General features: G+C 38.1%; 2 protein-coding genes and 1 long non-coding RNA gene across 5 annotated transcripts; 2 read left to right on the top strand and 1 right to left on the bottom strand.

The window, feature by feature from the left end:
- Nucleotides 1-51,876: 51,876 nt before the first annotated feature.
- Nucleotides 51,877-53,245, bottom strand: LOC107544182 (uncharacterized). Its single transcript, XR_001603879.2, has 3 exons — nt 53,156-53,245; nt 52,746-52,876; nt 51,877-52,054 (listed from the first exon to the last, which is right to left on the bottom strand). It is a non-coding gene; the product is annotated as an uncharacterized LOC107544182 (long non-coding RNA).
- A 99,909-nt stretch (nt 53,246-153,154) lies between these two features.
- Nucleotides 153,155-167,681, top strand: NUDT12 (nudix hydrolase 12). Of its 3 annotated transcripts, none has more exons than XM_016221996.2 (7): nt 153,155-153,208; nt 155,967-156,178; nt 156,708-157,297; nt 159,381-159,548; nt 160,643-160,756; nt 163,668-163,867; nt 164,830-167,681. In XM_016221996.2, exons 2-7 carry the CDS (start codon nt 155,973-155,975, stop codon nt 164,938-164,940), a joined length of 1,389 nt encoding a protein of 462 aa, XP_016077482.1. In that variant the 5' UTR covers nt 153,155-153,208; nt 155,967-155,972; the 3' UTR covers nt 164,941-167,681. The 3 variants fall into 3 exon arrangements, with proteins under 3 accessions (XP_016077482.1, XP_016077483.1, XP_016077481.1); XM_016221997.2 differs by having other exon boundaries at nt 153,173-153,208; nt 155,971-156,178; XM_016221995.2 differs by lacking the exon at nt 153,155-153,208 and adding an exon at nt 154,271-155,486.
- A 14,857-nt stretch (nt 167,682-182,538) lies between these two features.
- Nucleotides 182,539-269,969, top strand: LOC107544190 (uncharacterized). Its single transcript, XM_087815085.1, has 12 exons — nt 182,539-182,596; nt 184,485-186,824; nt 192,251-192,442; nt 198,321-198,488; nt 202,856-202,957; nt 211,261-211,371; nt 220,378-220,556; nt 256,142-256,299; nt 258,493-258,535; nt 260,372-260,558; nt 267,856-267,991; nt 269,870-269,969. Exons 1-12 carry the CDS (start codon nt 182,539-182,541, stop codon nt 269,967-269,969), a joined length of 3,774 nt encoding a protein of 1,257 aa, XP_087671211.1.
- The last annotated feature ends 18,389 nt before the right edge of the window (nt 269,970-288,358 follow it).

Raw genomic sequence — 288,358 nt, 5'->3', positions numbered from 1 at the left:
TGCAGCATTATTTATGGTGAGCAAGACATGGAAACAGCCAAAGTGCCTTCGATAGATGATTGGATAAAGACGATGTGGTTCATGTCTACAAGGCAACGCTACTCAGCCGTTAGAAAAGACGAAACACTGCCATCTGCGACAACATAAAAGGACCTTGAGAATATCATGCTAAGCAAAATAAGTCAGACAGAAAAAGTTAAGAACCATATGATTTCACTCATATGTGGGATATAGAACTGAAAGCAACAAATGAACAAACAAGAAAAACAAATAAACAAAGACTCATAGACACAGACAACAGTAGGGTGGCTGCCAGAGGGCAGGGGGCTGGGCAGATAGTAAAGGGTAAAGGGATCAAATACATGGTGATGGAAGATTTGACTTTGGGTTGTGGGCACACAATACAATACACAGGTGATGTACCACAGAATTGTGCTTATACAGTCTTATTAACCAATGTCACCCCAATCAATGTAATTTAAAAGAAGAAAGAAAATCAGGGAGAGAGGAAGTCAAAGAAGGGAAGCAGCACCATTTCTAGAAGAAATGATGGGCAGAACAGGAAGGAAGAATCAGCAATTCCAGACAGTTTCTGGAACCTCACATCTGCTCATATCCCCAGATGAACTTTCATGCTTTAATATCTTTTTATACTCTAACCAGCTTGGTTTCCTCTTCTTTTTTTTTTTTTTTTTTTTTTTTTTAGGTTTATTTACTAGATTTTAAAATTCACAGGGAATTTGCAATATTTAACTTTTGAGATGAAATCATGACTCATAATCTAAAGTCATTCAAGTGAGGCTGACTGTTTCGTATGACCAATTATTCCCAAACAGCTGACATTTGTTGCATTTTAAGTTCCCATCCTTAAATTCACCCTGATTGAGCAATGATCTTCCTTTTGTGGTGATAGTTCTTTCTCGAAAGCAGACATGTTATTTATTTCCTTAACATCTGCATGGGACCTACCACTAGGAGGTGTTTTCTTCTGAGACTTATGGTGAAAGAACTATGTTTTCCAGATATTACATTATCAAGGTCGTAACCCAATGATATTTTTTGCCCAAACAATAGTTGCACTGTTGAACAGAAGCGAATAATTTAGTTGAGTACCAGAAATAAGGCAAAGCTATTAGACAGGCTTTTACTTACCGGTGCTAGCTGTCATTACTCTCCAAAAGAAAAACAGCTTTCTCATTAGAAATCAGTTTTTGCCTTTCAATTTTTCTCGTTTCTTTGGGTGACAGATGATATCTATTAATACAAATCTAAATTATCAGAAAGGGCCAATGAATAAAAGCATAAAGCTCTTTAAGCTAATATAACTATGTTAAGATTTTTATAAATCTCAAAAAAAAGTTTGGTCTCCCATTTTTATATTGTCTTCAAAGACCAATGAATCACAGTTGAGGGCAATCTTGTGTTCCTAATAGCAGAGATGAGACTATAATGAGTTTCTTTTCTTTTCATCCTTTTTTTAAAAATTTATTTATTGATTTGAGAGAGAGAGAGAGAGAGAGAGGAGAGAAACAGCAATTTGTAGTTCCACTTATATGTGCATTCATTGGTTGCTTCTTTTATGTGCCCTGACCAGAGATCAAACCAGCAACCTTGGCATAGCGGGATGATGCTCTAACCAACTGAGCTACCTGGCCAAGGCTCTATAATGAGTTTCTTAACCCTCAAAACTCTGCCCTTCATGCATTTAGTGTTACTCAACTAATATTTACTTAACACTTATATCAGGTGATGTTCCAAGCAGAGGAGAAACCACAGTAAACAAAGTCTCTGCCCTAAAGGAAGTCACATTCTAGTGGAGGGAAACCAAAAACAGATAAATATATAATTAGATGTATAGTATGTCAGATAAGAAGTGCTATAAAAGAAAAGTAACACAGTCAGGAATGCTGGAGACAGTGGAGAGAGAAGTTGCCACTATACAGGGTAATCAGCGAGTTGCTAAAGGTCTTATTCTGAGTATAAGGAAGGTGAGGCTCATTCTGAGTCTAAAAAAATAGTATGGACACAGAGACAGCATGCAAACACTGAGACCATGCTGACATGGTAAGGTTACTACCGTGGCGTCAAAGCACTCCAAGCTGGTAGCCATCCCAGCCCAGAGCCCCAAGGCTGAACTAAACAGTGAAGAAATCACTGAGTTTCCAAAGTGTTATACTAGTTCAAGTAGACACATAGGAGTCAGAATCACACCAGAATTAAGACATTTGACAAGAATTGGAACTTCAGAGAGACAGAAGACCTGGAACTAAATGTGGTTCTAGAAGAATAAACAGTAGCTACATTACATGATGTCCAAAAGTAAAGCAAATTCGGACCATGTGATTGACCTTATGGCCCTGACACTGTATCATAGGAGCTTTTGTGACTTGGCCTCACTTCCTCACAGGAAATGAGGAGATGACGTGATCTTTCTATCAACAGCAAAACCCTTTAATGCATAAAAATACATATAATGGAGAGGCCTGGTAGATACAGTTACAAGCTATCTGAACGAAAGCCTTATTCCTCCAAATTTTTATCATAACCTGGTCCCTGAATTTCTCAGAGAAAGATCTGATATATACAGCAAGTGCCCATGTATCAGCAAATGGATTAAGAAGGTAGAAATTATAAAACAGATTGTAAAATAGATTAAATCATGGTATAATAATATATAGACAGGAAGAAAGTAAAAGGCACTTTAATCTTTATAATTTTCAAGAATGACTAAATGAATAATATATAACTTCTGGGAAAGTTAATATGTCCACTTTATTCCTCTTTCTACCCTCTTATTATCATCTAATCCAGATACTTCCAGTAACATTCTGGGCCATACATTTAAGGTGATTGTCTATATTCTGCCATTTAAAAAAAATACAGAAGGAAAAAATTCCCCTTTGTTTATAAAAAAAAAGTTACTTTGTTTTATAAAAGACTGCCTTATATACTCTAAATTAAAAAAACATGCTCTATCTTCATAGCAAAAATAGTTTTTGTATATGCCAGCATTCAAAACGACTAAAATTAAGCTCTATTCTCTTGGATCAGTAGCCCATAGATTGCTACACAAGATATCAGTGATTTGATTAAAAATATATATCATTTAATCTGTAAAATATATGATTGTATAGGCACTGTGCTGTACACCTGAAACTAATACAAAATAATACTGAATGTAAACTGTAATTGAAAAATAAAATGTAAAAAAATAAATAAATCTTGAAGTCAGATAGTATAAAAATTTAAAAAAATTTTTAAAACTCTTTGTCACTATGATATAACACTTTGGCCATAGTTAAGTCTCAGTCATAAGTACAAAGTGTGGGGTTTTGCTTGGCTAAATTCTAGACATTGAATCAGTCCCCATGTATATTCCCCAGGTTGGCTTCCGCCAGGGAAAGCCAGGCACTGAGAGTCCATGGCAATGCTCCAAACCGTGACGAACCAGGCAATTTCATTTTTGTTGACCATTGCTCCAGGTCATTGTAATTTAATGAGTAGTAATCCTATTTAAAAATATGTTGCAGGCAGCAAGGTGCCTGCTGGGAGAAAGCAGCTACGCGTGAACAGATCAATATGCATTGTGTGCTTTCAACCATCCAATAATCGATTCACCCTTGTTATAAGAAAATAAATGCCAAAGTCCCCAAAGTTAATTTCTGAAGAAAGCATTTACAAGGCTATCAGATTATTAAAAGTTTCCATGGGTTACCTTCTGTTTATGTGTTATTAAAATCTCTGCTGCATCTCACACAATCTCTTTCAAAAACTGTAAGGGAATCCTAAAAGTAAATTCCACCCGGAAGATCGCATGCATTTCCTTACTATCAGCAAAGTGCTGAAGGCTTATTTGGACTAAAGCATTTTACAGATTCAACTCTTTTTCCCCCTCTAGTCTTACTTTTAGATATACCAGCTGCATTTAATAAGCTATCGAATAAGGCTTTCAGCAGGCTTAACTATAAGATGTTAGATCATCTGCTCCATGTGTCATTCAGTAATTTTCAATTTCTCAAATTTGTGCATTTAAAGAAGATAACATATTCTTTAGACTAGTCAGAATTTTCAAAACTCTTAGTTATAGGAGATGGGCTTTCAGCATTCCCCCGTTTCCACAGAAATGGGTTAATGAAGGACTGGGTCTGTGCAGTGTAATCACTGACATTAAACTAGGATAGAAAAGCAGCCCAGCCTAGTGCCTCTACTGTCTACGCTAATGGTTTCGCTGCTATTATAGCAGTATCTTACCAGGCTGTAATTCATTCTGGAAGCCTTAAACTCTATCTTTCACTGAACTGGATTTCAGAGGAGTGAGTGTCTTATACATTGTGTACCATTTCTTCATTAGCCAGCTGAACTCTCATATACTCATATGGCCACATTAATGAGTTCTCAGGACTAGAAATCAAACCAGAAAACTCTACACCCATGCACCAAAAGAAATACATGAATCTTACTCATTAGACTTCAATTAGTAGGATAATGTAAGTGGTAAACAAGATTCATTTCTTGGGATCCCAATCACATTGTCATTTAAAAGAAATTGATTCAAAGTTCACTTCACTGAGTAAATAGACTTGGTCACCTAAGTTACTAAAATTGATTTCCTCGAATCTTTTTCTAAGAAGGTTATTAATTCTAAAGGATATGGCACTGATATATAAATGTGAATATGTTTAGGGTTTCACCCAATTAATAACAAACCCACTCTGCCTTTAAGCCAGTCCAAAAAAACTCAAGTTAGTTATTTAGGTAGCCTTAGCAAAGTAATATTCTCACACTTGTTCATCTACTAAAAAGTTCAATCGAGATTCCCAGCCCTTGTATTTTAGTGGCTCAAAACTTTGATTTTAACTCCTTCTAGATCATCAAAGGAGATGTTCTCTTCTGTATTTGCCAAAACTGGAGTTTAATTCTTTCTTGTAACTAAAACTAACAAGAATCTAAAAATTAATAGCTACTTTAATCCTTCTGTGTGCCATCATTCATTGTAATCTACATTTAGAATAGGCACTGTTCAGCAACTTTTCACTTGACTAGGGGGAACTAGTTAGTCTACAGTGTTACTTGTGTTCTTACAAAGGCCACGTCACTTCTCCAGTCCTCAAAGGAAACACTCAACTCATCCAAACCAGGCAAAGAGAGTGCTCAGGGCCATTTGTCAAAATGACCAAGTGTGACTGTTTTCCTCACATTTTGGTTATGAAACAAAGTCAATGAAAGTGAGACCTGGTGATTATTTGTTGGTTTTGCAGCGTAGCACCCATCCCCACTTCTTGTGATAATGATGCCTTCCTCTCATTCTATTTGGTTTTAGTAAGGATTAAACTATCCCCACCAATGAAATGCAAACCATGCTTAGCTAATTAAGATTTTCACTGCTCAGCCACAGGACTGATTGGGAGAAGGCACAAGATCCACACTAAACTGGTGAGAGCAACAGGTTTCAAACCTAGAAAGCAGGTTCTCTTTCCCCTGAAACTGGCTTGTGATGATATGAATCTGATGCTCTTGGAGGAATAAAGCCAACACAGTGGAACACAGAGTTAAAAAATGTAGAAAGTCAAATTCTGATGCTAATATTTCAGCCCAGGAATTCAGCTGTACCCTAGGACTTTCCAGTAAGGTGAATCAGTTTGCTTCAGCCAGACTTAGTCAGATTTTCTTTCACTGAAATGAAACAGATTTGGGCTTCACTATTGGAAAACAAAGGTTCTTGAAATCTACTCTGATAAAGATCAAGACAGCACCCATAAAATGTAAAATGTCATTTCTGATACAAGAAAGAGAAATAAATTATCACCTTATTCAATTTAAAATGGAGAAAGAAAAAAGGAAAAAAATAGTCTATCAGAGCAATTTAACTGCCTTTCTTAGTTTTTAGTCAATTCTTTTTATCCCCAGAATCTAAACACTTTCTAAAATATCAGTTATAAGAAACATAAACTTTACTTGGTTACTGTATTTATCATTAATTATGGGTTCACTATATTTTCTGTCTGGGAATAAAGAGTTGATGAGCCATAGCCCAGCAGAGATTACATTTGAGTAGCAGAGAAGGCAAATAATAAAACAGAAGGCATTCTGTTCAAGGTTCCTAAATATTTTTGAATAAATTTGAATGAAATAAAATAAAGTAAAAATATAGTACCAGAGAATTTTAGAACTGACTAGTAAAGCAGATTCTCCTATATCTTTTATTTCATTAGCAAGCCCTGACAATATAGTTAAGGCTGGGCAAAACTTAAGTTTTGTTTCATTTAAGCCAACATGATAGCTACTCTTAGGAACTGTTTACATCATTTATTGAATTCTCTTCTAGCAATCTTACATCTATGGTCATGTTCATGACTCATACCTTTTTTTTTTTTTTTTAATATATCTTTATTGACTTCAGAGAGAGGACAGGAGAGGGAGAGAGAGAGAGAGAGGCATCAATGATGAGTCATTGATCAAGCCTGAAACCCGGGCATGTGCCCTGACTGGGAATCGAACCTCAATGGCCTGGATCCTAGGTTGACGCTCAACTGCTGAGCCACACCTGGCGGGGCCATGACTCATAATTTTATCAAGACCAAAAGTACAACCAATATAAGTTAAGGTCACAACTTGAATTAATACAAAAATTTCCTTTTAAATGTATAACAAAATGCCAACATTAGCATGAACCAAGAAAAGTCCCAACTTTTAACCCATGTAAAATATCTCTCTACTACTAGCACACCAGGAAACATGGTAATGTCTCTTTAGAAATGACTACCCATATTATATTATAAAGATATAAGCAAACTTTTCTTAGCCCAAAGTTCTCCCATTATCTTCTTTAATCTTCTTACCCTTGAGAACAATTCATCCCTTCTCCCTAAAAAATGTACTTACTTGTTTTAACTATGTGTATGTCACACATCAGCTATTTGCACTAATAAAGATGAAGTATAAAGTAATACTTAAGAGCTTGTAAATTCAGATAGATCTATTTCACTTTCCAAAGATGAGCAAATTAATTCACCTCTCTGAGGCTCAGTCTCTTTATCCATGAAAAAATTACAATAATAACTGACCTAATTGGTTAAAAAAAAAAATAAAGTGAGATATATAAAGCACTTAGTAAAGTACTCATATATAGTAAGCCCCAATAAATGGTGGTGAAGAGTAAAGATACCAATCCAGCATACTATTTAGAAGAAACTTTAACCTAAAAATTAAAAATATTTTGTTATATGAATTATATAGCTGTATCAGTTTCCTATTACTGCTATTGAAAATTTCCAGAAATGTAATGGCTTAAAACAGCAATTTTCAACCAGAGTGCCAGAAGAATTTGTGAAATATGCAATACCTGACTATTTAGTGAGGGGCACTGACCTCTTTTCCCTTAGATTGTCAAATTAAAAAAATAACAATAGGCAAGACAAAAATAGTCATCCAGTATGTATGCCCTGTCTTGAATGATAAATATATAGGTCATATAATAGAGTTGCATCTTATTGGTCATGTCACATAATAAGTTTGTGTCTGATTTGTTCATTCTTGGTACCAGAAATCCTTATATACAAGTATAGGCACCTGATTTTTTAAAAAGTAAATCTGGAGCAAAAAGGGTAGGTAATTACTATTTTATTTTTTGTAAATAAATAAAAATTATACCTATTTTATTTGTCAGATAGGCAAAAAATTAGTTTATGTGCGCCATGAAATGAAAGAGGTTGAAAAATCACTGGCCTAAAACAACAGAAATTTATTATCTTTACATTCCAGAGGTTAGAAGTCCAAAAAGGGTCTCTCTAGGCTAAACCCAAGATATTAACAGGCTTTAGAGAAGAACCTGTTTCCTTCTATTTTCTAGTTTCTAGAGGTTGGACTTACGGCCTCTTTCTCCATCTTTAAAACTAGCAGCATAACATTTCCAAATCTCTTACTCTGATTCCTCTTCTGCTTCCCTCTTATAGTTTTAAGAACCCCTGTGGTTACCCTGGGCGCAGGAACTCCAATACAATACTGAATAATGGACACAATGTGAGAATCAGAGTCTTGTTCTTGGCTTCAATAAAACCTATTAAGAAATAACTTTAGGTAAAGGAGGGAAGATGGCAGCCCTGTGAGAAGCAGCAGAGGCCCCCTCTCCCAGCCAGGACTCGATTTCCTCCTAAAGTCCTACGGAGCCAGCTTGGAAAAGCCAGAGAAACATACCTGAGTGGACGGAGTGCGAGTGGGGAGCACTGAGGAGACATCACAGAGTCCGGTAAGAGGGGGTCGTAGGAAGGGGGAGTCCCCTGAAGCCTGTGCTGGGCTCCGAGCCCGAGGCCTGGAGGCTGCAAAGCTCCCTCCCCTCGGGAGTGCGGACGGCATCCAAAAGCGGGGACCCCACACCCGGAGCGACGAGAGGGGAAGGAGCGCCCCGCACACAGGGCAGAGGGGCCCAGGGGAGTGGGGGGGGGGGGGATGGCGCCTTCCTAGGAAACAAAGCCTCTAATGGCGGGCGGCGCCTTCCTAGGAAACAAAGCCTCTAGTGGCGGCCACAACTGGCGTCTAGTGCTCAGGGTGCCGACCATAGGAAGGGCTGTCCCAAGGCCTGTGGCACCCGAGTGGTGAGGGACCAGAGGACTGCACTGAGCAGCCGCACACGGGGACCCTCTGCCCCCGTGGGGCATTGTGTTGGGCGCCAGAAAGCACTGAGTCTGCGTGGCGCGGGGGAGGGGAGGAGCCCTCCCACCCTGAGCTCCCAGTGCCGGGAGGCTGGGATCTGTGACCAGCCCTGAGGGGCGCCCTGGTGGCGCGTGGAGCCAACCGAGCTTTGCTGAGATCAGTGGTGCGGGGAGCTGCATGGAGCTGACTTTGGGTCCCCTCCCCTGGGTGCGTTGGCGCGTAGGCAGCGGGACCTTGCAAGGCGGACTCTCTGCCTGTGTGTTGCTTTGTGTGTTTGTGAGTCTGATCACGGAACTGACTCCCACCTTCCCAGCGGGCACTGGGCGGACAGACCAGCGGAGGCTGGGGTTGGGGTCTGCACAGTAGATGGTCTGAAGGGTGGGCCTGGTGCGAGCAGCCAACCAGAGCTGAGCAGGGAGGGGCGGAGCCCGCCGGCCTCTCCTGCAGCCAGGAGCACCGCCCCCAACAGGAAAGGGGCGGGTCCCGCTCACTGAAGCCCCAGACACCCCACAGGGCACAGTCCTGAGGGGGAAGGAGAGCAGCTCACAGGAGGACATTATAAGAATAGGACTCTCAGGGACTGTTGTTTGGGAACTGGAGGAAAGGCTGAAAGCCCCCTGCTGGGGGTTGGGCAGGCAAAGGGCTCACTGGAATTTTCTTTAATCAAACCCACCTAGCCCAGGCTGCTGAAACGGCCCCAACAGAAAAGGCAACAGGCTGAAATCAATCTGAAGCTGCAGCAGAACAGAGCCTGGGGAACTAGAATCAGAGGACAGGGTAGGGACTGAGGAGCCAGCTGTGGAGCAGAGACTAATTCCCGCACAGTGAATGCCTGACAGTGAAACCTCTAAACAAGGGGAATGATACCCTGGGCTACACTAGCCACCCTGCACCCTAAAGACTCTACAGAAGACTCTGGAGCAAGACCAGGCAACTACAAGGTTGCAAAATAGCTGACGAGGAGGTGGCCCACGGAGAGCCTCAGATCAACCATCTACCTAAGGACACCAGAGCCAAACCTAGACGGCTCCTCACATTGGCTGATACACAAGTACCTCCCAGGAGAACTGAAACCAGCACACAAAACAGTGAGCCTCAGACAACATAAGCTTCCCAGAAGAAACTAATCTGATTGACTGTCTGTGTGTGTGTGTGTGTGTGTGTGTGTGTGTGTGTGTGTGTTTGTTTTTTCTCTTAGGAAGAAGAGAAGGGAAAAAAATTATTTGTTTTTTCTTTTTAAATTTTATAATAATTTTTTTTTTAATTTTAACTAAATTTTTTCCTTTTTTTAATAAAAGAATTTTGTTTTGCTTAGTTTGTTTTTTGCTTTGTTTTGTTTTGTTTATTTTCTTTGTTTTGTTTTATACTCGCTTCTATTATCAAGACTTTCTTGATATCCCTGCTTAAATGCTGGGACTCTATCATTATAACCAACAAGTTTACTGCTTTCCTCTATAGTTTCCCCAAATCTCTTACTGGACTTCCTCCCTGCCTGGGCTTTCTCTCTCTCTCCTCTCAATCCATTAGCATAACTCTTCATTTTTTCTTCTTTTCTTTCTTTTGTTATCCTCCCTTCTGTCTTCCTATCTTTTTGTTCTATTGTTAGTTTCTTGTGTTCCCTTTATTGTATTTTTATTTTTTCATTTTCAACTACTATCCTATTCCTATTCTCTCCCTTAATTTTTTGCTGACATTTCTTTCAGAATCTTTTCTCTGCCTCTGTTATCTCCCAGTAGCTTCTCTATTTTTTACATTTTAGTTTATTATTATTATTTTCTAAATTTTCATCACAAGTAACAACAATATACTTCTCTCTCTCTAAACTTTACTTTTCTTTCTCTCTATTTTTTAAGCTTTTGTGTGTGTGTGTTTTCCATTCTCTCTCCTGGTTCTATTTTCACTTGGGTTGTTTTCATTGTGACTGTCAAGATATTATGTAAGATACCCCTTGTTTCCTGGAAGTGTCGTTGTATATTGTCCTGCCTTGTCAGCACCCATCCAACAGCTTACACGATGAGGTTGGGGCTGAGACACACAGTTAGCCAACCTGAGAGGAGTCCTCCCAAGGACTGGTCAAAAACAATCTAGACCCAACCACAAAAGGAGAACTCACAAAAGGGACACCCACAAAAGGGAGACACCTAGAGCAAAGAGCTCAGAAGTATAAGGACAACACACCTCTGAGCTCCACTGGACTCACAAGACAAAATTCCACCCCACAAGACTGGGAGACAGCAAATATACCTAATATATAGATACAAACACTAAGACCTACCAAAATGGGGAGACAAAGGAACAACCTCCAAATTAAAGAAAAGGAAAAATCTCCAGAAAAAGAGTTTGATGAGATAGAGTTAAGCAAGCTATCAGAAAAAAAGTTCAGAGTATTTTTTTTTTTTAATATATCTTTACTGATTTCAGAGAGAAGAAAGGAGAGGGAGAGAGATAGAAACATCGATGATGAGAGTCATTGATAGGCTGCCTCCTGCATGCCCCTGACTGAGGATTGAGCCCTCAACCCGGGCATATACCCTGACAGGGAATTGTACCCTGATCACCTGGATCCTAGGTTGATGCTCAACCGCTGAGCCATGCCCGGCCGGGAAGAGTTCAGACTATTGATTATGAAGTTGTTCAAGGAACTTAATGAGAAAAACAAGGCATCAGAGGATAAGATGGAAGACCTTAGTGAAAACATGAAAAAAGAGATACATAACATAAAAATCAGACAGAAATAAAGAATGCTGTATCTGATATCAAGAATACACTGGAAGGAATTAAAAGCAGGCTCAATGAAGCAGAGGATAGAATAAGTGACTTAGAAGACAAGGTAGAAAAAATCAATCAGAGCAGCAAAAAAGAAAAAATGCTTAAAAAGCATAAGAACAGTCTAAGGGAGCTTTGGGACAACATGAAGTGAAACAACATTTGCACTATAGGAATGCCAGAGGGGGGAAGAAAGAGAACAAGGGATAGAGAATGTGGTGGAGGAAATAATGACAGAAAACTTCCCTATGCTGGCAAAGGAGCAAGCCACACAAGTTCAGGAAGTACAGAGGGTTCCAAAAAAGAGAAACCCAAAGAGGCCCAAGTCCAGACATATAATAATTAAAATGCCATGAATTCAAGACAAAGAGAGAATCTTAAAGGCAGCAAGAAAAAAGCAAGCTGTTACCTATAAAGGAGCTCCCATAAGGCTGTCAGCTGATTTCTCATCACAAACTCTACAGGCCAGAAGGGAATGGCATGAAGTATTCAAGGTAATGCAAAACAAGGATCTGAAGCCAAGAATACTCTATCCAGCAAGGCTATCATTCAAAATAGATGGTGAAATAAAGAGCTTTCCATACAAAAAAAAAAAAAGCTAAAGGAATTTATCACCACCAAACCAGCATTGCAAGAGATGTTAAAGAGATTGCTGTAATAAGAAGTTGAAATAGAATGAGAAACATAGTCATAAAGAAATAAAATGGCAATAGATATGTACTTATCAATAATAACCTTAAATATAAATAGATTCAACATCCCAATCAAAGACATAGGGTAGCTGAGTGGATAAGAAAACAAAACCCAAATATATGCCGGCTATAAGAGACCCACCTCAGAACAAAAGATTCACACAGACTGGTAAAAAAAACAAAAAACAAAAAAACATCTGAAGGGCTTTAAAAGAGAGGTTGACAGCAATGCAGTCATAGTAGGGAACTTTAACACCCCACTGACTTTACTGGATAGATCTTCCAGAAAAAAAATCAACATAGAAACAGTGACTCTAAATGACACATTAGATCAGATGGATTTAATGACATTTACAGAACATTCCACTCCAAAGCTGCAGAATAGGCATTCTCCTCAAGTGCACATGGGACATTCTCAAAGACAGAGACAAAATAATATGTGTGTCTCACACATATTAGGACACAAAATAAGTCTCTACATGTTCAAGAAGACTGAAATCATATCAGGCATCTTTTTGGACATTTACACAAAGAAATACTATGCAGGTGTAAAAATGAAAGATCCCTTACCTTTTGAGATAGCATGGTGGGACCTGCAGAGTATTATGCTAAGCAAAATAAGCTAGCCAGAGAAAGACAAGTGTCACATGATCTTACTCATGTGGAATCTAATGAACAAAATAAACCAATGAACAAAATAGATCCAGAGACATAGAAGCATGGAACAGACTGACAAACTTCATAGGGAAGGTGGGGGTGGGAAGGGGGGTGGAGAGAGATTAACATAAGAATTTATATGCATATATGCAAACCCATGGACACAGACAATAGTGGAGTGAAGGCCTGGGGGGAGAGGTACAGGGTGGAGGGGATCATTGGGAGAAAAGGGGACATTTGTGTTACTTTAGACAATAAAGATAAATTTCAAAAAGAAAAAAATAAAATAAATAACTTTAGCCCTGGCCAGTTTGGCTCAGTGGTTAGAGTGTCGGCCCTGGGACTGAAGGGTCTCGAGTCTGATTCCTACCAAGGGCATGTACCTCAGTTGCAGGCTCCATCCCCAGTCCCGGTCAGGGCACATGCAGAGGGCAACCAATCAATGTGCCGCTCTCACATGGAGGCTCCCTTCTTTCTCTTTCTCTCTCTCTCTCTCTCTCTCTCTCTCTCTCTCTCTTCCCTCTCCCTCCCCCATCTCCCTTCTACTCTCTGAAAAGCAATGGAAAAAATATCCTTGGGTGAGGATTAAAAAAAAAGAAATAACTACCTTTCAGTCCTCATATTTTCATAGACTTTCAGGTTTATAATACTATGTAGCTGTTACCACTACTTTATCAAACTGATGAGTTTTGGGAGAAGGAACTGAGCATGCTAATCACTACCTTCTAAGCTACTCTTCCTCAAAACCACTTTCTCTTTAGAAGAGTTGGTTATGGGATCATCCATGTAGTACTCATATTGAGAGATAGGAAGGCTTACATTTAGAGAGTAAGTTCAATACAAAAGGAAAGAATTAGAGAGCCAGTGTGACTGCATATACAACTCATATTCTCCAAGAATATGTCAGTGACAAAGCTATTATATTTTATTTTTAAATTTCTGCTTCTGCATCAACTTACCATTTTTCAAAACTAGGAAGAAATAAAAAGGTAACTTTCATGTCCCAAAAGTAACACTGAACTATTCACCATTAGTTATGATTTAAATTTTTTTTAATTCATGCCTTTATCAGATTAAGAATGCTCCCTTCTATTCCTAATCTGATAATTTTTATCATGAACAGATGTTGAATTTTATCAAATGGTTTTCTCCATTGATTGAAGCATTCATTTGTTTGTTCTGTCTTATTCTGTATAGGAAATTACACTGACACAGTGAATTATTCTTGCATCCCTGAACTTAAAACCCACATAAAAGAAGATAGCCAACAGCAGAAACAAATTGTCCAAGATAAGATTTATTGTTCTTTTAACTTTGGATTAAAATTATTTGTTAAACTGCTATCCTTTTTGTGTGATTGATTCTTACTACTAATTCAATATAGAGTGGTACCATTGATTATACATTTATATTTAGATAACCTCACATTTCATGTCAATTTGAGGCATACAAAGCTTTGTTGTATTTCTTTTTTAAAATGGTATCATTACTTTTATCTAAGTTCTATTTAAAACATATTCTATTTTAAATTTTATATATGTCTTGCCACAATTGCAGCTCTTTTACTGCTCTTTCAAGGAACACATTCTTGTTTTGTTGGGTCATTTTTTAAATTTGGTGGATTGTTTTCTATTTTATTACATTCTGACAACTCACAATCCTTTAATTAGAGGAAGACATGAGATGAATACTAGATATACCGAAGTTTAAAGAATAAACATGCCTTCAAATCATGCTACACATGAATGCAGTTTCAATTCTAATTCCAAAAGATTTTTCAACTGAATAAAATCTAAAGTTTAAAATAAAATAATAAAATGGCATGAATGCCAAGGAGATTCATGTTAGAAGGGATTAAGATTCAGTCAAGTGATAATCTAGACACAGTCTCTTCCTCAATTAAAATAGGTAACAAGTAGAGGGATTAAAATTGACATTTCACATTCAAAGTGAGTCAGTAAAGTAGGAAACAACCAATGATTTAGAATAACAGACATAAAGAACTTGACCTGAAGCCAATCTTTTGAACGTATGCATCCAATTATATTGGTAGACTGCACATCTCTTAGATGGAGAACCAGGTAGTAAAAGATTGGCTTCAAGTCAAGTTCATGGACTGATATTTTTCTTTGAAATATAAACATTTGGAAATATAAGCACCGAACCTTAATAGTGATTGTCAAGGGGTCTTGGAATTTTAAGTTAATTTTTACTTCTTATTATATTAGTGAGCAACAGAACACTAATACAGACCAAGGTATCAGATGTGTAGAGATTATCAAATTTCTTCACATTCTTTAAAGTCAAATTAATTTTTGACTATGAGTCTGTCTCTCAGACAGCTGGGTATAAAATTCAAAATCTGTCATTCTGCTCCCCTAACATCCCTCCCCACAAGATGGTTTATGGTACCCTGTAAGAACACTGACACCACCAAACGCTGGTGAGGATGTGGAGCTCCAGAAGCTCTCATTCATTGCTGCTGGGAATGCAAATGGTACAGCCACTTCAGAAGACACAGTTTGGTGGTTTCTTACAAAATGAATCCTATGCTTACCATATTATTTAGCAGTTACACTCCTTGGGATTTCCCCATAGGAGTGAAAACTATGTCCGCACAAAAACCTGCACATGGATATTTATAACAGCTTTATTTGCAATGGCTAAAACATGGAAGCAACCAAGACGTCCTTCATTAAGTGAATGAATAAACTGTGGCACATCCAGACAATGGAAAATTATTCATTGCTAAAAAGACATGAGTTACCAAGCCATGAAAAGACATGGAGTAAAACTTAAATGCATGTTACCAAGTGCAAGAAGCCAATCTGAAAAGGCTACAGACTGTGATTACAACTTTATTAAGTTCTGGAAAAGGAGACAGTAAAAAGATCGGTGGTTGCCTGAGGTTTGGAGGGGGAGAAATGAACAGATGGAGCACCAAGGATTTTTAGCGCAGTGAAAACACTCTACATATAAACATCGGTATTTTCAATAGGGCAATTTCTTTGATACGTAAAATTCTATTAGAGAATTTCCCATTCAACATGGCAGATTTTACACCTGTATTCGTGTTTACTCTCTTTTGAACCCATATTTTAAATTGATGACACAATAACACAAAATTTTAAACCACAAGGAAAATACAATGAGGAGACAACAGTGGGCAACATGTGTCAGCAAGTGTTAGAATCTGGAAAGGAAGTGAGTGAGTTGTAACATAGTTAACTGTGTAAAAAACGAAAATGTCACCATATGCAGTGGGGCACAGCAGTGAGATTCAGCCGGGCCGTGCTGCAGAATGCTGAAGAGCCTCAGGAAAGCCTCAGCAAGTGGAGCATTATGGCAAGCGCCGCGCTAAAAGCCAGGAGCAGATATCAGATCGACCCCTCCCCTCGGACAAGCCCTCTCCGCAGGCCCAGAACCCTCCCCAGTCTAGCAACTACTCCCTTCAGCATGCCATGAAGTGCTTTAGTCTTTAAAAAATTGACCGGAGAGGCTAAAAACACGGGGAAGGCAGCAGTGACAGGGGTCAAGGTAAACTGTATGTGCTAAACCGTGAGTTTCCAGCCGCCTCTCCCACCTGAACTCTCATTAGCTAGCAGCCAGACACTGGAGCAGTAGGCTGCATTAATCCCTGCAGAAAACAATCAGAGAAAAGGTCAACAAGACATTCAGGGGTCCTATAATGAATCTTCTAGATCTCGGTTAGACCTACTTTTTATAAATAGCACCTACTCCCATCAGTTTTTTAGCCCACACTCCTAAATTTGAATGGCTGCCAAAAACAAAAAGATTTGAAAAAAGTCTCCAACATGAAAAAGAGATAGCTGAGAAATGGAACTTAGAACAGAGACTATGTAATAATGTAATGAGACTAAAAAAGGCATTATTTAAGGGATAAAATAAGTTATCCTCAAAGCAAGAAAAAGTGTTTTTTTTAATGAAATATGAAGAACAGAAAGATCACATGAAAATATTAGAACAGAATAGCTGAAATATAAGTGGTAATAGAAAGTTTAAAGATAGAAAAGTATATTCAACAACCTTGTTGAAAGAGAAAATTTTTTTAAATACCAAAAAAAAAAAAAAAGTTGGAAAATAGGAAGAAAAGATAAGAAAATTAGAAGGTCAGAGAAAGAAGTCAAATATTTATCTACCAAGAATTCTAGGGGGAAAAGGGGGAAAAAGGAGAAAAAATTGTATAGTAATATTTCCTACAACTAAAGGACAGTTACAGCATTGAAAGGAACTGCTGAATATCAAGCAGAATAAATTGAAAAACATCCACACGAACATGTGTTACTATAAAATTCTAAAGCTCTGGATATAAAGAGCTTCCATAAAAATAAAAATAAAAATAAAAGACTATACACAAAGGATCAGGATACAACATGACACAGCAATTCTCATCAAAAGAGTGAAAAGCCTTAAAATCCTGAGGAAAACACTTCTAACTATGATTTAATAAACAACCAATGAAACAAGTGTGACATTACAATAAAAATACTGTTAAAGATGCAAGCTTTACATCGTTTGAATGCTTTCCTGGGACCTACTAGAAGAGAGCTCCACTAAAATCAGGTAGAGAACCAAGAATGAAAAAAGCCTAAAATCCAAGAAACAGGAAAGAGATCGCAGAGAGATATGAAGGGAATATTCACCATAGTCATAAAGAGGAGACTCAGGACAACAGTCATGCACCTGGTTTGGAGAACAAGCAGGAGTTTGGAACAAGGTTAGCTCATCGCACAACTTGGTTGGAGTGGGGACTGCCATTCACAACATAGTCTGTGTGAATGTACACCCTGGAGTTGTGCGGCGCAAGCCTTGTGTATACAGTAAGCCTGGGAGGGTTCCAGTTCAGATGTTCCCTGGTTTCCAAAAAAAAAAATGATAGATTATGCGATATATTTTATCATGTGGAGAAAGGTACTTAGAGGCATTTCACAGTTCCACGGAAGCATTTGAAAGAAATTCGCAATAATTAGAGAGAACATTTAAAAAGTGAGGCAATTCTTAACTCTAGGAAAACCCAACAATGTACAATAATGGAAAGATGAATAGAGTATATAGGTAGAGTATGCTACTTGACACACCAGTTAACAGTATTTATATAATCATCAATATAAAACCTGAATATTTAATCAAATATTATGCTATAACTGTGTTGGAATAATATTTTTAAAAAGAACATACACATGCAAAAATATACATTTAATTTAGAAACACGGGGTGAATATCAGGAATAAAACAGCTGCAAGAGTTTAATGTAGTTCCTCTAGGAACAGGATCTGGGGTGTGGCACAAAAGAAAACTCATTCTAGGCCTTATTTTATAAACCCATTTTACATTTTGTAGTAAGTAGATATGACCATTACTTTTCTTTTAAAAATACATCTGGAAAACATGAGAGTCAGACATCAATGCCAACTGTTCCTTTTTTGATTGCAGATTGTATGAGTATTATTTTAATCTGTCGATATTGCTTAAATTACGTGATCTGTGATATGATACAGATTTGATCTAGTAGAAATTCACGATGAGGAAGCTATTTTTTCTCAAATTCTAAATGCATCTTTTATTTTATCTTTGTCAATTTCTTTTAGAAAAAAATCAAAAAATAAATAGGGCTGATTACAGTCTATTAAGAACAGATGGATAATGTTCTCATTAGGAAATGGATCAAATGGACATAATTTTTTTTCTTTTTTTATGTTCATCATCTGCAATGAATACTAGGATAGACAAATATGCATATTCATAATATATAGATTGAGAAAAGCAAGCATTCCTAGGATACAGGTTCAAAATCAAAAGGAAATAATTGCATTTTCTTTCTAAGGACAATAGACAATTGATAAAGCCAACTTCACAGCTCTTGATGAGATCCCAAGGTAATTGTGATGGTCTCAAAAGTGAAATAGTTGAATAGCTGAATTTAAAAAAAAAAATGCTTTCCCTAGAACCTTCTAGCTGTTTTTAACAGAGTGTGGAATACAGAGTACTGGATCTCAGAGGGATAACACATTTTTGCATTCTCGGGAACATTGAGATGTGTCATCAGGAGTTCAGCACTGATTAATGTTACCACAATGAATGGCAAAAGGGGGCAAGGAGAGATTTGTTGCTTATTATAAAGCGTAGTTACATTTGTTTTAGTTTCTTGCTGAAGGTCCAAGAAATGAAAGTCATTACTTTATGAATGAAATATTATATGCTAGATATTAATAATAGGCCATCTGAAGCTTCTCAGTTCCCCTGGACTATCATCTATATATAAAATTTTGGAAGGGAATTGCGTGAATTGTTTAGGGCTTTGGAATACTTGAGAGTGATAGCATTGCCTAGGGCAAGACACTGGCCATTTCAGGCAACAGGGTAATTGTGTAACTGCCAAAGTCCCTCAGCTCTAACCTGAAGTCCTCCCCATCCCAGAATTATTTTGCTCGCTGCTGTTAATGAGCCAAGGGTTAATTTTCCTGTGAATATATATTAATTTCTATCTTCCATGTGATTCATTTTGGGCACATTAAATGATATACTTAAATTTCATCAATTAATTTTATCTAGCAGAGTTCTTCACTCTAATTCAAGGACACAAATTTGAATCAGTCGCAGCTAACTGCAGGGTACAGACACTGCTAACAGCTAAACTTAAGGAGGGTGGCTGCATGCCTTCATCCAATGGCTGGTGCTAATGTCAGTTTTCCTTTCAAGTGTCTGATGTACGTGGCTTTGTTTGACAAGAACTTGAAATGAAATACAATTTTGCACAGTTAAAAAATATAACTGTGCTTTAGTCCACACACCCTCAACGGGGTAACTGTGTTTTTAATTAATTTTAAAAGTGTTCATTTATTTCTAGTCTCTGTCCTGTTTGACTTTATAGATGCTTGACCTATTACATTTTATTTCTTTCTCTCTCTCTCTCTCTCTCTCTCTCTCTCTCTCTCTCTCTCTCTCACACGCACACACACACACACACACAGTTTATGATGCCAGCATTAATCAGATTTTTAGGAAACCTATTTTTAAATGTATATTTTCTAGCCCCACTAAGGGTAAATTTTCAGATCCCAACATAAACTGATTTAACAACTTTGCTTCTGTAAGTATAATGAAAAATATGGCTAATTTCCCACTTTCTGTGCTTAAATCTTAAAATTATTTCCAACACGTCGTTTTAGAGAAATAAACTTATCAGTCACACAAGACTTCAGAGTTTTTAAGTACTTGTAGTAGCACATAATTAGATAGCATGTCTTTAGAGACTAATCATCAAAGAAGTGAAAATGATCACCTTTTGTCCAGAACTAGCCAAATTCTCTACCGGGCATCCTGATATCAAGCACTAGCTGTTACAAACAGTGGGACCTAGGTAATCTCCATGTTCTTAGCAGTCCTGTTAAACACCCTACCAAGAAAAAAACTATTCTAGCAGTCCCCCTTATCCATGGTTACACTTTACCTTGTTTCAGTTCCCCCAGTCAATTACCATGGCTTGTGGATCCAGGATCACCTGCAGCAGATGAGCCTCCTAATATACCGTCAGAAGGTCAGTGGCAGCTTAACACCACATCACAGAGCCTGTCATTCACCTCGTTTCCTCTCATCACTTAAGCACTGTACCGTCTCACATCATCACAGGAAGGGCGAGTACAGTAAGATATTTTGAGAGAGTGATCACATTCGCATAACTTTTATTAAAATATATTGTTATAATTGTTCTATTTTCTTACTAGTCATTGTTCCTAATTTCTTAGTGTGCCTGAATTTATAAACTAAAGTTTACCACAGGTATGTGCGTATAGGAAAAAAACATAGTATATACAGAGTTTGGTACTATCCGCAGTTTCAGGTATCCACTGGGGGTCTTGGAACATATCCCCATGGATAAGAAGAGACTGCCGGACTCTTTGATAAGGAATCTTGGAGTTAGTGAAAGTATTTGTGACAGAAATTGACATTCAAAAGAGTCCTTAAGATCCTACTGCCCCCACCTTCATCTAGTCTTAGAAAACTGCTCTTTTTTTTAATGAATTTATTGGGGTGACATTGGTGAATAAAATTATATAGGTTTCAAGTGTACAACTCTAGAATACATCATCTGTATATTGTATTGTGTGCTCACCACCCAAAGTCAGGCCTCTTTCTGCGTCTATGACTGCGCATCCTGAGTCTATTCCGCCGCTGCCAGCTTTTGTGCTCAGGAGCAACCAGGAGAGATGCATTGGATCATCCACCCCTTCCATGTGAATGCATTCAGCAGTGAGATGTAACTACCTTCCCCTTGCTGCTTCCTTTATACAGAGGGAAGTAGTCTGTCCTCCCTGTTTCGTGGAGGTTATGGCTGCAGATTAGAAAACACGCACAAGTTTTAATATTCTTCTTATTTCATACAATGAGAGTAGCATGTGGAGACATGTAAACGAGCCCAGCCATCTGCCAGGACAGACTTCCAATTCTTCAAAGCTGATCCCCTTGGCTTTGGATTTATTAAGAGGTAGATAAGATGGTGAGTGGGGACTTCATCCCCTTGCTCTTGTTTGTCACTAATTAGGTGATGAAAGAGAGGCTCCATAAGAGAGTCATGGTTATAGAGTAGAATAGATGACAGCCCATATGGTAGAATGTAAAGGGCACAATAAATTTGTGAGGGAACTAATACCTGCTGAAAGGTAACTCACAGAATATCAGAGCAAGAGGGAGCCTTAAATTTAATCTAGCCAAACCCACCATCTGAGAGTTTAATTCCTTCTAGAATTCTCTGTCAGTAGTTGTTTACCATCTTTTAAAAAATATCCCTTAAGTTTCTGGAAGGTGAAGTTGAAATACATTAGGGTTAAGATTAATGAGAGGTACAGAAGTGGAGATAATAAATTCAAGAATATGGTAAAAGGAAAAGAAGGAAAAGATAACTTGAAGTGGAAAGACAAAGGAGTTCCCTAGTTTCTGAGGGAGGCCTCATTCTCTGAAGAGTCTAGTTGCTAGTTCAATCTGAAACAAATTCAATCTCTTTGTTACTTCGCTCTATGCACATTGACTGAATACCTAGTATTTGCTAGGATTTGTGGATACAGAAACAATCAATACACGGTTTCTTTCACCTTTCAGGAGCTTAGACTGACTGAGACAGATGCTGCATAAAAATATCATCTTTCAAGGTTAGTGATTAAGTGCTAAAACAAAGTACTTCTGTAAGACTAAGGGAGTTGCCTGCTGGGATAATTACACAAAGGAGGTGAATACTTGACGTGGAATATTTGAGGAGGACTTTGCTAGTGGACAAATCAGATGGCTCAGGAGGGCAGGAGGCTGATGGAATCCCAAACAGTGTAACCTGAAGCATGAAGCGTATGACATCATTCGTGAAGAGTAGAAGTCAGATGTGGCTACTGCTTCAGGTGTATGGGGAAAGGTGGGAAAGGAACTGGGAAGGTAGTGGAAACTCCATCCAGAGGCATATAGTACACTAAGGAAATTCAGCTTAACCAAGCGAAACATCTGCTTCTTACTGTGGGGATTTGGGGGTCCCAAATCAAAATAAGCAGCAAAAGACTATTACGTGGACTAAAGCATTTAGTACAATACACAGGGTTTTCAGTTACCTAGAACAGCGATGGGTCAGATATCTCAAAAAGTAAAATCAAAGAAAATGTACACAATACCTTCAATATTTCATTTTATGTGAAAAATAAAGCATATTATCTAACATGTTTGATGTAGGACAAGATTTTTCTTAATAATTGTATGGATATGCTGATTGTAATCCCCCATTTTCCTTCTTTCACTAACCATACATATAAATCATTATATATAAAATTTCTACTTAGTGTCTTTTAAGCAAAAGTTTTAAATGTTATAAAAAACTAAATCTCATGTCTTAGTAACGTTTCCTTCGATTGTTTATATTTGGCTCTTTCACACCTAATTTGACAGCACAGTATTTTTTTTAGCAATTCACCTCTATCAAGCCTTTCCAGAGCATTCTAATTAGTTATCATGGAAACAACTCTCTTTTCACACTCACACTACATTAACTCATAGATTATCAAGTAAATTACATAATTATAATAATAATTGACACTCAGTTTGGGAATACACTGGGGTAAGCATATAAAGCAACTGGAAGAACTGTAAAAACATACCAAACAGCAGAGCGGGCTAGTAGCTTGTTAGCCCTGTGTGCTCAGCAGGTCCTGGGCAGAGGATGGTGTGTGCTGTGAATAGAAGAGGTAAGAGTGTTAGCTATTCTTCTGAGTTGGTTAAGTGCACAGGGAGAATGGAGAGTCTGCCTTGAAAACCATTTTCTTATCTCCCCTGTGTATATATTTAGACATTTCAAAGACTGGACCAGCCTTTTCAATCATGTATTCCCATTATGTTCCTAACAGAAGAAATAGTCATTTCAAAGATTTTATGCTCTAGGGATTTTTCAGACATACTAGAAATGCCTCATTAGATCCCTAATGTACCAGAAATGACATTTGGGTTCAGGTCAGAGGGCTTGTTGTCCAAAGGAGTTTCATATCAAGGGAAACTGACTCTTAGTTAAAAATAAAAAAAAAAAAGCATTTATGTAGGATGCAAGGCAGGCAATCTGAACTCTAGTGAGACGCAGACACCCAGGGAAAAGTCACTACACTATTGTGGTACATAAAGACTCTACCTGACTCCCGCACCAAATTATCTTTGAGTCAAATGTACACTCCAGAGGCCCATAGGCTGATAAAAGGCATAAGTATTGCAACTTTAAACTTGATAAAGGCCACAAAGTTCATGTGTCTTCCAAATGCAACCCCAACCATAATGACAATTCTTCACAATCTTAGAGGATTTTTGTGGCAGATGTGACTTTGTTATCCCCATGAATATTTTCATTAGGTAGGTGGTAAAGAAGGCAGACCATGAAGGAGCTTTGTGACTTGTACATTGGGACACATCAGCCTCAAAATAGTATGAAATAAGAATATATTTCAGATTTCTTAGGATCCATGATGTAACTCTCCAATCTTTTTTTTCTGAGTTATTATGGAAAGTGTCTCAATACATTGTTAAGATTTTAAAGCTATTTCATAAGAAGATATAGTTTATTTAAACCTAATCTCAACAATTTCCTTAAAGGTAATATAGAGCCCTGGCTGGTGTGGCTCAGTTGGTTGGAGTGTCGTCCCACACATCAAAAGGTGACAGGTTCAATCCCCAGTCAGAGCGCATATAGGAGGCAACCAGTCGATGTTTCCCTCTCTCTCTCTTTCTCTCTCTCTCTCCATCTCTAAAAAAATCAATAAAAACATATCCTTGGGTGATGATTAAAAAAAAAGAGAGTAATTTTAGAGAAAGCAAATTATAGACACATATATATTGCTCTATATAATATGTATTATATAAAACATGTATCCTTTATAACCCATGGAACCTAAAGAATGCAAGAAAAATTTAGGAGAGCTAATTTGTTGTGTATGAAATACGACTTATTCAAAATAGCTCTTTAAATCAGTTGAAATCACCAGGCAAATTAATAATGATTCTTCACCAAGTAGTGTAGCTGGATTATAAGGAAAAAAATTAAACTGGTGTCGCTCCTCACTACAGTCACATACCAGACAGTAGAACAGGCGAGCCGCTCTAGTGACAGCTGTAAAGTGCACAGTGCTTGGAGGAGTCATAAAGGACAGCCCACGCTCATTTCAAACTGAGGCATACAAGCCACTGGCATTTATTACAAATGTCCAGTGTCTGGCACACACACAAAATGAGTGTTCCCATTTCTTCTACATGAACGTGATTCCATGATGTAATATTACATAGCTGACCTAGCATAACCCCTAAAACTAAAATTATCTGTTAAAGATGGAGAAATCAGGTAACTGTGTATTTGGATAAACATTCTTCATTTGAGGGATTCATGTGTTTACATAAGGAGACAGAGTAAATAAAATATCTAACATTTTATTTTCAGCATACATGATTCTCTTGTTGAAAACCTTTAAAATTGTATTCGATAAGTTAGTAAGTCATAAATTAATTTTCAACTCACTAACAGGGATTTTTGCATATCCTAGAATTGAGTAAGGGGTAATGTATCATGAAGGGTAATTAAATTTCACATGCTGAGCCAAAAGTGCCACTGATTTGGGTAAATAAATAAATAAATAAACTGGCACAATTCTAAAAATACTAATAAAACATCTACTCAGCTCCTAGGAGCAGGGGTATTTTAATTTTTTTTTAAAGTAACCATATTCCAACTAGTTAAAGCTTTCAGATATGAGCCAAAGCTAGGCTTAATGTCCTAAGGCACAGGCTAGCTTTGAGGTCCCTTTGAACAGAGACTGTGTTTTTTCATGTAGACTAGTTCAATCCTGGCTCACTAGCTATTCCATAGCACAGAACAAACATGCTGTGGATAGCTCATCTGGAGGTAAATGAATATTACTAGCTTTCCCCATCAAAGGAAGGATATCTTTCAAAGCAAGCAGGTGTGAGGTAATGTTTATTCATCCCAGATACTTGGGAATTTTAGCAAAAGCTTTGTGGTAGTTTCTAAGAGTACCGTTTCCTAGTCATAGAACTTTTAGGTGGCAAAAAAGGAGGAAAGTATTCCAACCACAAGAACTAGTTTAGCAAAGTAAGCAAATTAGTTTGGATGGAGCATAAGAACTAAGGTAGGCGAGCTAGAGTAGGTAGGGAAGGTAGGCAAGGCCAAGATATCTGCCCTTGACTGCCAGGCTGTGGTGTTTAGACCTTACCCTAGTTTTCAAGCATTGCAGTGTCATAATAAAACAATATTGTAAAAGATGACACTCACAGTGGTATATATGGTCTCCAAATAGATGTAAGGTGAAACTAAAGTAGACACGGGAGAGGGGAGTTGCAGGAAGAGTCTTTTGCTAAAAAAAAAAATGAGATTCTCAGGATGCTATGGCAAGAAAAGAAAGAATTTTAATAACAGACAGCAAACAAAGCCAAATGTTCAGAGGGTAAAAGCGGGGAAAAAAAGTTGTTGGATTTGGCAATTAAGATCCTGTCAGTGAAATTTAAGGAAAGGATTGTTGTAGCCTCAAGATAACAAAGCTAAATAAATAAGGGCTTAAGGTTAGAGTACAGAATTATGAAGAGACAAGTGGTTGTAAATTCTGAATTCAAAATTTTAGCAAAAGTGAAAGTGAAGTGAGACCTTTGTACATTTGCAGGTTGCAGGGAGAAAAAGTTTGAAGATGGAGAGATTGAAGATGTTATAGTCAAGAAAAAAAAGAGTGAGCCGGGCCTCTGAGGAGAAATTGGGTTGCAGCTAGCCCTAATAAGAGGGCAGGGCACCTCTTCCTCAGACAAGAAAGGAAGCAAGGAAGAAAGATGAGTCTCAGCCAAGGGTCCCTGTGAGTAGTAGAAAGGGAAGATGCACAGAGCTGTCACTAAAGCGATGATGGCCTCTATCCTCTCTGTGAATCAGGGGCCACGATTATCTGACAAGACTGGGGCTGATGAAATGAGATTAAAGCATTAAAGAAATCAGAAATTTCAAAAAACTGTTACTAGAAAATTGATATATGAATAAAAATTCTTATTATTCACTGTGATTTAAAAAGCAAATTAGAGGCCACAGCAAGTCAAATCAACACATCTAGTAACTCTCTATAGATACTCTCTAGCCTGGGAGCACAAAGAAGCTAAATGGGCCAGATGTTGATCCAGGCAGAGCAGGTCTGGCTGTAGGTTAAAGAGAGAAGGCAATCTCGGGCATTAGGGCTGCTTAAAGGTGACTGACGAAAGTTCTAACCTAGTCAGGGCGCAAGTGTAGCAAAAGGGAAGACTGACTGAGGAAAAGGAGGAGCTGGGTGGTCAGAGGTCTCTGTCCAGGCAGAACCCGGTCCATGAGCAGGGGGGAGTGTCTGAACTGCAGAGTGCAACAATATTACAGTGCCAAAGGTGTGGCTGCCTCTTCTTCCTAATAATCTCCCCAGGGTCTCACGTACTTTAAAAAAGTGGATGAAATAATACAGGAACTTGCACTGAAAGATAAACAATTGTTTACCGCCATTTGAAGTTTCACTGTTCAGCTGTTGGAGCATGTGCAGGGAGACCTAACCTCGCTCGAAAGAGAGGCGCTATCTCCTCCTACCTCTCAAGCGGCAGTGAGTGGGTAAGAGGCCTTAACAAAATTAACTATATGGTGAAGGTAAGGTTAATAAATTCACTTCTTCTCTTATCTAATCTGCTCTCTGGGCGTAAATCAGACAGCTCTAAAACAATGTTAGTTTTCATAGAACTCTAGCACTCTATTTTAGGAAGGTAAGTTTATATCCATTCGATAAACATTTATTGAATGCTTACTATGCGCTGACACTTCATACTAGGAAATCTGAACATGCCTAATCCACAAAAACCTTTCACACATGTATGTCCTGGGAGAAGTTTTAATATTGATGGAGAAAAAAAAAGAAAAAAAGGAGGGAAGGAAGAGCTGTGACAAGGGGTAAATTAAGGGTTATCAGTGAGGGACATAGTAAATATGAGAAAGGAAAGGGAACTGTAGGCCAAATAATACTTCAAAGACAAAAACCTAGTTAGAAAAAAAGAAAGAGAACAGGGAACGAAATACCCAAGCTACGGCTACACCATGGAGTAAGGAGAAACATAAACTGAATACAGAAGAATAGTGTCAGCTTCAATGATAAAGGAGTTGCAGGTAAACAGGATACTGAGCTAAGGACGCTGGTTTAAGAGGATATGATTGTTAATATCCAATCTGAAGGAAGTAATTGCTTGTACTCCAAGAATAATTTATATTATAGTAATTGAATATATAATCAGTGTTTGTGGTGATAGGGAGCTTGTGGAATAGAGAGGTAACAAGCTGAAGGAAAATTATATTGCATTTTATACATATGTGACAAACAGATAAGTCAAAAATTAATTACTGGACTGTGCCTTATCTCCAAAAGTCATTTCTGTCTTAGTCAGAATGTTTCTGCTTGCAATGGACCAAAAGCTACCTCAATTCAGTAAAGCAAAGAAAAAAAGAAGAGGGGGAAGGCACTAATTTGCTATTTCCCGTGACTGAGAATTTCAGAGGAAATGCTAGGTTCAGGCATGGTTGGACCCAGAGGCTCAAACAGTATGATCAGTATTCCATCTTTCTCCAGTTCCTGGCACAGCTTTGCTTTGCAATGGCTGTATTTTGAGCATGACTTCTCTATATTGTGGGTACTGACATTTTCAGACTTGCATTATTATAACCGAAAACAATCCCATAAAAATAAATAAAAAGAGCTTCTTCATATAAGTTTATGCCAAAGTTCTTTCTGGAATTGAATCTTTGCACCTACTTTCTCCATGTATCAATCTCTGAACTGCAGCCAGGGATTTAAAAAAAAAAAAAAAATCCATATGAGCCTCTCCCAAGTCCCCAGGTTAGATTGAAATTAATTAACTCAACTAAACTGTATGGACTAAAAGAGGGAAAGGTGGTTCCCAAAAGAAAAACTGATTCACTGTTTCCAGGGTCATGTTCTAAATTAGTGTTTCTCAAGCTAGGCCGGATCGGAAAAAAGTGTATCAGAATCTAGGAGGCGGGAGGAAGAATGTTATGCTTATGAATAGGAGACATGGAAAGAAGCAGGAGTATGCATAGAACGAAACTGAGAACTACAACTCTAAATATACTGTTGTCTAGAATAAGGATATAATCTATGGTATTTCTAAATCCAAATGTCCACAAAGCATGTATATGTTGCTTTCAGATCCAATTTTACCAAAAATATGGAAACTTTTCTATGTACTGTTAACCTATTTCTTCCCAAAAATTCTTAAAAAAAAGCCACCAGAAAAAGTCCCTGTAATCACTCCCTACTCTGTCTAGCATTTATTAGTGCTGCACATTATAAACATGCCCAGTACAAATAAACCATCTGTCACAAAATAAGTAGCATGAGATGGTTGCATTTGTGTACGAGCGTATGTGTAAATGTTAGGGGTTATTACTTACTTTGATATCTCCCATACTTCAAATACCTGTTTTCAAAACTTTGGATACTATTTAGGATAACATTAAGTATATGCAAATTTATCTCAGAAATAATATCTCAAGTCTATTTACCATAAAATGAACTCTCGGCTAAGATATTTAGAGCCACACCAAACTATAGATTTTAATTAACTTTTATTGCATTGTTTTACACAAAGACTTTGTACTACATAAGAATCACATTGTTTATGCACTAAGTTGCTAAAGATATAATTATATAATGTCATATGTTGTTTAGAAAATGTATTAAATCATACCTTTTGTGACTTTGGCCTATTTATGAAAATAAGTCACCATAATTCAACTTGAGAGCACTAAAACCCAATAGTCTCTACCACAATATAGCATATAAAGTGAAAGTAATGCAGGAAAGAGAAAATATGAAATATGGAAGAAAAGTTGTATAAATGTCATCCTACAACATGTTTTAAAAAATGGAACATGAAATTACCTTTAAGAGCTGATTTTAGGTTTTCCATATTCTATTCTGGGACACTAAATCATTTTTGGAAATTATTTAAATTATGTTCATGAAAAAGATGCATAGTACACTTTTAAAAAAATTTTTAAGAAGTGAGGAATTTATCAATTTTAACATTGTTCTTTTGTGCATTCTGGTTCATCCATTACTTTGGTATTTTGGGGGGCATTTGACTAGAGTCTTTTTCCAGTCCTGGTTTAACTTCATCAATGGAACCATCAGAAATGGTACAAAATTAACAACTGTTAATAACCTTAGATATTATAAACTCATGTATGTATTTTACATGTAGGTTTCTGATTCTTATTTCTCTTTACACTCCTCTCTGTCAGGTAATTTCCAGCCATAGTTCTTCCAAGTCAGGCTTTTTTCCAATCTTAAATATATTGTTAATTTTTTATCATTAAAATATTTGCAAGTAGTCACTCCTAGTACACTTAGTTCTTAGGCTATTTTTAAATTTTTTCATAATCTGTTCTGTTTAACATATCTGTCATCCAAGCTGCTAGCAGTCACGTACAGCTTCATACATGTAAAGCAAGTTTCATCTGATGAGAACTGACTACTTTTCAACCTGAAAAAATCGGTTATGTGAAGATGAGCCCCACTTTTGAGGCTGAGATAGCCTGAATTCCTTATGTGGTCTTCTAGTCACAGGTACACCTGATGGGGCCACTGACTAATTTTTTTCTTTAATTATCCAAAACATCACTTATTCATAGGAGAGAGAAATGTTGTCACTGTGTATACCCAACGGTGGTGATTACGTTGCTATTCCAGGATTTTCCCTACATTTGAATTTTATTCTAATTCATCTATGCGTATAAAATTGTTGTGTGTGTTGTTTTTTTTAAATATATCTTTATTGATTTCAGAGAGAGGACAGGAGAGGGAGAGAGAGAGAGAAACATCAATGATGAGAGAGTCATTGATTGAGCCCACAACCCGGGCATGTGCCCTGACCGGGAATCGAACCCCGATCGCTTGGATCCCAGGTCGACGCTCAACCGCTGAGCCCCGCCCGGCCGGGCTGTGTGTGTTTTTTATAAACAAATTTTCCCTGAGACAAATTTGAAAGACTTCACTGTCAAATAAATTCTCAGTCACAGTTCCTGATGGCTTTGCAGCTGTGTGCACCCTTGTCTCGGGCATCCCAAATGCCATTCCTTCATCAGGCCCTTCTGATTTGACTAAGCTCTACAACAAATGCACATCCATTATTTACTCTCCGCCCTTGAACAGCCTGCCCCTGACCTTGCTTAGTTGTCCCGTCCCTCACACATCCTTACATTTGATGGCCGAGAGTGAGTAATTCTTTATAAGTGGACCTTCTAGGAAACTGACATTTAGAGGCATATCAGAAAAATCTCTAATTATGCTCCAACATTCTCTATCTTCTTAACCAAAAGATGATGAACATAATTTAACATTTTCTTGATGACTTCGAGGCATCAAATGAAAGCTATTCAATAAAGCATGACGTAGCTTCAGGAGTGCATATCCTGCCTCTGCCTCTTTCAACTGGGTGGCCTTGTGCAAATGACTTAACTTCTCCGTACCACTGTTACTTATAAAATGAAGAAAACAATACTATGTGTTCCATAGATTTATCATAGGGGTCAAGTATGAAAGTTTACCTAAAGCAAAGCCTGGCACATAGAAACCACTTGGGAAGTTAAAGCCGTTACAATGACTACCGTTGTCATCATCACCGTTATGTTATTACCATTATCACCATCAGTGCTCTGAATTGTGGGGTGCTGCCTTCAGGGATCCTAGAGGTTTATCAGCCTGTACCGTCCCTCACCTGCAGACTGTCAGTGCCCTGCAGCTTGCCCGCATCTAGATTTGTCCCTTCCTCTCTTCTTTTTTTCCCTCTCACCTGAGGGTTTTTTCCATTGCTTTTCAGAGAGTGGAAGGGAGAGAAAGAGAGAAGCATTAACGTGAGAAAGACATGTCGACTGGTTGCCTCCGGCAAGAGCCCCAACCAAGGCCAGGGATCAAGCCTGCAACTGAGGTACATGCCCTGGACAGGAAGTGAACCCCGGGCCCTTCAGTCAGCAGGCCGGCACTCTAACCACTGAGCAAAGCTGGCCAAGGTTCCCTCTCTTCTTTTAAAATAGTTTTGAAATAGTGCAGGTGGTGTAATCAGAAAATCATTTATTGGATTTTTATAATAGAAAATTAAACAATTGCTATAAAAGGATCTAAGAAGCTTTCTTATGAGTACAGTTCATGAGCTTTAGTACATGGGCATATATGTTGGCAACCACAAGTCTTATATTGTCCCATCGTGGTGGTTCTCTCTTGTGATTCAGATAGAGGAGGTACTAGATAAGTGACTCCTTAATAAGTGAGGGAATAAGTCCTTGTCTGTTTTGGTTCCCAAGGTGCTCCAGATATTGCACATCAACTGTTTTCTGAAGTCCTAACTGCAGGGGGAAGAAACCCATCCAGGCATAACAAGGCATTACTAAATAGAAAAACTTCAAAAAAGTAAAATCAATCTCTTCTTATAGTGGGATTGTCTTAAGAAGAAGAATAGCTGCTCCAGTTAGCTCATACTAATCCATCTGGATCAACAAGAAGTGTTTTGTTCTTTTGAACCAAGTAGACTGAAGATAACGCCAGAGAGAACCAAATTCAGAGACTGATTGTTTTTCAGCATAGATATATTGGCTCAGAATTCTAAAATATTGAAAGTAATTCTCAAGAAACATCGGTATCACGACTTTCCAGGCTGTTTTAACATCAATTCCTGGAAGTTTGTTTCTTTTATGTCTTTGAACAGCCTCTAATCTCTCAAGTATCACTAATTCCCGCACACACCACATACAAAAACTAGCTACTTAATAAGAGCAGCCATGATAGAGAAGTATCTTGCAAACAAAACAGAAAATGCCTTGTTTTAACTACTCATAAATTACTTTTCAAACTAACCAAATAGACAATAAATTTAGGTAGCATTTTATGACGTTTGTATGCATTTAGGAATAAGAATGTCTTTTTGAAACAATTTAATACCTTAAAAGTGTTTGTACATTTTGGTTTTTTTTCCTTTTAAGTATTCAGTGCAATACTAATTAGTGTATGTCATAATTTATAATGTTGGCAGCTGTTCTAATGTCTGCAAAATATTTTTAGAGCCACAAATTAAGAAGGAAAAAAAAACCTTATGTATTTAAATGGATAAAACATTTTTCAATTAAATACAGGGATTAAATTCTTGTTGGCATTCATTAAATAAACTCTCATTTCAAAAAAAATGTGTTATTACTGATTTTTGTATATTGTAGATGCTTTTTATGCCAGGATGTTGAAGAGCTAAACTATTTGTTTTTCCTCTTGAGTTGTTGGCAATGATCATCTCTTCAGCGTGCATGCTTCTATCTGCCTGAATTGTGCAAGATTGCTTGGCTGTGTCAGAACTGTCTAGAAACCAACTCACCTTGCCTTTTAATGCTACTCCAAACAATGTAGTGGATCAAAACCTATAGCACATATATATCCAGGGTAAAAGACTGAGGTTAGGTGGCTATTACATAACCTGAGTAATAAAGAGATTCGGTTTGCATGTGTAAATCTTTGAGGTTCTTTTCTTTATCATCCACTGTGGCGGGAATGTTTTCATTGAAATTCTAAGAACAATTTATCACATATAGGCCCAACTGGGAGAAATTAACCATTTCAAAGAGGAATGGTACTATTAAAAGAATAAAGATAGAATTCTAAATTCTCAGATTACTGCTTTTGCTCTTGTTCCTTCCCGAATCCCCATTAAAATGACAATAAAGCGCTACTTAAAGGCATAAAGGTAGAATTGAAAAAACAAAGAGATACAAGGAGAGAAGACAGCAGCAACACAATTTTGAAGCTGGAAAGTAAATGGATGAGTTATGAGTTGTGAAAACCTTGAATCCTGAGCTGGCCATAGAGAAAGGGAAGAATCAGTCAGTCACATGCAGAACCCACAGCAAGGCAGGAATTGAAGCCCTGGTTAGTTACCTCTGGAGGCAGGTGAAAAAAGAAATAAAGAAAGGGAGTTGGTTGAAAATCGGTAGTAGAAGTAGTTACAGCCCACAGATATCCTCCCTCTCTCCCACTCTGTATAACCAAAGAACTCTGCAAAAAAGTGGAATTTTATGTTCACAGAGGGTAAAAAGGATCTTCGAGCTCAGCGTTTACAAGCACAGTTGAGAGTAAGACTATACAGGGAACCAGGAGTAATAAGTGAAAACAAAATTTTGCCCTACCCCTCACTCCCAGAACTCCTCTCTTACCTGGATCCCAGGATAACCTGACACCCTCCAGTGCATCACGGGGGTGTGGCCATCCCATAAGGAAAGACCTAAAGATACTGACATCAGGCCTTCCTGGGGACAATAACCCAACCAGCCCATCCTAGAGTAAGTGTGCGATTGATAAGCCTGATCTAAATGGTCGGAGTTTCCAATTAGCATTTTAACGCCTAGTAAATGTAAAATTTTCTTAGGAAAGTCTCTAATATGAAGGAGAGTAAAATCATATTTAAAAAAAAAAAAAATCAACTTGAAAGAAACCGATCATACCACATAAGAAAAACCTCAAAAAACTATCATTAATATCCAAATAATAGGAATTCTGGGAAGAAAACTAAAAGGGAGAAAAGCATTAAAGAAACACATCAAGCAATTTTCCAAAGTGGAAGAATATGAATTTCCAGTTGAATGGGCCCTCTGAATGCCCAGCTCAAGGAAACATGTCCCTGTGAAAGTGCAGAAGGCAGGAGATAAAGGGAAGACCCTATAGGCTCCCAGAGAGGAGGAAAGGTCATTGACAAAGCATTAAATACTTAAAGAGGTTTGGACACCCTCAAAGAAATAATGGAAAGCAAATTTAGTAGGACAATACCTTCACATTTTGGAGAAATAATTCTCTTCCCTAGAATCCCAAACCTGTCTGGAATACTCCAGAGTGCTGTTCGCTCGGTTTCCCAGCTGCCTCCTACTTCTGTGTGGAAAAGAAAGACTAAAAGGTGTACCATAGGACTCACTTTTGAATGGCATTTACTTCACCATCCTCCATTCTGATCTACCCAAACTTTAACATAACATTTTGAGAGTGTGGAGAAAGGGAAATGTACATGTATAGCAGATGAAACAGAACTAAATTCTCACTTTTCTTAATGAAAATTCAATAAATAATTTCTTAAACCAAAGTGCGACATACAGATGCTCTTTGAAGATGTGGAGGCAGATACCAAAGGAATCATCTTGAGGCATTTTAAACTGAACAAGAGGAAATATGTGAGAATGTGAATGAATGATCTGTGTTGGTTTCATGGAGAAAGGCCTAGTGGATGACCTAAGATTTTTCCTGCATCTATGCATGACTTAAAAAAAAACACTACTTTAAGTTAGCAAACCAAATCACCAATCTAAGTAAATCCATACCAGGCAAACTTGACCTCTCCATTGGGTTCATAAAAGCCACAGTTAGAAGTTCTTTACAAGTGAAATATAGCACTTGCTTACTTGGCTAAATAAAAGACTTTTTTTTGGACAAACTCAAAGTAGCAATTCATTCCATTCAGTATTTTTGTTGCATTTCACACCACAGGTGTATTTTTACAAAGTGTCAAGTTCCCATTTGTCACTTAGATACTGGACAGGTGAGCCAATAGTCATGTTGTGCTATAAATGTACAACCAGATGTGGGTCACAGTGAGAAAAGCAAATCCGCAGATCACGCGACAGTCCCCCGAAGCGCACCACGGGCATCACTAATGCAGGTTCAACACCAGGGAGTCCTGAACCTTCTTTTCATTCTTTCCCTCCATTTAAATGTTTCCCGGACACCCTCAGAGCACGTTGTCTTCCAGTGTTCACCAAATATTTCCCATCTTCCCTAAGGCCTACCCTCCACTTTTCTCCCTCAGCTTGCTGTTCCCATCCATGCACAACCTCCCATGACCTCTAACGCTTCACTGTTCACAACCTAGAATCACTTCTTTCACTGGACGTCCTCCATGCACCTATAACCAGTTTACTTTTACTCCTCTGAACCCCTTTAGACTTTTCCACTCTTCCAGTCCCTTTTTTAAAAGCCAAGACGCATCCTCTGAGCTTTGCAGCCTGCTAGAGATCAAGGCCTATAGAGGGCTGAGGCGTTAGGGCATGGGAGTGCTGAGGGAGAGCCTTGTGAATGCAGAAAGTCCATTTGGAATCTGGAATAAACCTTTAGGGGACCGGGAAAAAGGAGGAGGTGAGAAAAGGAGTCAATGTCTAAGGTGTAACTATGATAATAAAGGAAGAGAGGAAAGTTGGAATATATTTATCGATGCTCTGTATATTGGTTTCAGAATGGACTGCTTTATCTACCTAAAACTGGCTGTATTTTCCTGCCATTTGTTGCTTTTATTAAGAATGTAAAGTGGGTGACCTACGCAGTCATTGGTAGCCATGTGATTTCTACTTGTGAGGAGAGCTTGTGACCTTGCAAGAATCAGAACTTTATAACCTGAGTCTATTTTGTCCTCAGGCAGGAAAAAGAATGCATTATCACAGCAGACCTCTTGAGCCTCGTTTCCAAGCTAATGCATTCAATTCCTAACAAAGAGCAAAGGGTAAACAATTAGACATTACATGGAACAGAACTCTTACCCACCTGCCAACAATTAAACCCAGTAATTAAAAATTGTAGGAGCATGCACACAAGTATATCCCGGGCAGCAATCATACCACGGTCAAAGAGGGGAAAGCTCTCTCCTAATAAGTTCCTTTCCTACTTCCCAGGCTGCTTTTCTTGACATTAAGCAGACACGAGACTCTGTCAACTGTTTCACTTTCTTTAAAAAGAGGGAAATCCTATTCTGTATCCCCGGGGAGGACTATTATATACAGATGAATGTATTTTTTTATTTAGTTTAATAAATGCAGTGTTCAGAACAGATGTTAAAGCTTGAAATTGTCCAGAGAAAGGAACAGCTCAGGTGGCAATAACGCAGGCTTCCTGCCTGCTGTGCTTTCTTCTTTGTCTTTGGAAGAGCTACTTTCACAGGTGAAAAGGTATTACAGTATTTATAACCCCTCAAGTCCTCACCGCTGCACTGAAGCTGACAAACGGGGTGCTAATTAGTACCAGGAGTGGGGGTGGGGAGGGTGGTTTTATGACACGTCATCTGGCCAGTAAATTGGACAAAGAGAAACAGCACATTTACAGAAGCATTGCAGATCCAGCCATGCAGCAGGTAAAGGGTGAATGTGAGGACTGTTGTGGTTTTTTTAAAGATGGATTTTCTCTAACACCAGCCATTTGGCTTTGCCATGGCTATGCTCCTCTGGATTTTCCAATGCACTGGCTACTTATATCACTATAATCGAAAAGGATTTTGTTCGAGTGCACCTGTGAATAATGATATGCTTGGGATGGAGGAAAGATATTATTAAGGTCAGATATTAAAGATATTATATCTGTCCTCTGTGAATGATAATTTATAAAACAAATCTCAATGTAAATAATGGTCAAGCTACTGTTTTGCAAGTGAGGAAACAGTAAAATCCGATCAAATAATTATCTTTTAGTATCAGTAACAAAATTCATTACACACTTTATTGTTTTACAAATTTTATAATACTTTAGTTAAACTAAAACAAATCTACAGTTTATAAATGTAGTTTTCATTGCCTTTATTGATTTTGGTCTATAGTGGCCATGATAAAGAGAAGGTATGATATAATTAGGGGAAATGAATTCACTATTAGGAAAGTTTAAGCCCCAAGAGCATGTTAGAGCAGTTAAGATCAAGAAATTTCAACTCCAAAAAACTTGAAGCTAAACTCAGACACTTATTTTGCCACTTATAATATGGTCTTCAGCAAGGTAACTGTTCTGAGTCCCAGTTTCTCCATTCACAGGACCTACTTTTTTGCGGTTGCTGTGAGGATTACATGAGATGATATATACAGTTGACCATTGAACAATGTGAATGTGTGTGTTAGGGACTCCACCTGTAACTTATGACTCCCTCCAAATTTAAGTTGTCCCTTGGTATCTGTGGCAGATGAATCCCAGGATACCAAAAATCCACAGATGCTCAAGTACCTTATATAAAATGGCAAAGATAAATGCATACAGCTGGCCCCCTGCATCTGCTAACTCCAAACCACAAATGAAAAACAGTAGGTATTTGTTGAAAAAATTCTGCATATAAGTAGACCTGCACAGTTCAAACCCACATTTGTTCAAGGGGCAACTGTGTAAACCAATCAGCTGAGTTCCTGATGCATTATAATTGTTCATTAAATGGTAATTTTTCCCCCCTCTTTTTCTCCATTTTAATTAACAAGTTACAAAGTACAAAATATACTATCTTTGGGGGGGGAACATAAGGTGCTTTTTTTCTTTCCATCACACAGTACATGAATCTCAAAGGTTTTGCTTCTTCAACAAAGAAAGTAAGCTTGAGGGGTCCAGGTTATAGGGCTGCCCAGTTCTCCCCACCCCTCAGAGACATATGTAGGTGCCACTGTGACTGCTGGTGACCTGGGGCATGCCAGGTGAGGGCTAGATTCCCCAAGGTGAAGCCCCAGGCAGGGCAGAGGCCCCTCAGAGCACCATTGTGCATCCAATATTCACTCAGCCCCATCTCAGGACAACAGGAATGACTTTGGCACAGAGTAAGAGGAGGGTTTGGGATTTTTGTGTTAGGTGTCCCCCACACCAGTTTTGGAGCCAAGCCTGCTCACTTCTTCTTGGCCCATTTTCTGAATAAGTAAACTGAGGCAGTGGACAGAAGAGACATTGAGCTTGGTCTCTGTCTTGGGACCTGCATTTGGCCAGTTTTTCATCTTTCAGCTCCCCTGACGCTCTGGTCTCCAACTTTGCTGGACACTCTTCCCTGAGGACCCCCAGTACGTGAGGGGCACCAATGGTAGATATTATTAAAACTATTAACTGTCCTAGAAAGTCACACCACTTTCCCCATTGTTTAATTTTTCAAGATTATCCCTGCTTATTTGAATATTAAATATGATATTAAAAATGATGAAATATGCAAACCATCTTTCACAAGAGATGTTTTTCCAGAGTAACATATATGCAGCCTGGCCCCAGAAAATATATAAGTTCAAAATGGCTAATTACACTGTGAAGAGCAGAATGGTGGTTTTAAAGAATTTGCCCAACTCGTGAACACACACTGATTAACGTTTAAAGTTCAATGCTTAAAACTACATCTCAGAGAGTTATTGTCATGTGAAGTAGTAAAGAGAACAGAGCAGGGACTCAATTCTCAGTGGAAATGTTTCTTCATGCTCCAAAAAGTACTAAATGGTCACAGCAGGTGAACATAGTAACTGTCTTCAAGGAATTACAATTGCAAGTAGTATTAATGTAAGAGATTATTCATTCTGAGATTTTAAGCCTTGAAATTAGCATATAATCTATGCAAGTTTATAGAATCCTATAAATTCTAAAGAGAAAATTTAAATTATCACAAAAATACAATCATATACACCTTATTTTTTTTAATCCCAGGGTCAATGAAGTCTATAAAATCGAACATGGGGGGTGGGGACTTGAAATGTTACAGTTTATCCAAAATAAAATTGAAATGCAGCTCAGAATGGGATGATTAGAATTCCTCCAAGAGCAGAGCTTTCCCCAGGAACTCCTCTAACCCCAGCTTTCGGAATGGAGAGTGTTCCTGTGATGACTTTTTTAGTTCCTTCAACACTGGCTTTGCTCTACAAAATCCCTCCCTATGACAGAGCTTGTTTACTAGGTGCTGAGTATTATACCAATTCCTAGTTTATGCTCTTAGTAAAAAGAAAATTGCAAAGTGACTGCTGGTATTTTTTCCCTACAAAACTTCAGCATATGTAAGATTGTTAAATCTAAGAGTGCCTTAAATTTACTGCTAGAGATTAAAAATGTATACATCTCTATTCCCACCCCTAGATTTCCTAACTCATTAAGTCTAAGATGGAGCCTGGACATCTGCATTTTTTAAAGCCACCTAGATGATTCTGATGCACATCCAGAGTTGATAGTTTCTGTAAAACAACCAAAGGAAAAAGTTTTAAATAGTCTTTTTTCTTCCCACTACTTTCCCTGGAAAAGCAGCCTGTATGGAAAAAGTTGCATAGCCCACCTTGGACAAAAATACCTATTTATATGCTGAAGAGATATGTAGTTTTAAGCCCTCAACTGGACTGGTTTAGGTAAATTGAAGCCAAATTACCTGACAGAATCTTCTGGGCACTGTCACATCTATCATACCCTGCTTTCATAGATAGCTGGATGATTCATCACTTTGCATAAAACAGAATATTCCAATGTTATCATTAAATAGTGATGACTATTCACAATAAGAGAGGATAACACACACTTATTTGAATTCAGATAATTAAATTACATACTTTTCCAGAGATTCTATGCAAGCACAATAGTCTTAAAAAGTCCAGGAACTAAGTATTTCAATAGTTCCTGAATTTAAAAAACAGAATCAATTCCATGTCTTGGTGCATTCCACTTCTCAGCACAGAAACTTGAATATTGCTTTGCTTATCATGTGCAATGAAAACAGCTACAGAACTGTATTATGAAGGAATGTACATGATTTTCTGAGCATATTATTGGGCATAAAGAGTAAATGCTGCCACAGTGATTGATAACACAATCTTCTGAGATCTGACTTAACAGAGAACAAGACTGAAAAGAGAAAACAAAAGGCAAATTCTCAGTAAAACTGGAGGGAGCTGGGAAGTTTGACCTGTGACTCTACCACAATTAAGTGTTTTACTGTCTTTAACCAACTGACCTTAAAGGAGAATAGTGAAATCTATTAAGTCATTTGGCCTGATCCTATGGGACTATGGATAAAGTCTTTGAAATGCAGGTGCTGGATAACTTATTTGTTTAAAACTTCATTTCTAAAAAGGAGGCAATTTTTAAATATTGTGATACCCAAAAAAAGAGGTTGGTGGTCTCATATCATTTTTCAGTCAATGTATCTTTTGGTAGATATTAACCCTGTTCTGTTATGAGATTATTAGAAAAATAACAGTAATGACAACCCAATAACCCATATTGAGCACTTATGTATCAAGCCGTTTGCATGCAAAGACATCATTTAATCATCACAATCATATATCATATTCACTTTTGTCCCCATTTTACAGACAAGGAAATTGAGACTTAGTCTGTTGACATATCGAAGGTCATAAAACTCGTAAGTGGTAAGGCTGGGATTTGAAGCATGTGTGTAGGGCTGCATATTACCTAGGAATGTAGCTCAAGGATGATAAATGTAACACAGAGAAAGACTTGAACACATCAAAGGGAAAATGGAAAGCACATAAAAAATAGCCACAGATAAAAGCAAAGGAAATACATATATTTATAAATTAAAAATTTGCTAAGTACAATAAAGTACACATCATAGTTATGATCATTTTCTACCATAATACCAGCACAAGGCTTGGGTGGATTCAATTGTATGCAATTCATTTTTCCTATTAAGGCCTTGAATATGTTTCTTTATGGTGAGAACATTTTTTCACATATATGTGTAAAGAACAAGTTAGAAGTGAAATTGGACTAAATTGCAACAACCATGATGAATGTGGAATATCCATTGTGGTGGTTTTAAAATATTCTCACCTGTTCTTTGACACTGTCCTTCAAAAGATGAAAACTAATTTCCCTGTCCTTGAATATGAGCTGGATTTAGCGACTAACTTTTAACAGATAAAATGAAATTAATAAGTTAACGAATAAGCATGGCAGAAGTGACAGAGTATGACTTCCAAGACTGTGGCATAAAAAGTATTGTTCTCCTCCCCCCCCACCTCCATCAATCTCTCTAGAAGCCAACCACCATATCATGAGAAAACTCAAGCAGCCCTGCGATGAGGCCCATATGGCAAAGAACTGAGGCCTTCTGCCAGCAGCCAGAACAAACTTGCTAGGCATGTGAGGGACTCACCCTGGCAGCAGATTCATTGGCCCCAATCAAGCCTTCCAGTGACTGTAGACCAAGCCATAACTGCAATCTGATGAAAAACCCTTAGACGGAACCACCTAGCTAAGTTGCTCCCAAATTTCTGACCAACAGAAACTGTGTAAAATGTTATTAAATTTAGCTGCTAAGTTTTAGGATAAGTTGTTATAAAGCAATATATTAGTACAATCATACTGCCTATATAGCCAGTGTAGAATAATATCACAGCAGGTAGCAGTGATTGCCTCTCTTTGACACATTGCTGTTCCTCTTTGCACTTCAGTTCCCTCATCTATAAAGTGAAGAAAAGAAAAAAAAAAAAAATATATATATATATATATATATATATATGTATACACTTCCTGGATTTATGAGGAGTCAGTGAGATAGCTCATAAATACTTATTAGAAGAGTTCCCAGCAGAGTAAACTATAAATAAAACTTAGCCGTTATTATTGTTGTTGATATAACATTTCTCTATTGTCCCTGGAGTTTCAATTTGACTGGAAGGAAGCAAAGCTGAACTACCTACGTACTAGTTTTGGCTCTGTTTCATGATCTCGCTCCCTTTTTCATCTCCAAGGCTCTAATTTCTCATTAAACGAGAAGTAGCAAGAGACTACAAGTGATTACGCTATTTCTTCTATTTCTTGCTACTTCTTAAACTTGTCCCATTTGCTCAACTACACATTTGGCATGTATGAAAAGTTTGGGACAGAAGAACATAGAATGAGCTTTGGAGTGTCAAAAACCTAAAGCCTGGGGAGCTTCAAGGATATAAGGAATACAGAAGGTAAAAGTAAAGATTTCTACTTCTATTAGGAGGAGAGTAAAGAGAGTTTAGACACTGATGTATCCCAAAGAAGGTCACCTGTGCACTAACCATGCCCCTTATCTTGGACCAAGACTAGAATAGGGTAAAACAATTCCAAAGAGTTGTGGGGAGTGCAGATTACAGGGAAACTACCTCTCTTCCCAATACAACCTAGAGAGGGGAAGACCCCAGAATTCCCCTGCACACCAGACATGACAGAGGAGCAGAGGCTGCATGGTGAGTTTAGGTCAGTGGACCTCAGACAACCATGCAGTGTTCACTGTCCAGCAGGATGATGCAGGAAGAGAGTAAACATAGGAACTCAGCAGACCCTAAGAGGCCTGTTAGCCAAAACCAAGACTTGGCACAGACACAGCAATGATCTGAGAAAATGCAAAGACCAAAGACCCAATGAGATGATGTACAAAGCAGCAGATATAAACCCCCGAAGGGCACTCCAATCTTAATGTGTTGCCTGGGCTCTTCAATATTTTCTAGAACTTGGACTCAACTTTGGGGAAGGAATGAAAACTGTATATTGACTTAGATTTTCTATTGCCCAATAAAAAGGAAGCTTGGGGTAGGTAATAAAAAGTGAAGTTACATTTCCAGCTCACCGGATTTTTTACACTGAGATTTCTGTCACTACAGAGTTAGATGACATGGAATGATTTCTAATATCCATTGAAACACTTCTCTGCCCACACACATCTCAGAATATAAGTCAAGTTGGCCTCTCTTTTGTTAGTCTCTATCCAACTACTCGAAGTTCAGATTCCCTCAAATTCCCTGAAATTACAGCCTTCTCAGTTTCCTCTGTAGTTAAATCCCCTCCTTAACAGGACTCTATTACAGACAGATTTAAATAGCTTTTTCCCTACTACTCCTGCAACTTGAAACTTGTGTTTCTTTTTAGTAGAAGTCTGACATGTTATTTTCAGGGACTAGGAACACCATTTGTATGGAGCATGAAGAATTATTACCAAAAAAAATAAAACAACACCAAAAAACAGAGACTAAGTTTTATATTTTCATTTGCCCCCAAGGGGCCTAGCATGGTGCCAGGCTATACCATTTACTGTGCAATTTAAGGCAAATTAGTAACCTTTCTGAACTTCCATTATTTCCTCTTTAAAACAATGGCAATGATTTGGTCCTTGTGACAATCAAATGAGCTAAACTATTGTATGCTTCCTAATTTAGTTATTTAATAAATGGAAGCTATTTTTGTGCAAATACAAAGGTGTAGACTGCTAAATCGGACTCACAATAATCAGAGCTCTTACCCAGAATCAAGAGGCAAAGGCAAAGCAGAGAGAGCTCTGGGATAGCCCATGTGGCTCTAGAAGCCCTTCCTTCCTGTATTGAACAAACATTCCGGCCCACGGTAATAGATGAGATCCCAGAGAGGATATCACACACACTCCCAGATTCTAGACTTGTTTACTGTAGGCAGTCCTAAAACCAGGAGGTCCTATGAGCATTCCACAGACAAGGACTCCCCTGATGGCAATATTAGGAGGAGAGTTGCCAGCACGTTTACAATGCTGTTGAGTGGGGTCACTTGCCTCCTTGCATAGGGAGGGAATCAACCACTCTGGTATTCTGTAATCAAATTTTTAGAAGAGAAATGGGTTACAGGCCACCTGTTTTAATCCTTCCCATTTTGCACTACCCTGTTCAATCACTATTGAATCATTATTGAATTACTGTTAAACATTATTCAATCATAGAGTGATCTTTGCCCAGAATCCCCTGACTATTCACTCCAAATGAATCCTTCTTCATATCTCGAGGCCATCTCTCCTTCCTTCTCTGCAAATAATTACACAGCTTTGGGTTTTTCCCTCTGAAAATATGTTTAGGAAACTATTTATAGCAATGATCATTTTCCATCCAAACTGTTGATATATGTTAATGTATATTAATCAGTATTCACTTTTATTGTGTCATATCTCAATATGCTTTGCAGCATAGATAGAAAACTGATTTATGAAAAAAGTATATAGTTACTACTTGCTTGGGGTGAAAGAATGAAGGGGGAAACCCATGTAAAGGAATTCATGGGGAAGACAAAATATGAAACTTTGTTTTGCCACCTAAGAAAGCAAAAAAAGCTCTGATTAAAAACAGCAACAACAAAAATCCCCAAAACCCTCCCTAGTATGGAGAGACTTGTACACTTTATTCAGCTCAAGTCTGTTCCTCTTGGTGGTTTGCGTGGCCCCACTGGCTCCTTAGCATTCATGTAAATATGCCAGAGACGCCTGTGTCTGAAAATGAGCACATTTCCACTCCAGGACTTTTAAAGTACCTTTCAAAAAAACCAAAAACTTTTAAAGTACTTTTTTAAATGTTTTAATGAATTTTATTAAAGCTTTGTTTGCCCTTGGTATATTTTTTACAAAGTGTGTTAATTTCTCCTCCCTGAATAAAAAGGAAGTCACCCAATTATGTAGTTAAGTATTTCTCAAAAAAAGAAATCCTGGGTACAGAACATTAACATAAATCATCTTTGCTTCTCTTCTGTCCTCAGGCATCAAAAAGGCAAATGGGAGAATACTCACTAGTTCACAGACATCTTCAGCAACATATTATCAAAGATCATGGCAAAGAAAATGGGTAGGTAGCTGTGGGATTTGCAAGTTCAGGCATCCCCCAAATACATCCCAGCAGCACAAAAATGCAAGAACAGAAAGAACTGCTCCACACCTGCAATATTTTCTAAATAGCTCTGAATTTTTTTTTTTATGGTTTTATTTATGAATTTCACCCAGGAGAGAAATTAGAGCCAAAAGGATCAATTGGTTTATTGCTATTAAGAAGATAAAGCCTCCTCACAAAGATGAGAATTAACTCAAAGAATAAATACACTCGAAAAATTATTTTAATGCTTCTAAGATTGGTATTTATTTTTATACTCTGTTCAGCTCCCACCAGTTCATCTCTTCTATGCTTCCACTTAAAATTATTTCTCTCTAAGAAGCTGATGACACGCTTTTGAATTGCTTTGTTTTTTGTGTGTGTTTTTTTTTAAATAAAAGAATCAGCTCTTAAATTCTTATATTCCAGCACAGTGTGTGCTTCTCTTGTCTTTAGCAAGATGTATACTTTTTCTATTTTTTTAGTCACTAAAACTAGCTACAGATGGAAAGATAGGATATGCAAACAATTATAGGTAAATGGATCCCAAGGGTTCTTCATCAGTCTTAACTATATGTCATCCACTAAAAGAATAAAAACAATGCATACTAAATCTTAGTTACTTATCCAGATCATCTTAGACTACAAACTGATACAAATGACGATTTTTAAAACATTTGTTTAAAACTTCGCGCTTGTACAATTTGAAAATGCAGAAGTATAGAAATAGAAGCTAGCAATAGTATGGAAATAATGAATGGGTAAGCAATGAGTTTTGTGGAAAAACTGGAGGAGAAATAACAGAAGTACACAGAAGTAACAGGAAAATATTTTTTCAGGGGATTCAAACAAATTTAAAATTATATATATCTCTTTAGACATAACTTTTAAAAAAAATTGTTGACATGATACCTTATCTGATCCAACAGTTTTTCCTAGACTTTCCTATTCTTCTTGGTATAATAGTAATGGCCTAATGGTAGTCATATTAGAAGGGCAAAATACAGTTTCAACATTGATATACCCACTTTTGATTTTTAGTAATATACTTATTTACTTTTCCATGTACTATTTCATTGTAGGTCAGGCTAACTTCTTTCTGATCTAGACTTGTGAGCCTTTTTAGTCAGTAAATATTTACTAAATAAATGAATGACTTTAAATGTAGCATATAGTTCACATTTAGTCGATGACAAATTAAAGATAGGACAGTATTTTTATATGTGTTTGTGTGTATATATTTTTTCTTATTTTGAATACCGAACTGTTAATCCTTAGAAATGCACTTATTGTGGTAATGTACGGAAAATATTTCCCAAAAGTGAGTTTTGACAAAAGATCTGGAAAAGAACAGGTGGCCTTCTCGCCAGATTGCAGCTGCAAAGAAGGGACAAAGCTAAGTCAGAGTCAAGGGATCTAGGAAGCAGGTGTGAGAGACAGCATAGCAGCAGAAAGTTCATCAGGAGGAAATGGAGAGATATGGGAACGAAGAAAGGAAGTAGGTGACAAGAGATAGCAGCCAGTAAGATGTCTACCTGCTGGGAGACATCTGCAGAAAACATCTGTAGATACTTCTCCATCACCGCCAGGAAGGCAGGATCTCTGCCACAGAGGCCCTCGAGAAGGCTTAAGTACCTGTGGTGCTTGGTTGAAAGGCATACACAATGCTCAGTGCGCCCGTCCTTAATTACTCTGTGACAACCCCCGTTCTGACTTCCCAGTAGAAAACATGTGTCAAAGCATTTACTATTGATTAAAACACAAGGAAATTCTTTGATTTATCTTTTTTCCCCACAACAGCCTGCCTTCACTCTCATTTGTCTAAGGAAAAAGGACAGTATTTCCTTCCAAAGGGAGATAGGAAATGGCTCTCACCCATTTGTCATACAACTGTTTTGCTTTCCTTTTGTACCTGAGGTTAGAAAAACTCTGCCAGCACTGCCCTGTCGGGCCGGCACTGAATGCAACAGGAATGACAAAGGTGCCAGCAGCTGGGCGAGAACACTGTCTAGCGTGCCCTGCAGGCCGAGCAAGTCAGGTGAAGTCAGCAGTGCAGACGACCGCCCTCCCTGCCTTGTCCCCTTGAACACCTTATCTTCTCCTGTTCCACATTACCCCCTCTTACAGCTCATCCAGGTCGACTGCAGCAGAGAGGATATGTGGAGGGCTCAGAGGCAGAGAGAGAAATCTTGCAAATGAAAAAAATTTCTTTATTCTTTTTTGTACCTTTGAAAAAGAAAAACATGGCACACAAGTTTTTGTGTACACATTACTACCCCTGGCCCATCCAAGTCATTCAATCAGAAGAACACCGCTCCTCATGGAGTGAGGGCATTTGGTGAGTCAATCACAGGCACGTTTGTGTGGATGGGCTGCTTTGCAGAATCAGGGTCCCCAGGTCAGTGATGAGCCAGATGCTGCCGATGGTGCCACTCCGAGTGTTACTGCTTCTGAGAGCGAGTGCTTTTGAAGTGTGACCAGCTGAAAGAAACGAGCAACCAAAGAAAATATAATAGATTCCAAAAGAGGCCTGGGCAAAAAAATGCACATGCACAATTACCTGATTGTTAGGCTCTACATTCAGTTTCAGGAGTCTGTTATCTTGACAATGACTTGCTGAGTGGCGCTGGAAAGTCACTGAACTTTCTGTGCTACTCACTTTCAATCTATAAAATAACTTAATAAAAGCAATTTGATATAGAATAGTGTTCCATATAATCAGGTGTCCTTGAAACCATTCACTTTATTTAAGAGATCAAATAGATTAGCTTCCTATTGACGGCCTCACATGCTGTCTTTGAAAGAATGTATGAAGGACAGCAAGCAAATGCCTAGGGCATTCACAAAACCGAAGTTCAGTGTTAGTTGGCATTTGAGGACACCTTTTCTTCTCTCCTGTTGCTCATGCCCTCAAATTATAAGAAGAAATAAAAAATCAAGGATTCTAAGCCTTTTGATAAGCAAAGTAATCAAATTCCATTTCCCACACACAGCCAGAAACAGTCACAAAGGTATATCCACTGTGACTAAGAACTGAGTCAAGAATTGAAGCCAATAAAAAAGAAAAGCTAGGCTCTGGCCAGTGAGTTGATTAGAGCATCATCCTGAGTTCAATCCCCAGTCAGGGCACATACAAAAATCAAGCAATGAGTGCATAAATAAGTGACACAACAAGTCAATTTCACACACACACTCTCTCTCTCTCTCTCTCAAATCAATCAGTCAATCAATCAATAAATAAAAGCTAAAATGTTGCCCCATAGCAATTCAACTATATACTTCCTCCACTCAAATCACTTTAGGTTCACTGTGTAAGTATCTGGAAAATATAAGAAAAGAAGATTTTTTAAAAGAGAAAGGAGGTACAAACCCTATGTGGTACATTTATACAGTGGAATACTATGCAGCTGTAAAAAAGAAGGATCTCTTACTCTTTGAGACAGCATGGAGGGACCTGGAGAGTATTATGCTAAGCGGAATAAACCAGTCAGAGAAAGATAAGTATCACACGATCTCACTTATAAGTGGAATCTAAAGAACAAAATTAACTGATGAACAAAATAGATCCAGAGACATGGAATCTTCTAGGAATCTCAGGGGTGGAGGGACAGGAAGAGGTTAACCAAAGAACTTATATGCCTATATACATAACCCACCGACACAGACAATAGTGCGGGGGCCTGGAGGGGCTGCAGGGTAGAGGGGGTCGATAGGGGGGAAGGGGACATCTGTAATACTTTCAACAATAAAGGTACATTTTTTTAAAAAAGAGTAATTTATAGAACACAAACATACACTCTCACAAACCATTACACTCATAAGGAAAAAAAAACATTCTCAATATCTTATGCACATCCCCCCATCCACACCACCATCTTCTCTCTCCCACATAGATTTTAATGAAGTATCATGCAGACACAGTAGATGGCTCATAAATGCTATCTAACTATAAGTCCCATTTAAATGCAATGATTACTCCTGGAAACAAGTATCTTTTCCATACTTTAGTTTTACATAATTTGGCAGAAGAATGGGTTGAGAGAAGTAAAGCTCTTGGAACATAGAAGCATAGCAATTTGCATCTGTATCTATCCATGCATGAAATCATTTTTTTAAATATTTTTCCAAACTTGTTTCATATTTCTGTACAAATAATTTTATAGGGTGAAATTTCATTTGCATATACATTTATACAACTGCAGTAAGCTCTATCACCTTTAATAGGTGGTATGCTTCTTTAATAGGTGGTATGCGTCTTTTACCTCCAATTCCCAATAAATGCTGATTGTTGAACAGAGATATACTTTAGAGCCAATCTATCAAAGTACATATTCATCTCTTGGCATTGCTAATTTATACTCCTGTTTTTAGTCTTTTGTTTGCTTGCTTTTGTTAATATGAACCATCTGGGTCTCTCATCCTGTGTTTTTAAATAAGCTGCCTAATTGTAGGGTTTTTAATTTTTATGTTCTACCCTCAAGCCTGCTGTTGATCATTTTTGTCAAAATTGAATGCCTGCCCTTTAAAAGGCATTTGTGAGTTTTAAACCTATTGGTTTGTGTTATTACAGCAAACCTCGCCCCAGAATGTTTGCTGTTGTACAATAACCACCTGTCCACTGCTGTGTGAAATGAATAACTAAGTCAAAAGCTGCCATTATCTCTTAGTTGTGAAGATCAACTTTAAACATACACATAAACATAAACAAATTTTGCAATTTGCCATTTCACATTTTTCAAGCCACTAGCAAGTAATATTCCAAAGAAAGTTTACAAAGGCAGCCCCTTTCAGGCGGCTTTTTGAAAGGTAGTATTGTTACGTAGGAGTATGATCAGACAATGACAAATTTTGCTAATACATTCAATAAATTTTTTCTCTGGTCATAATTTGCCTTGCCCTCATAGATTCAACACTAAATGGTCCTTTATTTTATTTGACAGAACACAGTGTCATATTATTCAGTGGAAAGAGAACATGCCTTTTTTTCCTAAAAAGAATTGGAGACAGTCTAAATTATATTACCAAAATATGTGGATATGAATACAGAATAAAAATAGATTTTAGAAGAGAAATAAAAAGCTTTCAACAATGAGATTAGGAATTAGTTACAACAAATGTGTATTAAATTTGACCCTAGGTTTATAGGAAGCCAGAGGTAAAGTGCTGTGTGTAAGGGAGCAGGGGAGGGAACTATTGTGCTCTTCGATTCCCACTTAATCATTTAGGAAACACACACCATCATCTTTTTCTTGATAACTGCAAAGCACACAGGGTTTCCAAAAATGAATTTGCAGTTGCGGTTTGGTACTGAAATCCATAACCTAATTTGACCAAATGCTTTAGCCTGGAGAAATAAAGGAAGGAGTACAGTACCCCTCAAAAGTATTCACTGGTCCAACGAAGCCTCCAAGTTCGGAAACTAGTAGTAAGATTAATATTGATGTTAGAAATAGCAAGCAACTAGTATATTGGTTCACATATTGTAAGCACATTATGTATATAATTAAGAATCCTGAAAGGTAGCTTTCTCAAGATGACAGATATTTCAATCTCTATAACTTTTTTAGTATATACTCTAAAGAGTGAAACAAAAAATAATTTAACTATTTGTTTTATTTGTGATGCTCCAACTATTACAAATATAAAAGTGTGTTGCTCTCTTTAAATTAGCTATCTTGGAAGGTGTAAAATGTATACAGTTCTCCAAATATTAATAGGCATTAGTATAGCAATTACCTTTAAAACTAGTTTACAAGGACACAAGCCTTATGCTTTACTAAATGCATGGTATTCCATGGTCATCTTTCTCATTTTATTAAAGAAATATAACAGCTAGTTTGTGAATTTGGAAGCCAGAAGGATCTGAGTTTGAAACCTAAGTTCACCCATTGCTGACACAGGGACGTTGCTTAACTACCTGGCACCTCGGTTCCATATTCTGCACGAGGATAATAACACAAACCTTGAAGACTTTTGTAAAGGTAAAATTATGTATAAACCACTGTTCATAGTCTCTTCTACACAGTTGCTGCTTAAGAAATATTATTTGTCCATAAACAACCTCTCCACCATTACATAAAATACAACAGCAGAAACACTTCTAAGTTTAATTCTGGAGATTATTTACTGATATTTCTAGTGATAATGGAAGTTTTATTTTTTATCATCACTATCAATGAAATTCTATTTTATTTTGTAATTTTTTCTAATTTTCTTGGTCCCTCTCTACTTCAATTTTAGCTTCCTCCAATTACACATAATCTCCATATTTTTGCTTTGACACAATTATTGAAGAGGAGGGGGTGAAAACAAAAGTAAACTAATATGTCTCTTAGTATCCACAAATACAGGCACCCCTAAAAGAAAATGCGGCTGCAAGTAGACCAAATATTTTCAGCAAATCAACATATATTGAAGTTGGGATACTTAATGTAACCTCAAAAATTAACCTTTTAGCTTTATATTAGCATAATTAAATGACTCCCAACAAACATTCTAATCATAACCTTTACCTTCAAAGACCTAGTAAGAGTAAAAAAATAAATGCGGATGTAGGGAATATCTTTGTAACCTTTACTTGGTTTGAAACAGTGTTTTCTGCTCTGAAACATCAAAAAGGCCTCATCAATTTATCTTGCTTTTTACAGCAAAAACATACAGCTCCCATTCTAAAAGTGTCTAAATTAAAAAAAAAAAAAAAAGTTTTGCTATTAAGGTGTTTGCAGAGAAAAGACCACTCTGTGAAAAACATAATGTTAACAGCACATAGTAATGGCGTCAGTCAAGTGGTTCTCGTAGACACTTTTTATTTTAGAGGAAAAGAAAGTGTTTTACATTATCCAGAATAATTTCAACTGTGTTTATGGTCATTTAAATATTTAAAACATAAATCCAGATATAAACTCCTTACATAAATATAAAATTAAAATCATGTGAATTGAATATAATGAAAGCTATCAAAGCAATAAACTTAAATGAATACTAATTTAATGTAAAGTCTGCAGATGCTTTGCTTTACCAGATCCTACATATTTACGATGCCGGCTCCTAGGACAGTTTCTCTGAGGGTCGGTATAACTGCGCAACTGCTTCGCACAATGACTTCATTCTTCCTACCACTTCAGGAGGAGCCTGCTAGCTCGGGCGGGCCGGTGGGCAACTGCACAGAGGAGCCAGAGTGCAGGGAAGTGGTTTGGAGGGGAGACGTCAAGCTGCACACATTCATACATGACATTTCAGACTGGAGATACCGAGTGCGAAGTTGAACACAATTTCATGACAGTTTGTGAGATCATGGGAGGAATGAGCGTAGGGAAGAAGAGGTCCATAGCCAGGGAATCTTGAAAGAAGTGACAATAAAATAATGATCCAAATCCACTAAGAGAAATAAATACCCTGTGTCTGGGTCCCCTGCTTCTCTCGTCGATTGTTTGTGGGTTTACCTGTATCTTTCCTTCACATCAGTAGATTTTAAACTATAGGAAAAGGAATTGAGTCTAGAGAATTGTCTCAGCGGGTGACAATGGGGAAAGGAGGGAAGGAAGGGAAGAGAGTGAGAGGCACTTTAACTTCCCACCATCACTTCAGGTGTGCGGGGCTTCATTTGCTTTAAAATATTAGGGAGCTAAAACGTATTTCACTTAAAGAATCGGTTCTGCTGCTAAAAGAAAAAAAGGAATAATTCTCATGGTATGTCAAGAAACAGAGACAAACTTGAGTTATCTTATATAATACGAAGCGGACCCTAAGGACACGACTACAGAAACCAAGGGCTATCTGGTGCCCAAAAGGATAAAAACCTTATAACATAGTGTAACCTTTGCGTTAGTGTTAACTCTGTTACTTGGTGAGTACATGCTTTCCTAACGTTACTCATGCAACTGGAGGCAGATCTGCGGCCTTTCCTCCTCTCTGCACTTCTGCTTGCCCAGTTTTGCCTCCTCAGAGCGCTGGCTTGTAATCATTGCTCGGGCTTCTAGTTCTATCTCACGCAATCCCTCAGCCCCCGCCTCCCCTTACCCGCTAATTACCTCCTTATTTCTCAGCCAGTCGAGTCAAGGTCAGGTTCTTCAGCAGTGGGTGGGACAGATGGGGCTGACCTGGCAAGGACAGGGTAAAAACCTGCTCCTTACACAGCTGCTTTAGGCACCAAGCTTGACATCTGTAACGTGACAGTGAGCACAATTTACTCAGCATGTTCTTTCAGTGAGAATGAAGATAAAAGTTTCTATTTTAAATAGTACACCAAAGGGCAATTACTCACGGTACAGTATGAGAGGGTAGCTGTGACAATAACTAGTAGTGAAATGTATTAATTTTATCCAAATATTTCCTGATCTCAGTGACGTTTATGTGTGTCATACTGCCCACTATAATTTAAGGAGCAATTTATAAAAATCAATATACTGTGCAGATAACCTCTTAATGAGTTCTGACATACCTTCTACCTCAAGTGGAGGAGATTTAAGGACCTCAGATCATGGTCAGATGGGATCACTAGGCCATACTGAAGTAAACTGAGAAATCACAGCTGCCAAAAAAATAAAGTAGATGCACTGTATGAATTTCACAAAAACACTTCCTATTTATTCCTTTTCATAAGAATGGTTGAAGACAAACAAAAATAAATCAACGTTTCAGCCATGGTAAAAATCAATTTTTAACAAATATAAATGCTCTAGTTTAGAATGGCCAACTGAGGAATCACATGCGGCGCTTCTAACTTAGACTTAATAAACACAAAAACGTCCACCCTCACTGCTTCCCGGGCCTCGAAAAACCTCCTAATCCTGTATACAGCAAAAAATAAGTCCAGAAGAGGGTGAAATTTCTAAATATTTCCACCTCAAAATAAACCAATTTAGGGCAGCGCTTCCTTTAAAATTCTATTTTACAAGAATGGTCATTAAACACTAAGACTGCACAGTTACGGGCGTCAAGTCACATCATAAGACCTCGTCTCAAGCAGGGAGATGACAACCCCATGTCTGATGAAGACTCATTTCTTTTTTCTTTTTTTTTTTTTAAATATATCTTTATTGATTTCAGAGAGAGGAGAGGAGAGGGAGAGAGAGAGAGAGAAACATCAATGATGAGAGAGTCATTGATGGAGCCCACAACCCGGGCATGTGCCCTGACCGGGAATCGAACCCCGATCGCCTGGATCCTAGGTCGATGCTCAACCGCTGAGCCACGCCCGGCCGGGCCAGACTCAGTTACTTCAGTTCATCGTGAACCCCGAGCTAGGCTCAGTGTTGGAAGCATTTTCATTTCATTCTCCTTTCCTAAGGAGTTAGATCATAGTTGACACTGAATTCTGTGCACACAGTCAATAAGAAACTTCTATTTAACATATATGTGTTCAATTCACTCAAAAGATTGACATGTAGAATTTGGCATAATTAGCCAGTAGCCTGAAGAGAGATACAAACAAACGAAAAAGGAAATTCCGAAAGCCTTTGGAGTGTGCTTGGAGGACCCGTTGCCTTGAGGAAGTTCGTGTCATCTTTTGATAAATGATACCATGCAGGCATGATATTGCTGCTGCTATTTTTGTTTTTTAATCATCACCCAAGGATATGCTTATTGATTTTTAGAAAGACAGGAAGGGGGGCGAGAGAGAGAGAGGGAGAGAGAGAGAAACATCAATGTGAGAGAGAAACATTAATCAGTTGCCTCCGTATGCACCCCAACTGGGGATCAAGCCCAGCCCCCAACCTAGGGATGTGTCCTGACCAGGAATCAAAGCAGCAACTTTTTTTCTTTCCCCCCAGCCAGGGCACTGTTATTTTCTTATTAGCACTGCAGTGAAAAACAACAGTATCACTACATTCATTTCATTATACTTGTATAGGTTTAATGTGGTTTTTTAATTAAGCAAAGAAATTATGAATGGGTGTGACCATCCCACCTATGAGGGCAATTTATGTAAATATTTTGCTGGTTTGGGTTCGTTTTAAAAATCAATATTTGGGAACAAATAAAAGAACATACTTGTTGATTACAGAACACACATAACTCACTACCCCCCAAATGTTATTCAAATTGGGACTCTGAAAAGTTTAAGGGTTTAGATGAAATCACAGACTGACCCACTGCAAGTTATTTAAAAGACAATATTCTAGATCTCGAGAATAATTTTACAAGGACAATATCATCAGTTCTTCCCAAAATGTAACTTATGTGCTGTTGCCAGAAACCAAGAATCATTATATCTTAAAGTTGAAAGGAATGTTCCTGGTTTTCATTCTCAACTTCCATATTTTACTGATAGAAAAACATAGCTTTCAAAACTTAAATAATTTTCCCAGTGTCAAATAAATGGTGATGGAGCCTGACTAAAAATTCTTGCGTATTCTTCTGATTAGAACTGAGAATCTCGATAGACTGTTACTAATTCAGGGAGCAAGTTTCAAAGCAAAATGAAAATAAGAAATCATACAAAATTTCTGTAGAGAAAACGGTATCTTGAGAAGTAGGTATAAGGTTAAGTGACAGTAAAAAATGTGTTCCTAATTCCTTCTGCTTTTAAACTTTATGTCATAATTGCTTTATAAGGCTTTAAATTAAAACAGGAAAATAAGAATTCTCCTGTATCAGGTAATGTGGCCTTATTATCACTATCCAAGAATGGCCTTAAGAGTTCATTAGTCCTGCTACCTATATGGTACAAGGAAGTAGAGGTAAAACATTAGTCACAATAACAAAAAAATGAAACAAGAAATCATTATATTTGGCAGAAATTCACCACTTCTCATGTCAGAATCTGCAAACTAGAAGCTTATAGGTGAACTCTGGCTTCAACCTTCATTGTTGGACCCATTAATGGTTTATTTTTATAAATTGAATTATAAACATTAGAAATTTGGAAAAATTCAAAGAAAAACTCAGATTTTCAGATTCTCTTAAAAGTTAAAAAAACTTGACAGCACCAGGATTGCATTTTTCAATGGTTGCAATTCATAGGAGCTAAGTAATTGCCCCTTTAGGTAGATTATACCTTCTTTAAGTACAGCACAGTCCCAGTCACTCCCTATTGTTCACTCAAGTGTTTTAACTGCCTGGACCCTGTAGTCTTAGGAGGTTGTAACCTGATTTGATAATCAGTATCTAATCATTAAACGTACCAGGTCCATTTGTTCAACTCCCTAGAGACATATAATTTGGTTAACAATATCCATCAGTATATTTTCAGTAGCAAATAAAATTAATACCCAACTAGAATTGATGAAAGAATATATTTATTATCTTGCATGTCAAGAAGTTCTGAACTCAGGGTTCTTAGGTTGGCTAATTCCGCAGCTCATGATATCTAAGCAACTAGAATCTCTCAGCTTCCTGCTTTGCCACTCTGACCACACTGCCTTGGTTTCTTTTGGCCACTTTCTCCTCTCATCCCAAGTTGACCAGGTTCACTCCTGGTGCCTCACCAGCCAATAAAGTTCAGAGTGATAAAAAAGAAGGTCTCCTCTTCTGTATCTCCTCTTATTACTGAGGAAACATTTCCCAAAATGTCTTTAGTATAATTCCTCTAACACTTCATTTTCACCTCCTATGGCTGAAAGAAGCACCAACCTCCCCTGAAGCAAACAGCAACTATATTAATCAGGGTTCTCCAGAAAAACAGAACCCTTAGGACATGTATATATATTTATTTAAGGAATTGGCTCACATGATTATGGAGACTGGCAAATCTAAAATCTTCAGGGTGGGTGGGCAAGCCAGAGACTCAGGAAGAACTAATCTGTAGTTGACGTCCAAAGACTGTCTGCTGGAAGAATTCTCCCTAGCTAGGAGGAGGTAGGTCTTCTTTTGTTCTATTTAGGCTTTCAATTGATTGGATAAGGCCCACCCGCATTAGGGAAGGTGATCTGCTTTACTCAAAGTCCATAGATTGAAATATTAATCTCATCCAAAAACACTCTCATAAAAACATCCAGAATAATGTTTGACCACACGTCTGGGCACCATAGCCCAGCCAAGCCAACATAAAATTAACCATTACACTATACAAAACTTTAACAATTAAGGAAGAAAAAGTAGAGATGGAGAAATAGCAATAGGAGGCCAAAGGTGATTTATTTGAAAGACATCAGTTGTTCATTTTGCTGAACTAGAAGCTAGAAGAAGAATAATCACAATGAAAAATAATGCTGCCTTCTTAAATAAAGTTCAGATTAATAAAAACTGGCACTGAAATGAGTCTCCTGATGCAGAGGTAATTTGGGTCATATGCCCAACTGGGAAGCCAAAGGTGACTTCAAAACAGCTCTTTGAATCTCTTTTTATTATATGGAGGCTGATTCATTGCCCATTTCATAAATGTATTCTTACACAATGAAAATTAAATGGCTTACGAATTTCAGCTTTTGCAAGTATCACCAAGAAACAGACTCAGCTTTATGTCCAATCATACCCACTCTAATAGCTGTCTTCTCCTATTAATAGCCTTTAAGAGATGGGATAACAGAGTAATTAAAAGTACAGATTCTGAAACTCAATTGCTTAGAATCAGATTCCAGTTTGCACTTCAGAAATGTGCGGACTTAAGAAAGATATTTAACCTCCCTGTTTTAATTTTTTCATGAAAACAAAAGATTTCTAATAATGTAAAATGAGATAACATGTATGTATGTAGAACAGAGCTTGACAGGTAATAAATATAATGTGGTTTCTGTTTTATTTTATTTTTTGTTTGTTTTCTATTTTATTTTCTTCCTTATAAAATTCCTTATAATACTTTTACTGAATAAATTGTGCTATGCTATTTTTTAAAGCAGCATCAAAATCTTTAATAAAACAATTAGGAGTTCCTCCAGAGATTGTACATTCGTTTTTCTTCAGGTGTAGGGAGACGAGAACTGTCTCAAGATGGAAAAGAAAGAAGACCTAGGGAAGTTAAGTCACTGTCTAGACAGTTGGTAAATGGAGCAAGTGTGTAAGAGGAGGAGGGATGCAGGTAATTTGATGTGGGAGAAGAGAAACTAAAGATTTCTCCTGTATTTATGCATAAGTTATCTCCTGCTGCACAACAATATTAGCACAAGTTTCGTGCTTTTAACAAGACGCTCGCGTTATCTCGCAGTCCAGTGGGCCGGGAGTCCAGGGACAAGTCCACAGGATCTTCTGCTCCAGGGTCTCCCGGGGCTTCGATCCAGGGGCCACCCGGGGCTGCAGTCTTATGTGAGGGTCGAACGGGAAATGATGGCCTGTGGTTGCTGGCAGCATTCAATTCCTTGTGCTGTCGGAATCGCGGCCTCGGTTCCCTGCTGGTTTTCTGCAGGCTACCTCGCCTGTGGCACTGGCTTTCTTCGGATGGCTGTTCACCACACAGCATCTTGCTTCTTCAGCAAGGAAAAGAATTTGAGAGTCCTGGCGACATGGGTGTGATAGTCCTGTGCAGTCCTTCCCACGTGCCCGTGCACGGGCTGCCCCCTCTGCCACACTCCACTAGTCAGAGGCCACGGTCCTGGCCATACTCAAAGGGAAGGGTTTACGCCAGGTCATGGCTATCAGGGGGCAGGAATCGTGGGGGCCACCATGGAGTCGGCCTGCCCCGTATTACTAATACTCTTTCTTCTATTCAACAATTTTAATCACATAGGAATCATATTGCTCATTCTCTTTGGCCATCAGGAAACCCAGAGACAAAATTTTGACTCAGTTTTAGAAATTATATAAGGGCAAATAGTGTATGTATCTGCAGTGTAAACATCCCCTTCAGATTGACCTTCCCTACAAAAAGATGCTAACTGTTGCCATTAATTTATAGTATCTCTTTTATCCATTTATTTTTTTAATATGTCCCTATAATTCCTGCAAATCCTCTACAAATGAGACGTGGAATCAATAATCACACCGTAAGGACATTGTTAAAAAGAGTAGCTCAGCCCTGGAAAGTCATGAAGTCGCAATGCTGCATCAGCTTTTCTGCTTTTCTCCATTAGTATTGCAGATGTCCCATAGGTGAAACCACGTCCTACCCCTCACCTTGATGCCTTTACTGATCTCCCTAATTATAGCATAAGTCATGCGATTCAGTTTCTATACTTAGCGCAACTTTCACTTAATCAACAAAAATGTGCTTTTCCTTTGGACTTGTACAAGGTCTCTCCTAAAACCTATGCTAAGAAAAATAATGCAAAAAATACGATCACATCGGAAATCAGAAATAGTAAGAATAGTGTTTTGGCTTATAATATGCATTGTAGAAACATGTGCATGATTCAAAGCAGTGGGGAAAATGACACTATTTTAGAAAAGCACTACTTCAAACCGATTTCCACAATATAGGAAACATTTTAGAAGACTATTCCTTACTTCTGATCAATATTAGTATACAATTTATAAAAGCGTTTTTGTGTTAACATTATCAAGCACATTTTAATTTCATGTTCTTCACGTGTTTTATTCAGATCATAGCACTAAAACACCATAAAAATAATTACATCCTTGAAGTTACCTATAATTTTTATGTCAGCTCCTTTCAGCAATTTTTGTTTCCCAGTGAATAATAATTTTATACTAGGAGAAAATGAGAAAAAAAAAATTAAAGTATGCTTTCATCTTGTATTTTCTAACCTAAAAAATATAAATAAGTGCACTAATTCTTTTCTGGTGTTAACTTTACTCACTTACAGAATTAAATTATATTCCTTGACGTTCAGCACAAGCAATAGCTGTGTTTGACAGCGGTGATTGCAATCTTCTCTGAGATATTATTCAGTTGTATGGGTTGTTCAACTCACTCTACATAGAGGCAGATTAAAAATGATTTCAATTCTCTCCTTTTTGGTAAACTACAACTTCTTAGCAATCAATAGCCCAGTTCCCCTCATCATATCTCCAGCGTGAGGCAAGCACCCTGCCTTATAATAGGGCAAGGTTGCTTCAACACTCAGCAATATGTACAGAATGTTTTTTAGAGTGTCCCTGCAATTTTAAGAGGCAAGAGTTAAGTGCATGCTAAATCTAGATGTCTTTTAAAAAGGAAAAAGGACACCACAGAGCTACCTCAGAGGGCCAGTGTGGTGTGGAGGGAGTGGGGGGGGGGTCCACTATAAACCCAGACATGCCTGCTTTGGAAAGTTAATCTCGCTACATGCACTTCACATGGGACTATTTGTCAGCAGATTGCTTTCTGTTCATTATAACTCTCATATTCAGGAAGGAGAATTGGCCAAAGCAGTAATATAAATGCATTGTATGCTCTACCCTCCCTCTTTATGATTAATTCTACCAGTGGTACAAATTTGCATGAATGAATGTCAGTGTGTTTTCTGCCCTGAACATTTCCTGCTGGTTTCAGTTCAGCCCTGCTGACATTTATTACAAATAATAGCTAAATATTCCTGATTTAATAGCTGCACTGGCCCCACATCTGAAGGTGATGTCTGTAATAAAAGCAGACAAGACAAGCTTATAACAAATACTAATCAGATTGTGTTTGCACACATAATGGAAAAGCCTCACAGAGACACCCACAAAATGTAATGGCTGTTTTTCAAATGCAGCTGCTAGAAGTCACAGTTCAAGAACATATTGGCCGCTTTATTTCTTTTTCATTTCCCTTCTTCCCCCATCTCCTTAAAGTACTAAAGGCCTCTGTGCACAATCAAGATGGAATATTATCCCCTTTTTTATCTGGAAAAATGGGACACAAAACACCGAAGACCGGCTGTGTCCTTTCATTCATCTTTTGTTGCTCCTTCTAAACAAAGGGCATGGTCCCCTGATAAATTCCATCTTCTCCCTCTTATTCAAAGATAGTTTACACTCTAGCTGCGGCGATTCTCACACAAAGCATCCACTGGCAAAGATACAAAATAACTTTCAAAGTTCTTTCAACCTGTTGACCCAGGTGTCCCTTCTGAAAGATATAAACTAGCCTTCCACATCTCTCACAATTGATAAAGGAGACTATAAAACCCGAGATTACAAAAAGAAGACGCACAGTGCCTACTAAAGGCAGGTTTTAAAAGCCTTTGGGAATAAAAGGCGCTTTTCTCTTTATCCTACCCAAACTTGCCCAAGCCTCCGTATGACAAGTGAAGGAGGTCAGCTTAGCATTGTCTTTCCCTTGACATTTAAACACTTAGAAATTTTACTCACTTGGTATTAATTGTGAATAATTTTCTGAAAATACACCTTGTCTATTTTGGCAGTTTTCTTCCCAGAGTAGAACTGTGCAGGAAAAAAATATGAGAGGTGATTACAGCCATAAGAATTAAAAAATATATATTCCATTGAGACATATTATTACTTGATTGGCAGACAATCTCTGCAGTGCACAAATCGACTGTGCGACACTTGGGAGCAAAATTTTTAATCACAGATTTCTGTAGGATCTTCCACAATGATAAACCCCCAAATATACAACTTGAAGTTTAAGCATCATGGACTGAGGCATAAGCGAAGGGTTGAATGTTTTTGTTGAAGGCCCAACATCATGTCCTATTCTACAGAACCACCCTGGGATGTCCCCAGTCCTGGTTTCTCACTCCCGCCCTCCTCTGATTCCTCCAGCAGAGCTGTGGTCAAAAAGGCAGTGAACATGGGTCTTGGGCCCACTATGCGCCTTCCCAAACTCTGCACTCCTACCACTACCACCTGAGTGTCCAACAACGGTCCCAGGTGAATCGAGATTTTGAATGAAGACTCAACAAATTTTTATAATCTTAATAGTCAGAAAGATATTCAAATTGCCCACCTCATCACCTTGGTTTGGCAGTTTCCCAACTGATACTTGTTTGTTGCTTTTGATCTTCAAAAGAACTAGAAAAGTACACAAATTGTATTCACATTGGCAAAGAACAGAGATTATCCTCATTTTACAGATGAGGACACTGAAGCCATGGAAACTGAAGTGAGCTGCCAAAAGTCACACGGTGAATAAGGGCAGAATCTGTATTATAGTCCCTGCCTTAAGTCCTGGGTCAGTGTTTCCTCCACCCACCCCTTTCTCACCTGTTCTCTTCTCGTTCATGAGAGCCAATCACTTGCTTTGTTTCATCTGTCCTGAGCTGCAAAATTTAGTCAACGGATTTGCTGGATTCTCAATCTATTAGATCCATATATCATTTTATCTATGTGCTATGTGGCTGCCCATCACTCAGTGGTGTCATTGATTTCTAATATATCCTTTCTCTCTCTGGATGAGAAACCTTGCTTAGATGACAAAGAAAGACCTCACACACAGGCCTTAATTGCTAAGTGTAACCTTTTCTTTGCCAGCCTTTAGTAGTCAGGCATTGAGGCACAAATTGCTGAACTTTGTGTCCCTTTTCCCGACAGCACTCTTTTTCTCCCATTTTTGTCACTAACAATTATGCTCCTTCCAGAGATTCAGTTCATTTGTTAGCACACTGTGTTCAGATTTCTTTGTCTCCCACTATTTGCCTTGAAATATATTCAGCTTCACCTAGATATCCATTATGGTTCTGGGTACATCTTACATAAATGTTTTAGCAATTGTGCCCTTGCTATGCCCTGGGCTGGGAATACCATTTCCCTATCCCATTTTCAGTTCTATTCAGATACTGCTTCTTCTCTGAGCCTTTTCCCAACTATCAGCCAGATGATTTCTTTCTACTCTGAGCACCTAATGCCCTTCTGTCACTTCTGTTTTCAGAGCACTTATATACTGGCCTACCTGTATTATAGTTATATACACTAGGTGCCCTAGACTATGTCTTTTATAATCCATCCTTATACTACACAGCACACAACACAGGGCTTTACTCTTCATTGGAAAAAAAAAGTATATATACATATATAAAGTATACATACATACTTTAATCCTTAGCAGAATAAGTTTCTTCCATCATAAAAACAATACATCTTTACAACTCTAAGTCAAAACTGAAATGAAGCATATGCCATTTCAATGCCCGAAGAGCTATATGAAAACTGAACAGGATTCAAAATGCATTTTCTATTCTAGCATATTGTTTCTAGTAGAGCTGTGTGCCTAACACCACAAGGTTACATGAAGGAAGCAGGAATTATAAGCAGGCAAGCAATCAAAGGACTGATCCACTTGTGGGGGTGGGGTTAGATGAGGGAGCTGATAGCATAAGTCCCAATCTGAGCCCCAAAACCCCAAAACCAGGAGCTGATGTCCAATGTCCAAGTGTGGGAGAACATGGATATCTCAGCTCAAGCAGAGGAAGAAAATTCATTCTTTGCTTTTTGTTCTTTTGAGGCCTCAACGAATTGGATGATGCCCACCCACATTGGGAAGAAGCCATCTGCTTTACTCAGTGCACTGATTCAAATACTAATCTCTTCCAAAACACCCTCACGGACACTCAGAAATAATATCTTACATGCATATAAATTCTTTGGTTACTCTCTCCCCCTCCACCCACCTGCCCTCCTCCATCCCCCTGACATTCATCAGTCAGAATTTATGTGCATATATACACAACCCAAGGACATGGACAATGGTGGGAGAGGGACTGGGGAGGGGGAAGGAACGGGGTGGAACGGGTCATTGGGGAGAAAAAGGGACATCTGTAATATTTTAAACAATAATAAAAATAAATAAATAAATAAGTAAATAAATAAATAAATACTAAAATAAAATTTGAAAAAAAGAAACAATATCTTACTGCCTCTCTGGGCAATCCTTAGCCCAGTCAAGCTGACATATAAAATTAACCATCGCAGAAGGAAAAGTATTCAGATATTTCAAAGTCTAGTGTTTCTAGTCAGGGTAAGAATTCTAGAAAAATTCTAAAGAGCTGAGAATATTCCAACAAAGGAATCAAAACAATTCCACTGGGGTGATTTCTAAATTCTAAGTAAAGGAAACTGTCACCTAGATCCAGAGACCAAATATTGATAGGCAAATGGCAAAGATGGAGGAAAATACATGGCCATGAGACAAAAAGAAAAGTTGTGTCAACAAGGGCCCAGAATGTAATTGTGTTGGGCATGGAGTTTGGCTCCACTCTCTGTGTGTGTTTCGCTTACTTGCTACATTGTGGAAATTCACGTGTTCTAGAATAATCTCTATAGAGTCAGTTACTATCTTCATATTTTCCCAACAAAACTCTACTGATTTGAGCCTGACAAAATGAACAAGGCCCTGGCCAGTGTGGCTCAGTTGGTTGAATGTTGTCCTGTGCACTGAAAGGTCACGGGTTTGATTCCCGGTCAAAGCACTTCCCCAAGTTGTGGGTTCCACCCCCACTCCGGGTGTGTAAGGGAGTCAACCGATCAATATTTCTCTTTCACATCGATGTTTCTCTCTTCCTCTGTCTCTAAAATCAACAAAAATACATTTTTTTAAAAAATTAAAATGAATGAGAGGCAACCCACCGTACTGTGGGACAATCACCCAAACTTTAAATATTCTCAAACTTTAAATCACCTGGGGGTCTCATTAAATCGCAGGTTATGACTCAGTGAGTCAGGGAAGGGTCTGAACTTCTTTATTTCTAACAAGCACCCATGCTTCGTACTGGTTCCTGGGTCACACTTCCAGTCAGGAAGCCCTCTGCAATGGCTAAACTGGAGCTCAAAATACAGAACAGTCGTATTTTTAAATCGCAATGTAATGCTTAAATTAAGTAATGTGCACACATAACTTACACACAGACTGTATAATTTGTTATGCTATCTGTAATAACATGTTATATTACTTCAGACCTCAGAATATATGTTGTTCCATTCCCTTGCCAACATATAACAAAAATTTTGAAGCACTTGTTTTCCATATTTATCTCTTGCCTCTGTCTGCTTATATTCTTTTTAATAGTTTCCAAATGAGAAATGTTCACTTCACAGATTTTAATTACCTGAAATCCTTTTTTCCTTATTGATTACCAAGAGCAAAGTAGCTTTTTGCATTAACCTTTCAAAATGTCCAATTTAATTTATGAATACAATATTTTTTCAGCTCAGTGTGTATAGATGATGCATACTGTTTCATACTGCTGTTATAAAAAGACCATTTTAATTACCCCACGGAAATGTGGCTGGGAATGGGGAACTGTGAGAGTTCATGAACAGAGCTGCCCAACGATTTATTGGAAGAGCATCCCGCATCCACAAAACAATTGTATCTGTGGTAGATAAAACATTCTCTCAACTGCTGGGTAAATCTGTTTTGACATCACATTAGGATTAAATCAGTTATGCAATATTCCATAATGGCTGCCTTTATTTTGTATTTTTTAAAACAAAAGCTTGATTTTCTGGATTCTTGCTAAGGGACCAAACATTGGCATAAAGCCTGGAGACATCTCGGTGGGAGGGAGGGGGCTGCTGGCGATGAGGTCATCCTGAGGCATTCGAATCCAGGGCTTCCATTATTCCAAACGTGGGAGCTATTCTGGGAAGCTTCAAGGTCAGAGAACCAACACTGCTTGATTGCAGTCACTTCTCTGATGCCTTCAGCAAGTGTTTGCTCCTTTTTACATTTTCTGGGCTTTGAAATTCACAGAGCAACGTTCTCCCCCCACCCCAATCAGAAGGCTTTCATGCAAGCCATTCCGCAAAACACAAAATCATGGGGAAAAGAAGCTAAATCACACTCAAATAAAAAAGCAGTGATAGAAGGCTGCAACAAAGTCCACACAGGGAGTCAAACCTGCTTTTAAACAAAAATATTGACATAGCAATTTAAAATAAATACCAGCTTCATATGCTGAACACTTTATTATTGGCTCACAGGACTGTGAATGTACGGAACACATTCTTCTCTGAAACACTGCCAAAAGGCAAACCTCTTAAAAACCAAACATTGTGACATGTTCTTAAGTCGCTTGCCATCATGTCGATTGTTGCATTTGGTACACCACAACGCCTGCATGTTCATTAAGCCTGCATTTTGCTATTAAGGTACATATGTTTTGCTTTGCCAACGTCTGAGAGCCAGGTGGAACGAGTCAATCGTTCTGGTGACACTGAGCATTTCTACAGCAATGCTGAATTCTAGCTCAGTAGTTTGCATAGTCTGCCTATTATATAGAAAATGGAATTGCCAATATGTCCTTTTGTGTAAAGCTGTAAAAGCTCAGATCTTAGCGAATACTGGCTATGTGGCTGCCAAGGTACATGAAGCAGATGCCTACAATTATCCTGTTAAAAAGTTTCATTGTAAAAGACCCTTCAAATAAAGCACTGCTGCCGGTAATTGCACATTAATTGGCTTCATTCCTCTCTGAAGGTCTAGCAGAGCAAGGCCCTCTGATTTGCTGCCTTCCGAAGCACACTGCGCGCTAAAAATATTGAGGGTTTCTCGTTCCTTCATTGCCTTTTAATCTTTAGGTGATGTGCCTCTAGAAATAAGTCCAGTGATTCTGTCCTGACATTCAATATTTCTTCAAATTTTTAAAAAGCAAAATAAAAATGGATTTCATGATGACTTAGGAAGGGTAATACCTAAGGATGGGAGGCCGAGAAACAGAGTAAAAAGGCTGACCTAAAGTTAAAATGGTAAGTTTCAATTCTCTGGAACCTTGAAATTGTGAGCACTTGGGCAACTGAAATGGTAGGTGTCAAGTAGCTAAACAAAATATGGATTTTACAAATAAATCCCAGCCAGGCTGGAGTTGTGTGACTTCCCCAATTTACCTCTCTCAGCAGGTCATTGCAGCACCATATAACTCTCCTTATGATGTCAGCAAGGGCTAATTAGCTGAAAGCTACATCTGGTGGAAGGACGATGGGAAGGTAAAACAAGGATTGCTTCAAAAGCACTCTATGTGTCTACTTGAGAAGGGTTTGGGAAGATTGCCTAAAGTGCAAAAGCTCTTTCTGATATTTCTGACAGTTAAAGTACCTTAAATTGGAATGCACTCCTGTATAACAGAATAGGGAAGAAAACAATTGCAATGGTTATGGAATAGTTAGTCTTTGCTCTAAAAGCCCTTGCAACTTGGTGAAGTTTTAAAAAACTTTAAAAATAGTATATGAAATCTTCCATGTTTAACCACTCATTACTCACCCATACCCAGTCTCCCGTATTAACCACCACCAGCTCCACAGCATCTTTCACTGTTTCCCTTTTAATTGTTTCAGGAAAGTAAGGTTTAGCAGGACCTGGTCATTTATGATTTGCTCTAGACAGAAGAAAGGGCAGGAACAGAGAGGTGTGACTATTTGAGGAACTTAGAATTCACCTCCTAGCACAATGAAGTCATTAAGAAAAAGGAGTCACTACCAAGTGTGCATTTTGGACAACTTAATGTTTCTTTGATTTCATTTCCCATGTGTAAAATGCTTGTCTACATCCAGTTTTGAATTCCCTATGGGGACCAGCAGATTCCCATTCTGCACTTCCTGCTCGTGTTCTTAAATACCAGCATTCTCTTCCTTCCTCCGTAGTGGTTCATTACTGATAAAAAGGGATTTGGGGTTGTATTATGTACATCTTCCTAAGGTACCCTTTATTCAGAAATTTTCATCTGTAAGCATATGAGTAATACTCAATGAAAAAAATAATTTGGGAGTTTCAATAAATCTAAAAAAGAAAAAGAAAAGAATGGAATACTTGCAAGAGTAAAAAGCATTTCAGATACCAGACCCATAACATGAAATCTTCAAAGATGGTCAAAATTTGGAAAAACTAAAAGATTTGAGAAGAGCATCCAAGGTGATTTAACAAAGACTCCAGAGGAATTTATATCAGAACCACAGGTCATAATTTTTATGGTAAAATGTCTTAACTATATCTCAAGTAAACAGAATAAAAAAAATACACAGAGACTGAAAAACCAAATAGTGAGAGCCTAATGGGTAGAAGTACTGTCCATGACGCTGAAAGATGAACATAATGTAGACCCTGCCAGCAGGATATGGCTGCTTCGTTAAAAACAAAAGCAAAAACAAAAAAACACCTCGGGCCATGAGCTGCTTGTACACCACAGACACCTTGGGGCAATTAGAGATTACAGCAATGTGGGAAAAATGAACTCAGTTAATCAAATCACTTTACTAAAAGGCCTAAATTGGATAGTCTGAGCTGGAAAACCATCAATCCAGTCCAGACAAAAATCAGGCAATTTGGTCAGGATGTGAAAGCAAACCACTGCTCGGTTCATTTAACAGACATTCCACTTTGAACCAGGTGTTTGGCTGACACTAAGCTTCATCTAGAAGGTGGGATCTGGCTTGTTTTATTGTATTTCTTGGAACATAAAAAGGAAGATGGGAAAACAAAAATAAAAATAAATGACCAAGATGAATACAGAAATCACATAAACTCTACAGTAAAAGAAAGGAGAGGAGAGGAAAATGGAAGGATTGAATTAAGTGATTTCTCAAAGTCCTTTTTCAGTAATTAAAAAAAAATCTTTTGGTTATATAGCATAGATCATCCAAACACCACAGATAATTCCAGGATTATACACGAAATTATGTATTTCAAAGTACATTTATCCAAGTCCTATTTAATTTTTTCTATTCAAAAATTGTAAAAACTTAAGTGCCAAATTCAGCACTAGGTTTGAGGGTAAGACACATTTAATAGTTACATGAACAACACACACATACTTCCACAAACCGTCATTTCTTTCTTGTAATCACTTAGGTTAATAAGTGGCACTAAAAATATGCAGACCATAATGGTATTTTTCAGCCAGTTATGTAACTGTATCATGCTTTGGTACTTTCTTTGAAAAATAGATTAAATTATATCAGATCCATATACTTGACCCAAAATTTCTAATTTATTTTATGTGGCATGTTGGGAGTGGGGCCAGGGAAGAATTGCTCTAAGAAATACAAATTGAGGTTGCATTGTAATTAAGTTTCCATGTTTAAAGTTTAATTAACTCTATCTTGAGATATTCTCCCTTATGCCTCACCCATATATTTCTTTTAACTGAGACAACATCACTCAATTCTAGAAATTCCTATAGTAATTTGGAAAGATTGTGGTTAAAATGCTTCATATCCTGGATGTTAAAATGGTATTTCCTATGGGCTTATTATGAGGCAAATGCAGTGGATAAAACTGCAAGATTATTTAAAATTAAACTAAAACCTAACTTAGGTAAATTATATTCACTGATGCTAATTTTAGTTTGCCATGGCAAGATATCAGTACTATTTCCATACACTACTTATATATACCTATCATGTTGCACTTAGCACACAATGTAAAAATATTATGAGTAATATATAAATCACAGTACCTTTAGAATAAGTGGTTATGAAACATACCCAGATTCTCCAAAACCATACACTGAAATTAATGTTTTAAAATCTTACATATAAAATCTTATAAGTGCCTTTATTGCCAAGACTGTACATGATAGAATTTTAGAACTGGAAACTATCTTGTAGACTATGGTCCAGGGTAGCAAAGACACAATGCACACATGCTGCCACTCTTCTTTCCTAAATCCAAGGCAGACAGCGCCAATCAATTCAGCTTTCATTTGTGCTGAGCCTAAGTGTGGTCTCCAGTGCTTATCCACAAAGCACTCCAGAATGTCCTTACCAATGATCACAGTTGGCACAGAAGATGAATTATATTTGCTAACTCTGCTTCAGTCCAGCATCCTCAACATGCAAATAAAGAAACTGAAGTAATGAGAACATAAGTAATTCCCCATTTTGCTATTTCATTACTTTTGCAGCAGAGCTAAGATTAAAACAGATTTCAAGCTTTTATAGCTATATCTTGTTGCCTAAGAGAACTTTTTTAATATAAGAGACAGGAGGTTCGAAATTAGAATATTTTTAATTTAAAAATCTCATTGCCTTATTTTCCTCGTGTTGCAGCTGCTGATTTTCATATTCATAACGTGTTGTTATTTTTTCTGCTGCTTCTCTTCGTAAGCCGAAAACACTTCTTCAGAAAAGAACATTAGTCTTCATCTTTTAAAAATACATATTATTGAAGAAGTTACAGTTTGTGACAAATAGACTTTACGAATTAATGGGGCCAATCAGTCCTGAGAATAATTTCTTCTAGTTAGTGCATCTCAGGTATGATTTTCTTCTGACCCAAAAAACTCTGGGCTGTCCACCTCCACAGGGAGATATTCTAACTGGTTACTCCAATGCCTACTAAAGTCCATCACCCATCTTCATGCTACATAAATCAACTTCATCATCACTCAGACAGAACTAGAATTCCTTTCCAAGGACTTTGGTGCCAACCAGCTAACAGTTGGGCTCTGGTTCCATTCTTTCCCACACACTTTTTCTCTCCCCCTTCCAACCCTGCCACCCAAGCCTGACAGAGCTCCAGCCCTTATAACTTTTAAGCAAGGTAAGAAGCTGCTTGTTTCCCTTACCATCCGGTCATCCATCCACTCAATAAATAGTTGCTCGGTACCTATGTGACAGGTGGTATTCTAGGGGCTAGGATTAAGAATATAAAAACCCTGATGTGACTCAACAAAGTCACAAGCCCGACTCAGTCAGTTTATATTGTCCTTCAAATTTTAGAAAAGTAAATACACAAACAGCATGTCAGATGTTGTTTAGGGCTGAAGAGAAAAATAAAGGAAGGGCAGGGGTAGAGGGAATGATGGGGGAGGCTCACACTTCTATACAGGCTGGAGGGAAGGCCTGAGTGGAACCCCAATATTTGATCAAAGACCTCAAGAAAGTAAAACAAACAACAACAAAACAAAGCTATATATGGACAAAGAAGGCCTTGGCACAGGGATAGTATTTACAGCCACAAGAACGAGAAGACCGACAGGGATCTGTACTCCAAACTTTAAAGGTCAGGGCAGTGAGGAAAGACCAAGGAAGAATCTCTCAGTGACATGCAAGACCCAGATAAAGTGGCATCCTTGTTTCAAGGCCATTAAGTGGGCTCAGATGTGAATGGGGGGGGTGGCGGCAAAGGGTATACAGTATGTATAGAGCAGCCCTTTCTAGGAGTTTTGCTCTAAAAAAGAGCAGATAAGTGGAGTAATGGAAACTTTAGGGGTTTTGTTATTATTATTTATTTTTAAGATAGGAAGAAGTTTATATGTTTATTCATTAAAATGATCTGGTGGAAAGCAAGACAGAAGAGGACTGCTAGAGCCATGCCTTTGACTGAGCAGAAAGGATGGAGTCTTGAGGACAAGAGGCGGGGGAGAAGGGCAGGGGAGGGTGGTGCCGTCACTAGACGGACACTTCTAACCACAGTGGCGAACAGAAGGTAGAATTTATATGTACGGATACAGGGGTTTGAATAATGTGATGATAGGAAGATAGAGACATGCTTTTCCGGTTACTTCTGTAAAATAATATTTCTCTTCTGTGAAATAAGAAAATCTTACAGCTTAAACCGAGGAGAAGGAAGGACTATAGAAGGTTAGAGAAGAAAAACAGACTCTCTCTCTCTTCTGTCTGCTAAACAGCCTGAACCAACCAACCTCTTGCCCACATTAATAGAAAAATGTGGGGAACTATCCACTCTTTGCTAATTATCCACACCACTGCTCCCTTACATAATCAGGTTGGCTGTATGTTCCAGAAAGACTGGCAAAGGGTTAGCTTATTACTTTCACCTTGAAGATAGTTTTCAAAAGTCCCTCAGCTCACAAACACATTGCACACTGTCTGTCTCCCACCCCCTCCACCCCCAACCATGCCCTAACTGTAACCACAATTTAAGACTTTCTCTGCGCACACTCAGGACTCATGCATCTTTCTAAAACAAATACAAAGTTCCTCATAAATGCACTCACTTGGGAGTCAAGAGTAGAGGAAAACCACTCACTGTCCTTTAGTCCTCCAAACGCATTTTCTTTAAACTTCATCTTTAGTGTCTTTAGTCTCTTAGTCCCCCATTATAAACTGTGGTCCGATAACTATGCCATAGTCTTTTAAAGCCTGGAAATACATTAGAAAGTGTCAATGCCACCATAACAAAATCTACAGTAGGGAAGTGAGCAATTATTATTTTCATGGTATCATATCGAGACATAAATGTAAATCAGGTCACACCTATGACTGTTTCCACCATGCAACCTAAGCAGGTTTCCATTTATCTGGGAAAGAGCGAAAGAACAAGGTAGATTGAAGGAGCTGTCCCGGGATGTTTCCGGAACCTCTAAAGTCACCTTCTCCAACAGGTAAAATATTTGACCTAGATACTCTGCAAAATCATTTCTGACCAGTGTGTCCCAAGAGTAGAAATCTACTGGAGTAGCAAGTCACACTTTCCTTAAGGTAAGATAGTCACCTCACAGGAAAGAACAAAAATTAATTCTGCTGGCTTTAGATGCAGACTGAAAGCTAGGGCTGAGAGGTCTTAGAGAATCACAGGGCTCTCTTTCCCTTAAGCTTTCCTAGGAGGAGCCATACAAACCTGCGATGTATTTGGAGTCATTACTGTGAATGACTCAGCCTGACTGCCTAAAACCTAGCCGAGAGATGACTCAAGTGGTAGGAGAGGGCTTTCAGCGATGGTGGAGGGAAAGCAAAGGGCATTCGATGTAGGGCAGAGCTGGCATGTTTGGTCTCTGGTGGCAGGATCTGAGGAAACAGAAACAGAGGTGCAAAGAAGAAAGTAAATGCAAGTAGAAGGAAACTGAAAGAAAAGGGGTAAGAGGAGCCACAAGAAGTGAAAATGAGAAAAGTAAAAAGGGAAGGTGGTATTACAGTAATAGAAAAAAATTTAGCTTAGGTCCTCACATTAAATGACAAAATAAATGTCTAATTGATTAGATAATTAAATGCAAAAGAAACCTTAAAAATTAATATATTTTTCATTACCTTTATGGGGCATCACATTTTAAACATAAAAGTAATATAATAAATCATCGAAAAGGGCGGAACTATTAAAGAAAATGTAAAATTTCTAACATTAGAAAACATTATAAAATAAAAAGGCAAATAATTTATTTTCTGTGTCCTCTCCTTCCTTTCTTTTCCTGCAGAATGTGATCCAAAAACTAACAGTTGTGGAGCCAGGTAGGTGCCAGCATGGGAGTCCAGGTGGCCTGCCGGCGGGAGAAGCTTCCCTGGGAGGCGGGGGGAGGCGGGCAGGAGCTGACAGGCAGCCTGGGCTGCCTGGACTCCAGCCGAGGGAGGCAGCCTGAGGGGCAGCCTGCGCCTGTTGAAGCTGAGCACTTAGGGGGACATCCAGAGGGGCGGGGGGGGGGTGGTGATAAGATGGGAGACTGGTTTCGGGGAGACTGGCCAATAAGTAAATAGCCGAGGGTAAAGGGAGCCGCGTTCCTCCTGGTGGAGAGAGCTAACAAATGCAGACAGAGAAAACCAGTGAGCCTGTGGTGTGGGACTGCAATTAAACATATCAGATATCAGTGTGAACTCGACTTGCTGGTTTCATAATATAGAGATACATGAAGAAATGAATACAGGTGTGCTGAGAGCACGTGGTGTGTGTGTGTGTGTGTGTGTGTGTGTGTGTGTGTGTGTGTGTGTGTGTGTGTGTGTGTGTGTGTGTGTGTGTGTGTCACCTGCCTCTCTCCACTGAGAACAACTGTGAGCAGCCAGGCCACTGAGCGCACCAAGTACCCAGACTTTGCTTTCTGAAGATGCAAGCTAAAATATTTATTGCGACTGTTTAGGGTGTTAAAAGGATGGAAAACTTTTCATCCTTTGCTCTTTTCCAAATATTCTTTTTTCTTTTAATATGTTTTTATTGATTTCAGAAGGAGGAAGGAAGAGGGAGAGAGAGAGAAACAATGATGAGAGAGTCATTGACCGGCGGCCTCCTGCACGCCCCCCACTGGGGATCGAGCCCGCAGCCCGGGCATGTGCCCTGACAGGGAATCGAACCCTGATCTAATGCCTCCTAGGTCGATGCTCAAGCACCGAACCATGCCCGGCTGGGCTCAAATATGCTTTCAACAAGTGTCTAGTACTTTTATAATGATTGACTGTTAACAGAAAATTTTTAAGAAAAAAGGATGGGATATGAAGGTCCTGTAGCCTATTCTGTGGATGAGGCCCCTTCACGGGACTCTGTCCTTGCCCCCCCTACTGTTGCAGCTATAAAGCAAAAACATCCCATTTTCCAGCTTGATTTAAAGCCCCGTGTGGACCTAGCCAGTTTGGCTCAGTGGTTAGAGCCCTGACCTACAGACTGAAGGGTCCCGGGTTCAGTTCCACCCAAAGGCATGTACCTCAGTTGCAGGCTTCATCCCTGGCCCCAGTCGGGGTGCTTGAGGGAGGCAACCAATCGATGGGTCTCTTTCACATCGATGTTGCGCTCTCTCCCTCTCTCCCTTCCACTCTCTCTGAAAAGCAATGGTCCTTGGATGAGTATTAAAAAATAAAAATTAAAAATAAATAAAAATAAAGCCCAGTGTGGCCGTGTCAGTTCCAGACATAAAAAGTAGGCAGAAGTTCCTAGAGATTTTTAGTATGAATGCAAAACCTACTAAGAACTAACCTACCAGGTCTTTTGCTCACCGGTTTCTTCCTGCGTGGACGACATATCCTCTCCCTGCAGGTTGAACGGACTGTCATTGTCCGACCCCGCGTCAGTAAGCAAGGACAAAGGCCTATGCACTAAAGGGAGCAGCCTGGGAAGATGGACAGCAACCAAGTCCCTGGTGACCTTCTTGAGCTGCTCTACCAGCTCTGGGCACCTCACCCCTGAATTTCTCATGTCATGAAACCAATAAACTCTCATGGGTTTAAACTGCTGCTTATAACAGAGTATATACACTGATACAGATATTTAAGTAGAGTGAAGGAGAGTAGCAGAAAGAGAAAGTTACACTGTACGAACAAAAGGCTGGGCCAAGGGATCACAGGACCTTCACAGCTCAGCTCAGCGTAACAATTATTGATCTGTCATTGCAGGATGATCGGCAGTTTTCTAAACACCACTTCTTCCTTCCAGTGAGAACTACCTAAATCTCCTAAAATATGGCATTTATTTCAATTACACGTGCAATTCATCTCTCACAAACACTAGTTTAATCTTCTGATACCTATTAAATATAACTATTTTAAATTCTATAATATGCCTGAGACTATGAAGAATATTAGCAAACATTATGGACCCAGCCATAGTCATTGCTTCTTGTATATTTCTTGTTCTCACCTCTAGAAAGGGGCACTTGAGGCCAGGACAGGGCTGGGGGAAACATAATCTGTACCCTTAAGCAATAGTGGAGCAAATGTGTAAGTAAAGTTGCATTTTTGACCACGGCATAACCCAAAGTAAACTTTTGTGAGCAAAACTTCATTAAAGTCTATGTATTAGCTAAAATTATGTATATGGCAACACATGATCTGAAAGAAGATGCAGTACTTATAATATCGTTATTTGGCAAAGGGTTAGTATCCAGAATATATAATGAACATATATAAATCAATAAGAAAAAAAAACACACAACAGGAAAACTCAGTAAAAAGGTGAACAGAAAGTGAACACTTAACCAAAAAGAGTAGCTAAATAACAAGAAAATATTTAAAATTATGGAAGTTTTTCACTAAGGAGGGCAAATTAAAATCACTATAAAAATCACCGCATACTTCTACAATGATTAACATTAAAAAGATGGAAAGTTCTGTCAAAATCTGGAGCAGCCAAAATATAGTACTAGTATAAATACAAACTGCATCGCCGCCCTTGACCCAGGAGCTCGGCAGAGTGTTACATCATATCACAACAATTTATAATAGTCAAAATCTGTAAACTAGCCAAATGCTCATAAAGAGCAGAACGTATAAACAAAAGGTAACATATTCACACAATAAACACTCTACAGCGAGGAGAATGAACAGTCTATAACTACACACAGGAAATATTGTTGACCCTCCCAAACATAACGCTGAGTGAAAGAAGCCAGACACAAAAGAGTACATACTGTGCAGTTTCATGTCTATAAAGTTCAGAAGCAGGTGAGACTAATCTGTGCTGTGAGAAGTCAGGGGAGAGGGCTTACTCTTGGTGGAATGATGTTGAGACTAGAAAGGTGCACCGGGGGCTTGGGGATGCTGCTAGTGTTTTATTTCTTCATGGGATACTGGTTGTCATGAGTGGAAATTTATCATTGCTACATTTATGTTCACTTTTCTCTATGTATATTTTACTTCAATACATAGATATAGAGCTAAAAATGAATATAGACTTTGCATGTTTCTTTGTAATATATCTAGGGTTAGTATTTTTTAATTTAGAATTTCTTTCCTCCAGGGTAATCAAGGAAAAGTTGGTATTACAGAGAGGGCAGGCTTGTCTCTCAGCCTCTGTACCACTCAGCAACAACCACGTATTCCCTGGGGTGTCTGTTCTCTAGTTTGAGGATCATAGAAAGAAGTTTGCATTCCCGGCACCTTGAGATCAAAAGCTACTCAGCAAAGCAAACACCCTCTTCTCCTCAGCCTTATTTCCAGTTACTCTTCCAGTTAATATTCTATCCAACTCAAATATTTAATGAGTATAGTGGCTATGCATACCTCATTGTTTCATTCCCCCCAATCTTTATGTCCATTATCTGGTGCCTCAGATATAGTGAGGACTCAGTAATGATATTTATTAAAATAAAAATAAAAATATGGCATTAAATTGATTTTCAGCATTAGCAGCTACTGTGTATGATGATCCTTCACTCATCACAGAAGTTCCTGGGGCCATTCCCTTTGGGGATCTGGCACACCACAAATGCCAAACGCTTTTCCACAAGTTAGAAAGTAGGAACCACCCCCACTGTATCACGCTCTCAGGCTTCAGCAGTTAGTGTGACACTTTGATAAACTAAGGTAGACATAGATTACTCCCCAACTGTTATCCACACATTCACACACACACACAAACCCATACACTCACGCACTCACAATATATATATTCATTTTTTGAAAAGGCAGAATAGCTTACTGGTAACTTGTGCACCTGGAGGTCAGATATATTGGGGTCACATGCTGCATCTGCCTTTCTACCCCCAGAATGCTAACTCTTTAAGTTCAGCAATTTCTGTCTTCTGATATCACTGCCATATTTCCAGCACCTATGCTAGGTTGTGGCATATAATTGGCACTTAATGCTTTTGTTGAGTGACTATATCATACTAGCAGCATCAAGAACTGACAGTCACACCTCGCTTCCACGCACTGAACCCTTCACATCCCCAGATCAATGATGCTAAAGTTGCTATGCAATTTGGATCCCTTATAAAGACAGAGCATGTAGGAGAATGCACAAGTCTGTGTCACCAACAAAATCAAATGCAAATAGTGATCACAGACTTCTATACACTATACAATTTCCAGATTAAAAAGTGAAGAGCTATGGAAAACAATGCAATAAATTATGCAATCTGGTTTTCAGAATAAACTTTCCAAGTTTGCTAAAACTAAAAGCAACAAAGATTACTTTTTTTCCCCACCAGAAACCTTCTCACTTGGAGATAGTAACGAACAAAGTGAAACTAATTAAAATATTCATCTAGTCATGCACATGTAGAGAGGTGACAGAAGTGTTGGGTTTGGAGTCAGGTGGACCTAAATTTTATTTCAGCCCCAGCACTTATCTATTAGTAGCATGAATGAGTGACCTCAGAAAAATTTTACCTGCAAAAACGAAGATAATTATATACCTCATGTGGTTTTAATGTGGAGTAAGAGATAATCCATTAAAGTTTTGGTACATAAGCTGTACATAGTACAGATGAAGTTCTTAATAAATATGTTAGATGTTGTTATTAGAGTATCTTCTTAGGAAATATTTGTTGGAGTTTTCACTTAGTTTTAATTTTTTTAAATATTTTTAGAGAAAACTCAGCCCCATCCATACTTCCAGGAGGTTCTGAATCTGTTATTTTAAAAATCAGAAGCTGATTTCATTCAAGGGCTCACGCTTGCAGATGAGATCATCATCCAATCTTCATCTATTATGTGGAGCAAAATTATTTTCCCAAAGTGATCCACCTTTAATCCAGTCATAAAGAGTTAGCTGTTCCCAATTTTAATTGACAAATCTAATTACTGTGATGAGTTTATTTATAGTCACTATTCAATATCTATTGATAGTTTCTTGACCTTGAAGAATACTATCCAATTAACATGGCAATATGTGTTAATGGATTTTTAAATTACTTTACAGTGGGTAAAAGGTAAAAGGAAAAAGGGAAATTCATTTTCAGAGGGAAGAATCACAAGTTGTGGAAAGGAGCCTTCTACGTATGTCACTGAATATTCAACACTAAGGGTTTCCCCTGCATTCACTCGGTATTATAGTAGGGAAAGTTACTTTACTTGATTGGTGGTATATGTTGTTGGAATTTTTTCAGGGACTCACTTCCCAAATTCAGGCAAAAAAATGTCTGCCCCTCTCCAAGGAGAGTGTTTTTAAAATTTGTTACATTTTAGTTCATTCTTTCAGAATGTAAAGTTAGTGGCTGATAGGTTAATTAAAACTATCAACTCCCTGAAACACATGGAAGATAGGGAACCATTCTTAGAAAACTGAAGGGGAATGATCCGGTCACAATAGCTACCCCTGGAGAGGGAGTGGCTGCCATTCAGTCATGCTCCCTTCCCATTCTCCGTATTTATTTCATCCCGTGTTTCGGGCCTAATTTTAGACACAGACTTAGAATCACAGACCATCAAAGCTGTCAAGATCCCTAGATATTATTTACCCAATCCATCATTTACAGGAAAAATGCTCAAGAATTGAGAAATAAAGTGATTTATCCTTCCTTGGTCAAGTGGCTCACACACTTTTGTTTCCTTCTCCGTATCCCTCTATCACACCATAAGCCTCTCAGAAACAGGGGCCTTGAGTCAGGATGTCATATGAACTGAATTGTGCCCCCTCCAAAATCCTTAGGTTGAAATCCCAACCCCCAGTACCTTAGAATGTAACTGTATTTGGAGATAGGGGCTTTAAGAGATAATTAAGTGAGTTATAAGGTTGGGTCCCTAATTCTACGTGACTGTTGTCCTTATAAGAAGAGGAACAGATGCCAGGATGCATGTGCACAGAGGAAGGACCATGTGAGAACGCAGTGAGAAGACGGCCAGTCTCCAAGCAGAGGAGAGAGTCTTCGGCAGAAACTAAACCTGCCAACGCCTTGGCCTTGGCCTTCTAACCTCCAGAACTGAGAAAATAAATTTCTGTTGTTAAAACCACCCAATGTGTGAAATTTTGTTATGGCAGCCCTAGCAGACTAATACAGGGAATGTCTCAGCACCTGGTACAGTAGCTGGTACAGAGTAGGTGTTCAACTTACAAAGAAAGGAAGAAATATAAAAAGGAAGGGGAAAAGGAGGGAGGGAAGACGAAAGGAAGGGAGTCCCTTCCAGATGGAAACTAGAGTTTACAGGACAAAAACCCAAAATGTCTAGCCCTTTCCACCGCAGCAAACGCTGATACTCCTCAATTCTAAAACCTTGGTGAGCACTTGGTTTTGTATATGCCTTGCATATACTTTGAACCTTTCTTGTTTATTTTATTGTTATATACCTGCAGGACAGTAACTTTATTGTTCACGGTCCCAAGTCTGCATGTTTGAAAACATCAGTTATATCTGAAGAGAGAAATATAGACTTAACACCTGTGAAATGTCTATTTGCTTCAAGCCGTTTATTAAGAAATATTTTATTTATTGAACAAAAGTAGCTTTGCCAGGTTACATCTCAAGAATTTGCAGTTACCACAAATTATTTTGCTCTGATACATTATCTTTTAAAGATGGAGAAGGGGAGGAATAGGGGAGATTTAAGTATTTGGTTTTTGTTTGGAAAATTTTTCTCTCAAGACAATACATAAGAAAGGAAATTGTGCCTCTGAAGCTTAAGGAATACTCATTTTCTTGGCATAAGATAAACTGGCATGGACTATTGCATTGAGAACTATCTCCAGTACAGTGAAGTGTGGCAAACTGATGCTCAGTGAGGCTCATTGTGCATGAAGATATTCCGTCAAATGCACTCAAGCACAGTTCTGAAACTGTTCTTTATGATTCTGAAAGATGCCAGGTAATACCCTATTTTAAACCATATCTTTTAATATTTTATTTTTTTCCGTCTGGAACAAGGGTTGGGGGAGGCTGCATTCAGGGCTGCTGGCGATAAGATGACAGCAGAAGACCCTGCCAGGGAATTTGGAAAGGCAGGCCTTGGCTGGCTGGCAAACACATGGACATGGTCACTTGTCCTTTCTATCTGAAAGGCAGCCATGGCTCACCCCTCAGTCCCCACTGATTCTGTGACCCTGTGGATGCCATACGTGCCTGCCTTAGGGAAAATAATATATATAATGCACTTTCTTGAATCTGTTGATACAGTAGGGCCTAGTAATTCATTCTCGGTGGCAGTTGTATCAACATTATGTCTCATCCTGTTGCCTAAAGCCATTGGACAAGTCAAAGGTAAAAACAGTGAGTCTATGTGTGTATGTATGTTTGCATATATATTTGTGCATATTTGTATGTTTGTTTGTATGTATGTATATCAGCGTATGTATATGTGCATGTATGTGTATGTAGGTGTGTGTCTGTGTTGGCGACAAGGGGCAGAGAGAAAGAGAAGACATGATTGGTCCTTCCATTAAAACATTCTCAGATTTGTTTATGCATTTCATTCATTTCAACCTCAGAACCCAACAAAACCATCACAAATTATTCCAATCAATAATTGAGTAATGCTTGTTTTGTTACTGAATCTATTTGTATACAAATTGCAGTTTGATTTTTACCCATTTAACCTTCCAACCTCCCATACATACTTTGTTCTACCTACAACAATCCTATCCACTCTCTAAGCCACAAGTAAATTCCTTTTTTTATTTTAAGCAATGTTTCCTATCCAAGTGAGCCTTTTGCTATCATCTATGCAGTTTACAACTTCAGTTTCACAAACCTGGCAGGTAACATGAGTGAGTGAATAAATATAAATGCTTGGTATCTATATATGTTTTTCATTTTGCTCACACTTGATATAGACATGAGTACAAGAAATAATTTTCCTCCTAACTCTAACACAAGAAAAAAACTATGGAAGCAGGGTGATAAATGTCAGCTGGAACACAACATTTGTGTTGGAATTAAAGGGAGTGATGGAGACTGTAGCAAACTGAAGAGCAATCACCCTTCTAAAGTGAACAGCAGCTGCTCAGCTGCAGACAATCTGTCCTCATAAGAATGTAGGCAGAGGATATCCAAATCTCCTGAAATATCAGGAAGAGCCAAAATCTTAATATTTATGTAAAATCCCTCCATTCTGAAGTACTAGCAATTAATTTAAAATTTAAAAAAAATACAATGAACCTTTTCTAAACAACATACAGGCAAAAGAGAGTGTGGCCCAAACATCTAAGGGCCAGATTTAGCCCACACCGCCATTTTGCCACCTCTGGAATACATATTCATTTAACATGTACCGCCTTATGTCATCTCTTATTACTGCCTAAAATAGTAGGATCGTGTAGTATACATGCTCTGTAGCCGTACTGTCTGGACTTAAATTCTGTTCCACCATTCACTCACTGTGTGGCCTTGGACAAGTTACCTGACCTCTCTGCGCCTCAGTTTCCTTCCTTGTAAAATGCAGATAATAACAAATTGTTATAAAGATTAAATCAGGTCCTACTGGTACAGCAATTAGAATACTTTCAGTCACTCACTATAAAACAGTTGTTAGTAAATATTATATTGTATTATAATTCACTATATTTGTTTGACATCTCCCCCACTAAACTAATGCCTTGAAGGTATCTTGTTATACAACATGATGCTTAGCTTAGTTTCTTCTTAGATAAGGATCTCAGTATTTTTTTACCCCAAAATGTAGTAGAAATTTTAAAAGAAATTGACTGGAAATCAAGGTCACGCTACTGTTTGTCCTTGCTTTTGTCCTGCCTATTTAAATCCACTGGAAGGCCAGCACACAGCACCAGGCACGTCTATTTGTCCCATGATCAGTTATGATGAGTGTTTTCCGAATCCCAGACGTATAATTTCCTCTCTGATATATTCTCTCCAGTCTGCAGTACAACAGACAGGGCGATTCATGTTCTTTTCTTTTTGCCTTTTGAAAAGACTAAGAAAGAGTTAGGGTTAGACAGAGCAGTGGGAACATGTAGGGCAGCCTTGTGCGGCCGGAGCCCCTGGGTCTTTCTCACCTGCCTTTGCTGAAATTGGCAGAGGTTACATCACAAAAGCCTGACAGGGTGCTTGTAAAAATGGAGCCATTATTATAGCCATTCTTTTCTTCCACTATCATCTTTGTCCTCTTTGAAAATAAAGAGTAGGTTCTAGAAAGGGAGTGTTACAAAATAGAACCCACCATATTTCACAGCACGAAATTCAGAATTCTGAGACATATAACACAAATAGAGTTTTACACTATAGGCAACGATAATGACTGTATCACAGAACTTTGGGAGGTAGGCCAAAGTTAAAGGCATGACTAAGTCCAGTCTAAACGTCTCTCTTTCCCAAATTATATTTAAAATGTCAAACATCACCAACAAAAATCTTGTGTCACTAAGCGATCAAAACACTTTTACGTCTTAATGGATTGAAAGTAGCCACAATGGAATGGAGCCAGAGAAAGTGGAAATACAAGGTCAGGGTAAAATGTGCTGATATTAATATCAATGTTTTTCAGAGGAGTATTTCTAAAGTTAAAACAATAGTCATGGATCCTGGACCACTTGTCTGTATAGGGCACATGGGCTATATGTGGGTTTACTTGGAGGAGGTGGGTGGTGAGAGAGAATGTAGAAAAGATGGATTTCAGAAGGAAGTAGGGGTTTTAGAAGAAGCTAAGTGAGTCGTGAGAGCTTTATGAAGAATTGTATAAATCATGTGGGAAAACCTGTTTTGAAATTTTGACTTAAGTGAAATTCAAGAGAAAGTAACCATACCAGAATTTACAGTACTCACCATTTTCTTCAAATAAACATTCACTGATTGCCTACTGTGTTCCAGGCATGGGGCTTGATTTTGGAGAGAACAGTGCAGATGAGATATAGTATCTGCCTTTGAGGGAGTGTGTCAGTGTGTTGGGAGTGAGCTTACAGGAAGGGAGGGAGGGAGGGAGGGAATATGGAAGGGTGGTAACATAAAATAATAATAAAATAATATAAAGGTAAAGCCAAAGGAGAGATTGGTAAGTTAGGAAAGGGGGAAGCAGTGGTAGAAAAAGCTTCAGTGAGTTAACTCTTGAACTGAGCAGGTTGTTGCTCAGACAGATGGCAAATGAAAGGTATCACTTCATATAATTAATCATGTTAAATACTTATTTAGCTTGTTGTTTCACAAATTCCAAAGCCATGCCTGTTAACTTACAGGGAAACTCATTTATGCCCTTGCATATTGCCAGGTACATTGCAGCAATCATATTCTTCATATCCTAAAAATCACACACAGTTTGTAAGAAAATGATGAATTAGGTATGCACGACATATCTAACAGTAACACTACCTAACTCTCTGATAAACTCTATAGAACCCAGACCCAGAAAACACAAATCAAACATAGACGAAAACAGGCTTAACATGATTCAAAAGGCTGTAGAATGAAACCTGCAAGAAAATGAAACCAACCCTAGCTGATCAAAAGTATCTTAGATAGATTTCAGATTCATTGGAAAACTTTGGGAAGCAGAGGCATGGCTATGCAGCCAAGAATAATGCCCCAAATAAGGCCACTGACCTGGTGGGATCAGAACACCACAGCTGCTGTCTCAGGGTACTGGACTTTGCAGGTTGCATTACCGGCATTGCTAGTCCTGAACACTAAACACAGGCACCTGATTGGCATCACTGCTCTGGCTGCCATTGGGATTCAACCCAGCCATGCAACTGCTCCTGCTGACAAGAGAGAACTCAAAGTGTCCCCTTTTCAGGGATGAGAGAATCTGACTTGGCAAAAGCTAGGTCACATGTCCTTGTCTTAGCTGCAAGGGGAGCTAGGAAAATGAGTATATAATTTTTTCACTTTCTGTGATAGGAAATAACTATGTCCCCCCTGAGACTCATAAGAAAAAGGAAATTCCCATATTTGGGAATAGGATTTAAATGCCAACTAACCAAGAGGGATGGCAGACTAAGAGATAGTTGAGCAGAAAAAAAATATAAAATTTGAAGTTAGCCAAATCTTGATTTAAATATCTCCTCTGCCTTTTATTAGGTATATGGCAATTTCTCTGAGACTCAGTTTCCACATCAGTAAAACTGGGAAAACCTTGTCTACATTTCCAGTTTGTGGGAAGGAACACACAAATACACACACGTATGTATAATTTGGAATTGATTAGCCTAGACTTTTTCTCTTAGCATCTTTTATAATAGGAGAGAGATTTCATTTACCATGAAATATTTGTGTTGTTTTGCATAAAGAGAGTGGATAAAAACAACTTTTAAAACTTTTTATACGAAGAAGATATGGTACATGTATACAATGGGATACTACTCAGTCCTAAGAAAAGATGAAATACTGCCATTTGTGACATGGATGGATCTTGAGAATATCATTTTAAGCAAATAAGGCAGAAGAAGTTAGCAACCGTATGATTTTACTCATATGTGGGATATAAAACTGAAAGCAACAAATGAACAAACAGGAAAAACAAACAAACAAAAACTCATAGACACATACAACAGTATGGTGGTTACCAGAGGGAAAGAGGGTGAGGGGTAGTGAAGGGTAAAGAGGGTCATATATATGGTGAGAGAAGATCTGACTTTGGGTGGTGGGCACACAGTGCAATATACAGATGATGTATCATAGAATTGCACACCTGAAACCTACATAACCTTACCACTGTCATCCAAATAAATTTAATTAAAAATAAAAAATAAAAATAAGAAATAAATTTTAAAAACTCATTTATAATAAGATTCAGGTCCACTCAAGGATCATGTAGGGCTGTGAAATGGAGGGGTCTCTATTATGATGACCTAGCATTAGGAGTTGCCAATGAAATCAAAATTTTTCCACCAGAAAAAAAAAAAAGGAAAATAGATAAAAGTCTAATTAGAAGAGAGAAGGGGCACCCATGGAGAAAAAAATAGGAGGAGACTTTTATCTGTATAATTTGTAGAGCACTCAAACTTCCTCATTTCCCTTTTCTCCTTTGAGGGAACAGGTAGGCATCTCACAGATAGTTCATTATACAGCTGGCTGTTTGCTGAACTCCAGGGCCTACGAACAATTGGGAATAGGGCAAAGGTTGCTCTCCTCAGTTTCTCCCTGAGCTGAGGCTCCATGCCATGGCTCTGAGGCTTTGTAAGGGTCTAGAGCAGGCTGCAGACATAATTTAGGCAAAGCTAGGTGGCCACTGCAAGAGCCCACACAGAGCCCAGCCAGTAGAGGTTTTGCAGGAGAAAAGGTGGCACTGACCCCATCTGATTTCTGAAGTTTGGGGGCTGCAGAGAGAATGCTCTCTAGGCACCAAAGACCACCTCAAGTGCCACACCAGGGAACCAGCATTGAGAGACCAGCTACACCAAATCTTACCAGGCAGTGTTTAAATGGAGAAGAGGCAATGGTCAACCATCAAGGTGCCCCAGATCCTCACAAAGAGCATGCAGTCCCTCACATGAGCAATCAGTCTTACTTATACCCTAGGCCTCAGCAAACACAGGTGAAAGAGAATGCAGGCCACTACCCTTCCACTGAAAGTAGACATTGACCATAATAAATACTGAATGTGAGCTGAAAAAAAGTTTTTCTGAACTTATCAAGATACTTCTGTAAAGATCAAGCTTCTCCACTATCCAGCCTTATCAGTAGGTAAATAACAGGAAAGAATGCTGACAAGATACCATAAAAAATTTAACACTGCATATTTGTATGTTGCTGAGTTGAGACTGTTCAATGCACTGCTTTTATAATTATTTTATAGTTGTGTGTGGAGGACACTAGAATGAGAAAGGGTGGGTGGAGGGAACAGAATAAAACACTGGAGCCAGTCTGCCATCACAAACATTGAGCAAATCTTACCTAACACAACAGATTTTATCTGGTACTTGAGCATCTTCTAATTCAAATTTTTTTTAAAGAGCTAAGAAAATATTTTTGAGTCCTAAATGAATCTATGGTTCAATGCTCATCTTAGAAAAAAAATGTATTGTACCTGAACCTTGTATCTATTCCAGTAGAACCCTCATAACATTTAAGCAGAATTCTTTGTTCATTTTTTTAAGTGAGCTACTCAAATCTTGACTGACATGTTGTGTATCCCAATGTACTGCTAATAATAATCATTAACTTTACTAACAGTAATAATTTCCAGCACACAATGTGTCTTTCCTCTGAGGAACTCAAAACAATTTCACATTTACTATGTTATTTGTTGACAGGTATCCCTGTGAGGGCTGAAAAAGAATAGGAAGTATATTGATTGTGTTACAGAAAAAGACCCAGTGAGGTTAAGCATTAGACCAAGGTCACAGAGCTCGTCTGTGGCAGACCTATGATAGATATTGCTAAGGGTAACTGCATCAACTAGAGTCAAGCTAAACCCAGTTATAACAAATTTGATTAAGGCCCACATCTCTGAAGCAGAGATACTGGACCTCCTCACCAGAGTCATGAAGTCTTCGCCCTGAGTGGACCTCAATCTCTCTTTCTAAAGGAGCCTTAAATCATCCCACCAGCCCCTTTGTCATTTTCCTTTCTTTAAGCTGTTAGGGCTGCGGTGTCTTCCTGGTCTGGATCAAGCTAAATGTTTCGTCCAAGACAATGGGTAATTTTGCTCCCCAGGATTCTAACTGAAAGTAGTTGCCTGATAATAAAGTATTTCTAAAATTGAAGGAAGTTCTCTTTTATTACAACATTGGAAGATCACAAAGTTCCCATAACATGTGATCATTGTAAAATTACTGTTAACACCATTTTAATAAAAAAGATATTACCAAATTGGCATCTGATTGGCTAATGTAGATGGATTTTGCCTTTTTTATTTGACCTTACTTGCTCTCCTATCTCTTTGCACACTGGCCTCTTCAGATGTTTGCTTTACACTAACATTATTAGTTTCTTGGTGCTATTACCAACACCTCCTTTAAGGTGTCTTTGCTTCCAATTCTTGCCCATTATTTACTAAAATCTAGACTTACAACTCAATTATTTTCCCACTTGCCTCATTCTTATTTCTATAATTCATTATGAAAAATTGTGGCCAAGAGCTAAATTTGCTAAAACACAGCACAGATTCTTTGAATACAAATTTTAGCAAGAATTTGAGCATGTTGGTAATGGAGTTTTCTACCAATTACAATGGATTCTAAAAAAGAAAATTTACTTTGGCTTTATTTACTAAAATAAATTCTTTTAAGCCCTTGTCATAGAGTCAATGGGTTTCCTTGATAAAAATAAATAAAAAATAAAAGCTTGCCAAGTTTCCTAATGGTTTATAAGGCCACTCTCTACAAATAACTGTCATCTCTCTGTGGTGGCATCAGTGTAGGTCACGGGGGAGAACTGAAGTCCATGGAGCGCCATCTTCCACTGACACAAATGTGGGGGCCAGCAAAAAGGCCATGAGCCATATGTATGAGCTGTGATCATTAAGAGTTTCATTGTCTCCAGTGAGGTTAGCAACCAAGTTATATTTGGTAATGTTAGTGTCATATTCTAGTTAACCCATGGGGAGCTGGCTTTATCTTCTTACATATTATTCCCTGTGAAATTTCCTCTCTTTCTTCTGAATTGTATGCAGAGAAGTATTATATAGGGAATCTCATAGAGTTCTATGCTCTAGTTCTGGTTCGATGCTCTAGTTACTCAGTGAGAAGCAGTTTCTTTATCAGCACAATGGAGGCAATAATACCCACCCTCTCTCTCTTGAAGAGCTGTAAGAATAAATAAAATAATGCAAAGGTGCTTGGTATACTACATAGAACCACTCAAACAATTCACACTGATTTTTTTTTCGAAGCACTCTTACTAGGAATACATTTACTCTCTTTTCTCAAGGAGTGAACAGCACTTTTCAAACCATAATAAATGTCAAGGTTATAAAGGTACAATACCATTTGTAAAGTTCAGCTTAAAGGTAAACAGGGCAGCTTATTAGCATCCACAGGAAGTGTAAGTTAATTTTAACCTAATAAATATTCTGAAAATACCTATAAGAAGATAGACCATTATGCCAAAGAAATTTATCCTATAAATTAATGTCATTCTTTATTGGTTTCTAGGCATGCTGCTAGCTTACTGCTTTTGCAAACTTTTAGAATGCCACTATCTGGTATACAAGGGAGCTTTGAGGTCAGCATAGATTCAAATTCCTCCTCCTCACATATAAGTTCTGTGATTTGAGGAAAAGTATACAACCTCTCTATGCCTCAGCTTTTTTAACTATAAGATAGAGAAAAAGATAATGCCTGATTGATAAGAATGTTATACAGATTAGATGAAATAAACATAAAACACTTAGCATTTGATATATAGCAACATGACACAAATTTTAGCTATTAATATTATTAATAATGATTATTATAATTGCTAATAATTATTATACATTAGAACATATTTGTGCATTAAAAATCTTCATAATCTCTTTAATATTGAATGACCTAATATATAACCACGAGCTGTTCTGGGAGTAAGATGTTAAAGTGCAGAGAAATGTAAACAGGACAATTTTTCATCACTTTTGCTTTGAATAGGCATAAGTTAGTTGTAATCATTTCCTACAGGTCCTTTTTTCTTTCTGTTGTCAAATATAATTGTTCAATGTGGCAAAATTTTCAGAAACTTCCACTCATTAAAGGATTTTGAGGTCCTTTACATAAACAAGTAAGCTATAAAATATATAAAATAAAGTTTAGGAGAGCCAGGAACTGTAAACATGTTAACAATCATATATGGCAAACCACACAATGACTGCATTCTAAGTTATAAGTGACAATAGTCACAATGCAGGCAACAGAAAGCATCCATTTTTTATGATTTACAGGCTTCAGGTTATGTAAAAGCATGGTATCTCCTCCAAGGTGCAACACGCTCACACACAGTCACACACATCAGGTGGAATACTAAATAAGCAACATGTTTGGAGAGTAGTATTATGTCCCCCCCACCTTCAGAAAATAAAAGGGAAATGAAATTGTTTCCTAAATTTCCAGGTCTAGAAAAAGTACCCATTTGCTAAATAATGTGTGCCCTGAGAAAAAATAATGTTGAACGCTTACCGTTGAAATAGCCACAGGAAAGCTGTAGGAGGCATAGTTCAGCAATTCTGAACCTCTCTTGGTTTCTGACAATGATTTCCTCTATTAATTCAGAAACATTCTACCTGCAGCTCTGTCTGCAACACTTTTCCATCCCCACCAACTCCTATTTGCACTGTGTTAACTTCTCTTAGCCCTTGGCCTCTCAGCATAAGTATCTCGCCTACTGGCAAAACTTCTCAAATTCCCCATGTCTAGATGAGACGCCCTGGGTCAGTAAGTACTCACGTGCCTTGTACTTTGCCTATGATGTTCATTTTGACGCTACATCTTACCTACCCACTGACGTACCTATATCCCTCACTAGACAGTAGGCACAGTGAAGGCAGGAGTCGTGTCCATGCCACTTTCATTTCATCCTAAGCACCTAACACAATGCTTGGCACTTTGTAGGTTCCTGTTTAATATTTGTTGAAAATTTTGTTAAATGCTCTCAAATTTAAATTCACTTTCAAATTGCAGCTAAGCTATCTGAAAAATAAAACAACTATTATGTACTCTGTAAAGAATTTCGTTGTTTTATTTTTCAAATAAATATATAATATGCCATACTGTATGATATGGTCTTCATCGTGGTTTTCAGTTTTCAATGCCCATAATCAAGAACCCAGTTAGCAAATACTTAAAAACAAGAGATCAGACTTAGCTTTATTTTTCCCTTTGCCGGGAAAGTAAGCTCTAAAGCCTTCCAAGAGCACCTCAGCCATTTTTGCATTCTCAGATACTAAGAGAGACACTTGCTCCCAGTTTTAATGAGGAAACACATGATGTGAAGGAAGAATAAATGAACTAAGAGGCAGACAAAAGCTCAGAGTGGAGTTTTACTCCATCACTAGCATGATTTGCCTCCCTTTTCTTTGGAGGAGTACCAGACAGTTGTAAGAACCTTGTCCCAATATGGCACGGCCACTTGCCTGAGGTGTCCCTATTTCTATAACTAGTGTTTGCTAGCTTCCTACTTTTATAAACGTAAAAAGGTTGTGTTTGCTGTTCAGAGCATTGATGGAATTCAGAGCTAATTGGTGAAAATACCAGAGTAATGATGAGAAAGCTTTGTAGCTTTATAGACACACATTTGTATTCCCAGTTTTATTGAACCACTAACTAGTGAGTTATCAGTCCTCTTGTGTAATGGGATGTAATAACTGCATCAGGCCTCTATACTTCTCCTGGACCAATTAGTTCTTTCAGTGCACAGAGATGCATTCTGCGTGAAAACAAGACTCCTTGCTTTAGTTTGTTTGTGTGTGTGTGTGTGTGTGTGTGTATTATTATAAAGTAAAACAAAAACGAACATAAAGAGCAGACCTTTCTTGATGATTGCTTTGGATTGGCTTTTCCAGTAACCATTACCACTGATCTTTTCCTCTTCAGTGATATTCCGTGATAAATGTGAGGATTCTCATGTGCAGATGGGAGTAGTGGAGTGAGTTAGGAGACATAAATGCGGCATCTGCCCTCTCCTCGGAGAGCCATCAGTTATGTTGGAGTACCCTTAGAATCCAAGCAATTTACTTGTTTGGAGGCAGTTTTGGAAGGACTGACACTATAGAAAGTTAGGAGACCTGATTTGGGAGGAAACCTGAAAAATACCCCCTCATCAAAAATCTGATCTGCAAGACCACCACGGGGCTAAAATTCCACCATAATAGCATCAGGTCTTTAAGTTAAAGAAGTTAATTTCCAGTGAAATTTCAGATTTTGGTAACATTTAAATAGAAGTGGAAAGGACATATTTCAGCCATTTCTAGCTATTAATATAACAACATAAGTGAGTATACCAAATAAGATTCATTCACTTAGCAAAATTCTATTGATTAGGGTACCAAATAATTAAGTTTGGAACAAGAGGGAGATGAAAGGAGGGGGGAAACAGCTCCAAAACGGAGTTGCCTACTGAGAAGGGAAAACCAAGGTTTGAATATCTGAGAAGGGTAATAAGAGATAAAGCATATAATGAGTACTGAAGAGAGGAAATGTCTACTTTCTAATTCTGGTAATGTTTGAAGAAATAGTTCTGGCCTTAAAGCAGCATTCAGTACATTCATTCATTCAACAATTTATTAAGTATCTAATATGTTCTAACCACTGTGTCAGGCACTTGGAATACCAGCATGCATGAGAAACTGTGGAAAGGGAAGGTGAGGTACAATGTTCTTTGATACTTTACTAGTTCTCTCTGAAATACTCAATCACAAGAAAAGAATGTGCTCCTGGTTTTACTTTAAGAACTGAGAAACAATTTTTTAGCCCAAAAATAATATTTGAGGGGGAAAATAATATTATGTCAACTGATTTTTGTTTGTTTACTTCCTTTGTCTTATCTACCAATCTCATTTGGAGGCCCTTGGGGACCAGGGGCAGAGACAGTTGAGTCCATTTGATGCAAAACAGAACAAACTGAACAGAGGTGACCGATGAACAAACTTCTGAAGGCAGTAGTCAATGGATCTGGTACAGTCCTACCTTATACTAAGCTATAAGTTAGTACCTGTTCTCACCTACATGTTATAGGTGAGAATGCTTTCTCCTCAGTCCTGACATTTTCTCTATGATGTAGAAGATCAAGTTGTGTGACGTCTCTGGCTTTTTGCTGTCTCTACTCACAGAGACACAGATAGAGTGATTTCTCTGAAACTGGTTCAACTTGCAAAGAATAAACCAGAAAGCTTAGCTCCTTCTCCCGCACTGGGAGAACTCCTTCATGACAAAAGTCTGACTTGGTGAAGTTCCTCTTGTGAAGACCAGGCCTGATCTCACTTTATCTGTGACTAGATGGGAAATTCGCCTTAAGTCTGTGGTTCCATTAACAGGCCCATATATTCCACCTCAGCCTTTATTTTTGCTCCATCTAAGACTCCTTTGTCTTATTTCTCAGTTTATTGGCCCCTTATATTTTGGCCGCATTGTAGGATCCAAGTCTCTAGTTAAGTCTGTTAAGTATAAATATTGAGTAAACTGTGCTTTTGGAAGTAAATGTCTCTGTTTTAGAAATGGTCCAGAGAAAGCTGTAGATATGTAAAGAATATTAGATGGCCTGAGGAGATCTGTATAGAGAATGGAAACAACAGTTCAATATGAGAAATTCTTGGTAATAGGGTAAAATAACAAGCTCTCCCCGGGCATTTTCTGAAGTGGGGAGGAAACGGGACTTGTATAACATGTGTTCAGATAATAAATGGAAGATGATCCTATAAACTAGAATTTGGGATTGACCTGAGTTAAATGTGCCTCATTTTCCTCGTGTCAGTCTCTGGGACAAATGGGTGTGCACCAGCTATTAATCTATTGCCTTGCAGCTTCAGACCCCCTTTTCCTTCTCTGCTTTAAGATACTGAAGCCAGGACTCTATAAACTGTGTTCTCCTTTGCCCTCTGACTGATAGGGGGCACTGAGGGACCTGAAACTCTGGAATAGGAAGAAGGAACTTTCTCTGCTTTTTGGTGTTCTGCTTAGAAGTGTCAGAGAGGAGACTGACATAATGTGGAGATGTGTCATTCCCATCACTTACACCTCCAGGCTGCATTTACCACCTCCCGTCCAGGCTGGAAGCCCCGGGTTCTTGTTCACACCAGCGGCAGACTGTGTCGTTGGAGCAGCCATGCCCTCCATTCTGAGGCGGCACTCTCAGCCCTACAGAGGTATCCAGCTAAATGTCTAAGCTTCCTGGTCCCCTTACCCCACTGCCAGTCTGCAGTTGCTACCTCTGTTAAAACATTTTTGAGTTGCCTTTACTCCTTTACCACCTTTTACTTACTTAATAATTATTTATATTAAATTTTCCCTGTTCAAAATATTAGTGCGGTTATCTCTTCTGATTCAACCTTCACTGATACAAGATCACATTTAGAGTAACCGTCCCAATTTCCTAGTAACTTTTCTTCATTTATTAATTCAGGATGTTCAGTACCGACCTATTCCAACACTACCCACACCACAATCAGGTATTTCTGGGATCCCACAAAGCGACTTATACAGGCTTATGAAAAAGTATCTTCCAAGTGGCATCTCATTGGCATCAACAGATGCTGACAGTGTCATACAACAGGGAACCAGCTTCCCCGGGGCCGCCACTGGACTGTCGTACAATTAAAGTGTTAGTTCTATGGCAAAACATAGTAGGAGTTCTGCCTGTTTCACTCAGGGAGAAGATTCACAAAACAATAAGGCTAGGGCCCTAACGTTTTACAAAGATTTTAGGGAAACTGCTCTTTATGATTTTTTTACAGCTCTCTCATACTTAGTCTCCATAGGATTCAGGCACGTGCCCGACAGGCAACTGAACAAGTGATGGGCAACATGTTGAACTCACAGTTGGCACTGCTCTCTGTGGCTAAGAGGTGGCTAAGGTTCACTTACTACACCTTTATTCTTCTTTCTCCTTCAAGACAAATTCTTCTAAAAGTTCTCTTAATGCACAGGAAAAGTGCCCACCCCACCAGTTTTCCAGACAAATTACACTATGTTTACACCTCACTTAGAAGCCCTTCATACTTGTAAAAATGTACAGAGATGTAATGCAGAATGGCACTACCTAGTTCAGTATAATTGGAATATAAAATGACAGACAATGGGGAGGGACAGCAGTAGCATGAGATAGTTACTTAATAAAAAGGGCTAATTTATGAGGGCTAAACAACTCACTCTTTCCTTGAGGACAATGGGAAGCAATCTGCATTTCTTATAAATAGAATTGATTCCGAGGATAGAATGGGATGGAGCAAAAGGAGGGGTTAATTTAAAGAAGAGAACACCTTACCCCCCACCTGCCTTTCTAAAGGACAGAAACTACCAACAGAATCTGGGCCAATATTGATAAAGCACTTTAAATTCCTCTTAGAAAATAATGTCCTCTAACACAAAACAGGATAGAAGAAGCAGTTCTCACTTAATCTGACTTTTTAAATGTAGCATTGAACATAATCTCTATTCTTACAAAGAACAATGAGTTTGATTTTTCAATAGATGCAATTCACAAGTTCATCAATTTTTAAGAAAAATGACCAGACCTTCCAAAGATAACATATGAGAGTTCAATATACCAAAAAAAAAAAAAAATCAAAGTGGGAAGCTACTGTTAAATATAAATGTATGAATTACTTTCTTGCATGAAATTGAAATAATCTTTCTATATATGTTAGTTCAGTATATTTCCTAAGATGCACTTAAATGATGCCTTTTTTGTAACAGTCACACGATCTGTGCTTCCTCTCCACATCCTGGGAGGAGAGCACGCTGAGATTGAAAGAGATCTGTGCAAGTGGGATCCCTGCGGCTTAAACCTCATGAGTTTCATCTTCAATTCATTTCTGGAGTCAGGTTTAAATATATATACATATATATATATCATATAAATATATATATATTATCTTAGAGAATTACTTTCAAAGTTTAAAATGGTCATTTAAATTCTTTTGAGGTGTAAGATTACAAACTCCAATAAGATGATATAAATATTACTTCTAAGTTGCAGCTTTGTAAAATTTAAATCACATATGTCGTTGAGCTTAAGAGGGTAAAATTAGACTTTGCATTAACCTCTGAAATTTACTAGAGAAATAATTAAGATCACTTTCCTTACTAATAAATGATCAGGAACACTAATCATACCTCAACATATATATGTACATGTGCTTTAAATATATCACTAGTTTTACATAACCCTAAATAAATATAAATCAGAATGCTTGAGTGCCAACTAGGGAAATGCCCATTTCATATAATCTTGCATACTTCAATCTTGCATACTTGCAACCTATATACCATAAATATGATCACACAGTAAGAAAAAAAATTCTGAGGATAATAAAACACCATTTAAAGTGCTGTCTTACAAGAGGCCACTTAAGCATGTAAGGTACACATTGCAGTTCCTAAGAATAAACTGGTAATCTGCTTTATGTTTAAAAGGAAAAAAAGAAAATGGCATTCTAAGATCCAGCTGCATAGACTATATGATGAATATTCAACATATGAAAGACTGACTAATTTATCTTTACTCCATCATTAAGCATTTTTGTGACAAGTTGGGTATTCATCCCATTAGAGTTTGTGTGTATGTGTTTTTGTCTAATGCTTGCTCGTGCCCTTTCCTGACATCCTGCAAGACTAGTCTTTTCTTTTCTTTTCCAAATTTCTGATTACCCATATTGTTAGAAACTCATAGTCAGAGAACTCTTTTTAATCATAGGAAGACAAAACCTTGATCAAAAATACCATTCCACCACCAAAAGTTTGATCTAATAGCTTTTCCCTCAGCCTACCTTAAAAAAAATGGTATCAGCAACATATGTAGTTTTCCACTGGCAAATATATATTAATTATTTATGCTCACTAGAATTCCACCTTCTTTATACTTTCAGATTACTCTTAATTCAGGAAAAGAGTATTCCTTATTTTATACCAGGGTCGACCACTTCAAAGATTTCATCTTCTCAAAGTAAATTATTCTTTTCATACATCTTTCATTGCCATATGCAAGATAAAACATTTGACTGGGAGAGCTTCATCCAGTTTTAGATCACTCGCTGAAAAGACTTCCACCTAATAGCTCATGGAAACCAAATGGATTCCTAGTGTTAAGCTGTTAAATAACACAGGTAATAGGACTAAACTCTGATCTCTAGAATCCCTAGCACATCACACTCACCGAGAGGCTTAGTATGAGATTTTTCAGTAAACTGTTGAAGTTTGGCAAACCTGTTCACTAGAAGATTTCACAGTTTCGTTCCAAAAATTTGACAAGAAATAATATTCTCTATGTAAAAAAAAAAAATCCATATGAAAGTATATCATCAGTGTAACAGCAGAGTTGTGGCTCCTTCATGTATTATGTATTCAGTGTCTTCTTTATGTATTTCACTGCCAATGAGATCAAGACCAAACATCAATACATGTTAACACATTTTCAATATTTATAAGCTAAGGGCTTAGATCCAAGTGTTATCAATAATGGTCCTGCTACTCCATTCATACTCACCAGCATCTCAATTACACTACCAAGAGGCAACCTCAGGAATTTATGCAGGCTAACAGTTTTTTAAAAAATCTAGTTTAAGTCTGCTTTAGAGTTAGGATTGCCATATGTCTCACTCATACTATCGCCTGTCTCCCTTGAAATACTTACTCTAGAAAGGGTTTTGGTCACCACATGGTAGAATGTGTAAACAGGCGGCTGAGCTCAAAATTATACTTGCATCATGATCATGCCAAAGTTAAGTAGGAAGTAGCATTGCTTACTAGTATAAATAGCAGTGGCTAGTAAATAAGATAGATAAATGTCAGAAAACCACATTTTTCTAAACAAAGATGAGTGAGAAATGGCACATATTTACCATCAATATCCAGCAACATAGCTTAGCCTGTTTCACTGAACACTGAATAGAATCTATTTACTTTGTTAAATAAATGTGATGATTTAAGTCAAATGGTTTTATAAATGACACTGATTTCCCATTAATAATGCAAATACATGAAAAGACTAATATAGAAATCTATTACATAGAAAGTGAATATTAGACACATTTTCGTAAGTATGTCTAATCAAAATTTGATTTGTAAGAATTTAAAAGATGGATACAAGCCTACAGCCCTGAAGGAGTAAAGATTTCTCCCTTAAAAGTACTATTGCATAAAAAATCCAATTGATAATGCCAGAAATGGAAGGATGAACCCTGGCTACCTGAGGGTTTCCTAGAAAACACTCCTTTTTCAAAAAATGTTGACTTGTTCTGGAAGACTATTTTTTAAATAATTAGCTGTTTTATTTTATTAATACAGAGTAGAAATTGTTTTGCTATTGAAATCTGGTCAATTTGTGTTCCTAATGTATTACTTAAGGTTTTAGTGACTGAAGTCTAGATGGGGACCTGAATCCTAGTCAGTCTGGTCCCAAACTGGAGGGGTTGCTCTAGTTTATAAGTGTAGTTTTAATTTTTCAATAACAAGATATTGCTATCATGACAGCTTATCATCAGCAAGCATCTGCCAAATGAATTCTGTTTTTTCAGTGTTCTAGAAATTCAGCTGAATACTGGAATATGAAGAATCACAGCTCCAATCGGATGCTTTCATGCTCTATTTCATCTTACATTCATCCACATACACACATCCTAGCCCATCCTCCAAACTAAATGTATTTTCTAAATAAAAGATATGTAGGGAATGTGCCCTAAACAAAGCAAAGATGAAGGTGAGATTGCTGTTTGCTTGACAATAGTGATGAAATTGTGATTCAGATTAGTGAAATATGCTAGAGATGAATACCAGACAGGTTTTAAGCTACCCTGATTTGGTCAATCCTTTCTGGGAAGAATGGTTTCTCTCTCCCTCTCCCTCTCCCTCTCCCTCCCTCTCTCTCTCTCTCTCCCTCTCTCTCTCTCACACACACACACTCACACACTATGTGACTATTATATATCAAAAGCTTGCATATAGTGCATATTTGAATCTCACAACATTTTAATGGTTAATCTATTTATCAATAAGTAGATAAGCAGATTAATAGCTCATGGAAATCAAATGGATTCCTCATGTTAAGCTGTTAAATAACCCAGGTAATAGGACTAAACTCTGATCTCTAGAATCCCTAGCACATCACACTCACTGAGAAGCTTAGTATGAGATTTTTCGGTAAACTGTTGAGGTAAACCTGTTCACTAGAAGATTTCACAGTCACGGTGGTGACTGTTTCACTGCTTAGAAACAGTTAAATATTTCAATGTCACACTTGCCCAACTATTTCAAATCTCTGTAGTCCTAATAAGAATCAGGAAATAGAGTGTTTCACTAAAGAGCTCAAGGCAGCGAAAATAGAGGTAAGAAGCTGTGTACCAAAAGATCATACTCTTACATTACAAAATTTGTGTTTTTAAATTTCACCCAGTGTCTACTTATTCTTACTTCAGACAGAATTCTGCAATGTATAGGTACAATTTTTCCTACTGCATAGATTAAAAACAGAAAATTAGAAAAGAGGGAAAGCACACGATCAAGAGAGTCAGAAAAGCCAGCTGAATGAAGACATTATATATCTATATATTCAATGCAGTATCAAAAAACCCTCACTATATCTATTAAATGCAATAACAAAGAATTACAGTGCTGGTTTAACCTAAGGAGATAATGACCTAATATACATTAATATCTTTGGGCCTATCTAGACTAAAAAAGGAGTCTGTGTCAAGTAAATGCTCAGCCTGATTAACGAACCCCAAACCAATGATGCTGGGTTGTTTCTGAAGGAAAAAAAATAGAGCATAAGGAAAAACAAAGTACAAGAGAAGAAAGGATGAAATAACTTGTGTCGAAGTGTGGCCGAAAAAAAGCAATGACATGTTACAGAAAGCAGACCCATATTGCATGAGATTCATGTTACATTAAAGAAGATAACAGAAGGGAGATGGAAAGAAGGGAGTAAGGTCCAGTATCTTAGGATGGTGGGAAACAATCAGAAATCAGGCCCTTCTTAAATGGAAGGCTGCAGGGCTCCAGGAAACCTGACCTGGGAAGAAAGGTCTGTTACCTCGGTGACCTAACGATCAGCCTTCAGGCCTAATCTGAGTAATGGAAAATTACCACCAACGAACACTCCAGCCAAAAAGTAAAACGTTCTGCATTTTTGTTGAAAAGTACATAACCCTGACTATTACTACTTCAATTTTAGGAACAATCAGAAAAAATTCAATTACTGTAAAATGATGGACTCATAAATAACTGTGTCCTAAGTATCAAAAACTGACCTATAAAACCGGAAGATGATTAAAGGATTTCCCTTCATCATTCTCCCAACTTTACTAATTTCTTTCCTTTCCTTCTGTCCATTGTGTTCAGGACAAAGCCTGTCAAAATTCATGCCTGGAACACAAACACAACCATCTTTCCTCCAGGTCCCAACCCAACTGTAGATCCATCATTTCAAATGACAATTCCATAGGAAATCAATATCTTGAAAGGAAGCTTGCTTCAACCACTGCAGTGTGAACTGTGGCTACAGCCAGCGAATTCAAGAAAGCACACCCATTTGTAGCTGCTGCTCATTCTAGCAGGATTGATTGCAGGTAACTTCCTCAGAGAGGAGGTGGAAGAGCTATTCATTTCTTCTCTTTTCAACTTACTCCTCTCTTCTGGATCAAATAACAACAGTCCTAAATTATACATAGCAGCAGGACATAAACAAATCCTGGCCCACTCAAAATGCTAAATAATAATTCCACTGTTGTTTAAAGATTGATGTTCTTCCCATTCAACATCTTCTTTCTTCGTATTGCACATTTCTAACAGTGGATGCGATTCACTGATGTTACATCTCAGGATATTCCATCAAAAAAAGTGTGCCAGCTGCCCCAACTCACAAAGCTACTTTGAGCATTGCAATCAAACACAACCTAAAAACCCTAAAAGCTTCCAACACTTTAAACTGATATTTGTAAAATGCTTCTTTTAAATTATTTGTTTTATTTTTTTCTGAGTAAGTATAATGCATGATAATTGAAGGAAAAAAATAAGATTCAGAAAGGGGGGGGAAATACAACCACTGTAAGTCCATCTCCCAAAGATAATCATTATTATATACTGATCTATTTCCTTTTCATTTGTCTGTACAATTGTTTTACATAGTTAAACTCATATTGAGGATGCAATTTTATTTGTCCTTTATAAAACCTTTTAAAACACATACATCCCCTGCTCTGCTGGTGTGGCTCAGTGGTTGAGTTTTGGACCCATGCACCAAGAAGTCATTGGTTCAGTTCCTTGTCAGGGCACATGCCCGGGTTGTCGGCTCAATTCCTAGCAAGGGGCATGCAAGAGGCAGCTGATAGATGTTTCTATCTCTCTCTCCCTCTCCTTTCCTCCCTTTCTAAAAATCAATAAAAACATTAAAAACACACACACACACACAAAAACAAAACAACAACACACAAACATTCTCCATTATTAGGGACACTGATCATCAATATATTTCAGGTTTGTATAATAAATTGTTTTGCACAACTAGCACAATACACTTAATCATCTTACTACTACTGATATATAAGTTGTATCCAGTATACTATTTTGTTATTAGACACAACTCTTAAACACTAGAATGTATTTCAAAGATTGTTGACACATATCAATAAATCACTTTCTAAAAGGATTGTTGTTGTGCTTTAGATACATATTTTTTAATAAACCTATTTTTGCTAATCCTTGATGTAGATCATCAGAACTGTCCAGGTATCTTTATGTCACTGTATGAAATATATTTTCTCTAAGAAGACTTGAAATGTAGGATGGTTCTATATTACTGAGTAAATCAGCCAAAAAACAAAATGACCACTACTTTAATCCCCAAAAGTTTGTCTTATGGCACATGAATTGTCGGGCTCCCTAATACCAAGGATATTAATATTAAGTGCACGGTGCAAATCAGCCCCCAATCTATGTTAGTACTTTATATGTACTTTCATTTGACCAATTTTCCAATTTTAAGAAGAGGCTGGATAGTGTTGTTAATGGTGACATGACAGCCAAGAGCCATGGATTCGAATTTTGTCCCTAACAAGCTCTGTGGCCTTAGACAAATTAGATAATCCCCCTGAATATTAGCATCCTCTGTGGACTACTTGGTTGGAAAAATTAATCTCTCTAACTTTCTGTGACATTTAAAAATTCTGTCATTGTCTATCCTGATTTATATGTAGCAGGATAAAATCTGTAAATTCTTTCCCTCATTTTTCTTACTGTTCTCTGCCCATATACCTAAAATAGTCATTGTCAAAGGTGGAGAGTAGAATATAGTGGAAACAAATAATTCAAATGGATTTTTATGCACATTGCATAGATATTGGTCTAAAATCCAAAGTTCTTTCCATTTACAAGACCCAGCCACTCAAAAAAGGGAAGAACATCTACTAGAATTCTAAAACTTTGGCAAGGAGGGACTCACAGTAAAGTTTATAGCACTGCTTTCCAAATTGCTGGTGAAGGCCCACAAGAAGGTCATGAAATCGATTTCCTAAGTCAAGACTCCCATTGTTCTTCCCCCCTCTAATTAAACAGAACAGAGTCTACTACAGTGAGAGTAAGGTAAGAATGTGATTTGGGGGGTTGGTATGAAAATGGGTTTATCACAAAGGGTTTCTATAAAAAAAAAATTGAAAATATGTTTAGAGTATAAGCCACGTTGGGGTTGGGGGAGGAATGTGCTTATGTAAATCCAGTTTCCCACCACATTAGTATGTGTATGTGCAGAAGAACTTGGGGAGGACTGGGGAGGGAAGCTACGTGCAACCATAGCACCTGGTTCTTCCTTTTCCCACAGAAGGCTTGAAACCCAAAGAAGGGGAGTCCATCATAGTGGAAGTGGGGGCTTGGAGCACATGTGAAGTTCATTCAAAAAAATTTTAAAAATCTAAGTTTGTAGCTTTTTACTCATTATATATCCCTGTTACTTTAGATTTTAAACACTTTTAAAACCATAAAATATCTTGTTGGTTGTTTTTAAGTCATTTTTAATTCTTAGGCCAGTATCTTTCACATAATTGTTGCTCAATAAATGCTGCTTTCAGGGTTTCCCAACCTTTTCCTTGGTATGGCATATACAAAAATTGGAATTAATATTGTGTGCTGGGTAAAGTGGAAGTGGGTGTCCTGCTCAGAGTCTGGGCCACCACATGTCCCACTGATGTCTCCAAAGACAAAAAGAATAAATCAATAATCCCACAATCATTTCAAAGTGGTCTATTGCATTACTAAATACAATTTTCACAGTGGATTAAAGTCATTTGTTTGAAACTTACCATGGTACCACATATATAACACCACATTTACCAAAGCAAACACAAACACTTAGCAAGAAATCTGTGGTTTCCTTGTTTATTAAGGCAATCAAATCTTTCAATATCTTGTAAACATTTAGAAAACTACTGATAACAAATTTCTACAATGATTTCCATGCATCAGCATATCAGGCCCATAATGCTATATAGCACACAAGTGCTCAAGAGATTAATTCAGAATTATGGCAATGCATGAACCATTATGTCTTAAATAATCAGCAATACTTCCTTTCTTAGCAAGGGCTTCATGAACAAGTCCCTCAGTACACAGAAATGTCAGAGGTCCTGTTGCAGACAATTGCAAGTAGGTTATATATTATTTTTTCTATTTCTTCTAAATGCTATGATGATTTTTCCTGTTTTGAAATGTGCTTTTATTGCACTCAGGATTGTTTTATTACTCTAAAAAGCCATTTGAGTCATTTTTAAGTCTAAAAGTATATTTTACAGAATGACCACATTGATTCTCTTGATCTCTGGTGAATAAATAATGTCTGTTTTTAATGATCTATTATTTTTCCAAGAGATTATGAAAATTTTAAATAACTCTTTCTAAAATTCATGTCAACCAACTACAAATAAAAATACAATATAGAATTTTATCTACAGATAATAAAAATATGCCATCATGAATTAGGTAATAGAATAATTGTATTCTAGAAGTTGCCTTCTATAATCGCAAGGGCAGAAGAGAGGATGACAGAGGGCATGATTTCTTTTTAATAATTAGTCACGAATTCAGTTATATGGATTTACTGATTTCAACTATGTTCAAAATACTGTGAAAAAATTTTAGCTACTTTTTTGAAGGTGAATCTTTCACTGGACACGTAGAATGTACAAGGCCTCATTCCAGGACCACCTTCTCCACAAAGCCTTCCCTGAGTTCCCGACCCAGAAATTGACCTCTCCCTCTTCTTGCCTCCAGCAGCACATAGCATCCGGACTGCTCACATAGCACCTATGATATGTGTCCTTAAAAAATGATTCAAGAAAAGAGAGCACTCATCTCCACCCAGAAAGGAAATCAAAATACCTTAAATTATTCAGTAAAGGTCATGGCCATATTTACAGGCCTTTTTTTTATCATTTATATTTTTAAAATATGTTCCAAAGGAAACCAGAAAACTGAATATTGTCACCCTCTTCCACTTTACCCAGCACACAATATTGTTAAAATTAATGGAAACAGCAAAATGCTTTATCCATCACGGCATTAAGTCTCTCACTTTAAGGCTTCAGTTCATGAATATTTTATTTATTAATATATACACCAAAGAAGTAATCTACATATGCATGTGTGAATTCATATCAATGTGGCTTGTTTTTTCATGCAAAGTAGACTTGTACTTTCCTTGTCAGTATTAAAATTTCTGTACTAAACAATAAAGTCATTTGTAATGAAAAGTGTGTTTCTCCAAAACAAGAAATGCACTGGCAATGCCTGACAGCATTTTTATAACCCTTTAGTAAACACATCAGTTCCACATAAGGTTATTTATTTTTATTTTTCCTTCTCCTCTCTCTTTTCCATAACAATGAGTTAAATTTTCATTGCAACCAATGTACAAGGCTGGATAATCCCAATGCATAAATTATAACATGCATGTTGAAGGTTTGCACAGTGGTTAGCTCCCCCTAAGGGCTCAATAAAAGGTTGCTGTAGTAGAAGTCTTACTTTGGTTCCACATGTCAGAAATCTACTTAAAACTGCCTAAAAGGACAAAAATTAATTATCCAAATAGCATTAGTTTACTTTATGAAAACCAAAGAATAATTAGACAACCAAGTTAGGGGGAAAACAAAGAAGAACCTGAATCTTAGGCAAAAAAGAGAACAAGAACCTAACACCGGTAGGCCACTCAGCCCTTTCTCTCACCTCTCATCGGCCTCTTTCTTTCTAGGTTTGGAAGCCTTTCTCAGCATACAGTCTTCATGTCAACCAGCAATCCCACGCCTACCTGCTTACTCAAGTGAAATAAGAACATAGTTCACAGGGGAAAAAAACCTCATACACATTATTATGATAAGAGGTTTATTCATAATTAAAACTAGAAAAAAAACAAATGTCTCTCAACTGAGGAATAAAGGCGCAAACTGTGGTACATGTACATGCTGCAATATTATTGAGCAATCAACAATAAAAGAACAACTATTATAAATATAACATCATGTACGCAAAAGTTTTACTAAATGAAAGAACTCAGACTCAAAAGGCTACACACTATATGATTCCATTTATATGACGTTCTATAAATGCAAAACTATAGAAACAGAAAATAAATCAGTGGTGCCAAGGATTAGTGTGGAGGAAATTCTCAACTACAAAGGGGTATAAAAAAATTTGGGTGATGGGAGTGCTGGAACTGTTTCCATAACTTGATTGTGGTGACATTTGCAAGACTTATGCATTTCTTAAAACCTGTAGGACTGTAGAATAAAATGGGTGAATTTTACTTTATGTCAATTATACCTTAGAAATTTTGAAAAAATGACAAAAATGACTTAGAAGGGAGGAATGACAGATATTGAAGAGATAAAATACTTAAGATATTGTTGCAAAGAAAATCCAAGTTATAGATCACAGGTGTCCCTGAAATCAAAAACCAAAACAAGGGGACAGAACAAATACTATAATCTAATATTCAAGAAAACCTTTTTGAATTAAAGATTTGAAACTTCATGTTAAAAGGGCACACATGAGCCTGACGAATTTAGACTCAGAACTACTATCACCAAGCACACTCTAGTAAAATTACTAGATTTTAATCACGAAATCCAACTTTCCACTAAATAACCCACACTTTGATTTCTTGGAGAAAGACTGATTCTAAGACTAAGCAGGAAATATACAAGACAAGCCCAGAAAACCTTGTTAAACCAGATAGAAAGTAAGTAATCAAAAACTACCATGGTCCTGTGAAAACACTCATGAGCCAAATAGAAGAGGCTCCCACTGGCCAAAAGTGAGACAATTTGAGCTTTTATAAGATAATAATGGAAATGGATTGAAACATATCAAAACACATTTAAATCTATGAGTTCATAATGATAGGAGGGAAAAAGCCAATAGGTCTCCAGAAGATAAATGGAAATCAATTCAGTATCTTGGAAACTGGTAAATTAAGAGAATTAAGCATCTCTTCTGCCTTCCTTGTATGAACTGTAACACTGGTACTCACATACTAGATGAGGAGAAGCGTTTCTTCATAAAATTATTCTAGCTGATAAATGAAAATAAAATAGTAGAATTAGAATGGCACCATTTTCCAACCCCTAATGAACTGATTAAGGCATTAGCATGATAAGGTTGCTAATAGTAAAAGAGATACAGAGATCAGGAGAAAGTGTGAGAGAGAGAAATAGAGAGAAAACCAGACATCATGTGTCTCCTCACGAAAAACTATGGTCACTACCAACAGATTAGCAAAAGGGATCAAATCCATCATGCCTTTGGAACCCACTGCCAATTTGTAAGAAGTCAAAGGGCAGAAGGATATGTTAAGTAGTATTACACTTTGAGTATGAAATTGCCAATCCGGACTGGGAAACTCTGTAGGTTAAATGATCTAGGTTCTTCAGCAAATGAATTCCAAAGAAAAAATAGATGTGGAGAGAAACTGTATATTAAAAAATATAAAAGGCACAGCCAATATGTAAACAATGTGCAGACTGTAGCTTAGAAATGCACACCTGGGTGATAAGCTGGTGAGGAAATTTAAGGAAGTGATTAGTATAAAAAATTGAATATCTAATTCATATGGTAAAGCTGAAAAAAACTATAAAGGAGTTGAAATATAGCTTAGGCTGGGGAATTAAACAAAAGGGAATAGCTCTTAAGATAGTCATGAGATTCAGAAAACACAAAAGAAGATATTGACATATTTAAATTAACGGGGGGTGGGATCTTCTCAAAGACAAAATATATCATAACTAATTTTTTAAATGACAAAGATAATGTATTTGCAGTTTATATGACTGACAAAGGATTATTAGCCCTTACATACAAACAAGGTTTACATATCAAAATAAAAAGCAATAATTTCATAGAAAAAAAGTCAAAATCATGAATTGGTAATAGACAGAAATATATATATGTATATATTCCATATAGAAAATAATGTTCAACCTCACTAGCTGTTATATAAATGCAAATTAAATACCATTCACAATTTTTAACCTATTGGATTTGCAAAATTTTTAAATTAATAATAACCAGTGTTTGAGAGTATACAGGTTTACAGGTATCGTCATAGAATGCTTTCTCCTCCTGAATATCTGTTATATGAATATAGCAGTTTTTGAACCTACATGAATTATTTCCTTCACAGTTTTCACCTGTTGTCTTTTGCGAATTCTAGGTGAATTCCTTTGTTCAGACTTTTTAATTGTTAATTAAATCTTCATCTATGCTTATTCTACTAATTTGGACCATTTATTGAACTTTTTATTTTGATGATCTCTAATTAGTTGCTGGTTTTTTAACAGCCTGTTATTTTTCATGGCTGCATTAGCTTCTTTTATCTCTTTAAGGATTATCAATTATATTTTCATAAAAATCCTACTTGTTCTTTAGTTCTGTTTTCTCTGGAGTTATTCATAAAGTTCCATGAATTTGGTTATCATTAAATGCTCAGTAACATTCGGTTGATTTCTGCTTTAGCTGCACTGTGCTCTGAGGCTCCTCCTGCCCAATTACCTCCTTCCCTCCTTTCTTTTGCAACAAGCAATGCTGGAATAAACATCCTTACACATCCTTACACACTGATGCCTTCCCTTTTGTAGGATGGATTCACGCAAGTGGGTAAAATATTTGTTCATTTTAAATGTAATAGATAATGTCAGATTATGTTACTTGCAAATTAGAATAATTTGCACACCCATTAGCAATCCGTTAGCTAGCCTCACTTTCCCATATCATTGCCACCTTTGATGATTCTCTTTCAAGGTAGATTTTGGATCTCTCTAAGTACTTATTATAAAGACATATTTCTCCTCTAGCAAATATTATTAATTTCTATAATCATGTATACATTCCAAGCTGACTATACAACCTGCTACAGAGAGAAAATCAATATAACATAATTTCTTCTTGGAATCCATTCAGGAAGCATAAACCACCAGCAGAAACAAGAGAACATGTGCTCATCTATAATTGGTTTTTGAGTGTGGACCCTGAGGACACTGTCTTAGAGAAAGGCTCCACTTTAGTCATAACCAATTTATCAAGCATATTAGTTGATCTGGAAGTAATAACAAAATAACATTAACTCAGATAAATTTAATATTGTTTGTCATTTTAATATACCAAACATCAAATAATATAATTTTAAATAAAGTTGACTTAACATACACCAATAATATAGTTTCCTATTTTAAAAACAGTGCCTCCACACAGCACTTGTAGTTTTCATTGGGGCCTTATAACAACCCTGGGTGCTAGGAGGAAAAAATATTATCACGCTCATTTCAAGGATCAGGAAACCGAATCCAAGAACAGGTAAGTGATTGATAAGAAGGAAGTCAGCACCTGAATACATGTCTTTGGATTCATATATTTCTGATAAAGCAATGTATTAAACAAAAAACAAATATTTGGAATTAGAAGTGGATTTCTTTCTGACACTATAATTATTAGCTATGGAAACATCAACCACTGAATTATCTTCTCTAAGCTTCAATTCAGCATCTTTTATTTCCCATCAGGCAGAAAGCATGAAGCAGTCATGCATCAAAGGAAATGCATTATCCAATTACCTATAGATTGAAAATATACTAAGGTTTGTTATTTATATTATTAATTCATGGGGCTTCTCTAAAACATGAGCTGTTCTCTAGTTTTCTTCTGTTAGTAAGATGCCGCTAGGTCTAAGAATTCACTGTCATGTAATTTGTCCCTCTGCCACCACCCAACAGGACTGTTAAAACTGGGCCAGCCATGTGACACTGTGCTGTGAAATTGCTAACAGAATATGGCTCCATTGTTCTACCTCTGTTATCTTTCCTCTGTCCAAATGTATCTGTGGCCAATGGCAGAGCAAACTTTCATGTCATTCCTCTTTCACCCCTACACTCTACCTCCAGTCCCTAGCACTCAATGTTTTGAGCTATATAAAGATTAACCTTGGCAATTAATCTGGCTAGAAAACAAAGTCCCTTTCTTCCTGTATCTTTCCTCTTCTGCCCTCTTTGGCTAGTAGGTTTTCTTAACATTCTGTTATTCCTTAAAGAACATCAGCTCTGATCAGTTTAACAAGCATTACTTGAGTGCCTTCTACGCTGGCAATACTAAGGTGATAGAAATAGAAAGATATGTAGAGCACAGTCCTTAAGGAAATTATAGTTTATTAGGGGAGAGAGATAATTAAAGGAATCATATTGCTATAATTTGATATATGCAGTAGTTAAAGATAAGCTCAAGGTTTTATGGAAACAGAGAGGAGGAACAATTAACCACTCTATGGGTGGAAATCATGTTAATAAAAGGCTTCAAGAAAAATAAAATGTGATCAGGCAGCACGAGTAGGAATTAGCAGGTGAAGAAGAGTGTTATAGGTGTGAAAATAATATGAATAATTGCATAGAAGCTTGATGCCAAATATTTTGTTCAGGATACAAGCAGTTGGGTATTTCTGGGGCATAAAATATGCTTGAGTTTTGGACATGTGCATTCAAAGTGTTTGTGGGATAATTAAGTAGAAATGTTTATCAGGAAGCTTTGGAGAAAAGTCCAGACTAAATATTTGAGAGCCATCAATAGTATAATAAGATGAAGACAAGCACAATGGAGAAAAATCAAATAAGGTAAGGAGGAGGGAGCGCACTGTTATTTCATGTAATGTGGTCAGGAAGTGCTTCACTTCTAAGGTGATTTGTGAGCAGAGATCTGAAGTAAGTCAGAAAATAAGTCATGTGAATATCTCATGACAGAGCTTTCCAGGAAGAAGAAACAGCAGATGGAAAGGCCCTGCATTAAACATGTACTTGGCTAGTCTGAAGAACAACAAGGGGTGAGTGGGGATGAAGAATATTACAGGTGGAGAGGGTGGAAGGCAGTGATGTTAGAGAGAGAGCAAGGGGCCAAAGCAAGCAGAGCCAGAGTGGCCATTATATAGACTTCGTTATAGGACTTTACTCTGAATAATGTCAGAAGTCAGAGTTTAGGTTGGAAAAGTAATATGATTTATGCTTTAATAAACCGACAATGGCTGTTGTCTATAGAATCTATTATATGGGACAAGAGCAAAAACAGGTTGGTTTGTTTTTTATGAGACCGTATCATTAATTCACGAGAGAACTATGGTAGTTCAGAGGGGTAATAAGAAACAGTAGGATCCTAGGTACCTTTTGAAAGTAGAGCTCACAGGATTTTCTGAGTTTCAGTATGTGACAAAAGATAAAATTAAGGTTGAAAAGATAATGAAAAGCCTCAAATAAGGATCAGTCAGTGAGAAAGGAAAACAAGGTAAGAATGATGACACAGTATACTTGTTTAAAAAAAAATTTAGAGAAGGGGAAGGTAGCAAGATTGTCTAAAACAGATGAGTCAAAACAGGATAGAAATATCTATTGGACTTAACAATTTCGAAGTTGCTACCCTTTGCCGAGGCAGTTTCAATGACATGGGAAGGGAGAAATCAGATTGCAATGGGTTGGAATGTGAATGGGGCCCAAGGAATGAGAGAGAGAAATAAATGGTATCATTTCAAAACTCGACCTAGGGGAAGGAAGAGGGTTGTAACATCTGGAGTGAAAAGACTTAATCAGTCAGGTGATGTGATTCAGAACCAGGAAGATCCAGGTTAATCTCTTCTAATCCAGGTTTCAAGGCCAACCCAGAGGAATAGGTCATTTCCACTTCCAGTCATCAAGATTTAAATGCCAATTTTCCTTGAAATCCATGTCAAGGAGAGAACTCCAGAAGAATAACTCAGCTTTTCAGCAATCATCCAGACAGAGAGTAATGGATCCAAGGAAGTCACCAAAGCAAGAGTATTAAACTGTCTCTGGCAAAATGACACATTCATTAAACCCATATGGCATTTTATTCAGTTGTACTAATAATGCTTTAATACCTTCACCTGATAAAACATCTGTTCAGCTTCAATTTTTACTCAGCAAATAAAAATGTTAAATACTATTAAATAAGCACGCATCATGCTTTCACTTATTTAAATAAAATTTATACAGATTAAAAGATTTAATTATAGTGGTCTCAATAAGACCTTAATATTTTTCAACTTTTACTCAAGTATAATCTATCATATATGGATTATGCAATATCTCCCTAAAGTTCCATATATTAACTTGCATTTTTAAAATGCCCTTCCATTGAGAACAAACAGAATAATAGTAAAACATTGAAACTGGAAAAAGGTTTTGAGACAGTGAGTTCACATGCATTTATAAATGAGAAAACAAGCACAAGAAATCTTGATCAGGCTAAGGTTAAATACCCATAGAGACAAGATGAAAATCTGGATTCCTGGTTTCAATACAGCTTTCTTTCCACTACTGCAACCAATAATTCTTTTGAGCTGTCTCTGAGGGAAAAAAAGTATTAAGATATCATCACCAAAATTAAATATCTAAACTGTATTGACTCCTTTCCTATACATGGCTCTAGGCATTGTTCTAAGTCTTGACATAAATTATTTCATTCGATCTTCACAGCAACTCTAAGAGACAGGTACTATTATTACCCCATTTTATAGGTGGAGAAACTAAGCCTTGAAGAGACTGAATAACTTTTCCAAAGCCACTCAAGTAGCAAGTAGCAAAAGTGGGATGGCATGCCAGGCTTTAGGCAGTCTGCTCGTTTTCTGAGGCAGGCTAAGTCTTTCTCAAGATTTAATTGAAAAAGCATTGATTGAAATGCTACCATCAATAAGACACTGTCTTAGTAACTGAATAAGATATATAAGATACAGAGCTTTAAAACCTATTGAAAAAGAGAGATGAGTATACCACTAACTGTAATGCAGAACAAAATAGGTAAAGAGTGGTGGTGGAGGGGACAGGTTAAAGAAAAACAAAAACCATGTGCAGAGCAGAAAAAGCAATTTTAGGGCTGGCAGTGGACATGAAAATGGCCAATGCTACCTTATAATCTGTTGAGATATGCTTTGAACCAATCTATTACCAGCAAAGCCCAATGGATATGGACTATTTCCTTTTAATATTCTTATATATTTGTCATCTAACTCAGCTTTTTCTCCATACCAGACTCAACACAGCCACTTCTGACTGTAGTTAGCACTCAAGGCATTTCTTTAATGCCCATGGTGCAGAGGGTAAAGAGCATGAAAATAAATTAACTGTGCAAAAGCTCTCTTAATATATCAAAGAATCTTTACAGAAAGTTATTAGAGGCCTCGGTCTCCATAAAATAATCCATTTACATTCACTGTCCACTTAAGTGGCAACCTCTAAATTTATGAGTTAGCTACTTGCTGAAAAGACATATAACTTGCTGAGTGTTAATTTCTTAGATGACCCTGGTCTGGTAAGAAAAGTGAAAACAAGAGTCAGACTAAGGAACTAACTCCTACTAAATATAGCCCATTTCTGGACTCTCAAATAACCAACCCCAACCTCTCAAGAATCACCTGCCCCTTCAATGGAATTTTTTTGTCAAATGATTATGTTATGATGTATTGATGATTAGGGAATACATCTATGATTTTTGTTTCAGACTGCAAGTTTTAGCTGTGTTTTTCTTCAACTCACTGTTGTCAAATGTGTTTTATTTTTAAATACCCAAACTGTATAATAAACTGCATATGTAAAAATAAAATAAAAAAGTCAGAAAAAAAACATTGTTTTCTTCATTTTCTTATTATAAACATTACTATTGCAGACTAATGTGTACACACATGAAGTATGAGCGTGTGGAGGTGAAAATACTACTAGGTTTGGTCTACCCAGCATCCACTGTAACTATCTGATTGTTTTCCCTAATATAGGACAAGGGGGCTTTGCGTCCCTTCCCAGTGGGTAGGGTTCTGACCACTAAGAAGGAAGTGCGCGGGAAAACGTGGGCATATGCGGCTTGGCCAAACATCTCCCGAGCGTCTCAGACAGACGGGGTCCCGAAGCGCCTCTCTACACCACTGTCCCCTCATTTGCATACTGTGGTTATGACTCCTGTCTTATCTCTGTGACACCTAGACTCATATACTTCATATTTTAGCTTAAACGAAATCATTCTTCTTACTTAAATTTACTTTTAAAAACTTTCTACCTCTACTGTAAATTAAAAATCAATACCATGTGCCATAAAAAATGTCATAAACATCTAGCTGGATGAAGCTGCTTGCCAAGGCCTGCTTTCCAGTTATTAAATAGGAAGGTGAGCCAGTGTTAGTGCGCTATTAAGGACACATTAGAACCACATGGAGGGGGGTTCTCCTTAAGCTAATTAGGAAAAATAATTGCAAAGGCAGTGCCTCACTTTCTATGTGGCTCAATGGGTTTTAATGTTGTGCCCATATACCTCCTAAAATCTTCTCAAGTACCTCCAGGCAGCCAAGGAGCACTCTGAGAAAGGCTGTTGTAAATTATCCAGAATTTCATAAGCCCAAACCCTGTCACTTCTAACTGATCCAGAATTTAGCATCGCTGTTGTCATCTGCAATCTTATCTGAGCTCTCTCTCCCCTCGCCCCCAACACACTAAGTCTCTATTGAGTTTTTCTCAGAGCAGGACTAGTCCCGTTGTCTAGAAACTATTCCCACCTGGCTTCACCGCAGGCTAGCAGTCACCATTACCTAGCAATTTTCTGGCTCAATTCCCATATCAGAAAAAATTATGGTGGGCCTCATATCTACTCATATCTCCTCTAGATTTACTTTTTTATTTCAGTGTTTTGCCTTCAAAGGTTTAGTCATTTCTCACAAGTAATGAGATGCCTGAAAAGCCTGTCTTTCTTGAATTCCTGCTGTCCTGAACTTTACCATTTTTAAATGAATTATTTTCCTTCATTCTCCATGTTAATAACTCTATAATTCTGCATGAAAACAAGGTTCATGTTCTTAGCTCTGGAATAACTAAATTACTCATCTAGTTTTTTAAACACTAACTTCAGATACAGTATTTTCCCCATCCACACTATTCTTAAACTATAAATTTCCCACATGGTATATTTTCTACTAGAAAATAGTCAGCCCTGGCTTGTGTGGCTCAGTTGGTTGAGTGTCATCCCCTGTACCAAAAGGTCACTGGTTCAATCCCCAGTCAGGGCACATGCTCAGGTTGTAGGCTGCATCCCTAGTAGGGATGTTTCTCTCTCACATCAATGTTTCTCTCTCTCCCTCTCCATGCCTCTCTCTCTAAAATGAGTTAAAAAAAAAAAAACACATTTAGAAAATATTCAGACAATGTCAGCACAACACATACTTGTTTTTTGAAACTATAGGAAGAGCTGTGTGACCTTATAAAGAAGTGCTAGCAGTCAAATTAAGATGTTCTGTATTATCTTTATTGTTATCCCTTTCCCAATTACCCTAGTTTTAAAAAATCAAATTTAGCATTGTTGAAAACTAGAAATACTCAGCATCAATATAAAACACGAGTCAGTGGTACTTGCATTCGCTATTTTTCACACAACCAAACTTCTGCCAGAGTATTTCCTAAATATTACATGTGATCAAATGACTTTTCACCCATTTTATGGGCTTTGAAAGGTTCCCCATGATTTTACTTACAGCTATTATTTCTAATACAGTCGGACAGTGACCTGATGACCCACCAGATCATCCAGAATATAAAACAAAGGACACGTACTAGTCAAACGCTAGCTTGTAAGTCCCTGAGTGCCCAGTCATGAGTGACCTAAAAGCCCTCAGCAGATATAAAGAAAAAGATTAATGGAAAGGGAAAGAAAAACTTCAGTTAATGTCACAGTAAAACTAGCTGTTCTATAGAGATATTAAACACAAAACTCAGCCACATTGGCACAGAACTCTATGCTTGGGTGTTAACCACTTTCAGGAAATTTAAATATTCTTACTCTAATCAATAGTGAGATGACCTGCATATCAATAGTTCATTAAAATGGTCTCAAACAGATGTTTTTACATAGGGGAAAACTGTAAGAAAGAGGCAATTAGATGACAAATATGATATTCCTATAGTGAAGATTGCAGCAGCTCATCATATTTACCCGGGTATATCTTTAAGGGCTTATTTGTGAAAGGTTGTGACAGAACAGAATAGAACTTTAAATTCATTTGGCTTTTGAGATTATCACTCTATTTAACCTTGAAAGCTTTTTGCATTTTCTCATGCTTTTGTTTGCCTTCAGGAATTTATCTTCATTTTAACTTTAATCCTCTTTATATCTCCTGCCTCATCTTTGATCCACAAGGTTCAACCATTTTTTTTTTTTAATCTTCAATGTCTACAGTGTAGGTGGGGGTAGGGAGGGCTTCCGTCCTCTTTTTATAAAGGTATATAATATGGTCTTCTTTAAAAGGTTATATATGAATAAACATGAAAATGAAAATATAGCTTTACTAGGGGGGAAAAAAGATTATACATACTTAGTGTGTGTGAGTAACCAATGATCATTTTATGTGTTAGATTGAAAAACTGGTATCCTGGTAACAGTTGTTCCATATTAAGTAGCAGTTTCACCTGGGATTTACAACACTGATTCTGTCAGTTACACTATCCTCAAGGTGACAGCATTTTGTCTCAAGAAGCCCGAGCATTTCAACATTACTTCTGACAAAAGTGGAGGCAAACACTTATCAACTTTCCCTTAAGAACCGTGAAACTAGCTTTGCAATGGCTGTCTTAGACCTCTGCATAGAATTGCAATAGTTTAGACCAGCTTTGTACAATCATGGGCAACTTTTTACGTTAGGTATTGCAAACACAAAACCTAGAATCTATGAGCTTTCTAAGGGCCTGAAAAAATATTGTATATCATTGGCTCCAAAAAGATAAATAAATACTCAAATAAAGTCCACAAAAAGTATGTCAACTGCTGTTCAACTCATATACAAATAAAAAAGTTTAAATCTCAAGAACAACAAAAATAACTTACTGTTTTAAAATAAAATTATCTTAAAATTTTACCTCAAAAAATCAATTTAACGTGATGCATTCAAGTAGGTTGCATTAGAATCAGAATTTGATATGCTAAGAAACAGAGTCTACCTAAGCAAGCATGCCTAGGACATATGCTGTGATCACTATAGATTTTCATTTACATGTCAGCAAGGCAGTAATTAGAGACTGTAAAACACTGAGAATTTTGTAAAGCAACAAAAAATCTGTAGCAGAACAAGTTGTAGGCTGGAAATTACTTTCTCACAGAGATTAAATCAGATAAATTTGGATTTCCCTGAAATCTTAACCTGTAAAGAGAAAATCCTAGGGGCCTTGAGTCTTCTTATTATAATTGGTCTTATTCTTATCTCATTTCTGAAAACAATATGAGTAGAACAGCTATACTCTAAGATAATTAAATATGGTTTATACTGTCCCAAAGTTGTCATGGGTATAATATATCTATAATAGGTTTTTTCTTCTTTTTGCCAACAATTTAAACATGCCAAAAATATACCACAGCAGAGACACCCAGGAAATGTTCCCATACAGTAGTAATTATTTTATATTTATTTTATTTAACAACTTGGAGTGTATAACAATGACCCCATACACTTCCTACCTGAGAAAAATCAGAGCAGAAAATTCTCAGTAAAATGTTATGGACTTTCAAGGATCAGACTTATAAACTACCTTATATCAAGCCACCACATCCTATTACAGTTCCATACCTTGTTGAAGGCCCAATACAAACTTGGACTTGAAATCAAGCACCCCAGTGTTACAAGCTAGCCTGCTTTTTCACAATAACAATTCCATGGAGAGAAACTGCTCTCACTGTCTAACAGGTTTGAGACTCTGAAATGTGACTGCTTCTCTTCAGTAATTTTCCATCAAATGTGCAGCTACATCTTGACAGTGGAACACCATTTTTCATTTACCTCTTCAACAAGATTGAAAATATTCCTTCTAGATAACTGGGCATTCATTTTATTTGAAACCAGGGCCGATCTCTATGACTTCATTTCTTTTTCCAAATATTTCCCCATAAGCAAACAAAAAACATTGATTTCTGAGCTCATGGGACTTGATGGGGAAATTTCTTCTTAACGTGCTACCTGTATCTAAACGTTATATTGCTGATATGCTACATGCTATTTCAGTTATACTAAGCCAGTCACATCTAGTAGCTAGCTTTCTTGGTGACCAGTGATCTGTTTGCTGAAAATACAAGTTGCAATAATGGACACAGTTTAAAGCCATGAACTGAATGTTTGGATTAGCAAATCTACGCTTACAAGGTCTGCTGGGGAGTGAAAATTTTTAATTAAAGTAAAACATTTTCAATAGTAAAAATGAAAATGAATAATTTGGAAGGTTTAAATCACAGTGATGACTTATATCAGAAAGTTTCAAATTAAGCCTCCAGATGAGTTATTTTGCTGCACTGTGAATGGGAAGCCCATCCTACTTATAAATCAATCAGAAGCAATATTCAGGATGAAGTTCATTCCAAGCTGCAAGTCCTTGTACAGGAAGGAATTTGTCTTTGTCAAATAACCAGTGGTTCTATTTTCCCCAACTGCTAATACCATGCTCCAGTACAATAATAGGTTGGGTGATAAATAATAAGGGCATTTAATTTTTAAAGCCTCCACATAATAAGCTTCAGTTAACTACAAATGATACTAAGGGCCCAAAATCCTCCAAAACTTCCTGGGGAAAGGGTACAAAGAAATATATAACGTTTATCAAAGTTTGCATACATAATAGAAGAACTTAGATGTTATTATTTCCCGGAAAGATCTCATTACTTAGAACCAGGTAAAAAGAAGTCCCATATGAAAGAGAGAAAGATCATAATTACTCTGTTTATTTATGAAGAAATGTTAATACTTTCAAACTGCAAAGGTCTAGAGGTGAAAGTAATGGGGTAGGTTTGTACTCAGGAGCCGCAAGAGCCCAGCTTTCTCACTTGCATAAGTTACTTAAATTCTCTGTTCCTCAGGTTCCTTGTCTGTAAAATGGAGCAAGATGAAAGGGACAACAATTATGAAAAATTTTTAACTGTGCAAGCTGACATTTTGGGGCTCATAAACATTAATTAACTTTGCATCCCACAAGAACAATGCAAGATTAATAAAACATTTTCAATAACTATTTGACAATGCTGCCTCAACAGCATAAAACATAATTTCATATAACATAAAATCATTTTGTTTTGGGAGTGTCAATTTTATGTGACTAAGTACTTCCAAAGGTCTAGAAATTGCTTGTGCTCTAAGTAAGCTAAATGAATTTTCTCTCATGGTAGCCTATTTATATTTTTCATCTGGTTGGCAGAAACAACAAACAAAACAAATAAATTAAGGCCTTCATTTTTATCAAAATGTCCAAATTCAGCATGGTACAATGGGCTTTGGAGTCAGAAACAGCTGTGTCTGAACCCTAGTTTTGCACTATACACATGGTCAAGTCAGCTAAGAGGTTTGAACTTCAGTTTCATCTGTCATACTGGTAATACTGCTTTGCAAAGTGAAAAGAAATAAATAAAAATTGTGTGTTTGTGTGATAAATTATATATATTTAAAATTCTATGTACACACACATATATAAATCTGGCAAGGTCTTTCACAAATAATAATTCAACCTTATTTTTAAATTAAGAATGTATTATTAATGATGGCTAGATTAAAAAATCTTTCTATACTGCACTGAGATTCTTGGGCAGTACCCAGTGCCCTCAATTTCATCTAAATAAGCCATGATGCCTATATCTGGACTTCTGGGCCTTAAGGCTTCTTGTCTATAGTGGTATGCTGAGAATCTTCATGGAATAAGACGATACTTCTATTCCTCACCCAACAGCCAAATAGTACAAAGGAAACATTGTAAATATAACAACTACTAGGATGCTTAATTTTCAAGACAAGTCCCAGGAAGTGCCAAACTAGCAGTGGCTTTTATTTTTCCTTGGGATATTATGTAGATAGAGCTTTAAAAGGTTTTTTAAGCAAAGCCCTCACTTGCCACTGGAATATTTTTTTTCTCCAGAAAATAAAAAGGATTACATGTAAAAGCAATATAAATTACTTATTTGGCTTTTTACAGTTGAGAAATTGTCTTTAGTTTCAGAGTTAAGCATCACATTTTAGAGAAAGAGCTGTAATACTGTCAAGTATTAAGACTTAAAGGCTCATGGACTTTGTTAAAGATGGCTCACATGGACATCTCTACAGAGCCAACTTTCACATGCATAGCCTCGTGTCTTCCATCCAGCTGTTGATTTGCAGGGTTTGGTCCCCTGTGCTTGGAACATTCAGAACCCCAGATCTTCTTCATATGCCACTGTTCTTGGCATTCAGTTCTTAAATGTCACCTCCTCAGAGAGGCTTTCCCTGACTAGTCCACCTAAGTTACCACCCAAATCCAACCCACATCACCTTTTTTCAAGTTAATCTTATTGAGGTGACACTGGTTAATAAGATTGTATATGTTTCAAGTGTACAATTCTATGATACATCATCTGTATATTGCATTGTGTGTCCCCACATCACTTTTTATCCTATCACTTTGCTTTACTTTCTTTTAGCATTTATTATCTTTTCATGTATGTGTTCACTAGTGTAATAAACTTATTTAGTTTGGAATTCACCACTGTACTACTAACAGCTAAAGTACTATCTGGCCTATAACAAATGCTCACTAATTATTAACTGAGAAGATGAATCCTGACGCCCATTACATATAGTGAATAGGCTAAGCACGTTCAAAGCATGCTGCCAGCCTAGGCGTTCTTCATCAAGGTAGGGAGGTATGAGTCCACATTTCTTTACAAACTGCACTGGCCTCAAAAGAACACAAGTTGACATGGTATTATCTTTGGCCTCACCCACCTCAGGCCGTAAGTGAAAGTAAAGGGAGCCACTTATCCAGAAAGATAATAACAAAAACGGTTTCCTGTTAGAAACTGAACACATGTAGCCTCATAAAGGGAAAGCCTGAAAGAACAATCAGACAGTAAATCTATGTTTTAGCACATCTGACAGATAACAAGCTTTTGTTAGATGTTAAAAGTAGACAATAGCATGTAGTTTTTCGTGATCCAGCATGATGCACAGTGGTACAGTATCTAACCTTCCTGAATTAATTACTTAAAAAATAAAGAGTACTTTGACACTGAAGTACAGTTTGCACTTCAGGAATTTCTTTCACTATATAGAAAAATAAACTTTTACTTATTGTGTATCCAAATAACCATAACATCTCCCAGTATTTTGACAGTTATTCCTGAGTTATCCATCTGTCACAGCCTCTATATATGCACCTAGAATACTGCATGTCACCATATTCTGGGAGCACACAGAAAGCTAGGCAAGGCATTGATTCTGACATCCAGAATTAATTCCCAATTTTCTCTCATTTTCTATCATCTGTTTTTCCAGTTTTCTAACCCACACTTGTTTACTTAAACTTGCCTCAGGCCTTCGCTTCATTTCACTTTCCTTGGACATCATTTCATTTTCCCATATTTAGTATGTCTGGTTCTGTCCCACAAAAGACAGACTCTCCTGATTTCTAGCACATTAGAGGAGAGGGAGAGCTCATACTTCTTCAGGCATCAAAGGAATATTGTAAATCATACAGTGTTTTAGGGTATCAGGTATGTAACACTGCATTCTTTGGCCACTGCTAGCCTCTTTATAATAACTGTAATAATTCTCAGTTAATCTGAGAATTTCCTTTCGTGATGATATTCTGCTTTGTTTATCCCATCTCCCACATGGCCAGCTCTTTGAAGACAAGGACCATGTTCTACTCAGCCTGGAACCCTCTGCAACACTTCACTCATAGTATTTTTAAAATATATCAAATTAATTGAACTGAATTAAATTCTGGATTTTTTGTAAAATATTAATGTCAACTTTTAATTTCTAAGACTATTTTATAGATCTGTTTTGTTCTGATCAGCCTTATAATTCATTTAATAGTTGTTGCCTAGCTGCGAAAACCAAACTTGAACACAAACATATGCAAAAATAACATAAAATGTTTCATCCAAGTTGATCCTGGTGGTACATGTTAAGATTAAGAAGATTAGAGGAGGAGACGGGGCCAATTCCCAGGCCTGCTTCCTGAACTAGAATTCCAGCTGGTTTGGGCATACATCCCTGCTAAAGAACACTGGTAGAAGTACCAGCAATTATAAATAAAGGCGTTCGGGAAAGGAAGATGCTACATCTCAGAGAGACTGTGAGAATCCAATGTGCTTCATTTTGAGAAAGGGCATCATAAACTGGAAAGAGCAGTAAAATGTTAATTCTCATCAGCACCATCACTTCCAGTGGGAATTTTCTGGTAGCTGCGTAGGGAGAAAGTTTCTGAGGTCAGCCTTCAGGGATGCACTGTACCTGGGATGGACTGTATTTTGACAATATCCCATGAATCTTCACTTCCTCAATCTGATCTATCTTCAATTGTTTACCAATTTTTTTCAACTCAATCCAATTTTTTAAAAATCACCACTCTTGACCTGATTTATAAAATCCTCCTCTTTATATCTCACTTCCATTTTAAATCCATTCAATTGCTTCTAACTTGAATTATTTTTGTTAATGTAAAAATTCATAAAAGGGGACATATACATCTATTAGACTATCCAAATTACATTAAATAGTATCACTCATAACTTAATCTGAAAATATGAAAATGCTTATTATACTCAAAATACTTTGATAACTGGTTGATTTGCTACAAGATGAAACTTCACTAGATTCTATTTGGCCTTATGCCATAAGTCTTAATTAATACTCTTAGGTTCCACAACATGGTTCGAAAACAATGGTAAATCATTATGCTACAGACAGTGATTTCTGAATTAATTTCTAAGCACCAGCAGCAATTCTGCTATTACAAGCTGCATTTAGATCATAAATTATTCTGTGGGCCCTGTTGCCTGTGCCAAATAAATGTGAAGTTACTAATATGTGTAAAGATGGCAATTTGGCAGTAATATTTAGAGCACAAAGAGCAAAATTATTACCTCCTCTTGGCCAGGACTCTCCTGTAGCTGAAAATGATGATGAAAAACTAGCCAAATGGTCCCTGAAACACATTTGTTGAAAACCTGCTTCATCTTCAGTAGACACCTGAGAAGAAACTAGTTAACAGCTTGACAGATTCAAGACAGGGACAAGCATCTTTCTTTGGCACTATTTTAAATTGCTACATGGAAGGGTGAATCAGTGAAACTGGGGTCAGGAGAGAGAAAGGGAATAATTGCTTGTTAGAAAAGAAGAGAAGGGCAATAGAGAATACTAAAAGAAAATATTAAACTTATAAAATATATATTAAAAGCAAACCTTTACTGAATTCATGTACTTAAGAAAATATTTTGAAAAAAATTACTTCTAGAAAATAAAGAAATGCTGCTAAAAATAAAAATAAAACATCAGGAGTCTATTCAAGAATTTGCTAATCTACAACTCTTGAGATATTGCAAGAGTTTTAATAGTGTCATAGGAAACAGGAGAATATTTTCTGAATATTGATTTGATGTAAAATAGGCAAATCTAAATTAGATATAGTGACAGCAACCCTGTAGCATAGGGGTTGGCAAACACTTTTATTAAAGGGCCAGGTAGTAAGTATTTTAGCTTTTGGGGGCCATAAAGTCTCTGCCACATTCAACTCTACCATTGTAATGCAAAAGCAGCCACAGACAATATAAAAACAAATAGGTATGGCTGTGTTTCAATAAAATTTATTTACAAAAATAGGCAGCCTACTAGAATGACCAATATCCAGAACACTGACATCACCAGATGCTGGAGAGGTGCTGCAACGGGAACTCTCATTCATTTCTGGTGGGAATGCAAAATGGTACGGCCACTTTGGAAAGCAGTTTGGCAGTGTCTTTCTTACAAAGCTAAACATACTCTTGCCATATAATCCAGCAATAATGCTCCTTGGTATTTACCCAAAGAAGCTGAAAATTACGCCTACACAAAAGCCTGCATACAGATGTTTATAGCAGCTTTATTTCAAAATCACCAAATTAGGAAGCAATAATTAGTAGTGAAAGGATAAATAAGCTGTGGTACATCCAGACAATGGAAGAATATTCGGCACTAAAAAGAAATGAGCTGTCAAGCTATGAAAAGTCATGGAGGAATCTTAAATGCATATTAATAACTGAAAGAAGCCAATCTGAAAAGGCTCCACACTGTATGATTGTAACTATGTGACATTCTGGAAAGGGCTAAATGATGGAGACCAAAAAATCATCAGTGGACCAAAAAAACATGACTAGGCAGAGCACAAAGGATTTTCAGGCCATTGTATGATACTACAATGGTGGATACATGTCTATGCATTTAAAAAAACCATAGACTGTACAACACTAAGAGTGAACCCTAATGTAAACTCCAGAGCCTGGGTAATAATGATATGTCAATGTAGCCTAGTTGATTATAACAAACATACAACTCTGGGAGGGAGATGTTGATCATGGGGGAGACTGTGCACGTATGGGGGCAGGAGGAATATGGGAAATCTCCGTACCTTAGAGCAATATTGCTACAAACCTAAAACTCCTCTAAAAAATGAAGCTCTTAAATAAAAAATAAATAAAGAGCAGATAACTGGACTTGGCCCACAGGCTTTATGTAGCTTGATAATCCTGCCTTTGTATATTAATCCTGCATCAGGAAACAGAGGACAAGTTCATGCTGCTTCTGGCAAGCACAGCCTCTCTCTTCTTCCAGTTTGGGGAATCTCCCTTTAGTCACAAAAAAATCCTCCCTTATAGTGTTATTTTACTTTTAGAGACACTCCACTTCTCTTCTATTTCCAAGACACCATTTTTAACCCTCTATAGTGACTTCAGCTTTGGAAATCCTTGCTAGAATGGAAAGTGCTTTGGAGCAATTCTGCTTTGCACAATAATAATTATTATATAATCACTGCAGCTCTCTATTCTCACCTGAACAATGGTAATAATAATAATACCCATCCCAAATGGGTGCTGTGTGAACTAAAGGAGTTCCCATCTAAAATGCTTAGTAAAGTCCCTGACTAAAATACAGAAGAAATTTTAAAATTTAGCTATTCTTTTTATATATTTGCTGTTCCATCAACCTTCGCTGAGCAAAGGAAGCACCTAATATTTTACCTGCATTTAAAAAAAAAAGGAGAAAATACAGGAAGATAAATAAAAATATTAAAAATATTGTTAAAAATTCAAAAGATATCCTGCCACACAGAGTTGACGCAACATGGTATTGACCAGGATCATTACCAGAATGTAATCTCCTTAAGATACTTGGGGGGGGGGGGGTATTTATTTTGACTCGCTCTATCGAAAGATTAAAAATACACAATCTCTAAGCAATTCATCAAAGCTCTCACATTTGCCTATGGACTGAGAGAGAGCATTGTGGAGACAATAAGGAGAGGCTTGATGATAAGGCAGTAACACCAGCCACAGCATCTTTAGGGAGCAGGCTGAATGGCAACACAAGTTTCCAGGCAGCCACTAGGAGAACACCCCTGGACCAACAAAGCAAAGGAGAGTGAATATGACTTTGACCATCACCCACTTCTGCTAATAAAGAGCCATGCAGCTGAGCACCTGAGTCCCACCCAGAGAGGCTGTTCTTCTTGAAACAAATGTCTACTTCAACACAAAATGAGCAGGTATATAGCCTGACCTTTCCCATTTGTTCAATTAAGGAGCAAACCCTCATTTCTTGACCTAGGAAAGCAAGGATATGGCACTGCATATTAATATCTTAGCTTTCTGCATTTAAACAAAAAAACACTTATTCATCTTGTGGACTTTGAAAATATTGATATTCATGATTACTTTTATGTGCACTAAGTGTTGGCAGGTCTGGACACAAAAGAGTAATTCATATAATGTCTCAAACTAACACAATCCTGATCTTTTAAAATGTGTTTAATTATATTGAAGTTACTATTAATTAAATAACTTTAATTACAAATAATTTACTTACTTTGTATCCCAAGGTATCTTCATATGCACAGTTCATATCCAAAAACTGGGCCACATAAATTTAAGAATAAGTTCAAATTATGAAAATAAAATTTATGTTCACATTATTACTAAGATATAATCAAATATATTTTAACACATTAAATCACTTAAGATTGTTTTAGTTTACTGTCTTTTTAAATACCTAAATTAAACCTTTCTGCCTATTTATCCCTTTGTTTCATTAAAAAAGCAAAGGTAAAAATATCTGCTTTCTTCCTGCCCAGTATCAGTCAAACTTTCAGTATTCAGAACCTTAACTTTTCAACTATAAGTTCAGTCTTACATCAGATTCAGGAACCAATTTTGTACCATAAACTCATAGTCCCAAAATGTATCATCAAATCAGCCTAAAGATGGTTGTTCATAGTAGCACCTAGGCTCTTCTCTTTTTACCTGAACATCGACTTGGCTTCTTGAATCCCAAATATAATAATTGGTTCCGTACCTTTGGCTCAGACATCTAAATTAGGGTCTTGATTCCTTTCCAGAAATCCTTTTCTCCTGTCCTGTCTACCTAACTAATATTTCTGTTTTGTCTGGAACTCAGCTTCATATTTGCCCCTAAGGTCTCTTGCTTCATCTGTTCAGGACTGTACAGCCTTCTCTTTTCCTGCCCCTACCACATCCTAATTGACACTGTCTGCTCCCAACTAAGACTCATTTCTGATAAGTTGTAGAATACAGGTCAGATATTAGCATAAGTCATGGCTATGCAAATTGCCATAGCCAGGGAAATAAGGCACATATTAATTAGTGATTTGCTTTAAGTTATGGTTCCAGGAATAAACGTTGAAGTTAAAATGCTTTCTTATGAACATCCATGATATTAAAAGAATGAAAATCTTTAAATTTTCTCAAATTTGCAAGTTAAGATATAAACTTCCATATAAAGTAGCCCAAATTATAGTCAACTCAATAATATTGAATGCACATGATCTTTATTTAATTCACCTAAGGAAACTGTCAAAATTGTTAATGGCACACATACTATTCATAATACTTTATTTGTTGTTATACCCCCTCATTAATTGCTATCACTTACCCCACTCAGTTTCAAGTGAATGCACTAACCCATTTATGTTCCCAGGGTGAATTAAAAATATTCTAAAGTAGAACTAGCACTGGCCCTGGCGGGCTAATTCAGTTGGTTAAAGCATTAGAGCATTGTCCTGATACTCTAAGGTTGTAGGTTCGATCTCTGGTTAGGGCACATACTAGAAACAGCCGATGAATGCATAAATAAGTGGAACAACAAAGCAAAGTTCTCTCTCTCTCCCCCTCCCCACCTCTTCGCTCTCCAAAATTAATTAATTAATTAATACATTTAAAATAGAACTGGCACTAAACAATTCGAATGGAAGCTGGACATAACTTTGGGACACAATAAAGTTTTTCCTCCTCACATCATACTCCAAGTGGGTGTTCTAAGCACACCTTTCTACACTGTAATTCAGAAAGTTGGGCTCCTTCCTTCTAGTGGTTTCTCTGTATCATTGGCATCCACCCAGAAGATGAAGCAAGCAAAACATGGGGAAGAAATATCTGCTCTTAACCACCTTGGCCTGGAGGTTATACATAACACGCCCACATACATTTCATCAAAAAGAGTAAGTTATATGCCCCACCAAAATGCCAGAGGTCTAAGAGGTGTAGCCTAGAAGTATATTCACTGAGTAAAAACCACTGTCTCCACCACATATAAAATATATTAGAAGATTAAAAAGTGCCATGGGAAAAACATGAGCAAAAGTAAAGGGCATTTGGAGGGCTAGGAGAGGGATCACAAATGTAAGTAACATGCTCAGAGTAGGCTTCATTGAACAAGTGGCAAATGTGCAAAGACTTGAAGGTTAAATCCATAGATGCATCTGGAGAAAGAACATTTCAGGACAAGCAGTTCAGGACTAGTCAGTTCAAAGCCATGATGTGGGACAGTGGCCTATAGGTTTCAGTAAAAGAAGACTATCATAGTTAGAGCAGAGTATTGCAGGGAAGGCCTGAGAACTAAAGGGTGCCAGTAGGTTTTTATAAGCTGTCATAGACTAAATGTTTGTGTCTCCCTAAACCCATATGTTGAAGCCCTGACCCCCAAAGTAATGGCATCTGGAGGTGTGGCCTTTGGGAGGGAATTAGGTTTAGATGAGGTCGTAAAGGTGGAGTCCCATGATGGAATTAGTGCTCTTATTAAAAAGAGGAAAGACACCAGAGCTGCATCTCTCTACCATCTGAGGATATAGCAAGAAGGTAGCGGTCTGTGAGCCAGGAAGAGGGCCTCATGAAGGACTGAATGTGCTGGCATCTTAATCTTGGACTTCCCAGCCTCTAGAACTGTGAGAAATAAATGTCTGTTGTTTAAGCCCCTCAGTCTATGGTATTTGGTTATAGTAGCCGGAGCTGACTAATACATAACACATTGTAAGGCCTTTTGCTTTGACTCTGAAGAGGACAGAAGGCCCTTGGTGGGTATGAGTTGAAAAGTGATATGACATGGGCTACATTTTAACGAGACTTTTCAGACTATTATTTGAGAATGCCCTGGAATAGGGCGGGTATGAAACATAAGAGACCAGTTAGTAAACAATCCTAAAGAAAGAAGGTGGTAGGTTGGACCCAGTTAGTAGCAAAGGAGATTGTGAGCAGTGGCAAAATTGTGAATTTATTTTGAAGATAGAGTCTATGTGTATTCTCACAGATGGGATATAAGCTGTAAGAGAATGAAAAGAGCCGAAGATAACTCCAAGGTTTGGGGGCTGAGCAGTCAAAAAGTAGGAGTCATCACTACCTGATACTGGGGGGGTGGGGAGGTACGTGAGTGAAGCAAATTTGAAGGAGGCAAAGGTGAGGAATCTATTCTGGATGTGTGAATTTTGAAATGTCTGTTAGACATCTAAATGAAACTGTCAAAGAGTCCGCTGGATATATGATTCTGGAATAAGGAGAGAGGTCTTGAGCAAAGATATAAATTCAGAAATTGTCAACACATGGGTGAGGTTTAAGCCATGAGGCAGATGAGATCACTAACTTAGGAAGGACAGAGAAAGAAGAGGTCCAAGGTCCGAGACCTAGGCCAAACAAACATTAAAAGGTGAGGGTAAATAAGACAAAACCAAAAGAGGAGAGAGAGAGAATGGGGCAGTAGTAATGTAAAGAGAAATCTCTGAGAGTGTGGTGTCCTGGGATTAAGTGAAGGAAGTTTTCGGGAAAAAGGAATTATCAACTGTGTAAAGTGCTGCTAAACGATCAAGTAAGAGGAGGACTGAGAATTGGATTTAGGGGCCTTAGGGTCTTTGTTGACCTTGATGAGAGCAATTTTGGTGGGATGTGGAGTGGCAAAAACCTGAGAAGAGTGAGCACAAGAGAGCTACAAAGAGAGAAATTGGGGGCTGGAAAGCAGGTAACTCCTTTGAAGATTTTTGCTGCAAAGAGAAGCAAAGAAATCAAGCTGGAAAATCTTGTTAAGTGATAGATTTTTGTTTTAAAATGAGCTAATACCATGTTGTTTCCAGTATGTATCAATGATAAGCTTCTTTAGACTCAAATATAATCACAGACATACTCAGATTTACACATCTCTTTAGATGCTAGTGAGAGTGGCACAATTCTCAGTTCTACTCTTAGGGATATAATTATTTTGGTTTCCCTTCAATGATTAACATAGAGAAATGCTTATTCAACCTTGCTAACAATTTATTACATTTTAAACATATTCTATCAACTAATGCCTTCTCCCAGTTCAACTTAAAGTTAGCACAGTTTGCACACTGGGAAAATGTGAAAGGTGTATTTATTTTTTTGTACCTTGCTGTCAAAATATTTCACACACTAGTGCCTTTTCATTTTTAACCTGAATCATCTAATTGTTTCTCTCCTCCATCCTTTTGCTTAAAGGCAAGAAAAGATACATCCTCCAAAACTGGGAGAAACACATGACTTTAGGAGATGAATGTAAATCTAAAATCCCTGGTCGCCCCTCACATGACATCACTCTCACCATCACATCTCTACCTGCAGACTAGGCAACAGAGGCCCAGTTGCTGCTTAGCAGCAAGATGCTCCTTGAACAACGCCCAGCTGCTTCACAGTCTTCCACCCTCCAGAAGATGTCAGGTGGCAACATTTCAATGTACTGCTGACAAGTTTCCATTGAACAACCTAGGGCTAAAGCTTTCAAGAACTGATATTAGAAGACCAGGAGGAAATACTAGAATTCAATTAATATTTACCTGTTTTCCCACAGTGAGCAAAGGGTCACTTTTGAGCTGTCTGTTGGATCCGATAAAGCATTCCAGTCGCGGGAGGGTAGGACTGTCTGCAGGCCTGTTCAGACTGTATCACAGCCCACCTCCTCCCGCCACTTCCTTCCCTTCTCTTCCAGAGATGTTCATCCCAATATAATTCCTGTATGCTAATCTCTAGCCCACAGTTTGCACACCAGAGAACCCAATCTCCAAACTCTATCTGCTTAAGTAAGAGTAGGATCCAGGTGTTCAAATGATGCTATCAGTAATCTGTCTCTATCGCTCAGCTCTGCATTAAATTCAATCGAATAAGTCTCTCCTCTGTGGCAGAAAGAGGATTTTAGGTCATTTCACCAAAAACATTTTTCCAAAATCAGTCCTGTGAAAATAAATTTCCCTAATAACAATTTTTGTGCTGCAATTTTGTAAACAATTGCTAGACATAAAGTAAGCTCATATACCATCTGAGGAATTGGTACAAGAAAGCTAAAAATGCCTCTCTACAAGTAGAGAGAATATGACATTTAAAAAAAAGTCAAAATCATTAGAGAGAAGTAAAGAGTTGTTCTGGTTTCTCACAATAAATAACTGAATATGTGAACTTGGAAATGACTTGCTAAAAGATTTTATTTAAAATAACAAAATTATTCAAAGCAATATTAGGGAAATTAGAATGACCAGAAACAATTATTGCTATTACTGTAATGTAATATATAATTACTATGTCATAGGTGGCACAAATGAAACAAAAATACAAAAATGTGGAGGCTCAAAATGGAAATTGGCTTAAAATCCTAAAAATTATATGTTTAAAGTATAAAACTAATTAGAAAGCAAAAGGAAAAATCATACCAAATACTAAGGTTTTTTTAATCTTCACTCAAGGATATTTTTCCATTGCTTTTTAGAGAGTGGAAGGGGGACAGAGAGGGAGAGGGAGAGGGAGAGAGAAATACCAATGTGAGAGAGACACATGGGTTGGTTGCCTCCCCCATGCATCTGAATAGGGAAGGGGATCCAGCCTGCAACTGAGGTACACGTTCTTCAGTCCGTGCCAAATATTAAATTTTTCTATCACTTTTTAGAAATAAACTAAGGTTTAAATGCCACATGGAAAATGTGGAGAGGAGCCTTAACAATACTAAGAAGTTGATGACATAAAGCATGATATTAAATAGATTTGAAGTAAACAGAAATTGAAAAAATTAACACAAAATGCTATTGGTTATTGATGAAGTATTGTTTTCTAAATATAAAATATATATTTTAAGAATCCTTAGAATTCACCAAGTATAATATTCTTTAAAATAATATTTATATATAAAAAATATAAAAGCTAAGTATCTTCAAAAGCTTTTAAAAGCATTCCACCAAGTATAAATTATGATAATCTTTGTAAGTAGTTAAAAGAAATAAGATTTTGGGAAACTAATAGATCTGTCATACAGCAAATTTCCATTTGGGAAATTTAATTTCAGAAAATTAGTTTTTATAGAATTGATTTTCAGGGAGTTTGCCTGTCTTCAGCAAGATGGCCACTGGCAGCCACAGTTTTACAGTCTCCCAAGCCAACCAGCCGTAGCTAAAATGCATCCTTTGTTCTAAGAGTTCCAACTACAGTCCTGGCATTGACACTGACCAAGACTGCTTGGGTCCTGAGCCCATCCCTGTACCAGTGACTGTGGTCAGTGGTATGGAACATGATGGTCATTCAAGCCCGATCCTTAAAATATCCTCTGGAGCTAGAGGAGCCACCAGGCCCTTCCGAATGACGTGGGCTTCAAGCAGGAGAGAGAAAACTCCTGAGAGGAAAACCTGGGTCTATTATCAGAAAAGAGAACACGTTACAGCTTTCATTCTGAGACTTCAAATAAACCTGTCTCTTGTTTAGCAGCATGTCTCTAACCATTGCTAACGGAACCAAATTTCATCATGACTTTCAAAAGAGGAGACCTTATCGTGCTTTCACTTTTTCGACCCACTTGAACTCAGGAAGAGTGCGGAAGAAAAATTTTTTCAAACAAAACTTTGTTTGTTCCCCTGTCACATGCTATAGAGGAGAAAAGTTATCCTTCTTCTCTACTTGATTTCTTTAACTACTTCACTTTTCTGCTTGGATTCTAACATTCAAATTAGTATTCTGCACTTCTGATTGACAAGAGGAAAGAATGTTCCAAAGTCGAAGTAGACACAACTTGATATATGTATAAAATATTTGATAGATATTAGTATTACATACTTACATTAAATAAAACAAAAAATAGACTCTTGTTGGTATACAGACTTTTTTTTTGCTCTATAACAAAATTTTTCATTATTTTATTTCTTTAACATATGAAATGTCTATTAATAATTTTTTTTTACCATGTTTAATCTCCAAATCAATGAACTCTACCCTGGATGATTGAGAATTGGCCTATTTGTAATAAAGTAAAATAAGATTACAAGTGTCTAAGTTGAATCTTCAGATGATACCTTAAAAGTTCTCACATTCTCTGCTTCCACAATCATTCAGTAAATGTGCATTGTGAGCCACGCACTGTTCCAGGCACTAGCAATACAGCTAAAACAAATGCCTCACCCTCGTGGAGCTCACATTTAGTGGAGGAAACAGAGAGCTAATGAATAAATACAGTATATCAAGCATCGGTAATTGTCATGAAGAAAAACAAAGCAGAGCGAGGGACCAGAGAGTGAAGGGGGCTATTTCAGGTAGAATGGTCAGAGTTGGGGGCACTCAATAAATAATATACTTACCTTCTGTTTCAGTTGAGAAAAAAAATAAGCAAAAGACAAGTAGAAAATAAATGTCACCTTTTTTTCTTAATAACACTGATTTTGGAAAATGTGTCTGATATCTGTGGGGAAATAAACTTCCTGATATTGAAGTCCACAATCGGATAGATCTGCCAACACAATTTTAGTCAGATCCCAAGTCGGTCAAGGGAGATGCTCCCAATTGCCCCTTTCCACTTCCCACGTAAAGTCACATCTCCTCTGGTGCAGGGGGAGGGAGAGGGCGGAGGCAGAACAGGTGGTCATTAAAGCCCATCCTCCTGGGAGGAAACAGGAGGAGGGGATAACTAAGAAGGACCTCCCTAACATGCTTTTTCTCCAACTGCTTTCTGCTGCTGAGGTGCAGGCGCAAAGGAGGCAGGCAGAGAGTTGGGTGGGTTTAAGCAGGGACACAACCTGAGGAGAGCTCCCGAAGGCGGGGGTGGGGGAGGGGGGAGAGAGAGGTGTTAAGCATGTCTGCAAGGGGGGACTGTGACAAAGGACCACAGAATATAAGTCATCCAAGAAGAAAAGCAAGCCCATTAAGACAGTGACAGAGAATGAAGGAGCAGCCCAGTAAACGGATTAGATCAAATGTAATCAAATAATGTGGGAGACAGGGAAGCACTAAGTGACCCAGAAATGTAAGATTTTGCAGAGATCTGAATGTGGATAAAGGGGGAGCCAGATGTACCAATAAATGACATGCATTTTTGGCTGTGAGATGAAAAGCAGACAAGCTCCAAAGTATGGATTTTGAGGAATGGATACTTTCTGAAGCCCCCCAGATGGGCCCATGGCAGTGAGGGACTTAGAGGTAGCTAGAAGGCTCAAGAGGACACTTCAAAAAAGAAGATAATAGAATAATATTTCATGTCTTAGAACCATTTTGATGTTCCCATCCTGTCTGAGTCAACTCAGGCTGCTATAACAAGACACCATGAACTGGGCGGCTTAAGTAACAGGCATTTATTTCTTAAAGTTCTGGAGGCTAAGAAGCCCATAATCAAGGTGCCGGCAGATTCGGCTCCAGGTGAGACCCTCTTTCTGGCTAGCAGAAAGCTGCCTTCTTTCTGAGTTCTCACATCAGAGAGAGAGAAAGAGCTCTGGTCTCTCTTCCTCTTACAAAGGCACAAATCCTATCATAAGAGCCCCACCCTCATGAGTTCATCTAAACTTAATTACCTCCCAAAGGACCCACCTCAAAATAACATCAGATTCCTTTGAATTTTGAGGGGACACTAACATTCAGTCTATAACACAACTTTAGACCAGAAATGCATTATTTATGACATAAATTTAACTCCATACAACCTAAATACAAGATTATGCATGCAAAACAATATGGAGATTTAAAAACAACCAGTTATTTTAAATAATTTAAATATTTAACATTTTAAAATAAAACCTCCTCTCGCAAAGGAAGCCCAGTGTCAAGAGATGCTGATTACAATATATTTCATTTCACTCCGTCCCTTCTCCACTCCACCCCCCAAAATAGCTACTTGCCTAAACAAGGATGCACACATCTGGCCCAAGATGTATTCTCCAATTCCTATCAACATATGTAATCTGAAAACCACAGCAGGAATGCCCCAGAAGTCTAAATTTACAATGTATCGCATTCAGGGAGAATAGAGTAACCAAGTCCAGGTAATTTTGAACTTCTTAGTCTGTGGTCAGCACCTAGATTTCTCCTGGAGTCAGAACAGATCAGGGAACACTAATGCAATGTCCAATGGAAACACTACCACAGCTTGATTATGTAGTAATATGATGCATTTCTCATGGTGGTTTCATTAAAAGAGCATCATGTCCACAAAAATTTAAACAGACCATCTCTGAAGAGAGTAGTTCAGAATGATCATCTCATTAAAATGTAACTCCTCCTTTGGTTGCTTTTTCCTGTTTCCTTTAATGCTCCAAACTATGGTGTGTGTGGCCAAGGGAACACAGATCATCCCTGAGACCTAACAAAGCAAAGCCTTCATATCACACAGAGGGCCAGGGGTCTACTTTCCATGCTTCTTCGAAATTTATTTCCTTCACCCGCCACCTGTCCATCCTACCCTCAGGGCATCGGTTGCTGAGTTAGGGTTGAGATGAACACTCCAGATTTTAGGTCCAGACCAGCCTCATTCACTTGAAGTTGGCTTTTTTATTTTTTTATTTTAATCTCCTCTTTTTCTGTCTCAGAGCCTCAGAGAGTTCTGCACCTGAACATCATGGCTTGTCATGACCTAAGCTGTGCTCACTGACAGGTGCTCGGGAGAAAATGAGCCGGGAGAAATAGATGTGACCAGAGAAAAGTCAGAAAGAAAACTATGGGGGGAAAAAGTGAAAGGAAAGGAGGATATTCAGGAGTTTCTCTCAACCTCTCATTTTCCCAAAATTACATACATTGCCTGACAGCTGTTTTTGATCTCCTTTCATTTTACATTCACGGGATCATAATGATTTCAGGCAGAACACAGGGGAAAGTTAAGGCTGTGAGAGGTCATTCATCTTCCCCATCAGGGAAGAAAAAAAAATGTGCAGTCACCTCCTCATTCTCAGTGACCCGTTGTAAGTGATGATTTTTATGTCAAAGTGGACTTTTCTTCATTCTTTCTTGTATAAATGTATGAGGGCTATTCCACATTGAGATAGGTCACCAAGGTAGCTTATAGATTTTCCTTCCCTTGAGAACTTTAAAGAAGACAGATATCAAGCTGTCTTTGAAGGATGGCATGGAGTCTTTGCCACAGGTTGAAGAATGAATTTGAAAAACCTTTTTCTGTCCCTAGTGCCTTATGAGTAAGGAAAAACAAAACAAAACATTAGCTATAGTCACAATATAAAACCATTCATTTTAAACACTAATTCTTTGCTTCCAATGTGGCAATTTTTCTTTTTTAAATGTAACTCTCTGCCACCCAGACATTAAATGTCAAAGTAGCACCAACTGTGTCCAGTTGAGCTACAAAACTAATTGACTACTATGAAGAATATCAATGGAGCTTAATGAGCCACAAAAGACCCATAGCAACACTAAATTAGTAGACATAACTGCTTTTAATAACACAGATAGACCCAAGTCGTAGCGTCCAGAAATTACTGCAGGGTTACTGGGATGTTTATTAAAAGTACTAGATACCTAATGTCTTCTGAGTAGACATGGAATCTAAGGTAAAGATAAATTCATCTCTTTAGAACGCCAAGTACCAAGAACTGATTGGTCCTAAAATAGCAACAGGTTGACCAATGCCTGGCATATAATAACAGAATGTTAAATAAATGCACTTGAGCTACAATATTCGTAACTTTTGTCCTTTGGGGTTTTTTGAGATGACTAGTCACTGCCCCTTATTATATGCTCAGACCTCTCTCTTCTTCAGGTATGAAATCTAGATCAATATCTTTGTTTTTTTCTTTTTTATTCAAAGTATAATTGCTTGTGCCTAGAGTCCTATTGGCTGGCTCATTTTATACAACTGAGGTTTATGCTATCTTTTGTTAATTCTTGAGATGAGTATGGCTCTTATTACATCTTCCCAATCATTGCTGAAATACTTTTTTTTTTTTTTTGAGAATTCAGTAAGACCATTAATTTTCTTCTCTAAATTGCCCTTCTCCACCTCAACTAGAAACTGGAAGGTAGAAGTATAAGCTGGATTAGCCCCAGGCATCAATGATAATGTCTAACATTCATATATAAGTCTATGATATTCAGTGATTGTTATTTTATCACCCCCAAATTTTGTTATAACAATTTACATGTAATAAAAATATCAGATATCTAGGGATATAATCTAGACGGAAAGATGGTGATTTTTAGGGGCGTCCTGTGGTTCTAAGATCCTGATGATGAAAAAGAATGAGGAGTGCTGTGAGCTTTGGGGCATCTCTGTAACAAAAAATGTTATAGATGACATCCTATAACAAAAAATGTTTCCACTGACTTAATATCTCATGTGAGACTCCACTTCAAAAGTTGATTTTATTTTAAAAAGCTAACATGAAATCACCAAAGAGATTATTTCTAAAGCAGTTCTTTCAGACATAGCCTTAAAATTAAATGTCCAGCAATCATTTATTTTTATTTTATCTCACAACTAATAGGACCTACAGTACTTAATTTTTCTAAGGTTATTACAAAACAAACAAAAGGTGTTATTTTGGAAAAAAACGTATCTCAACTGTTCTGTAAGAGGCATATTTCTTGTTCCTTCTCTCAATTATTAATATTTAAGTTAATTTTAGGTTCATTGTTTTGTTTAGGTTGGGTTTGTTTCTTAAAATTTGCAAAGGACTAAATAATCCATTAGAGTCAGCCCCACATAATTAAAACACCTAAAATTGAAAATAATTTTAAGACCCAAATTAATAGATGGAAACTTTCTTTTGTATTTAGAAGACATTTTATGGCATTTTTGTCTTTTTTCTCAAATTTTCCCAAAGCCTCTTATTCTGAGAATTAACTTCCTCTCCCCAGTCAAAAGTCCCTCTTCATAGTTAAAGTGTAAAACTTAAGATCTAGATTTCTCTAAAATGGTAATTTATGACTTAAAAAACCCTGGAGTCAGTTGTTTGAATAGCAGCTACTGTAATCAAACCCCCTTTCAAACACCACTTTACTGATCTGATCCCACTTAAACTCTCTAAGAATCAACATAGCTCATTCAAAAGATATCAAAAACCATAGGAATATACTCAGATGAGCATACACTCACATCATGTTCGACGAAAATGCTCTGGAAGCTTTGAATGTTTTCTGAAATGTCAACTAGTTATGGTCACAAAGATAGACTTCTCCCGGTCACTTCTCATTGTAGGAGCTGGGTTTGTTCATTTCTACAATGCCTTTGCACCCTCTTATGGCCATTTGAGGATCTGCTTTATTGGGGGCGATCTATTCAAGGTGAGTCAAAGGTTTCATCTTGTAAATTTGAATTTTTATTAGAATAATGACATTTACGCACTCTACGCCTTTAAATCCACAATTTTATAATCCCAAATATTAATTGAAGCTCATGCTTCTTCACGCTGTTGAGAAAACAGAAGTATCTAGAGGTGAGGTTACCAGGACAATGATTAGGAAACAATCCATACTTTCCAATTATGTCTGACATACTAACAAGCTAATAGTAATTTAACATTCTGCGTTCTAGGCACAAAACAATTCAACAGTAAGGCCATTACTAGGTGTCACAGTTCTTGTTTCCTGATACTGAGATGATGAAATCAACCCAGAATCTGTTTGGGCCCGTCTCTTTGAAGCATGAAAATGATTAGGCCAGTATCTTAAAAAGAACAGCAGAAATGTGGTTGCCCTTCATTAATAAGTAGTAATAGCAAGATTAAACACACACACAGTTTATAGCTTGACTCACACTATCTTGAAAATATTAAATTCCTTTAAAACTAGAGATCTTAAAAAACCAATGGTCAATTGTTATCTTTCTAGTATACGTAATTTGACACCCATAATAAAAAGAGACTGTTTATTGCTTTCCTGACTTAAAATCTCTTTGTATTAGTTACATATCTAGAAAACATTTAGGAAAATGTGAAAAGTTTTCATGCTAAGCGTTATTTCTGAGTTGACGCTGCTGCCAGTGATAAGGATACCTGCTTTGTGGTGACAAGAAACAACAGTCTGTACACTTGGCAGGAAAACTGTTTAAAGTGTTTATGAGGAGAACTGTTATATTTCCATTTTTTTTCTTTCCAGGGAGACAGCTACACATTTTAAGATATTTTTAACTTGAAGAGAAGGGTAACTTGAGCATTCCGAACTTATATTACATTCATATTTTTGTCAGAAAACTACTTCAGAACCTATACATATATCTCTAAATCGATAACATTGGTTTCAAAATACAACTTTGTTATTAATGGCACACAAAAAAGCACTAATCAAAAGTGTGAAAAATCCCGTACTGAATAACATTTCAGGAGACAGAAAATACAATTTCACCAACCTGACGTCATTTAGTATATATAGGGTGATGCTCCAAATTTTTAAAGCATCTATCAATTTTCTAATTACAAATAAAATGTAAAAATAAAATTATGGGGGTCCATCTGAAAAATGTAATTATCTCTCACAGTGGATAAGAGCACTTACAAAGATCACCAACGCCTGCAAGGCATCAACCCACAGGTTTCCTGTGTATAATTCAGTGTGTCAGATGTGCTGACAGCAAATATACACTTCAGAACATTAAGGTTATTGCCAGTCCAAAAATATGCTTTGTCGACAATTATACTTTCAAAAAACCTTAAATCCTACAAGTCATCTCTCTAACAATGCAACCACGTATATTATCTAAAATACCTTGTTCATGTTTCATAAAAACTGAGAAATCTCATAGGAAGTTGCCAAGTATCCCCTCTTCTAGTATGTACTCTTTCACAATAACAATCATTGACAACTGGAATCTCCTTTATAAGTGTATCTTTAAAAAAAAACAAAACTGGGTATGCTTTCTGAATGAATATTGCAGATAGTTGTGATCAAATGTATCCTGTCTTACAAAAGGTTGATGTGTCCCATAGAAGTCTGATCATTTAAGTTATATTCAAAATATAAAACAATTAAATCCACTGGCACCAACAATCATTTAGAAAATAGTAATGAGGGTTGTTTGAAAGCAGAGTGACCCAGGGGTCCTCAACTACTTAGAATAGAATTCCAAGCCCTTCAAATCAGCCACAAGACACGACTTTTTATCTCTTCAGCACCATATCTTTTCACATCTCAGTGAGTACACATTTAGCTCCCTCTACCAGAAATAATTCCCTCCCTTACTATAGTACATCATTATATATTGGGACTTATCATATGGTAATGTAAATTATTTGTTTGATTGGCGGTCATCTAGATAACCAATAGATAACCATATGAATTTCTTGAAGGCAGGAACTGAGTTGATTCACTTTTATATCCCTAGTACCTGAAAACTAGGTGACAAAGCAATATAATGTTTTTGAAGTCCAAAACAGCATTATGGAGAACTATGTTTTAATCCTAGGCTCAATCACTTAATTTCCCAGTTTCCTTATATGTAAATAAGTAATAAAACACCTTCCAGGATTGTTGAGAACCTAGATTCTGATGACATGACTAACCCAGTGTCTGGTACATAGAACGCACTGTTACTTGTGCTCAATTAATTGAATGGATCAATTAGTTGAACTGATTTTTCCATATAGCTCTTTCCATTTGTATATTTTCTCAAAATCTTTCCAGATTTCTCCAAATTTGAACCACTATCTTGTTCCTTTTTACTTTCTCATCTACCATAATTTAAACATAACCATAGCTATAAAAATAAAGAATTTTACTGTGTGTTCAGGTAATTTAGGCATTTGAGGGCAGTAAGTTCAATGTTTTCCTAAAATAAAATTTCCTAAGAAATGTGAACTAAAGTTCAGGGTACTCAGCTTTATTTTTTCTCTTCTATTTCGCACCAAATGAGGATGGGGGGAATGTTTCAATATTTATAAGTAAGAATAATGGATGTGCATAATTTTGCCTTACCATACATTCCTGCCTTTTAAACCCTGTTTAAACTCAGTGAAAGGCCAAGAACATAGACTTAATTATGCAGAAAAAGAAAAGATGCTTTAACTGCAGTGCACATTCAACAGACAAAACCCAAAGAAAGCAGTCCTGTCTGAAACGTTTACAAATCAATTCATTATATTGATTTGGAATGAGTTGTGCTGTAATTTAAAACATAGATTACCACAGGCCAAACTTGATAAAGTTCTATTTTTAAGGCACTTTTACTTGGCTATACATTTGACCTGAGAATTTTCAAGAAATACTGATTTGCCTAGCCTTCAAAAAAAAAGCTACTGTACATAAATAATAGGTTTTAAAGTGGTAATGACTAAGCATTTAATCATATCGAAATATCAAAAGTACAAAATACTGTGTATTGGAGTTAATAACTTCAATAAATCACTGATATTTTATTGAGAACAGGCAATATGTTTCTATTTGAAAATGATTTAACCCACATACAATGTACAGAATGTTTCTGCCTCATTTCCTAGTTCTAATGTAATCTTGGAAGAAAATTTTTAAGGTTTGGTTGTGTTTTGTTTGTTTTTCATGGAAAAAGCTGCTCCTTGGGGAATCAGTAATTACACCTAAGAGTCCCTTTGTCCTATTCAAGACTCCTGATCATTTACTGTTTTATCCTAATGCAACTTAAATATTTTGTCATTTTTTATCACTTATGAATCTTAACGTGTAGAAATAATAAAAGCTGTCACCACATAGGGTATTTCTTAAAAAGCACTGAAACTAGTAGCTCAGAAAGACTCGTCTAATTTTAATTACACATCAAGTAAATGGGGTCATGAAGTCAACTATTCAGTTAATTAAGTGGCTAAAACCATGCTTCTTGGAGAAGATAGAATATTTGTTAAAATAATTTTTTTCATAATAAAATATAGGACCCTAGTGATAGACACTCCCCACCTCCCACACAACCCTGTCCCTACCCCAAAAAAATTTCAGGAGTCCAGAGAATATAAGTAAATAAAATAATAAATTGCAACTGAGTTGTTCCTGAGTCTGCGTGAGACGGGAGATCCGATGTAACAAGGTCTTTCCATACCATTAAGTCTCCTTCAGCAAAATCTCTCCTGAGCCTCAGTTCCTTCATCTGAGCAATGACCACATGATTTCTCAATGTAATTGTAATTTTAAGTGTTCTGAGCACTTAAGAACTTAAGTTAGATTAATAACAGAAATCAATTATTCTACTGTTAGCTAAAGCCTAGATGACACATGGACATATCAACATATGAACGTTTAAATAAGCAATATGTAAATAATTCAAACAAGTGTATAGATCTATTAAAATCCAAGAAATATTAGACAATTTTTGGCATATCCTCAAAAGTCTTCATTGTTTCTAGTAAAATGACACAAAAATTTAAAAAACAAAAGAGTATCTCAATGAAAACAAAATTATTTTCTATTCCAGTTTCCTTTTCTTTAAAATGAAAGAAGAAAAATGCAACAAAATGATGGTCTATGAAACAAATTGTAACTAAAGAGGATATTTTAAATTATTTCCACAAATGGCCATAGCAATTTAAGCCTTCTGAAATGTGTAACCCTGTTGAACCATAGTACCTTCGCTTATAAAAGCTTTCGTGAAGATTGTCACAAAATTTCAAAATAACCACCATTTATCAATAAAAGTGATGTTGCTGTGACATTTTTTCCTGCAGATTTTAACAGGATTTAAACTACTTAACCTTTCAATTGTACGTATTCGGTTATAGAATAAGCAAAAAATAAGGGTAAAACAAACTGGCTTTTCTCAGTTAAAACGAAATTCAGTCTCTAAACCCATATTTTATTTAAAATAAAATACCTTACCATTTTAAACTGATTCCTCACATAATTCTTAAAATAAAATTAATTGGCAATGTAGGTAGGTTTCTATTTAAAGATTCCTTACTAATGGTATTATTTGTGTAGATTGAAAGATGCATTCTTTTCCAAGCTGATTATATACTAAAAGTCACAACCTTGGCTAGCACTGCCACCTGCTGTCGACTCTAATTCACTCTCCAGCATATAGAAATAGAAGTAAAAACGAATGGAATCACATGGGTGAATTGGTTTGGAAAACAAGCAGTGGCACAGATTTTAAAGACAATTTGTGTACAAGCCCATGATAAAGTGTCTTTCTGGCAACAGATAAAGTTATATCTATATAGTAATAAGTCTCTTACTATGAGAGAATATGAGAGGTCACTGAGAAGGCCCCTTCGAGCTTCTAGTTATTTACATTTGATGGAGGTGTATTTTTTTACAATAGCATTATTTTCATGACAAAAATGAAGTGGTTGCAATACCCCACCCCCACCCCCAAAATTGGAAGTAATAAATGTCTTCCAGGAGGAATTAAGTAATTTCCTTTTAATCGAGTAAACCATGTCTAATAAGTTAGGTGGCAAAATTTGTAAATCCAGCTAAGGATATATGGGAAATAATTTTTCTATCCTTTCAACCTTCCTTAGGTTTACAAATTTTCTAAATAAAATGTTAGAAAGAAAAATATAACGCACTGCTATTTTTAATCTGCTTTGCCAGTGAGGCTAAACTTCACAAAATTTAAGATAACACTGAAATTATGACACAAATTTAATATGTATTTTAAATTCTGAGAAAAACTGAAACACTTTTATTTAAACAATGTTGAGGTTTTCTCCCCCCACCTCATTCTATTGGAACATGGGTTACAGCAGCTATGGGTCTTATGGGAGACGGCTAGTTGCGTAGTTGAAGCACAAACCTAACACTGCCTCTTGGGTAAGGCAAGAACAAAGTGTATAAAATAACATGAGTACACCCAACCCTTTCTTCTTTTGCAATTTAACAGCTTCAAAGCTGACCTGTTAGGCCACATGCAAAAGAATGATACTAGACCACTATGTTACACTCTACAAAAAAATTAACTCAAAATGGATTAAAGACTTGAGTGTAAGACCTGAAACCATAAAATACATAAAAGAAAACATAGGCACTAAGTTTCTGGACATTGGTCTTAGTGATGTTTTTGCAAATTTAACTCCAATGGAAAGGGAAATTGAAATAAACAAATGGGACTACATCAAATTAAAAAGCTTCTGCACAGCAAAGGAAACCATTAACAAAACAAAAGAAAAGCAATCAACCAAATGGGAGAAGATATTTGCAAATGATACTTCTGATAAGGGGTTAATATCCAAAATATATAAAGAAGTCATACAACTCAACAACAACAAATAAAACAACCTGATTAAAAAATGGGCAGAGAATCTGACTAGACATTTTTCCAAGGAAGATATACAGATGGCCACCAGACATGTGAAAAGATGTTCAACATCGCTAATTATTAGGGAAATGCAAATCAAAACCACAATAAGGTATCACCTGACAGCTGTTAGAATGTCTATTATCAAAAAGACAAGAAATAAGTGTTGGAAAGCCTGTGGAGAAAAAAAAACTTTTGTACAATGTTGGTGGGATCATAAATTGGTGTAGCCACCACAAAAAACAGTACGGAGATTCCTCAAAAAATTAAGAATAAAACTACAGTATGATCTAGCAATTCATGTTCTGGGTGTTTAATTCAAGTAATATGAAAACACTAATTTGAAAAGTTATATTCACCTCTATGTTCACTGTAACAATATTTACAAAGACAAGGCATGGAAACTACCTAAGTGTCCATTGATGGATGAATGGATAAAGAACATGTGTACACAGACAATGGAATACTACTCAGCCATAAAAAAGATGAACTATTGCCATATATGACAACATGGGTGGGCCTTAAAGGTATTATGCTAAATGAAATAAATCAGACAGAAAAAATCAAAATCATATGACTTTACTCATACGTGGAATATAAAACAGAAAAACAAACAAAACAAAAACTCATAGATACAGACAAAAACAATTGGTGGAGAAGGGAGGTGAGGGAAGCAAATAGGTAAAGGAGGGTGAAATATACAATGATGGATGAAAATTAGACTTTCGGTGGAGAGCATGTTATGGTATATACAGATATCAAATTATAATGTTATATATCGGAAACATAATGCAGAAATAATGTCGTTAATATTAATATCAAATTATAAATTATTATAAATAATATTAACTAATATTTATACAATATATAAATGTTATTAACCAATGTTACCTCAATTTATAAAAACTGACCTGTTAGTTGCCCGGATCAGTGTGCTTTCATTTCCCTATCAAACATTAAAAAAAAAACATTATTGAGAATCTCTTTAAAACATATTCATGAGGATTTTATTATTGTTATTGTTATACAGAAAAAATTCATCTCAAAGCTGCTTACTTTTATCAAGAAATATAACATAATAGTTTTGGGGTTGTCTGTCTAACCTCTTTCTGTGGGTTTTCCCTCCCACCTCCCCTATCCACAAAGATTTCAATTCCGTGGCCCTAGCCAGTCAGCCTACCAGACAACACTTCTCTCCGCTGGGAGTTCCGAATTGGGATTCAGAAAGGAGAGTTCAGTCTCTGTGTTTTGAAGTGGTGACAGATAAACTCAAGAGACATGGGGTTGCCACTGAGAACAAAAGGCATGGAAAAGCAGACAGAAATGACCATATGCAAAGAGAAAATAAGGAAAAATATGCACAGGAAAAAAAGGAGAGAGGAAAACACAGAAGAGAGAGATGGGCTAATGCCTCACACCTTCCAGTCCCACATGAGCTTCCAGTCACACCGTCCAGTGCTTCCTGCCCGTGGGTGGGCTCCGTGACATTCAACTGTATCCATGTAACCCCCTCCCCCCCAATGTATTCACCCGAGTTTGCTGCGGAATTCTGTTTCCTGAAGCTAAAAGCCTTAACTCCAACAATCTGTTGACACAGGGGATGCAGGGAAAATTTTGATACAACAAAAATGCTGGAACCCATCTAATAATAAAAACACTGAAAGATGTAGATATTGCCTGTGAAATACAATTTTATGGATAAGCATCCTCCACAGAATACTGCAATATTTATCTTAAGCAGAGTCCATACGTAGGAATTATGATGGCATCTATGGTAGACTGTATTATTTATTCAAAACATTCATTCCTCCTCCTTATAAATGTCATCTCTAGTGACTCTCCCATGACAAAATCATATTTTCTATTGCCACAATCTCAGGCTTGGCCACACAACTTTGGCCAATCCACAGTAAACCCAAATCACTTGTGCCATTGCCAAACATGAGCTTGAATGCCATCTTGCAGTTTCACAGAGGCTTTCCTTTCTCTCTGACTATACAAGAAAGAACAACAATGTGAAGCTGTGTTACAATAATGTGAGGATATGTTACATGTCAATCTGCAATGGATTTGTAATATAAAGGAAAAATAAACCCATATTCTTGTAAGTCACTGAAATTTAGGAGTTGGTTGGTACCATGGTATAATCTCACAAAAACCAGTGGTTGTCTCAAATAGATTCTCCTGATAAATAGAGCCAGTGGGTAAGAAAGTAAATATTTAATTCTGTAGTTCATTTAAATATTGTTAATAAGCTTATATCTTAAATAAATCCTTTTGTTTTTAAGCTATCCCATTGTTGATTTTAAGGATATTTACACAATACTTACCAAAGGATAAATTTACTACTTCTTCCATATTTCTAAGAATTGCCAACAGAATCATCTAAAAGATATATTTCTTCTTAAAATATTTTTAAAGATATTTTAATTTTAGCACCTGTACTTTACTAAAAAGCTGTGAAATACAAAAGAGAAAAAGTTCATAACAAATTTTATCTTCTCCTTCTATACTGTGAAAACAACCTGATACCAAGGATTCTTCCAAATAGTACAAACCAAAGGCAGATGTTAACACCACTCCTATTTTCTTGGTCATTTTCTAATGTCAATGGCCTTAAGTCTTATATGATCCAGGAATAAATTTTGCTTCTGTTTAAGTCTCTTTTCCTGAGAAAATATGTCATATTTCATAGAGAGTTTTGATAACTAGAAAATATTATTAAATATAAGACTAATTCTATACATTCTGACTAAGATTAGCTGTGTGACCTTAGGGAAGTCATTAAATTTCTCTAAGCTGGTAGAGAGGCTTAGAAAAATGAGGGTAATAATCGATGCCTACTGCACAGAGTATGAACCAACTAACACAATAACTCCTTCCCAGACCTAAAAAACTGGGCCACATGATCACAACAGAAAAAGCAGAATAGATGGTTACATATAGTTTCCATAAACTTTATATGAAGATTAAATTGTTAAAGAATCAGGTAGTGCTGGAGATTACTTCTATTTCTCTACTAACACCACCATTATAACCACAATAAACTATTATTAATGACAGAATTTTTTCATGTAATTCAGTTTTTTATTCTAGGTGGTCATTTGATGAAACTCTCCATTTCAAGAAGAAAACACTTTTAGTTTAATGGCCTTAACAATAAAGAGATTAAGAATTAACCTCAATTGTTTTAATTTACATATGGAAACATTTTTCTAAGCTTTTTACATGTATTTACTCATTTAATCCTTTAACAATTCTATGAGAAAGTTATTACGTATTAATTAGTCCATTGTTCAGGTAAGAAAACAGAGGAACTGGCCCAAAGTCACAGCTCATAAGTAGCAGAGTCAGGTTTTGAACCCAGAAAGGCAATATTAAAGCTCCATGTCAACCAAATGTTATCTTACTGATAAGATAACAAGCAACAAGAATTTGGGGAAGAAATGAAATGTATTTCCAAGAAAATAATAAACTATTATTTTATATATATATATATATATATATATATATATATATATATATACACACACACACACACATATCAATTATGTCTTTTAAAAAATTCCATTTACTTAAATTACTGAAGTTTCAAGTTGGTAGAAAGCATATGAATGCATCTGTGTTGTTGGCCTAAATCCATTACTTCCATTGCAACAATTTATTGCTTCCACTGTTATTGATGAATCAACTTTGTAAAGTCCATTTTTATTTCAACAGGGCTGAGAATTTCTATCTGTGAGCTAGATTGTGTCTTTCCTTGGTAATGAAAAGGTAAAGTTGGAAAAAGCTAGGTAAAGATGACAATGTAAAAGAAAAAGTTCCAAGGAATCACCTGTGTAAATGTGTAACTCTCTGCAAATACTTAACAGAAAGAAAAAGAAAAAACCCCACACATCTTAGATTGAGATTTGAATGTTAATGACCATTTCTTGCAAGCAATTACTTTTGTAAAGATGTGTCATTTAAACAGAGAAATTCCAACTTGATTTGAGAAATCACTCAATAGCTGAAAAATATTTTTCCAAATTTGAATTGTATTCAAAATCAAGAAAGAATCACAAGATTTAGCTTATTTAAATAAGTTAAATTTGGCATGTTCAAATAACTCAGAGCTTTTAACTTTAAAGAAATAAAAAATATCCTAGCCCCAATATCAAAGAAAGGTGACAAAAATTCATTACTTTCAGAAGAAAAGAATTACCCATTTCCAAGGAGACTATTTGACTCCATAAAAGAACTAATTTCTCTAAAGTGAGCCAAGATTTTATAATTGGTCCATTACAAAAAAGCAGATCTTAGGCATTTTATTCCAACTTTTCAAATAAGAAAAATCAAATACAAAAGTAGAGCCCTATATTTTCACATTTAAATTTGCACAAAGACAAGACATCAACAGAACAGAAACTTATTTATATCTTAGTGCCACAGAATAAGGATTATTAGAGTGGGTCAAATAGATAAACATCAGTTTCTGTAAATTCTGAAAACAATTTTTTTTTTTTTTTTGGCACTGTAAACTGCACAAAACTAAAACAACTGGGAAATTACTACATTTTAGCTTTTAAGAGGCTTGGTGAGGATCATATTTTTCCCTCAGAATGTATCTGTTGCTTTTCTAACAATATCAGTAAGCCCAAGAGCTCATCTACACACACTTCCAAGTTTCAATAACAACCAAAGTATTAAATAACTAATCTAGTATAATGCACTATTCCAAAATAGAGTGCTTGACCAATATCTTCAGAGAGATACTGTAATGGTTTCACTCTACTTTCAATGAATGATCTATAATGAAAGTTGTTTTCCAGGCTTAACCTAGAGCTGTGCCCTGTGGGAAATGAAGTCTTTGTAAAATGTGCTACAGTTTACTAATAAAGATGAAGATGAAGCACAACTGATGAACCAGCAAATCTGCTCTGACTTACTTGGTCTCTGCTGAATGAATTTGAATATCATCAAAATACATTATCCTTATATATAACCTGCTTTCTATGATTCACTCTAGCCTCACATCCATTACAAAAGGAACTTTAAGGGTTTCAATATTTTACATACTTGTGTGGGTCCCATAGCATTACATAAAACAATATATTTTTCTAAAAGACAAAAATGAAGCTTTCGATAAGGAAAGGTTACCAGGTGAGTGTTTAGGGCCTGAAGAAAAACAGAGAACATTTACATAGCAGTATTTATATTTCATACTGATATATAATAAGCAGAATTTCTCACCTGAAAACAATGCAAAATTACCTTCTCTGAATATTTACCAATTGACCATTGGGGAACCATGGTCTCCTTAACAGTAAGAGATTGTTTTATCTTGAACACACCTGTAATTTCTCTCCCCCTTCTCCCCATTTCCATCCATCCTTCGTTCCAGATTCCTTCATGAATTCATTTAACTTTTATGAGGACATAGCATGTGCTGGGCGTTATGGTTGCCTCTAAGGATGCAACCGTGAACAAGACAGTTGTTCCCCAAAGGAACTCCTAACCTTTTGAATAATAGGAAAAAAAAAAAATAAATATATATATATATATATATATATGGTATAAAGCATTACGAGAAAGGAGTATTTAGAGTGCTCTGGGAGCAGATAAGGTGATATAATCCCCTTTCTTTGAGATGGTGACACATGAGCATAGTTTTGAAAAGTAGGAATTAGGAAGTTCCGTGGGTAATGGGGTAGAGTGAGACCCGTATTTCTACCAGAAGTAAAAGAAGGAGTTCACATGCCACAGTGTCTGAAATTATTTAGTTACAGGTCTAGGGTCCATAGCAAATAGGGGAGTGATGGAGTTCTTCAAAGTTGAGTTCCTACACCTAAGGGTACATAAGACAATTATAAGAGGAGGGGAAGAAAGTATTAGAACTTTACAATTATTCTTACAACCTCCTTTTTCAAAATTGTTTCTATACATATTACATAATGTGCATAATATTTTAGTATTTTAAACCTTGACAAGTGTATAAATAAATATATATTGTGTATATGTCCTCCAAAAATTTTAATTAAAAAAAAAGAAAGAACCGCATATTCTATATTATCCTAAAGGCGATGCATAGTAATAAAGGATTTTGAGCAAACGAAGAACAATTGGCTGTAACACTCTGGCTGTATTCTAGGAGATAAATTACAAGAGGAGACTTGAGACAAGGAAGCAATTGTCAAGCCACTGCAGTAACTGTAGTGAGAAGATCCTAAGAAATGATGGCCGCACAGTGGGAACGCCAAGGAGGCCGCAGAGGCAGCTTGTAAGAAACAGATTATAAACTATAAATCAGACTGACTTACATCATTCGTTACATTTTTAAAGATTTCTTTTATTTATTTATTTATTTATTTACTTACTTACTTATTTATATTGATTTGAGAGAGAGAGACATCAATTTGGTGTTCCACTTATTTGTGCATTCGCTGGCTGATTCCTGTATGTGGCCCTGACTGGGATTCATTACATTTTGATCCTATGCAATTCCACAAAGATAATTTATACACCCATCCAAAAGTAGGCTTACAAAGCAAGTTATAATGTATTATTATCCTATTTGAGATCATTAAATCTCAAAGATGAAATTATATTCTGATTTCATGACTAGGACCAATATCTGAAAAGCAATGTAATCACCATCCCAGTTACATCAATCTAGTTTTTCTTATGTAAGCTAAATGAAAATCTTGATCACAGGAGATGGGAGAAAGGAGAGGAAGGAGGGAAGGGACAGAGGGGAGGGTAAAAGTTACTGGCTGATATATAGCTAAGATGCTAAGATCAGTATCTGATATTATTCCATGGCATCATATTGGTGCTAGAACAGATAGTATTGTTTCTGTTTTCCCTCTCTATTTTATGAGATTCCATAGGCTAGGGACTTTTAAATAAATCTGCATCCAATATAGCATAGATTTCCTTTGCTAAGAAAACCAGAAACCAAGCAAAAGAGAATAAATATTGATATATAACTTAGGTAAGTATGCTTTATCCACTGGAGCTTCAACAGTTGGATAGAACAAAATAAGATACATACATTTTGCATAACTGACCTCTATTAAGTTTAAATTCAGGAAAAAGAAAAGATTCGATAATAGAATTCTACTAATTCAAGTACTAGTCTCCATTAACATTTTAAGAACTCCTTACCTGTTTTTGAATGAATGTTCAAATTTTATTTCAAATCAGAATGCTTGATTCTACATAAGAAGTATCACATTTATGGTCTTGTTGCCGGAAAAGCTACATGTAATTTAAATTTCAAATGTTTTCATCCATAGCAGGTAACTTTTTAACTAGGGCAAAATGAACTATTACATAAGATGTCCCCAGTGGCATTTTGTAATAGCTCCTCATCTTGGTTTTCTAAATATTTCACGTGGCCTTTAGTGGCATAGCTCCTCTCTTAAATTTCTCTAGCTTTCCCACCATTCTGTCGGCCAGATTTATATTGAAACTGGCTAGACAGCACAGTGGCAGTAAGTGGATTCTCAAGGATATTTCACAGGAACTTAAAATACACACAGCATTTTTAACATTAATGTTAACAGTCATCACATATAATGTTAAAAATCAGTTTTTTTCATCTTAAAAATTTATAAATACCTTTTGGAATAGAGAGAGAGAACAGTCTTGTAATTTTTCAAAACTAAAAATTTATTGGATTCAGACTGACAGTTCAGTTCAGAAAATAAAAACAAAATGCCAGCCCATTTCAAAAAGTGTTTATTAATCATTCTAAATTTCATTCCTCATCTTAATGTATTCTGAGAATATCGTAGCAATCAGCATTATATTATTGTAATGACAGCTTTGGAGGCAACAGAAATCCTGTCTGGGATATTGAAATCAGACAAGTTGGGGACAGCTGACAGAGCACTGTTGGGGGCATTTTGTTTAAAAATAACAGGTGAGGTGCCCTCTAATCATAGTAAAGTCATCTCGGCTTTTCATTCCAAAATTTTAGATTTCTTCTGAATTAATCCTCTATGAGGCTCAAAAACAGACTTTATGCAACTCTGACAGTAAATTAACTGGCGTGGGAGCACATAACATGTGGCTTTAAATACAGTCCTAAATTTCCTGCCTTCCATAGACATAGAGTGGACTCTGATGCCGAGAGCAGGTAACAAAGCTGAGGCTCTCAATCAGGGCTGAAGGAATTTACGTGCAGGGCAGACACTCGCTCTCCGGAGAAGGTCATCGCTTCAGAGCCGGGAAATAATCCCCGCCAACCGCCTAGCAAAGTGCCCGAGGCACCGCTCCTTGGAGGCATAACTCCTCTTCTTTCAAGGCTAGAGGTCAGAGCCACGATCACAGCTCAGTCAAATTTAAAGGAAAAAGTATCTGGAGTCAAAAATATCCTAAGGAAAAATACAAGACGAAAACTAAAAAAATATATATTGTGCTCCTGTGGGCATCGGCCTGGTGATGGAAAAAACCTGTTGCAGAATATTAAATTTAGATTTTTTTTTCATCTGATAGCTTCAAAATAACTAAACTAAAACTGAGTACAGAACGTGACGGATGTCATGCTGCAATCAGTGTTGAGGACATTTTTAAATGCTACAAATCCATTTAAATCCTCATCAGCCTAGACATTCTAAAAAAAAAAAAAATCAACTTTAAGCGACTTAAACATGAAATGGGAGCGGCAGCTCGTGATTGAATTACCGCATCAGTTAACCTGAGTACACAGAAAGAATGCTTCTCTTTCAAGCGATGTTCATTCTGCCTCTGGACAGACTCCCGCTCACATCATGGCTGCTGTTCCATAGAACACAGCTCATACAACAAACGGGGAAAGATAACTTGTAAGTAAGGATAAGCTGCTATTGGGGACTCTATAAAATACGTAAACTAAGCTCATGTTTGTGTGAAAGGTACAATCCTTTCAGATACTTCTAAAAGTTAAAAACTCTGAAAATTGTTTTTGAAAAATCATAAGACAGATGAAATTACCATTAAATTCAACAAAAGTGGCTAGGTCCCCATAAAAATCATAAAGGAGTGTATTTGAAGATTAAAGGCATTTCTGGAGGTACACATTGCAAAGGGCAAAGTGTTTTATTTTGGTCATCTCTGCCAACTGCTCTCACGTGCTGTCATTTGTCAGCAAGGGGAAATGAATTTGGAAGAGAGTGAGCACAACAGGCCTTCAATCAGGCCGGGGCCTGCTGACAGAGCGCACTGTCCATGCTCTGCCTACCAGACCCCTTGAATATCAGGACTGTGTGCTATGTTTTTCTGACATATCTATAATTTAGTAGAATCTACAATCTCCTAATCTACCAATCTACTTTTATTGCTAAGTTTGGTCCTACTGTTTAAAGGGACAAGGTTCTACCCTGGCAAGAAGAAAAGGGAAAACCCCCAACAAACAGATTTTGTCCCTGGCTTTTCAAAACTCATTTCAGAGGTTACTGCTCGTCATTCCCTGGATTACTCCAAATAGATTAGGTCATGGCAAGGCAGCAACTTAACCCTGAAGTCTCAGTGGGTACACCAAAAGGTTTGTTTCTTCCTCATACGAAGTCCATTGCAACTCTGGCAACTCTCCAAGGCAGCTCCCTCCCAAGTTTATTCTTAAATATTTATTAGTAAAATAATATGGTGTCTAGAATTTACTTCAAAAGAATCTAAAGGGCTGGGAGGAAGATTATACATTAATAATTATTTATGCTACATGATTAATATATGAGCATTCGTTATACTAATCTATTTACTTTAACATACGTTAGAATACAAAGATTGGGTATTCCAAGTGAATTAACTAAAACTTAGTATTTCTGACTTCCTGCCTGATTACTGAAATTATTAAGGAATGAAGGCATTCTTGACTGACAGAAGCATAGGACAAAGCTAGAAAGAGCAGTATGAAAGTACAATGTCGACAGGCACATAAAACTTCACTGTGAGAAGCTTCTAATTGATATGGTAGGTACTTAGACAGACATTAGCAGAATAGAAACTACAAGCTAGGTACAGAAGGTCACCAGGGCTGGAAGCCCTGGGTGCCTAGCAATAGACAAAACTGGGAAGACTAGGATAAATGTGCAATTTTCTACTTTATTTCCTAGTTTTCACAATAATGAGTTAGTTCCCTATTGTAGGGTGGGACCTTGCCCCCAGAGGCGAGAGAATAACCTCATATGGCCCCCATACATGCCCTTGCATGACCATTCCTTTAAGTATTAAGCCCTCAAGACAACAAGGTTCTGACTGGCATCAAATAATCTTAGGAACAATGTCTTGGGTCTGTTGACCACAGAGACAGAGTTTGGGTCAAACTAGAGATAACATCTAGACCTCAGTAACTCCAGGCTCAGAAAAGCAGCAAAACCAGATGAAGCAACGCCATGGATAACATCAGGACCAGCTGCAATGACTACCCTAGTGCCAACAGATCAGTAGAGGTCACTATCCCAAAAGGACACACCTGGAAGCTGATAAATATTCTATTGAGATCCTCCCCTGAGACCTCCAGATACAAACTCTTAAGGGCTCAAGGTGTGCCATCTCTCTTTTTCTTGAGCTTCCCTGAAACTTTCCTTCCCCCTTTCTTCCCTCAAAGCTCAGAGGACCTTTGCTTTCTTCCTCCTAAGCTCCAAGAACCCTTCTTTGGCCTCTGTAACTTTCTTCCTGAGTCCACACAGCCCAGCTGGCTCACTTCTTCCACAGCTCACTTCTTCTATCTCTATGACTTTCTAAATAAACTTTGTTATATTTGAGTTCGTTGGCTCTAAATTCTCCTCTTAGCCAAACTCAAGGACTGAAGTCTAGCATCTGATACTGTTAACATAATGACTAAAATCCAGGCAGGAAGCAATGGTCATCCCTAAAAGACTCCTTAATTGTTGCCAATTGCCCAAGAGACCGTCTAGGAAAGAAAAAATCTGGAAGATAGAAGACTGCCAACACTTACCTTTGTAATCTTGGACTCATGTAACATCTGTAGGTTTTGGAGCATGAAAGGGAAGGAACTAAAATAATAAACAACAGAAACAATAATAAATGTGTTGTGGGTACTAGCTCTAGACTTAGCACTGTCCTAAGAGCTCTGCAAGCACTATCCTATTTAAACCTCACAACAGCCCAAGAAGGTGCTGTGGGCACTTGTTATGTACATTATAAATGACTGCCGAATGAGGTGGGCATCGACACATGGCACCATTTTTCACACGAGGAGACCGAGGTTCAGAGGCCAACAACCTGTATAAGATCATATACTGGGAAGCCTTGGTCCAGTTCATATTCCAGTTTTAACATGAAAGAATGCTTTGAACACTCCACTGCGCTGGACTTTATCAGCTGGGTGCAAAATACTGGAAAACTTAAATCCTTTCCACAGACCGGGAGTTTCCCATCACCAGCACCACACTCTACACAGCTTGGTCTCACCCTTAGGAATCACCACCTCTTCACTCACCTCCAGGAAGCCTGAACTCTTGCCCCGCCAGCCAGTCTTCCCCCCCAAACCCCGCCCCTTCATGGGTGGCGCCGCCTTTGACCTTCAAACTACATCTCCCATAAAGCCGTGCGAGGACACCGGCCCTCTACCGGAAGTCAGGAAGGTTCCATCCGGCCCCAGGAGCTGTGAGTGTGGGGGTTTACCCGTCTCTCGACCGCGTCGTGGTTTCCGCTATTCTGGTCCGCTTTTGGTCAGTAGCAGTCAGCGGCGAGTCGTCGGCCCTAGGCGGGGCCGGGGACCGGCTGTCCGCGCTCTTTCGTCCCTGCGCCGTCGGCCGGGCCCTGCGATTCGAGCGGCGCACCCTCGCGCCGGGGCGCGGGCGAGGGAGCGGTGACCCCGCGGCGCGGGTCCGGGAGGGAGCGCCCGGGGCGCGCAGCCGGCGCTGCTGCTGGGGCCTTTCCAGCGCGGTCTTTGAAGTGGGGGAAGGAAAATGCTGCCTCGGATGTGATTTCACATTAAAAGGAGTCTCACAGTAGTGGCAAGAAGGGGAATCCGCCAAGGAGCGGTCGGTGCCCTGAGGGACAGCGTAGCCGAGGTCGGCCGCGTCTCTGTTGAGCCTTGTTACCTTGGGCGAGTCATGGGCCCCGAGTTACACACCGCTTCGGTCAAATCAAACCTCCTGAGAATGGCTAGAAAGCTATAGAATGTTTTTAAAAATATGTTTGACAGCATTAGAGAACTATCAAGACAATAAGGAGTTAAGATGGCATGGTCTCAGAACGAAGGGAGGTGCAGAAGAGAGCTCAGTATTCAGGGCTCCTTTTCTCCTCCAGGCGTTTGTTGATTCACAAACAGGCACCTAGAGTGTTAGATGCTGAGAAGAGTTTGAGGTGGTGTAATAGGAGTGTAAGGGCCAAAACTAAGTTCATGGCTTCCCAAGGAGGAGAGCCTTCAGAATTACACTGGAGAACTAGGTAACCACAACATGGGAGCAAGGGCAAAGGAGAAGCAGCCAAGCTTTTGAATAGCGCAATACCGGCTTGAATTAAGAGGCCTTTAAACCCGAGATTCTTTTAAACGACCTCTCGGAATAGTCCGTGCGCCTCCTGGAAAGCAAGGGCAGCGTGTAGGTAACTGAATCACCTCATTCTGCCTTCAAATCCTTACCCTCTGGAGGACTTGTCAATGAGACATGAAAAAGTAAATGTAGCCAGAGCTGGATTTCAGAGTTTGTGTGCTGCTCTGGAATCAGTAATGGTTCTGTTTCTAGATGGCTTTTATGCTGAGAAAGCTAAGGGGTGGGGTGGGGGGCAGTGTACATTTCCCACTTGATCCTGAAAATACTGCATTATCATAAGTATCACACTGGGGCTACTGATGGGCACTGTACTTTCAGAGGGCAGTTTTGCAGTCCCTGGAATGGCCTGTGGGGAGGGTGAGGAAGTGATCATGACTTCAGAACGTGGGCAGTGAAATATTGCGTAAAGTAAACCTAACTAAAGGATCTGTATGATGAGATTTTATAGAAAATAAATTTAAGGGAAAGGCAACTTAGATGGGAGACTACAGGAGTCAATGTATAGCAGTGCTTCAAAACAAAGCCCTGAAAAGTTGTCTTTTGTTATTCATAATACTTTTAAAGCATTTAGAAATCTCAGTATGAAGAGAATGGTCAGGTAAATGCTAGAGTAAATCAAAAGAAACTAAAAAATTGTTTTCTAATATAAAAGTCACTCCTACTAATTTAAGTTATAAACAGATTTTCATTATTAGGTTTTATCCAAATGTTTACATTCCTGTGGGCATATTTTACCTATTTATAGTTTTCACCTTGTTTATAAGTAGTAGAATGATACAAACAGGACAGGTGAACGAACCACAAAATAAAGTTAATCTCTCGCCCATTTTTCCCCTACTCCTACTATAAAATTGATCTGCCAAATTGTAGTGTCAGAACCCTAGAAACAACCCTAGAAAATTCATCCTTCTTTTTAGCCTAAATTTCTTATTGCTTAGAATAGTGGAAGCCTAATTAGAAGCCCAAATCTTTTCTTAACAGCATTTCATAGAAAAACATTCATACCTTAAAAAAAAAGTACTTTCAGGAGTTTATAGACAACTGAAACATGAACCATTTCCACCAAAAATAGCTCAGTTTGTGCCCTACCACATTTAATTCATGCTTAGGAACATTTATTAAGAGGTATGAAACAGTTATTTTCTATATATTTTTTCTTACTGAAACGAGTGACAAAGCAGACAAAGTTAAGGGTTTAAAAAGTTTCTGTGATTCAAGCGTAGACAAAGTGACCATTAGAACAGTATCCAATAATAGATAAAAAATATGTATGCTCATCTGATTTATGACAAAGATAATACTGCAGTGCAAAGGGACAAGATAGTAATTTCAAGAATGATGCCAAGTCATATGGATTACCCAATGAGATAAAAATGTATCTTGACCCCTACCTCACACCATGAACAAAAATCAGTTCCTGATGGATTGCAGAATTGTGCAAGAAAAAGCAGTAAGTGGTTTTCGTGAGAAACTTAGCTTTTGAATAATTTGTTATAGGATCACAATTTCCCTTGAGGGCAGGGACCTGTTTCTGGTACCTGAGAATCTAAGGGAATACTTCTTGTCATCTGCTAAAATCTGCCTTTCTATCTGCTTTTTAACCCTCCTCCATTGAAGTACCTCTGGTCTACTTCAAAACCTGCTTCTCTTTGTGGAGCTGTTACCTGACTCCCTCTCTCAAGGATATGGCCCCTCATTTGTATTATCAAAGATCTGTATGTTATTTTTTATAACCCTTATGTTGAATTATATTTAAAATTCTCAACTGATGACAATTTTTAAATGTTTGCTGTGATGACAGTTGACTGCTAATTACGTTTTGAAGAGTATATTGTTTTAGAAACCATAACTGTTATTCTAATTATATCAGCACTCATTGATGTAAAGAGCAATTGCAAATGAGTTTTTTCTATTTTCCTTATTTTTTAAGGAAGAAATGTCTTCTATAAAAAGAAGTCCAAAGCAAGAAATAGTTTCCCAATTTCACTATTCAGCTGCAGAAGGAGACATTGCCAGATTAACAGTAATACTCAGTCATTCTCCATCTCTTCTCAATGAAACTTCTGAAAATGGCTGGACTGCTTTAATGTATGCTGCAAGGAATGGGCACCCAGATGCTGTCCAATTTCTACTTGAGAAAGGGTAAACATTTTAGGCTATACCACCTGAAGGATTATGTGGTTTAATTTCTGGGTTACATCTTTTAAATTTTCTTGTAGCCATATTTATGTCATTGGACTTGTAAATAACTCATTAACCAGTTTTATTTTGTAAAAATGTAGCATAATTTCTAACTAAAAGCTTATAACTTATTTTATTGAGGAATTAACTTTTCATGCTTAATAGCAAAGCAAATTTATGAATTAATCTAATATCTTTTCCCAAATGTAAATCTACCCACTATGATTACCATGAGTCTCTTATAAAATTTTAATACCTCATAGCACATACTGCTTTTTAATTTTATAATTCTCTAGAAAATTGAAATATCCACTATCTCTAACTTTTCATCACTTATAATTTTTTTAACCTTCCCGCTTATAAATGATGTACTAAAAGAAAAAAAATGTATGTAATCATTAAATAGAGGGGCTATGATATGATCTGGAAATATTATAGTAAATACTAGAGAAAACATTATTTCCTATTTTATTTTTCCTTTTATCTATAGGTGCGACAGATCCATTGTCAACAAATCAAGGCAGACTGCACTAGATATTGCTAAATTTTGGGGTTACAAGCATATAGCTAACTTACTAGCTAATGATAAAGGTGGGAAGAAGCCTTGGTTCCTAACCAATGAAGTAGAAGAATGTGAAAATTACTTTGGCAAAACACTGCTGGACCGGAAAAGCGAAAAAAGAAATAATTCTGACTGGCTGCTAGCTAAAGAAAGCCATCCCGCCACCGTCTATATCCTTTTCTCAGATTTAAGTCCCTTGGTTACTCTGGGTGGCAACAAAGAAAGCTCCCAGCAGCCAGAAGTCAGGCTTTGTCAGCTGAACTACACAGATGTAAAGGATTATTTGGCTCAGCCTGAAAAGATCACCTTGATTTTTCTTGGAGTAGAGCTTGAAATGAAAAAAGATTTACTTAATTATGCTGGGGAAGTCCCCAGAGAAGAAGAAGATGGGTTGGTTGCCTGGTTTGCTGTAGGTATAGATCCTGTTGCTGCAGAAGAATTTAAGCAAAGACATGAAAGTTGTTACTTTCTTCACCCTCCAATGCCAGCCCTTCTGCAGCTGAAAGAAAATGAAGCTGGTAAGAAGTGGACACTGTGTACTTGTATTGGTGGTAATCTGGCTTTTGAAACTCTCATTGAAACTCTCATATGTATCCACAGTTTCTAGGGGGCCTGCTTTTTCCAGTAAGCAGTGAAATTAAGCTGTCTCTTGGTTAGAAACTGTAAAGTTCTCACCCGAGGGAACTGCTCTTTTGGGCAGTTTCAGCAGTCTTAATCAGCCAAGATAAATTCCCTTAGAATTAACCCGAATGCATGATGGTTTCCTTTGACTCTTCAGTGAATTGCTATTGAGTGCCTGCTGTACAGCGAGCCTGATGGCAAAGACTTTACTGTTTTGTTTTGTTTTCTGTTGCTGAGCATGCCAGTTCATGTGGCGCCCTTTATGCCATGGTAAGAAACTAGGAATTTTAGTCTAAATTCCATTTAAATATTATAACCTGACCTATGTTTAAGAAAAAAAACAAAACCCCTCACTTTGGCTGCTTTGTAGATCATGAATTGTAGGTAATTAAGTATGGACATCAGGAGTCTTGCGAGGTGATTAGAAATGCCCACGTCCCAGGTAAGAGATTGTGTTGGCTCGCATTGGTGGAGTGGTGGGCAGAGAGATTGAGACATTCTGGAGGTGGAACTGATAGGGCTTGATCAGTAGGTGGAAACTATTATACGTGAGAGAGAGATGATAATAACTTGGACTATCAGGTGAATTAAGGTGATAATAGTAGAGATGGTATAAAGGAGGTACATTCAAGATATATTTTTGAGAGAAAATTGAGAGTAGTTGATGGAATGAGGATAGAGTATATAATAATGAAGGGAAGGATCAGGAATGACTGCTAGGTTTGAGACATTAGTAATTTGGTAGATAGTAATACTATTTTTTGATAAAATAATGTAGGGTGATGGGTAGAGCAAGGGAACCATGACAGACTTGAAGTAAGTAAATCAAGATCATTAGTTTTGAGCTGCTAAGTTTTAGAGGTTATTAGAATCTGGAGAGAGGAGAGGATAGGTCTAAACTGGAGATACCCATATGGGAGTCATCAACACAAAGATGGTATTTAAATTCTAAGAAACTACTGAGATTACTTAGAGAGTTGAGAGCAAATAGGAAAAAGAATCTCAGAATCATACCTGAATCCCTCTCAATTTAGAGGGCAGGTAGAAGTAGAGGAGCCATCAAAAGTGATGTTAACGTGTAGCCATAAAGAGACATGGAAACCATGAGAACGGAGTATTTTTGGGAGGTACTGGTCAAATGTATTGAATGCTATTGAGAATTTGAATAAGATGAAGACAAAGTTTTTTTTTAAAGGATCTTTGGTTTTGGTAGTATGAAGGTGTTGGTAAGTTTGACAAGAGGAGTGTCAGTGGAGTGGAAGGAACAGAAGCTAGATTATAATAGATTGAGGAGCTAATGGGAGGTGAGGACAGGGTCATCTGTCAGTGTTCACCTTCCCTTAGGTGATGTGGAAGGCCCTTCCAGAGACATGAATGTTGTAAATAACAGTCTTTTTTGTAATACTCTGTGCAGTTTCCAGTCATAAATAGGATATGTTCCACAGTGACATGGACCAGTAGTGGTTTAGTCACCAAGATAGAGATGGGTTCCAACAATCTCCTAGTAATATTGCCTTTTATAATTCAAGTCCAAGTTAGGAACTGCCTTTGAAATGTATTTTTATAAAAGTCTCCATTATAAAGTCACTATTTGTAAAGTCACTATACACCAGAATCTTGTATACCCAAAATTTCAAAATCACCTAGAATAAAAGCCTGAGCTAATACAGTGTGTAAGATGGATGTTAGTATATCGGTCTTATATGCAAGGTATATTTTCTTAGTTCAAATTAAAGTTAAATCTAATTTTCATTTGTTATATGTAGAATTAAATCTTTTACTTTAAAAGAAATGTATACATCATAAAAATAGGAATACTAAACCCTTGATCACACAGCTATTCAGAAGTATATGTCTTTATTATGACTTCAAAACATTTATACAATATATGTCTTTATTATGACTTAAGAATATTTTACTTATATAGTAATTTGTTTACAATTTGTCACAGAATTAAAACTTTTTGTGTTTCTCTTAAAGGGGTTGTAGCTCAAGCAAGATCTGTTCTTGCCTGGCACAGTCGATATAAGTTCTGCCCCACCTGTGGAAGTGCAACTAAGATTGAAGAAGGTGGCTATAAAAGAGTATGCTTAAAAGAAGACTGTCCTAGCCTCCATGGCGTTCACAATACATCATATCCAAGAGTTGGTAAGTAAGCCTTTTCTTTTACAGTGAAATCTCAGCTATCTGGAATCTTGGGGAATAAGACATTCTGCAAAAACAAGATTTTCAGTTGCTGAGGGGTTGACCTTTTTATTAAAAGCATGTTTAATTTTACCATTAAGACTGTAAGTATTAAGTTATTACGTACTTTCATGACTTAAGTAAAGGGCATTGTACATAATTAGCTATTTCTTAACTCTGGGTTAATCAATATGAATTCGATGTGTTGAGATATATGATTTCAAAAGCCCACCAGTCTGGATCCACTTAGTGCAGAGACACACAAAAAGAGCCCCAACAATTCAGTGCCTGTTTGAGGCATCACCAAAGCAGTACAGCCTGGAGCTAGCTTCTCATAACTACTCGTATCTGCCTATACCTTCTCTGCTTCTCATTGCTGCTTTGAGTCTGCTGCGGATTTGGAAATCTGATAACTGTGTGAAAAAAGAATGGACAAACTAAACAACACCTAAGGAGGTCTCATGGGAGTAAATAAAGTACATGGCCTTAGTGACATCTGTTTTTACTGTTTGAGAGCCTTTTACATCTGGATCCTGGATCTCAGTCATGATATAAAGAGGATAATACACTAGATTAGTGACTTCCGGAGACATGAACTGTTATTTAATTTAAATGTATATGTATTTTTTAATGGCTTAAACTTAGTGATAGAGCCACCTTAGCTTTTAAAAACATTTTGTTAAGGATTGGGATGGAAGGGAGAGGGAAATCCACTACATTTACTATGGTAAAATTTGAAATTTCATCATGCCATGTATTATCTACTCACACTTCTTTCTTATAAAAAAATATGAATATACCTAACATACCGTAAGTACACAATAAATGTTGCTGCTAAGATGAGATGAAAATGATCTTTTAGCTTACTGACAGAGTTCTGTACAACTTCCCTGAAACACCGTCACTGGGCAGAAAGAAGCAATCTCTAGTAACTAGATAAGAGTCCTATTCTTACAGTAGATGTACCTTTTAACTATCCTACTAGACAGTGACTATACGTACACAATGAGTCCAAATTATTTTTTCCTGTCATTCATATATCTGATTTTTTTAAATAGATCCAGTAGTAATCATGCAAGTTATTCATCCGGATGGAACCAAATGTCTTTTAGGAAGGCAGAAAAGATTTCCCCCAGGCATGTTTACTTGCCTTGCTGGATTTATTGAACCTGGTAAGCCTTTTTAAAGTAACTTTTGTAATAATTTTTATTTAACTTATAATTTCCAAATAAAAATTTTAGACAGTGTTTGAGAAGTTATCTTTGATAAATTATCATGTTATAAAATGGATATTTTAAATATTTTCTGTGTATCTTAAATGATTTTTTTTTACTAATGGAATAATTTTGTATGTTTTAAAAATTTAATATTTGCTCTTTCATATATCTTTCATATATTACTGTTACCCTTGTATCAGTATGATTTACACCTCACTTTCTTCTGTGCTAGACTTAGCTGTTACCGTTTCAAATAGTCCTTCCCTGAAAGCCCCAAAGACATTAGCACAATCCCTATTACCTTGCCAGTTTTTTGCTATAGCACTCATCACCACCTAACACAGTATCTATGTGTGTATCTATCTATCTACCTATCTGTCTCTCTATTTATCTGCTCATACCAGAAAGTACGTTCCGTAAGGGCAGAGACTTCGTTTTACTCATCAGTTTATCCCAAACCCTTAAAGCAGTGCCTTTTATTTAGTAGGAGTTCAATAAATATTTGTGGAATAAATGAATGAATATATCTCAATACATTTTTAATCTCAACTTCCAATATTAATCTGCATTACTAGATAATAATAGTAGTAAACACATGTAGAACCACACACTCTGTTCCGAAGGCTTTCCATATATTAAATCATGTGATCCTCAGCAGTTTTACAGATTGGGCACTAAGGCACAGGGGCTGAATAACTTGCCCCAAATCAAGCAGCTAGTAAATGATAGGGCAGGGATGCACACCTGGGCAGTTTGGCACTGAGTCCATGCTCTTTATCACTATGCTGCCTCTAGTAGCTCTAGGTTATTTTTTTTTTTAATGCCTTGTAGTGTTCCATTTATGAATATCCTGCAATTTATCTGCTCTACTGTTGGACATTTAACTTATTTCAAAGCTCTTGCTATATTACAAGCAACACTGCAATGAATAGTTTTATACCCATCCTTGTACACATTTGCAAGAGTTATCTAGGGTATATATCTGGTAGTAACATTGCTAGGTCATAGAATATGAGCATCTTAACCTTTCGAGATATTGCCAAGTTGCTCTCTAAAGTGTCCCTGCCAATTTACATTCCTTCTTGCACTTCATGAAATGTTCTGTTATTCCACATCCTCACCAAGTTAGAATTTTCAGACTTTTTAATCTGTCACTCTGATGGGTATGAAACAGTATGTCACTGTAGTTTTCATTTCTATTTCCCTGCTAATGGAGTATCTTTTCCAGATGTGTAAGAGACATCCAGTTTTCTTTATCCCTGAGGTTTACAATGTTTATGTCCTTTGCCTATTTTTTTGGTGGTTTATCCTTTTTTCTTACTGATTTTATGAGTTTTTAAATATGTATTGTATGCTAATCTTTAGTCTTGCAAATATCTTAAGCTAGTCTATGTTTATCTTTTCACTGTTTTTTGTGAACATAAGTTGTTGATTTCAATATAGGAAATGGATCAGTCTATTTGAAAAAGAAAGCTCTATTTAAATAGCACAGTATTTCTAAACTTCCAGATAAATGTAACTTAGAATCTATTCCCTCTATCCTAATTCTCAATCCCAACAAATCAAAATATAAAGTACACATTTATAGGCATTTTATTTTATCAAAGTTGAGTCAACAGTCATCTAGAGCAGCGATTTTCAACCTTTTTCATCTCATGGCACACATAAACTAATTACTAAAATTCTGTGGCACACCAAAAAATGTATTTTTGCCGATCTGACAAATAAAATATGTATAATTTTGATTGATTTCAAAAAAATAATAGTAATTACCTACCCTTTTGGCTCCAAAGTGACTTTTTTAAAAAGCAGGTGCCTATCTTTGTATATGACCATTTCTGGTACCAAGAATTAACAAATCAGATGCAACCTTACTATGCAACATAACCAATAAGATGCAGCTCTGTTATATACCTATTTATTTATTGTTCAAGACAGGGCATTCACATAGGACGTCTGTTGTTGTGTTGGCTGTTAACATGTTTTACTTGACACTCTAAAGGGAAAGAGGTCAGTGCCTCTGACTAAACAGTCAGATTTTGCATGTTTAAAAAATATTTGTGGCCCAGCCAGGCATGGTCCAGAGGTTGAGCATCTACCTATGATCCAGGAGATTGCTGTTCTATTCCCCATCAGGACACATGTGTGGGTTGTGGGCTCGATCCCCAGTGTGGGGCGTGCAGGAGGCAGCCGATCAATGAGTGTCTCATCATTGATGTTTCTATCTCTCTCTCCCTCTTCCTTCCTCTCTCTCAAATCAATAAAGATATATTTAAAAATATATATATACACAAATATATATATGTATTTGTGGCACACTGGTTGAAAATCATTGATCTAGAGGAAAATAATCATTTGGAAAGAAATTCTGAGTTTTATTTAATGTGGTTTTTAAACTTTTAGCGTTAGTGCTTTCTAACTATTTTGAAAAGAGTTGTCTGCAATAATTGACAACATAAGAAAAAAAGAGTTTGGAGATTTTAGTGAGGAAAAGACTAGCCATTAAAAAATAGTTATAATTTATAACTATTTAGTGATAATATATAAGTGAAATACTAGATAAAGTGTTTACATAGTGTTTAACCAATAGTAGGTACTAGATAGTTGTAGATGTAATTTTTTAAATGTAACTGAAAATTTGGACCTTTAAGAAATGAAAAATTTGTTAGTATTTGGATTCTGTATGTGGTCATAAACTTTAAGAAATAAAGTTTTCTTGGATTCCAATCTAGTTTTAGACTTCTGCTTTCTGATGCTTTGAATTGGGTTTTTGTCCAAAGTGATTTCCAAATGTTTGAACCATTCAAAGCACAGTATGTCCAGAGTGTGTTCGTCAGCTGTTTGTTCTTTTGCCCCATGTGATTAGGGGAGACGATAGAAGATGCTGTTCGGAGAGAAGTAGAAGAGGAAAGTGGAGTCAAAGTTGGCCATGTTCAGTATGTCTCTTGTCAACCATGGCCAATGCCCTCCTCCTTAATGATTGGTTGCTTAGCTGTGGCGGTGTCTACAGAAATTAAAGTTGACAAGAATGAAATAGAGGATGCCCGCTGGTTCACTAGAGAACAGGTAAAGTTCAACTTAATTTCCTTCTTCTATTGATTGCTCTCCGACTATATCGGTTTAGGCATGCAGCAAGGATACTTGTTTTCAACAAGTTGAATGAATGGCCATGGCCCTCTCATCATGCATGGATTACAATGTAATTGATATGTCCTGTGTTAACTCCTTCTCTGAGATTCTTCTAGTAATGCTGATTTTGTGCCATTTCCTAATTTCAAATGCCATTCCTTTGGATTAATACCTTTCAATGGACTTAAAATAGGTAACCATTATTTCAGAGATGAGAAACAGGAATATTATTTTCAGAGATTTTATATTTTAATGTATTGCTTTAAAACAGTTACCTCTCAAAAATATCACTAAATAAGCTTAAAATTTGTGAAAAGTTCTTGTTCAGTTTAAAATATACTTAAAGATAAGAATGACAAAACTGTATAACAAAGATACACTCACAGGAGCTTTTTAAAACATGACTAAGTGTTATAATGAGAGACGAATTACTTGTCTGTGTTTTGCATGACACAGAATATTTGTACAGAAAACAAATGATTATACTACAGTACTGAAGACTGAAATCCTTCTATGTCTAAATATAATTAATTTTATTTTATGCTCAACCTCCAAAAGCAGAAATTAGATTTTTTTTCAGAATTTTATAAAATGGAACCTGTCCCAAAAGTTGACTTTACTTTGAAAATAAGTGTGGAGCATACACTTTGCTTTTTCATGACCTTATCTTCATAAGAAAGTATGCCTTTCTCGAATATTTTAAAAATTGAATCACTAACTCATTGAAGCAACTAAAGATACTGTACTAAATTTTGCATGTTGAATATGGATATTATCAATTTCTACTATTGCTATTCACTGTAAAAGTCATCACATTTTAGTCGAATCATATAAGCATAGAAATGGTATTAAGTATGACAGCGTTGAAACCTAATGCATTTTATTATGGTATGTTTTAGGTTGTGGATGTTCTGACCAAGGGGAAGCAGCAGGCATTCTTCGTGCCACCAAGCCGAGCTATTGCACATCAATTAATCAAACACTGGGTTGGAATGAACCCCAATCTCTAAATCAAATAACTAGACTTTTACTGAGTACTAACTGATTTCAGATATCACTTATTCCTCATGTGAGATTGGAAGTGTTCAGTGCTCTTTAGAATGTCACAACACAAAATATCATATTAGATTTTAGAAATTTTTTCAAAGTGTACTTTTCATCTTAACCACAGAATTCTTATCTTTATAAATTACAACATTGCCTCAGATTTTGTTAACTCTGGATCAGCCTTCTGTAAACATTTTTTGGTTGTGCTCCACAATTTTATCTCACAAAACCGTATTTCTAATAAGAGAGAAACCATGTTGTAAAGAAGTATGTTCTAAAAACTGTAGGTAAACCTAAATTCCAGCACTTCTTATAAGCATTAGACCAGACATTGAAGACCCTTCACTGAAATTAAACATATCTGAAAGGAATTCTCAAAGGTCAGATATTAAATCTCAGATGGATTTACATATTTAATAAAAACACTGGCTTTATGTCATATCGTTTTTGAGAAATGAGACAAAATAATTTTAATAAATTTTGAACTTGATTTTTTAGTCTTTTCAGTACCATAAAGTTTCTTTCAGTTGTCAGTAGTTTTTTTCTCATCTTCCCATTGTAATTCACCTTTTTCTCCTGGTTCCATTGTTCTAGCAGTGGTGTAGTTACAGTGTTACTATTAGTCTACTTCATCAGTGTTAAGAATTTTTTATTTTGACGACTCTACTGGTGATCAGGATAAGTGAGAGCATACTATTGTGTTTGGGACCTCCTCCTTAAACCTAAAATAAATCTATTTATCTGTTAGTTCTATTCAAAGTCTTAAGACAAATCAGGATTCTCTGCTTTTTCACTGAAATCAAACATATTTGAAAGAAATTCTCTCCTCAAAGGTCATATGTTATATAAATCCCAGATGTATTTACATATATTTTCAAAAACACTGGCATTATTCCATTTTCTGATACGGGTTGTATCTGTATTAACAAAAAAGTTATATAATCATTAGTAATAACATTTATTAAACTCAAATACAATATTTTGGTTTTGGCCTTCAATAATCACATTCTAAGAAGCTTTTATAAAATAACTATATCTTAGAAATGAATCAGTAAGATTTTAGAGGAATTATAGTAATTCACAATTTTGCAATATAGAACTATCATATTTTACAAGGCTCTTTTGAAATTGTTTTAAAAGGTAATGTTTAAATATGTAAATTTATATAATTTGGCTGTATACTATAGTATGTTAGAACTAGAAGAGACTGTAAGGATAATATATATAGTTCATTGCCCTTCTTTTATAGATAAGGTAAAAGGAATCCTGAAAGGTGAATTTAATTAATTCATTAAAGGTGAATTTAATTAATTTATGATAAATATTACTCAGTTACACTTTACAATTTTTAATACAATTAATTATAATTACAATTAAGTAACTTAATTACAAATCTATACAGTGTAACCCAGTGCAGGATTCTCCCTCTAACAGGAAATAGAAACTATTACTTAAAGTATATGTAGGATAAATCAAAATAACATGATAACAATAAATTTAATTTACCAAATATTGTTAATGAAAATTTTAATACTAAAATTTATTTAACTTAAATAATTTTATTAGATAAAACTTTAATTTACTGATAAGCAGTGGTTTTCTTAGTAACTGATGAAGGCTTATTGGTAGCAGGACTTTAAATAAAATTGAGACTTACACAGTACATTTTAGATTCATAGTAAAATTTGAACTACATAGGTATATAGAAAAGGATGTGCCATGATTATTACAAAGAATAATGACCTATGGTTCACTTTTACTTCAAATGTACTTTTAATACTTACAGATTCCAAGATTATATCAAAAATTTCAGGTTTCCATAATGTTAGAGTAGCAAAGTAAAATACAAATTATCAAAAAAATGTAGTTATAAATTTAATTTTTGATATTTAATCCTGTACTCAGGGAAAATCAGAAGCTAAGTAAATTATTGTTTTAATAATTATTCTTAAATTGCTAACCTCTGAGAGGTGAATAGCTCCATGTAAGTAGAAGGAATAGCCAAGAAATAGTAGAGGTTCAAGTGCCATGAATGTATTCTAAAGGAAATGAAGGTAACAATACATTAAAAATTTATCTATTTTCTGTTTTGTGTGTAATTTAATGTTTTAATAAATGTCTTCTGAAAGAATGGAAAAAAATTTCAGTCATCGTGTAAACAAAAAATACAAAAGCCTTTTTAAAAGTTGTATTGTAGGACTTAAATTTTTTGTTTAAATCTTTTTTAATTTTATAATTTTGGGTCACACACACACACACACATATACACTGACCTACATATATGTCAATAATTTACCTTCAGATTTAAAGTTATATATCTAGTCTAGTGTCTGTTTTTATTACTTGTCTAATATTACCAATCGTTGAATTTTGAATTTGTTTACTGTTCAAAGAAATGCTAGAGGAATTAGAAGCCTACATATTTTATTTAGTTGGAAAAATGATTAACTCTTAAAAATCAGGTAGAGGATATGGGTAAAGACAGAAAAGAATGGAAAAACTGAGGTGAGACCAGGAGATGGAAGGAGAAAGTGTAAATTTCTTAATAAACTTATTAAACTCAACTAAATGTCATATGAAAACAACAGATAGAACTGATCCTAGAACTGTGCTGCTAATGTGTTTATTGCAAAATATTAGGTGAAAATGTCCTGTAAAACAAATTCATTAATTGTTTAGAATAAACTTTACAATACAAATTTTATTAGGGATGAGAACCAGTTATTAGGTTCTGCATTGTGTGTGTGTGTGTGTGTGTGTGTGCGCGCGCACACGCGCGCACGCTGTGGGAGTGGTGGATGTTGAGAGAAATTTATGTGTGTGCTACACTTAAAGGGCCAGTTTTCCTTAGTAGAAAAATATCTAGGGGAACATATTTCACAGTTCAAAATTAAGAGTATCTGTCTACAAATGTAAAAGATCTAGGTCCTGAGACCCCTAGGAAGGGGTTGGAGGGGAGTGTGACTTCAGTGCAGGTGGGGGAGGGTGCTCGGTAGGGGCCAAATGCTTGGGAGCTTTGACAGCGCCGTGGGAGATGAGAGACATGGTACATTTTGAGAACTCCTATTTTGAGAAGACTGATGATAATCTTGCCAAGAGCCTCCATCTTCAAAAAGAGTCCTGTTGGTCAGGAGAGAACTGGAAAGGAGTTGTTTGTGAAAATAAACTCAATGCTGAAACAGTTTTTTCCTACACTACATCTTTTTTCCTACACTACCTTTTTTTTCCTGGGACACTCAGAATTCATAGCTTCTGAGAGGAAGTATGGTTTATTATCATATACAATAGATTTTCAAATAATTCCGTTTATTTGCCCAAAGTAGAAATGGTCAAAGGGAAGTTATTTGAGTAATAAAGATGGCATGGGAAAAAAGGGGGAGGAGGCTGTGATCAGAAGCCAGAGTTCTTTTATTCAAGAAGAAAAAAATTCAACTATAAAATGAACATTTGGACCTGTCAACTGGGCTAACAGGCAAGTTCCTCATTCTGTTTTCCCTAAAGGAAATGCACATGTAATTGTACTCTTTGGCGGAAGTAGCACTTTGAACTTTTTTTCATTCCTTCAGAAATGCCCCGTTTCTCTTACTGCTAAGCAGACAGCGCCATAGCATTGGACAATGGATAATTCTCCTTTTCACCGTTCCTGTTATAGTGATGCTCTACAGAATAGTGTGGGCGGCTGTGAAATGTTAAAACAGATTTTAAGTTTAAAAAAAAGAAACCTCTCTGCTAATGGAAACACTTGTCTTCTTAACTAAAAGTCTGATAAGAAACAAGCTACAGCATAAAGAATGAAAAAAGTGCCCTGGCTTTACATTCCTAGGCTCGTGGGAACTACACCAGACCATCTCCTTGTCTTGCCCCTGATGGATTAAGAACATTTTCCTAATCACTTGTGAGGTAGCTTCATATTTAGCAATGTGGGAGTTCCACTCAGGAGTAGAAATTGAAAATGGTACTTGTATATCTATTTTAGAACAGAGTAAGTGGACAAGTGATACAGTCTGAAGTTTATTTTTGTTTACTTTTTACTCAGCCCATTTTACTCTAGCCTGAAACTAGTCTATTGGAGCAGTGGAGGTTTTGAACACCTCAATAAAATTCCTTATAAATATTTATTCCTGCTTTCAGATAGCAGTAAGCTGAAGTCATCTCTATCAGAAGGGGTAAAGACGATTTAAAATGTCATTGATCCAACAGCTTTGCTGCTAAGAGTTGTTTTGCTTTTGTTGCTGGATTTACTTGTTTATGAAACAAGTTTGAAAACTCTAGTGCCAACAGTATGTATGATTTGGGACTCCGAATAAGATGCCCTAACAGTGGTGCAAATGCAAACCTCGGGGGCTGCAATGGTCCTACCTGCTCTGCACCTTAGTGAGGGCTTCAGGAGGGCTGTAGCCATGAGTGGGAAGCCAGTAGGAACTTTGTGTGTTCTGGGAGGCAATGTTAAGGCTGAAAGGAGATATGCCATCGGTGCTAATAAATTGTAAGTTTAATTCAAATTCAGATTTCTGAACTTCGTAAAAGTTATTTTTTGCTTGTTCTTGCCAATATATTTCTGAGAACTACTAATGGATCTCTATTTACAGTAAGCTCCTGTTTCCATATCCTTATATCAGTAGTCTTACAAGTGCCCCACGTGGAACTTTGGGTATTGTTTTCTTTAATTTGCCTACTTTGTCTTTCACCCTTTCCTACCCCACAGCCAAACAGTCTCTAAATCCTATCCCTTTTATTTCTTTACTTCTCAAAGCTCAGTCTCTCCATCTCCCTCTCTCTCATTTCTCTCTCTCCTTCTTCCTCAGTGTCTATCTCTATCTATCATCTATCTATCTGTATCTCTACCTCTATCTCTATTCTCTCTCTCCACTGTCACCATCCTATTCCAGGCTACTCACCTGGTTTCTAGCTCAGCTCAGCTTCCTAAATTTGTCTCCCTACTTCAAAGTTTTACTCCCAAACCATTCTTCACACTGCAGCCAAGGAAATCTTGCTAAGGGGCAATCTTATCTAGTCTTTCTCTTAATATTCTCCAGAAAGACTCCTCTGTGGGCAAATGATAAAGTCCAATTTCCTTAGCATAGCAATTTACCTCTAACTCTCATCACTTTTCTTTCTTCCAACCCCTTATATTTATGTTCTTGCAAAAAAAGCCACAGACTAACCTTCTAAAATTTTATAATGCATTAATAGCATTCATTCAGGATAATCTGAATAATTATGACCAGTATCATAGGCTACTAGTTTCAATAGAAATGTTTCATTTATTTAAAGATTCTAAACTGAACTTCCAAGCTATATTTTCATTTACATATTTCACATTATTTCAAAAATTCTAGGTCAGGGCCTCTCTTATTTATCCCAGTTTTAACAAATAAGCACATTGAGTGTAAGAGGTCAAATGACTTCCTAAGATCAACATAGGATATGGAAACAGGACTCAAATTTAAATTTTTCTCATGAAAGTCCACAACCTGCACCATACAGCTGCTGCCGCTGTGTCTACCACGCGAGGATAAAGGCTTTAGCTGATAAAAGAGCCAAACTAGATCGGTCAAGTTTTCATTTCTGTTCGGGCTTCTTCCTCTTCGCCTGCACCACGCGGACAGCGAAGCTGTGCTTCATCGCTGCCCATCGCAGCTCCTGAGCTGCAGGAGCACCACTGAGCACTAAGAGTATAACTGAGAAAAACAGACCTTAGGAATGGTTACGATGGATAATAATAGACTGATTAAAGGATGCTAGGTCATTCCTGACACGGCACGAGATTAAATATGGTAATCAGATTTTGGATTTAGACACCCCAAATAAATCCAAAGTAGAACAAGATGAGGTCCTCGAACCTTTACTTCATTTTCTTGCCTTTCAAAATACATATTTGCATTTAATTCATGTCTCCTTCAGAGCTGAGGACTTTATGAAGGCTTTACCCAGGTGAGCTGATTCTATGTTCTTTGTCCTTTTTTCTACCTTTCTATGCTGTTTTGAATGAAGTAGTCTCTATTTTAATCCTGTCCTAAATTAGTTGCGTAGCAAAGGGGAGATTATTTGAATGTTATATCTGAGGACACTTCAACAATGTATTTCTTTACAGTCACAGAAAATCCAGCAGCTGTTTGTAACTTGCTCTGTTATCAGAGAGGATGGATACATCCAAAAAAAGTTCTCAATAGTCAATGTGTTCAAGCCTCTTTTATTTAGGCTTAGAAAGACGTCATATGCACAGTTGAATAGCCACCAGCCATATCCTAATTTGGTTATTTGAAATAAATTGTGCATTTGGAAAGCAAGGAAAATGCAATTGACAAGCTAGGCTTCTAAGCATAATTGAAATTCATTCTGAATTCAAGGAGGGTCAGTTTCATTTCAAAGCAGTAATCTTTGTTTTGAATTCCTGTGTTCTGCTTTGTTTCCACTGCAGCATTAATTTACTACCAAATGTAAATTTTTTTTTAATAAATCACCAAATGATTTTCTCATCTGGTTTAGTTAGTAGAATTTTTTTCTTCATTAATTTTACATGAATGTTTTTATTTAATTTTTGAAATATATTCATCACCCAAAACACTGTAATCTGATCTCAAGAAAGAAGACACCAAAGATTACTTTTTTTCTATAACAGTAATTGCAATTACTCTGGGATTTAAACCAATTTCATAGGCAAATATTCTGGCTAATATTTTTGTGTAAATAATCCCAAATCAAACTTTGCAAAATGATGTATTTGCAATTTTACTGTTAGTTGGTCTTTAAATAATATGTTCCAAGATCTTGATGACAATGTATATTTACAATCAAAGATCCCTCTCGCAATCGGAAATTCAGGCCATCCTTCTCACCTTCCTCGTTCTCACTCAAAATTTAAATATTTGATGATTTCTAATCTCCCTTCAAGAATTTAAACATTAGTTTTTATATTCTAGTGTCAGATTACCTTAATGTTGAATAAGTATCCTCAAATTATTTATTTGGAAAGAAAACTGGAAAATAAATATTGTCTACTTATTTTTTTAGGTATTCGCTCAGTGACTAACAATTCACTTTTTAAAAATTTTTATGTGAAGTCAATTACCTTCTCAAACAAATCTGTAGTAACCATGTGCATATATTACAGTCAGGAAACCAGCCGGCTCATAAAATAGTCTTGGCGTCTTCTCTTCAGGGGAAAATCATCCAATAACCAAATTTTCATATAGGTCTTTAAAATGACATCCCATGACCTTAAGTGTGATGGGTCAAATTCTCAACTCTCTGATCAGCTATGAAGCCTCTTTCAGAGACTGGTTGGGATTATTTTTGCAAAAGGAATAAAAATTCTCAATATGACCTAACTTGTGAGGGTATTTACACTAACTGCACAAAATGCACTCTTATCTCATGGGACTGCGCAGGCCTCAGTGAACTTCAGAGATGGGATGGAAAGTTAGCACTGATTCTCTGCCCAATATAAACTGAATCATAAAGTGATTACATTAACCTGGCAGATGAATTCTAAGCATAATTCTTATCATTGGCCAGACTGCAGTTTACACACTTTTGTATGATAAAAGTCAAAAGCACAGAACAGTGGTTCAAGCTATGTAAAGGGAAGGTCAGCAGGAAATATCAACATAGAACAATTGAAAATAAAGGCCATTCTATTGCTTTCAAAAATATACATCAGTTTGGATTAAGCTACAGAAATTTAGTTACTTTAGTGAGTAAGTACAGTGAGCACAGAAAATGTTTAAAAATGGTGATTTTTAAGTTATTGGAGAAGATATCTCCTCTAAATCTTAGTTGAAGCCTCTTTGAAGTCTTTATATCTTGTTTGCATTAATATCCCTATCAAATTATTTTTCAGAAGTAACAGAAATTTCAAGGTAATTCAAGTTTTCTTGAATTATGAATTCTAAACAAGTAATGAGGTTTAACATTGTCCAAAGTCACTAAACATTGCTAAAAATAAAAAACCTGTATTTTACTAAATAGCATATGACAACAACATTTCCACAGAAGTATTTGAAAAAACACATTTACTAACTTCTTCTGAATGACTTGAAAAAGTAGAATTAACCTATGGCCTTTTTTAGGGTGCTATGAGAGAAAAACAGCTTTTTGCTTATGGGTTAGAAAGAGAGATTTTGAGTTTAGTTCGAATATTTACTTGAGATTTTCCTTACTCTCTTTAGAATTTAGCAGTGTGGTTATACATCAAGTTTGGGTTTTTTGGCTTTTTTGGTTTTGTTCTAGGCTGGAAAGTAATGAAGATGGTTTGTTTTGCACAATGAAAAACTCTGGTGTCAGCAGAATTTATGACTATGCCCCTGGGAAATAAAACTACCTCACTGAAAGAATCAGAGGGATTTCATATTTGGGGGGAATTACACACAGAAATTTCTGTATGAAGATCAAGACACAGCATGTTCAAATTCCACTTCAAACAGGTTTAAGGTTGAGTGGTTCAAAATTAAGAGGATATCATTTAAACCCATCAAGAGTTGGCAATTCAGCAATTAACTTTTCAGAGAAATACAGCTCTTCTGTAATAAAGTTATTGGGAGTAGTATGCCTCCACTTAAATATGCAAAAAAGGAGACAGCATTCCCTTAGAAAACTCAAAGGCGCTCTTCATTTAATAAGTAGGGAAAGTCTTGGAAAAAAAAAAAGTAGTCCCTGAGATCTATTCAATTAGCCTTTGTGCCAATTATTTTGCTAACTTTTACAAGGTAACTAATGCAATATTTAAGTGCACACATGTGCTTTATTTTTTCTCTTCCTTTAATGAAATACATCATTTTAGTGAACTTTTTATTGTTAGAAATGTGTGTGTTGAAATGAAGTCATCACCTCTTGTCTAGTTGAAAACGGTATAATTAGCCAAAGAGAAATAATGAAAAGTGTCACGTGAGACTTGAGTGAATGGAAATAGGTTTCTCAAGATAGATTCTGAAAGTTCCTGTGCTGGTCAGGTCAGAGCAGGAGAAAACCATGATTACAGATTTCTCAGACATAGCAACTGAGAAAATATTTAGAGTAGCTATATTGATTGACTTCCCTCATCATTCTGCAGGTGGGATTAGCTAAACTTGCACTCTAATAGTCCTTCTAAAACCACTGAGGAAATTAAGCAAAGCAAAATGCACTTCTTCAGGGTTTTCTAATCTAATCATGTCATGATAATAACACAGAATATGACTGCACCTTCTAAAGTGAGTGACACATACCACTACTGGTGTGCAAAGTGGTTTTGGGTGGTACCAGATGAAGATGTTTTTATTTTTGAATTATTTGTTTCTGCTTTCATGTGTATTAGCTACAACCTAGAATTTCACATATGGTACTGTCTAATATGAAGCTAAAGTAACAAATTTAATGAATCAAAAAACTATTAAGCGAATAACAGCACAGCTATTTCATGGGACGTAGTAAAACTCATGACAGTGGTGCACAAATGACTGAAGTTAGGGAACAGTAGTGCAAGTTGTATTCATTCATTCATTCATTCATTCATCCAACAAGTGTTTATTAACTACTATGTTCTTCACATATACGGAATAGGAGCACATCAAAGTATGAGACAGATAACATTTTGCCCTTGTGGATCCTACATTTTGGCCCACATCTCTAGTGATTCTTCAGAAGACTGGGTTAATCCAAGGCTGTATACATTGGGGTGTTTCATGTACTTTTACTGGGCCCAAAAGTAAATTTCTTCTGGAGTTCTGTTGGCTCAAGTCAGGTTTACCATGGGGCAGCCAGGGTTCTGGTTCAATCGTAGGAAGATAGTCTCCCCAGGGGTGCTTCATAAAAAACCATGCCCTATAAATACTGGGGCTCTAAGGAGATGATGGATGCACCATCACAAACAGGAAGATCAAGGTTTAGGTGCCTCATTCACCCCACCAGACATCCTCCTTCTGAAAGCTTCCACTACACTGTGATCCTCCATGTATTTGCCAATCACCTTAGCTTACAGGCAAAGTCAAACCTAAAATACAGTAGAGGATCCTTTCACTCTGAGAAGCCAAACGTGAACACAGGGAGACAAGCAATGAAAAATACGACATGGTACCTTCTTACTCCCGTGGCCCTGGCCCACTAATCTGACTTGCTAAATTTTTATCACGAGTCATGTTTTGCACAGATGAAAGAAGGATATTGAGGAGTTAACACCTGAGATTGATTTAGGACACATTTTGGGTAGATCCTCTTTACACTGGGCTGAGAAAAAATAAAAAGTGATATCTCAAGTAGGTTGTTTTTTTCCCCTACAAGTTTGCTGATATAGAAAGAAAGAGAATCTCTGCTTAAACCAAAATAAATAAAGTAAAAACTGTAAACGTTAGTGTGTACCATCTGGGAGAGGAGGGATATGAAATGGAGTGAAGCTTGCTGGAGACTACCCTAGGCTATTAAAGGTTTTCTAAATGAGGATCCATCCCACCTATTCAATTGCATCTGCTTCAACAGGGCTTCTCAAATCAGAATCACTTGGCCTGGGCCTAAGGGGCTTGGAGGGTGGGTGCTTATTTTAAAATACCTATTCCTGGGTCCCACCTCAGAATCTGAATCTCTAAAATGAGGCCCCAAATCTACATTTTCAGTAAGTTGCTCAGTGACTTTTTTTTTAATGCATATCTTACTGATTTCAGAGAGAGGAGAGATAGGAACATCAATGATGAGACAGTCATTGATCAGTTACCTCCTGAATGCCCCCGACCGGGGATCGAGCCCACAACCCAGTCATTTGCCCGGACCAGGAATCGAACCCTGATTGCCTGAATCCTAGGTCGATGCTCAACAGCTGAGCCACGCCCAGCCAGCTGCTCAGTGATTCTTAAGCACTCTCAAGTTGGGGTATCCCTGTGCTAAGCTTTAAATTCCTTTAAGTTTGCATTATATTTATATTTTTATGTTGAGTTTAGCTCAGAATCTTGAGCCGATAGAAGCACAGGGTGCCCAATTCTCAAGGCTGCCTCTACGGTTTTCCCGATTATAATTGTGCTCCTTTCTCCTGAATCATTCTGTAGAAAAGGGAGAGTTTCTGAAGCACGCCAGGAAGAGCCTCGACATTCGACACAGTAAAGCAATAAAAACCGTCCGAAAATCGTCAGTAAAAAACATTCCTCACTTTCAGAGGCTTACCTGGGGGGAAGGAAGTGAATCCGTTTCCTTGGGCGACTCGCTGCATCCCTGGCAGGTTCCTCTGATGAGAAGAGAGGGAGCTGGGGGGGTGGCCTCCCACCTATCCTGCCAAGCAAAGGGTAGACCCTATTGAAAGTGTAAGAGATTTTCATTTTTAGCTCGTCCTTCCCTTCCTTTACCGGAATTACTTAATGTAGCAAATTTTATTAAATACTGAGTTCAATTTTCTTCTGGTTTACAAATATAAATTTTTAACTAGCTTTTGGAATGTTAATAATAGTAATAATAACAATTATAAATTCCACACTGCACAGGGCTCTTTTCTATCTGCATTTTATTTCTGCAGAGATCCTGATTTCACTCGTATAAGGTGAGCTGCTTGCTCTTCAAGGATACCCCTCGTCCACTAAACTATGTTTGACCCATTATGGGTCAAGTAGGGTGGTGGCATTCCAACAAAGCTGATGTTTGAAGACAATTAATTTAGTACTAAAATACTTTTATATTTATTCATCTGAACTCAACACCTTAACAGATTTATGCTCCAATGATTACTAAGAGTCTCTTTTGCAGATGGGTATGAATATCCTCTGTGAGCTTCAACAACCTGCCCATTGTATGCTCAGGCAGAGGAAAAGTTGGACATGAGATTTGAATGTTTCTATTTTTAAAATTTTAATCTAATAGATGCTAATATTTTACCCATTTGAAAGTATATAAATATAGATATAAAAACAGTCTTCAATATTTTCAAGAGGGGAGGAAGTAAAAACGTGAAGAACAACTTGCAATAGCTCAAATGATCTTAACTAAAGCTGTTTAGTTTCTAGACACTGGGAAATTATTAACAATTACTGCCCAACAGCCAAGTTTGTTAAGTTTTATTCTTGCAGCCCCATAGTGCAAGTCTGGAGTGATATATGGGCATTATTGAAACAGCTGTTTTCCAATATAATTCTTCTTATGCTTGTACATACTTTTTAAAAAAAACTTAAGAGAGAAAATGTAGTTTAAAATACACGCTGTTCAAAATCAGGAATGACAGTAGATAAATTTGTACACTTACAACATACTTTCAAAAGTAAATAGAAATTTTAGAATTTTCTTCTCTTCAAATATTTTTAAACCTGAACTTTTCATTTTTTTTTACATGTATAAATTTTAAACATTTAGTGCAAAGAACATAGGCTTTGTGTTAAAATCAAGAAAATGAAGTTATAAAAAAATAGACGAAAGTTGCTTTCAAATTCTATGGGAAACTGGAGCTAGTGGGCATTAACACGGCTACTGGATGGTATGTTACCTGGAAGCTAAGCATGTAACCTTCTGAATTAATTTCATATTTAATCTCCTCTGGAATTTTAATAGTGATCATTATTTACACTCTTATGAACCTTCCTCTTCTTACTGATAACAGAACATTCCTTTTGACTGTTCCAAGGGAAGTGCTTCAGCTTAGCAATACAATCGAGAATTTTTAAGTACAGCGGTAGCTTGCAGCTCGGTTCCGAACGTCTCTGGTGAGGAGCATTTCCGCTTACCGACGCCGTGAGCCCGGAAGGAAGTGCTTCTGTTTGGGACCCGCCTCGGAAGTGGAGCCTGCGCGGCGGCTTCCGCTGAGGGCAGGATCCCGAGGCCCAGCTGTCGGCTGCGGATCCCGGCTGCTGATCCCTCGGTTTACGACGTTTCAAAATCAGAGGGTCTTCCTGAACACATCACATTCGGAAACCCAGGTACCACTGGAATTTGTCAAAAAAGTAGCACTAGTCAAATTTCCTAACACCTTTAAAAAAATACCTTTATGTCTAACAGTTTTCTCAGAAAAATGCTGTCACTATGTAATTCTGCGGTGGAAAGATATTGTTAGTATATCCTGTTTCATTTCTTCTCATTCTTCTGTGAATTACAGTAATGAGTCAAAGCTCAGTTAGGAGAAAGATCTATAAAATCCAATGTAAAGGTCTCAAATGTGATAGAATTTGGCTGATATATAACTGCAATCATGGTAACTTGCCTGAGCTTTATTGCCAATTTTGCAGAGAACAAATAAACATTTATGAAAAATATAAATCCAGGAAATCTGTGGTGAAATTGGTACCTTAATGTATATTTCAAGGCCTAGTGGTGATGTATTTTACTTGCAGATAAAATTATACTTTATACATATGTGTAAAAAAAACTAAAGCGCTTAGAATTTTTTAAAGTAGAATGAGCAGCTATTAGAGAGAGGGTTTCAAACAGGGGTTGACATGACTTAACTTATATATTTTCAAAATCCGTCTGCTATGTAAATACTCAAAAGATATAAATATAAAAGTAATGAAATCAGAAAGCCATTGCAATTGTCCGTATTTAAAATATAAATTAATATATTTAAATATAAATGAATATATGTTTAAATATATACTTAAATATATTATTAATATATAAATATATGTTTTTAAAATCTGGCCTAGAGATGTATACATGCACCTATACACACATATGTATGCATATAGAGAGGGGGCTTAGGATGGGATATCAGCAATGGAGAAAAAATTAGTGGGCATATTACAGATAAGATATTTAAAAACAGGATATGGAAAATTTGCTGATGGGTTTGATGACGAAAGTAAGGTAAAGAGAAGTGTCAAAGATGACAGCTAGGTGTTTGATCTGAGTTAGACAGATGGTGAAACTGCTAACTGTGATTACAAAGATTCTGGGGAGTAAAGACTTGGAGAAGGCAGAGGACGTCAAGAGCTCCTTTTGTGACATGATAAATAGGAGATTAAAATTAGACATCCAAGTAGATATGTCAATTTAGTAGTTGGATATTTAAGCCTGGACTTTTGGGGGTGGGGGGGATCTGGAATAGAATTATGAATTTTAGAATCATCTGTATAGATTGCTTTAAAACCATGGAAATGATTAAAATTTCCTGGGGAGATAGTTGATAAAGAAACAAAAGGAACCCTGAAGATGCCAAAGATTAGAAATTGAGCAAGAGAAGATCCAGAAAAAGCATTTAAGAGGGAATGGCCAGTGGAGCAAGACAAGGACCAGGAGAGTGTGGCATCATGAAATCTAAAAGAAAGAATAGAGTCCAGAGTAATGGAGTGATCACTTGGGTCTAATTCTGCTGAGAGTGTGACTAAGTTGACTGCAGAGAAGTGACTGTTGGCTTTGGCAACATAGATGTCACTGGTGACTGGGGCAAGAGTGCTCTGAGTGGAGAGGTAAGGACAATAAACTGCAAGGAATGGTTTGGGAAAGGATGTGGGGCAAGAAAGTGGAGTCAATATATATAGACAACTTCTTCAAGAGGTGTTGCTATAAAGGTGATCGTAGGCATGTGACAGTAGATGGAGGGGCCAGGGAATGTTTATATGCAATAATAACACAACGGAAGACAGAAATGGGTGTTGCAGAAAGAGGAGAATAATCACAGGAAGATGGCCCCAGGGCCACTTACTTCACCCACAAAATAAAAGAGATTTGATAGTATATGATACAAAGCACAGAAGTTGGTAGTTTGAGTATTGGAAAATGGGGAAGAGTTAGTCAGCTTCTATTTCCTATGATTGTGTTTGCAGCTCACCATGGGGAAGGTAGAAAGAGGATGAGGGATAGAGAGCTGAAAAGGGGAGAAATTGTGTAATCATTTTTTTGGAGATAGGAAATAGGTAAATATTAACTCGTAGGAAAGATTTGAAACGATTGTGGTGTCCTCATGTGAAATTTAAAATTCTAAACTGGGTGTGAAGAAATCCAACAACATTCTGATTTTTCCAAAGGTAAGTACTTTTAAATGTTTTGAAATGTTAAATTCTTTAATCTTCTAAACCTTTTTCTGGTGCCCTTGCTTTGCTGGTGTTCTAAGCACTCTCTCTATGAATAAGTTTTATTAGACCCTTTCTAAAAGAAGAAAGAGAGGCTGGAGAGAGAATAAAGTGAGGAAGAGAGTCCCACAAAGGGGAAAAGATACAGGAGTCTAAGATGCTAAGGAACCTTCCTCCACCTCTAATTTTGCTCAGGATTAGTTTAGACAATGTGGCTACAGACATGCCACATTTAACACGCAGATAGGAAGAAATGCCTGCTGCCACTCAAGTAAAGTTGAATTTGTAGTACCCCAGGCCTACAGAATGCTTCTAGGACTCATGCCAATTATTCCAGCTGCTACCATCAGTTGACTGGTGCCTCTTATGGAAGTTCAGAGCAAGAGAGAGAACTAGTGTGGAAAAAGATGAGCAGCATATAGGTTAAAAAATAGAATCTTTATTAATTATCAACAAATTAATACATAGTAAAAGGAAAAATTACATTTAGAAATACAAGAGGGCACATTATTGAAAACATATTTAGATAGAGTTTGGGGCTGTCTGTCTAATTCATTTATTCATGCATATTTATTCGGTGAGGTGCCTGCTATGTGTCAGACACTGTCCTAGATACTAGGTACATATTCAACAGTACCTTCAGCTTCCTGGAGCAAAGCCATACTGCTCTTTTGTAGCTAAAGTGCAAACATTTAAATTTGTTCTGTGTGATCAGAATTAATCACAGGGCATCTATACCATATATGTTCATTCAAAGAGAGAGTTTGCTTAATTCCTAATGACCTGGGTTCTAGTCCTGAATTTGCCCCTGTTAGTGCAAGACAGGAAGCAAGAACTCTCTGGGTATGTTTTTCTCATGCAAAAAGAGAACTTTGGATGAGCTGATCTTGAAAACTTCTAGAATTTTTTGGTCAAAACAGTTATGGTTTGGTCAGCTTTATCTGAGCACTCACTAGCAGTTCTGATATGATGGATATTCCGTCAAAGTCAGGCACTGCTCAACTCTATGTGTTATATGTTCTAATAGATATCACAACTAATAACACAATGTAAGAATAATAGATGTCTTTGATGATGTCATTTATAACATATTGTCACTTGTGTTTCTTCAAGACAACTCTGTAGGGTGCAATTCATAATTTCCATCTTAGAGGCAAAAGCAACTCAGCCTAACAGAGATTACAAAACCTGCTGAGTAAAAAGCAGAGCCAGAGCACAACCTGGAGCTTCTGAGTCCAAGTTCAGGGTACTCCCCATTAAACACAGCACAGCAGGCTGCATTTTGCTATTCAAACTACATGAGACCATAGAGAAGTAATCGATAACCTAGTCAAATGCTTTTGAAGCATTTTTTAAATTAGAAAATCCAATATGTGTAAGACAGGGATTTAAGAAGTAAGATATTAATTATATGTTTGTAATCCTCTCCCCAACCCAACCCCCATGTTGGCCTTCTAAGAAAAAGGGATTATTGCTTGTTTAGTCAGCCATAGGAATGTAATTGTGCCTATTGGAGGAGAGAATAGCTAAAATAATTGGAAGATGCCAGAGGAGTGTCAATTGCTCTCTATGAGAAAGGTAGCCTAAGGGGAAAATAATTTCAGAAGTTATGAGACTTTGATAATTTATGGAGAAAAAAGGATTTGAAACCAACACATGCTATAATGTAGGAGATTTTGAAGAGAGAGATGAGTTAAGAATTTAAATATATTTTTGGAAAAAATGGCTACAAACCAGTCTCTTTTATTTGAGTTACAGTAAAACAGATAAATGTTGAGCTTCTCTGCTGAGGTATGTAAAGGCACAGCCTGCCAAAATGCACTCAAAACAAACTACTTCAGTGGGACGCTTTCTCTTTGCAGCTTTGCAGACAGTTCAATCTTATAAAAGTAAAGCAATGGAATCAGGCTTAGCTCTAAGCATAGGCAGGTGCCTACTTGAAGAGATACCTGGAAAGTTAGGAGGCTGCCTTTCTCCGAAGTATCTCCCCAGAAATACTTTCTATTAACTAAGTCATCATCAACAGAGAAAATAATCTTTTATTTTGCATTAAAGATAAAGAATTAATTTGCTCTTCTACAAAGAATAATCATGTGCATTTAATCTTATATTTAAATATAGTGTCTATGATAATAATGTAATGAAGGCAATCTATCTCCCCGCTTCACTTAATTTCACAGGGCAACAAATTTGATGGTATTAAATTTAATTCAACTTCATTAAAAAAAATAGATATTTCTATTAGGTCAAGAAAAATTGGAATGTAAGATAATCAATTAAACAGAATATGGTTTTATAATTTGCATCCTACATGTCTACACATATGAAAAAATATGTTTGGGTGTTCATGTGGTATAAAATAATGCCCTAAATAGTTGGGGCAGAATTAAGCAAAAAGGGGAAGTATAATTATGATAAAATGTATTCAGAGGAGAGCACTGTGGGAAACCAGAGAAAGATACTATGCTATCAAGTTGCAGTGAGTTGAGTTTGTATACCTCTCCTGAAGTTAGAAAGTTATGATTTTACTAAGCTTAAATTTTGAATGGAAAATAATTTCAAATTTTATGTTTTCAAAGGACGGTGAAAGGTGAAGAGCCTCAGCTCCCCAAGATGAGGAGAAAAAGAAGAAAAGCCTATAAAAAATGGAAACTCTTGAATCCAACAATATGTATGTCCAATTCATTGGTTTTATAAGCATGTATAATATGAATTAACCAACTTATGTACTTACTTCTTCATCACAGGAATGTTTTTAAAAGTAGGAAGATAAATGCATATTAATCTTATAAAACGATTTAGAAGTTTGGTCAATTGTTATGATGTATATGCTTCTGTACTAATTATTATATTTGTATTGTGAATAAAAATTTAAATAAAAATATTTATTCAGACAAAGGCTATTAGGACCTCTATTCTTAGACTCTTCAATACATTACCATGTAACTATCTCAGTTCTATCTTCTTACTTGCAGAAATTGAAATGTCATTTGAAAAAGTCTATAAATTATAAAATTGAAAAGAGCTATAAAGTGAACTGTTCTTGGCATGAGGGTGTGTTTTTTAAGAATAAATTGAAATCTACAGTTCTGGAAGGTAGTTCTATCAGTGTAGAAGCTGCTCTCATGTACATGCTGTATTGTAAATGGGTTTTTAGAGAGCTATGTCTCCATGTCTTTTCTCCAATGACTTCCACATTATAGCTCTCAGATTATAACCAGGCCTGCTGGAAACTATTTCAGTACCTGCCCTGAAAAAAGCCATTCCCTCAAACTAGAAGAGAGGCAAACGGGAATGGTTAGACTCTTTAAGGAATTTCGGTGTGCTTGGAGAACATATGTATCAAAGCAGAAGTTTATATACCTCTCCTGAAGTTGTAAAGTTATGATTCCTAAACTTATGATTCTTTAATTCTGAAAGAGCAATTCTTATTTTGCATCCCATACTTCTGTGCCACTTCTAGCCAAATTTTGGTGGAATATTTTTATTTTTCTTGTTGAAGAGCATTTATGTATTTACCCTTTATATAAGTGTTTATATAAGTTTATTTTTATATTTTATATTAAAATATATAAATATATATAAATCATAGTTAAATTACAAACATTTCAAATAAATTCATAAGTAACCCTTTACAAGTTTTAGCTTAATTAACTTATTAAAAATATCTTTGTGGATACCTGGTTTATAGATTTAGCTGACATCATTATTTACTTGTTGCCCTTCTTTCCTTTCCTTCACAAATGCTCTCTTTTGGATGTAGTTTAAAGCATAATTTGAGGTCTTCATATTTTCTCCACTGTTTTTTACACAAGATCTGGTAGCTCATGCTCAAGTTAGCAAATTCCTCACAGCAAAATATATTAACATTATAAAGCAGAGGAGTGAGGGTTGCAAGCAGGCAGTTAGTTCTTGGGCCAAAGCTGGAGCCTAAACATATTGGCCTCCATTTATAGAGGGTTATTCAAAATGTGAGCCAATCCCCAGAAATTGGGAGAAATTTATATAATAAATCTAGATTCTAGTTTACTTCAGGAAAATGAGAGGATCTGGCAACACTAGAACACCTTCTCTGTCATATGAAAAGCCCTTACCCTGGGCAGAGGAAGCTATCTGACCTGTTCAACAGGCTGTCTAGAAACCATGCTTAGGCATCTTCCATTCACTTTACCCACATGTTCATTTGTTGCGCCATCTCAAATGAGATCCAGCTTGATTATAATTGGTATTATAATGCTATGTTCAAATACCTGATCTTGGCTACTTGCTCTTTATCAAAAAGCTTTTATAAGTTTATTTGCATAAATTTGCTCTGAATTTTTTTATTTTATTTTACCCATTTTGGAAGTCTCTTTTAAAGTTAAGCTTAATTAGATTCTTACTTTCTAAAACTACCAAGTGATAGTCTGCATTCTAAGATAATTCATTTACAGTAAGATATTTTTTAGAAATGAATTTTGTAGGGAAAACCTTGACATACTATAAATGTTATTCAAAATACTTACAAAAGATATGCATTGAATAGAAACTTTTTTTTTTTTTTTTGGCTTCCTCTTTAGGTGCCCCTCAGCCTGCTGATCAAGCATGCCAAAAAAATTTAAAAGGTCTTGACAAGCAAGTCAAAGGAGACACCTCAGAGGCTGTGTTTCATCAAACTGGGGCATTAGGACAATGTAAGGAAAATGGAGATGAGCGTACATCTGCTTCTATGAATGGAAAGCAGAATTCCTCTTTCCCCCCTAAACATAAGACGCGACCTCCCTCTGACAGCAAAGTAAGTAAGGAGAAGGAAAATGATGGTTCTCCTCTGTCCACTTTTCATCAGCTAAAGAAAGTCTTATCAGTGGTCATGTTTAATGACTGTGAAGAGTCATTCTCAGGAAAAATTACACTGCAGTATTTCCCAAACACAGTAGAAGGTTTTAAACCAGCAAAAGGCAAAATTATTACCAAAGTAAAATGTGGGGATTTCAATATTCAAGCAGCAAACAAGAATAGATCTTCCTATAAAACAGAAGTGCGGTTCCCAACAAAGAAGAGATGTCGAAAAGGTCACCAGAGTTACTCTATCAGGCACAGTCCAAGTTGCTACTCTTCTAGAAGCTGCTCTTATGAGTATAAGAATATACTGATAGAAGAACTAAAATCTGAGGCTCCATCTAACTACGGAGAAACCGCCAGAACTGAGAGCCCCTCACTGAAAGTCAGCATTGTAGGAAAAGGAATTAAAGTTAAATACATGAGTGAGAAACAGAATATAATAATTAATGTAACCCATCCTGAAAGAAGGAAAAAGACAGCTAAACATGGAAATGTTTCCTCTGATCACACCACCAAAGAATGTTCTAGGTCTTCTGCACAGTCTGGTGTTAGGCTACCTGAAAAGTGGCAGCTGGGAAAAAAGCAGCAGAGTCCTGGTGGTTTGCACGTCTCTGCTCCTCGCGAGTCTGCCGTCCAGGAGGGGGAGGATCCTGACCCAGCTGTGGTTCCTCTATGCTCAGCCCCCCAGAGGAGGAATAAGCCTGGTGCGCTGTTTTCAGCCTTAGGTGACTGTGAGTTAGAATCTGCAGTCTCTCTGCAGAAGGACTCTAAGATTAGTCAGAGCACCCCGAAAAAGAGACATTTCTTTGAAGCTGAGACTCTTCTCAAAAGTGTTTTTCCTACTTCACGTGATGCCCTAAAGACCTCAAGTTTAAGTGAAACAGACTTAAATAAAATGCCTTTTAAGGATCCTAAATATGTAGCTCGAGATAGACAAATCAACTTTGATATCCCAGAAAATATCACATCAGGCTCGTATATAGAGCAAAGCACAGAAGAGGTAAGTTATTTGCCAAGTACTGTTACTAACATCTTCTCAGTTCAAGATGGCAAAGACCCTGACTTTCATTCTTCATCTTCTCTGAATGCAATGCGCGTAGGGGAAAAGGCAGCCAACATTTATTGCAAAGGCAGCAAAATTCCACCTGCAGAATACTGTGAGAAGTCAAATACCAAATCTTTCCCTTCCAGTCAAAATGCTGTGAAGTCTTTCATTCCATTCTGTCCATCCCATGGGGCCACCAGACCCTCCGAACCTAAAGAAACCCCTAGGGATACATTTTCCTCTGATCACTGTGCTGAGTTTGTGATAGAATATGAGGAAGAGCAAGTTAATGTGACTGACAGAGATTTTAACAAAGCCACTTCACGTAGCGACTCTTGGACAAATGCACAGCAACTATTGGAAATGAAGAGTACGCAGGGTGCGGCTCTCAGCCATGCGCCCTCTGGCAGGCTCGCTGCTGGGAGCCCACTCAACAGTAGTAGCCACAGCTCCGTGGAAGGGGGTCAAACAGAGTCCCAGGCAAGTTGTGCAGAGACGGCAGCCTCCAGCAATACAGAAATGTCAGTCATGACCTCAGTAACTGATGAGTTAGAGCAAAGATTAATCATTCAAAATGATAAAGAAGGCACAGTTGATTCTAATTGTCCCATGGGAATGAAAAACCTTAAAGAGTCACCCAGCTTTCTGAGAAATGTTGAAAAAGACAAGTTCCTCCCAAGGCCAGTGGTAAAGAGTACATGCCACAGAGATTTTGAAGACCTATCAAATGAGAATCATGATGAAGCCTGTTTTCAAATGGATTTTCCACCGAACACTGCTGAGTTCGACTCTGCAGTGTGTGCTACAGATAATCTGTTTCTTATTAAGAAACCACTGACCAGTGATGCAGACCAACACAGTAACCAAGATGAAATAAACCTCGGACTAACTGGCCTTAAAAAGGAAGCAGCAGAGTGCCAAAGGAATCCATCAATAAGGCCAAATTCTGAAGGAGATAAAAATGACCCAGAGGAAAATTACTATCACCAAATGGACATACTGCTTTCACCTCAGAAGCAGAAAGCTTTGAAAGGTACAGTGCTACACAGGATCTTTTGCTTTCTTTATCTTTATATGTTTGAGCTTTGGAAAGTCTTAATGTGAGGGCTTTTTTTATTGCTTTGGGTTTTTTTCTTTATTGCTAAAGATATATTGAGTATTTTAGTGTTAGATGAATATGGGCAGGCATATATCACCCACCCCACCTATAAAAGTGCATAACAAAATCACCAAGGCTACAGTTTAATATAAAGCAAGAAAAAAATCAATTTCTCTTTAAAAGGTTGATGTATTGCCAAATCAATTTTGTAGGAGACATTAGCCTTTTGCCACTCTTAAAAAATCTACCATTTCTTTACTTCTTGCAAGCTAAGCATGTTTAGAAGAATAGGAAAAATGTGTTTGTGATGAAATGTGCTTTTTAACCTTGCTGTGGTGTTTGCAGAAGCATGGTATACACGTCTCAGGAGGCCATGTGGAATAGTAATTAAAGCAAAGGACAAAAACCAGAAATGGCCATGGTTAATCCTGACTGAACCGTCCATGGGGCCTCTCAACTCAGACAGACCTCTGACCTCCCTTGTGCATTGGTTGGCCCTGCTTGAAACATTGATAGAACCCAGAAACTCTCCAGACCTCAAGAGGGCTAAGATGGAAGCTCTTTCCTAAGTACATAATACTGCCTGTCTGCTTTCAATCTTGGATCCATACTATACCATTTTGGTCACTTCATAAAAAGCTCTTGTTTTTCTCAGTAAGTCCAAAATATTTTATATTTAGTGTTAGCATTATTACACATTGTATATTAAGTTATATCTTGAACAAATTAAAACTTCATAGTGCCAGCAACACTCCTAACTTATCCAAAAATGGAATTTGGAGTGATGAAACTTCATGGAGAAGCTATCTTTTCTTTGTTGTTGTTCTATTCCTAATTTTTAAGTAGAATTAATTTAGAAGTTGAAATAAAATACAAAAAGCACAATCAATTACATAAGTGTTGACATAAAATGTGAAATTTACTGTATGGAGAATAAATGTCCTAAAGCAACGCAAAATCTATGAGCATCCTAAAGCAAAGATCCATCAGTCACAGTGACTGCTTCCCAGTGCCAACATACCTCCAGATACCAAGGTGAATGGATTAAATCCTAGCATTGAGTTCAGTCCATAATTATCTAGGTCTTCAAGAAGCAGACCTGCAATAAGAGCACTTGTGTCTCCAGAGCAGACACGTGCTCACCTAGATGTTTATTCTTCCCACCCAGGCTGGCTCACCTTCCTCCATGGACATGCCCCTCCCTGGACTGCCTCTTCCAGCAAGGCTATTTCCTTAAGAAAATCAGTAGTTCAAATCAAAATCCTCCCAAAACTGATATTGCACTTCAGTAGGCTTTGAAATGGTCACATTTGGTGAACCACTATAGTTACAGGTTCCCTAGGTTACTGTGACTCATCAAAAGGCTGTTCCTATAACTCTTACTCCTTCATTCCTCTTCCCTCATTTCCCCCATCACTCCGTTCCAGCCACATTGACTTCCTTGAGTTGCTAGAACCTGCGAGACAGGATCCCCCATCAGTCCCTTGCTTGAGTTGCTCCCATAACTGAATCACTTTCGCCCGTATGTCCACATGGTTCACTTTCATCTCTCCAAATTTTTGCTCATATGGTACCTTCTCAGTGAAGCATTCTCAGACCACTCAATTTAAAATTGCAATCTGAGCCCTCTTTGCATTGAGCCCTCCCAGCATTGAGTTCAGTCCATAATTATCTAGGTCTTCAAGAAGTAACCCGAGCATCCTCTATCTCTTTTCCATGTTTCACTTCTGTACGCAGCACTTTTCACTTTCTAATGTGCTCTATGTATATTACTGGTTGTTTTGGGTTTTTGTCTTTTTTGTTGTTCTGTCTTCTCCTGCTAGAATGGAGTCATGCAGACATGGATCTTTTTCCTAATTTAATCATTCCTATATCCACAGCACCAGAACGGTGCCTGTCCTGCAGTGGAGACGCTCAATTGAGTATTTGTCAAGTAAAAGAATGAATTCAGGGAAGTCACATCAGGCTTCTTTGTGCAAAACTCTGTTCACATACAAAAACAGGAAAGCAGGAACGTGGTTCAGAAATTTAAATGTTTGTATTAAAAGAGATTTGAATCTATGCATTTTGCATGGCTTTGACTCTCCTAGAGCTATAAGTATTTTTATAGTTTATTCAATACTATTTTCATCATACTAGTGATACCTCATGCCAAAGATTTTGTAATCTTTTCGAGGTGTTGATTGCTTTGAAAAACTGGGACATCTTTGTACTGTTTCACCAGAAAATTATAAAATTGATATCAGCACAAGCTTATGCCTGCATTTTCAAAGGAGTCCCTCAACTCCTCAAAGTCTAGCTGCATACCTCAGATTAAGAATCCCTGGCATGAGTGCTGTCCGTAACATTTACATAAGTTCCCTCCACCCATGTGTGTGCCCGTGGGAAATAACTAGATTAGCGATCACAATCCGGACTGCCCACTGGGGCCAGGGATGTAATGTAAATGAGCAAGGCAGGCTGCCTGTGAGAAATGAGAGGGTAGGGATAGGCATGTGGTGGGAGGTAGACCAGCCAGTGGCAAAAAGGAATGGATACCAGCTGAATCCCTCAAAACTAAATTCTGGGTTTTCCTCTGCCAGGTCAGATCTGCACATTCTTGGAATGTTTCTTAGGAATGCCTCTCTTCAACTGTAAATGGACTAAAATATATCTTTAAAATCTCTACCCCCTCCCCAAAACAGAAATTCTATATCGTAAAAAAAAAAAAAAAATTGAATGAGAAAACCAAAACTAGGCTACTCTGAGAGAATAACAGATAATGAGAAGGAATAAATGATATTTTATAGGGCATAGAAATATTTCTCATTAAACAGCCCTTTTATGTAATATGACACAAAACTTACATGCATTGTGTGAGATATTCTATTTCCTTTTTCCCCTAAGGGAGTAGTGATTCCAAAAGCCCACACCAAGGCAAAAAGGTGTAGAGGACTGCAGCTCTTGGAATGTTTGTAGTCCCAAAGTCTGCACCAAGCACTACGGATGGAAAGAGGAATTTAAAAATGATTTCTTTTCCAGTAACAGAATACAACTGTTGAGATAATTTCCAAGACACTGATTCCTGGTGAAATTGGGAACTTTCCATGCTTATGCCCATTTCAGCATTTCTCAGTAGATAAACAAGTCCAGGGTCCAAGGTTCAGGGTCCAGGGTCCACAGTCCAGCTGCAATGACTGTGCTGTCTTCCAGCCAGATCTGCACTTTCCTCTCCTTGGCTTCCAACTCACTTTCCAAACCTACCTCTGGCTTTCAAAGTGGTAGATTTCTACTTTCTCACTCATGCTTGATAAGATATTAGTGTGTTCTATAATGGATTAGCATATTGTTCCTACAAAGTGACACTGTGTATTTTAACAGAGTCCTTCAAGAAACTTTAGTGTCCTTATTCTAGTCTCAAGCAAATTACCTGATTCCTGGAACAGCTCAATAAACATTTACTAGGCATTTATGGAATGAGGGAGAGTTATATGTGAATGTAGGTTACTAAGACATAGATTCAATTCACCGTGGAAAAACTTTCTGTCAGCTTGAAGTATTCAAGGATTATGCTGATTCAAATAGTAAACAGACAGCAAATTTGAGTCTGGGAAGTATTCAAGCTTAAACTGAATGAATACTTGGTGGAAATCTTGTAAAAGTTTTTAAGCATATAAAGGGTGGTTGGACCAAATTACCTTCTACATTTTTGTTAACCTGAAATTCTACAAATAACAAGCAGGAATGGGAGTGAAGCTGTGCACTCAGTGGGCATAACAAGTGGTTCTCAAATCAAACTTCAAAACATACTGTAGGGCACATGCTTTCTCCTCATTTGAGTATATAAGAAGATATCCTAGATGAAAACTTTCCCCACCACATCACAGGGCCATATTTCCATCACGTACTTGCCTAGGCCTGTAGGACTTCTTTTTCCTCCAGCAATTTCAGAAAAGAATCACTTTTACATGTAAAATATTTGACATTAGAAAATTCTTCTTCTCATGGATGACTTCAGAATCAACCTGGACTCTTCTATCTCTACAAATAGTAGAGCTACAGGGAACATTGGGGAAGATGGCCAGAGGCCAGTCCTATAGCATTTTTTAGAGTTCCACCACTCAGTAAAGTTCCAGAGGACAAAAGGTAATCTTGTTCATAGCTGTAGACCAAGTAACCAACACAGTGGAAATTAGGATATAAAAAGTGAACAGTAATAAATATTACAAATGAATGTCATTTTTCTGTCACCCTCTTATTTTCTAGGGAAGAGGTAGAAGTCAACAGCAGAGTTATGGAAAATTAGAGGAATGGATAATGACTCTTCCCCCTTCTGTGTCATTGGTCTTGACAAGTGAAATTTAAGTTATTATGCAAATGTGTCCTTAATAGTTATACATAAAAATAAAAAAGATAATTTATTCATGGATATATCCTATTTATTATTTAAATAGTTCTGAGAACAAACTCTGACACTGATAAGTTAGAGTTTAATTTACAAAGATCCAGTTTGAAAAATTCCTTTGCTCCTGGGAAGAGAATAAAAATAAAAGTTAAGAGTCAGTCTCTTTTTAAATTGATGTTTACCTTTTCGTATAGTACCAAAAAGATAAAGCAAGTAAAATTTTAACCAATTCTAACCTATCAAATTACTTTCTAGGTATTGCATGCTCTGCAATTTGGGTTTATTTTTATTTCAATTTTTTTGTTATTTTCTTAAAGTTCCTTGTATTGCAATTAGTATTTTAATTAATACACATCATAGCTTATGATGACAGAAGGCAGAAGTTTTGAAGTTATTATTGTTATTTATTAATGTTATTAAGTTATTTATTCAAATATAAAATTATCAAAACCTTCATTTACTCTGGCTTTTTTCCATCTTTTTCTCATTTTGAACCAATATTTGCAGCAAGAAAAGTATCGTGAAATTGTTATTCTTGTGATTAATGGAAGTCAAACCATAAAGGACTTGAGTTCAATCGTAAACCTATCATAGATTGTAATACAACTAATTTAGGTAATTATATCTTGTCTTCTTACTGAGAATTCAGGGGACATAATTAACAATTTATTTGCACTTTCCTCCTCCAGAGTAGCTAATTAATATAGTATTGTGTATTCTGCTGGTGCCCAAGGAATACCTACTGCATTTAATCCAACTGAGGCAATGCATGGTGATCCCCCTTTTCCATATAACTCAATTTTTCAATTATTTGGCTATTTTTGAAGTAATACAAATTTAGAAAGTAAATCATGAAGAAGGTAAATGAAATTATTCTAGTTCTAGTCTACAATGATTCTGTTTTATAGGTTGGAATATGTGAAATTTTACCTTGAAATATTGTCTCACTTTTCATATATAATGTGATTTAATCTAGATCGGCATTTGGAAATAAATAGCCTCCACAAGCTACTCCAGGAACTGGCTCCAAGAGGTACAAGAGCCAGTGATGGTTCCTGGGAGGAAGCAATAGGCCAGTGGGCCAGGAGGAGGCAGCAATTCAAAGATGGCAAAAGGTGCAGCTCGGCAGGGGGAAGTTCGTTTGCCAGCAACATCACTGAAGGATCCAGTGAGTACCAACTGCCTTCTTTTCCAGAACCACCTACTTCCACATATCTTAGGATAAATTACATGACCCTATCGCAAAGCTTTTATTAACACTTTACTTTCCAGGAGGCTCTAGACTAAGCAAATATTTTTATTGTTCATTACAGAAACTCATCCCCTGCCCCAAACCATCAAATTTTCCACAGAATGCACCAACAGATGGTTTATTTCATTAGTCTCTTTGAAACCCTCAAAATCCTCAGTTTGCCCTGTCTGTAAGTGCCAACCTGTTAAGGCATGATTCTGACCCAGTCCTAATCAAGGTCTCGCTTTCAAATGCACGCTTCACACCCAATCTCTGATTCTCAATAAAATTAGACTTTCCCTCAGATCTCTCCCTGTGGTGTGCCGAGGGCTAGTCGTGTCCCTAAAGCCATACTCCTCTAAAGTGGCCCCTTCCACATGGCCTTCTATGGCTCTGGTTCTGGTAATGGTACCTGCTCCCTCCCCTTACCTTTTCAGTGTTAAATGTACTAGTCGTAATTTCACTATATCACACCTGATTTCCTTAAATCCTGTCCACACTTTGTAAATAGTATTTTTATTAAACTGTCCATAAACTACTCATTTGGGTGTGCTATCTATTTTATGCCACAGCCTATGCTACACCAGTGCTCTGTTCTCACATTGCAGCAATGGTTACACATCCCCACCACTGCACATGGATAAGACAGAATGGTTTGATGCTTACAGGGATAAGGGAGGACACCCCCTCGACAGAGCACTGGTAATGCCTCAGACGGGGAAAGGCAAAGTCTATTTTGTTGAGAATTAGAGTTTTTGTTCTCAGTATACTAAAATCATCCTTAGTCTTGAGGTAAGTAAATAGCTGAGATTTCACTAAGGTGGATTCCTCAAACTGGATTTCCTGGACAGCAATATTCTTTCAGGTGTTTCTTGACCTTTTGTTTTATAAACTTGCAGCCAGAAAATTTTCTTTCTTTTCACCTAAGAATACAAATCTTGTGTTACACACGTAAATCTGATACAATCGCCGCTGGCCCTACTATTCTGGATCCCCCCAAAGAATATACCTACACAAAAACAGTAATGAGAAAGGCAATATCCTGAAGACATCAAAGGAGAGATGGAGGGAGAGCATATATCCCATACTCCATAGCAAACAACTTTGAAACCTTCTTTAGATACCACTGTACTTCAAAGGTCCCTGTGCTGCCTTTCAGTCACCCAAGGGGGCTATTTTATAGCACTGCTTCCTTCATATAACACCCGTATTCCTTGAGTTCTGTTTTCTCCTTCTGGTTTTCCCTTGGACCCTTGACATTTCTTTCCTTTATACTACAGACAATTCAACTGCAGTTCATACCTCTAAACTCATGTAACCAAAATCATCAAAGTGCTCAGCAATTCATTAGCACTAAAGTAATCAGAATGAACCCATCTCAAAAACTAAGAGGGAAGAATCTGAGGGCTAAACAGTTTATTATAAATAAGAAAAACAGAAGTAAAATTTTTTATTACATATGGCAATAGCTTCCATTATTATAAGGAACAATTTATGATTGATGTAAACTAAAAAAATTAGATTGAATGGGAACTTTGGTTAGTTTGATTAACCATAGATGATCTTCATGTGCCATAGAGAAAAGGACCATTTTCTCTAGTTTTCAGGTCCTTCTAATATAAAAGGACCAGTTCCTTCTAGTTCATGGAGTCTTTCGGCATTCTAGACCCTTCCAGTCCAAGTCTATTTTATTCTTTGTATTATGGAGAAATCTTCCACTAGTAGTGCCCTTAGACATTCATGTACACTCTGCATTTCTTGAGAAAAAGAAACAAGTGTAGGTAGGCAAGCATCAGCCCACAGTGGTTCACAATAGTCAACTGTGCACATTTTTTTCTCACACTGCAATTCAGTAGCATTAGGTTGGTAGCTTGAAATTGGCCATGATGGGAGTATACATACAACAGAAACTGGCAAACACTACAAATCAGCGCTTTTTTATTTTCCTTTTGGAGACTCATTTGTTAAACACTTACTTGTACCCACTTGAAACCACCCAGGAATCAGCTAGATAACTTGCACCAATTCAAATTTCAGGCCAAAATAACACAATCCATTTAATCAGAACAATAGTGTTGTCTTTGGGATGACTTTTGTTTTTAATAAAAACTTATACTAATAATTTCTTTTATATTAGACTTCAGGGAATGGAACCATCTGCCATTTTATTTTTCGGTTTCTCCAAGCCACAGATACTCAGGAGGCACGCTGTATTTCTTCAGCAACTTTTCAGGAGAGGCTGCACTTCACTAAGAGCTGCTGGAGCCAGCATTGTTTAATGTGTGGTTTAAATTTTATCTCATTTATAGAGTTGGGATATGCTACTAATCCGTGACTTAGAGCCTGACAGCTTTATCGAGCATCATTACAGCTGGTGCTGTTCAGTCTGTTAATCTCACTCAGCTCTGACTTCCTACATGATAACTGGAAAAGGCATTAGGAATGACATATTTACGTATGTGGGCACAGCTGATCAATCCATCCATGCTGTGGGGAATGCTGACGAATGCTCACCAGGTCAATAACCTGAAGGCTATAAACTGAAGTCCGAAGGGCCTGCCAGCTTGGATTTTTATAATCTCAAATGATTTTATTATCACCAACAGATGTGACAAGAATTGAGGTCTAATTGTGTGAGGATCCTTGAGAGCATTTTTCTTATTTTAGCTGTAAAAATTATTATGAAAATATTTTTTCCAAATATTAGTGTGCATGGAAATAAGAAAGCAGAGGCTGGGATGGAGAGAGAAAAAGGGAGAGAAAGAGGGAGAGGGAGGAAGAAAGGAAGGCAGGCAAAAGAGCTTTAATTTCTAATAATAAGAGCTAAAGATTACATTGTGTTTACTATGCGAGGCTTTACTATACATTAGCTTGTTTGTTCTCCCAACAACACTATGAGTAAAGTACTATATTTTCAACCTCACTTTCTCAAATGCGGAATCCCAGCCATGGAGTGGATGAGTGACTTGCCCAATGTCACTTGGCCATAGTTAGTGGTGGACTGGGGTCAAACCCAGACAACCTGACTAGTCTATGCTCCTGAACACTTTGACTCACTGCCTCTTGTTGGGCCATTCAAATCTGATCTTGGTCTCTCTCCAGCAAAGTCCAAACAGGGACTCACTTTATCAGATACCATGTTTTATTATCTTTACGTAGTACGGTGGAATGAAAGAGGTATGAGAATGTCTAAGGACACCTGCAACTGAGCTAAGTATTTTATCTTTTTTATTCTAACATCAGAAAAAAATGGGCTCAGTTGGTTGGAGTGTCGTCCTGTACACCAAAAGGTGGTGGTTTTGAGCCCCGGTCAGGTCACATGTCTAGGTTGCAGGTTCTATCCCCAATTGCAGCACATACAGGAGGCAACTAATCAATCTATGTTTCCCATATCGATGTTTCTCCCCTCCCCTCTCTCTTTCCCAAATCAACAAATATATCCTCTGATGAGTATTAAAAAACAAACAAACAGAAGAATTTAAAATTTTTGAGAGCACAGAAGACCAAATGCAATTTCAGTAATACCAAGATATTTAGGAGCTCATTCTGTTAAGGTTTTATTTATTAAAAGGCTCATCTAGCAAGTGAAATTTTGGTGACAAAGTCACATTTGGATATGTTTTCTACTTGGCTCAAAGTTCCCCAGGGACAGTTGTTGAGAAATCTAGCAGTTCAAAGCTTCAGCAGGTGTGTGGCTTGGTGCTTCAATAGCCTTTCACACAGATTTTATGTCTCAGCTTATGTAAGAGTATGTTGATTAGCTCTGTCTTGGTAACTGAGTGAACAGAGAACTGCTCATCCACATAATCAAATCTGTTTGTAAATAAGTGAGCTGTTTTAACAGTCCCATGCATGCCGTTAAAAACAAAGATCACTATAATTTAAAGGCCTACCTTCAGGCCTTTACATAATAGGGGGATGATTACATATCCACCATGGACAGCCACTGCTCAGAATAAAATAATAATAAAGATAAATCCACGGACCCAGGAATGTGTGTACATTATAGTCATAAATACTAAAATGTAACTAAATATTTAAGGCCAAGGATATAGAAAATAAATCAAATAAGGGAAGATGTTTTAAGTTCCTTTGGGGCTTCTGTAACTTTAGCAACTGCTGTGTATGAAGCAGCTTGGATTTAGGCTTAAAGCTCAAAAATATGGGTCTGTAAATTAGTATAATATTTTGTGTTTACTTTTCCTACTATATAAAGCCAAATGTAACACTCAGACTTATTCAAAAAATAAATGTGGAAAACCTTAAAAGATTTTGAAATATGATGAGTGGAAGATGACATCCCATATCCTCAGTTAAAGTATTCTATTCTAAAGTGTTCATCAATTTTATTCCAATAAACAAGATGTCCCACAAAATTCTCATATCATTTATATTCCAACTTTGTTATCACATAATATTCCCGTATGTCATTCCCTTTATTTTCACACACCAAAACTGTATTTATTCAATCAATATGGTCTGTCTTTCCAGGACCTATTTGCCCCCTATAGGCTACTTATCCATATCATGTCTAACAGTCCACAACCCTATTTTGCTGTAAAAGTTTTGCCCACTCCTCAGGGCCCAGTCTAATGATACCCTTCCTTTAATCCTACCTTTCCCTACAGCCAGAATCATCTTTCCTTTCTCTGAGTTCCCTATGTTTCTAATCTTTCATCTCCATTGTGCCTAAAATTGCACCTTGCTCACTACAGGACAATTATTTTAAATTAATTCAACTTAATAAGTGAGTAATAAATGAATGAATGCACCTGAAACTGTTTAAACTGTGGGTTAGTATCAAGTGACTAATGAAACCTTATTTGGTGTACAAAACAAAAACTATGACAAGCATTGTTTTTGACTGCCTGCAAGAAACTATGCTTTGTGAATATTCCATCTTCGACCATTTCTACACAAGTTAAATACATGAGCTAGAAAACTATTGTTACTTCTCTGTGTGTCAGGACAACAGCTAACATTTGCACTCTTCAGTCCAGTCCTAGGAAAGCCGAGGTATACATGCAGGGACAGGGACAGGAACATTAGGAACGATTCTCCAGAGAACATCAGTGGGAGCAGAACCGTTCCCCCAGGGGCTGTATAAACTGACCTGCAGCCAAAGTCCAGCTGGCCACTGCTCCACAGGGGGAGGGAGGGAGAGAGGAAAAGTTGTTCCCTACAGTGTTTAGAAGGGCATCAGAGCAACTGTAGAGTGTGAGAAGATACTAAAAGAGAGGTGTGTTATGTTGTTGTTTAAGAAGCATTCTGTGCTCTTCACATCCCACCCTCTTCATGGGAATTGAGAAATGCAAGTAAAGGACTGGTGCTTTTGAAATCCCATTTTGGTTATGGAATGGCGCTCCTTAATTCTGCACCCTTAAAAGGCTGAGAGGCTTGGGGTGTGACTTTGTTCAGGTTTGAACCGTCTGACAGGGCCACAGGGAAGCCCTTGGAAGCTAGTATGGAAATGCCGTCTCATTTCCTTAGGGGCACGGCATTCCACACTATTGCCCAAGAGACTCCCAAACACATGGAAACTCCAAACCGCAGTGACTGAAGCTGTCAGGTGAAGCTTCACGTGCTTCCCTCCGCTTATTCTGGCGGTAAGGCCCACGCCTTCCCCTTCTGGGAATGGATGTTTACTATGCGGCACGTTATTCCAAGCACACAGGGACGATAATGATTTTTCCCGTCTTGGAGTTTTGAAAGGAACTCTAAAGCTACTTCTGTCTCGTGGCTTTCTCTCGATCCCGCGCACCTGCTGTGGGGCCAGCGCACGAGCGACTCACGGGTCACCTCTTCTGCCCCGCAGCGCCCTCGGAGGACGGCCATCCTGCGGACCTTGGCTTTCGAGGTGGCATCGAGGAGAGAGGTTTCTACACGGAGAACTTCCACTCGGCAGCCTGGCTGTTTCGAGGGGATGACGGGAACCCCGAGGGCAGCCCCAGGAGCCTCAGTAGGGCACCCGGCCCGGCAGCGGGTGAGGCTCGCGGTGACCCGGGGCACCCGTGGCGGGTGCGGCAGGCGCCGGAGGGGGGCGCCCTGGCACAGGGGCGCGGCGCGCGGAGGGCGGTGCGGGCTCCAGCTCGGGGGCTGCGGGGCGCAGGGACTCCCGTGGTGGACTCGGAAGCTGCTGCAATACCCGTGTTTAGCGCTCAGTCAATCGTAGGAAGTCCTTTCAAAGTCAGAGGAAAGGCGATGGAGGAAGAGTCGGGTTTATTTCATTCTAGGAGTGAAAAATAGCATTTTTCAAAAATTCACTGGGGAGCAAAAATAAGTAACAAATTATCATCGATTGCTCCCACACCAAAATGTAACCATTTTTTATTTCTGCATTGTCCTTTTTTTTTTTCCCAATCCTCGCCGGAGGATATTTTTCCATTGTTTTTTGCGGGGGGGGGGGGGGGAAGCATGGGATGGCTGCCTCCCGCATGCGGCCCGTGGGCCCTTGGCCCGAGTGGCGCTGGGGACCCTTCAGCGCGAAGGCTGACGTTCTAACCACTGAGCCAAACGGCTGGGGCTGCATTGTCTTTCTATTAGACATAGGTCTAGTCGAGTTTTAAGCACATATGAAATATGCACTTGATATCATCATGTATATAGTTTGATATCTGATTTATATCTTACATTTTACATTTAGTAATATAATTGCTTAATAATTATACCTTCATTTAATAATATAAATATTTTTATTGTGCTTTTGCAGACTTCATTAACAATCATGGTTTCATGATATTTTCATGAGATTAACTTTTAGTTTACTAAAACTATATAATTTCTCTAATGCAATAACAACTTAATGATTTTTTTAAAACACTTATACCTGAATTACAAGTTCCAGCATGTGAAATTATTTCAGTTCAATCTTTGCTGCAAAATTTAAGGTGTAGAACTTTGTAAACTTCTCTATCAGTATAAATAAATGACCTTAATAGTAAACAATTTAACTCAAGCAAAGATGATTCAGGTTGCAAATAATGTTTTTAATTAATTATACAATGATGCATTCAACAAACACCATGCCTACCATGGTCCAGGCACTAGGGGAACTTACTAAAGACACAGAGAGAAATTACAGGTATGAGTTTGATAGGTTCTACAAAGCAGTACTTAACATTTTCAGTATAGGCATCAAAATTATCACCAAATTTACAACTGTTTATGGTCAGCGGAGACCAAGCATTTGGTTAATTCACTATCATTTGCTTTGTTAAAAAAAGAAAGATTCTTCAATTTTGCCAAAATTGACATTTATATACACATACGTATACAGACACACATATGCACGTGCATATACACATATGTGTTCGTCTGTGCATGTGTATATATTTATACATGTGCATATATATGTGAAATTTATATGTATATAAAATGTTAAGATGTTGTGAGTTTTATGATAGTATTTATTGCACTGAATCTCATTTCAAAAATGTGCTAGCTCTGATTGTTACTAAGACTTGAAGTGTTACGTATATAAAATGCGTATGTTCTTCACTATGTGATGTTGAGAGATCTATAAAAAAGTTCAAGATTGGGAAGAAAGGTGATTTGTAGACAAACCAATCATTTTAAAACTGAAAATATATTTATTAACCTAGTAACACTTTAAGATACTGCAATACTAATTTATATCTACCAGCATGTATTTTGTGAGAATAAATTTTACACCTTAAAAAATCTAATTCGTAATATCCTAAAAGAGCTCTTTTATAAGTTAGGGAAATATTTACCCTTCATTTAAATTTTTACATTTAACAAGATGATTCCAAGGTAGTGTTATTTGAGGGGATAAATTACTTGAAGATGAGCCCACACAGTCTCCGAAAAGACAATGACATTTATTTGTCGCTTTTCAGCAGATGTGTCATACTTTATCCACCAGACAGTGGCAAGGGAAACCAGGACTATAAATCTTAAAATATGAGAAAATTGTCTTCAGAATAGGAGGGGAACTTGTTGCAAAACATTTTGATTGTCTCTTCTCCCACAGGAGAGTGCTACAGTTGAGCTCACCATTTAAAGACTTTATTGAATTGTTTCTATCCCAACAATCTCATGTTATGTAAAAACAACAGCAAACGATTTTATTTGAATCAACACAGTAAAAATACTCCATTAAACAAATATCTGTTGGGTAATCAATATGTCAAAAGCAGAAGACAGTATCAAGAGGGTAACCTAGGGGGACCAAGATGTTTTGACAAGAGGGGGAGTTAAAAATGATTTCTACAAAGGTCAGAAATAGGGTTTCTGATTTTATTTTTTGCCCTGATTAGCTACCAGCCTATTGCAGACTGTTAAAATATTCATTTCTGAAGCTCTGAATTTCCCAGTTCTGCTTCTTAAATTATACTGAGATGGAGTAAGTGGCAGTCAAACAGTCGTGTAAAATGATTGCCACAAGGGAATTGTACTAACAAATGACAGAGATCTTCCCAGGAGCATAGGATAAAGCAGAAGACATAATTTTAGGGCTGGAATACACCAATGCCTTCATGGCAAGTGTATATGCTTTTCCTGATGCTGTTTTCAACAATAAAAAACAGTATATTTCCTCCAGACATTTTGGAAAGACCAACATTCCTTCAGGAACCCACATGAAGAGTCTTTGTCTTTCCTGTCTTTGAATGTCAATTTTGGCAGACAATGTCTATCATGTAAGCTCCATGAGGAAAGTCTCTTGTCTGTGTCCGCCACTGTGGTCCTAGTACATATGAAAATACCGCGCATATAGCAGATACTCAGTAAATGCTTGTGAATGAACTTCTGCTCTTGGGCTACAGTGGATCGTTAAAGACAGAGATGCTTGTTTCCTTGTTTTTATCAGATATTTTTATTTCCTACCTGACCAAGGAGAATGTCACATCCAAGCACATTTGTATGGATTGACTAATCTTGTACTGTCTTTGTCATTTCTTATAGGAAAGTTAATTTTTTAAAACATATTGATTTACCCCAGAATATCTGGGAGAAATTTTAATAAAATAATGGCACATCTTCTTACAAACTCTGCAAAATATAACGTAAATTTATAATAATAATATACCTCCAAAGATTAGGGACTCACCCGCCTCAAGCATCTCTCAGAGATGACAAGGAAGAGATTTCTCACCAAATGGGAAGCTGGACTAAGGTCCTTCCGCACTCAAAGTACAAAGTCATCTTAAATTCTCAAGCTTTCCTTTGACCTCTAGATTGCTCCTAGTTCTATCCATATTTTGTCTACATTATGCATACTGTAACAGCCTTTGAATATTTACCTAAAGAGGATGCAACCCTGCAAAGGAGATATCTTCTTGATATCCAACCCAGGGGAAGATATACATCTTTCTGACAAATGATAAGTGAAATACAAACATACAATAAATTCTAATGCATTCCTATTTTTAAATGAAAGGGTATTACATTAAATTATAGTTTTAAGGTGATAATTTACCCTGCCCTTTTCAATATATTAGCATTCTTATTTTAAAATCAATTGCCTCACTTTTCCCAGAGACCTAATAATAGTGCTATTACTAATAATTCACTTCTGAGACTCAGGTAATTTATCGTTATGCTTTACTATGATTTATTCTTTATCATTTAAATATATTTATTAACAAATATATATATACATATATACATATATACAGATATATACACACACATACATATATACACACACACATATGTATATATACACATATACACACATACACAGAAAAGCCTGTATGAGGTAGCAGGAGGAAAAGGGAGAAGATACATGGAAAAGCAAACTGAGAAATGGCTGAGCCGCATTAATTAAAGTTCACTGGACTAATGTAATTACCCATGAATTCGTCCTGTGAAGTCTCTGGAACTCTCCACCTTCAATACAACACAACTTTACAGTTAAAATTTCTGCAAGACTCAGCTATTACTGTATTTTTTCTGAGAAGCTCAATTGTTCAGGTGTTCCTGAATTCCTATAGGACCTAAATGTGTGGCTAAGAATTCTGTTTTCTTATTTCCACCTATAACCTTGAGATAAGTGTCCCATTATTTATGGATCTGAGTGACTCAGACCTGTAAGGCTCAGCTGCCTTTTGGGAGTCATGCCGCCTCAAAGTAGTGGGCAGTGCCCCTTACCCACCATGTGACTTAGGCAAGGTGTTTAACCTCTCTGTGCCTCAGTTTCCTCCTCTCCAAAAAACACACAATAATAATAGGTTAATCAAGAAATTAAATTAAATAATACTTGTAAAATGCTTAGGACATTTTTATTAGACCTGGCGTGCAATAAACAAGCAATAAATACTAGCTATTTTTGCAACCATATTTCTAGAACCTAAAGGTTAAAGAATGTCCCCTTTGCTTCTTCTGTAGTTCGAGAGCGAACTGTGAGGCTCTTCAGAGGAACTGGCGATTATCCCTGGGGCTTCCGAATTCAATTCTCCAAGCCAATCGTGGTAACAGAAGTGGATGCTAGTAAGTTGTCTCACTATAGCAGCTTTAATCCAGACCAGACTACTAAATAGCCTTGGATATCATAGTCCTGTAAAGCACACATATGCAATAGAAGCAATTTCTAAATCCCAGTCTATCAGAAACTCATGATGATTGACAGGTGCTCACATCATGACCAGATGTTTTTTACAAGAATGCTCTCCTGATGGAAAATACTCCTCTAGTATACAGAGGGCGTTGGTCTCCTCGCCCAAGAATAACCTTACCTGAATCTATGGAGTTGGGGTTCAAGCTCTAGAGAGAAGGATCTTATGTGTAGGTTGTTGCCAATTTATTAGAATTTAATATTTCCTGGGAATAGTTTTATTCCCCCTAAATTACTTCCCTACAGCTTCCCAGATCTCCTTATTTCCTATCAAGCAAATTAAGAATTAGTAGATGCCTAATGAAAGTTGGATCCTTTGCTCCTGATCTATAACATGAGAATAATCTGAGATCAATGCTTTGAAAAAAAATTGGGGCCAGAACACTAAGGGTGGTAGGAATATAAAATAAAGGTATCTGTACCTAGCACCGTCCATTAGGTAATGCCTGATGAGATTATCACAAGGGAAGCCCACAACCATTGGCGGGTTTCCTAGTTACATTTAGTACTTATCTGGACACTGACTTTCTCAAGGTCAGAAAGTGTATCCTAGCCACTATTTTATCCTCAATACTTTGTGCAGTATTCCAGAGGCAACAGAGTAGATGCCCCCAAAATGCTTGTTGAGTGACTGGGAGAGGCCTGGGTATCTGAGCGCTGGGGAAGCATGGGGTGGAGAGGAAGGGAGGAGTATCATCCAGAAGGATTATGACTTTTTGTTCTAGTGTTCTAGTCTTTGGTGCCCTTATCATCCAGGGTCACATTGCACTTTCCTTTGCTTGTCAGCATTCAGGTGTTCCTCTATTATATGCTCTGTGATTCTACTGGCAACCAGCTTTCCTATCTGTAAGGAAGTGGATAGTTACTCAGCTCTGGGAGCAGGGATGACAGATGCAGTAGATGAAATTGTTGCCTCCTACCCCAGCAATTCAGTTATAGATGGCACCAGTGGGTAGGAAACAATGTGCCCAGACAGCCACCTATTTTTTACATGAACAGAATTTTCTAATCAATTATGAGTTCATGGGAATGGAGGAAAGAAATACTGGGTACCCAGAATGTGAGATATTCCTGGTGCAGCAAAAAAAGCTCCTTTATAGTTTTAGGGCCTGTCCTAAGGAAACTTCTTACTGGTTATCACTTATGCCAGGTGATCAATGGAACCGATTTTGTGTAATCCTGTAGAGGCATAGTCTCCTTTAAACATGAAGGGATTATCTACATACTAAGTAACCTGGGTAACTATTTCACACTCATTGATGTTTGTTAAAAAAGAAGTTTACTTATTTATAATATCAAGGCAGTAATTAAATTTACTTTAAATATGAAAACCATGTGATGTTTCTTTCCTTTCCACAGAGAGGAAAGAAACTCACATTCATTGGGTACCTTTTATGAGCAGGGCATTTTATACATGCTCTCCTATGTATCTATACAGCAGTACATGAAACTTAATATGACCACTTCCATTTAACAAATGAATATATTAAGGCTCAAATTGGTTAAATGACTTGCCTAAGGTTATATAGCTATATCATAGCAACTCCAGATTTCAGATATCAGAATTTCTACCTCCAGAACCACAGTCATTTCCCTATGACTTATATCAGTTAGGACTCTCTGTTGCAACTGAAAGAAAAAAAAATCTGGCTCAAAATGGTTTAAGCAATGAAAGGGATTGATTGACTCAAAAGTTGAGGGTTCGGAGATAACACGTGTTTGATTTGTTTCCATGGCTCAATTATTTCATCGAAGGTGGAATTTCTTTCAGCCCTGTAACCTAGACTTTTTTGATGTTACAAGCTTCCCATTTGGATCCAAAACAATCTCAGCAGTTCTAGCTTCTCCAGCACACATCAGAGTCATAAAGACAGAGAGGACTGGCTTCAAAAGTCGTCATGTTTCAGTGACGACTGTGGACTCCTGTGACTGGGGACTCCTGTGAGCCATTTCACAAGCCAAATGGCAAGGGGAAGCTCATTGGCCAGGCTGTCAGTAGGAAACCGGGCCCTCCCTGGACCTGAGGGTGGAGTAATAGTTCTTTACCTTCCCCAAACTACCACATAGTGGAGAAGAGATGAAGAAGATGTGAGAGAACCTCAATGAACTCTACACTTCTCATGCTCAAGTCATGCTGACCCAGTGACACTCTATACCCAATGAGTGATAAACAAGTCACACCAATGAAACATCACTTGCACATACAAAGGTGGTGTGTTGTCTCTTCTTGATGTAGTATTACTTCCATCCAATCACATTCTTTAAAAATCTTATTATTCTTTTTTAAAATATATCTTTATTGATTTCAGAGACAGGAAGGGAGAGGGAGAGAGAGAAAAAGAAACATCAATGATGAGAGAGCCATTGATCGGCTGCCCCCTGCACACCCCCTACCAGGGATCAAGCCTGCAACCCGGGCCAAGCATGTGCCCTGACCAGGAATGGGACCTTGACCTCCTGGATCCTAGGTCAACGCTCAACTGCTGAGCCACATCAGCTGAGGGGAAAAAATCTTATTATTCTTATCAAAGAATTGCTTTTGAATTTTTTATGACTTTAATTGACCTAGTTTATTCTCAACTGTTAAGAAAAATACTCAGTACATTAAAAATCACATCAACTCTTCTTAACTACACAGTAGAACTGACATTATCTCAGATATCTAAGTTTAGCAGGATGATTGAACAGGATTCAGTCAGTGTATTATAAGAAAATGACTTTTTCTCAATACTTTCCATTAAGCTTACCTTGCAGACCCATATTTCAGTGCTCTGGGTGAGTTCTAGGTTGGATCCTGATTTTTTGTAATCTCTCTTGGGCAATAAAAGCATTGTGTTGTTTCCTCATTAATGGCTCAGTGCAAACTAATCATTGTAGAACTAAGGTCAGCCTAGTGTAATAATCAAAATTTCTGAATTTTATCCAATCTCCGGTTTCTCTCCTCCCCCAACTTGAGCCTGCCTCAGGCTGGCAAGCACGGATTATCTTCCTCACTATCTCCCGTCTCTATTTTCTACTCATCAGAAATCCCACAGCTATACCTTTAGATGTACTCACATTTTTATCTGTTCCCCCTTTCCTTCTTTTCCCTTTGAAGGCCAATCCTTCCACTTTCTCATGACTTACAGAAAGACAAGTAATTTAAGAACAAGTGCAAATTTCTTTAAAAGGAATTCCTTTTTCAGTTCTTGCAGTATGGTAAAGACACCAATATAAAAATAGATGTGCAGCAGATTGGGGGAAGTCACTATGACAGACAAAAGAGGACACAGTATGCAGAAGAGCCTTCAGACCATAGTTCGGGCTGGCACCTGTGAGAAGAGCAAGGGAAGGAAGCGGGATTGGGTAGGAAGAACCTCAAACTGCAGTGTAGCTCTGAGAAATTCGGGGACGGGCTGATTGGAAGCCCCAGAGCAGAGTGTCCACTGGAGAAGGCCTGCATTGGCCAGAAACAGCCTGGCTCTAGTACCCTCCAAATTCAGTCACTGGCAGAAGCAGTACTTCCTGGGGAGAATGTAGCCTTAGTGTGAGGTGCGATGATCAGAAAGTGTGGCAGTTGAAGGCTTTCACTCAATTACAACCCTCGCATCAGGTTCTCTTGAAGGTATACCTCCGCAGTGTAGATCTAAGACACCCCCCCCCCCCGGGTATAAAATAGAAAGCCCTTGAGTGGGGGGGGGGGGCAAATTGAGAGGAATAATTCTAATAAAGATGTGATAAATATTAGTTTGAAAATAACAAAATATAGAAAGAAATTTAAGAACACCTAAATTAATGGCAGGAAAAAATGTGTATCATTTGTAAAGCTCAATATTTAAATGTGTCAGTTCTTCTTTAAATTGATCTATAGCTGTAATTCCAATTAAAATTCTAGTAAAGTAACTGTTTTAGTTTTTGCTTTTGTGGCAAATTTTTTAAATTAGATTCTAAAATACTTATAGAAAAGCAAAGGGCCAAGTTATTAAGCTGAAAATTCTTTCACCCAGGGAAAAAGCCTGGGCTTTAAGGACATAAATGTTTATTCATGGGAAATGTATTCCTGGATGCTTCACACCTGCCCACTCCACTTTCTTCCCTCCCCTTCCTCCTCTTGACATGTTTTCTCTTCTCTTTCCTTTTTCTCTTTTCCCTACTCTCCACTTTCTACCTCTGACTTTGTAAGATTAGTCTTAAAAAAAGAAATAAAATAATTCATAAGGAAAATGAATGACTACCCCTTTTTCTAAAAAAATCGAACAGGTCTGAATTTATAAGTTTAGCAGATTTTCGCAAAATATCCAAAACCTCGACAGACTTTTTGTGCCTGTCATTCTAGGTACAATAACTAAATACGGTTTTTAAAAATATTATGACCTCTTTAATTTTTGATACCTTTGCAACTGTTCAACTGAAAGAGTTAAGTGTTTCTCAACCTTCAAATGTGAAACAAGTAAAAATGTTTGCATTGCAAATGACTTTGAATTTAGGAGGCCCTGAGGTTTTGTAATGCGAAAAGCTGAAACATGTCTCTTGTAGCAGAAATGGTACAATACATAGTTAACCTGGGATTTTTATTCAATATCAGAAAGTGCTGCCCTGGCAGGGATTCATGTAGCTGCTGAGTCTACTTCTTTTTGTAAAATGTATTCCTCAGTGCTGAAGAGCAACCTCTGAAACCTATTGTCTAGTCAAATCTACTAAATGAGCAGTTGAGGGACTTTAAAATTACACATATTTTCAGCACTTCTGAGAATCTCATTCACACCACAAAACATTGTTCTGGATGCACTGGAGAGGCTTAATTACACACTGAAGATAAAAAGATAAAGCGGGAGACCTGTAGGTGGATGGAAGCGATTATCCATAAGTATACAGAGAGAGAGCTTGCTTGTAGCTTACATAACTAATTGCCCACTCCCAGCTGGCATCTGCATGAAGATTTTCTATGAAAGCCTAAATGCTCGTGAGATCTGGTGGCATAAACAAAAGAACCAGATGTTCCAACTTTGATACCAAGCAAACTTGAAAATAAAACTATACATTTAGGGATGGACAAACCATAGAGGAAATTATGGACAGGCCCATCTTTCTGGAACCTCTAGAATTTAAAATGCTACTGTTATAGTTCAATTTTTTTAAATGAAAAGGACAAGCCCCCCATTTTTCTTATAAGGTTTTCAGATTCTGCATTATATGTAAATATGCATGAAAGAATGGAGTAGCTCAGCATTTAACTTTTTATAATAAACCCAGAACTATGCAGTCAAGTATCCTTTTGGGGAAACAAACTTAGAAAACAATAGTCTTGTTTTTCTACCACCTCATTCCTTCCTGTGCAATGCAGGATACATGCTTCCATCTGCTCCCAAAACCAAGTAGGGCAGTCACCTGTGTGCTGCATTACAGGGTCACCTTGAAATAGCTCTCTCCTCCAAGAAGCCCTAATGCCTTGAGTTCCTACCATCATTAGTAGGTAAAGGGAGAATTTGTAAGTTGTGTTGTAAAGTGACACATAATCGGCACTCTCTATAATTAATGCTAAAAACTAGAAAACTATCAAGAAGGGTTACACTTCAGAAATAATACCTTTACAGACAAGAATCCCTTTTACTCTCATAACTAAAAAATACAAAGATAAATACTGTAACAATTTTTAAATAAGTAAAAAAAATTTTAAATCAGTAAAACAAGTAGACATTTCTCCAAAGAAAATGTTCACAAATAAGCACATGATAAAATGTTCAGCAGTCATCAGGGAAATGCAAATGACAACCACAGTGTAACACCTCTTCACACTCACGAGGGCAGCTATAATCAAAAGTCAGAAGCAACAATTATTGGCAAGAATGTGGGGAAATCCAGAGCATTTATGCAATACCAATGGGAATGTGAAATGGTTGTAGCCATTTCCGAAAATAGTCTGACCGTTTCTCAAAGGTTAAACATAGTAACCATTTGACTCACAATTCCACTCTTAGTAAAGTACATACCTAACACAAATGAAAAAATATGTTCACAAGAAAAGTTGTGCACGAATGTTCATAGCAGCATTATTTATTCAAAAAGTGGGAACAAAAATCCCCATCTACTGATGATGGATAAACAAAATGTTCTAAATCCTTACAACATAATATTTATTCAGCAATTAAAAGAAATGTAACACATGCCACCATGTGGATGAATCTTGAAAATATTTTGCTAAATAAATGAAGCCAAACACAAAAGATGACTTATTGTATGATTTCATTTATATGAAATGTCTGCAACAGGCAAGTCCATAGAGAAAAAGTAGATTAGTGGTTGCCTGCAGACGGGACGTTGGAGGAAATAGAGAGTGACAGCTATCGGCTAGGGAGTTTCCTTCTGGGGTAACAAAAATGTCCTAAAATTATATTGTGGTGATTGTTGCACAACTCCAAGAATATAATAAAAACCACTTAATTATATACCTTAAATGGGTGAAATGTATGGTATGTGAATTAAATCTCAAAGATATTGAAAATGAATTATTTCCATATTGATAGATCCTTTAAGTCAAAAATTATTGTTTAAAGGCAGAGTTTACTTAGGAGTCAAGATGTATTATCAGACACTTATACCTTTGATCATAGTAGTTTATGACTATTTTATTCACCCAGGTTAGACCAAGTTTCACTTCCTCTGGAAAGCAATTCTTCACCACTTCAGATGGGAGTGAGAATTCCCCTTCCTGAGGTTTCATAATACCTATTGTCTTTGTTACTTATTTTATACTTACCACTCATTGTATTTCAAGTTACTTTTCTTTTTCATTGTGCATGTCTTTTCATCCCCAGTGGAATCCTAAACCTCTTGAAGGCATAATTTTTGGGTCATTCATTCATTCCATCATTGAATATGTATTTAATGGACAGCTACTATATATAAGACTTAATATTTGATACCATAAGGGATATAAAAATTGATAAAAATCAGCTCTGGACTTATATCATCATTTTAGAATTTTATTTAGAAGGCACTGACATAAGCAAGTCCTCTGAGTCCTTTAAAACTATGGAGGAATTCATTTAAATGATCAACCATACCATGAGACTTTAATTCTTTACAAGGCTGACATTTTGTAAACGAATGGAAATATTAAATATTATTCTTCACTTACCTTTCCACATTGATTGGCTGTTGCGTATCCAAGCAGCCAAGACCTTCCCTACTATTGTAAACAGGCGTAGACAAATTGTGGTCATTACTAAAAATATTCAGTCATGTTACCTCACTAATTAGGCCATGCTTTAGGATTAAATGCCTTTGAGAAGGTTTATGACATTCTGGACGACAGCCTGGACCTTCTGCATCACACTCTGCATGTCCATGGACAGTACACGGGCGTCCAGCACTCAGAGCTAAGAGAAAGGAAGCGGGTTCACATTGAAGTGAAAGACAAAAAATAGATTTCAGCTGCCGGGGAAGGAACCTTGGTTAAACATATGGGAAACCTTATTAAAAATGAATTAACCTTAAAATGTCTTATTAAGCCCTTTTTTGCCCCTTGAAAATATTAGGTATGTTACAGTAAGTGCAGATACTAGAAAAGCAGCGGATAAAATAAACAGCCTGGGGAGAGGTCCTCCCCACCTTCCGAAGCCTAAATCCTAAGCCTTAGGCTATTTTTGGTTTCCTTTCTGAGATGCCTCAGAAAGAAGCCTATACAATGAAAGTAAAAGCGGCTCTTTCTTTCTTTTTTTGCTTTTTTCTCTGACTACTCCAAGCTCTGTTTTTGCCACAACTTCATAAGTATTTCAATTACTTGTCCCCTCAACAATCCTGCAGAGCAGTGCTGCCCCTCACCCCCCTTTTTACAGATGAAGATATTGAGGTTAAGTGATTTTCTCAGGGTTACAAAGAGACCTCGCAGCAATGAAGGAATGAGAAGGAGCGGCTCAACCTTCCGGTGGGTGAATAGATTGAGTTTCTGAGCAGCTGCTATTATATTGCAAAGAGGCCACGTAGACGCCTGGCTGAATGTGCAAAGAAACCGGGTCCTGGAAATGAAAGGGAGGCTGCGAGGACAGGCTTTTTCCTTCTTATTAATGACATGGTCAATTGTTTAAAGTTGGATAGAAAGGCCCTGTAGAGAAAGAGCTTTTTAAAAGGGGGACAAACAGCAGGGCACTCAATTTGGGACCCTGCCTCAATGAGACCCTTGTTGTCTGTCTACTTGCAGACAGCGCTGCTGAGGAAGCCGGGCTCCAGATCGGAGACGTGGTGCTGGCTGTCAATGGCACCGAGGTCACCAGCGCGGAGCACGCAGAAGCTGTGCACCTTGCACGGAAAGGTAGGCGGGGGAGCTGCAGAGGCCAGGGCTGGCGTGAGGAAGCAGAGAGCTGCAAGTCACTGGGGAGTTGGGATGGGCAGAAGACGCAACGTGATTTTTTTTTGTAGGAATTAAATCACATTTCTGCCCCATGTTCCTTTTGTATCGATGGCCAGCCACAAAAGTGAAACCAGAAAACGGCAGTGAGCAAAATGTGCTCTATTTAACACCAAAATATTTCCTTAAGTTCCTTGTCATGAAAAATAGTATTGTAATGATATTCACTTTAGAAGAATTCCCTTCCTTCCTTCCTTCCTTCCTTCCTTCCTTCCTTCCTTCCTTCCTTCCCTCCTTCCCTCCTTCCCTCTTCTCTCTCCCTCTATTGCCTCTTTCTTCCTTTCTCTCTCTCTCTTCCTTTTTCCCTTTCTTTCCATCAGCTGTTAAGCTGTTAGAGTTAAGAGACTCAGGGTTTTAATGTTAAAGAGAGAGAGAGAAATGAAGGAATTACAAATTAAAGCTTCTACAGATTCTCCTAGGGACACTTGAAGCCTGCCCTTAAAGCAATCCTGACACAGATGGAACCACCAAGAGAACTATAACACACGCCCCGTACCCTTGCATCTGCTCACATTTAACTTTGTGGAGCCCGGCCAATGTGGTTCAGTGGCTGAGCATCAACCTAGGAACCAAGAGGTCACGGTTCGATTCCCAGTCAGGGCACATGCCCAGCTTTTGGGCTTGATCCCCAGTCGGGGGCGTGCAGGAGGCAGCTGATCAATGACTCTCTCTTCATTGATGTTTCTCTCTCTCTCTCTCCCTCTCCCTTCCTCTCTCTCCAAAAATCAATAAAAACATAAAAATGAAAATAAAAAAAAAACTTTGTGGAAAGGCTAATACCATCTTCCTCTCTGCAAAGCAACTTACTTCCTTTGGTGCCAAGTTACAAATCCTTCTCTCCCCACAAACCTACAAGTATACAGCTGGCAAGTGCTGTATTCCGTCATGGGGTTATTTGGTGGGGTGTCCTATTTGGGGCTTCCCAAAAGCTATATACACACCTCCCTGCTCCTGGAGTATATTATCAGGCAGTGAGATATTAAAATGTGTGCATTTGACACAGACCACAAGTGCCACTTGCTGAGCTATCAGTATCACTTGCCTTTTCTCATGATGCTATTGTGCTTGGAGGTTAGCAATGGAAAGAGACTTCTCTAATGCAGACCAGGACAAGAAAATCACTAACAAATGTTGTGCCTTGATAAGCTTTTCTGGATGTTTTTAAAGAAAGAATTTAGCTTAGTATTTGGCTGCTCTGAAGGATTTGTCATGTACTAGGTGCACCAGGAATCCAAGGACACTGTCAGTTAGCATGTGCACAACCCCTTATAAGTCTTACATGAATATTTACCCTATATGCCGTACAGATGAGAAAACAAGATAATATGGTAATGATTGTATTAACGACTTGGTAGTATCCCATACAATATGGGAATTTTATTCCCTTACTTTTGGATTTACTGGTTCCTAGGTACTTTGTCACAAATGATTACTTTTTCAATTTTTTTACTTAAACCTCATTTTAGTAATATTTACACTCTTGGGACTTAATTTTTATTTTCCCCCAAGAAGCTTAGTGTTCTTTATAATACTGAATCAATCAGCCTCATTATATCACTTAAAGGGAAGCAGAAAAAGGTTTTCAGATTTCTAAAAGATGATGCACTGCCTGGGCTGGTGTGGCTCAGAGGTTGAGCATTGACCTATGATCCAGGAGATCCCAGTTTGATTCCCGGTCAGGGTACATACCCAAGTTTCAGGGCTCCATCACCAGCAGGGGGGGTGCAGGAGGCAGCTGATCAATGGCTCATCATTGATATTTCTCTCTCTCTCCCTCTACCTTCCTCTCCCTGAAATCAATAAAGATACCTTTTAAAAAAAAAAGATAATGAGCGAACAGTGATACTGAGAAATGAGCTAAATTTAACACCCTCGCTTGTGCTGTTCCTAGCAGCTATTTGTAGGATGGATTTACCTGCTGCTATATTCTGGCTTCCACCAGGCCTTGGCCTCCCTTCCCCAAGAAGACCCTGACCTTCAGGGAACCTCCCTGTGTCTTTGCCAGTCCTTCTCAACCCCCACAGTGGAGATGCCTCAGAAGCTGAAAGGTGAATTATAGGTGTGAGGCTCTAGAGTGAGGACAGTAAGAGACTTTTCAGAAAACAATATCATTGTGGATATTTAGAAGAGTGGGATCTACAGTCAATATCAGAAGAGGGCTGAACTCCTCATACAGGGCAGAGCTGAGGGACCGTTTCTTAGTGATTTCCTCCCCAGTATGGCCCTCAGTGGCCAATCCCCCACCACTGAAAAGCCAGACCAACAGCGGCACCATTCAGTGGGAGACACGAGGTGGCCCTTCAGCCAAAATGGATTAGGAGATGGTTATTCGTCTCTCAGGCTTAATCTCCTACACATCTCTAAGACTAATTGAGAAATAATAAGAAAAAATGCAAATAAACAAAATAAAATAAAAAGGAAATAAAAAATAGAAAAATAGTTTTAAAAATAATTAATACTACTTTGAACAACTATATAACAATAAATCTGAAAACCAGATAAGTAAAACATTTTCCAAAGGAATTTATGGTGCCAAAGTAAGTGCAAGAATAAATAGACAATGTGTACAAACTATAAGAAAGATATTTATTATAAACAAAAAGGCCACCTCACCTCTTCCTCATGTTCACCCACCATTCAAAAGCCCAGGGTACCATTCACTTTCAGAGATGAAATTTATCTAGCTTTCAAAGAATGAATAATTCTTATTCTATAGAGTTTTTCCAGAAAATAGGAAAGAGTGAATGTTTCTCAGCTCATTTTATCAGAGTACTATAACCTTGGTTCTAGAACCAGATAAATATAGGATGAAAAATAATATGTCCATTTTACTTATGAAGCATATATACGCACAAATCCTAAGAACAAATCATAAGTATCTGAAGCATGCTGTGTATTTAAATTACATACAATACATAACAATCAAGTCGGGCTTAATCTCTAAATAAAGACGGCTTATCATAAAATATTTTAACACAATTCATCACATTAGTGGATTCAAGAAAAAAATATCACAGGACTATTTCAATAGAACAAAAATCATGTAATAAAGTTCAGTTATATATATAAATATATAGATATATAGATATACATTTAACATTTTCTAAATAGTAGGAATAGAAGTTTCTTTTCCTAACTTGGTAAAGGCAATCTAAAAAAAATCTAACCATGAAAAGAAAAAGTAGATAAAGGAATGTACACAATAACAACAAAACATTTAATAGGGAAACCTTGGACACATTTCTTTTGAGACTGAGAAGAATAATGTCAATTTTAGCAACTTCTGTTTATCATACTGTCAAGGGTCCTAACTTATCCAATAACACAAGAAAGAGAAATAAAGGTGTATTGTCTAGAAAGACACAAAGCCATTATTATTTGCAGATTATATAATTATAACAAAATCAATAGATCAATGTTTAGAACTAATTAAGGAAATATTGACTAAACCAAGATCTCCTTATAAAAATCAGTAGTGTTCACTATACCAGTAATAACCAGAAAGAAAAAAAAAAGGGGGGGGAGACTCTAAGATATGATTAACAATAGCAAAGAAAAACAAGGTAAAAAAACAATTTAACAAGGAATGCACAAGAACTTCATTAAAAAATATGTGCAACTCGACCAAAGTACATAAAAGAAGACATAAGTAACTAGAGGTGTATAGTACCTTTACAGGTGGAAAAACATTGTAAAGATCTTAATTCTCCCAAAATTAATAATAACATTAAAAAAAATATTTGAGTAGCTTGTCAAACTTATCCTCAAATATATGTAGAAGAATACATGTCTACAAATAGCTACCTCATTTACGAATAGGGCAAGCAATTGCAAGGGAACTTTTTATATAAGGTATTAAGGTATATTATAAAACTATAATAATAAATAAAAAGTGATACTGTCACAGAAATAGACTAGTGGGATGGAATGGATTAGAAAACGTAGAAACACACTAAATATTTAGTAAAGCTGGACATATGATCAATGTTTCACCACAAAATAATGGGGAAAGGACGCATTTTTGGTACATTATTTTTATAGAGAACTATAAGCTGGATGGATTTATACCTTCATGCATGATGCCTTATACTTTATACCATATACAAAGGTGGACAATAAAAGAAGTTGTGGGAGGATAACTTTGTCAGTGATCAGAGAAATGCAAACTAACAACAAGACTGCGTTTTAGATCCATCAGATTCAAGGAAAAAATTATAAATCAGATGATAGCCAACTTTGGTAAGGATATGAAGAAATGAGAATCTTCATGCATTCTTGTTGGCCTATAGGCATTTCACAGAGCAATCTGGCAACACCTAGTAAAGTACCGATAAACCCTTTGTCCTAGAAAATCGCACCTCTGGGTTTATAAGCTCAAAGAAACTGCTGAGAGGACAAATACAAGGACATTCAATGCAATGTCCTGTGTGGTAGAAAATATTTGTAGGGAGTCTGGGTGACGAACAATTGATACGCACTTGGACTTCTATGCTGTACTTTGAAATGATAAAGGAGATGTACATTTACCCAGCACCATGGATAGATCTTTAAAATGGTTTTGAGTTTTAAAAAGACAGAAATAGAATGAGATATTAGCATAATATCATTTATGTAAAATAAAATGACATACACAAAAGAGTGTGCCCGCAGTCCTATATCAAACATGTTCTATGACTGCCTATTGTGGGGAGCAGAATGTGTGAGGAAAATTAGGAAAAGAGGGAAAAAATAAAGTAAAAAAAACCCACAAAAACAAAAGGGAGCTGCATGCCAAAGACAGTTGTGTGCAACACCCTGAGTGTTGTGTTGGGCTGGGGAGTCTGTACCCGAGTTCAGGAGTGACAGATGGACACCTCATGAAAGTGGACTCACCCATACACAATTTTAGCTCCACCCGTGTTCTAAAATTTATAGGCAGTAATGGTGAAGGGAGGCAAAAACAAAAACAAGATTACTGAGACACAGTGGGTCTGTGAGAAGAAACTAAAAAAGAGGAAGAGAAAAGGGAAAAAGAATAGGAATAAGTCAGTTTTATGTACTGCTTTTCACATTTGACTTTGTTAGCAAGCCTATAAACTGGTCAGGGTATTTCTGGAAGGTATAGAATTTGAAACAAGCTTTTGAGTGTCCTCTCTGGGAAAGAAAGTCATCAACCTATCTGAAGAAAGCAATAATCATGAAACAACTGATAGAGCCTTTTGTTAAATTCATCTGATGTACAGAGGTCTTGAAATATATATTTAGGAAGTATCTATTAAGAGCTTGTTTAAAAATCCAAACGTTTTCACTTGCCTTTTGTATCTGTTTGCCTAAACTTCTTAAGAGTCTAACTGATACTATTCTCACTGCTACGTATATCTGCAGTTTCATTCCCATATATTTTAAACTTTGGTAAAATCCTATTATATTACTGGTTGCTACTCTGCTGATTTAGATTTATAAGCGTTAAGTTACTTTTCTCAAAATATATTTTAAATCGAACAGTATGTCAGACTCACGAGAGACACCCTTTAAATACAGAATTCCTGGTGGGGCCTGCGCATTTGTAATTTTAATCAGTTCTCCCTGGTGGTTTTTTCACAGCCAGCTCAGCATCAGTACACAGCCCTGCATCTTAGAGGCATGGCCAAAAGGCTACAGCATAAGATTAGGAGTCTACTTGTTAGCTTCCAGTGCAGGTGTTATCCTCTCTCCCTAGACTCACATTAGAAAGAACCATCGCATGTTACAAGGCCAAGTTTTCAATAATTCTATTGACATAATAATTCTATTCAATAATAATATAATAATATAGTAATATATATTATAGAATATAAAATTAAAATAATTCTATTTAAAAATACTACTAATCACACCCACTTGTACAAACTACCTTAATTGTGCTGATGGGAAACCTAACACAGATTTAAGAAAGCGTTCAGTATCATACCGGGAACGGCAATAGCTCCGTGTGAATCTTTATCTAATTAAGTCCCTCATATGTTCTAGTTTGGGTTTTTATAGAGCTAGTTACTTTGCAGACTCAGACTTACTCATCAAGGAAAAATACTGAAAAGAAGAAAAGGAAAGGAAAACAATGGAGCTTAATCAACCTGGAAGCCGTCTGAGTGTGCGAGGGCTCCTTTGTTCCCTGCGAGCAGGCTTTCCTGAGAACAGGGCCGGAGCGCCTGCGGCCGGGCTCGGCAGCTACCCCCTGCCAGCCCCGCGCGGCCCCAGGGACTGCGCCCGTCTTGCACATTTCTTTCCTGGGCCAGCGAGGGTGGTGGAGTTTGTCTGACACCAGAGGTGCGACTCTGACACAGTTTAAGATTGGTGGCAAAATGGGAAGACAGTGATCCAAGGAGAAAGTGTGAATTAGAAAGAGAAATCATTTTTCTCTCTCCTGTAGCTGTAAATAACCTCACCCACAATTCCTTACTTCCAAAATTCTAGGCCAAAGTGCTAGGGAATAAGAGTTTGCTAGAGAGCTTTTCTTTTCAAGGATGTCATCACCAAAGAACTGTGTTTGTTAAAGACATGATTTTCAAACTCTCATCTCATGAAATGAATAGTTCTCTTGACTCTTTCACTTCAAGCATAATCTTCCCACATCTTTCTTCCCACCCACCCTCACACAACAAGCACGATTTCTGGGATGTCCAAAAGAGAAGGGCAGTGGTTAAGTGTGTTCTTTCTCGAGGATGGAGAGATACTTAGAGAAAGAAGTAAGGGACAGAAAAGCTGATAAGTTTGTGGTTGCAAAATACTGGGGCTGGAAATGAAAGCATACAGGGGAAACCAAATCACAGTCCAGGAAAGGAAGAAGCCTGGTGGTTGGTAACGAAGCTATGTTTATGAGCAGAGCCTCTCAGCAACTGAGAGATGCCTGGGGACTTGCCACTCAAACTGTGGTCTGACATCGCCTGAGATCTTGTTACAAATACAAAATCTCAGGCCTCATCCCAGACCTGCTGAATGAGAATATGCATTGCAACAGACCCACCAGGTAATCTGCATCTACATTTAGGTTGAGAAGCACTGAACTAGGACATTCCAATATTTTTAGGATTCCAGTAAATTAATAGATAAATAATAACAAAACAGGAGGTTTTAATTGAATGTTACACTGAGTTCTTTTCACATACATATTACAAGGACTGCATAAATAATCTAATTTGGAGATAATATCTAACAGTCTAAAGTCTCTGTAAATGCCTAGGTCCCCCTGGCCCCTGATGGAACCTGCTAAGAGGATAACACCATATCACCCAGCAGCTATCTAGAACCCAGCAATTCCCCATGCCTTAGGATCATGTCCTAACTCCAAATGTGAGAAACTTTCCTTTAATATGATGACACCATGCTGTAGCAGGACCACTTGTATCTTTGCCCCAGAGAGAATATTTCTGGTGCCCCAAGTCATGTTTGTGGCTGGCTGAAGCTCAAGCTTAGCCTGATCAGCATCAGAGAAACCCACATGCAGTCTGTGTAAGCAGAGGAAAATGACCTCAAGGGTAGCCCACTGCAGCAATACATAAATAAATCGGCAGATGTGTCAACGATGCATATTAGTCCAGGAGTGCAGCTCTTTGGGGACTGAAGTCCAAAGACAAAGACATTTGTGGTTGCCGGTCAATCTGGAGCATTTCTTCTAATTTTTCTGGATGTGTTTTTGACAGGAGCTTAAGGGAAGTTCAATAAATTAAAATGTATTTACATGGCAATGAAGAATTATCTTGACACACAGAGTTATTTAATTACCAAAGTGCTTTGCGTGCTGCTGAAGTTAAGACTATGTCAGCCTTTCTGGGACAAATCTTTATTTTCAGGGCCATGTGGCTCAGCCAGGAATGATCCCCTGGGTTGGAGCTTGTCATTTGTATAAGAGGAGTCTCCTCACTGACCCCCATTTCCATAGACAGCTCTAAACAGATCGGTAATCTCAATGTCAGACATCATGATGAAGTCAGTGTGGCCAAGGCCAAATGTCCCCCTTCGGGGACGTGGCCTCCCTCTCAGAGGAATTATAAATGAAGCCATACCCCATTTGCAGTCTTCAGAGCATGTCAGGGTTGCTGTCTGTCTGAATGACATTCAGAGAATTTTCTTGGAGCATCAAGAGGCGGGTGTATGATGCAAGTCTGTGTCCACACTGGCAGCATCAAAGCACGGTTGGTAAACAGTGATCTCATATTAGCAGGGACAGGGACAGTTTTCCCCAACCTATGCACCATACTGATCCTAAAGGAAAGGAGATCCAGGCTCCGAGGGAGGCACTCTGAGAAGTCGAGGACAAGCACCTGGAAGCTCAGGCTCTAAAACTCAGCACTAAATTGGGTAGAAATTCTGTCTACTTCCAAGTTCAAAGGTTTGTAATTGATTATGATCAGAAATAATATTGGTGATAGATATATTAGCAGTGGCTTAGATCCTCTCTTTAATGTAGGTCAAGGAAGCTCATTGAATAAAAGTGAGATAGGAAAACCAAACATCACCTATCTTCCTTCTTAAGGTGTAAATCAAAATATGTTAAAGATTTCATTTGACATTATTACCGACAATAAGAAGAACAGACTAGAGTCATTCATGACCAGACCCAAAAAGGCCGGGTGGTTGAATAGAGGGAGTTCTGCACCAGGAGTCAAGAAACCTGGGTCCCACATCAGATTCAAACCCTTATGAACGGTGGTCGTCAAAAAAGTCGCTTTCCCTCCCCAGCTTTCATTGTCATCAATGTTAGAGGTTGAATTACTAAGAAACTCTAATTCATTCCAATTATGAGATTCTACGGCATTTGTTCCATTTATGAAAACTATACCCTCTTTTTCATTGTTTTTTTGTGTCTGTTTGTTTTTTCTTTCTGAAAAGCAGCAATCCTTCCAGTTGATTGAAATATCCAGCCACTAAACTAATCCAAATTCATTCCCCTAGGCCCAGACATCTTGACTCTGGTGGTGGGTTCTGACATCAGCCGCTGTCCCAATATCCCTTGGCCCACCTGCCGAGGCTACCTACATAAGAGGACTCACTCTGGGTTCGTGAAGGGCTGGAGGAAGAGGTGGTTTGTGCTGAAGCATGACGGCTGCCTCCACTATTACAGACATAAGAAGGTAAGTCGAGGGCAGGTGTAAGGGTTGGAGTGGTTGAGAACAAGAAACCCTTGGAACAAGAAATCATTACCAACGTGCCATCTTGCAAGCCGGTAGGATTCTGGAAGCAGTGTTCCGTTCTGTAACTTTTAAAGAACTTTTCCTTCTTCAGAGGTTCCGAGAATTGTAATTTATTTTCTCTGTTGCTGCATAAATCAAGGTTAGCATAAGTTTCCCTCTGGTTTACTCCTATTTTCAGATCCTCTGTGAAAACTTCCTTATCAAAGCCAAGAAAATAAGAACCAAACTGCATATTTAGTCCCCTGGAGAAATCAAGGTGCGCTAAGGCAAAGGCAGCTAACATCCCGCTGGACAGCAGGGCCCGGGCATGGGTCCCTAGGTTACGGCGACTGATGTGAGCAAGGCTTCGGAAGCAGATCACCCAAGAAAGCCACCTGGAATACCTTGTTTCATTTCCCAGGCTTCATTAGCATAGTGATTTCCAACTGTAGGTGAAGTTTGGAATCTTCTGGGGAATGTTCTCAAATTATGCAAAGCCAACCCTCTGCCCAGATGTTTCTCATTCAGTGAGTCTGGCCTGGGGCCTGGGCCTGCTGGTCTGGGGAAAGCACTTCAGATGACCAAGCTGCAGGCCCTGTCTTGTCAGCAGAAGTGTTTTCTTAGCCCTGTGCAATATGGTGTTTAATTCAATTTGATGCGCACGTAAAGTTCAGAAATTTCACATAGAAATCCCGATTTCCAGCTTCGCTTGAAAAATTCCTTAACGACATTTGGTGGGAGCTAAATAGTGACTCCTTGTTCTAGAGAAGGTTTGACTGGTCCAGTTCAACACAGGGCCCACTCCATCCTACTGTCTCCGCCCTGTTGGCTTCACTTCAAACCACATGTTTGTGACCCGCCGTTAATGGGTGTGAGAAGTAGGAGTTTTGGTTGTTTGCCTTGACACAATGACACAAACTTATTATTTCTGCCTTTATTTTACACTGCTCTTGTTTCTTCATTTTAAGCTTCTTTTTTTGTGTGTTTTTTATGTGCATTTTTTAAATGACCTTAATTCTTTTCTGGAACAAAGAAAGGAATATATCAGTGAAGAAATCAATGCATTTTTTAAAAATGAGGAATAATTTTGCATATTGAATCCTCCTGAAGACTCTCAATTCCGAGATTGTTTATCACTTATTTGTGACACAGACTGGGAGGTGTCTGTCTGCCTTTCATGGCAATGTGAGCTGTACAGCCACTTTGAAAAAACTTTGTCTCCCTCCAGTGCAGAAAAATAGGATTCTCTGTATCAGGATGAGAAATGATGGTCCAGCCTTGTTCTCTGTATTCTGAGTATTAAAGAGGAACAGACCAGAAGTTTCCAATCTGGGTCTGCTTCAGAAACCCCTGAAGAGTTTTCCGAACTGCACACGCAGCCATCTCCTTCCCCCTTACCTCCTGGGTGGGGTCCTGGACACCCGGTGTTCTTTTTAAGCTTTCAAAGTAATTATCACAGACCTGATTTGTAGCCTGGGCGAGTCCCACAACAAAATTTATTTCCACATCTAGACAGAAGAAAAGAATGGGAATGCCACCTTGCAGATTGTTCTTTCATGGTTCTTTACCCTAAGATTGTGTTCTTTCTACCTTTGGTGATAATTTTTGCTTCTTCTATGAAATAGTGACAGCAATAGACGCTGGCTTTTCTTGAATGGCCTTCCTCAGCTAAGCAAATCCATAAAAGCAACCTTATGTCAAGCAACCCATATTTTAAAGTTCCTGGTTCTTGAGAGTCAGAATGGTTCCCAGAGCCAATGTTTTAGGTCTGGGTCTCCCAGGTGGCAGTCGTGGGACTGGTGCTGCCTGCAGATGTTATGTTTGGCTTGCACAATATTTTTATAAATTTTTTAATTAAATGCACCCAGGTGTAGCATGTGCTGTCCAACTTGCCATAATCCCTACTACTACTCATTTCCTTATACTGAGCTCGGTCATTTAAATTACCCTCTAGGCCCTGTAGGGATTTGAGTATATGAATCCTGGGGTAGAATTTATGTGAAAAATCAGTTATGTGGTGGTACAGCAGTTGGAATTAAAATAGATTTTTTGAACTGCTTCTAGTCCTCTTTGGAAAAGAAATGTGGATCTTGTAGTAAGTTTGAACACAACTAAGAAAAAACTCTCTCAGTAACTGTAGTTCTGACCATCATTGCCACAATAGGTTTTAATGTGCTGATGGAAAAATATAAAAATACAGCTTTCTTTTGTTTATAAAGGGCCAAAATCAGACCCCTTGTGGTGCTACAAATTCCAGAATACGTTATGTCTGATCTTTAGAATAGATAGCAATGACTAAGAAGAATTAATGGAGCATAATAAGAACATAACAGAATAAATTATCAGAAAATTAGCTCAGCCATACAGTATTTATTCATGCAAAAAATATGTACTGAGTGCTTTTTATGAGCCAGGGATTATGCTAAGTGCTGGGAACACTCACACACACACACACGCACATACACACACATTGTACATGCCCTGTTTGCGTTTATAGTTCCATAGAAGAGACCGATATTAAGAAATGGATTCACAAACTGTGGTCCTGGCCAGGTGTCTCCGTTGGTTGGAGTGTCATCCCATACACCAAAACATGGCGGGTTTGATCCCCAGTTGGGGCGCACATAGGAGGCAACTGATCAGTGTTTCTCTCTCGAATCAATATTTCCCTCTCTCTCTCACTCCCTTTCCCTCTAAAATCAATAAAAACATATCCTTGGTTGAAGAGCAAAAAAAATATGCATTTGAGGTTGATAGAAGTAAATTACTGAGTAGAAGAAGGTTGTAGCAGTCTGGATCCCAGAGATACAATCCCACAGTGATTTAAACAAGAGAAGTTCAATATAAAGTATTATTAAACTATGATAAAAGAATAACTATCGGCTGTAAGAAAACTGTATGGTACCACCTGAGGAAGGAGAGACAAAGGAAATCCCTCTCTAAGGCTGAGGATTCAGATCTCCTTGGGAAGTGCAGGTGAATGGCAGAGCAGCTCACTGGTTTGCTGGGTCAGAGCTAGTCTGCAGTCACAGGGCAAACAGGAGGCAACCCTTTGGAGCACGGATGAGGCAGGTGAATTGAAAGCTGGCAGCTATTGCATGGATGTGTAAAAGGAATGGGAATGTCAGTGTGGAAGGAGGCCTGGGGCACAAGGTGTCCTGTCGGGAAGGCCCTGTCTAGAAGGTAGTGGTGTGGCAGACAAACATAAGGGAGAGGGGAAGTGAGCAGAGGAATCAGGGCACCAGGGCTGGCAGGAGACTTGGAGCATAGAATGTCCACAGAAAGGGTCACAGGAAGGTGATCTCTAGGCCACACTGGGGCTGCAAGGTCTCCAGGGACAGCGTGTTCTGGGTGCATGGCTGGGACAGAGCACCCCCAAATGTCCACACACCCACACTGCAGACCCACTCAGGGCACCTGGGAAGAAAGAGCTCAAGTGCCCCTTCCTCCTGAAATGTTCCTCTACCACCCTCTACTGAGGAAGCATAACACTATGCTTACTGCACAGGAGTTCCATCCATTATTGCAGAGCATATAATGAGAGGTGAATTTGGGGCTGAGAAGCAATAAGTTGACAACTGGCACATGAGTAAAACAGAGAGTCAAGTATAAATTAGGAAAAGGGGGAGTAGTTCATGAATTCCTTCTTGAGGATATAACGTTTCTGCTGAGGCCAGAGGGTTGAATAAAAGTTAGCTGGATGAAAAGTTGGGATGAGCATTCTCCAGACAGAAGAGACAACATGTGTGAAGTCCCCGAGCTGGAAGAAAAGCTTAGAAAGCATAAGGAACTCAGAGAAAGCCCAGTGTGGCTAATTCAGAGTACAAGGGACGGCTGGGGGTCACGCAACTCTGGGCCCTGAGTCAATGACATGATTTTTGGATGTTCTTCTAACTACAAAAGAAAGCCACCAAAATACTTTAGGCAAGGGAATTTTCAAAAGATAATTCTGACTGTAATGTAAAGAATAAATCAGAGGGAACAAGAGTGGAAGGGAAATATCAGTTCGAAAGTTAGTGCCACAGTCTAAGCAACAGGAGATAGTGGTCTTGACCAGGGTGGGAACAATGAAGCTAAGTGGACAGAGCTCCAGACCTAGTTAAAAGCTACGATCAACAGGCTTTGGCAACAGATTAAATGTGGCAGAGAAAGGGGAGATAAGGGGCAATCAAGGAGGGCTTTGAAGTTTCTAGCAAAAGTAACTGGTTGGATAAGGTATCATTTACTCAAAAAGGAGCAGGTTACAATGGTATAAGGTGAGGTGAGATCAATAGTAAAAATTGAGCTACTGTGAGATATATATGTGTGTGTGTATATATATATATGCAGAGGTGGGCAAAAATAGGTTAATAATAAATAATACAGTAATTAATTAATAATACAAGAATAAACTCTGTGTTTCACTTACAACTGTAAACTTACCTTTGCCAACCCCTGCATAGGGCATTAATAGTATTGTATATAATATATATGGTGTAGCATATATATCATATTTAAAGCCGCAGAAATTGATATGATTGCTAAGGGAGAGAATATAAAGTGATTGAAAGAGAGCCCTCAACTTAAACCCCCAGAGTGGACAGAGCAGGAGGGGATAGAAGGGTGACTCGAGAGGCATAAACAAAACCCAGGAAAATGTGTGTCACAGGGCCAAGACAAAAAAAAAAAAAGTATAAAGAAGGGAAGTGATCAGTGTTTCCCAGTGTTGCTGAAAGGTTATACTATGATGAGTATTAGGAAGCATCCATTGGGTGCCATTTGCATTACACAAATCACAAGAAACTTTGGCAAGAGAAGTCTCGGCTATATAGAGACAGTTGAGAAGGAAATGATTTATTAATGTGGATTGGAAAAGTGTAAACAGCATTCATAGCCCAGTCTTTTGAAAAGTTTGCCTATGAAATAGACTAAACTCCATCCATTATCAGGATCCCTATAGGTCTGTTTCTGTCATCTACCATGTCTGCGATTTTGTTTCTGTTAGAAGGATAAGGGCACTAATCCCAGCACTGAAGCCAACCTTCCGTCCTTGTGAGGGCCGGTCTTTTTGCCATTCAGCCTAATCCCCAGGGTTATCCGCCAGGAGTCTAACTCAGAACCTGAACAATGGGTTCTGAATTCCATGAGTCTGTTGAAAGCTCTGCTCGCCCTCTCAGCCTCTTCAGATGGACGTGGCCCCAGTGTTGGGCTCATCTCCTACTGATTTTAGCCCCACTGTTCTTCACTGTCTTCCACCCTCTCTGATGTATTCAAAGGGGCATTTACATACACTTCAGCTTTTCTGTTTCTATCAGTGATGGAGTTGGTCTTGGTTAACTAGTCTGCCATTTCCAAAAGTACAATTCCAATGTCAGCAGGAAAGAAAGGAAGTATAAGAAAAGTGTTGTTTTCATTATCATTTTTAAGGTGTAAGACACCAGTTTAGGTATGAATGCCGTTGAGGGTAGAATCAAACAGAGAGAAAAAAGTTAAAGGTACAGAAAAAGAGAAATAACTAATGGGTACGTAACCCATCTATCCTAAAAGCTGGGTATCTAGCCCATAGGTACCAGCAGAGAAACTGAACTTTATGAAGGCTAAGACTGAATATTCAACCAGGTTAAAAACAAAGGGACACATTCTCTGTCCATTGCAGCAGAACAAGCCAGTTTTTGTTTTGTTCTGTGAATCTCTGTATGCAAGAACCCAAATGTGGGTGTGTGGGGGAGAACTGGGCCCGGAGACACTTCACACAGTGGGCGTTACAGATGCTCAAAGAAGAAAGCAGTGTTATAGTTTCAATAACTCTCTTCAGGACTCTGGTCGTCACAGCATATTTACTTTGCTGGGTTGGAGGAGGAGTCCAAGGGACTGAAGGGCATGCAGTAGTGTGAGAGATTTCATTTTGAACAAAGAGTAAAATTTGGAGCATGAAATAAGATTAATTATTTTAGTGATGTGTCTTGAATCCCTTTTGTAAATGAGACCTGTTAATCTTTGATTTTCTTTTATGAAAGGCAAGTGAATGATGTTCCTTTCCAAAATTGCCAAGATGCTAACACTTGCAAAAGCTTTTAAAAGCTGTGAAGCTCTAAAACTAAATGGGGCTTGGGTAGAGTAGAATAGAGTGTGGGCTTTGAAGGTCAATCTAGCTATACAGCCTCCAGTCTTAGAATATAATGGTTCCCCTTACTCGCAGGGGATTCCTCCCAAGACCCCCAGTGAATGCCTGAAACTGAGGGTAGTGCCTGACCCTAATCCACTTTTTCAGCTCTGCTGGGAATGTAGCAGCATCTGCTTCATCACACAGGCAGCTTCTCCAGTCAGTTTTATATTTTTCAGACCAAACCTCTTCTTGAATTTGTGTAACCATCCCTTACTTACAGTAAATGGCTTGGTGTCACTTGTTTCAAAGATCCCTTGCTGAAGAGTCAATGTTTTCTGTCACGACACCTTACCATCAATCAGAACACATTTTTGGTTCATGTCTCCCACCCATAAATTTAATGCCTTTTCCACTTTAACCACTATGGCTGAAATTTTTGAAGTTTGAGGAACAATAGCAAAACCAGCAGGAGTTTCTTTTTTCTTCTTCACAATTTTGTGGATGGAAGATTTATTCTTACCATAGATCTTAGCAACCTCACCATATGATATTTTCCTTTCCTTTTTAAGTCGAGAACTTCCACCTTTTCACTTAAAAGGAGCACTTTATGGTTTCTCTTTGGCATATCAAATCGCCAGCATCAATACTCTTGAGCTTTGGTGCCATTATTGAATAAAAACAGAGTAACTTGAACACAAGCACTGTGATTTAGCTACAGTCAGTCTGATAACCAAGACAGCTACTAAGTGACTAACAGGCAGAAATGTCTACACTGTGGATAGGATAGATGATTCCATCCTGGGCCAGACAGAGCAGGATGGCAGGAGAGTTCATCATTCTACTCAGAACGACCCACCCACAATTTAAAACTTATAAATTGTTTATTTCTGGAATTTTTCGTTTAATAGTTTTAGATCACAGTTGACCACAGATAACTGAAACCTCAGAAAGGGAAACCGCAAATAAGGAGGGGACTAGTGTAATTTTATATTACGTCTTTTAGTAAACTAAGAGTTATCAGAAAATGGGTAACTCCTGGGACTTTCCCTAGAATTGATCCAAGAAGCAGAGGAAAACCAGCCCCACAGAACAGGTTTGAATGGGCAGTATAAGTAATCAATATAGTTCCTTTCTGATGACGCCTTATGGTCCTGCTTGCTACCAAAATGATTCTATGCCTATAGCTATCCAGGTGGCCACATGGAGGAGACAGAATGCTGGAGCCCTGGGGAGTGACCTGGCAGGAGATTCGGCTGTTTATCATTTGCATACAGAGTTGGCGCCATAGGCCTTGAGGTCACTGAGGAAGAATGTACACTACGAGAGAAGAGAGCTGAGGTCAGGGGCATTGGGATGAGACAGAGCCGGTCCGAAAGCTGGTGTAGGGGGGAGGATCCTGCAGTAGAGGCTGAATGGGAACAGCCAACGAGGCAAGAGGAAAACCAGGGGAGTCTTATGTTCTCAGAGCACAGAGAGGAATGTGTTTCAAAAAGGTGAGAGTGGTCAATGGAGTCAAATGCTGCTGTGAAGTAACCGCCCGCTGGATACAGTCCCTTCGTGGGAGAGCGGACCTCCCTTGCTATGACTGGTCTTATGTGGATCTTACTTTTTTCCAATCTAAAAGCCTATTGTCTCAGCTGTTCTGAAAAGGGAGGGGAAACTGCCTTGAATATACATTTGGGGGGACTAGCTTTCTTCCTTTCCCCTTTCTAAGCAAACTTTGGAAAGAGTTGTCTAACACTACTTTCCTCCACCTCCTTTCCTAACCCACTGCAATCGCGAGTCGACTTTCGCTATACAGGTGGTTGTTGAAATTACAATCACGCGCAGCTTATTCAGGAAGAGAATGTAGGATGAACAAAACAGTGGGCCACCAACATTTAATGGGACATGATGCTCTTTACCTAATAAGGCTCTTATGAGACCTGAATGAAGTAATATATTTAAACCAAGAGTTACAGGGTCTGCACATAGTTTCAAGCACTAGTTTCCATCCATCCCCTTGGCCCATTTTACCCTATTCTAAGTAATCTGCCTGTGGTCACATAGCTGGTAAGTGAGAATAGATTTAAACTTGTGCCTGCTCGGCTTAAAAGACCATTTTCCTTCTTCCCACTATGCCAAGCTTTCTTCCCAGAGTTTCTGTCCTGTTTTGTGCCTACCTGCAAACTACCTGCCCCTGGAAACAGCAGTCCCTGACCCATTTCCCAGGTTCACCCCTCAGAGCTTGACCTCACTCTGCTAATCTGCTTCTACTCCAGATATCAGCCTTTTCTGGATGCCCATCCCATTTGGCCTCACATCCTAACTGTGTCAGCTCCAGAAAAAGGTGCAGCACCAAAGAGAGGCGAACATAAAAACCATTGAGTTCTGTGAGCATCTGAGCTTTGCTGAGTTTACAGGAATGCAGTGAATGAAAGAGTGCTTGTGGCATTCAGAAAGCATGGAATGAGCCCACAGGTGCATGTGGTCAGTATAATAGGGATCTCGAAGTTTCCAATAAGCTCTCCAGCAAGTTCATCCCCAAGTCTCAATACATCATTGGAATCTTACTTTGTAATTTATGAGATGCCCAGTAGATGGAGCAGCTTACTCACAAATGGTTTTTCAGAGACCACTATGGATAGTAGTTTAAATCATAAAATTCTTAATTCAGGAGGAGACTGAAATAATTGAGACCAACCTCCTCCTTTTCCAAAACACTGATGTGAGGGTTAAATATTATATAATTTACAACAGAATATCCAGCACTTACATGAGGTGGTTGATGTTCACTTGAAATTCTCCTATTTATACTAACTATGAATCTTCTCCAACTTGGGATAACTTACCATAAGAAGGCTAATTTGGCTCAGTGGTTAGAGCATCGTCCCATGGACTGAAGAGACCTGGGTTTGACTCCAGCCAAGGGCATGTACTCAGTTTCTGGCTCAATCCCTGGCCCTGGTTGGGGTGCGTGCAGGAGGCAACCAATCGATGTGTCTCTCTCACATCCATGTTTCTCTCTCTCCCTCCCTCCCTTCCACTCTCTTTGAAAAGCAATGGAAAAAATATCCTTGGGTGAGGATTTAAAAAAAAATTTAGAAGAAGGCCACGCAATGGCACCGAGCAGTGAGTTCTGGGTTAGGAGTATGTAAGGACACATAGGGATGTTGTCTGCCATGAGATGACCACATTTCTTAGGACGATACCCTGTTGGAGCTCTTTGTAGTGTATTAATAGATCCAGATTTTTTAAAAAAGGACGTTTTAGAATGGGAAGAGTACACCTCTTAGCCTTTTTGGTTTTCTCCTACCACCTTTTGCTGTTTCCCCTACGAGAAAATCGCACCCTTGAGGTGTATGTTCAGGGTGTAAAGAGAAGAAAGCCAGTGTCCCAAGGCGGCTTCCTTCCTGGGCAGCCCCAGTCCTTTGAATTCCCAGGGATAAAGGCAGGGCCATGTCTCCATGTCCACTTTTAAGAGATATTTCTGGGAGAAATTCACATCCTTTCAGTTATTGGCAAAACACTTATTGAAAACTTACTATATGCCAGGAATAGAGCTGTAAAAATAGTAGACAAAGCCAAGAGCTCTCATGAAGTTACACTTTACTCTGGAAAGAGAGAGAACAGATCATTTCAGATACTGATAAGTATTTGATTTGAGAATGCCTGAAGAAGGGGTAGGGTGCGGAGATTATTTTTCAAGGAATGGTTGAGGAAGCTTGTCTGGGAAGATAATATTTAAAACAAAGATCTGGGAGAATGATTTTGGCAAGGAAACAGCTAATACAAAGACCTGAGCAGGGAGTGTTAAGCTATTTTCAATTATTACATTCTTCATAAGTTTTAGGTAGCTCATCAGGTTGCTTTTTTTTTTTAATCTGTAATCTTTTATTTAAAATTAAAAATCCATGACACGTGGCAATATAATAGTTACTCAACATGGGATGGGTTTGGTCGCTGTGTTCTGAATATTTGAAATATTTCATTAAGGAAGATGTTCTATTATAAACAGCTCCAATAAGAGTCATGGGATGTCATGGGTGCCATGTAGCTATAAGAGTGATTGGGTACCATCACAGGAATGTTTAAATGCAGCATGCTTTCCTCTACAAACATGGAAAATTACTTTTTATGGATGGATTATGTTTCAATTTGCTACCTCCTGATGTGCAAGGGACCAAGTCCCATGGGTCTGAATTTAAAAGACTAAGCAGCTATATTTTTCCTTCAAGGATCATCGTATCCAGGGCTTAAACTTAAGTTTCAAAGCAAACAATTTCTCTAAAGAAATGGGAAATATAAGAGAGAATTCTGTTGGCGTATTTAAATTTAGCAAAGAAAACATGAGCAAAATAGCCCTATAAAGGATAACAATAATTTTAATTGAGCAACTTTATTCCAATAATGTCTGTACCAAGAACCTGTCAGTCATCTCAATGAACCCAATTTCACTGAAATTTGCTTTGAAGGGCAGGTAACTGTAGCAAGTTCTAACATATTCTTGAGAATTAATAACGCGCACGCGGGAACACACACAAGGAGCAAGGGGGAAGAGGGACAACACCCTAAAATAACTTGGCTATAGATTTTTAGCTTCAAGTTTTTTAAACACAAAATCACTTGTCTTCCATCCTGAAAGATATGTTCTTATTTCCTCCGGACGGGAGGCCCTGGAGAAGCCCAGGGGGCTGGCAGGACAGAGCACTGGGCAGAAAGCACTTGTTGGAGCCGCCCGGCCCTGCGTGAGCAGGTGCTGGTGGCCTGAGCCCAGTGTCAGTCCCAGGGTCAGTCCCAGTGTCAGTCCCAGGGTCAGTCCCAGGGTCAGTCCCAGGGTCAGTGGGCACCAGCAGGACGCGGGCGGGAAGGCGGCTTCCTTGTCCAGTCGGGCTGTAGAGAGCCCACCTCTTCCCCTGGCCTGGGGATGGCCCTGCCCGTCACACGAGAGGGGCCTGGGGGTGCATGGGCCCACCTGCCGCCCATCCCGAGGGCCTGATAACAGCGTCTGCCCGTGCCCGGCGTCTGTCCGTGCCCGGAGTGTGTCGGTGCCCAGCGTCTGTCCGTGCCGGCGTCTGTCCACGCCCGACGGAGGCCGCGCCTGGAGGCCGATGCACCTCAACTGCGGCTGAGCCCAGGGAACTGCTGATGCTCCCTGGGGGGGACGGGGACGACTCTTCGGGACCCAGGAAGCCAGAATCTGGATTTAATTTTCCTAATAAGCCCTCGTTTTTATTCTGAACTTACACACTTGTCTTATCTGGAGCTGCCCCAGGACAAAGCGGCGCCTCCTTCCCGGGGCGATTCGGGGCGATACTCCCTAGGAAGGGGCCAAGCTTCTGGGGACGCGTTGGGGAGAACGCTCCATCCCTGAGATGGGTTGAGAGGAGGCGACTTCACCTCCCGCCTCAACAGCAGTGAGGAGGCAGCAGGTGCACTTGGAATGGTGAAGAAAGTGAGTCCTTTCCTCATGTCCACTGGTAATTTTGTATTTGATTTAGAAAACTATGGCCAAAAAAAACAAGAGGAAATTTGGGCTTCTTACCCACCCTCCTCCCTTCTGTAAGAAGGTATTGAGCTTTTTTTTAACTAACCCTTCCAGTGACCCGGCCCCAATAAACAAAAAGAGCAGGATTATTTGGTCACCCCATATAGCCTCATACATTTAATGCTTGATTTTTTTCATAAAAGACTTGAAGAGAAAGCCTCCGGCTTCTTCCTTCCACAGATTTTGCTAGTGGCCGCGACGCCTGATAGTAGCAACTACAGCAGCAGCAACAGCCGCAGGGCCTTTGGAAAGATGCTCCTTTTTTCAGAAACCTAACAACCGGTGCTTAATGACTGTTCAATCACTATTCACACTCTTCAAATGCTTTAACGGAAATGTCAGAGGCTGCTTCAGGGTGGAAATTATTTTATGCCTCCATAATGCATTATTTTTCTCTGCAATAGCCTTATCTCCGTATTTCAGTAACATATCTGCTAAATCAGCCAAAGGAGAATCAGTCAATTAAAGTTTGTGTATTTGTACTTCACACGGAATTCCCGGGGTCCGAGTCTAAGAATGGACAATTAAGGCCAATTATTCATGAACTGCATGTGTCATTTGCATATTTCCCTTTAGGATACATTTGTTATCATCATTTACAAGGAGGGTCTTTGCTGGCAGATCTGCCCTTTTACCTCAGAACAAAGATAATGTTTCTATTTAAACTGAGTCATCCCTGTCCTAAATATTGCTGAGCAGCCAGGACTGCCTTCTCCTGTTGTCTTGGGCCAAGCGTGATGACAAGGCTGATTTAGGCTGTGGTCCCTGGATCTCTTCGTACTCACTGCCATTTTGTGTGATGGTCAGATGTGTTTATCATATTGCAGAGAATTATAATACGAAATGAGTTGCATAAAATTCTACCCAAGAAATTTTAAAATAAAACGCTTGCAAATGAAGTGCCTGTTCTAGCTCTGAGAAATGTGTTCTGAAAGCACCGAAGGAACATTTGCAACTTGAAACTTCTCATCAGAAATTGAGAGAACTCAAGGTCAGTTTAATATTAATTCTCCCCCAGCTCTTTCATCTAACAGATATCAAGTTGCATTTGAATCTGGTAAAGAGATATGAATTTAGGTCAGTTTAGCCTTCAAAGGAGAAATTTCTTGAGAAATATTTTGTATCCATCTATTTAGTCTTAAGTATAACAGGTTTTTTTAAGGTAAAAATGACCAAAACTTGCCTTTTTCATAGATATGGAAATCCATTTCTGGTAAGTTGAAATTGCTTTTGAATAATTTATAGGGACAGAGAATTCATCAGATCTGATAACATCGGTAGCCCTGAGATTACCTTGTTCTGTAATGGGTGCTATGGGAACTGGAGAGCTGGAGTTGGTTAGCATGAGACTTTCTATCCAGAATCTCACACAGGTTAAAAGCAGCAACATTTAAGAAATGGAAAGTCTGGATCAAAACTATGTAAGAAGCGATCTTAAAAAAAATTGCTTCACTCTAAAGGATATTCTCGAGCCCTCCCTCCCTGATGCTGATACTCATTCCACCGTCGCTCCCAGCCAATATACAGGGACTCACCTCTTATTGTCACCATGCTTTCCTCCTTCTCGTTAGATGGGGTGAAGAAAAACCTCCAGTTCATTACTGATCAGCTCCCTATTTCTCCTACTCAAATATTGAAATTCTTTCTCCCACTCTTTTAGACCTGCTGCTGAATCTAAATACCTTGAATCCCACCCTAAACTCAAAAATTAATAATCATCTTTTGTGTGCAATCAGTTGATCATCTTTTATGTGCAAAGAACACAGCTAATCGTTAGTGTAGAAACCAAGTTGAATAAGACCAAGTTCCTATTTTTAGCATGGGTCGGATTTCTGCACATGTAATACAGTTCACGAGAGAAAATTCCAGATGGAAGCAACAGCCTGAGGGAAGTCTGGACAAGAACGTGTTGCGACCCAACCAAGGAACCATAAGTGGACCAATTTGACTACATCACAGGGAACATGAGGAGACTAATGGAGACTTAGATTGTAAAGATAGACCAAAGCCAAATGCTAATGGACCTTACATTTAGAAGAGCTACACCCTATTTGGGTTGCTATGAAGAACTTATGTTGGAGAAATTAAAGGCCAGACTTCCCAGACACCAGTGGGAATGGGGCTCTTACAATAGCCTCAGAAAATACATTTTCTGCGACTCGCGTGCGAGGACGGAATGTGGAAGAAGGCTGTATTTGGATGGAGTTGCATTTCTCTAGTTCCAAAGCCCCCTGCCCCTTAAACCAGTCCCGAAAGAGGGGCAGCTGGGAATTTAGCAAAGTCAGAAACAGAGCCAGTGTCCGGAGTTTCTGTTCCACATTGCAGCCGGTGTAGTTCAGCCTTCAGGCCAGATCAAAGTTCACGTGTGGAGTCCGACAGGGCCCTGCGCCGCGTGTGCAGGAGAGCACAGCCCCCGCAGCAGCATTCCCAGCGGCACAAGAGCGAGAGGAAGGGAGGAAGGCCTGAACTTTCTTCGTTTAGAAGTTTATATGTTTCAATTTCCAGAGCTTGCAGTGGCCATCCTATCCCGGCCAACGACCAGTTTGAGGTGTGACCGAAGGGCAATTAGTCTTCCCTGTCACTCAGAGCTTACTGGGCATGTGTCTGAACTGCCTTTGTCTAGTCCCTTTTCCTGTCTATCAGCAAGGAAGACGGAGAATGTTAAATGCAGCTTTTTGGCAAAGCTGAACAAATGGCATGCCCATACTATTTTGTCTCCCCTTTCACTCCTTTCCTGTTAAGCAATAGCCAGGTTATTACAATGGTATCAGAACCACTGAGTGGTTTTGAACCCCAGAAGCATAACTGAAAGATAAAGGAAGCTATTGTTTAGGACTGTGGGGTGCTGCTGGGAGGGTGGCTGCGGGGTGCATTAGGAATTCTTGCATTAGTTCAGACAAGAGATAAGCGACTGAAGTCAGGTGCTGCAAAGGAGCAAGGAGGGAAAATCTATCTCAGAAATATCTTCGTTACCCATTTGCTATTCCAGACTTTTTCCTGCTATTCTATCCTGCTTTTACCTTCTTGTATCCTCTCTACCCCTGTAGAACCCTCCTTTACAGTTCTTTGACCAATCTCTTCAGCCCCTAGCTATGGAAGTTCTTAACCAGGGGTCCAAAGACCCCTGAGGGTATATATAATATTAAAAGGTCCTCCAACTCGGAGGGGGGAAAAGAGTTACATATTTAATCTCATTAACCTCTAACTGAAATTTAAAATGTTCTTTAATTGTAAAATAGGGCACAAACCACCATAAAATTAGCTGTTCTGTCCACTTTTTAATAACGAATTACAGATATTTTGTGTCATATTGGAGCTATTACTCACATATTAAAATATAGTTTATATTCATCACTATTTCAAAATTAAGGTAGTGATGACCAGATTCTGTTCTTTAATGTGCTATTAAAGAAGCAGATGCTACCATATCACAATTTTTTCTTTACTATTTTGATAATGGCATTTTTCAATACAGTTGTTTCCTTTGTAATTCCATGTATTTTGACTGATGCATTTAATCATGTTATTCTAAAATAGAAGATACATAAGCTTTTCTAGACAAACATCAAGAAGCCTTGTAGAGATCTGGGTCGTCCTTTGAAATCATAGCCTGACACAATCTCCAAGGTCTAGTTCTATATCCTTGAGAGGAAATATTCCATCTCCACCCCTTCTGAAGGCAGCTTTGCCTTTGTCCATTAGTCGTAGACCAGGGAAGGAAAGACATCCCTTCACTTGCCACCTCATTGCTGGTTTCACCTCTTCCCCACCCCCACTCCCCACCCCAATCACTTTTATTTCCTGTTTTATGAGCCTTCCTTGATACACCTTCAGAATGCCAATTCTTCTATAACCAAGCATAATCACAACCTCCACTTTTGCTTTTTTTGTTTCTTAAATAATTTTTTCTACTCTAAATAAAATGCTGTTCCCCTCCTGGACCTAGCCAGTTTGTTGTTGCTGCATTCCAGAAGGCAGCAACTTTTAAAGGTGAATGCCAAGTCTCCACTGATTCGCTTCCTTATAAGTGGTATCAGGAGATGAGAGAGGAATTTCCTGCTGGGAAATCAATGCTGCGCGGAGCACCTTGACAGGCCTGTTGACCATCCAATGATGTGGAGAGAGAGAGAGCAGGAAGGAAATTGTTGACTAGAAAATAGAAAAGAGGGGGTGTTTTTAGGGTACAAAGAGTGCACCAAACATGAGTTTCATCTAGAAATGACCCTGACTGCTCCCACAGAATGATCTTGTGTGTTAAGAATCTTGGCGCATGTGCATGAGTTGATAACCTCTGTTACATAACTTCTCAAAGGGCACAGGCTGAGGCCACACGCTGAAAATGAAAGCACAGTAAATATTTTCTTTGCTGACATTGTGATGAAACTAAAATAATTTTAACAGATTTTGTTTTCATGAAAGTTCCTTCCAATTTACCTCATTTCCTATGACTAAGAGATGGCATTGGTGATAGAAAATACTACGCACACTGTAGAACTTTGTGAAGGTTTCGATGTGGTTTTGCCTTGTTTTTCTCTTCTTTTAACATACACATTAAGTGATAAATAAAAAAAACAGTTTGCTGGAAAATTGTACACAGAATTTTCCTCAATAGTTTCTCCCATTATTGGAAGTAAATGAGATTTCAGGGATTATATCTGAAAATCTGTAACTCAACATTTTCATAAATAATCAAGAAGACAGGGATATGAAGTTTGATCAGTAAGACTGGAGCCACAGATCCAGACATTAGGAGCATAGCAAAAGGTAGACTTAGAATTCAAGTGACTTTTATAATTTGAAGAAATGGTTGGTGAGGGAAGAGGAGCCAAGTGTGTATTTGTGTGAGACCAAAAGCATCAAGGGATTAGAGTGGGCCATGAGCATCTATAGAGCAAAACTAAAATGAAGAATGCTGACTGCTCACTCCAGCCATGGTGAAGTCATTGTTTCAGTAAGGATGGGACTGGAGCGATTTGCCTGCGCCCTGTGCCCAGGGCACCATGAAGAAGGGGGATAACTGTCACAGAAAAGGGAAAGCCCATATAGTATTCAGAAACAAATTATTTGTCAAAAGTACAGGAGATGTGACATATTGCATTCGGAAAAAAGATTATAGAATTAAGGTATAAAGACAAGTACTGTTCCATGCTGGTATTCAAAGAGTCCATAGCAAAAAAGAAAAAAAAAAAAGTTAAAGACAATGTATAAGATATTTACAAATTAATGTTTTATCCCTTCTTCTGCAATTACATCCTTCCTAATTTTCTGGTGTTACATTGTCTTCTCTTTTAAAAATCTAAATAATAGATGGCAGTCTTTACTTAAACACTCATCCTTAAGAAGAAAACTTTTTTTAAAGAATTAAAAAGTCTATCCAATCTCTCCAATTTATATTAATTTTCTACTTTTAGAATGAGTAGTTCAGACCAGTGACCCCTGAGCCTATTTATTACATAAATCTTTCAGGAAAATTTTAGCACACATCCCTAGTATATGGGACTTTGTTTTCACATGCTGCTCCATGATATGTATTGATATTATTAAACTTACACAAAAAAATAAATTCAAAAGGATAAAATGAAAAATAAACATTAAAACTTAATTATTAAAGATCCAAAAGACACTATGTTCTCTCTCATCTTAAAAATATTTTTGAGATCATCTTATTTGATACACCTTTTTTTTTTAAATTTTGGTATAACAACTTATGAGACAGGAATTCAGTTTATTTTTCCATGGAGTTTTAGTGGCTGTCATAATTTACTGCACACTTTACAAAGACAGCAGAGATCCAAAAGGAAAAGTGCCTTATTGGCTGCACTTCCTGAGTCATGGTATTCATTCTTCAGTCCCATCCACCAATTATGCAAAAGCTTTTCCTTTAAATTTGGCTAGTAAATTTCCATCTCCCCTGACGTCAGTCATTCATCCATGCAAACTCACTGGGCAGCATTGCATTTTGCTATTTTTAACAAATAGATTCAGAACATCTAATTTGAAAGTTTTTCAAATTCCAGGTTCCTTAAATGTGGAGATACAAGTTTTATAGGTGAAACCCTCTGTGGCAACTGAATCATTAATAAGAGCATCGTTCCCCAAATGCTTTCTTCATAACACGAGTGTCTTTCCAAAGCAACTTCTTTCTCATCCATTATTAAAATGTGACCTTTACCTTAAAGGGGCAAATCAAGTCTGCTTATTTTGTCAAATATCTGCTAGGTAACACACTACTGATAGCTACTTGTCATCACAAAAAAGGTCAGCAAACCTGGCTCATGAGGGTTTTCTTTTGCTTTCCTGTTTATAAACATAACCAGTACACCTCTGTGTTGTGGAAAAGATTTTCACGGTCATTGCCCCGTATCCTCCTTAGAAAGTATTTTAAAGATATTTTTAAATACAAGATAATATAATTTTCCGTCCTCTTACCCACATATTAATTTAGCAGCGCAATATGCTGAACACACAGCGTGGAGGTGCCTTCAGCACTTCCTAGTGTGGGACTCACCCTCTGCCCTTGGGAGGTGGAGTCTTGGGTCCAGGTTCCTAACTGTGACTGCTGAAAATACAGGCTACATGATGATGCCTGGGAGGTACAGTAAATGTTTATAAAGCTTAATTTATTATTATGTTTGCAGATAAAAGTCTAAGAACAGAAATTCTATTGTTTTCTTCTTTCATCTCAGTCTTTGACGTGTACATACAATGAATACGAAGCCCTTAGTTGATTTGGATAACGTGCTTTTTTTACTTTTCTAATTGACTGTCAAAAATCAGTAGTTTAAATGGCAAAATGTATTAACATTTTTAGTTGTCTTTATGAACACCGTGGGCTATTATATAAAGTGTGGTGTCTACAAATTCTTTAAGTTTTCCAAAAACATATTAAAAGTATAGGTACATGAAGCCTAGAAAATAATTCTGGATAAATTAAAATAAAGAATTTCTTTTTAAGGAACATTGCTAAAACAAAAACAAATTCTAAAAAAATATATATATATATATATCTCCAGGTCTTTTCTGAAACATTAAACTGCATGAGATGAAAGGAAATCTATATTATAACATGGCATTGGAGCCAGACTTTTCTGCTAATCTATGAACACACAGTCTGTGAGCTTGTGTCTGAGTTTTCACAAGAAAAACTTAGGCACAGCCTTTGCTGATTCCCTAATAATTGCATTGTCCCTTCAATTAAAGGATGCATTTGATTTCTATTAATACCACCATTATCAGGATCTTGTGATTATTACTCAAAAAAGATCAGCCAGTGGAAGTTAAACACAAACAGAAATTTAACTGAGGATTACTAAGAGTTATAAATAGCCTAAAACAAATATCCAAGGAATAAAATAATATAAACATTAGCCTCTGACATTTTGTTTTAATTAATATTTCACTAAATTGATAGTATAAAATTAGCATACTATAACAAAAGGCTATAAAAGCATAATCAAATGAAATTAGCATAATTGGGCCAGATAAATTTACCAAGAAATAAATTGCCAGAAATATTAAACAATAATTTCATATTTGCAAAGGTACAAATATTCTTATAGTGTTTATTGATTAAATAACTAACATAGCACTTATTATATTCATTGTTACAAAGACAAATTTCAAAAGTACATTCAATTCTCATTATTCTCAGTAGTTATAGTCTATAAAGTAACTGCAAACACTGAGTTTGTGAATATTGAACCATTGCTCCTAGGAGAAACACAAGGTTAGGTTCCTGCAGGCCTCTATCACAACATTTTCATCAACTGATCAATACATCACCTTGTTTTATATGTGTTTCTGTTTAAACATACTTGATTTAATATATATTGTTGATTCATTAACATTGAAATCACAGCCTACAGCATTATAACTCACACTTGAGCGAAGCTTATGTAATACAGGTATTTTCTCCATGAGGCACATCACAGTATTCTTGCATTTAGAAGCACTAGCCAGCAATTCAACACTGTTTGAGGTCCATTTTAAAAAGTGAAATTACCAACCAAAAAAACATACAAATACAAAGAACATGGCACTAAATAGACAATGAGTAGGGAGGGCACCAAGCCAGACAAAGTAGGTCTGTCCAGGATTAATGGTGGCTGCATAGACCTGAGATAAGGAGACAAACTGGAGATATATTTTGGAGGTAGGGCTGATAGGAGTGGCCAAATTCCCTTAGTTCCTAAACCATTCTTTGTTTTGGCAGAAGCTGGGACCCCTGGGTACTATTTGGCATGCTAGAGTCATCAGTCTTAGAAAGCAAGTGCTGCTTTACTAGGTGACCGATTTGACAAATAAATAATTTACTCACCACCGGAAACACCCAGCCAATGAAAAAAACCAGCTCAGAGCCCAAACTAAAAGTCACAAGGCAAACTCTTTGGTTCTTTACTGTCATAGGAAAGGAAAAGCAAGATCAAAGAGAACAGCAGGCACAAAAGTAGATGCCTTCAAGGGGGAAAATGTGCTGTGGTCTAGTTCCAGACTCTGCAGAATTTCCTCTTTACAAGAAGTAAGAAAAAAATATTTTCTCCACTTTGAAAAAGAGAAGGGTAGTAATAGCTTTCGTACCCCAGTACCATTTGTCAGACCTCTCTGAGCACCCTTCTTGAGTCCTCCATGCTTCCTGCCGGTCAGGACCCCACCTGGCTGGTTGCAATGAGGCATTCCTATAGGCAAGATTTCAAGCTGTGGCCTCCACCCAGTTTTCTCACTGTAGCCCAGAGCTGTCTAAAATGCTAGCTTGAGCACTGAGGACCCAGGGAAGGAGAAATGCCATAGGACACCAGCAATGCTGCCCTGTCACACAAGTAGGCATTTTTATCCCAGGGAGAAGACTAACATAAGCCTTCACTCCACCAAGCCATCCAGGACCTTGCCTGCAGGATTTCCTTAAAATCACCTCCCCAAACCAGCTCCACCATCCCACATGGTCACACCTTTTTCTAGCAGTACCCAGAGTTAATCAAAGCTTTGTGAGGAGGTATCTGACCCCCGCAGACAGGTCGCCAGAGCCACAGCATGGTTCTCATTTACCCCACAGTCTGCATCACTGTATGTTGTTCTGTGTGTGCCATGCACTGCCCTTCCCTCCAAAACACCCTCTCTGAATTTCTAACTCTCCCCAGGAATGAAACCACTTGTCATCACAACACAGAAGAGGCCCATCCCAGGGTTTTGCACCATTGAGAGGGGAGCCGAGCAATCCTCATTATCACCATTAGCAGCAGGAGCGCCAGTGGTGATCCCTGAGGCTCAGCGTCTCCAGTGAAGAGCTCTTCTCTGGTGTAAGGGAAGAGGGAGTTGTGTGAACTGCACCCCTCTCTCCCTGCCTGGCCTCCAGATCCCCAAGCCTTGTACATAATGACTCTGTCCTCAAGTGCCTGGAGACCTTTTGCAGCTCCAGTCTCGTATCCTAGAGCTTAAGCAGCATCATCTCAACCCGGCTGAGCTGGTCAGCAGGCCTCATGTTCTTGCCTGACACAATCAGAACAGATCACTCTTCCATTTTTTTAATGTATACCATTTTGATTTAATGGTCCCATTTCTGCCCCAAACCTGTCATTCTCTGGATTAATACCTCACTTTACCTCCTTCATATCCCCTAGATCCCCAAAATGATTTGTGGGCATCTCCATTTTTATTGCTCAGGAAAATCAAAGTGCTTTGCTAAAAGAATAACACAGATGCCAGGTGCTCGTGAGGAAGGTGCCCTCTAGGGCTGATCCCTCCCATCAGAACTAGACCTCATCTCTGGTCTCTATTTTGGGAAGCTTTTCATCCCACAGGCCACAAAGGCAGCCAGTTCCCCGAAGAGAATGGCGTTGTGAAGAACACGGAGGTCACACTGGATACTGTGTGCCATTGCTTGATTACACCCCTTTCCAAGTCCGTCCTTGGCACAGACGCAGTGAATGCCTGTGCTTCTCGCTCCGGCAATTAGTTTTGATCTCTCTCTGGCTTAATGCTTTGTCCACTTGTTCTGAAAGAGAAAAGAAATGCTCTGCCTCTGCACCATTTATTTTTATATCTGCATTCAATGAAGACTTATTGAAGCCTAGGTCTCTCCTAGGCATTGTGAAGGGTAAGAATGAATCACTCCCCACCTTCAAGAAGCTAATAGGGTAGAAGAGGGAAAACATGCAACCAATATATGACACACAAGATCCTCAGTGTTTGGGGGAGAGAAAGGGCCCTTCCTTTATTCAGCATATATATGCTGAGCATGGTTTCAAGCATGAGGACAGAGAAGTGAAGAGGGCAGAAATGGTCCCTACCTTCATGGGGAGAGATGGTCATTAAACCAATAAAATAAATATACAAAGTTCATTTTAAAAGTGATCAATACAATTAATAGAGGAGGAATGGGGTAGGATGGGAGGGAGGTTAGCTTAGAGCAGGTATTCGGGTAGACCTATCTGGAAGGTGAGCTTTCTGAATGACAGGCCGTTTCCAGCTGTACAGACCTGGAGAGAGAATGATATGGACAGAGGCTCTGAGGTGGGCACAGGCTGGGGCTTTAGGAGAGAAGCGATAGCTCAGCCTCAAAGAATGGTTAAATTGGCATTTTACTAACACAATGGCATAAGCAAAGGCACAGAACTGGGAAAGCATGAACTGCCTTCAGTTGGCAGCAAGCATGGATCTGAATCAAGGTCTGGTGAAGCCTGAAATTCAGGAGGCGGGATGAGGGTAGATTGTTTATGGAGACCCCAGGGCCACGTCATGGCTCTGGAAGGTGTTCTGTGGGCAGGAGCACTGCAGGCTTCGGTGCAGTCTCTGGCTTGATAAGAACGTGCCTTATGAAGATTTCTCTGGCCTTAGTGGGAACCATTTTTGCCTTTGACAAACAAATATTCCTCTGTGTTTCTGTCGAAGCTTCCTATTTCCTGATAAATAATCATCTTCATGCTTAGGTTTCTTGTAAGAGGCTGGGCTATAGAATAGTTTTAAGTAGTGCTGGCAGTATAATTTGTGGGGCCCAGGGCAAAATGAAAATGCCTGCCCTTTGTTCAAAATGCGGTTCAAAAGCTTTTCCTTCTCTTCATCCATCTCTCATGGCTTGTCCTGGTGCTTTGTGTCTGTTATTTAATACAAATAACTCCCTGAGGATGCTCGTGGGGCTAGTGCAGACCACCACAGGCACCACATGCCTCCCTTCCCCCCACTGAACCCTCTGGAACCCACACCTGCACCCTGCGGCAGGGGAGGGAAGCAGTGGGCATTGGGTGGGAGCCAGGGAGCAGCAGGAGGTCAGCACCGTGTCCCCCAGAGACAGAGAAGTGGAACCACACACAAGCCAAGGCTCCCAGCCCCCAGAACATGCTCTATTGTTCCACCTATTTCACATACAAAACATGATTCAGAGGTAAACTCATGAAGAATTTCAAGATGCTGATTGCATCCTTCTGCTCTGAGGCTTTGTAGGATGGCACCAGTGGCACACGTGAAGCCTGCCCTGGCCTGAGGCCTGATGAGAAGGTAACTACATCTCAACATGGACTTTTTCCCCTAGAAACTCAGTGAGCTACTGCCCATCAAAAACACACATGCTTGCTACCCTAGTTCTATAAGATGTTACCAGCAGGGGAACTGAGTGAAGGGTACATAGGACCTGTCAGTTTTTATTTTTTTTCAACTTCCTGTGAATCTACAACGATTTGAAAATAAAAGGTTACATACGAAAAGCCTTCACACGTGAGCTAGTTTGCTGAAGGCAGTAAGGAGAAACGGGGAGAAAAGGAAGGAAGGAATCGAAGAGCAAGATTGAGGTGATGAAATGAAAGCCACTTACTGGTATTCAGCTGGACCTCACAAGTTATCTTGCAACCTTAGCTGGAAATGCTGACCTTGTCCATGAACTGGGACTGGATGAAAGGACAGTGGTCAGGCTCACATTTTCAAAGGTGAAGTTTGTTTCTGACCACACTCCCCTTTCAGCCTGTTCAAATCCACTGAATGGTCATTTACTGATTGCTCATTATGTGTAAGGAATGCACCACGCTGCCCTGTGCCCTCTGGGATTACAATATAAGACAATTGCATTTTATGCAAATAATGTTTTCTCAAGAACGGATGGAATCCAAGAAGAATCTTGACAGACAATGGCAGGTACTTCTAGTTACCAGCTAAAGAAGTACTGCCTTGTGGCAATAGAGTGAACAGAGTTCTCTTGGCCCATATGTTTTGAAATTCTTGTTCATTTTTTATTTAATTTGGGAGTATATCGGATTTTGTGCCTGATGTTTGCATAATACTATTCTAAATCTGCATAATTCAAATTGTCATAAAAGGACCTACATAAATCCTAAAGGGATATTGTTGGAATCAAACTAATATGTATAAAGCATCTAATGCAATCCTTGGAACCAAACAGGCAGAAAATTAAAGATAGTCATTCTTATTGTTGGTATATTCAATAATATTTCCAATAAATCAGTCTCCAGTCCCAAAGAACAGTATCTCTAAGCTATAAAACTGGGTCATTTTTGTGTGCGTGTCAGTCTGAGTAGCATAAAAGTAGAGTGGAGTTAAAATATTTCATAGGAAAATACCATTTAGCATTGAAGTTCCAAGTGTTTTCCAATGAAGGGAAAATTAATACCCAGTCATTTCTTCTGCTTCTGTGCAAATGCAGACTAGAATAACAAATTAAACCCAAAGCTTTCACCTAATCAGTGATTAGGATACCTCTTCCATTATGTTATTTTTCTTTGTCCCTCAGCATGGGGGAAAGATTCAGAAGATCTCTGAATTAAAAGCAAACAGTGGTAGAAGCATTCTGTAAGGTCATTCTCTGAATCTAGATAAGTGGCAACCCACAAGTGTTCTTCCACTCCTGGGCAGCAGCTAGTGAGTAAGGTACTCCTGAGCACCAGAGTTCAGAGCACCCAGTGCCATCTTTGTGCAATCCAAAGTGAAGCTTCCCTTTGGCCCTGGCTGTCATCATTGTCCTCTGTCCTGAGTAGCATGTCCTTCAGAGCCAGTCTTTTTTCTTGGTGGGGCCTTGAGGATCAAAAGAGGGCCAAAGCCTCCAGCCAAGTATCCTTCATACAGTCCCAGGGAGAGGGAAATTTTTCTGAACGCAGAACTAGGGAGACTTGTCTCTGGAGAGGTCATGGCATTGCTGTGAAGAAATACATCAAAACACTCGAAATTTATTCCTAAAGAAACTGGTGCTGTATTCCAGGACTCTGGGCTCCTTCACAGTGGTCCACTTGCTTGAGTACTTCCTCTGGATCCAGCACTGTCTTAGCTACTTTCTGGGGGGAGAACACAATGTCTGCTCAGGTGGAGCTTGTCTTTTCCTTGGTCCATAATACCCACATGAAATAGTCCACCAAACAGTAGACTGAGAACACCATCTCTGGATCTCACAGACTGGGATCCAGGCCTCAACCTTGCTAACTTGGTACGTGGATGGGCCTGGGCAGTTCAATGAGGTTTTCTAAGCCTTAACCCTGAACTATAAGATGGAAATAACTGCCCCCACCTCCCAAGGTGAATGTAAATATGACTTGCAGTATATCTGGCCTTTAAATGACTGATTTTGCAGAGACAGTCTCATGTTGTGGTTAAGCAAGCCTTGGTTCACATCCTGGATTTACCACTTATTAGCTGTGTTTCCTCGGTCAGATTACTTAACCTCACGTGCCCCTACTTCCTTGTTTGTAGAATGCAGATAATGTAACCCTCACAGTGAGATCATTTCGTAATCTTGCCCAAATCAACAAGGAGTATTAAGACAGACATTTCTGGATGTGAAGAATCAGGATGAATCTGCTGTTTTAATCTTCAAACAAGGCTAATGGGCATTCAGAAATCACCCACAGTATATTTAGCAGTATGCTGATGAAATGTCTTTTCCTCTTCTCAAAGGTCTGAGCCATTCCATTTTCTTGAGGTTAGACAGAAGTCTGTTTGCTAGAAACATCTAGTAAACTCTATGGACATTACACAGCAACTACTAAAAGAGGGGAAGGTTTTTCCTATCACTTCCCTGGGTTTTCGCTGTGGATCACAGGATGAGTTCTCACCGGAAGCAGGTTCAACTGAAAGACTCCTCTTTATTGTTCACTAGAAACACTAAACTAGCAGGCAGCTATACTTTTCAGATGCACAGAGAGATTTCTCACAGGAATATGGCACATATGACGTGTCCTCTCTCTCTTTTATATACCTGACATTTATCTTCTGAAAAGGGTGTGCCCTGACCTTATGGTGTCTTACATAAGAACAATAGACCATAGTCCCAGTTGCTAATCTCATTTGGTTCTTCAGAAAAAGAAAATTTTTTATTATATGGTGACTCTTGGGGGAGCACATAGGCCCATACAGACAGTATTTGATGGAGTATCTCCCACCTGAGATGATTAAAAGTGCACAACACAGCACAGCCGGCGCAGCTCAGCGGTTGAGCATCGATCTATGATCCAGATCTCGGTTCGATTCATGGTGAGGGCACATGTCCGGGTTGTGGACTCCATCCCTAGTGGGGGGCGTGCAGGAGGCAGCTGATCAATGACTCTCTCATCATTGATGTTTCTATCTCTCTCTCCCTTTCCCTTCCTCTCTCTGAAATCAATAAAAGTACGTGTTTTTTAAAAAGTGTACAGCATAGTGTCTGGTGCATAATAGCTCAATCTTAATAAGTATTAGCAATAAAATAAAACAAAACTATATGAGACACTATATAATTCAGCACTCAATTATATGGCTCAGTCATGCTTTGTAGGAAGAAAGAGAATAGTGATGGTTACAAGAGACAGAAAAGATTTTACAGAGGAAGAAAAATTTGAGTTTGACCTTGAAAGATGGCTAGAATATGAATGGAAGGAGAAAAGATGGGAGGACATGAATGATGAAGGAAACTTGAGAACAGGCAGAGAAGGAATGAGTGGTGTATTTCTAGTACACTGAGGACTATTAAGGAAATTGGATAGCTATGGTAGGACCAGGTTATAGAGGGGGTTGGAAATCAGCAGGAGAGCCTTGGTTGGATATTTTTGATGTGTTCATGACTCTATCAATCTGGGCCCATTCAGGACATAGAAATCACACAGTATATTAGTCAGGGTTCTCTGGAGAAAACAGAACCAATTGTGTGTGGGGGGGGGGTGTAAAGGGAGGGAGCAGAGATTAAGAAACTGGCTGACACAATGTTGAGGGCTGGCAAGTCTGAGTTCCATAGGACAGTCCAACAGTCTGGAGACCCAGAAAAGAAATGATGTTGAAGCTGGAGTCTAAAGGCAATCTGGAGGCAGAATTCCTTCTTTCTCTAAAAGACCTCAGTCTATTTCTCTTAGGGCTTCAACTGATTGAATGAGGCCTACCCACATTATGGAGAATAATCTGCTTTACTCAAATTTTACTGATTTAAATGTCAATCACATCTGGAAAATACCTTCACAGCAACATCAAGAATGGCATTTAGCCAAACGTCTAAGCACCAGAGCTTAGTCAAATTGATACATAAAATTAACCTTCACACACAGTAATTTATACAGAGGAAGTTTAATATAAAAACTGTTAACCAATGATAGGATAATAATTACAAAGATAAAAAAGAGAACTCTACAAGTTATCTTAAAGCAAAGAGGGAGAGCAACCAAGGAAGCACAAGTTTGAAAGTAGAGGTTCAGGCCTCACTGGAGAGGTTGGTTGCAGCCACTGAATGATGGAGGATTTGGCTGGGTTGCCTGGGCAAGAGCTGGCTCACAGTCTCTGGACAAGCAGGAACAACCTACTGGAACTCAGGTGATCCAAGACTGCTGGACAGGTGTGCAGTGAGTCAGGAGTACTGAGGGTGTCAGGGTACTGCTGTAGGTGGAGGTCTAGAGAGTATAGTGTCTACATTGGGACAGCCACAAAAATGAATGTCCACAATTTAGGCAGGGTACACAGAGGCAGTTGGCTGCATAGTGGGTGCTAGAGTGCCACTGTGCATGCTGTTAGAAATGGGAACTGGAGAGGGCTCCCTCTGTAAGAGCTTAATGTACTTTTTAAAATATATATATATCTTTATTGACTTCAGAGAGAGAAGGAAGAGGGAGAGAGAAAGATAGAAACATCAGTGATGAGAGAGTCATTGATCAGCTGCCTCCTGCACATGCCCCTGACTGGGGATCCAGTCTGCAACCTGGGCATGTGCCCTGACTGGGAACCGAACCTCGATCTCCTGGATCACAGGTCAATGCTCAACCTCTGAGCCACGCTGGCCAGGCAACTACTGTAGTTTCTGGCTCCTTTTCTTTCTTTTCCTTTTTTTTTTTAAAAACCCTCACCTGAGAATATTTTTTTCCATTGCTTTCAGAGAGAGTGAAAGAGAGAGAGAGAGAGAGAAGCATCAATGTGAGAGAGGCACATCAATTGGTTGCCTCCCGCATATGCCCCAACCGGGGCCTGGGATGGAGCCCAAGACAGAAGTATGTGCTGTTGACAAGAATTAAACCCAAGACCCTTCAGTCCGCTCGCCAACACTCTAACCACTGAGCCAAACCAGCTAGGGCTCTGGCACCTCTTAAGCCAATGGGGCAGTTTCTTATATGTCTAGTCCCACCGGGCTGAGGAAAGGGTGTGCAGAGCAGAAACCTGAGATAGTGAGGGCATCACTGTTTGGGGTTCCCCACGATGCCACCATGCTCCAAACTGAGAGCTAGGAAACCCTGGGGAAGCCGCACCCTGCTAGTGCTCAGCACTGGAGGACTCGTCGCGGGCGAGGAATGGAGAAAATGCAGCACTCCCCAGGCCCCTTGAACTACGCACAGGAACCAGGAGGAAGAGCCCTTCTTCCTGCCGTGTCTCTCCAGTGCTCTGCGCTGGCAAAGCTTAACTTCATGCCAGCTGGCAAAAGAAAAAAATTTTAAAAGCCCCAGATCTGTTTCACAAATCAGGCCATGAGGTATAAATTAGGAGCCGAGAGGCAGCAAGTTGACAATGGCACCGCGGGCAGTGCGGTGAAAGCAGCCCTTGTGTGGGCAATATCAGATGGTTGAGATTATGTTGTCAAGGTTTCCCTGGTCTTAGACGCTCAGCAGGAGGCCGCTGGAGTGATAAAGGCACGAGATGCCAAGGCCTTGGGGCAAAGCGGTGTGGGGATGAAGTGGGAGGGTGGCGTGGGGTGCTTCAAAGAAAAAACAAAACTTCCTCAGGCCAGTCGCCCTGTTACAGTCCATTCAGGTTGCTTAACAAAAATGCCATAGACTGGGTGGCTTAAAAACAAACATTTATTCCTCACAGTTCTGGAGACTAGGAAGTCCAACATCAAGGCTCTGGCAGATTCGGTGTCTGATTCATAGACAGCTGTCTTTTGGATGTGCCCTCACATGGCAGAAGGGGCACTAATCCTAGTCGTGAGGGTCCAGCCCTCAGGGCCTGATCACCTCTCAAAGGCTCTGCCTTCTAATACCACCGCACTGAGGGTTTGGATTTCAGAGTATGAACTTGGGAAGGAGGGCAAAAACTTTCGTTTATAACACATCCCAATTTTTTAAAAGCAAAAATGTGGGGATGTGCAAAGACACTAGAGAAAGGGAGCCACTTTTCCTCTCCTTGGTAGTGCTGGGTAGGCCATCACGTGCAGAGATAAACACCTGCATCCACTGAGAGCAAACCCTCCCCTCAGGAGAGCCGGTCGCCCCTTTCGTAATGAGGGTCAGAACGAGCCAGTCAAAGGACCACTAGTAAGAATGGGCATGTTGGGTCTGGAACATTCCCGTGGTCTAAGAACACGGCCGGAAAAGGGGCTGAGGAATTGTCAGGATTGAGGCCAGGAAATCGGTCTAAGGCTAAAGCCCTGTAGGGCCTTAGTGTACAGCCTAACCTCTGGCAGAAGGCACACTCGCTAAGCATTGGTGGGAGGCAGGGAGGGAGAGGGAGTGATGAGGGGAGAGAAATTCTCTAAAACCAAGAATGTTAATCCAGGAGGGGCAGGGTTTGGCAAAGGTCCCAAAGGCAGCCTCTCAGGATGAGAGCACAGAGGAGGCAGAGCCTGGCTCTCGGCAGCAGGCAGCCTCTACCTGTGGGCTCTGGGAGACTCTCCATCCAAGTGTAGCCAGCAGCAGGTACTGAATCCTCTGAATCTCCGAGTAAGGGGTAGAGAGCGATTAGTGAGCTCTGTCACCTGAATGGCAAGAATTCAGGCATGAGAGTCAACCACTCAGATCATCACAATTCCCTTCCGAGATATGACAGTGAAGTCACCCAGCCTCCCTCTCCTGTCTTCTCTCTTCACCCCAGGCAGGGTATTACTGGGAGGAGGGCTGGGGTGGCCTAGAGCAGGAGCAATTCTCACAGCTGCCCTGAGCCCTAAAGATATCATAGCGATGCTTCACTTGCGCTTAAACTGAAAGTGGACCCCAGACGTGGGGAAGTCTTCACTGAACAGCAATGTGCCAAACACATTACATAGATGATCTCATTTCATCCTCACAAGGGAAGGTGCTTTACCCCCATATTACAAATGAGGACACTGAGACTTTCAGAGATCAAGTCGTTCCCTTGTTCATGCAACCTGTAATTCTTGGAGCAGAAAAAAAGACAAATAAAAGAAACTCATTTAAATAAAGTTACCCTGTCACCCATATTAAAGCTTCCTGGTAAAGTAATTTTCTGGGCTCTTACTTTTCACTTTCGTCAAATTTCTACATAATAATGAAAGCTTAATATGTATACATCATTTAGGAAGGGCCAGGGAGTGTTAAGAACACTTTGCGTACATATAGAAGAGTGTGTGTGTATAAACTCAATCCCTACAAAACAACCCTATTTTACAGGTATGGAAACTGAAGCACAGAGAGGTTAAGTAAGTAGCCCAAGGTCACAAAATTGACCTACTATGTGGTGCAATAAGGGTTCAAACCCAGCTCGTCTGGGTGTAGGATTCATCTACAAATCAACAATACACTGAGTGCAGACGGAAACCTTGTAGGACAAACATCCCCTTAAGATGTAGACTGTTCTGATTTTATAGTTCACCTGGTAACTTTTTGACAACTTTGAACAAGGTCATGAGTATGACTCAGATTTACTACTTCACAGTCTTTCTGTTGTGATGAAAGTATTGGGTGGTTGTTGTACTCTAAGGGATAGTTTAGGAGCCAAGGAAAATGGTGACAAATGAGACATGTGATTGAGGCTGGAAGTGTCTCTTCAAAGCTGTAGAGCCTGGGCAGCCCCGACCCTGCCATCGTTAGCAACCCTCCCCTTGGCTACCTCTCCGGTAGGAAGCCTGTCTGTGCAGATGAGCTCCTTTAGCCCCAGAGCCGCCTGTGTTTCCTGAGCCCAGAGTCTCCCCAGTGCCAGGAAACAATGCAGTGCTGCCAGCAAGTATTTATCGCTCCTAAAAAACGGTTCGCCACTCCAGGCAAACTGAAATGAAAAGCACAAAGCCCGAGTTTGCAGCCAGTTACCTCTGCTGATGTAATAATGGCAGCCAGGCAGCGTTATAAATGCAGAGAAAAGTAGTACATTTAGATTAGAGAGGTGCTGCAACTTTGGGGGCAGTAAAATTGTTATTGTCTCAATTTCTTGACAAAAGCAAAAGGAGAGATGTTACATTCACAAGGCTCTGACAGGGAGCCCATGGCACCCACAACAAGGGTCTGACTTACATGCTCGCTTTACTTTCTGTTCCCTGTTCTTCACCCGTCCTTTCTTGCCTACGTGGAGGGGGGAAAAAAGAAAGTATAAAAAATAAACAATTACTTGCCTACATATTCACATGTATATATGTAATAACCGTGAGTGGTGCAGTGAGGAGCTCCCAGTGTCCAGAGTCAAGACTTCTAATTAATCACAGAATGAAGGTAGCAAAGTCCCAACAGTGAGAAGGCACTCTTGTATCTTTCCCTCCTTCTTGCCTTTGCAGGGTTTGCTGCTCTCCTGATCCTATCAGCTAAGACATGGACAGAGGCCATCATCTCAAAGCTATCAAGGAGTGATGGTTGTCCATGTCACCAGTGGGAAGGTGCCTCCAAACTGCTGCCTAGAGATAAAGGGCTCTCAACATCATTAATAAGGGCTCCAAGAGACACTCGTCCTCCAATTTTGCTTCAACCTGTGAGCTTTAAGTATAGCACTCTAGATGTATATTTCATGCACCCTTTCCTGTGGTGTGTTGCTTTAGGACATGATTTCTTTCCTTCTAAATTTATCTTGGCTCTGGCTTTCCCGCTGAGATTTAGCTATTTTTCATGGCTAAAGATGCCTTTTTCCCTCCTCAGTCTGTGGATTTTCATAACTGTGCCTTCAGATAAAATGAAATGTGTTGGTAGTGTCCCAGCCTTTTCTCTTTTCTTAGACAAAGAGGCCTAACAATAACAATAAGAAAATTTCTAGCATCTCCAAACCAAAATTTTGACAAAAGCAAGTAACTCAAAAACATCTGTAGGAGATTTTATTTTACCAGAGGGCCCAAGTTGCAGATAGACACAAATGTCCTCATCTGTATTTTTCTTTATAAGAAATAATTTAATGTAGAAGTGGACTCACTCTGGGTTGGGTTTTGTCACTACTATTGTTTACTGTTTCCCTTTGCTGAGCAGTGTGACCTTTGGGATTACTCCTGTAGAGACTGTATTTCCACAATAGACAATGTCAACATTATCCTAGGCCATCTGGCATAAACAGCCCAAGTTCCTTTATTCTCTGTAGATAGCTTCTGGACCTCCCTCAACAATTCCTTGAAAAATCCTTTCAGCATCCCTGTTATTTTAATCAATCCTGCACACATGAAGCAGCTGGATCTCTGATTTAGCTCGGGAATTTTTTTTTTAATGGAGCAAGAGCCTTTTCATGTCTTGGAAAGTCGAATATCAAGTTGTGGGCAACCAGGCCTAATAATAGTGAGACTTTAGGCAGAGCCAGAGGGAAGAAATCAAACAGAACCCATTTAAGAATTATTGTCAAACTGAAGGCTCGAGTTTTGCTGAAGGGAAGAGTGAAAACCCAAAGGGCATGGTCGTAAGGTAGAAAGAGGACTCTAGCAGTTCTTTATCTCCTGGAAACATTTGATTGGGGACTTGGGCACCACAGTCCAAGCAGCAGTACTATTAGACTGAATAGAGAACCTTTTCCAACCACTGGGTCTCCACAAACAGGAGCTTCAAGGTGCTCGGCTGGTGGAACCAAAGCCAAGAGTAACATGAATAAGCACAGCTGCACCCATCCCTCCCGCACAGGCTGTGTCCATGGCTGTCACCGCAGTTGCTTCCAGGGCCACGGCAGGCTCACAATCGTGGGCAATGAGGCAGCAGGTGAGATTAGTGAAAAGAGACACTGGGCCGTGACAGAGGAGATCATATAAGAGACAGTAGCCCTCATTTTTAATCTAGTTTGTGCACCAAGCATTCATTCTCCTCACACAGCTGCAACTTGAGCAGAAGGGAAAGAGCCTCAGGTAGTATTCTTGGTATGTGTCGTATGCCATATGAGTGTACTATTTTGCATGTTCCAACAGCAAAGGATGTGGGAGAAACTTGTAGTTCCAGAGTGAATTAATATATCAACATCAACATATTATATCACCTTATATGCATAATGGGCCCAAAGGAAAGCAGACCCAGTATCTGTTCTTAGCAAATAAACAGAAAAAATATATAATCTCCAGGCTTTATTTATGCTTCCCCTCCTTTTTTGTTTTGTTTAAGATGCTCTTGGGAAAATGATATAAATAATTGGCCACAATTTATAGTCATCCAAACTCTTTATCCCTATTAAAGCAGGTGAAAATATATTCTTCTGATTTCTAATGCCATAATATTGGCGATACACAATTATTATAAGATGTGCTAACTTTCTAATATTTACTAAAACGGATCAAAATTTTATATTTCCATCCTATTCAAGAATGGCTTCAGGAAATACTCTGTCTTCTAAAATGTTGAATACCACAGCCTTCAAGGGCTGACTGTAAGATTCAGCAGTCTCCCAAATGGCAGTGGCCCAAGAAGGCAGACATGTGAGAGAAGTGGTGTGGAAGATGGAGCCAGAAGATCCTGCTCACATCCTATCTCTGTCTATGTAACCTTGGGGCATCTCGTTGAAACTCAGTGTCTTTCTCTAGAAAATGGGGTAACATTAACTTCCTACTTTGTAGAATAGTGAAGAATAAAAAAGATAGAGTCCATGAAAATATTTTACAAACTGAAGTTCCATACAACTATGAAATATTACCTTTAGATGAAGAATATCTTTGTATCCATTCACCTATGAGTTGCAAGAATTTTTTGCGTGTGTGTACATGCACACATACATATGTATTTACATGCATACATACACATACATGGGTATACAGGCACACACACACATTTATGTATTTTGAGAGGGGTCCACAGTTTTCATCAGCATCTCAAAAGAGGTAATTTTCTAAAATTGGTTAAGAACCCCTGTGCTAAATGGGGTTCCACATCATCAGTCATTAGAAATATGCAAATTAAAACCACTAGGAGATACCACTACCCTCCCAGTAGGACGGCTGTTATCAAAAAGACAAGCAGTGCAGAGTGTCGGTGAGTATAGAAAATCTGGGACACTCATACACTGCTGGTGGGAATGTAAAATGGTACAGTCACTGTGGAAAACCGTTTGGCAGTTTCTTATAAAGTTAAAGATAAACTTACCATATGGCCCAGCAGTTTCCCTCTTAGAAATCTACCAAAGTGAAGGAAAGCATATGTCTACACAAAGAGCTGTACACCAATGTTCATTGCAGCATTATTCAAAGGGGACCAAAACTGGAAAGAAAAGTCTCCACCAACTTGTGAAGGGATAAACGAAATGAGGGATAGCCATATAATAGAATACAGGGTGGGGCAAAAGTAGCTTTACAGTTGGGAGTATGAGAAACAGAGTTTATTCTTGTATTATTGTTAATAATTCTATTATTTTCCATATGAGCAACTGTAAGCCTACTTTTGCCCCACCCTGTACAGCTCAGCAATAAAAAGAGATAAAGTACTAATAAGTGCTACGACATGAATGAGACTTAAAAACGTTACACTAAGGGAAAGTGGCCAGTCACAAAAAGACCACATGGCATATATTACTCATATGAAATGTCCAGGAATGGCAAATTTAAAGGGACAGAAAACAGATCTGGGATTGCCTGGGATTAGAAGGGCAAGGGAAGCAATTGAATGCACACTGGGTCAAAGAAAATTTAGAGGCTGATGGGAAAGTTCTAAAACTATACAGTGGCAATGGTTTCACGACTCTATAAATTTTTTTAAAAACATCTAATTATACATGTACACAAGTGACTTTATAGTATGTAAAATTTACCCCAATGTAGCTGTTTTTAGAAAAGACATGAATAATGGAAGGATGTTTTGAGATATAACTGTAAAATAAACGTAAATAACAAAATATCTGTAAAATGATTTAGTTTTGCATACATATTATGGTCTTTCTTTATTCTCTCTATGTTGCAGTTTTCTCATCTATAAAACAAAGATGATAAAAGTAACTACCTCATGAGCATTTGTGAAGATAAGTCAGTTAATATATGTGAAGTATTTAGAAGCAGTCCTGACACACAAGCATGAAATACAACGTTAATCAGACACTAACTAAAGATCCCATGTCACTACCAACCACATATATTTTACAATATCAACTTTTTTTGATGTTCTTTTTTCTGATAGAAAAAATTGGCGTTAAAAATTAATGGTACTTTCCTAAAATGGCATGAGAATAAAAGGCATATGCAGGCTCTTCAAAGGGGATGTGGGAAAATATCATAGCTGGAAATCTGGAGTTCCATGGAGTATATCATGGGAAAAATAATCTACAAAAACTCATTTTGGTTTTATTTTTATTTCTGAACAAGCAATCAATTCAAAGAATAACTTGAGTCCTTTCCTCTCTCATTTTCTCCTTTATCTGCTTCGTCGCAGCGCCCATGCTGAGCCTTTTCCTTATCAATTGCAGGATGAAGGAAAACGCCCGCCTCTAGAGGCAATAAAACTGGAAGGTGCGGAGATCGACATTGACAGCTGTTTAGGAAAACCATTTGTGTTTAATTGTGTGCCTCAGTCTGGAAATAGAACATTTTGCCTCTGTGCAACCTCAAACCAAGAAATGAAAAGGTAAATCATTAATTTTTTATCTTACGAGGTTCACTTTGGGGAAGAATGCTTCTTCAACAGCAGGCATTTAGACTTGGGATTGGAACAGCAAATTCATAGCAGGAGTCAATAAATTATCTGTTTCTTAGGTATGAGAAGTTTGGTTCTTCATTATTCCCCCAAGTTTTTCTAACAGAATTTCTAACGAACAAAAGCATCTTCTCCTAACTTACTTTGGATCTCCACATTTTCTTAAAAAGTTCAATAATGTCACAGTTCATATCTAGCTTCCCCTAAAGTTACCCAATTTATGTATTTTAAGCTAATTGGATGGCTAGTCCCAGGCATAAAAATAATGTAGTATGGTTAAAATTTAACACACTACAGTGAGGTGAGCAAAATAGATAATAATGTAATTTTGTGGGGAAGGCATCCAGTTGACATTTGTAAGCATACAGCCCCATCATAGGGTAGACCTGTGCGGGGTTCTCAGAGGGTAACCCACAGGCTCCAAACGTTTAGAGACTTGTGATCATTACTCAGTGTGCCGCCCTGAGGGAATGGAGATCATTGGTCAGTCCAGTGAGTCAACTAACAACTGTCATGTAAATAACTGCTAATTTAGGGCAAGGGGTGGGACAGAGTAGTGGGGAGGGAGACAATGACCACAGGTAATGGTTTGACAGTGTTAGTGTCAATGGCGTATCTCTTAACGAAAATTTGGACTCACCCAGCCGGGCGTGGCTCAGTGGTTGAGCGTCCACCTAGGATCCGGGAGATCGAGGTTTGATTCCCGATCAGGGCACATGCCCGGGTTGTGGGCTCGATCCCCAGTTGGGGGCTTACAGGAGGCAGCTAATCAATGACTCTCTCAGCATTGATGTTTCTCTCTCTCTCTCCCTCTCCCTGAAATCAATAAAGATATATTAAAAAAAGAGAAAAAAAGAAAAGAACATTTGGACTCAGTTCCAATTTTAAAGAGAACCCCAGGTCTGGAATATCTTAGGCAAACAATATACTGTCCTGATATGTGGAATATTATGTATCAAATGCATATTGTTTTAAAGGACAAACAGGGAAATATTATAATAGCAACTTGATTGTATTTCAGTTCATGGACAAAATACAGGGTGCGGCAAAAGTAGGTTTACAGTTGTTTGTGTGGAAAATAAAACAATAATTAATAAATAATAATACAAGAATAAACTCTGTGTTTCATGTAAACTTACATTTGCCACACCCTGTATTTTTTGGAGAGCAACTAATACGTTTAAGATTGCTTTAAGGTCTCTAGGACTATTAGTATGGTTAAGCCTTCAGGAAAGCTCTAAAGTAAAAATATAGGGCATTTATTCCAATATTTTTAATTCAAAATAGAAATTGTGAAGTGCTACAGAAGACAAAGGTGGCCTAGGAATGGAAGGGAGGGGGAGAAGGTCTGGGGATCTGGGGATGAGGGAGGAGCTTATGAAGGGTGTGGGACCGGATCAGATAAGCATACAACAGAAGAAAGGGAACAGAGGACGGCGGAGGTAAGAAATCAGACTTTGGGAAGAAGAACAGAATCTGGTTCGATTGGAAGTTATGGAGTTCTAAAGGAAATTTTAAAAGATTGGCAAGATGGAGTGGGGTGGATGGGCTGGTGCATGGCTAAGGAGACAGGACTAAGAAAATTCATTTCTCAAGTAGAGGCACTGATGGTGCCCTAAAGGTGTCCACTATATCCAAGGGACACTGGACAGTGACTATATGCCAGTCTTTCCATATTTTAACAGCCAGTGCCTAGCACTTAAAGAACTAGTTATCAGCCCTGCTGGTGTTAATAAGTTCACATACCTTGGTAAAATAAAAAATGAATGAGTTTTCTCTTTGGCACTAATTAAACTATAGTAAAGAAGAAGAAGAAGAGGAGGGGGAGGAGGGGGGAGGAAAAAGGGGGAGGGAGGAGGGAGAAAGGGGGAGGAGGGGGAGGGAGAATGGCGGGGAAGGAGAAGAAGAATTTATTTTAAATATGCCTGATGGGAATGGGATTTGCCACCTAGTAATTTTGTTAGAATGTGTTTCCCTTCAACTATGAACTTAGAGCAGTGAAATATATCTGAGCCCCAGGACCAGTCTGCCTGCATGATGGGTTTCAGGGAGAGCAGCCAGCCCCTCCAATGGCACTTATCCGGGCCCCCCAAGGACAGCGCCTCTCATTTCACTGTCTTTCAGGTGGCTGGAGGCAATGGACAAAGCGGCCCATCCTGTCCGCCAGGTAGGGTTTTTGCTGTTATCTTTGCCTTCATTCTGGTTTCCCCCTCAAAGGGACAAAGGATCAAGTTAGATGCCATGCCGTCCGCCCTGGGACCCCTCAGATCTGCTCTAAAGGCTGGGAAAGCGGATTTTAAGTCAACGGGGTTTCCTACTCAGAGCCATGGGGAGCTTGCATTCCTGCTGTTCGTTTTCTTTCCAGGGGTTTGTCTGACATTTCTCCCAGTGAGCTCTGTGGGGAGGCGCAAACTGGGGTGGAATTTGTTTCACCTGCAGAGCAGTCCCCTAGCTCCCCGTGAGGTTAAGAACACTGCTGCTGTTTTCTTTTCATTCCCCAAGTACAAGGCGTCAGGGATGGCTTAGGAGAGTGCTGTTGGCTGAGCAGTTTATTAGAAAATGAGTGTCTTGTGTTCAGAATGCAGTGTTTTATGTTCATACCCTTGTTCAGGAGTCATATTAGGCCACTTTTCTCTCACTGTTCTTGCTGGGTTATGATTCCTAACCTTGGAGCAGTATCATTTTAAACTTAGATTTGACCTTTAAACTGGTAGGTAACTTCCTAACACCAACAGGTGAGTCATCACTTTAACCCCTAAGGCATTTGATATTCCTCCTTCTGAGCTCATGCTGGGGGGGGGGGGGGGGGCATGAGGGGGGATGTTGCTTTAATACCCAACTGTTTCATTTTTATACTATGTATATGATTTCTAGTGAGGTGATAGATTTCCTTTAAATATGTTCATTTCCTCACAAAAATGACAATCAAGATCTTCTGTACATATTTTGGCTTTTGTATATTTTGGGAAATTTGCATCATTTGAGCTTGGATGTACTGCCCCGGGCCCTGTAACTGTCCTTCCAGAACAATCACTGGCATCATCATATGACAAACCCCAGGACTTGTGTTTCATATCACCTGGAACAACTCTCATTGCACTCATCCGCCTCTTCAATGCGTCATCCCAGAGCCCTCAATGTTTGAAGAGGGCTCTGTTCTGCTAACACAGTGTCTGTAGCAGAGTGAAAAGGGAACCAGCAGATTCCCAGCAGGCTCCCTCTTCACAGCAACAAGTACAGCCAGCCCCACATTCTGGAATCTTTTGCAATGCCTTGTTAAAACTAAAGAGCAAAAATGAAACCATATAAAGAAACTGGCCGGAGGCCAGGCAGGGCATTCTGATAAAGAGATGAAGCTCTGTGTCCTATGCCTCAGGTCAAGTTCCCAGGAAGAACCTGCCTCCAGGGCCTCTCCGGCCTGTGGACCGAGGGCTGCCCTCCAGGGTAGAGGATCTTGATTAATCTCGGGCCTGCCACATCACTGACCCTGAGAGCCTAAGGCCTGATCTGGCCTGGAGCATTCACCATATTCTGTTTCGAAAATTGAAGTTCTAAATAAAGTAAAGCCTGAACCAGGGGCTGTTATTAGTCACAGTGGACCTACCAGAAACAGGGCCAGGAAAACAATCCCAATAGTATGAAACAGCAAATTGAGACCAACCGTTGTAGACAGCACCATTCGAAATAGCCTTTGCTCAGGTGCCATTTCCAGTTCCTTTCTATACATCACTGGTGTTCTTTTGATTTCTGCACAATAGAATAGCAGCCAAAGAGAAAGGATGTCTATGGACATGAAAAGGGAGAAATTCTCTATGGCCAATGGGTAAATCCAGGTTTTCTGGCTAGTTGCTCAAGTATTCAGATTGCCTTAGCAATAAAATCAGTTAGGACAGTGGCTTCTCTGAAGTCAAACAGCCTGGGTGCTGATGTCACCAGCTCAGGGAATCTATGACCACTGGCGCAGGATGATCGCTCAGGTGATCCCTTTGTGCCGCACCTGCAGAACCATGTCTGGGAAGACGTTACTCTGCACAACAGTAGCCTCCCACCCCTGGCCATCAAGAACCCAGAGTGCCTGGGCCTTCTGCACCAACTGGACAGAAGCACAGACGTGTGGGTCCGGCACTATTGCATTCTGAAGGACGGCTGCTTGTACTGCTATGCTAGCATCCGCTCCACCCAGGCCTCAGGTATGGACTCAACTTTCACATGAAATAATAGCAATTATAGTAATAGCAGTAATGACATCTTAGCTTTTACGGAGCCCTTACCAAGTCTTGTGCTATGTAATTTACCTAAATTATCTCATTTATCCTCTAAAGAAGAGGTACTATTATACTTTCCATTTTCCAGAGAAGAAAACTGGCTGGAAAGTTTACACAAATTGACAAGATTACATGTAGTAAGCAATGAAGCTGAGCTCTGCACTAAGCCAAACTAACTCCAGGGCCTGTACCCCTAACTCCATGCTTTTACTGCCTGGAAAAGTGAAAAATAAACTCCTTCATTCTTTTGCTCACTAATGACATTCAGAGTCAATGCCAATGGTTTTCTCGCGTAGTGACTCCACCCTTTTCTCACAGAATCCCTAATCTTAGATAAGTGAGTAAAAAAAGAATATTAACTGTCTATTTTCCCAGGGCAAGTTCCTTAACTTCCTAACCTTACTTTCCTCATTTACAAAATGGAAACAGCTATCTATTTCACAGGACTAATGTTAAGATCAAATGAGATAATTGCCAATAGAATGACGTAAGCTCTACATACAAAGCTCTCTACATAAAAAGCTCTCTGTGTATTATATATACATATATAGATATATTTTTATTATATTTATTAGATTGTATATATTAAAAACTATACATATGAAACAAGTATAGAAACAATATAATTTAATAATAAAATAATTGTGCCTGATTTCTACAAGAAAGATTACTTAGCTTTCTTATAATTTTTGACAAAAGAGATTATTGGTGTTTTATTTGCAACTGCGTTTTTTCCAAAATGAAAAATCCTTAAATAACTTGCAGTAGTGAACATTCTGCTACCTCAGTCATTTCATTTTGTTTTTTAGCACTAATGCTTAAGTTAATTAAGCTAGAAAATCATGCCAAATTGGAAATGGGTATCTTGTGACAATTTTCGCCCTTCTTGGAAGGGTATATATGAAAGAGGTACAAAGCAAGTATGGTCCATTTCTTACCACTCAGGAGGAACAATACAATGATTCTCTTCCACCTAATCACCCTTCCGTTCTGAAAGTTAAAACATGACCCAGAATATCATTCAACTATTAAGAGATAGAGGGCATCTCTAAGCACTTATAGGACAGGCTGTTCCTGTTCAACTCCAGATCCACAGCTTCAAGCACCTGATACCAGGATGGGAATGAAGTAAACAAAACAAACCTCCAAAGCGGTCACTGCCTGGGACTTCTGTTATAAATTATCATTACAAAAGAATGAACATTTTAATTACCAAATCAATGAAGCTCATTTTCAAGAGACTGTTTCCGTAGCTAGAGAAGAAATGTTTAGGACTGAATGCTCAGATTATTCCAAACTGAAATATTAACAAAGTACTGCCAAACCCCTGGGGCGACAGGCAGCTGCTGATTCCAAAAGTTTAAAATAACTAATGACAGTCACTAGATGGCTTCCCTTAACCTGAAAGGTCAGAGGAGGCCTTACTTAGAAAGTCCTAGTTTGAAAGCTGGGAAAGAGCTACTAATAAATGGCCACGGTCAAGGTTGTGGGTTCAATCCCCAGTCAGACCACATACAAGAATCAACCAATGAGTGCATCAATAAGTGGAACAACAAATTGATGTCTCTCTCTCTCTCAAATCAATAATTTTTTTAAAAAGTTTCAGTAGTATCAGCAGAAGCAATGTTATCATTCATTGAGTGCATCTTTTGCACTGGTCACTCTGTTAAGTGCTTTTACTATCATTCCATTTAATTACTACAATTCTACAAGATAGGTTATTATCCCAACTACACATTTGGAAACTGATGCTTAGCAAAAGAGTAGGTCATTTGCCCACATTCCCCTGACTAGTAAATGGTGAAAGCAGAATTTAAACCCAGATAGCTTAAGTTATACCAACAAAAAGAAAAAATAGACAAGTAGGAAAATTTGGAAGGTTTGATTATATTCAGCTCTTATCATTTCACCCATCCCTCCAGAATCTTTGATGGGATTTTTGTTGCCTCTAGAGCACTCTGGGGCCTTATACTTTCCTCCAAAACCCTTCTTTCTGGTTGTCTCTTCTGGTCCTTGTGTTAAAACACCTTGCACCCTGCCCAAACATGGTCACATTCTATTTCCTTAAACATACCCTTGAACAATTTTCTGACTCATCTCTTTGCTTGTGCTAGTTCCTTCCCCTGAAACATTCTCTACCTACTGATTCCCCAACACAAGTTGTCCAGATTCTACCTGTCTTCCAAGTGCTTATTCAAATGCTAGCCATCTCTGCTATAAAGCAAGCAGATGGTCCTAGATAAACAAGCCTCTCCCTTTTCTGAACTTGCACATTTACCTATCTTATGACACTTATCACCCTCTACTTTGTAATCTCTATTTAGCAATCCAATCTCTTCTAAGGGATTAAATGCTCAGAGATATAATGTATGCTTAATGAATGAATGAACCATATTACCTCAATTGGCCATTATTCCCATGAAATGAGAGAATTTGTCATTCCCTCATTTGATAGTGAAGGATTAGAAAATTGAAAAGCCAATTCAAAGGTAAAACCAGAACTCAGGCCACCAGATAGACGCCTGGCCTTCCTGCCATATCACACTCTTTCCAGCTATCACAAGTTATTTAATTTCTATCAATTTTTGATTCCTTTCTTGAAAATGTATTGTCTGATGTTTAAAAAAATATTAATCCAAAGCCACTCATTCTTTCCCAGCCTTAAGTCTTGAATATTCCTATCTCCACAGGTCTGAATTTCTAGCCCAAATTATCTCAAATATGGATTAAAAGAACATTTTCCTTACTGAAATTCCAACAGAAACTGTATATGTAGGCCATGTTCTAAAATAGAAGCCTGTGACTTTTAGTTTTACATGACTCTACCCTTCCTTGAATAAAAAATGCCACCTGCCTGAGCACACACCTTAGTCCACCCCCTCCCCACTCCTGCCCTGACAGCTGCTGGGGCCTCCCGCAAGCAGTCCCAGGGTTAATCAGTGGCCGACTCTTCTTCAGCATTGGGGGGGGGGGGGGGGGGGGGGCTGTGCCAAAACTCTTCTAAAGTCTTTTACCCTTCTGTAGATTTTAATTTTAAATTGAGGTTTATAATCTATTTCTGGGAATCCTGCTCAACCTTCTTGTATATTTTAACTTCAATCATAACCCAACTTTTACAGCCAGTGATCTGGCACCATAAAACCCAAGATAGGATAGATGCACAGCCACATCTCCTATGGGAAACTCCCAAAATAAATATGCCCCCCATCACCACTGTCCACCAAGAATCACTGCCCTGGTTAAGCACATTTTTTTCAGAGGACGGGATCATACTGCTCAGGTGCATTGGAGTGGGAAAGCTAGCAGGTACTAGTGGATGCTGCCTGTGTGTCCAGGACTTGGATAAGGACCTATGTTCATTATCTAAGACTAATATTTGCAAAATATCCAGCTTTTGCACCATGACAAGTGAGAAACTAAAGCGAGAGAAGTTAACTAATATCCAATGGTCGCCCAGCTAGTAAGCAACAGAGACAAAATGGGATCAAATGTTATCTGAATCCTGTGCCCAAACTCTTAGCCACTCACGGACAGAAACTAGGTTTCTTAAAGTAGCACTCAGTCAGTCGTGCTGTTTGTCTGGTCTCTGCGCTCTGGGTATCAGCACACTGACTGCAATGACCAGGGTCCACCCAGTCCCACTGCTTATCACAAGAGCCATAGGAGTTGTGAGGACTGCAGAGACGCTATTGAGAATGGCTAGACCCATGATGTGCCATAAACACTACAGGCACTCAAATACTCAATTTAGCAATCATATTATATGCATGGAATGTGAATCATTATTATATTCATGAAGATTATACAGTCTTAATATTCATTTTCAGTTTTTCTAGGTGATGCCAAGTGAGAGACCTTTGTGCTGGTCTAATCTAAAATTCCTCCTTTACTTGTATTGTCCAAGTTCTGCTTGGCTCTTGCACATCCCACATTCCTTGTTCTCCAGCCCTGTGAAGGTCATAACCTTGAACTAGGCCTTGATTACTATTTATACCAAATTGCAGGTTTTGACCCCATTACTGAGTCATGCAATCAATGTAGTAAGTTGGGACTAGTATTTAAAAATAGAATAGAATTTAATTGAATAGGAAATAATATGATATACCACAATGTTTCATAAAACTTTTATTCTAAATGTACAAAAACATGTAGAGGCCTGTTTTTCTCACAGGTAAAACAATTGGGAAAATATTAATATACAAAAACACTGCCTCTGAATATATCCCTGTTCAGTCAGTTTTCTATTCAGAACCATACTTAAAAAGGCTCTTTCCTTTCAGTTACCTTTATAATATGCCAACCACATTAGTTGCTGTGTTATTAAGACCCAGGCTTCTGTGGTCATCACTTCGTAAAGACATGGTCCCCTGGCTGTAGCATCCTTGTTGCTTTACTGTTTCATTTTTATTTCCTTTTTTTAAAATTTATTTTATTCCATTGATTTATGTTCTCTATGAGAGATCTGGGAGACCTCATTTGACATTCCTCATTTCTGAAGGTATCTGTAGTATTTTGAGCATGACTTATTTCATTTAACAGTCATCTGAGATGCTGAGATAATACTGAGGACAAGAAAAGGAAGAAGAGAAAAAATAACACTGAAATGAGGAGAAAGAGCAGGATATGAGAAGCAACCTGGCCCTGATTTCCTGTAAAAACCGCATTAGAAGCTGATCCCACATTTTCCTTTCAGCTAGATAAAGATGCCTCTAATGTGTATTGTGGGAGTTAGAAATAGCCACAAACAGTTCCCTGAAGTCCTTCCTTACTGTCAAGGAAAGTGCTGGTACTTTCACAATATGGATTACCGGCTTGCTCGTGCCTGCTAATATTAAAAAGGTACCGTGTGAGGCTTCCAGGAGCCCTTTAGTCAAGTGCCCCTTCACAGGCCCGAAGCCTCTGTCACTCATCATGCGCTTGATATTTTTCGCTTTTATCTCTCTCCAGCAAGAGCTAAAAGTAACAAATTTTGACTTTTAACTATGGTTCTCTAATAAATCACATCAAGGTCTGTGAGCCCTTCTCAAAAAGATATACGCATTTTACATTATTGCAGCAGATGGGACACATAATGCTTGGACAGTTCCATGAGAAATCTCCGTCCAAAATTATGCCAGCTTACTATTTACTCTGCTACCCAGGAACAGATAGAGACCAGCCCTATGAGGTCACCTCAAATGAGGGAATTGGGTTGTAATTGGATGTCTTTACTGCCAATCATTTTTACATTATAACTGGTTAGAAAAGGGGTCAGATAACCTTCCTGCTTGTAGTAGACACATTTGGACAATATCTTCTCTCCATTCTCAGAAAGGGGAGGGATAGGGGAGGGTAGTCATATCTGCGCAGACAGATGAGAAAGGAAATCTCACAAGCAGGAAGATGTCAGAAACCAGTGCAGCAGCATATAAATGCTGTGTACTATAGTGTGGAGCAGAAAATTAAGACAGCAGAATTATTCTCTGATATGTCTTTATGTACCGTACAGTCCTGGAACATCTAGCACATTGCTTATATACCCCCAAAACATATGTCTATGCAAAAATTTGTACATGAATATTCATAACAACATTATTCATAACAGAAAAATTGAAGAAAATCCAATTGTCCATCAAACCCAATTATGTGGTATGTCCACACAATAAAAAGGAATGAAGTACTGACACATGATACAACAGGGATGAACCTTGAAGACATCGTACTAAATGAAAGAAGCCAGTCACAAAAGAATATTGCCTGGGGTCTAGGATTAGGTAGGACAAGCAGGTGGGATGTGACTACCAATGGGTATGGAGTTTCTTTTTGAGGAGATAAAAATGTTATAAAATTAGATTGTGATGATGGTTATACAACTCCATAAACACACTAAAAATCACTGATTATACACTTTATATGGGTGGATTTTATGATATGTTAATTATAACTAGCTAAAGTTGATACATACAATGCAAAGAAAGAAGTCACTCTCTGATTTTAGTAAAAACCATTTTACTGGGGTCTACTTAAGGGGGGAAAAAATCTAACCATTTCTAAAATGAATGTTTCCCTAGTAGTTCTAAAACTGACTCTTTAAATGAAAATTTTAAAAAACTTTACATCTAAATCCCCCTATAAAATAAACAAGTTTCCCCCTAATTTTTAAAGTCCAAAAGCCACTCGTTCTATTTTAAAGGAAAGTATATGACTTCCTGACAGTGTATGTTGTTACCAGGTTGACCAAAAGGAAAGCAAAGGTCAGCCATATTCACAGGGGCCAGATTTTCCCTTGACAGTCCCTTATTAACACATGGGCATGAAACAGTTACTGTGTAGAGTAGCAAAAATCCAAGTCCTATTTTTGTTAGTACTGTGCACTAAAGTGGTTCCTATGGGGAGGTGGGGCATGAGAACAAGAGCTAGTAAAAGCAACAGAGAGGTTTAAACATCTCATCATCGCTGCTAATGGTGTTATCTGAAGTCTCTGCATGAGAGGCAGGTTTCCTCAGAGCAACAAGACACCATAAAAAACACTCAAGTATTTCGATTTTTCAGCACCTTCTCCTAGGCTGATATCCTCCCCCAAAGCCCCAAATATTGGAAAGAAAATTCAGGCCAAGCAATATATAACCACTAACACAGATTCAAAGGACCATGGGGAGGAAATTTTAAAAAAACACACAATAATTTACTTGCATTTTAATTCAAGTTGGCGCCCTCACATCATCCTGTGGGTTCATATTTTAAATATGCTTTGCATTAAATATGCACAGAGAAAGTGAGCATCTGTATTGGTTGTAGAAACTGATAACATTCTCCATAGTTCTTCAGAAAGGAAGCCTTAATGGTTCTGCCCAGCAAATATTATTACACTTTCCTCTAATGTGATATTGCAGGTGTCACTCTTTGATAGCAAAAAATTTATTTCAAAATGTGTTCCCGAGGTAAAGAAGCTAGCTTAGTAGGCCCACAGTAAAACCAAAGCTCAATACTGAACATATAGTAAGGAGACTGCAAAAATGAAATCCAAACTTTATTACCAGTCTTGACATTAATCATTAATGGATGACCTTAAATTCCATACTCTTTTAGAATCTCAGTTTCTTCATCTGTAAAATGGGACAGCTGGACTAGAGGCTCCTTCAGATGCAATTTTTTTTTTTCTTGATAACATTTCAGACTCCTTTCCTCTAACTTAACTTTTTCCCTATTTTCCTCACTTTTTTTTTTCTTTCACCTTCTACAGGTGGCCTATATCTGCAAGGATACAGGGTGATCGAGCAGACCCTTAGCTTCAAGCAATCAGTGATTGAACTCACACCTCCATCTGAAGACTTCAAGACTTTCTATTTCTGTGCAGAAAACAAAGCAGAAAACCAACGGTAAGTTAAGATCTGCACACTTCTCCTTTATCAGTCCTGACAGCCTTCATAGCAAGCCCTTATTCTTATTTTCCAACTTCAACTCCATATTTTAAGTCAAATCACTCCCTTTCTTTGCATAGTGTCCTAGTTAATATTACCCAGGATTCTTTTTCTTTCAATGCATAGAAGGTGACTCTTCTAGAAGTATTATTTTCAAACAAAAGTTTACAATTTTTCCCAAGGCAGTGACTATTTTAGGCTTCAACATAAAATAATTTAATAGCATAATCTGTGATGTAGTAATTTACTAATTTACAGATTTGCTGTTTCACCTCCTTTCACATAATTCATACTGATATGTCCATCTGAATTTGATCAGGGTTTTTTTTTTTGGTTTTGTCATAAGCCATCAAAGGACATGGGATTTATCCATCTCATTTGATATGTTTAGTATCCAACTTGGCATGTACAAATGAGCACTTGGTTCATAATGAAAAAGTAGTAAAGTTAACAAACACAAAACCTAGAGCATCCTCCTGCATCTCTCAAGTCTCCCTGTCCTAATTCCAATCCCCAAGACACCCAATGCCCTCCAACCACGTGGTGACCATTCCTCACCTCATACGGACACTTTCTCCCAACTAATAAAAATGATCTAACAGAAAATCCATAGTAATTTATTAAAACAGATGATATGGTACAATTTCCAGAGACATTTGCAAGAACTAGATACACTGTTTTAATCCAAAGAAATAAAATTCTGAAAGTAGAGTTTCAGGATCTCCAGCAAGTGGCCATTTGGGGAAGTAGAAAGGATCTCCCTATACCTTCTCCCATTATTCACATCTTGTCTGTTTCACTCACTCCTAAGAATGGGCTAGAGCAAGAGGATAATGAATATAGAATTGCTAGATATTTTGCCAAGATCTTCTTCCTTGGGATTGTGCTATACAATCTGGGTGGTGGATTAAGATGGTTCCCTTGAAGGTGAAGCTCAAACTGGCAAATATAGGAAAAGGGCCAGTGGAAGAGCGTTAACTCCTATTTGATAAAATCCACTGGCTTCTCTAAGAGAAGTTGAATAGCTGGATCTCACTACCAAATCCAAGAGTGTATATTATCGATAGGAAATAATACAGAATCATTACAGAAATATTTCAAAGTATAAGAGCAAAAGTTTCACAAAACACAGAGGTTCATGAAACTCTGGTTTCACAAGACACCCCACTCACAAAAATAAGTAAGTTTAGGAAATGATACAGATCATATTCCCCTCTTAGATGGTCACAGAGCACATTAACTTATTAATGTTGCTAAGACACCCTGATGGAAAGAATCCTCGTTAACATTACCTAACTCCCATTACCTAAGTTTATCGGACCCAAACCATTTTTTAAAATATCCCCTATTAACCACCCTTAAAACAAATGCTATATATGCACATTTTATAAAACATCATCCAAGAAAATGAAAGGAAGGGAAAGTTAACCAAAGAGTGTGCTGTGATTTCCAGACTCTAACAAAGAAATATTTCCCCTAACAGCAATATTTGATTGCTATATGTTTGATCAACTAAACTTTAAATTTAAATAAAAACAGTAATAGTTTTTAAAGCCCTATGGCTTCCTTATTCACTATGTACAAACACTGTACCCTCTTCTGATCCTGTTACTTATATAACATAGTTTTACTTCATAGCTACAATTGCATTTTTCTCATTTGGTGTTTTACCTTTTTGTTCAATCCAAACCCTAAGGAGCATTGTTTACCTTATTAATTTCAAGCTAAACAACCAAGAAAAACAATTAGAAAATAAATGAAATGATTTTGTAACATTTCACCTCCTTAGAGTGCGATGATTTTTTAATGACCTGTCATGTGCTGTTATTTCTGCAGCTGGATTACAGCTCTGAAAACGTCTATCAAGAAATGGCTTCCTTTAAATCAAGCTATTCAAGACTTCATCAATCGACCTCTAGAGGAGACCAGAATGTGAAAGGTACCCTATCTTAAGAAAAAGATCCACAAAATCATCACCAGCTAGTTGGGGGAGTAAGCAAAAATATTTATCATAATATAGCTTTTCAAATGAATGTTTCTCTAATATAGTAAAACTCTGTGATAAGATTATAATTTTATTTTTGAACTAAAGCACCAAACTCAAATGTGACATTCAAATAATATAACTTATATCAACGTCATCAATTCCCCTTCTTCATGTTTTCCCCCCTCAGACTGTACATATTAGCATCAAAATATAGTATGCTCCATACTCCTGTGTTTTGAAAGCATAAATACAATAAAAGTTGATTTGTTTTATTTTCTCTTTTATATTCTTTTCTCAAGGTTCCACTCCGTGCTTTAGCTATAGGCTTAGACTGCTTACAGGCCATGATGTGGAAAGCTAATATTTGGGAAAATTAAGATCATGGAAATGAAATGGCTTAAATGATGAATAAATAGTTCAGCTAAACAAGGTCTGCTCTGTTAGGCCATCTTACAATCAACTGACTCAAGTGACTTCCAGGACTTCCACATGAAAGAAAATAGTAATATAATTGTTATAAAAATAAAACAAGGAAAGAATTAGACTAAATTTATGGGAGGAAAAAGAAAAGGCCTGGGTCGTGTTATTACTTGAATATTTATCATACTGTAAGGGACAAACACAGAATAATGCAAAATGTCTTGCTTTTGATACTGAAAGTAAAATTCAGAGAAATTGGAAAGTGAATTCTAATCATTGGGTTCATTTCTCAGGAGAATAATCCCTAAGTGTATCCAAGATGTTGTGATGCATTTGGAATCCCCATGCCTTCACTAATGGAACACAAAACATAGATTTTGGGGAGTTCAATTGTGCAATTCAAGTGCTCTGCAGCAACTCAAAAATGAAAAAGAAAAAAACCTGAAATCTTGTCTTTTCATAAAATCATAGTATTTCAGAGCTCACAAGGGCCTTACAACTCAACCCCTTTCTTCAAGGCTAAGGCTCGGGGTGGTAGTTTTCTGTTGAAGATCACATTGGTTGTTAATGGCAGAACTAAAAGTGAATCCAAGTCATCTCTCCATCCACTGTTGTTTCACTCATCCTACGGCTCCTCATTGCGCTCAAGTATGCGGTATGTTTTCACAGAGATAATGTAACCACCCCCCTCCCCAAAGTTATCAGACTTCTAGTCTTTGGCTGAGAACTGAAACACATCAGTTCCAGCAGTAGATCATGTTTATACTTCCACAACCTCATGGAAGACCGCGTGTTAATTCAAATTATATTCCTTTCCAGAGAATCTTAAATGTGAAAAAGATACCAAAATTCAAGTCATTTTTCCCATACTCTTCACCTCCACCCCCCCAAACTGTGGAATCTTCAAATAGATGGCTCATTTGCAGCTGTTGTTCCCAACTCAGATAAAGGAGGCTTGTGAGTGAGTGGGCATGTGCTACTTGGTTCCCATGCTAAGAGAAGCTGCCCAAATGAACTCATGCCCAAGATGACATGCTGCAATACTCTGGCCAACTTTATACCATAATCAAAAGTATCCAATTAACAATAACAGATAGCCCTCTGTTCTGAGAATGGTCCCTTTGTTCCCCCGGTATTTACCATGATAATAATGAGGTCTTTCAGCAGGGGCGTCATCAGTAATGCTCATGTCAGAAACCTGGAGCTCACACGTCCGCTCCCCAGCGGAGCATCCTGCGCCCCTGGAGCCCCGCCACGGACCGCACAGGCTGCCCGGCCAGCCGGCGACCGCGGCCAGCGGCAGCACCGACAGGAGCTTTCCCCGAAGCAGAGGAGACAAGCCGCTCCCTCAGCAAGGCCTGAACACAACGTACCTGAATTAAGCACTCATATAACTCACTTGCAACTGGAAGATGTATCAACATTCAAAGTTACGAGTCACTCTCAAAAACTACTGTTGTTAGTCTGGGAGTTTCTAGAGATCTAAACAACCCCAAACATCATGCCAAAAATATATGTATTTTTTTAATTATGCGTATTTTTATGTGGAGAGGATTCTAAACTTTTATATTTCAAGGAATAGGTGACCCAGAGAGAACTTTTTAGTGCTAAGATTAACAACATTTCCCTGGATCCACGGGCTTCCACCTCCAATAGACAAAACACAGAGGGAAAAGTGGAGGGCCAGCCTTCTACATATGCACCATCTGACTGCACATTTTAGGGTTAGCTCACCATTTAGCAAATCAAGAAGAGCTCCCTATGAGCCCAATGGTCCATTAGTTAATAAATGCTCATTGAACACCTACTGTGGGTCAAGTGCCGGCTGTCACCCAACCAGCCACTATTAAGGAGAGGCAGAAAGAATTGTTCAAAGCATGCACTCTGCAGCCCAAGGGCCCGAGTTCAAATTCTAGCTTTATCACTTCTGTCTGTGAGCTTGGGCAAGTTAATTTAACTCTCCCTGCTTTTGTTTACTCATCTATAAATGGATATTATTATAGTATCTGTCACATGTGTTTATGAGAATTAAATGAATGGTGCATGAAAAGCACTGGAACAGTGAGCAGCACCATTGAACTCTCCATGGGTACTAATATCATTAGAAGAATTGTCAGCTGGTTCCATACGGACCTCCTATCCCTGTGGACAGCTTCGGAAGGAACACACCTGTCTCCTTCACCTCACTACCTGCAGAGGGGACGATGGACAGATCCATGGGGGAAGAACAGCACCTTAAGTGAACTTAGGAGGCGGCCAAGTATAGTTTCAGGTTTTCTGAGTCATCTGCAGCATAATGTTGCCTATTTAGAACCCCAAAGACTGGCCTACAGTCGTCAAAACTCTGCTAGCCCCACTCCTTGATACACTTGGAAGATCTTCCATCGGCATTCCTAGAAGCCCTAAACCAAGCCCCAGTTGTTCTCAGAAGGTCCCTGCAGGGCCTGAGTAGTGCTGGTGTGACTCCAATTCTTGTTCTGCCTCATCTGCGGTCTTAATGTGCACACAACAAGGAAAACCCACAGATTGTTCTGTACTTAGGAATTCCATTTAGTGATGATAAATTAATAAACATCAAAGACGCAATACTTTGTTCCCATAAAAGAGGAACACTAGAAGCAATCAGTCTTTTTCCTCATTTGCCTCACCCGCTCAGCCTGAGAAAATGATTTCAATGATCCCTTGCCTCCAAATCACCTCTCAGGCTTCTTTCTGGGCTTGGAACAATCTCCCCTGCCCTAATTGAGAATAAATGCTTTCTCTATAGAGATTTGGCTAACATAGCAGAATTGTCTTTTCCTTTCTAGTCCACCCAACAACCACATAAAGTTCATTTCAAAGACATGTCCATAGCAGGATGTAAAAGCTAATGAAACGAAAAAGCATACTTTTAAAAAGTAACCACTCTTTCTTACAATACCTTACATCTTAGATATGTATAATATTTATACATGTATTTTTTGGTAAAAAAAATACCCTTTCATATTTTTCCAAATGTGTCCTTTTTAGACTGAACCCCATTCTTAAGCAAAGAATTTTCATCGTAGTGACTTCACAGCTATGAAAACCCAGGACCCATAAACAAGGTTCTGAATATATTGGTGGATTGTTTGATCAGTTTTTTGATGCAGAATAGGAAGGATCTCACACCTATAATTAAAGGTTTAATGGTTTCAGGGAGGTAGGAATATGTCTCTCTTACTCACTGTATTCCTTGAAGCTAGCACAGTGAGTAGCATACACTGAGAATTTGATATTCATAAAGTGAAAGCATAAATAAATGAATTCCAGGTATTTATTTAATCACAGATGAAAATTAAACCTGCTGACTTTGTGTTTAGATTCTGAGTTGCACTAGGAATTTAAGGACTGCAAATTACAGAAAGATTTTAGAGATAGTTTGAGCATAAAGGTATTATAATTTTGAAGAAATTGTGGCATATTATGGAACCTATAGGCAAGAATACACCTCAGAGGCAGCCTCCATAGGGATTGGAGCACAAGAAGCCCAAGGTATCTTCTCTCTCTGCTCTACTGCTTGTCCATCTGCTTCATTCTTCCTTTTGCAATTGACTTTATTTGGAATAGGGAATGAATGCATGAATTGGGAGTAAAAATCCCAGTGACACACATAGCCTCTTATCAGCATCACACATGAAGACAGCTTAACCTGCATGTTTGTAAAGTCTATGACCAGAGGATGGGGTAGAATAGCTTTGTAGCAACCATATCTAGAGTCAACATGTTAGGGTGAGCTACTCTGCATATCACCAGTAACAGCAAGGGCCTATACAGCAACACTTATGGGAGAACCAAACTCAAAAAGGGAGCTTACCTCTTACCAAAGATGAGATATAGGAGCCTTCCACATAGAGGCAAATGCCCTCCCTCCACTCTTTCCAAATGCTTGAAAGCTGTGTCTCTTACCTTGGAAGATGGTACTTAGATATCTAGGTGGCTGCTAACCAAGTCGAGCTTCTTATTTGCCATTAAAGAGTCTTGAGTGATTAAGGTAACCACATAAGTTAGCTTCCAAATCAGGACATTTTGAGAGAAGACACATAAGTTATACTGAGGCAACAGATATAAGCAGGCAACGTCTCAGGCAAAGTAAGACGTATGTCATCTTATGATTACTGTACAAACTGGTGTTCTCTGCTTCCTCAGCCACATGGAGGGACATGATTTTAGCTGACAGCTTCAAGCATGTGTGTTCTCAGGTCCAGTTCCCTGTGAGACAATGATTTTTCTCTCTCAACACCAATGCCAACAATTTGAAAGAGACTAATTACTCATGACCGAGAAGGTGGGTTGACAATATAAAAAATAGATTCTGGGAGCTCTGTAGCCCTAACACTGTATTTGTTTGGAATAGAGTGAGGAAGAACTGAATTTTCATAAAAACAAAGTGTCTGGGAAGCTGAGGGTTGGAATTTTATCCTACTTAAATAAATTTAATGGTGTAGAAGAGACTTAGAAGTCAAATAATTTCCATCAAATGACTATACAACTTAATGAGTTAGCTGGCCACAGTTCCATGGATGCTTGCAGAGGACATGAGATTCTGGTGTCTGAGACAAAGGACTTTTTTACTCACAGACAAAGCTGCCACTGCCCATCACTGTTATGATGTAACTTATGACACTGGTTCCAGCTCTGTCATCAACTAGCTGTATTGCCTGCAAAAAAGTCATTTGACTTTTTATATATGTAGTCTCCTCACCTTTATTTCTGTGCTATGCAGACCCAGCCCTAAAATAGATTTCAAAACAAATTTACTTAAGCAACAGTTCTTGAGAAATTATTGTGGAAGAGTGGAATTAATTACCCCACCCTTTAAAGAGGTTTCCATATTATACAATAAAGTACAATGTAGTTTGAGATTATGAGGAAGGTATAGTAATCTGTAATTAAAACTATAAATATAAAACAAGAGACCCCTTTTGGGTAAACATTGTTCAAATAACACCAGATTCAAATTTGACCTTGCATTGAGCTCCATCCACTACTGTGTTGATTTAGCAGCAAAGCAATGAAGTGTTACATTGTAAGTGTGAGTCTGAAACAGGAACTCTCTTGGGTGAATGCCATTGAACCACACCAAATTCTTTGTTTTGCTAAAATCCCCGTCTCAGACAACTTTCCAACTGATTATACATATTTGTCCTTTATGCTTCATCAGTTTCTCAACTTGTAGATATAAAAAAAATGTTTTGCTCAGGGAATCTGTTCAATTGTAGTCACTGTAATTATGACTTTATTTTTAAATGACCCATGCTGTATTTTCCTATGCTGTAAGATAAATTAAAATTTTGTTTTGGGAAATTTTACTCTATTCCTTGTGGCAACATAAGGTAATATAATCCAATAATTTTATTCAACTTTCATATAGACTTTCATTCTCGCTTCTCTCACCTTCCCCTGGAGTGTTAATTACCTATGAAATCTAATGCTAATTGGACCCATAGAGTTATATATAGCCTTTGTTCTTTCAACATTATTATATTTACTGTGAATTAGTTAATTATATATTTCCATGTAAATATACTGATGGTGATATTTTCAGGGATTTTTGTGTGTGTGTTTTCTTATTTTTATGAGAACATCTCCTTGATCTTTTGAAAGGAATGTGTGTGTGTGTGGCGGGGGGGATCATCTTTTAAAAAAATATTTGTTAGTAATTCCTAACTCTGAAGTATACAGACATATTTCTTATTGGATGACAGGGTTTTAATTGAACACAATATTCCTTGAAATGCAATGGCAATACGGAGGTTCCCCTTCCACTGCAGTCTTGAAAAGAGAAGTACCGTCAAAAACTGGAGGTTCCTGTTTTCTCCTACAGAGCCCATTTTTCTGTTCATGACTATGGTGCTTTTACTTCAAGAATTGCTTAAACCTGGTTTCAAATGCAGTAGCAGCTTAGAATTGGGTATACACCGTTCAACTAAAGAAGTTATAGGTGCTAATTAGTGCATTCATTCCTAGAGAGGTTAGCTTTTCAACTTCTGAGGATGAGCAAACACGCCATGTCAAATAAGCTCACACGCCATCACATCCTGCTGCACAGTTTCGGTGCTTCAGAGAGCAAGTAAAATAAATGTGGCCACCTGAGAAACCTTTATGGAACTTTTTTTCCCTCATGAACATTGGTAGAAACAGCAACAGGCCTTCGTCTAATTGATAAATACTCAATTTACCAGGAAAAAAATTATGACCACAGCATCCATTTATTTAGTGAAAAGATAAAATCAGTTTTAAAATGTATTCAAATTTTTAGCTTCTGTGATCATTTATTCATTCTCAACATGTGTCAAGTCCTAGAGAACAGTTGCCTGGTGCACAAGGTGTCCTCACTGTGGAGCTGACCTTCTAGTAGAAGAGTGTAGCATTGAACTAGAAATACAGTAAATCAATAAATTAAATAAGTACAAAAAGTGATGCTTGCAAGGAAGACAATATCCAGCTTATTCTGAGAGAGAATAAAAATGATAATGTTAGTCAGATAGAATGGGCAGGAATGGTCTCTCTATTAAACTGAGACCCACAAGATGAGAAGAAGCCTCTTTGGGAATAGCTGGATTTCTGTTGGAGGAAGGAAAACAAGTGAAAGAAAAAAAAAGAGGTTGCAGATGCCGAAGAGTTTGCTGATCATGGAGGAGGAGCTGTGGAGGCACAAGGAGCCAAGGGAGACTGAGTCAGATTTGCAAACATACTGAGCCCCTTATAGAGACAAAGTACTAATAGATACCCGGGGACTTGGGCTTCATACCATTGCTAAGGTAAACTAGAAAGGGAGGCATGATTGAAATAATTGTAATAAATTCTTTGTTAAAAGTGAGCACTGTTCTAGCATTGAGGCCTCAAATGTTTTGCTGGGTGGGTGGCATCCTACACCAACAGACTGCCTATTATTAAAGCATCACTGCTCAAATTTGTGATGACATAAATTTTTCATTATTATTTTCAACTAATCATAATAGTTTAAAGTGTGATAAATCTGCATGACATTTTCTTCACACTACCTAACCCCTATACCTCTTGGTAGGCTGAACATTCAATGAGAGTAGATAGAACGGGGTACTAATGGATTCTGATTTCCCTGCTGTTCCTGGAACTTTTCCACTGATAAGCACACTGTCATAACAGAGTGTTAGGATAACAACGTGTTGTGTGCTAAGTATTTTTTTCATTTTTTCTTTACCCTGCAACTATTTGGTTGAGTTATTTGTAATGCTAATAGATGTTTTAATAGGTTAAGTACCTTCGTGATTGAGTTAGCCTTGTTCTCTTCCAAGGCCATAAATTGCACCCTTAAAACAGACAGTTTCTCAGAAGACCATGTTGTTTGTTGTTTGTTGTTTTTTAAAATTCTCTGCCAGTATGAAAATAACTCAAAGCACAAGTCCTAAAATCACAGGTCAATTGTGTCATGTGCAAAGGACATTCAGTACATTCTTTTGTCATGTTGTAAAATGCGTCCTTTGTACTGAAGCACAGACATGAAAAAGGAAAGTGACTTGCTGAGATCATAAAGAAAAACTATGATCAAAAGAGAAAGAAGTGAATATCCACTGCAGCAAAGAGGAAGAAGACTCTGTCTGAAAGGTAAACCCTACACAGTGATCACTAACATGACCCAGAAGGAAATGCCTGGCAAGGTGCAGATGAACGTGTTAGAACAGGAGGAAGGCTCAAGGTAACCAATTCCCTGGGAGTTTCCATCCCCCTAACAACAACAAAGACTGAAAAGAGTGGGTTTTTAAATCCTTATTTTCAAAATAAACTGAGTCTGTTGGAAGCTGAAAAATCTAGTTGTCTGGAGGTTTCCTAAGAAAAATGGAATGAGAGACACCAGATCCTATAATAACACAGTAGTAGTCTGAGAGCCAGAGGTTTGCTTAGGGAGCCCAATGGTTGACAGAGAAACTCCAGTAAAATGTAGAGAGAAAAGAAAAGATGGTAACCAGAGAAATGCATTTATTCTCTAAGAAGTGAGGTCAGTTCATCGACATAGAACCACAGGAGGAACCTTGGCAACCTGAGAGCTCAATCATTAAAGGTGGTGAGTTCTTGAGGTGTCTAAAAAAGAGGAATCCCCAAAGGCGTAACGACGTGGTCACCTGAAGCAGGAGTTCTGCTATGGGAATGGCTGTATTACTTCATGTGACAAGGTATCCAAATATGAATTTTCCCCCAAATCCAAAGGCCACTGACCATCGCGTTAAGATCAATCCATAATGACACCAAGAAGTAAGATCAAGAAAAAAACTCTGAATTGGGGGTAGGACAGATTCAACTGGCCCCAGTGACAAGCTTGTTGTACTTGCATAGGACATGAATGACAGGAGATATTGCAAGTTCAGGCAGCACAGCTGGAAAATGTGATAAGTAGTAAATGCCTAGTTCTAGAGAAGTCTGTCCTGCTCCATGAAGGAGGAAAAGATCATAAATGACCACATTGGCTAAGAACAAAGAGCAAACCTAGGCCCACGGCATCAAGGACCTGCAAGGTCACCATCCCGCTACTGCTGTATCAGTCACAAAGTTACCCTCAGCTAGAACCTCTTAGCCAAACATGGTTGAAGAGGCTGAAAATTCTTAGTGCAGAGCAGAAGGCATGGTGGTGACAGCTAGCTTCCTGCTACATGTTACATAACTGAAAGAAGTGATGTTAACAGATTAATTCTCCTTCCATGGACCTCTGAGTTACAGGGAGAAAAAACAATGAGTCCCTAAAGACACAAGACTATCACATTCTGAGCCAAAGTACGTTGTTGCTCTCTAGCTAGAGCAGCACTGTCCAATAGGGAGCCTCTAGCCACGTGTGGCTATTGAACACTTGAAATGAAGCTAGTGGTGTGTTGTTAGTGTAAAGTATATACTAGATTTAGAAGATTTAGTACCAAAAATGTAAATAATTTCATTAATAATTCCTTACATTTGCTACATGTTAAAATGATAATCCATTGAAATAGTAAGCTAATTAAAAATATTTTTAGAATCATTTTATATGTTTCTTTTTAGTTTTCTAGTGTAGTTACCAGAAAATTTTTAATTATCTATGTGGCTCACAACGTATTTCTTTCAGACAGTGCAGGGCTACAGCTGCCAAATGATACTGGCAAAAAACAAATCGAACGGCAACAGAGACATGAGCCTCCTCTCCCAGGGAGTCTTGGCTGGAAACTGAGCTCTGACACAGTATCAGTGAGAAGCTGAGATGTGGGAGGCTCCACTTTTCCAGGTGACTAAGAAACTGGGAAATCTGGAGTTCTACAAAAATTAAATAAGAGAGCTATAAAATAAACTGTCCATGCTGAAAATTACCACTGCTTTGAAAAGAACAAGAGAAAAGGGGTTCAAAGAATCATGGCAATAGACCTCATTCAGACCGATGCACTAAGATCACCAGTTGGGAGGGTTGTGCGAGTTCAGATGTAGAAACTAAAGTGAAACCTACTCCAGAACGCACCTGTAATCTTGCTGTAGACATGCATCCACATAAACCAATCCCAACAGTGTGCTTCCTGCTGTGGCACAGTGAGGATTAGCACGCTCTACATCTACTCCAATGCCTTTTTTGTATTTCTTCCTATATACAGAGCTAGAAAGCTGAAGGGAACATCCCCAGACTCCATAACAGCTTTGGTTCCAGATCAGATTTTTGGTCCTATCAATCAGATGCACAAATATGACACTTGAGTTTGGAACTGAGGACATGGGAGAAGAGCAGAGCAGGAACATAAATGTCGCTAGCTTACTCCTCAAGCTGACAGATGGGAAAGTAGAGCTTCAGCTGGACAGGCCACTCTCCGGTGGTGGCCGGGGCAGCAGCTCGTTGGCAGCTCAGTTTTGCCATGAGAATTTGGGAGCCATTCCAAGAAGCTCAGTCTGATACCTGTCTCTTCAACTATAAAATGTACACAAAAATTGGTACGGATCTTACAGGCAGTTGTGGGTAATAATAAACTACTGCATAAAAGAAGATTAGCACAATGATTGGCACCTAGAAAGCAATAACTGTTAGCTATTATTAGAATTTTAATGTTAGTTATTAGGATTTGAACTCAGGGGTTATCATGAAGGAGGTTTGCATGAAAGTGAGATTCTGACCAGAGGTAAAACTGATTACATCTTCCTCCCACGGAGTACTGAGGGAAAAAGTCCCTTAATCTGGAGTCACACGTTGGAGAGAAGTTGGAGAAGCATCTTCTTCCATAAATTCCTGAAAGATAATAAAAACTCTCTCGAGCAGGTAAAAGTAAGAGTTCTGGACTACAGGAACCTGCCTCATAGCAATATTTCAGGAAGCTAATTACCAGAGACTGTTCAGGAAAATGTGTGCAGCTGGAGGGGCCATAAATAGAAATATCCCTTTCAAAATAATAACACAGAAAGCAATATAAACAAAAATTCTATGCTGCTTAGTTCTCATACTAACGGAGAATGTTAAATGAAGGTTGAACTAATTTATTCTTTAAGACTTCATTGCTGACTTCATTTCCAGAGGGCACCACTAATTAATTCTTTAAATGGCTATTGAGCTTGCCATGTGCCAGGCACTGGGGATAAAATGTCAGAAAGCACATCAGTGGCCTGTAGTTGCAATGGTGAGGGTTGGTCGGAGTGGAAATGAATAGGAATGGAGTGTGAATAGGAAATAAACAATCTTGGGAGACAGTTCTCAGGATGAGTAGGATTCAGTGGCATAATATTCCCCATAAAGTTTTAACCCTTTATTTACACTTTACATCAACCTTCTTCCACATTCCCCTTGCCCAAGAGAAGCAACCAATCTAGAAGCAATGCTTGGCAAAAATCAGGGGAGCAACTTTAACTTTTTTAAATAATCTAAAACTTATAAAAAGTTTACATGTACTGTACAAAGAAATTTATTCCTGAATCATTTGAGGATAAGTCATTGCCATGATGTGTCACACACTCAAATACATTCATGGGCATTTCCTGCAAACAAGGACATGTGTTATATAACCACAAGCAACCATCAAAATCAGGAAGCTAACACTGATAGATTATCACCAACGTATCCTCAGACCCTGTTTGAGTTTCACCAGTTGTTCCAATAATGACCTTTAATGGGATCCGCTTCAGAATCCTGTGTGGCATTTAGTTGCCGCAGCTCTTTGATCTCCTTCCATCTGTGACAGTTCTTTGACTTTCATGAACTGGGCACTTTTGAGGATTACAGGTCAGTTACTTTGTAGTATTATCCTCAACTTTGGTTGCTCCGATATTTTCTCATGATTAGATGATAAACATCACAAATGTAAGGTTGTGTTCTATTGCATCTTACCAAACAATCCCTTTGTGCTATTACGACTAATGTTTACTTCAATCGCTTGAGCAAGGCAGTATCTGCCAAATTCCCTATTGCAACTTTATTCTTTATCTCCTATAATTAATAAGTAGTTTGTAGAGAGGCACTTTTAATAAATAAATACATTTTTAAAATTTATTCACTTATTTGCTTATGTCAGTATGCACTCATGATTTCTGATCTTATTCCATGCGCAGTAATCCATATTCTCGTAACGCATTTTGTTCAGTTTGTTTCAGATTTGGTCAGTGGGGGCTTCTCAGATTGGCTCTGTGTCCAGTTGATGTTGCCCACCTCATTCTTTGTGCACTTTTTTACAATTTCTGATGCAACTGTACTTTTCCTGCCCCATCCTGAAATCAGCCATTTCTCTAAGAAGGCTTGGATTCTTTTTGGTTGGAGGTAAGAATATTGCCAGCTGTCAGCCACTTCACAGAGTGCCTTAGCTACACCTTGCCCAAGGTCACACCCTCTCCTGGGCAACCCAGCTGAGGCAGGTGCGAAGGTCTGTTTCAGAGTATGCCTACTGGAAAAACCAAACTATAACCGAAGCCCAGATCTAGCTATTAATTGTTTTCTTTGATATTAGGGTATTGCTGTTCATAGGCCCTCTCAGTGGGCAGAAAGGTATTTATTCTGTGTGTGTGTATATACATAAACACACGTATATGTATATTCATATACCTGTGGTAGGTTTAAATATGGCCCCCAAAAGATACTACATCCTAATTCTAAAACCTGTGAATGCTACCTTATACAGTTTTTTTTTTTAAGGGAGGGGAGCCTTTAAAAATGAATGCTACCTTATACAGCTTTTTTTAAAGGAGGGGAGCCTTTGCAGATATAATTAAGTTAAAAAAAATCTTGAGATGGGGAATTTATCATGGATTCTACAGATAGGCTCAATGTAATCACAAACGTCCTTATAAGAGAAAAGCAGGAAGGTCAGAATCAGAGAATGAGATATGACAATGGAAGCAGAGGCCAGGGTGACACAGGGCCATGAGCCAAGAAATGTTGGCAGCTTCCAGCAACTGCAAAAAGCAAAAAAATGGATTTGCCTCTATAGTTTGCAGAAGGAACATAGCCCTATCAACATGTTGATTTCAGCCCCGTGAAACTGATTTTGGACTTCTGACCTCCAGAACTGTGAGAAAATTAATTCCTGTTGTTTTAAGCCACCAAGTTTTTGGTAATTTATTACAGCAGCCCTAGCAGACTAATCCGATATCTATCAACACATAGAAGCCTTCCTTACCCAGCTCAGACTCTGATACCCAATATCAGGCCACCACCCTCTGCACCCTGCTGGGCCATACTCTGTACAGATGCTCTCCTCACCCCAGGGAGGCTCCAGCTTCCCACACCCCACACCAGAAAGGCTGCCTCTCTGTGCAGAAGTAATGATTACACACCATGTCTTTGTACCTTACTTTGTCTCACTTCCCTTTTTCCTTACCTTCACCTACCTGGGCTGATACCAGCCAAACAAAGTATTAAAACACTGACTCCTGACTTAATCTGGAATATAGGCTAAAACATGTGTGTGTGTGTGTGTGTGTGTGTGTGTATTTGAAGAGGTAAGTACCTCTGGGGAGTGGGACTACAGTATAGGGAGATTGAGACAGAAAATTATTAATTTCCTTTATAAGTCTCCTGATAGTACTAATTTTAAAAACTATCTCTCTATATTAATCTCATAAAATAAAAATTAATTTTAAAATATATGATAACTACCATTATATGCAATTAAAATTGCTCACCTACCTTGCATAAGTTTTCCCCATAGTTCAGAGAAACAAGCTAACAATTATTTTAGTATTATAATAATGTTGTGACTGAAACCTCTGCATTCATACATGTTTTATAGATTTTTCTAAAAAAAAACAAAACCTTTTATGAAAAGTGAAGGAAGATGTCACCTTAAGATCAATGCCTTCTTGTATCCTGCTTAAAGTGCAATGTTCTTGAAATGGCAGCAAGTGCTTTATGGCAGAACAGCAATAAGTCAATCTATAGACTCATCTTAATGAATTATAGAGGAAAGAGCAGCAGCTAAAAAAAGAAACCATTTTATTTTTACATTGACTGTCTTTTGAAAAATGGAACTGAGGGAGGAATTAATGATTTAATTAAACCACTTAATGTTTTATTAAAGTCAATATAGTCTAGTGTTCCTGTGCAACCATCAGCTTATCAATAAAACCTCATATTTATTTTTGCCAAAGAATTTATATTTGTTATTAGATGTGCCTGCATTACAGAGCCTCTAATTGTTTTTTAGGACCTTTCCATTAGGGAATCACAAAATTCTACTGAAAAAAATCAGGTCAGGTTCTGAAGGCATGATTTATTCAGCTTGGTTACTACTCGCCATGAGGAGCTCTATTTCTGCTCCGTTCAGCAGAATATCTGCTCGACTTTTACAGCAAAGGAGGCACTCAAGGTCACCAATGCAAAACCCACTTGAAGCTAACGTAGCCAGCAGCAAACACTGAAGCTCCAAAGAGAATTTTCTCACTAGAACCTGTTAATTCGCCCCCTTTCTTTGGAATGTGCCTTTTCTCATCCCCAACTCCCCCATTTCTCTACCCAATCTAAATTACTGAAAGTAAATGGCCAGTTAAGGGAAGAGGAAGATAGATTAGGAGAGGCCCCCAGGATAATTTACATATGTGAGCCTACTTTCATTCGAAGCATTGAGATTAGACAGGAACAGTCCTGGCAGGGAGAAGAGCATGGAATTGCAAATCCAAAGTAGAAAAAGTGATCCAATATGTATGCATTCCCTGCACCCTGACCTTCCCCTGATATGGCTTCGCTTATATACCTTCACTTACAAGACCTAGGGCAGTGAGACCAATAATCAGTTACAGAGGCCATGTTTTCATGCCCACGCCAGTCCTATTAATATTTTTGCTTTGGTCTATATATTGCTAGAGGGAAACTTTCCAGACAAAAGCTGCCTTTTAACTAGAAAGAAGTATCTGTTCCTGTAATGCTGACGTCTCTGTTCACAGATCAGAGCCTCTGTGGGTGGGTCATGCTCCCACACTCTGTCCTCTAGCCCCTCGTGTAACAGAAAACACAGACACGCAGAAGAATGTGTTCACATTTCAGATATACATGCTTCAGGCCGACCCGATGTTACAGGCTCATATTCTCCACACTTGGGCCCAAATGTATTTTTATGACACTTTTTGACACAAATTAAAAAATTTTTAATTCACAGGTTGCACATTATTTGTTTTCAAAAATATTGACCAACTGTCTTGACCAACTTTTAACATAATTGACTTGCTTTGCGATACATATATACCTGCGACTGCCCCCTATTACGCCCTGCTTGCATTCCCTGCGCTTCATCTTCTCCTACACTGCTGTCCCTTATGTGTTTTTCTCCCCATTAATCCTCTGCCCCAAGTATCTGCATGTCCTTATTCTTGCCCTGAGTACGGGATATGAAATATAAGTGGGATTCTTCTCATTTTTTCTTTGCCTTTTTGCTTCTAAGAAATACCTGGTAGGAAAATAGGAGATCCGTGTGAATACTGGCATTTTAATACACTAAACATTACTATATATATATATTCATAAATAATCTTTTCCCCCTAAAACAGAAAAAATACCTATATTCCTACAATCTATCCCCAGAATTAATAACTTTTAATATTGAATTAATTGCTCCAATATCTTTTCTGTGTGGATAATTTTAAACAAAATCACACAAGCAACTGATGCTTCATTATCTTAAGAAAAGAAAGAAGGGAGGGTGGAAGGGAGAGGAAGGAATAAAGTTCTCCTTGACAACCACCAGCCTCACTTCTCATCTCTCCTCTTTATTCTCTGTGCCACAGGCAACTCTCCCACACCAGGCAACCAATAGCACAATATACATAATTTTTTCAAAATTTTCATACTTATATATGTATCCAGAAATAACACACTGTATGTATCCTTCTGCCACTTGCTTTTTTACTCAGCATTAAGTTTTTGAGTTCTAGTCCTGATGATTTATATAGATCTAGGGCACTGTCACTCACATCTTCGTCAAAAGTCCCCTCACTACTTGCTAAGAAAGTAGCACCATTTGCTCAGTACATAGGGACAGGCTCACCCCCTCCACCCACATGAAGTGCTGAAAAGGCGAGGTTACTTTGGCAAATTCATAGAAGGACAACTTTACAGTAAAGTCCCGATTTAAAACCAAAGCGAAAAGCTTTCCTTTGGAAAGCTTAAATAATTTTATACTTGAAAAAAGCATTTCTCCAGCTGGCTAAATTCAGGCACTACGAAAGTTCAGTCCAAGAATACTCCTTGGCTTTGAACCCGTTGTCTTTTCTTGTGGTTGGAAATCAGATATTCTTCCTTCCCAAAAGCCCTTGCCAATGTGTACTTTCTTCTTAAGGAGTTAAATAAGTGTCAATATGCAAGCTAGCTCAATTAACATGTCCCTCACTTGGTGATCTATTTCGGTTGAAGTTTTGCCTATAGAGGTGCACTCAGTATCCCTGACACATTTCCAGAAAATATGCAAATAAGGCTCATATTCTTGTAAAACCTTTGAGCCCCTGATATCCAACATGTAACATTCCTTCTCACCACTTCCCGAATCCTTACTATCTCTTTATGTTGATGCCCTCAGAAAAGGGAAAATGTTTTTAAGACGTTCTCTGTGATCCCTTACCCTTGTCCTACCAAGGAACGTTTTAGGAACTGTTTTCAGGTAGGATCTATCTAGCTTTCCATCTACTTTGCCTTTTTAAGCTCTCCATCTGGACACCCCTGTTCCTTAACCTTTAGAATTTTGCAGAAAGCTCCCAGGAAAGGCACACATCTTCACAGAGACTTCGGCATTGTGCATACGTGTCTCAGGAGGACGGTGTACCTGAATCACACCCAGTCTTTACCAAGCAATACTTGCCCTTCTGATGCTGTTTCTGGAACCTCTCACCTGGCAGAGTCAGCTAGGCCCCTGCTCTCTTTCCTCTCACTTTCCCAAACTCTTGCTTCAGTCACAAAACATGCTATTTCTGCCCATAAATACAGGCAAGGTTGCTTGGTGTTGTCATTTTAGGAACCCTAAAACCTATCTTATACACCCCCACAAAAAGTAATGCTGTCTTCAGCTCTTGATGGGATAAAAATTGTCATTTGCCGGTAAGGAGAAGCACAGTGAATGGAAACAGAGCAAATGCACCACATACTGAGTAGTACACTGGATCTGTACAGTCAGACACTCTGCTCAGTCCATTTCCCCAGAATGTTTCTATCCACCCGCTACTTCAAACTGCTCCTTTCTATCTCTTCTACCAGAGGAACTTGAGTGACCTGAAGGTTAAGGCCTGCAGGTGTTAAAGAATTGCTGGCCATGCAAGCTGCCAAGAACCAGCTCACTCCAGATGCTCTGGAGAATTCAGAACTAAAAACAAAGAAACTTGACCTTTCTGTTTTGGGATATCACTTGCTCTATGTACTTTTTTCCTCAGTTCTGCCAGGAGTTTTTGGTGAAAGCAAGTGACAACTGAAGTAATACCTAGACAGTCTCACCTTAAGCCCTTTGGTGGCTCGTCTCTGTTTCTGCCATCTGTACAAATAAGAATAAAAATATAGCATTTATTAATTATCTTTATGTGTGTTATTCTCTCGTGAAATTGAAATTTAAGGTGGTTTCCCTTCAACATGCTTCAGAAGGAAATCCCCCAGTCACCAATTGACTCAGACTGAGAGAATACAAACTTACTTTCATAGCAGTCTAAGTAAAACATAGTGTGGAAGATAGGTATGTTGCCTAGAATTATAGACTGTATTCTTGAGTCAAAGGCATGGAATTCAGGACTTACAAATTTATTTGGGATGTTCTGCACTTCTGTTACTCTCTATCTAGTAATTACACAATTACTTGATAAGTAGATATAATATTCATTACCCCTCAGAGTTTCTAGAATGACTTCTTTTAGTGTCAAAAGTGAAAACCAATATATGTATGTAGAGTCCTAGTCCATGTTACCCTGTCTCTGTGTCAGAGAAATTGTGGTAAATCTTCGATGGTCTGGACTATGCACCCTCACCAGGGCGAGGATACCGAACCCAACCTTCTCAACACCAAGCTCACCACCTTTCAAACACTGTGTCTCGTGTAACCACGCTCTCCCACCTCCCACACATCCGTCAGCAAGCCTGGCCAGATATTCCTAACCACCTTCACTGAAGTCCAAGTATCTCCAATTCTTACTGTCACTGCCCTCATGGTTTATTGTCCTATTAGATCCTTTCTCACTGTCTCCCTAGACTTATCCATTCTCTACCCAACTGCTGAAAAATCTTCCTAAATTCCCACTTTCATCATGTCAGGACCTTCTCCTGAAACCTCGCTCCCCAGCAGCGGTAGGCAGCATGTTTCCCAAAGCTGTCCACGTCAGATATCTGGGACATGTCACGTTACATGACATAAGAGACTTGGCATATATTATTAAAGTTACAGATCTTAGAATGGGGAGATTATCTTGGGTTATCCGGGTAGGCCCGTCTAATCACATGAGCTCTTAAATACAAAGAACTTTCTCAGCCTGGAAAC

This window comes from Miniopterus natalensis, chromosome 3 (genome assembly GCF_054644295.1).
Source record: "Miniopterus natalensis isolate mMinNat1 chromosome 3, mMinNat1.hap1, whole genome shotgun sequence".
NCBI classification, from domain to species: domain Eukaryota; kingdom Metazoa; phylum Chordata; class Mammalia; order Chiroptera; family Miniopteridae; genus Miniopterus; species Miniopterus natalensis.
Note: the sequence above shows the minus strand (reverse complement) of the source record. Positions and strands in the feature narration are given on the sequence as shown.

Coding starts and splice junctions, on each gene's coding strand:
- NUDT12 (XM_016221995.2), top strand. CDS start 155,436: ATGAACAAAAATCAGTTCCTGATGGATTGCAGAATTGTGCAAGAAAAA. Junction 156,179..156,707: donor CAATTTCTACTTGAGAAAGG/GTAAACATTTTA, acceptor TTTTATCTATAG/GTGCGACAGATCCATTGTCA. Junction 160,757..163,667: donor TGCTGGATTTATTGAACCTG/GTAAGCCTTTTT, acceptor CCATGTGATTAG/GGGAGACGATAGAAGATGCT.
- LOC107544190 (XM_087815085.1), top strand. CDS start 182,539: ATGAGGAGAAAAAGAAGAAAAGCCTATAAAAAATGGAAACTCTTGAAT. Junction 211,372..220,377: donor TGTGCACCTTGCACGGAAAG/GTAGGCGGGGGA, acceptor TCATTCCCCTAG/GCCCAGACATCTTGACTCTG. Junction 260,559..267,855: donor CCGCTCCACCCAGGCCTCAG/GTATGGACTCAA, acceptor CACCTTCTACAG/GTGGCCTATATCTGCAAGGA.